This window comes from Saccopteryx leptura, chromosome 9 (genome assembly GCF_036850995.1).
Source record: "Saccopteryx leptura isolate mSacLep1 chromosome 9, mSacLep1_pri_phased_curated, whole genome shotgun sequence".
Taxonomy (NCBI): Eukaryota; Metazoa; Chordata; class Mammalia; order Chiroptera; family Emballonuridae; genus Saccopteryx; species Saccopteryx leptura.
Window position 1 is genome coordinate 45,488,066 of NC_089511.1, and position 278,574 is coordinate 45,766,639.

General features: G+C 48.3%; 14 protein-coding genes, 1 long non-coding RNA gene and 1 pseudogene across 30 annotated transcripts in view; 10 read left to right on the plus strand and 6 right to left on the minus strand.

Annotated features, from left to right (window-relative positions):
• Window positions 1-17,456: 17,456 nt before the first annotated feature.
• LOC136380462 (interferon lambda-1-like) lies at window positions 17,457-27,070 on the plus strand. Its single transcript, XM_066348242.1, has 5 exons — window positions 17,457-17,627; window positions 25,689-25,760; window positions 26,540-26,683; window positions 26,791-26,874; window positions 26,972-27,070. The coding sequence occupies exons 1-5, from the start codon at window positions 17,457-17,459 to the stop codon at window positions 27,068-27,070; spliced, it is 570 nt and encodes a 189-aa protein (XP_066204339.1).
• A 27,006-nt stretch (window positions 27,071-54,076) lies between these two features.
• Window positions 54,077-66,756, minus strand: LRFN1 (leucine rich repeat and fibronectin type III domain containing 1). 5 transcript variants are annotated; one of them, XM_066349259.1, is made up of 5 exons: window positions 66,632-66,756; window positions 64,048-64,080; window positions 61,956-62,010; window positions 60,103-61,542; window positions 54,077-55,914 (listed from the first exon to the last, which is right to left on the minus strand). In XM_066349259.1, the coding sequence occupies exons 4-5, from the start codon at window positions 61,503-61,505 to the stop codon at window positions 55,005-55,007; spliced, it is 2,313 nt and encodes a 770-aa protein (XP_066205356.1). In that variant the 5' UTR covers window positions 61,506-61,542; window positions 61,956-62,010; window positions 64,048-64,080; window positions 66,632-66,756; the 3' UTR covers window positions 54,077-55,004. The 5 variants fall into 5 exon arrangements, with proteins under 5 accessions (XP_066205356.1, XP_066205357.1, XP_066205358.1 ...); XM_066349260.1 differs by lacking the exon at window positions 66,632-66,756 and adding an exon at window positions 66,456-66,575; XM_066349261.1 differs by lacking the exon at window positions 66,632-66,756 and adding an exon at window positions 66,328-66,382.
• A 5,537-nt stretch (window positions 66,757-72,293) lies between these two features.
• Window positions 72,294-85,201, minus strand: GMFG (glia maturation factor gamma). 3 transcript variants are annotated; one of them, XM_066348244.1, is made up of 9 exons: window positions 84,907-85,201; window positions 78,102-78,325; window positions 76,672-76,739; window positions 76,205-76,301; window positions 76,035-76,084; window positions 75,227-75,276; window positions 73,232-73,314; window positions 72,700-72,773; window positions 72,294-72,481 (listed from the first exon to the last, which is right to left on the minus strand). In XM_066348244.1, the coding sequence occupies exons 3-9, from the start codon at window positions 76,672-76,674 to the stop codon at window positions 72,410-72,412; spliced, it is 429 nt and encodes a 142-aa protein (XP_066204341.1). In that variant the 5' UTR covers window positions 76,675-76,739; window positions 78,102-78,325; window positions 84,907-85,201; the 3' UTR covers window positions 72,294-72,409. The 3 variants fall into 3 exon arrangements, with proteins under 3 accessions (XP_066204341.1, XP_066204340.1, XP_066204342.1); XM_066348243.1 differs by lacking the exon at window positions 84,907-85,201 and adding an exon at window positions 84,726-84,856; XM_066348245.1 differs by lacking the exons at window positions 76,672-76,739; window positions 84,907-85,201 and adding an exon at window positions 84,726-84,856.
• A 385-nt stretch (window positions 85,202-85,586) lies between these two features.
• On the plus strand, window positions 85,587-131,256 carry SAMD4B (sterile alpha motif domain containing 4B). 2 transcript variants are annotated; one of them, XM_066348231.1, is made up of 13 exons: window positions 85,587-85,743; window positions 103,181-103,584; window positions 115,400-115,870; window positions 121,049-121,288; window positions 123,004-123,113; window positions 123,784-123,897; window positions 124,649-124,991; window positions 126,830-126,915; window positions 127,292-127,410; window positions 127,966-128,164; window positions 128,353-128,476; window positions 130,829-130,912; window positions 131,121-131,256. In XM_066348231.1, the coding sequence occupies exons 2-13, from the start codon at window positions 103,389-103,391 to the stop codon at window positions 131,147-131,149; spliced, it is 2,115 nt and encodes a 704-aa protein (XP_066204328.1). In that variant the 5' UTR covers window positions 85,587-85,743; window positions 103,181-103,388; the 3' UTR covers window positions 131,150-131,256. The 2 variants fall into 2 exon arrangements, with proteins under 2 accessions (XP_066204328.1, XP_066204329.1); XM_066348232.1 differs by having other exon boundaries at window positions 123,811-123,897.
• A 2,207-nt stretch (window positions 131,257-133,463) lies between these two features.
• Window positions 133,464-152,874, minus strand: PAF1 (PAF1 homolog, Paf1/RNA polymerase II complex component). 2 transcript variants are annotated; one of them, XM_066348236.1, is made up of 14 exons: window positions 152,613-152,873; window positions 151,661-151,690; window positions 137,226-137,318; window positions 136,854-136,975; window positions 136,694-136,760; window positions 136,506-136,607; window positions 136,317-136,422; window positions 136,168-136,236; window positions 135,980-136,083; window positions 135,778-135,894; window positions 135,554-135,682; window positions 134,304-134,409; window positions 134,104-134,191; window positions 133,464-134,015 (listed from the first exon to the last, which is right to left on the minus strand). In XM_066348236.1, exons 1-14 carry the CDS (start codon window positions 152,657-152,659, stop codon window positions 133,606-133,608), a joined length of 1,590 nt encoding a protein of 529 aa, XP_066204333.1. In that variant the 5' UTR covers window positions 152,660-152,873; the 3' UTR covers window positions 133,464-133,605. The 2 variants fall into 2 exon arrangements, with proteins under 2 accessions (XP_066204333.1, XP_066204334.1); XM_066348237.1 differs by lacking the exon at window positions 151,661-151,690 and having other exon boundaries at window positions 152,613-152,874.
• A 190-nt stretch (window positions 152,875-153,064) lies between these two features.
• MED29 (mediator complex subunit 29) lies at window positions 153,065-157,993 on the plus strand. 2 transcript variants are annotated; one of them, XM_066348241.1, is made up of 4 exons: window positions 153,065-153,419; window positions 154,292-154,350; window positions 154,614-154,698; window positions 157,700-157,993. In XM_066348241.1, the coding sequence occupies exons 1-4, from the start codon at window positions 153,204-153,206 to the stop codon at window positions 157,979-157,981; spliced, it is 642 nt and encodes a 213-aa protein (XP_066204338.1). In that variant the 5' UTR covers window positions 153,065-153,203; the 3' UTR covers window positions 157,982-157,993. The 2 variants fall into 2 exon arrangements, with proteins under 2 accessions (XP_066204338.1, XP_066204337.1); XM_066348240.1 differs by having other exon boundaries at window positions 157,630-157,944.
• Window positions 157,994-165,616: 7,623 nt separating this feature from the next.
• Window positions 165,617-168,115, plus strand: ZFP36 (ZFP36 ring finger protein). The gene is made up of 2 exons (XM_066349385.1): window positions 165,617-165,697; window positions 166,503-168,115. The coding sequence occupies exons 1-2, from the start codon at window positions 165,674-165,676 to the stop codon at window positions 167,445-167,447; spliced, it is 969 nt and encodes a 322-aa protein (XP_066205482.1). The 5' UTR covers window positions 165,617-165,673; the 3' UTR covers window positions 167,448-168,115.
• Window positions 168,116-172,710: 4,595 nt separating this feature from the next.
• On the plus strand, window positions 172,711-186,559 carry PLEKHG2 (pleckstrin homology and RhoGEF domain containing G2). 2 transcript variants are annotated; one of them, XM_066349038.1, is made up of 21 exons: window positions 172,711-173,536; window positions 174,222-174,351; window positions 175,479-175,750; window positions 175,829-175,929; window positions 177,401-177,467; window positions 177,581-177,627; window positions 177,830-177,980; window positions 178,313-178,450; window positions 178,631-178,831; window positions 179,265-179,357; window positions 179,446-179,532; window positions 180,348-180,381; window positions 180,470-180,571; window positions 180,711-180,758; window positions 180,838-180,876; window positions 181,035-181,051; window positions 181,234-181,410; window positions 181,519-182,410; window positions 182,493-183,747; window positions 184,106-185,885; window positions 185,924-186,559. In XM_066349038.1, exons 2-20 carry the CDS (start codon window positions 174,243-174,245, stop codon window positions 184,182-184,184), a joined length of 3,909 nt encoding a protein of 1,302 aa, XP_066205135.1. In that variant the 5' UTR covers window positions 172,711-173,536; window positions 174,222-174,242; the 3' UTR covers window positions 184,185-185,885; window positions 185,924-186,559. The 2 variants fall into 2 exon arrangements, with proteins under 2 accessions (XP_066205135.1, XP_066205134.1); XM_066349037.1 differs by having other exon boundaries at window positions 182,493-186,559.
• A 3,617-nt stretch (window positions 186,560-190,176) lies between these two features.
• On the minus strand, window positions 190,177-193,881 carry RPS16 (ribosomal protein S16). Its single transcript, XM_066349376.1, has 5 exons — window positions 193,648-193,881; window positions 193,420-193,521; window positions 190,657-190,753; window positions 190,500-190,547; window positions 190,177-190,364 (listed from the first exon to the last, which is right to left on the minus strand). Exons 1-5 carry the CDS (start codon window positions 193,693-193,695, stop codon window positions 190,219-190,221), a joined length of 441 nt encoding a protein of 146 aa, XP_066205473.1. The 5' UTR covers window positions 193,696-193,881; the 3' UTR covers window positions 190,177-190,218.
• Window positions 193,882-194,455: 574 nt separating this feature from the next.
• On the plus strand, window positions 194,456-199,172 carry LOC136381036 (uncharacterized). 2 transcript variants are annotated; one of them, XM_066349373.1, is made up of 4 exons: window positions 194,456-194,786; window positions 195,235-195,395; window positions 195,533-195,577; window positions 197,253-199,172. In XM_066349373.1, the coding sequence occupies exons 1-4, from the start codon at window positions 194,483-194,485 to the stop codon at window positions 197,505-197,507; spliced, it is 765 nt and encodes a 254-aa protein (XP_066205470.1). In that variant the 5' UTR covers window positions 194,456-194,482; the 3' UTR covers window positions 197,508-199,172. The 2 variants fall into 2 exon arrangements, with proteins under 2 accessions (XP_066205470.1, XP_066205472.1); XM_066349375.1 differs by having other exon boundaries at window positions 194,496-194,542.
• A 517-nt stretch (window positions 199,173-199,689) lies between these two features.
• SUPT5H (SPT5 homolog, DSIF elongation factor subunit) lies at window positions 199,690-244,824 on the plus strand. Of its 3 annotated transcripts, none has more exons than XM_066349804.1 (30): window positions 199,690-199,746; window positions 200,037-200,111; window positions 205,772-205,937; window positions 215,492-215,557; window positions 216,098-216,109; window positions 216,619-216,688; window positions 216,791-216,859; window positions 216,975-217,040; window positions 217,334-217,364; window positions 217,706-217,774; window positions 221,826-222,077; window positions 223,168-223,257; window positions 223,365-223,444; window positions 224,989-225,094; window positions 225,322-225,415; window positions 225,502-225,638; window positions 231,805-231,960; window positions 232,066-232,212; window positions 233,418-233,564; window positions 233,651-233,776; window positions 239,278-239,362; window positions 239,684-239,797; window positions 239,882-239,984; window positions 240,078-240,205; window positions 240,636-240,741; window positions 241,181-241,339; window positions 241,440-241,608; window positions 241,724-241,927; window positions 244,240-244,335; window positions 244,409-244,824. In XM_066349804.1, the coding sequence occupies exons 2-30, from the start codon at window positions 200,040-200,042 to the stop codon at window positions 244,550-244,552; spliced, it is 3,264 nt and encodes a 1,087-aa protein (XP_066205901.1). In that variant the 5' UTR covers window positions 199,690-199,746; window positions 200,037-200,039; the 3' UTR covers window positions 244,553-244,824. The 3 variants fall into 3 exon arrangements, with proteins under 3 accessions (XP_066205901.1, XP_066205900.1, XP_066205902.1); XM_066349803.1 differs by having other exon boundaries at window positions 199,706-199,838; XM_066349805.1 differs by lacking the exon at window positions 216,098-216,109 and having other exon boundaries at window positions 199,706-199,838.
• Window positions 230,180-230,278, minus strand: LOC136381649 (small nucleolar RNA SNORA28; annotated as a pseudogene).
• On the minus strand, window positions 241,940-246,496 carry LOC136381281 (uncharacterized). 3 transcript variants are annotated; one of them, XR_010747040.1, is made up of 4 exons: window positions 246,293-246,496; window positions 246,051-246,164; window positions 245,278-245,346; window positions 242,257-242,995 (listed from the first exon to the last, which is right to left on the minus strand). It is a non-coding gene; the product is annotated as an uncharacterized lncRNA (long non-coding RNA). The 3 variants fall into 3 exon arrangements; XR_010747042.1 differs by lacking the exons at window positions 242,257-242,995; window positions 245,278-245,346 and adding an exon at window positions 241,940-242,241 and having other exon boundaries at window positions 246,293-246,484; XR_010747041.1 differs by lacking the exon at window positions 245,278-245,346 and having other exon boundaries at window positions 246,293-246,483.
• A 32-nt stretch (window positions 246,497-246,528) lies between these two features.
• On the plus strand, window positions 246,529-254,123 carry TIMM50 (translocase of inner mitochondrial membrane 50). Its single transcript, XM_066349806.1, has 11 exons — window positions 246,529-246,685; window positions 247,679-247,835; window positions 248,375-248,406; window positions 248,620-248,641; window positions 250,423-250,481; window positions 250,573-250,692; window positions 251,078-251,182; window positions 251,286-251,384; window positions 252,296-252,452; window positions 252,940-253,046; window positions 253,913-254,123. The coding sequence occupies exons 1-11, from the start codon at window positions 246,578-246,580 to the stop codon at window positions 254,012-254,014; spliced, it is 1,068 nt and encodes a 355-aa protein (XP_066205903.1). The 5' UTR covers window positions 246,529-246,577; the 3' UTR covers window positions 254,015-254,123.
• Window positions 254,124-261,497: 7,374 nt separating this feature from the next.
• DLL3 (delta like canonical Notch ligand 3) lies at window positions 261,498-270,267 on the plus strand. Its single transcript, XM_066349770.1, has 9 exons — window positions 261,498-261,566; window positions 261,682-261,957; window positions 262,774-262,831; window positions 264,456-264,698; window positions 265,738-265,955; window positions 266,884-267,106; window positions 268,785-269,382; window positions 269,629-269,713; window positions 270,073-270,267. The coding sequence occupies exons 1-9, from the start codon at window positions 261,498-261,500 to the stop codon at window positions 270,076-270,078; spliced, it is 1,776 nt and encodes a 591-aa protein (XP_066205867.1). The 3' UTR covers window positions 270,079-270,267.
• Window positions 270,268-276,871: 6,604 nt separating this feature from the next.
• The window catches only part of SELENOV (selenoprotein V), a 4,514-nt gene continuing 2,811 nt past the window's right edge, over window positions 276,872-278,574 (plus strand). The window contains exons 1-2 of the mRNA XM_066350222.1: window positions 276,872-276,899; window positions 278,075-278,574. The exon at window positions 278,075-278,574 is cut by the window's right edge and continues 212 nt beyond it. Of these exons, the coding sequence (XP_066206319.1) occupies window positions 276,872-276,899; window positions 278,075-278,574 (528 nt within the window). The remainder of the gene's footprint in view (window positions 276,900-278,074) is intronic.

Sequence of the window (278,574 nt, forward strand, 5' to 3'; positions counted from 1 at the left end):
GGAGCCTGGAAATCTTCCCTCCTCTTGAATTTTTTTAAATAGCTTGAGAAGAATAGGTTTTAGTTCTTCTTTGAATATTTGGTAAAATTTGCCTGTGAAGCCATTGGGTCCAGAACTTTTGTTTGTTGGGAGTTTTTTTATAACTGTTTCAATTTCATTTGTTGTAATTGGTCTGTTTAGGTTTTCTGATTCTTCCAAATTGAGTCTTGGAAGATTGTATGTTCCTAGGAATTTATTCATTTCACCTAGGTTGTCCAATTTTTTGGCATATAGATCTGCATAGTATTTTCTTACTATTCTTTGTATTTCTGTGGTATCAGTTGTTACTTTTCCATTTTCATTTCTAATTTTATTTATTTGAGATCTCTCTTTTTTTCTTGATGAGTCTGGTTAAAGGTTCATCAATCTTGTTTACCTTTTCAAAAAAACAGCTCTTGGTTTTATTGATCTTCTATATTGTATTTTTAGCCTCTATGTCATTTATTTCCACTCTGATCTTTATTATTTCCTTCCTTCTACTTCCTCTGGAATTTATTTGTTGTTCTTTTTCTAGTTCTTTTAAATGCAGGGTTGTTTATCGGAGCTTTTTCTTGCTTCTTAAGGTATGCCTGTAGTGCTATGAACTTCCCTCTCAGGACTGCTTTTGCTGTGTTCCAAAATTTTTTAGTTGTTGTATGTTCATTTTCATTTGTTTCAAGAAACTTTTTATTTCTTCCTTTATTTCATTGTTCAACCATTTATTATTTAATAACATGCTATTTAGCCTCCAAGTATTTGACTGTTTTTCAGTTTTTCTCTTGTAGTTGATTTCTAGTTTCATGCCATTGTGATCAGAGAAGATGCTTGATATGATTTCAACTTCTTAATTTATTGAGACTCGTTTTGTGTCCTAACATGTGGTTTATCCTAGAGAATGTTTTATAAGCACTTGAAAAGAATGTATATTCTGCTGCTTTGGGATGAAAGGTTCTGAAGATATCTATTAAATCCAGTTAATCTAGTGTGTCATTTAAGGCTGCTGTTTCTTTGTTAATTTTCTGTCTGGAGGATCTATTCATTGATGTTAGTGGGGTATTAAAATCCTCTACTATTATAGTATTATAGTATTGCTGTTGATCTTGCCCTTTATGTCCATCAAAATCTGCTTTATATATTTAAGTGCTCCTTTATTAGGTGCATAAATATTTACAATGGTTATATCCTCTTGTTGGATTGCTCCCTTTATCATTATGTAGTGACCTTTTTTCTCCCTTACTATATAGCCTTTATTTTAAAGTCTATTTTGTCAGATATAAGTATTGCTATCCCAGCTTTTTTTTATTTCCATTTGCATATATCTTTTGTTCTGAAGTGGGTTGTGGGAAACTAGCTGAGAATTCATTACAACCAAACCAGTACTGCAAGAACATTAAGGGGCCTGCTGTAAAAAGAACAAAGGGGAAAAAAAATTTAGAGAAAGAGGATTGTAGATTTAAAAAATAAAATGGCAATAAACACCTATCAATAATAACCTTAAATATAAATGGGTTAAATGTAATGACCTTTTTATTTCCTTACTATAGCCTTTATTTTAAAGTCTATTTTGTTTGATATAAGTGTTGCTACCCCATGTTTTTTTTATTTCCATTTGCATGAAATATCTTTTTCAATCCCTTTACTTTCAGTCTATGTGTATCTTTTGTTCTGAGGTGGGTCTCTTGTAGGCAGTATATGTACAGGTTCTGTTTTCTTATTCACACAGCTACCCTGTCTCTTTTGATTGAAGCATTTAATCTATGTGGAGAAAAGGGAACCCTCCTGCACTGCTGGTGGGAATGCAGACTTGTGCAGCCACTGTGGAAAACAGTATGGAGTTTCCTCAAAAAATTAAAACTGGAACTGCCTTTTGACCCAGCTATCCTACTTTTAGGAATATATCCTAAGAATACCAAATCACTTTTTCAAAAGAAGATATGCATTTTCATGTTTATTGCAGCATTGTTTACAATAACCAAGATCTGGAAATAGCCCAAGTGTCCATCAGTGGACGAGTAGATTAAAAAGCAGTGGTACATATACACAACGGAATACTATGCAGCTGTGAAAAAGGAAGAAATCTTACCTTTTTTGATGGCATGATGGACCTAGAGATTATTATGCTAAGTGAAATAAACCATGCAGAGAAAGAAAAATATCATATGATCTTACTTATATCTGGAATCTAATGAACAAAGTGAACTGAGGAACAGAATAGAAGCAGAAGTGCGGTTACAGGGAGCAGAGGGACAGCTGTCAGAGGGACGGGGGATAAGAGGATGAAATCAGAGAAAGTGAAGGGATTAGTAAAATTATATATATATATAACATATAGATACAGATAACAGGACAGAAAATTCCAAAGGGAAGGGGGGAGGGAGTAAGTGGCAAGGGGCAAAGGGGAGTAATGTGGGACAAGGGGGGCTGAGGGAGTTATATTGAGTGGGACAGTTGAATCCATGTTAACACAATAAATTAAAATTAATAAAAATTAAAAAACAGCACCAAGTATTAATGGCAGAGTTAGACCTCAGTTTAGCAACCTCAGTACTTGAGTTCATCAGAGAAAAGAATTCTAAGCCAAGAACTCAAATTATAAGAGAAAGTTTATTTAGAAAGTCACAGAGGTTAAAAAAAAAGTGTGCAGGCTGGCCTGTGTGGGCTCAGGAAACAAGTTACAGGGGCAAAAGAAGGGCCCTTGGAGTTTAGGAGAGAGAGAGCAAAGGTATGTGCTTTGAGGCAAGAAGAGAAGAAAAGGCTTGGGCATGCTCCAGAAGGAGAGAGAGAACTTGTTTGAAAGCACAGGTGTGCTCAAGAGAGAGAGTTATCTGGAGCTGTGTCCTCTATCCTATGGGATTTTAAGAGTGGGTATTTTAAGGGAGGTCCCAGGGGAAGATTGCAATAGAATATTCATCAGCTTTTCCAGGTGTGATTTCAGGGTCCTGCTCTACTGATTGGTCATTCAGTAGAGTGCCAGGATGGCAGGTCATTCGCCATTGCAGCTGGTCTTGATGTCAGCCATTGTTTTTCACTCCACTTTTCTGAGCCTGGAGCCAAAACACAACTGAGGCCTAGATGTTATCTCTAGTGTGACCAAAACTCCTGTATCTGTGGTTAACACGCCAGAAACTTTGCTCTTAAGATAATTTGATATGGGCCAGAACCTCAGTGTCCTGAGGGCTCAATGCTTAAGAGAGTGGTTGTGCAAGGGCTTACATTGGAATCATATGAGACTATTCTATGACCCTTTTGTTCCTCCTCTAAGGGAGTCTACCACGTGACTAGCAACATGCGAAGGGAAGAAAGGACAGGGGAGGGTCTAAACAACATGACTAGCTATACTAAAGTCAGGGGGTCTAAACCACATGACCAGCGAAATGCTGGAGGGAGAAAGGTCATCCTGGGGGTGAGGTCTTAGCCCAGTTTTGCCCATTTCTAGATACCGGGGTTTTTCCACCCTGGTGGCATTTCATACCTGGCCTATCATTCCTACTCTGCTCTTGTCTAATCTCCTGCTATATATAAAAAGGATATTAAATATGTGTCCATAGGTAATTCTTTTGTTTCTTGAGTTTCAGAGGCATTAGAGCAGTAGAATAAAAATGGCTTTGTAGGGTCCTTGGTGGGGTAGAAATTAAAGGTAATAGAAAACCAACCATAGTTTGGGGAATCTGAGAGCTGGGCTGTGTCTGAAACGGCTGAGTGAGGGTGGGAGCATGGTGATCTCAGGAAATCAAAGGAACCAGCCTTCCCCAAAGTGAGAGTTTCAAGAGAACCAAGTAGAATCTGCCTCAATCTTTTCTGACTTACTTTCAGAGGTCGTGTAACACCTATAGTTACGCTTGAGCCACTAAAGTCAGCCAAGATGCAAGGGAAGGGAACAGACCCACTCTCAGTGGAGAAAGGGTCAAAGACTTTGAAGACTTATTTTAAAATTACTACAGTGTACCTGTAACCATAGACAGCCAGGGAGGGCCAGGAGTCTCCCCCATTGGCCTAGATGACACAGAGGGAGGTTCTTACACCAAGTGGGCCAAAAGCTAGAAAGATGAATGGACAAGACCCTAGCGCACCAGAAGCTAGAAAGATAACTGAATAAAAATAAGGGTCTCCCTAAAAACGGTGGGCTTGAGCAGGAAGGATAGATAGTCTTTCAGACAGGAATCCACCATTCTCCCAGGTCACAGAATCTGAATAAACGCTGTCCCTTTTCACCAGCACCTATCTCACAAGTCTGGCTTTCATTGTGGCAGGCAGCTGAATCTGCATTTGCACTTCAGTTACAGTTTTTGCTGACCTAGATAGGACAGCATGGATCTTCATAATGTCCCAGAGGGCCTGGCCTGGCGTCCCAGCTGCTGCCTGTGGCAGGCTAACCCAGGAGCGAGACTGTGGAGACTTCCCAGCAGCTGCTGAGAGCTGTTTTCAGGGAACTTACCTGCACTCCTTCTCAAGACAGCAGCAGCCTGCAACACTTGGCTGGTGAAAGGAAATAGATTTCTAGGTAGCAGACAAACTCCAAGACTGGTTAAGTCAAATCAGCTTGTACACTGGGAGATCCTCTATCCCTGCCACTTGGGCTTTGTTTCTCTTGAGTCTGGTTAGGACCATTTGTATTACCAGTTGGTAGGGTATTTATTCTAAGCTATGCTATCCCTGCTGCTTGGGCTTCGTGCCACCTGGGTTTCATGCTACCTGGGTTTGGTTAGGACCACTTATGGTACCAGTTGGCAGGCTATCCCTGCTGCTTGGACTTCATGCCGCTTGGGTTCCCTGCCATTTGGGTCTGGTCAGAACAGCTTGAAGTATCAGTTGGCAGGAGAGAAAATGCTAGGACTTGCTTGTGAACACTCACTTGGACTAATGGAATATGGATCCAAGTTTTGTCCATACGTTCTCACTTTGTCTGTGGCCTCTATGGTTTTGGATATGCACTTTTGTGCCATCAGGTGTTAGTTCTGTTTTGATTCCTAAAGGGAGCCCCCGGGCCAAATTTTAGCAGATTAGTCCATGTACAGCTATCATCCAATAACTAAGAAGGAATTGGTTTTATATTGTAACACTGCTTGGCCTGTGTTTAGACTGTGGAAGGAAATGGCCCCTAAATGGCTCTCTAATTACTACACCATTGTACAATTGGAATTGTTTTGCCAATGGTCAGGGAAATTAGATGAGATTCCTATGTCCAGGCCTTTATCTCTCTACACAATAAAAATTTGGTAAAGAAAGATAACAAACTAGTGATGCAGAGAAGGGGATTGGCTTCAAAACCCCTCCATGACAGTAGGACACAGGAAGAAAAGGGAAATAAGATGTTCCTCTTTAATGCCCTCAACCTGGGGGCCCAGGATTAGCAGCAGGAACACTTCCCCTACCAGCACCACCACTGCTAGATACCCATGAAATAAGGCCCAGAGGGGTGGCAGCCCACCCTGGTATGATAAAGGAATGATGTCCCCCCCCCCTCCCAAGAACCAACAGGGCACCCAATTTTGACAGGGAGCATCCCTATCAGGAGTAGGACAATTCCCTTTGAGGAAATACCCTATATGGCAAAATAAACGAGAAGGCAACTACAGTCCATACTCCATTTTCCACTGCCGATCTACTGATTTGGAAGAATTCCAACTTCTCAAATAGGGGGGATCCTCAGAATATGGCAAATCTTATCACCTTCATTTTTGCCACTCACCAACCAAACTTGGCAGATGTATAGGCTCTCCTTAACATTCTACTAACAGCAGATAAAAGGCAGATAGTTACAGAAAAGGCTAATGAAGAGGCTCATTGCCTCCATCAAGAGGATCTCAATGGGACCCCCCAACACAGCCAGGGTGATTCCCTTGACAGAGCCCGACTGGGACCTGAATGGCAGGGACCAAGTCTCCTTAGAGCATTTGTGGGGGAAAACAGCTGTGCTAGTCTTGCTCACCGGTTTCCCAGCTGCAAGCACTTTGCACAATTAGTGTGTGAGCATGTGGCAGAAAGCCATGTGTGTGTCTATGAAAAGCTATGGGTGCTTTCCATCGGAGGCGATTCTCCTAGGTTGCTTTTCCACTACTACAAGATGCAGTTCCTGGATTCCCTCCGCTCCCACCATGAGAGGCCGTTTTGCTGTTCATTTTTCTGCTGCCATGAAAAAATGGTTTTTCCCCTACCTGTTTGCTCAACCGCTGTTGCAAGAATCTATTAAATGAGAATGGCCCAATGCTTTCTGGCTCTGCAGTTCCTCTACCACCTGGCTGAATCTGATATGAACCTGCCTGGCCTTGACCACTGGCATTACAGCATTATAAAGGATTTATATTGGAAGAGCCCTAGCCAGAGGGCTCAGTGGTAGAGTGCCGAGACCAGCTCAGCAATGGGTGTGCACAAAAGGAAGGCGCTGCTGGACTTAAGAAAAAACACACACAAGACACAACATAGAGAAAAGATGAGTGTTTATTGCATGTTGTATGTGCCTGGACTGGGCAAGCCCAGGATTTCAAACCAGGAACCTCAGTGTTTCAGATCGATGCTCTATCCACTGCGCCACCACAGACCAGGCAGCAGGCCACTGTTTTCTTAGAAACAGTGTAGGGAAACCTGAAAGAGAGGCAGAACCCAAGAGAAAGGGGAAAGACCCACTAAGTGCCAATCAATGTGCCTATTGCAAAGAGGAAAGCCATTGGAGAAAGGACAGCCCAAAACTCAAAAAGAAAAAAAAAGGGTAGGACCCCTTACCAAGAAATATTAGAAAGGATTGATGACTCTGATGACAAATGAAGAGGTCCAGGGGCTCCTCTAGACACCTCCTAACATATTGCCATTTCCCCACGGGAGCCCTGGGTACAACTGGCAGTGGGGGACAAGCTAATTGACTTCCTCATCAATATGGGAGCTACATACTCAGTGCTAAATACAAAATTAGCTGCTGTGTTGGTTACTGAAGTGACTGGACAATTACAAAAACAGGTGTTCCTTCAACCTCTGAAAGGCCAGCTTGGGGATTGAAAACTTATGCATAGTTTTCTCTACTCAGTGTTTTTCATTTTTTCTTTTTTTGAGAAAGAGACAGGAACATCGAGCTCCTGTATGTGCCCTGACTGGGGAATTGAACCAGCAACATCCATACCAGTACGACACCCAACTGAGCTATCTGGCCAGGGTTTTATTGATTGATTGATATTTTTTTAAGAGAGCTAGAGAGAGAAGAGGAAAGAGAGGGGAGGGGGAAGTGACACATTCATTTGCTGTTCCTTTCAGTCGTGCATTCATTGGCTGCTTCCCATGTGTGCCCGACCGGGAATCAAACTTACAACCTGTTGTTGCAGGACAACACTCTTAACCAACTGAGCTAACCGGCCAGGGCTACTCAGTGTTTTTCAACCAGCAGTTTCATTTGCTGGTTAAAAAACACTGCTCAGCCTGACCTGTGGTGGCGCAGTGGATAAAGCATCGACCTGGAAATGCTGAGGTCGCCTGTTCGAAACCCTGGGCTTGCCTGGTCAAGGCACATATGGGAGTTGATGCTTCCAGCTCCTCCCCCTTCTCTCTCTCTGTCTCTCTCTCTCCCCTTCTCTCTCTTCTCTCTAAAAATGAATAAATAAAAAATAAAAATAAATTTAAAAAAACACTGCTCAATGCCAAACTACCCCATTCCATTGTCCAGTGGAGATTTACTTTGTAAATTGCATACACAAATAACTTTTTTCCCTGAAAGGTAACAGTTGTGTTTGGGAGTCCTGCTGGAATATGCTCTCCAGCTCCAAGTGCTCCTGATTTGCCTGGAAGAACCCAGGAGTGAACTCTTTCCACCTGAGATCTACAAGCAGGTTAACTGAGCCATTTTGGGCCATGGAACCCCAGGTAATATGGATAACATCCTTAAAAATTAATCTGAAAAAGGGGCATGATTTCATAGAAGAAACAATCTCCCCTTAAAAAGGAAGCATTAGAGGGAATTCAACCAGTATTGCAGAAATTCTTAAAATCAGGATTAATTTGGCCATGCCATTCTCCCTATAACATCCTCTTTTGCCAGTTAAAAAAAGCCTCACTCTGATGAATATCAATTTGTACAGGACTTCAGGGCCATAAATGATGTAGTCCAGAATGTTCATCCTACAGTACCCAGCCCTTATACTTTGTTGACTATGGTGCCCGAGATAGCAAATGGGTTTCATTTGCTATTCATCCTCTAGACTTGAAGGATATTTTTAACTGCATCTGGATAGGTGAACAGGCTCAACTATTCTTTGCCTTTGAATGGAAGAACCCAGAAATGAAAGCCGCACTCCAATACTGTTGAACGGTGTTGCCACAAGGATTTAAGAATTTCCTGACCATATCTGGGGAAGTATTAGCAAAATATTTATGGGATATTCAACTGAAATTGGGGATTCTTCAACAATATGTAGGTGTAATGCTGGTGTTTAAGGCCAGGCAGGTTCTTATTGAATTTGGGCAGATGGTAAAGACACTGCAGAGCCGGAAAGCATCGGGCCATACCTGTTTATTGGAGGCTTACAAAGACAGGCGAATAAATCAACAGCAAAAGGAAAAAAGCTAATAAACAAAGGAAAATCTTCTTTTTGCAGTGATGGACAAGGGAGCAGGAAAAACTGCACCTCACCGTGGCGGGAGAGCAATCAGGGAGACTCACCACCGAAGGAAAGCACTCACAGCCTCACATAGACCGTACACACAAGGCGCTGCCATGCACCCACACACCAATCAGGCAAAGTGCTTGCAGCCAGTAAACCAGAGAGCAAGCCTAACACAGCTGTTCTCCCCACAGTAGACAACTTACTATTAGCTAGCAATGTTTATAAAGACTGTTTGCTCAACACCATCACAGTCCTGAATTATATGGCAAAAAGAGGTTATAAAGTATCACCTCACAAAGCCCAGATTTTCAAACAGGAAGTGACATACCTGGGATTCCAACAAAAACAGAACTCTAGGAGCTTGATGGCTGATCAAAAACAAGCCATCACTACAACAAAAATCCCAGAGAACCAGAGGTAGCTTTGTGGATTCTTTTTTCCCCCCATTGATTTAAAAGACAGAGAGAGGAAGGGGAAGGAGGGAAAGAGAGAGAGATAAGTATCAACTCATTGTTCCACTTAGTTGTTACATTTAGTTATGCATTCATTCATTGCTTCTCATACGTGCCCTGACCAGGGATCAAACCCATGACCTGGGTGTGCCGGGTGATGCTCTATCCACTTAGCACCTAGCAAGAACCAGCTTTATGAGTTCTTAGGGATTACAGGGTTTTACTAATTTTTAATTTGACAGCGGGCCATTGTTCAATGAACCTACATTCATCTTGGAAACCCCAATCTAGAGGGAAGACTGAGAAAATGAACCACACAATAACGACCCTGGTGAAAATATGCCAGGAAACACATTTGAAATGGCACCAGGTACTCCCTATTGCCTTGCTCCAAATTAGAGTAGTGCCCCAAAGTGAGCTTAAATTAAGCCCTTTTGAAATATTTAATGGGATCCTGACCAAGTAATGGTGCAGTGGATAGGGTGTCCACTTGGGAAGCTGAGAACCCAGGTTCAAAACCCCAAGGTCACTAGCTTGAGCACGGGATCAAAGACATGACCACATTGTCGCTGGCTTGAAGCCCAAGGTTGCCGGCTCAGCTGGAGCCTCCCCTACCTGCCCCACTGCCCCTATCAAGGCACAAAAGAGAAAGCAATCAGTGAACAACTAAAGTGCTGCAACTACAAGATGATGCTTCTCATCTCTCCCTTCCTGTCTGTCTGTCCTTGTCTGTCTGTCTGTCTGTCTCTCTTCACGTGCATGCTAAAAATATAAAAAGTTTATGGGAAAACCTGAAGGGAAGGGTGGTATGGGAAGGGGGGCAAGGGAGATGTTGAGGGGAATACAGGGGAGGAGGATGCATTTGGGGCAACACTAGAATCTATGTAAACACAATAAATTAAAATCAATCAATAAATAAAAAAGTTTATGGGAGAACCTTCCAAATTTCTATTTTAGGAACACCTTCTCTAGATTTAGAACACAAATAAAAAATCAAATAATATGTACAACATTTAGAGTAAACACTAACAACTGTATACAAGTTTGCTCATTGCAGGACTATCTATCCATCTGATGAGGCTTTTCCATTTCAGCCAGGAGACCAAGTCTTACTGAAGACCTGGAAGACTTAAGGGCTTGAACAGCAGTCAGCCAAGCAATGGGCCAGTCTCTATGATGTCCTGCTGACAACACACTCTTCCCTAAAATCACAGGAATCAAGCCTTGGATCTACCATATTCTGGGAGTCCTTGAGTTATGATAGTATCAACATACGACGTTTTGAGTTTACAACTCTCACTCCTATAAAAACTTTAAAAAATGAGACGTAAGTGTTTCAGCTTACACCCGTTAGTGTCATGCTTATGGACTATATTGTATTTACAGACTAGCCTGGAACAATTCTTTAAGAAGGTAGAGAGTTGGCCCTGGCCGGTTGGCTCAGCGGTAGAGCGTCGGCCTGACGTGCAGGGGACCCGGGTTCGATTCCCGGCCAGGGCACATAGGAGAAGCGCCCATTTGCTTCTCCACCCCCCCCCCTCCTTCCTCTCTGTCTCTCTCTTCCCCTCCCACAGCCAAGGCTCCATTGGAGCAAAAGACGGCCCGGGTGCTGGGGATAGCTCCTTGGCCTCTGCCCCAAGCGCTAGAGTGGCTCTGGTCACTAGAGTGGCTCTGGTCGTGGCAGAGCGACTCCACGGAAGGGCAGAGCATCACCCCCTGGTGGGCAGAGCGTCGCCCCTGGTGGGCGTGCCGGGTGGATCCCGGTCGGGCGCATGCGGGAGCCTGTCTGACTGTCTCTCCCGGTTTCCAGCTTCAGAAAAAAAAAATACAAAAAAAAAAAAAAAAAAAAAAGAATGTAGAGAGTCTTGCAACAGATCCTATACCCTCTACATCAGCTGCTTCTCGAGATGAAACAGCTGTAGTACAGGTAGAGTCATCTCTAGCATCTCCTGCCTGGTCCTTAGGCAATCCTGATTCACCTGCCCCAGTGTCTCCAGTACCTTCTGCAGGTTCTCCTGCCTCTCCAGCTTCCTCCTCCCAATAGGTCACTCTCTCCCACCTTGCAATCCCCTTCCAGTGTGCAAGCCAACCACAGGAGTAAAGGTAAGGAATTTTATTTGCCCTCATTTTTTTGTCATTTTTTTCTGTTACTACAGTACAGGATATTTATGTCCTCTTCCTTTTTCTGTGGCTTAGTTGTGTTTTTATGTTCTAGATTATGATTTTACAACTGTGTTAGTATAGGTAAGTGACTTAGGCTAGGGTGTGTTTCAACTTACACCAAAATTCAGGTTACGTCACTGTCGTAGGAACGAAACTGTGTTGTGACCCGAGGACCCTCTGTATAGTTAAAGCAGGTGCTGCCTAAATAGGACTCAGTTCTTGCTACTGCTGTTGATAGTTCAAGGAAAACTGGACCTACACTTCTGAAAGATATTTAAAATAGCTCTTTCAGAAAAAGACAGCACTTCCCAAAGCTAAGTAACAATGTTACTTTTTATTTTATTAGTTTTTTGACAATTTCTGTACTGTATGCTCATGCTTGGACTGATAACACATTTGTCCCCATTTCCTAAACAGTGGCTTTTTGACAAGTTGGGTGTGCCACCCAAAGCCCTGCTCAGGATTAGATCATGGGGATCCTTTGGCTGCTCAAGTTTCTGATTCACAACAATTCCCCTTGCACTTCTAGGCATGCCCCTCACCAAATACTTGATTGCTTGTCTACAGCAAGTCTCTCTCTGGAAGCCCATCTGCAACACCGCTTCTTGAAATATGAAGCGGTCTACCAGCTTCACTTGTTCAGCAGTGCCATCTGTAGACACTGCTGTGCTGCCTTTCAAAGACAGCAATCCTTCTCCCTCATATAAAAACTTCCCCCCATTCTTGACCTCCTTCCTTTAGTAGATACTAAGAATCTCTGGACCCAGGGATGGGTAAGACAATGCCCCTTGACAGCAGGAAAAAACTACAGAAGATGAGACTTCCATCCACTTACCCTTGTGAATTACAAGGGTCCAGACTTTTGAAGTGGGAAATTGTTACCATAGACAGTCAGGGAGCACTGGAGAGCCTTCCCCACTGGCCAAGATGGGGCAGGGGGAGATTCATACACCAAGGGCACCAAAAGGTAGAAAGATGAATGTGCAGTGCCCTAGACACAAGAAACCTAGAAGATGAATGGTCAGTGCCCAAGCATACCAAAAGCTAGCAAGATAATTGGAATTTTAAAAAGGTCCTCCCCTCCCTATCCCTATAAGAATGGTGGGCTTGAGCAGGAAATGGAGATGGTCTTTGAGACTGGAGTCCACCATTCTCCCACCTGAATAAACCTCTTTCCTTTTGCACCAGCACTTGTCTCATGGGTTTGGCTTTTCTGGCAGGAGGCAGCCGAACCTGCATTTGCGTTTTTGGTTTCATACTCTCTAGTAACAAGAATTTACATTTCTTTCACATGTAAAATTCACTCATTTTTTCCCATGATCTCAAAAGTCTAATCTATTTTTCATCAAGCTCACTGTCAAGGTCCAGGACCACATCATCTAAATCCGATCCACATGTTGAGGAGCCCACACTACTGGGGGGATACAGGAACTCTCCAGCAAGTCTTATGGGAGGGAAGCAGGTGCAACTATGTGGGAGAACAATAGATGACTACTTAGAACTGCACTGCCCATTACAGTAGCCACCAGCCATAGATGTCAATTCTAATGAAAGAAAAATGGGGGGGAAAAAGCCTGAAAATTTAGTTCCTCCTTTGCCCTAGCCAAATTGTGAGCACTCAACAACCACATGTCATTAGTGGCTACTACTGTATATTGGACTTTGCAGATATAGGACACTTCCATCATTGCAGAAAGTTCTGTTGAACAACACTGACTAGACATTATAAGTACAGGTATGCCTTGTAGCCCAGAAATCCTACTCCTACTCCTGAATATGTTTTAGTTTGGTATCTCCCAAAAGCATGTCCTGAGCTAAGGGTACAGGTGGGTTTTGGGGGAGGTGTCCCCAGCAAGCACAAGTAAGTGGAGAAGTTGAGATAGGAAGAGAAAAATGACAATAAATGTTTAAGAGTCTGGATAAGAGGGAGGCAGGTGGGTACCTAGGGCCCTTGCCTGAACCTGAGAGTGAGAGCCTCCCTAAAATTTTGCACCCCAGGATTTCCGCTCCCTCACCCTAGTCCTTGCCCCCAAAGGTACTGCTGTGAGCAACTATAGTATATAGATTGAGCTCATTCACACATGTACTCTCTGAGGGCTTAAGAAATCATGTAGAACACACCTCAGAATTGACCCACCAAGGAAAAGGGAAGCAGAGTATTTGTTCACTGGCTTCTGATGCTCACTGGTTGTGACTTGCCCTTAAGGAATTGATCCTGACAATTCCAGTCTGTTCTGCATGCAGACAGGGGAAAGAGCTGGATAGAGAAGCAGAACAATACCAGTATCTGAAGTGGGAAGCTGTTAACATATGTGGGCACTACCTACGGTATCTCCATGCAAGTGTAAAAAATAAGTTGAGGAGATAAAGTGGGGGGCACCAGCTGGGGTGCTCTGATATATCCTAGAAAACCCCCCACAGAGAAGATATGTGTGATGGGGAGCTGAAGGCAACCGAAGTGTCCATCACTAGAGGACTAGATAAGAACAGGTAAGTAAAAGTGCTGTGGGCACACCATGGAATACAACGCAGCAGTTAGAAGCAGAGAACTTGATGTGCACCACTATACATCAGCTCAGAAATGTACTTCTAAGTTTATTTTAAAAGAAAGAAACAGAACAAGATTTATAATACACTCTCATTTATGAAGATTGAAAACACATACACACACAAAATTGCAAATTATAAAAATACATCTTGCCTGCCTGACCAGGTGGTGGTGCAGTGGATAGAGCATCAAACGGGGACATGGAGGACCCAGGTTTGAAACCCCGAGGTCACTGGCTTGAGCATAGGCTCATCTCCTTTGATCAAGGCTCACCAGCTTGAGCCCAAAGTTGCTGGCTTGAACAAGGGATCACTCCGTCTGCTGTAGCCCGTGGTCAAGGCACATATGAGAAAGCAATCAATGAAGAACTAAGGTACTGTGATGAAGAATTGATGCTTCTCATTTCTCTCCCTTCCTCTCTGTCTATCCCTATCTGTCCCTCTCTCTGTCTCTTTCTGTCTCTCTCACACACACAAAAAAAATACATCTTGCCTGACCAACAGCAGCACAATGGATAGAGTGTCAGACTGGGATACTGAGGACCCAGATTCAAAACTCTGAGGTCACCAGCTTGAGCACAAGCTCATCCAGCTTGAGCAAGGGGTCACCAGCTTGAAGGCAAGGTCACTGTATTGAGCATAAGATCATGGAAATGACCCCATGGTCACTAGCTTGAGCCCAAAGGTCACTGGCTTGAAGCCCAACATTGCTGGCTTGTACCCAAGTTTGCTGCCTTGAGCAAGGGGTCACTTGCTCTGCTGTAGCCCCCTGGTCAAGGCACATATGAGAAAGCAATCAATGAACAACGAAGGTGCTGCAACAAAGAAGTGATGCTTCTCATCTCTCTCCTGTACTGTTGGTCTATCCCTCTTTGTCCTCTCTCTCTCTCTCTCTCTCTCTCTCTCTCTCTCTCTCTCTCTCTGCCACTAAATAGATAGATAGGATAGATAGATAGATAGATAGATAGATAGATAGATAGATAGATAGATAGATAAACAATACATCTTTGCAGCTATATGATAAGTGCATTAAAGTGGGTTCCGTGAGAGAGGAGAGGTGGAAGTGGGGATTGATATGTGATTGGAGGGGGGGGGGGTAAAAACTTAGAGGGTTCGTCATGGGCTAATTGTGATTCTGTTATCTGAAAAACATGATTAGTAATTTTCTGCACCAAAGAGCCAAGAAAAAAAATAATAAAAATAAGAAGTGCTTGCACATCAGAGCAAATATTATTACCATGGGTGTTGAGGGTGCGAGCAAAGCATCCAGACTCCACTTGCAGTCTGCAAGCCCTTCTCACTGCCTTCGCCCAGGCAACCCCTCTCATCCCCAGCAAGCACTCTTGCTCTCAGTGAATGAGGAGCTCCCTACATGGTCATGCTACCCAGTGGGAGAGAAGAGAAAGCTGGGTGTCTGCAATTCCCAGAGGTTCCCAGCTTCTACTTTGACCATATATAGAAAAGGAGGCATGCACATGTGCACATGGGACTTGGTTCAAAGCTCAGCTCTGCCAGGAACCAACTGTGGAATTCTAAGCAAGTCACTTTGCCTTCCTAAACCTCAGTTTTCTCACAGGTACAATGAGGGATGATTGTAAAAATAACTATCAATACAAGTGGCCCTCTGATAACTTTGTTCCATTCAATCTCATTTCATTATAACATCTGTTGATGAGGGGGGAAAATTGATCCCCTGCTGGGGGCACTGTGTGTGTGTACACTTCGCACAGTCTCCCCATGTCTGCATGGGTTTTCTCCAGGGACTCCAGTTTTCTTCCACATCTCAAAGATATGCTTATTAAGTGAGTTATCATTTCCAAGTTATCCCAGTCTGAGTGAGTGTGGGTGGATGGGTGGGTGTGAGTAGCCCTGTGATGAAGGGCTCCTGTCCAGGGTGGCACTGCCTTCCATCTTGAGCTGCTATGAAAGGCTCTAGCCAACCACCACCCTGAATTGAAAAAGCAGGCTAAAAATTATCTGACCTTTTCTTTCTCTCTCTTTTTTCTTTTATTTTCTTTCTTTCTTTCTTTCTTTCTTTCTTTCTTTCTTTCTTTCTTTTTCTTTCTTTTTTGAGAGAGACAGACAGACAGGAAGGGAAGGAGAACCAACAACTCAGAGTTGCTTCACTTTACTTGTTTATTGATTTTTTATCATATGTACCTTGCCCAGAGGGCTCAAGCCAAGCCAGTGACCCTCTTGCTCAAGCCGGTGACCATGGGACCATGTTGATGATCCCACACTCAAGCTGATGAGCCCTCACTCAAGCCAGCGACCTCAGCATCCCAGTCAATGTTTTATCCACTATGCCACCACCAGTAAGGCTTAATCTTTCTCACATGTATGTATAGCCACATTTATTTAGTATTTAATATTAGAAATGTTTTGGGTCTTTCTTTAGAAGTTTAGTGATGTGTCTGTGACCAGAAATATGCCATAAAAATTTAACTCATCTTGCCTGACCAGGCAGTAGCACAGTGGATAGAGCATTGGCCTGGGATGCTGAGGACCCAGGTTCAAAACCCCAAGATCTCTGGCTTGAGAGCAGGCTCACCAGCTTGAGCGCAGGGTCGCTGGCTTGAGCGTGGAATCATAGAGATGACCCAATGGTCAATGGCTTGAGCCCAAAGGTTGCTAGCTTGAAGCCCAAGGTCACATACTTGAGTTCAGTCACTGCCTTAAGTTCAAGGTTGCTGGTTTGAGCAAAGGGTCACTCAGTCTACTGGAGCCCCCAGGTCAAGGCACATATGAGAATGTAATCGATGAACAACAAAGGTGCCACAACGAAGAATCGATGCTTCTCATCTCTCTTCCTTCCCGTCTGTCTCTGTCTCTCTTACTTTAAAAAAAAAAATTAATGCTTCTTCTTTTTTTTGTTTTGGACAGAGACAAAGAGTCAGAGAGAGGGATAGATAGGGACAGACAGACAGGAAGGGAGAGAGATGAGAAATATCAGTTTTTCATTGCGGCACTTTAGTTGTTCATTGATTGCTTTCTCATATGTGCCTTGACCGCAGGGTTACAGCAGACCAAGTGACCCCTTGCTCAAGCCAGCAACCTTGGGTCCAAGCTGGTGAGCCTTGTTCAAACCAGATGAACCTGCGCTCAAACTGGTAACCTCAGGGTCTCAAACCTGGGTCCTCTGCATTCCAGTCTGATGCTCTATCCACTGCGCCACCGCCTGGTCAGGCTGTAATTAACACTTCTTTATATCAATCAGCCTATGGTCAAATTGGTTTCTTTATACAGGTTACAAGAACCTATCAAGGACATTCAGTGAGGACTTAATGTGTCACGGCATAAAAAGAGTGAGTTTGTGGAACAGCTTAAACCAGTAAAGGACGCTCCCTCTCTGCCACTCAGACATCCTTGTACCCATACATCCTGCCCAGGCCCTGCCCTCGAAATTCGGGGCTTCCCAAAGTCCCAGGAACTCCCAATCTAGGCTCAGGGATTTTCAAGCTCTCTCTTGGGACTGATTTCAGTTTCTCTTTCTTTCTCTCAGAGCTATGGGCTCACCTGGCCGCACCCACACCTGTGAGCTCATCTGGCTCAGTAGCGGGCCCCACCCACCATTCATTTTGAAATCGCAATCTCCATTTGCTTTTTACATTACACACATCAGCCATGATTGCTCGTTTAGCTTGGATAAACAGAGGAGCCATGCAGCAGGGGAAGCAGTTGCAATTTGGCCATGGCTGCAGCATGGTTCCTGGTGCTGATGGCCTGGGGTCTGGGCTTGGCAGGTGGAGGTCCTGTCCCCACCTTCAATCCTCCCTCAATGGAGAAGGGCTGTGACATTGGCAAATTTAAACATCTGCCACCAACCGAGTGGAAGGCCTTCAAGACAGCCAAGGATGCCTTGGTGAGTACTTTTCAGGTTTTTGGTTTTTTTCAATTGAGGTATAATTGACATACAACATTATATTGACTTGAGGAGTACAATATGATTTGATACTTAAATATATTGCTAAATAATCACCACAATGTCTAGTACATGGTTACAGAATTTTTTGTTCTTGTAATAAGAACTTGTTTTTGGCCTAGAAGCTAACTTTCTTGTTAAATTTCCTTATTAATTCTAATAGTTTGCCATGTATTCTCTTAGTTTTCCCCAAGGGCATGTTAAATGTAAATGACAGTATTATTCTTCCTTTCCACTTTTTTTTTTTTTTTGACAGAGATAGAGCATCAGAGAGAGGGACAGACAGACAAGAAGGGAGAGAGAATGAGAAGCATCAATTCTTCATTGTGGCACCTTAGATGTTCACTGATTGCTTTCTCATATGTGCGTTGACCCAGGGGGACTACAGCAAAGCAAGTGACCCCTTGCTCAAGCCAGCAACCTTTGGGCTCAAACCAGCCACTGTGGGGTCATGTCTATGATCCCACACTCAAGCCAGCGACCCCACACTCGAGCTGGTGAGCCTATGCTCAAGCCAGTGACCTCGAGGTTTCAAACCTGGATCCTCCCCATCCCAGTCCAAATCTCTATCCACTATGCCACCCCCTGGTCAGGTTTCCTTTCCACTTTTTATACCTTTTATTTATCTTGCCTTATTAAACTGACTAGAACCTCACGGTGTTTTGAATAGAACTGATAATAGTGAACATCATTGTCTTGTTCCCAAACTCAGGAAGAAAAGTGTTATTTCACTATCCATTCATCTATCAATGGATATCTAGGTGGCTTCCATATCTTGGCTATTATAAGTAATGCTGAAATGAACATAGGGGTACATATATGTTTTCAAATTAGTGGGGGGGGGGGGTTCTTCAGATACATCCCCAGAAGTGGAATTGCTGGATAGTGTGGCAGCTTTATTTTCCATAGTGCCTGCATTAATTTACAATACCACAAATAGTGTGTGAGGGTTTTCTCCACATCCTCACCAGCATTTGCTGTTTGTTGATTTATTGACAATAGCCATCTGACATGTGTGTGGTGATATCTCATTGTGATTTTAATTTGCATTTCCTTGATGATTAGTGATATTGAGCATCTTTTTATATGTTTGTTGGCCATTTGTATGTCTTCTTTAAAGAAATGTCTATTCAGGTCCTCTTCCCATTAAAAAAAAATGTTTTATTGATTGATTTTAGAGAGAGAGAAGGAAAAAGAAAAAGAAACATCTATTTGTCCTTTCACTTATTTATACATTCATTGATTCCTGTATGTGCCCTGACTGGGGATCGAACTCACAACCTTGGCATATTAGGAAGATGCTCTAACCAACTGAGCTACCCAGCCAGGACACCTCTGCCCATTTTTTAATTGGATTGTTTTGGTGGGGTGGATATTATTAAGTTGTATGAGTTCCTTATATATTTTGGATATTGACCCATATTAGATGTATCATTGACAAATATCTTCTCACATTCAGTAGGTTGTCTTTTCGTTTTGTTGTGGTTTTCTTTGCTGTGCAAAAACTTTTTAGTTTGATATAGTCTCATTTGTTTATTTCTTTCTTTTGTTACCCTTACCTAAAGAGACAGATTGAAAAAGATATTACTAACATCAATGTCAAAGAGTTTATTGCTTGTGTTTTGTTTTTGTTTTGTTTTACAGCTTATGTTTTCTTCTAGGAGTTCTATGGTTTCAGGGCTTACATTTAAGACTTTAATCCGTTTTGAGTTTATTTTTGTACATGGTATAATAAAGTAATCTAATTTCTTTTTTTTATATGTATCTGTCCAGTTTTCCCAACACCACTTATTAAAGAGATGTCTTTTCCCCATTGTATATCCTTTGCTTACGTTGTCATAGATTAATTGCCCATATAAACAAAGATTTATTTCTGAGCTCTCTATTCTATACCATTGATCTATATATCTGTTTTATGCCATATTCTCTTGATTATTGTAGTTTTGCAGTAAAATTTGAAATCAGGGAGCATGAAACCTCTCACTTTGTTCTTTCTCAAGATTTATTTGACTATTTGAGGTCTTTTGTGGTTCCATATAAATTTTAGGATTGGTGGCCCTGAACGGTTGGCTCAGCAATAGAGCATCAGCCTGGCATGTGGAAGTCCCAGGTTCGATTCCTAGTCAGGGAACACAGGAGAAGCAACCATCTGGTTCTCCACCCCTTCTTCTCCCCCCTCCCTTTCTCCTCCTCTCCCACAACCATGGCTCAAATGGTTTGAGCAATTTGGCCCTGGGCACTGAAGATGGCTCCATGGCCTCGCCTCAAGGCCCTGAAATAGCTTGGCTGCTAAGCAATGGAGCAGCCATCCCAGATGGTCAGAGCATCGCTCTGTAGGGGGCTTGCCAGGTGGATCCCGGTCAGAGCCCATGCAGGAGTCTGTCTCTGCCTCCTTGCCTCCTGCCTTTCACTTAATTTAAAAAATAGGATTGGTTGCTCTCTAATTATGAGAAGAAAGTCTTTGGTATTTTAATAGGAATTGCATTGAATCTGTATATTGCTTTAGGTAATAAAGACATTTAACAATATTAATCTTTCTAATCTATGAGCATAGTATATCCTTCCACTTACTTATATTCTCATTAATTTATTTCTTTAACACTTTATAGCTTTCAGAGTACAGGTTTTTTACTTATTTGGTTAAATTTGTTTTGAGGTATTTTATGCTGTTTGATGCAATTGTAAATGGGATTGTTTTCTAAATTATTCCTGATCATATGTTATTGATGCATAGAAACAGAAAAAATTTCTGTATATTGATTTGTATCCTGCAACTTTACTATATAAATTAGTTTATTAGTTTTTATAGTTGTTTGGTGCATTTTTTTAGGGTTTTCTATTTTTAGTATTATGTTATCTGCAAAAAAAAAATGAGAGTTTTACTTTCTTTCAGATTTGGATGCCTTTTATTTCTTTTTCTTGTCTGATTGCTGTGGCCAGGACTTTCAATACTATGTTGAATGAAAGTGGTGATAATGGCATCTTTGTCTTTTTTCTAATCTTAGAAGAAAGCTTTCAGCTTTTCACCATTAAGCATGATATATTAGCTGTGGGTTTATCATAGATAAGTTTTATTTTGTTTAGATATTTCTTCTATATACACTTCATTGAGAGATCTTATTAAACAAGAATGTTGAATTTCATCATATGCTCTTTATGCATCTATTGAGATGATCATGTGATTTTTATCTTTCCTTTTGTAATGTGATGTATCACTTTGATTGATTTATAGATGTTGAACCATCCTATATCCCTGGGATAAATCCCACTTGGTCATGGTATATGATCCTTGTAATGTATTGCTGAATCCAGTTTGATAATATTTTGTTGAAGCTTTTTGTATGTTCAACAATATTGGTCTGTGGACATTTGTTTTTGTAATGTCTGTCTTGTTTTGGTATCAAGGTAATTCTGGCCTCATAGATTAAATTTCAAATTTTTCCTTTCCATTCAATTTTTTAAAATAGTTTAAGAAGGATAAGTATTAATTCTATTTTATATGTTTGGTAGAATTCACCTTAAGCAGTATAGTCCTGGACTTTTCATTTGTCAGATTTTTTTATTACTGCTTTAATTTCATTGCTACTAATCAGTTTTTTAGATTTTTGTATTTCTTCCTGATTCTGTCTTGGAAGGTTATATACTTTTAAAAATTTATCCATTTCTTTTATATTGTCAAATTTGTTGGCATATAATTGTTAATAGTATTCTTTAATGGCTCTTTGTATTTCTGGTCTTGGTCATAACTTCTCTTTTATTTATCATTTTATTTGTTTGGGTTTTTTTTCATGATGAGTTTGGCTAGGGGCTTATCAATTTTGCTCATCTTTTCAACAAACCAGCTCTTAATTTTATTGATCTTTGCAACTGTATTTTAATTTTTACTTTATTTATTTTTATTCTGATCTTAATTATTTCCTTCCTTCAGTTTACTTTGGGTTTCGTTTGTTCTTTTTCTAGTTCATTTAAGTGTAAAGTTAGATTGTTTATTTGATATTTTTCCCACTTCTTGAAATGGGCCTATATATCTACAAACTTCCCTCTCAGAACTGCTTTTGCTGTATCTCATAAATTTTGAAAAGTTGTTTTTTCACTTTCATTTGTCTCAAGGTAGTTTATTATTTCCTCTTTGTTATTGGTTGGTTAGTAGCATGTTGTTTAATCTCTATCTGTGTTTTTTCCAACTTCTTTTCTGTAGTTGATTTTTAGTTTCATGACGTTTTAGTCTGAAAAGATACTTGATATGATTTTTAAAAAATTTTTATTAAATTTATTGTGGTGACACTGACTCATAAAATTATATAGGTTTTAGGTATACAAATCTATAAAACCAACCTAAGTGAAATCTGCTTATACCCTTTTCTACTTCTCCTGACTCCCCTTGCTTGCTATGAAATCAATCTTCTTGATTTTATTGAGGTTTGTTCTGTGGCCTATTATGTGATATATCCTAGAGAATATTCCATGTGCACTTGAAAGAAAATGTATGTTCTGCAGCTTTTGGATGAAATGTTCTATAAATGTCTGTTAAATCACTCTGATCTAATGTGACACTTAAGGCCAACTTTTCCTTATTAATTTTCTGTCTGGATGATGATCTATCCATTGTTGTTAGTGGAGTAATAAAATCCACTACTGTTGCCTAAACTGTGGTGGTGCAGTGGATAAAGCATTGACCTGGAATGCTGAGGTCACTGGTTTGAGGCCCCATACCTGCCTGGTCAAGGCACATATGGGAGATTTGATGCTTCCTGCGCCTCCCCCACCCCTTTCTCTCTCTCTCCTCTCTTAAAAAAAAAATCTACTACTATTATTGTATTACTGAATTTCTCCCTTTATGATTATTAATATTTGCTTTATATATTTAAGTGCTCCTGGGTTGGGTGCATAGATATTTATGATTGTTATATCCACTTCTTGGTTTTACCCCTTTATATTTAGGTAATATCCTTCTTTGCCCTTTTTTATGTTTTTTTATTTTAAAGTCTGTTTTGTCCGATATTGCTACCCCAGATTTTTTTCATTTTTATTTGCATGGAATATCTTTTTCCATTTTTTCACTTTCAGTCCAAAATGTCTTTTGATTTGAAGTGAGTCTTTTGTAAGACTCACTTGAAATTAAGTCTTGTAAGCATATACATGGATCATGTTTTTTAATCTATTCAATCACCCTATGTCTTTTTATTTGATCATCAATCTATTTACATTGATAAGTATGTACTTAGTGACATTTTATTAATTGTTTTTTAGTTGTTTTTATAGTTCTTCTCTGTTTCTTTCTTCTCTTGATCTCTTCCCTTGCAGTTTGTTGGCTTTCTTTAGTGGGCTTTTTGTTGTTGTTTCATTCTTTTTATTTTTTTGTGTATTTTTACAGGTTTTGATTTGTGGTTATCATGAGGTTTATCAATATCATTCAATATCTATAGTAGTCTATTTTAAGCTGATAGGCATTTAATATTGAATATATTCTAAAAGGACTAAATTTTTATTCACTCCCCATGCCTTATGTGTTTAATGTCATATTTTAGATTTCTTTCAGTGTCTCCTAACTAATTATTGTAGTTTGAGTTAATTTTGGTACTTTTGTCTTTTGACCATTATAATCATTTTTTAAATGTTTGATTCACTGTATTCATTAAATATCTGGCTTTACCTGTGAGATATTTTGCTTTCTCATATTTGTGGTTCTGGCCTCTTTTTTTTTTAACCCTTTAAGTAGTACAAATGTTCATGTACGTCTTCATGCCTCCTGACCATCTAGAGCACGATCAATTTATTTTTAAAATGTGTAAGACAACATTTAAAAAAGGCAAATGTATGTTCTTCTTGTTTCCATAAATTGGTTATCAAACAAACATGATCTTAAGTTAATAAAACTTTAACTGAAACAAATTCATTTTTTGAAAAAAAAACTCACTCCCAGGGGTCAGCGAGCATGAAAAAAACTCACTGCTCCAGGGGTTAAATAAAGGAAACCAACCCTTTAACATTTCATGTAAAGTTAGTTTAATGGTGATTAACCATTAGTTTTTGCTTATCCAAGAAATTCTTTCTCTCTCCTTCAATTACGAGGGATAACCTTGCAAGGTAAATTATTCTAGGTTGTAGATTTCTTTGTTTCAGCCCTTAAAATGTCTTGCCACTCCCTTCTGGCCTATAAAGTTGTTGCTGAGGAATCAGCTGATAGCCTTATAATGGTTCTCTTGCACGTAACTAGTTATTTTACTCTTGCTGCTTTCAAAATTGTCTATTTCTCTTTAACTTTGCCTTTTTAATTACAATATGTCTTGGTGTTCATCTTGTTTGGAAATCACTGCTTCCTAAACCTGGATGTCTACTTCCTTTCTCAGGGTTAGGGTTAGGAAAGTTTCAGTCATTATTTTTTCAAGTAAATTTTCTGTTCCTTTCTCTCTTTCTTCTCCTTTTGGGATCCCTACAATGTCAGTGTTTGTGAGTTTGATGTTTTCCCAGAGATCTCTTATACTAGTCTCTTTTTTTCTTTTTACTGTTCTGATTGGTTAATTTCCACTAGTCTGACCTTCCAGATCTCCGGTCCATTTTTCAGCATTAGCTAATCTGCTGATTTCTTCTAGTATATTTTTCATTTTGGTCGCTGTATCCTTCAGATCTTCTTAGTTATTTATTATACTTTCCAGCTTTTTGTTGAAGTTCTTCCTAAATTCCTTTATTCCACTCTCAAAGTTAGTGATTATCTTTATGACCATTTCTTTTGAATCTTTATCAGGCAAATTACTTACCCCCATTTTATTAGGAGTTCTTTTTGGAAGAGGGGTTCTTCTTGTTCCTTCATTTGAAAAATATTTTTCTGTCTTTTCATTTTATTTTTGTTTCTATGGTTAAATGAATTAGACACTATAATTATCTTTCCCAGTCTTGAAAAAAAAATAGCCTTGTATAGGCTATCTGTGCTGGGTGGTTTAGGCAGGCCAGTAGGACCCAAACAGGTGCCTATGGCATCCACAGCAGTAGCCTACTGAGATGGAGCTGCTGCAGGTGAGTAGTAATGCCCTATTGATTCTGCTTGCTCCCATTTTTGGAGCAGAGATGAGCTCCAGGCAGTGTGGCTGGGAACATGCTGTGATGACCTTGCAGGTTGGTCAGAGTACCCAAATGGAGCACCCACCTGACCTATCAAGATAGAGAGGAAGGTAAACAATGATCCTCACTGGTACTTCCAATCCCAGAGAGTTTTCACAGCTCCCAGGGAGCTCCTACAGTTTCCTAGCCTTCTCTATTTGCTCCCTTTCTCTAGTTTGTTGTTCAGAAGCTATTCATTTAGCCATAAATTATGTCTCAAGAGTAATTGCTCTATATATAGGTGTGTATTTCAATGTGCTCCTAGGAGAGGGAGAGTTCGGCATCCTTTCATGCTGCCACTATATTGGACTGTGCACCCCTGTTGTTGTAGATCAGGGGTAGTCAACCTTTTTATACGTACCGCCCACTTTTGTATCTCTGTTAGTAGTAAAATTTTCTAACCGTCCACCGGTTCCACAGTAGTGGTGATTTATAAAGTAGGGAAGTAACTTTGCTTTATAAAATTTATAAAGCAGAGTTACAGCAAGTTAAAGCATATAATAATAATTACTTACCAAGTACTTTATGTCAGATTTTTGCTAAGTTTGGCAGAATAAATCTTTATAAAACAACATCCTATAGTTAAATCTATCTTTTTATTTATACTTTGGTTGCTCTGCTACCGCCCACCATGAAAGCTGGAATGCCCACTAGTGGGCGGTAGGGACCAGGTTGACTACCACTGTTGTAGATGAGCCCCTACCCCTCCCACTTTGGCCAACCTGCTGTCCTGCTACTGTGGGCTAACCTCTATCCTCCTGCTATGGTGTAGCCTCTAGCTTTTCAGCTATGACTATTTTCTATCCTTTCTGCTGTGGATTAAATGCAAGCTCTCCTGACCTTCATCCTTGCTGTTATGGGTTTATGTCCTGCTGTGGCCTAACCTCTCCTCTTGCTCTTTAGGAAAATTCACTGAAAAACCAGAGCTGCAGCTCCTGCCTCTTCCCCAGGCACTGGAAACTGACACAGCTACAAGTGAGTTGGAACTGAGGCCACACCTACCTTCTTCTGGTACCTCTGCCTGTCTGCCTAAGTAGCCCCTCACCTCCTTCATTTTATCTATTCTTCCATCTCTCTTGTCTCTCTTCACTTGTCCTGTGCTCCTGTCCTTCCCCAAATGTTCCCTTGACTATCCCCCTTCTGGGTCTCTTTCATCATCTTTCTGCCATTCCTCTCACCTCCACTCTTGCCTAGTTCCTTCTCATTTCTCTCCCAGGTCTGTTCCCAACCTGTGCCGCCTGCACTTCCCAGTTTGTCACTATCTGCTCTTAATAGTGATTCCCACTTTCCTTCTCACCTCTTCTCTTCATCACTGACTCTCACCTATGTCCTTTATCATCTTTCTTCCACTAATCTGTTTCCAGCATACACTCCTCCTTCGCCTACCCTTTTTACCTATACATCTAATTATCTCCCTTTCACCTGTCCCACCCAACCCCATCCTCATCACCCATCCCTCAAACCTCTGTGACACTCATGAATCACTTTCCAGTTTTACCCATTCACATTTTTACCTGTCCCCTAATGTGTCTCCTCCCTTATCTTTGTGCTCCACCTGTATTCTTTTTATCTACATCCTTCCTATGTGTTCCCTCTCACCTGACCTCGCCTGTCCCCATCACATGTGCCTCTATCACCTATCCTCCTTCCCTGTACTCCCTACTCGTCCACACTTAATTGGGCCTTCTTGCTTATCCTTTCTCACCTTTCCACCTCACCTTCCTCCTCACCTACACTTTCTCATTTCTCTTCAGGTGTGGGAGTGCCCTGTGGCCATGGAGGCTGAGCTGGCCCTGACACTGAAGGTCCTGGAGACCATGGCTGCCTCATCCCTTGGGGACATCCTGGACCAGCCCCTTCACACTCTGCGCCACATCCACGCCAAGCTTCAGGCCTGTGTGAGTGTTCTGGGCTCCCAGGTCACACCTGTGGGCTCTGACCACTCATATTGTTCCCCCTCCCTGTCCCAGGTTTTGCTTTACACAACACCCTCCTCTGCCCACAGGTCCCAGCTCAGTCCACAGCAGGCCCCAGGGCTCCTGGTCAACTCCAGCGCTGGCTGCACCAGCTCCAGGAGACCCCAAACAAGGTGAGTTATTGGAGGGGAGGATGGATGCCTGGGATCTGGGTAAGGGAAGAGGTTGATACCCAGGCAGTGGGAAACCATGTTCTCATCTCTCTCACAGGTTTCTCAAGACTGCCTTGAAGCCACTGTCACATTCAACCTCTTCCGCCTCCTCACGCGGGACCTGAATTGTGTTGCCAGGGGAGATCTGTGTGTCTGAGAACCTGGACCTCCCCCCACCCCAGGTCATCTGAGAGCCAACACCTTATTTATTATGTATTAAGCCCTAACCCTGCCCTAAGTTATTTACTCTCATCCCTTATTTATGAGCTGCAGATCTGGCTCAAGTTCAAAAGAAATGTTTACTTTTTTACTCTTATACAATATGTTCAAATAAACAGTAAGGAATTGGAACTTCTGTGATTAGTAAATCCTTGAGTGCATGTATGACTATGTGTTTCTGAGTGTGGATGTCTGTGTATGCAGGCAAAATTCATAACTTGCTGTGTGTGTTAGCATCAAAAACCAAACTCAAATAAGTGGAACAAAAATAAGTTTATTATTACACATAAAATGTAATTGGACCTCCTCCTAGACTTGATGAAATTTTTTCACCCGTACTGGGGCCATCTGTGGGGCAGGAGGAAGCCAGGCCAGGCTGGGCCAGGCAGAGGGAGGGCGGGAGTGTGAGGTCCCCTGGGAGGGGGCTGGGCCTCAGCCCCCCAGTGAGTTCTGAGGAAGAAAGTGGATGGCAGGGATGTAGAGGCCAGAGGACAGGGAGAGGCCGTTGGGTGGTGGAGGCCAGCGAAGGATGGAGAGATGCTCCTGGCCTTAGGGCCCTGGCCGGCTGGGGAGACCTTCCCCTCAAATGCGGTAGCTGCACAACCCTGAGTCTGCCCAAGGGGAGGGTGATGGGCCCTGGGGAAGACTCCGAGGTCCCCAGGGAGGAAGCAGCCAGGGTCCTGGATAGCTGGGATCTTGGAAGGGGGAACAGAACGTGGGGAGGGAAGACTGGGAACCCAAGATCCTGAATTTTTGGAGGAGGAAGCTGGGGGCCTGGATTTCGGGGTCCAGGGAAGGAGAGAGTGAGGAATACCTCTTGGGTTCCACTTGGAGGGAGATGGGCCAGGGAAGCCAGGTTTCAAGCTGAAAGAGACGAGATGCCGGTTGGAATCCATGGGAGTCCGAAAAGACCAGAGTAACAGGCTTTATTGAAAGGAAGAAAGGAACCCTGCCGGGCACTTCTCCCAGAGAGAAGAGCACCGGTTACAGACTAGGGGTGAATTATATAGTGTATGGGAGAGCCTGAGGGGATACTGAGTCAAAAGTTCTGGTATGTTCCCTTTTATGGTTTTAGGATTTCAGCTTTCTGGAATGCTCCTTCTTGGGGCAGGTTAACCAGCTTCTTGGAATTCCTCTACCTCAGGGGCGATAGTCCAGTAAGGGTGAGGTCTGACAGATAAGCAGAACATCAAGAGGGCAGTTTGGAATTCACGTATCTATCAATGCCTACATGGGCGCTCAGGGTAGGGGGCGCTTTGGAGGTGCCTCTGGTCCAGGAAAGGTTAACCTCTAACTGGGAGGGAGGGAGAGGGCTGGACAGAGACAGCGGGACTTTGAAGGTCAAAGGTGAGCCTGCAAATAGGAAAGGGCAGGTTGGCTGGGTTGCCAGACAGGCCAGGGTCAGCCATGGGGGCAGACGATGTCTGGCAGAGGAAAGGCCCTCCAACCAGCTGAGACAGACTAGTAAACTGGGACAACTGGAATAGGGAAACTGAGACAGTTAATTGGCCAAGCAGTTCACAGCAACCTAGTAAATCGCAAAATTCCATCTTCCCTAACCAAGGACACTTAGGAGTGGATGGTTTACACTTCTCCCCAACCAAAGAGTAAATAGCTTAAATCATTCAATCAGGGAGATAGATAACAGAAATCCAATTAGTGCCATTTGCCAACCACACCCAAGAACAGAGGAAGAGAATAAATCTCATTCGGGCACATCAGCACAAAGCTGATGAATATTCTATTGAGATATCACTCCCTAGACCTCCCTAAACCTCCAGCCTTTGAAAACCCTCAAAACAAAGGACCCGGCATGCACTCCCCCTCCAGAGAGTATTCCTGCACCTTTCCCTCCCCCCTCTTTTTCCCTCCTCAGGCATCTCTCCCCTAAACTCTAAGGGACCCCCCGGCAGTGAGCAGCGGCAGTTTATCCTGGGCTAAACCCCCAGAACCTTTTTAAGGCCCCCTTTTCTCTGATTTCTAGAGAACCAAAGCAGCCCCATCTAGTCTCTCTCCTGTTCTTCTGTCCTAATGTTGGGCAGATAAAATATATTATGCTCACTTTGTTAAAGATGGCGCTGCCCATATGGAAGCCCGTTGCCCAGGTGATAATATTAGTATGTTAATGTGTGTTGGGGGCAGGCTGGGGGCAGGCAGGATCCTTATAGCCTAAGGCTTAGTTTTAAAACTAAGCTTTTGCCCACACCCTTGACTGTTACATGATGTGGGGTGGTGCACTCTCATGAGGAATCCCATCATGCCTCAAATAAATGACTTTGTATTAGAGACTTCTTTGTTTGTATATTGGTTTAAAGGTTTTAATTTCTACACTATAAAGTGTGGCAGACCAGGAGGTTGGTCTCTCAGTTCCTGAGATTAGCATTAGAGGAGAGAGCAGAGAAAAGAGAGCAGAAAAAGGCCAAGTGGAAGAGAGGAGGGGCAGCCAAGATGGTGGAATGCTAAAGGAGAAGCCAGTTTCTGCAGAGTTTGTGCAGAGAGAAGGAAGGAGATGGGGAACAGAGGTGAATAAGGTTAGTGAGCCAGAAACCTTTGATTCTAGGAAACTCGGATAAGTCAGTAGCTTTGTGAGCACTGAATGAGTGGGTTTTGGAGCCCAGTGTGTGTTTTTATTTGCCCACCGGGTGCAAGCTAGGATTAAAGGTAATGGCCCACCAGTTATTTGCTCTGTTGTTTCATTACCGTCTGTCCAAATCTAATGCAAACCTGCATGGGCCAGGCAGCTGTGATGGTGGCCATGCCTACTGGCCTCACACCTAAGTCCTTCCTTGTTTCATTGTCCCCAGTTTTAATAAACATTTTCTCAAAATCACTTGGACTTTTGTATAAACTGCATGAAGTCAAGAACCTTAACACTACCAGCTGGCCTGAGGCAGCTCACTCTGAGCCCAATTCCCTGTCACACAGGGTCTCTTATGGACCTGGAATTACAGGCCTCAGCCTCCTCCTCTCTTAACCCTGAGAGTCCACAACCTAACCCCCTTTATGGCCAGGGGCTGCCATCATGGCCATTCACATGCAGATTCTCATTGAATTTGGACAGACAGTAAAGAAGTGGCGGAGTTGGATGGTGGTGAGCCATTCTGTTTATTGGTGTCTGTAAGGCCAGGAGCTGCCATCGTGGCCATTCACATGCAGGTTCCCATTGGATTCGGGCAGACGATAAAGAAATGGCGGAGTCAGAGGACGGGGGGCCATCCTATTTATTGGTGTCTCACCAAGACAGGCAAACCACAAAAGAAGACAAGGGAAAAGCAGAAAACCAGCTCTTCCCATGAAGGGCAAGGGATCAGGGAAGCCCCTGCAATTGTGATAGCAGGAACTGTGTGTCCAAGCTCCTGGTCTGTCCCACTTTATAGTGTAGAAAACCAAAATCCCTTAATCCAATATACAAACAAGGAAGTCTTCGATACAAAGTCACCCATCCAAGGCATAATTGGATTCCTCATGAGAGTGCACCACCCAGATAATACAATCATTCAAGGGTGTGGGGAAAAGCTTAGTCCCAAAACCAAACCCCAGGCTACAACGACCTGGCCTGCTTATAGCCTGTCCCCCACACCCAATATAAGTCACAAGCGAGCAAACATATATATCACATTTACAAACTTATTTGACCAACAGTGTCTCACCAAGACAGGCAAGCCACAAGAAAAGCCAAGGGAAAAGCAATCTGCTTTTGCCATGGAGGGCAAGGGATTAGGGAGGCCTCTACAATGCTGATGGCAGGAACCAAGAGAGAGCCCCCAGTCTGCTTTATTTTATAATGTAGAAAGTTAAAGCCTTTAAGCCAATGTACAAATAAGGAAGTCTCTGATACAAAGCCACTTATCTGAGGCATAAATGGGATTCCTCATAAGAGTGTACCACCCCCCATCATGCAACAGTCAAGAATGTGGGGGAAAGCTTAGTTGTTTTTTTGTTTTGGGGCTTTTTTTATATTTTTTCCAAAGTTAGAACCAGGGAGGCAGTTAGACTTCCACATGTGCCCTACCGGGGGGCGATGCTCTGCCCATCTGGGGCATTGCTCCATTGCAGCCGGAGACATTCTAGCACCTGAGGCAGAGGCCATGGAGCTGTCCTCAGCACTTGGTCCAACTTTGCTCCAATGGAGCCTTGACTGCGGGAGGGGAAGAGAGAGACAGAGATGAAGGGAGGGGGATAGGTAAGAAGCAGATGGGCACTTCTCCTGTATGCCCTAACCGGGAATCGAACCCAGGACTTCCACACACTGGGACGATGCTCTACCACTGAGCCAACTGGTCAAGGCCAGGAAAAGCTTAGTTTTGAGAAGATCTTAGTAGTAGAAGAATGTTGAAAAGATCTTAGTATTAAAAGGGTGGGAAAGGCTTAGCCTTAAAATTAAGCCTTAGGCTATAAGGACATTGCCAGCTTACAGTGTGTCTCCCACACCCAATGCAAACTATAAGTGAGCAAACATATACATCATATTTGTGAGCTTACTTGACCAACATTCCACCCCTTTTGCTCGCTTTACAATCTAAACCACAGGTATCTTCCATGATGGTCACTGTGCGAGGAGTGGGATACATTGCATAAACAGAAACAGTACAAACTACAGCAACAAAATTAATAAATCATAAGCTATGGATGAAACGAGAGAGCTGTCAGTGGCACCAAGAGAGGCAAATTTTTTCCCTCTGGCAGAATACAGGCCAGAGTTTTGTCTGCAGACAGCACAATAGCTGGTACCAGAGGCTGCCCTGAGCAGGCATGCCAAATTTTATTGGCCAATACACCAGGATCTGCTGGTTCTATGTGTAGTGAAATAGGAGAACTCATTATTGACCACAAAGAAATTACAAAGGTGCCCTTTATAATTCTGTCTCCCTGAGCACTCAAGGGATAATACACTTCTACCTTAGGTGGCCAGGTGCTAGTTGGCCAGAGAGTTAACTGGAGGTCCACTTCTAACCCCTTACCCCACAGTGCCAACAAGGCCATCCATCTCAGATGAGGAGCCTGTGTAGATAGAGCACAGAGCATTTACCTGGCAGCTGTGGCTGATGCTATGCTGTGAGAACACTCCAGCAAGGATGAACCCTCCCTGGCACACCCTGGAGGGAGCTCACCCGCTGTACGGAAATGACTCAGTGCCAACCAGGCAGCTTCCTAACCTTTTTTGGCCATTTGCCCTGCTGTAACATTCTATGGTCTGAACCCATGTATATAAGCTAGCTACTTCCTTAATGAAGTAGATCTGCGTCACTGAACCTGGTTTCCGGAGTCAGGTCTCTGCGTCTCTGTCATCCTCACCCCGGGTGGGCCTTGTCCATATTTTGGTGCCCGAACAGGGACCCAGCTGACATCCAAGGGACAGGTGAGTGACCCTTTGCAATGGGAAATCTTCCCCCTCACTCCCGAGCCCTGCAGGCTCAAGCCCTGCATGCCCTATTGCAGAGTAGGCAAATTAAAGTTAGTGAAAAGGATCTCTGTACTTACTGGGAGATCCTCTCTGGTTTCAATCCCTGGCTTAGGGACACGCCCCTTTGGGACCCAGACACTTGGCCCGAGCTCTTTGATGCATTTGTTCTGCCAAAGTACATGAAGGACAAACCTTCCCTCTGGGCCTCACTCCTGCCCTATTAGCAATACATGCTTGCCTGACCAGTGCTCCTGCTGAGGACCCTCCGCCAGTTCCTAAGATCTTACAGGCTACGCCTTTTTCAGAGGAGCCCCTACCCCCCTATTCGCCTCCCTCTGTGGAGGAGGAGGAGGTGGTTGGGCCTCTGAGTTTGATAAACTTGCAGCCGAGCGCACAGAAACAAAACCAACTGAATTAGTAACTGCGCCATCAGCACCGCAGCCCGAAGAAGCAGAAGTCGCCACTTCTGCAGTCCCTGCCCAAGCTCAGTGCCCCACCCTAGTTCCTCAGACTCCATTTTCTACCCCAGCTTTAACTTCAACACGTGTTCCTGCTGCAGACCCATGGGCCAGCCTATACGCACCCGTGTGTCAGCAAAGAGATATTTTTCGTGCAGTGTTGGGATTAGACTTCCCTCACCTTTTTCTGGTCAACATTAACCCTACTGCTGCACAACCACAAGCTTGGTACCCTCATGACCAAAAAACAGTCGTTACTCTTAGGAAAGCCATCCAAGAAGATGGCCTCCACTCCCCCTATGTTCAGCAATTACTTGAGAATATCAGTATTGATTTAAATTGCCCTCATGATTGGAAGACGTTAGCCAGAGCAGTCCTCACCATGGGAGACTTAATTCAATGGAAAGCTTTGTACAATGAACAATGTGAAATAATAGGTGAAAGGAATCAAAGGGCTGGTATTGATCTTCCCCCCTAAAGCCCTCAAAGGAGAAGGGCAATTTGCCTCCCCTGCCGTACAGGCTACCGGACCCCCTCAGTATTTAGATCAAGTGCGCCTATGTGCTACTAGAGCCTTTACCCAAACTAATGCTCATGAAACGTCCTTGAAGCTTTCCAAATTGCTTCAGAGTCCCAATGAGCCTTTTCCAGACTTCTTAGGAAGGGTCCAAGAAGCCGTAAAGTGCAAAGTAACACACGCTGATGCAGCAGATGCTCAAGAATTGGTGTGGGAAGGTGCTAATGGAGAATGTAGACAGGCAATAGGACCTATCAGAGCTGTGCGCCTAGACGATTGGGCCCTTGCCTGCCGAGATGCGGGCAGCAACTCAGTGGGGCCGTCGCTACAGCTCTTGCAGCCCAGTTAAGCGTCTCCCATCAGGGAAGCCAACTGACACAAGGAGCCTGCTTTGAATGTAAAGGCACAGGACATTTTGCGTGGCAGTGCTCTATCTAATAGGAAAGGGGAAAATGATTAAAAAAAAAAACAATAAAACACCTTCTGTGTGCCCCGTTGTAAAAAGGGATTACACTGGAAACAAGACTGCTGCTCAACTACTACTGCAGATGGAAAGCCCCTGGAGCCTTTAAACAGGAAGCAGGGCAGCTCTCAGCCCCGCCCGTAAGAGAGCAACTCCCCACAGAAGTCTATTGGACATTACCCTTAACTCAGAATAAGGCCTTTCTGACCCTGCGATTAGAAGGCCACCCCATTCTTGGGCTCATAGACTCAGGTGCTGATGTTTCTGTAATCAGGGAAGAGGATAAAAAGGGAGGCTGGGCCACGCAGCCCGGGCCTCTCGTGCGGGGAGTTAGCTGAGTGCGACCAGCCCAACAAGCCCTACAGCCACTCCACTGGACAGATCCTGACGGGGCGACTGGAGTTTTCAGTCCCTTATTTATGACTGAATTACCACATACACTTTGGGGACGAGATGTGCTGTCTTTACTCCGTGTCTCTATTACCAGCCAGCCCCCCTCCCCAATTCTAAAGGCCACTGCTCAACTAAAACCCCCGGAACCCATTAAAATTACATGGGATACTGACCAACCAATTTGGGTCGAGCAGTGGCCATTAACAAAACCAAAATTAAAAGAGTTACACAAGCTAGTCCAGCAACAGTTAGAAGCTAAACATATTGAAAACCCTCCACCAGTCCTGTTTTTGTGATACAGAAGAAGGCATCTGGAAAATGGAGATTCCTCCATGATTTAATGACAATTAATAAGCATATGGCAAAAATGGGCACTTTACAGCCAGGCTTACCACATCCTTCTGCGGTACTGTGGGAGGCCCATATCAAAATTATAGACATCAAAGACTGTTTTTTCTCTATCCCCTTCCATCTGAAACACAAACCTTATTTTGCTTTTACTGTGCCCTCCACTAATCATGCCCTTCCGGCTCAAAGGTATCAGTGGACAGTCCTAACGCAAGCTATGAAAAATAGCCCCACCATTTGCCAGTATGATGTAAGCACAGCAATGCAACCATTACAGGAACAGTGCCTCATCTACCATTATATGGATGACATATTAATATCTCATGTCGATCGTACGATCTTAGAAGAATGTTACCAGCAGCTCTTAACTAATCTGAATGCCATTGGGCTTTCTGCAGCACCAGAGAAAGTACAGACCTTGCCGCCCTTTATTTTCTTAGGGTACCGCAGAGGGGAAGAAATAACAACTATTTCCCCTATGCTCACAATCCCTCAACAATGCTCTTTACATGAATTACAAGAGCTATGCGGCCAAATAAACTGGATACGTGGATACCTATCTATTTCTACTGCCGAATTAGACCCCCTATTCTCCCTCCTTGAGGGTGACATAGAGCCTGCTCGCATTCGCTAACTACGGCAGCAAAACAGGTTATAGCGAATATCAACACTGCTATTGGCTCTGTGTCCACAGCTAGATTAGAACCTGTTCAGCCAATCTCAGCTATTGTCCTGGCCACAAAAGGCACTCCTACCAGTGTCCTGTTTCAAAACAAACCCCTTTATTGGGTACATTTAGCATATAGTCAGCTATCTAAAATCACCCCCAGCAAGACTGCAATCTGCATTCTTGGCCGGAAGCTGCGGAGAGCTTGTGTCACCTTGTATGGCCGAGAGCCTGATGTACTTATTCTGCCAATTCCTCTCGACCATATACAATTTCTCTTAGCCAATGATTTAGAAATGCAGACACTCTTAGCTAACTATACTAGACAAATAGACAATCACCTCTCCAACGATCGACTCTTACAGACCCTACAAAGAGTCCCCCTACAAACCACCCCTCATTCGTATCCAGCATCTACCCCTCTTCCGCACAGCATGCTTGCGTTTACAGATACCAACTGGTCCTATTGTGGAATAGTGTTCAAAGCACAAATGAAAGATACTAAATTCCACAAATTTAGCTGAGGGATCCATACAAGTAGGTGAACTACTAGCCATTTACTATGCGCTACACCTTTGGCAACATGGCCCCCTTAACATTTTTTCAGATAGTGCTTATGCAGTACAGTCAAAGGTCTTGCCCATTCCACCTTCCGGCCCAAGCAGACATTACTAGATAGGGCTCTCAGCCAGCTTAAAGAATTGTTAGAAGAGCGTCAACACCCTTGGTATATTCAGCATCTTTGCTCCCATTCTGGCTTGCCTGGCCCCCTAGCAGCAGGCAACACACAAGTTGATCGTCTAGTTTTAACAGTCTCCCCTATTTATTTATTTATTTATTTATTTTTATTTTTTTACAGAGGCAGAGATAGACAAGGACAGACAGGAACAGAGAGAGATGAGAAGCATCAATCATCAGTTTCTCGTTGCGCGTTGCGACTTCTTAGTTGTTCATTAATTGCTCTCTCACATGTGCCTTGACCGCGGGCCTTCAGCAGGCCGAGTAACCCCCTGCTGGAGCCAGCGACCTTGGGTCTAAGCTGGTGAGCTCTTTGCTCAAGCCAGATGAGCCTGCGCTCAAGCTGGCAACCTCGGGGTCTCGAACCTGGGTCCTTCCGCATCCCAGTCCAATGCTCTATCCACTGCGCCACCACCTGGTCAGGCAACAGTCTCCCCTATTGAACAAGCCAGACAACCGCATACCCGATTTCATATGACTGCCCATTCTCTCAAATCTCTCTTTCGCCATCTCACTCACACAGCTTGCAAACACCTTGTTCATACCTGTAAACAATGCGGGCCCTTACTACCATTAGGCCCCCTATAGCCACAAGGTGTCAACCCTCAGGACCTACAGCCTAATTCTGTATGGCAAATAGATGTCATTCATGTTCCCCAATTTGGCAAACTTCGCTACGTACACATAACAGTAGACACCTTCTCCGGAGCTATCTTGGCCACAGCCCTAGCTGGAGAGAAAACTAAACATACAATTCATGCCCTTCTGCAGGCCATACTTTGCCTTGGCGTTCCATGGGAGATTAAGACTGACAATGGGCCCTGTTATACCAGCGGCCAGTTTAAAGCCTTCTGTTCTCAAGGGCAAATCACACACTGCCTTGGCATTTCTTACAGCCCCCAAGGACAAGCCATTGATGAACCACGACATAGAGACATCAAGCTCCAAATACAAAAAGAAAGGGGGAACATGCCCCGAATCTCACCTGGAGAAGTGGTCCTCAGTGCTGTATTCACTCTCAATTATTTAACTTTTGATTCTGATGGCGTAACTCCCGCATACAAATATTGGGGAGGTCTTTGTAGCCAGCCTACCCTGTTGCCATTGGTATGCTGGAAGGACCCAGCCACAGCTCAGTGGCGGGGACCACACCCTCTTCTAATGCAAGGGAGAGGTTATGCTTGTGCCTTTCCAGAAAACAGCCCACAGCCCATTTGGATCCCGGGACAGAATATCCAGCCAATTCCAGTGTCCCAAGATGACTCCTCCAATGAGCCCCCCAACCGAGGAGATGGCAAACCTCACCCTTGATGAATGGCCGCCTTGAGGAGGTCCTCAGCGCTCCAGGAGAAGACCTCACAACCAACATACACACAACATCACCTGGGGAGATATGAAGGCTTTAGCAGAACAAGCCCAGAGATTGGCCCCTGACAGGCCCCTGTTCCTACTTATGTGTGCCATTATCACAGCCAACTCTCAGGCGCGAGGAGAGCCGCACGTCTGGGCGGCTATTCCCCACCCTGGGATAATCATGCCTATTGCAGTTAATAGTCTCGTTTCCTGCAATCTATCCTATAACTGTTCCCTTGGTCTCCCATGTGACAACAGTGGTCAGGAATCCCGAAAGTGGAACAGCACTCTATGGGGTAACCTCAGTGACCCAATGCTACTCAAATTTACTCTAAGTAATGACACCACTCACTCGGAGAGGTGGGTCCTCCTTCAGAAACATACCACGGGGCACTTTGCTGAAAACGGTACCACCAACCGAGGCTCAGTGCTTGGCCTCCAAGCCTTCCTCCCCCTAGCTACCAGCTATTGGACCCACCCTGCTAACATTGCCTTTCCAGGGTCACCCCTCTGTCCGTTCCTGTATGACGAACATCTGAGGGCACTCCCAAAGGAAGGAATTCCCTGGAGAGACTGCCGGCTTGCATCTGGCCCGGACGTGCAAACCCCTAACCTCGGTGTTTGGCATTGGAGACTGAGAGACGGGATGCAACCTTATACAGTACACAGCCCGTGACAGGCCAACCATTCCGTGTTGGATGCTGGGATCTTTGTGGGAGGGGGCATGCATGGACCTACGTTCGTTTTTCATGATCAAAAATGGGACTGTGTTTAATGGTACTTGGAGGGTCCCTATGGGACAGTGGGGAGGAAATGTTTCTGTACACATCAATGTGTCCCGTCCCCTGGGAGGATTCCCCTGTTTTATCTCCTAACCAGTAACTTAAGCTCCTTTGGCTGCACTAACTTGACATGCAATCTCACCAATTGCTGGGATAGGACCCATATGCTTTGATTGTGCGCACTCCCTCTTTAGTGTGGGTCCCTGTCCGTGCCTCTGATTGGGAGGGCCCAGCTGATTTAGAGGTCCATTGAAGGCTGCAAGAGAGAGCTATAGGCCTTGTTTTCCTTGTCACCTCCTTAATAATCACTGCAGTAGCTGGAGCGGCCACTAGAGTAGCCTCCCTAGTGTCCACTCAGCAAACTGGAGCCACCCTCAATCAGTTAGCAGAAAGAACCGCTGACACCTTTGCTACACAGCTACTAATCAATGGACAGTTTTATGGAGCCATAATGAATCTCCAACAACAAATTGACCTCCTAGGTGAAGAGATTAACAATCTATGGCAATTGAGCCACACCCAATGTGATATTCACTACCCCTCTGTTTGTGTAACCCCCATACTTGTCCACAACGCCACTATAGAGTGACAGCGCCTTGCAGCCATAATCAAAGGACCCTTTAATGAAAATTTCCTAAATTATAGTAGAACCTTACAACAACAGGTCCTTGTCATCAATGACACCTGGGTGACTCCAATATCGTTTGGACTACTAGAACAAACATTGCAGAAACTTGCCTCCCTGTTCAACCCAGCCAATCTGCTAGCATATGGTGTTATAGGTGTTATCGGTATCTTAGTTCTACTAGGATTCCGTTGTTTAATACATATCATTCAGCGAGTACAACAGCAGTCATCCAGCAGGTCCAACTGGCCTTAATAAAAAGAGAAGGGGGGCCCTGGCCGGTTGGCTCAGCGGTAGAGCGTCAGCCTGGCGTGTGGGGGACCCGGGTTCGATTCCCAGCCAGGGTACATAGGAGAAGCGCCCATTTGCTTCTCCACCCCCCCTCCTTCCTCTCTGTCTCTCTCTTCCCCTCCCGCAGCCAAGGCTCCATTGGAGCAAAGATGGCCCGGGCGCTGGGGATGGCTCCTTGGCTTCTGCCCCAGGCGCTAGAGTGGCTCTGGTCGCAACAGAGCGACGCCCCGGAGGGGCAGAGCATCGCCCCCTGGTGGGCAGAGCGTAGCCCCTGGGGGGCGTGCCGGGTGGATCCCGGTCGGGCGCATGCGAGAGTCTGTCTGACTGTCTCTCCCCATTTCCAGCTTCAGAAAAAATACAAAAAAAAAAAAAAAAAGAGAGAGAAGGGGGAAATGTAGGTAGGGTACAGAGCATTTACCTGGCAGCTGTAGCTGATACTATGCTGTGAGAACATTCCAGCAAGGATAAACCCTCCCTGGCACACCCTGGAGGGAGTTCGCCACTATACAGAAATGACTCAGCACCAACCAGGCAGCCTCCTAACCTTTTTTGGCCATTTGTCCTGCTGTAACATTCTATGGGCTGAACCCATGTATATAAGCTAGCTACTTCCTTAATGAAGTAGATCTGCGTCACTGAACCTGGTCTCCAGAGTCAGGTCTCTGCATCTCCATCGTCCTCACCTCCGTTGGGCCTTGTCCACAGGCCTGTATGGTCCAGAGCCAAGTCCATTGAAGCCATTGGCCTTTAAGGAGGGGTGTTGGGGCAGGCAAGAGCACGTTGCCCTGCTGTCCAAAACCTGCCTTGAGTAAAATGTCCTTGGTGCGTATCTGCAACTGAATGGGGGCAGCTGCCCAATACAGGAGGGCTTCCACTGGAGCTCCCCCCCCCCATCGAGGTCTCTCATTCAAAATCCCAAGTACTGTCCATAAGCGGCATGTCCATCCAGTAAGAGAGCCGGTGCTCCCCTCCTGTTGAAGTCCCTGCTTTAAGAGTCCCTTATACCGCTCAGTGATACCAGCAGCCTGGGGGTGGTAGGGAACATGGTACTTCCAGTCCTCCCCCAACTCTTGAGCCCATTGCCTCACCATTGAACCAGTGAAATAGGTGGATACCAGTGTCACTTTCAAGGACCAGTGGTTGCCCATATGCAGCACTCAGGTGGTCCAGAGCCTGTATGACTGCCCTTTGGTCAGGGTTATGGGCGGGGTAAGCAGCAAGCAGACTAGTGGCAGTATCTACACAGGTGACTGCATACTGGTACCCATCTGACTTTGGTAAGGGTCCAATGATGTCTATCTGCCATCGTGTCAGTGGAACATGACCGCTCTGGATCTATCCAGATGACACCAGTGGTCTCTGAGGGTGCTCCTTGGAACATACTGCACATCGCTCACAGGCTGCAAGTACCTCTGCATAGGACACAAGCAAGTTTCACACCTTAACTGTAGCCCACATAGTTTTCTGTCCCACATGGAGCAGATGCTGGTGGAGTCACTGTGCCACATCACCTGCAGGTGCAGTCTCCAATCATCACACTATTGCCAATGTATCTGCCTCATCATTCCCAGGATGGGCTAGAGGGGCATGCCTCATGACATGATATACTGTCACCTGCTTTTGGTGTCCTATTTCCCATAAGTCCTGCCACATGGCCTGACCCCATAGTGGACAGTGCATTACCATCCACTGGTTAGTGTGCCAAGTAGCAATCCAAAGGATCAGTCCATGATAGACAGCCCAGCTGTCAGTGCAGATCACCAGAGGTAAAGGTTCATTATGGGCAACTAGCCGAACAGCTCTTAATTCTGCCCATTGGCTGCTTTGGTCTGTACCCGTGTCCATCCAAATAGTCTCAGTGGCTGGATGGAAGGCTATAGCCATCCATTTGGCAGGTTGGCCCCTGCTGAAACCATCAATATACCAGGCATCCTCAGGGATGGGCACCCACCCCTCCTGGTAGGAATTGACTTCAGGTTCTGGCTCCTGAGACCCAGCTGCACCTGACTCTAAGGTCGCATAGGTGACTGGACCCAAGACTTCCTGCAGTTCTGCCCTCAACAGGCCGGTGCTAAGAGCACAGTGTTGTTGCAGGTAGGCAACCCACTTGGCCAGGGTGGAAGTTTGGGCCATATCACTACGCGGTTTGGTCGCCCAATCTCTCTCCCATCCTGCAATAGGGTATGTTGTCTTGACTAACTGGTGTTGTGGTCGTAATACTCTTCAGTGGCCAGGTGGGCAGCATACACAGCTGCCAGCTGCTTCTCCACTAATGAGTAATGGACTTCAGCACCTTTCAACAATTGGGACCAAAATCCAATAGGTTGCCATAAGCGCTCTGTCCACTGCCACAAGCCCCATCCAAACCCCTCCAGGTTACATGAACATCCAGTTCACAGGGCCTGGCAGGATCAAACACATTCAAGGCCTGTGCCACCTTGACAGCTCTCTTAGCTCCTGGAAATGAACCGTATGCCTGCTCAGTCCAATCCCAACGAACCCCCTTCCAAATAAAGTTCTACAAGGGGCATAGTAACTGAGCCAAATGGGGTATAAATGCTCACCAATACCCCAACAAACCTAAGAATTCCTGTAACTGTTTTACCTAGTGAGCACGGGGTATGCTTGGATCTTATCTATAACTGCGTCAGGGATAACTTTTGTCTTACCCGACCAGACAACTCCCAAGAATTTAACAGATAACCCAGGTCCTTGGGGTTGACTTTCCAGCCAGAGACTTTCAAATGGGATAGCAGGGTAGGGACTTCTTGCTCTAATTCTGGAAGAGAATCATTAGTTAACCTAATATCATCAATATGATACATGTGAACTGCCTCTGACTGTTTCCATTTAGCCAGGTCAGCAGCCACTAGCCCATGACACAAGGTGGAGCTATGCAAATAGACCTGGGGTAACACTGTAAAGGTCCATTATCTCCCTTTCCAACTGAAGGCAAATTGGTCTTGACTCTCTGCAGTTATATCAATAGAGAAAAAGCACTGGCCAAGTCTGCCACAAAGTGGTATGTCCCCAACTCATGGCTTAGTAGATCCATCATGTTAGCTATCAAGGGTACAGCTGCATGCAAAGGGGGAACAACTTTATTACGTTCTCTGTAATCTACTGTCATTCTCCAGGTCCTGTCTGGTTTGCGCACAGGCCATACTAGGGAGTTGTAAGGACTGTGCGCTGGCCGGATGATTCTCACCTTTTCTAGTTCAAGGATTGATCCCTGTGATTCCTTCATAACCACCTGGCAGGCAGTACTGCTTGGTGTTAGTCACATGCCAAGGAATGGGTAATTGCAAAGGGGAATGTGATTCGTGTCCCCACAACACTGCCTTCACAACCCTGATCCGCAGCCGGAACTCCCCAGCTGTAGTTTCCAACCACAGTCCTTGCAAGACATCTACCCCCAAAATATATTCAGGAATAGGAGATACATACACCTTATATAGCTTAGGAGGCAGTCTTCCTATCCCCAATGGAATAGTTATTGGCTTCACCTGAACAGTTCAGCCCCCATAACCGTCAATGGCCACTGGGGTCCCAGCAAACCATTCTGGGTTCTCATAGATTGTGGTAAGGTACCAAAGAATAGAAAATTAATATTAATATTTTAGGGAAAATAGTTAGGTTTCTTGTCCTCTCCTTTCTGTAGGGAGTGAAAGTAAAGGAATGTGAAAGTTTTCTAGCTTGCAGAGACATACTGTGTAGGAAACCCTTTTTTACCAGGAAGCTTAAAGGGCATTTTATAATTTAGGCTAGGCATACAGAGAGATTTTGTAAATATGATTTTTATACTTGTGTGTAATTTGCACCAACTCAGGATAGACAACTGTATTGTATTGTAAAGAAATTTTGTGCTAGGGAGACTTAAATTCCTTCTTCCCTCACTTCTGTGAGAAACAGGGTAAAAACCTAGCCAGGTGCAGGGGATGAGATTTGCTTAATCTTTCCCTCTCCTCTTCTTCCTTCTTTAATGGGCCATTTGCAAAAGTTTATTCCCTGGCGCCATGTAGGCTCCCCGCCCCATTCTGAAAGCATATAGTTAATGCATATACCTCTAGAGCAGTGGTTCTCAACCTTTCTAATGCCGTGACCCCGCAATACAGTTCCTCATGTTGCGGTGACCCCAAACCAAAAAATAATTTTGGTGGCTACTTCATAACTGTAATTTTGCTACAGTTATGATTTGGAATGTAAATACCTGATATGCATTATGTATTTTCCGATGGCTTTAGGCAACCCCGCCAGGGTCGCGACCCACAGGTTGAGAACCGCTGCTCTAGACAAAGAAATAGCAAATAAACACTGAAAAATTTAGAAATATCTTTTAATATGAAAAGCAACATTTTCGCTATTGTGTTACCTTGTAAGTTTTAATATATAGGAATATTTTTATAAATCTTATAGACAAGTATTATAAGCTTGCTAATGAATTGTATCATCACTCCTCCTCCCCCTTTTCCCACCAACCTGTGTGTGATCAAAGGTATATAACCTGCCTCAGGGCTGTGTGCAGGGAGCATGATTTGGGTCAGCTTTGCCCCGTGTTAGCCATATGCAGCCAGCATATTAAATTTTCTCCTTTTAATAAAACTCCTTAAAAATTCATTTGGACTTGGTGTCTCTACATAAATCCAGCGAAATGGTACTTTATAACAAGAGGAGGGAACATTCTGCACCTGTATCCACCAAGGCCAACACCCATTACACATTGGAAGGGGACCAGTGGATAGCCAGTTCCACATGCGGCCTCTGGTCCCCGCCCGTCCCTGTTAGAGGGGTCCCTCGACCCTTTTCCTATTCAAACTGGTACAATGGATCTTGCGCGTTCTCCTCTCCCTCGGCCGTCTCTATCATATAATCTTGTAACTGAGCTGCCTACACACCAAACGTTTTATTGGTAGCTGCTGGGGCCTTTTGTCTCAGTGGCTGAAACTTCTGTTCTGGTTTAAGCTGCCGCCAAAGCTCCAAAAAAATTTTATTAGACTGGCCATCTAATTTCTTATCTGCTCCAGCTGCAACCAAATCTACCTACATCTGTGTTCGGGTAACTTTACAGGCCTGTTTCCCTTGTTAGTTGGGGGAGGGAGGAAACATAGGCAGCGGCCCTCACTGCTTTATGATCCCGAGCGGCCTCCAGCTCTCCCAAATCTGCTACCATCTGTGTAACCGCATTGATGGGCTGCCCCACAAAGGGGCCCAAGATAGCCACAAGTGATTCAAAAAGGGCTCATGGGGTGCTAGCAAGGATAAAGTTCCTCATTTTTGCCATAAACACTTCCTCATCTGGCCCATGGGACCTCAGGTTGAAAGCAGCATTCTTCATACCTAGTTACCAAAGGACCTTTACTAACTCACTGCCACTGACTCACTGCCCCTGGCAATTCTCCAGCATTCTGCCAGACCATACAAATGGCGGCCATCACCCACTCTAATAGGGTATGGTTTCCTGGGTTGTCATGGCAGTTCTGAAGACGCTGCCTCAAGGAGGAGTGTGTGGTAATGGCGGCCAATTTCTTCATCTCTGTTCCAGAGGGCATGATGTCATTCACCACTATGTCCCATAATCGTAGTAACCTGACTATCAGGAATTCAGTAGGTTTCTTCCTAAATTGTGCCCCCAACTCCATCAGCTGTGCCTGGGTATAGGGCAGGACCACAGAGTGTTCCATTACTTGGACAGGAGACTGTGGCTGTCCCTGAGGGACTCTTTCAGAATTACAGAATCTGAGCCCTAGTCCCTTTACCCCAGGACCCAAGAGTCTGCTTCCCAGCCTCTACTCTCAGACTTGGGAGTCCACAATCCAGCCCCCGCCCTCCACCAAACCCCATGATCTGTGCCCCCAGCCCATTTCTCTCCATCCAAGTACTAACTAGGCCCCACCCTGCTTAGCTTCCGAGATCAGATGAGCTCAGGCACGTTCAGGGTGGTATGGCCGTAGACACCATTTCTCTCCAGAACCCAGAAATCCCACCTCTTCTTTAGCTTCAGCTGGAGTCCATCCCTGGGGGGGAGGGGGAATAAAGGGGATAGGGCCATCTGGTTGCCATGGTGCCAGACTGTTTGAACCTGCTCTCTGGCCCTTGGGGGCTCCCCAGGGTCTGTAGAGAAGAGGGGGGGACCCAGACCTAAGGAAAGGCCAGCCTCAGCTCCTTCCCCAAATCAGGTCTATGGGCCCAGGGTGTTTGAGTCACCACCAATACCTTGTCCAGTGACCTTGAACAAGTCCTGATCCTTCTCTTTGGGTCTGTCTCAGTTTCCCCAAGGTGAAATTTCTTGGGAAGTGGGGAGATGATCAGGTCCTGCAAATCGCTAAGATTCTCTGCTTTCTCAACCCTCTCACCTCCCTCCTCAGGCCCCAGGCAGCCCCAGGGCATTCTGGGAACCCAAGGCTGGGCTCTGGGCCAGGTAGCTGAGGGTGGGAAGGCAGGGGCAGCCTCCTTCCTTTCCTTTCCTCCCAACCTTGGCCTGACTATTGCCCCTGTCTGAGGGTCTAAGGTTGTAAAGGAAGGAAGGGATGAGATCCGGGACCATAGACCCTTTCCTTCCTTCACCCCCTTCCTGCCTCTCCTTCCCCTATTCAGCAGGGCACTACCCCAGCTCTGACCCCTTCTCCAGCCACCCCCATCCTACTCCTAGCTCCAGACCTGGCTTAGCACTGTGGGGGCAGAGGCAGGGGACAGAAAGAAGGAGAAAGATTGGGGGGGGGCAGAAGGGAAGGGGAATAAGAAAAAGAAATAGAAAAGAAAAATAAAATGTCAGTTGGGAGGGAAGTTCTAAGGCTCATTCATTCATTCATTCATTTAATAATGTCATTAGGAAACCAGGTTTTTTCCATTTCTGCTGACTGATTCTTATTCTGGTTACCTCATGGTCTTGAGATGGCAGCCACGGCTCCAGCGGCCACACCACAAACAATATCATCCAAGTCATAACAGACACCGCAAACTCAATGAAGTAAAACAATAGCCATCTTATTATGCTCACAGATTCTGTGGATCACAAATTTGGACAAGGCCCGGTGTGGATAGCTTATCTTTGTTTCACAGTGTTTAGGACCTTGATTCTTCTACAGTTCTTAGAGGCAAAGAAAACCTTTCAAAGAAACTCCCTGTTGGAGGTACGTGCTTGTCTCTTTGGCTAGAATTTAGTCATATGCTCAAGCCTAACCCAATCACTGGCAAGGAAGCTATAATTACAAAAATAGTGTTAGACTAATCAAGGTCTACCTCTCAGGCTAGGGAAAATGTGCCCCAGGGAGAGTGAATAACTAAACAAATCTAGAGCTTACCAGCAGGGAAAAGGTGGGAGATGGACTTTGGGAGCAGCCTGAAATGGCACATGGAGCTTCCAAGGTTGTGAATCTTTTGCAGAACTGATATTTTGTGTATCCCCAATAGTAGCACTGTTTCTGGTGTTAAAATACTGATACTTTCATACCAGTTGACAAATAATTATTTCCCCAAGATCGCCCTAAGCAAACCAGCCTCACCATGCTGTCCCAGCCCTCCCCCTGAAACCTCTAGACCTTCCCATGATTCAGAAATGAAAGAATAAATACCTGATACAGGGGTGAGGAAAGTGTTCCATGATCTTCTTCAATGAAGCCAGTGTGCACTCTGATTCTAAAAACAATGTAGTTGTTAAACAGTTTGCTAGCAATCCCAGTTCATGCATGGTATGTGTTATGATTTTTGAAAAGTGGCAAATATCAAAGGAATGGAGGCTGTGGGAGATTAGAGCATGTTTCAAGCAAAAGAAACAGCTTATTGCAAAGGCTGTCATGAGGGAAGATGAGGACCAATTCTTTGACATGCTTCCCTTCAAGAGGTAGAGTTAATGCTCTCCTCTCATTGAACCTAAACTTGTGACTTCTTCATCCGGAAACAAGTAGAATAAAATGTTCCCAAAAATTGCTCCACCAAGTTAAGCCCTACCAGCACAAATTGCTCCATTGAGTCAAGCCCCGCCAGAACTATGGCAGTTTTCAATAAGTAACTACAAAACAATGGTCCAGGCCCTGGCTGGCTAGCTCAGCAGTAGAGCATTGGCCCGACATGTGGAAGTCTCGGGTTTGATTTCCGGTCAGGACACACAGGAGAAGCGCCCATTTGCTTCTCCACCCTTCCCCTCTACTTTCTCTCTGTCTCTCTCTTCCCCTTCCGCAGCCAAGGCTTCACTGGAGCAAAGCTGGCCTGGGCGCTGAGGATGGCTCCATGGCCTCCGCCTCAGGTGCTAGAATGGCTCCAGTTGCAATGGGGCAACGCCCCACATGGGCAAAGCATCGCCCCCTGGTGGGCTTGCTGGGTGGATCCTGTCGGGCACATGCAAGAATCTGTCTTTCTGCCTCCCCGCTTCTCACTTCAGAAAAATACAAAAAACAACAACAACAACAAAACAATGGTCCAATAACAAACCTGACTTCTTTTAAGTTTGTTTTCCAGATCTAAAGCCAAGACACAAATCACAGAGACAAACTTAATACCTGGGTGGGAAAGTCTTTTCCTGCATCCCATAATAAGTGCTGCACAATCCCCAAATACTTCACTTCTCTGATCTATACCCAGAAATCAGTGTTCATATACCCAGACATCTATGTTCCAAAAAAAGAGATGTTTTCTAACCTACTCCCTGATTGGTTAACCTCATGCAACTTCCGTATCCTCAAGTCATAAAAACCTCTAAGCCGCCCTGGCCAGTTGGCTCAGTGGTAGAGCGTCAGCCTGGTGTACAGGAGTCCCAGGTTCGATTCCCGGCCAGGGCACACAGGAGAACGCCCATCTGCTTCTCCACCCCTCCCCCTCTCCTTCCTCTCTGTCTCTCTCTTCCCCTCTCGCAGCTAAGGCTCCATTGGAGCAAAGTTGGCCCAGGCGCTGAGGATGGCTCCATGACCTCTGCCTCAGGCACTAGAATGGCTCTGGTCCCAACAGAGTGACGCCCCAGATGGGCAGAGCATCGCCCCCTGGTGGGCATGCCGGGTGGATCCCGGTCAGGCACATGCAGGAGTCTGTCTGACTGCCTTCCCGTTTCCAACTTCAAAAAAATACAAAAATACAAAAAAACAAAAACAAAAACAAAAAAACACAACACTAAGCCCCACATTCAACATGCAGAATCTGGGACACTATCTTAGTGTTCTTGCTCTCTGCAGACCCTCAATAAATCTGCCTTTGCTTTTATTGATGTTTCTGGTCTAAATTCTTTTATATCAGGACACAAGAACCCAAACTTGTCAGTAACAATCCAATATAGTGTAGTGGAAGTCAAGTCGTGTGACTTCCAACACCAAATCCACCTAGCTTTCTGGGAACACGCATTCTCAGACTGTCCATCTTAGAACTCAACTGCCATGCTGCAAAAAACCCACAACACATGGAGAAGCCACATGAACATACTCTGGTTAACAACCACAGCTGAACTCAGTTTTGCAATCATCCCAACTTAGTAATCAAACACGTGAGGGAAGAACCGTCCAGATGACTACATGATCAAGTTCCTGAGCCACAGAATCTGGGAGTATAATAAAGTAATTTTTGTTTTATGCCAATAAGTTTGGTTTTTTATGAGGCAATAGATAATTAGAGAAGTGTGAGAGCCACCAGCCCATCACAATTCCTTGTGGTGTCACAAGAAATTTAATACTACTGAAGTTTCTGAATGGTTGAGTTTTTGTCCCATTACAGGGTTTCAGAATCATCCCCATAATTCTGTAACTCACTCCTTTGCATTCTCATGTTTTCTAAATTAGGAGACAAAGGATGGAGTACAGCCATACACTAGAGATTACATACAATCCTACAGCTCTCCCACTGCATTGTATGGTTTGTGAGTGACAGAACCCCAGTTTGGATGGGGGCAGCAAGAGCCCAGCCTAAAGCATGAATTTCTTCTCCCCTTCCTCAGCACTTGCTTCCCCAGACTCCCTTGCACTTTGGAGGAGTCATAAAACTAAAGGGCTTCTTATATTATGTAATTTAGGGAAAAAATCTTAATTTATGTAAAGAATTTAAAACAATTATTAAAACTGGTTTAGCCAAATAGATGTGTTTATTGCTGTTACTCTTATTATATTAGAATTTTTTTCTTCTTTGACACAAAGAAAACTTCCATTTGTTCCCTTCCTTCCTACTTTGTTCATTGGTATGAGGATGTGTGTGAGACCTGGAGCTCTGGTGACCATTTTGTGACCATGAGACCACAAGCCTAGAATAAAAATCTATCTTTCTTGGGATGGTAAAACAGAGGATAGGAAATAGGTCCTTGATGATATCAATAAGCCAGTGCATCCAATCTCCAAACCCACTAACTCCAGAATTCTTACAAAATAAGATAACCAAGTGTCTTCTGTCATGTTAATTGGGTTTTCTGTTTGCAACCAGGTGAATCTTCACAAATCCATCTTTGCAAGCCCAGCACAGAACCCAAAGAAAGTGTTCTATTAATATTATATAATAAAAATTTGAATCATATAGAACATATCTGAGTTCAGGCATATGATCTTCTTTAATATGAGTGTTGTAATGAAATATGGTTGGAAATCTCCACTTGGAGAAGAAAAAAAAACTCTGAACTAGATTTTGGTTTTACCTGCCCAGCACCCATTTCTCTGCTAAAGCTCCCTTTTCCAACCCTTCATTTGGTTGAACACAAGACTCAGATTTTCCCAATCAGAGCACTCCATCTCCAGATCACAGTGACAAGACTTCCCTGGTCCTCCCTCATGACAGCCCTGTAACTCGCTTCCTCTGCTTGAAATATGCCCTTCTACTCTCCTACCACCACCATGTCCTTATCTGGCTAATCTCCACTCATTCCCTATGTTTCGGCTAATGTGACCTCCTCTTCCAAACACCCTTTGGAGTGGTTCACTGGGGTTTCTATTACTTTTGGGGAGGTTTTTTGTTGTTTTTTAGCAAGAGAAAAAGAAAGAGGGACAGACAGACAGGAAGAGAGAGAGATGAGAAGCATCAATTCTTCATTGCAGCACCTTAGTTATTCATTGATTGCTTTCTCATATGTACATTGACCAGGGGGCTCCAGCCTAGCCAGTGACCCCTTGCTCAAACCAGCAACCTTGGGCTTCAAGCCAGCAACTTTTGGTCTCAAAAAAGAGACCGTGGGGTCATGTCTATGTCCCACACTCAAGCCAGCCACCCCGCACTCAAGCTGGTGAGCCTGAGCTCAACCTGGCAACCTTGGGGTTCAAACCTGGGTCCTCAGCATCTCAGGCCAACACTCTATCCACTGAGCCACCACCTAGTCAGGTAATCTATTGCTTTTATAAGCCAAATAAGCTTTCCCGTCTGACTTTTCTGGTGAGTATTTAGGATCAACCACATGAAATTGCCAATATCCTACCATTTCTGACCCACAAAGCTGGCAATTTCATATGGTTCAACCTAATTTTTTTTTTTTAGCCACCCCTGTCCCCAGGCTATCCAAACCTGGATACATGAATACTAAGGGCTAAACCAATCCCTACCTGGTCCTCAAAGCATTCCATTCCCTTGGATGCCACAACAACTGCAAGAGTGGCATGTAATCCCAGTTAGTCTAACCGAGCCCTTCCCTGGGATTTTTTTTTTTTCACTTAGACTGGAAATTTTGCCATTTTCCTGCTGGACTATAGTGCTGATAGGATTGAGTCTGTGTCTGCAAATAAATGACTATTTTCCCAGCATATGCAATTGAAGAGGATGAATATGAGCTGAGACAGAGAAATGAGTAGGAGAGTGTCTTGGTGGAGTTGAATCTGGGGTACAGTCTCTAAGGCCAAGTTCCTTGTAGCTTTACCCTAAATTATCTCCTTTCCAGCTGTATGAGCCAACAAATGCCTACTTTTCAGGCCTATTCTGTTATGTTCCTGTTACTTGCTACCAAAGACTCTAATACATGTCCCTGAACCTGCAGGTGGGGTCAGGCAGTTCCTCTGGGATCCTACAGTCTCCTTTTCTTCTTCCATCGGAGCCCTAATGTCATCTGTCGGTCCAGGAGGGCAGGGACTGGGGTCTATCTTGGTCACAGTGCCCAACACCGGGCCAGGCACAGAGCAGATGTTCAAATTCCCCTTGGAAGATACCATGCCCTCTCTCACTAATGTACCCATTCCTTGGGTTTAAAGCTCTCAATTTAAAAAAAACAACAACATATCATTGGCACTGATTCTCTATGAAATAAAGGGCCTGGGGTTACAGGAGAAGGCAGGTGGTGGGTGTCCTCCAAAGGGCTAAACCAGAGACCATGTGGACCCCAAATATGTTGATGGATAGATGGCAGTTCCTGAATTTGTTTTGAAGGTAGGCACACCCCACCCCAAAGCTGGGGTCTCTACCAAAATCAGACCATATACCACCCCTGCTAACAACCCTCCATCGGCTTCCCACAGCTCTGAGAATAAAATCTTGACTCTTCTTGATCACAGTCCACCAGATTCTGCAAAATCTGCTCCCTGCCTGCCTCTTCCATGTGTTCTCTTCCCACTTCCTCCTCACTCCGGGCCAGACACACTACCTCCAACACACCAAGCAAGATTCTGTCCCAGGGTCTCTACACATGCTCTTCCCACAATGAATTTCTTCAGTTCCAACATAACCTTCCCTGACCCCCCCCCCCAATATAAAGTCGGCTTCTCATTTTCTGTCCCATCACCCTGTTTTCATTCATTTCATGGCACTTATTTACCACCAGACACTCATGACATATTTACTTGCTTATTTACTATCTCCTCCATGGGACAGGGGTTTCTTGTTTTATTTGTCTATTTTGTTCACTGCTGTATCCCCTGTGTAGCACCTAATACATAGTACATGCTCAATAAAGCTTTATCAGGTGACTCGGAGGTAATATAGTCAGTTAGTTGGGAGAGTAGGATTTGGAGGCAGTAAACTTTCTAATCACAGCTCTGCCATTTACTGACTGTATAATCCTGGGCAAGCTCCTTAATCTCTGAACTCTTTCCTCATCTAGAAAGGTAGGTGCATATACTACACATCAGCTGCAGACTATAAATGCCATCATGTTTACTGAGTATTTTTTTAAGTGAGAGGAGGTGAAAGATAGACTCCTGCATACACCGCAAACAGGATCCACTTGGCAACACCTGTCTGGGGCTGATGCTCATATCAACCAAGCTTTCTTCAGCACCCGGGACCGAGGCTTGGACCAATCAAGCCATTGGCTGTGGGAGAGAAAGAGGGAAAGAAGGGTGAAAGGAAATGGGAGAAGCAAATGGTGCTCCTCTGTGTGCCCTGACTGTGAATTGAACCTGGGACATCCAATGCCAGGCGACGCTCTATCCACTGAGCCACAGGCCCTGGGTAACTTTATTTTGTGAGCATTCTGTGCTTGGTGCTGGGTTGCATGTTCTCTTTTCATACATCAGGGAGGGTTTGTGAGCACAGTGCCTGGCGTGTGGGAGCCCTCAGTACCCAGGAGTCATGATGACTGAGATAGATGAGTGTGGCTGGGAGCCTCCTGGTCTCTGATTCTCTAGTACCTCTGTCCTTGCTGCCTCCCACCCTGCCTGCCCAGATCATCCTTTTCCCTCCTGTTTCTATTTCTGTCTTTCTCTTCTCCTCCTCAGGTCTCAAGGGGCCCCTGGCTGGCATGAAGCCTCTTCCTTCTTCAGGATCAGAAAGCAGTTTTCACTGCAGGGCCTCCCAACAAGGGTTGGGATGCCCCCAACCAACTTTCTTTCCCCAGCCACAACCCTCAGCCTTACCTGAAAATTTCCTCCCCGCATCATCCTCTGTGCCCCCAGCAGACATTCTACTTAAGGTCCCTCTAGCCTGACCAGGTGGTGGCGCAGTGGATAGAGCGTTGGACTGGGATGCTGAGGACCCAGGTTCGAGACCCCGAGGTTGCCAGCTTGAGTGCGGACTCATCTGGTTTGAGCAAAAGCTCACCAGCTTAGACCCAGGGTCGCTGGCTCAAACAAGGGGTTACTTGGTCTGCTGAAGGCCCGCTGTCAAGGCACATATGAGAAAGCAATCAATGAACAACTAAGGTATCACAATGCGGAACGAGAAACTAATGATTGATACTTCTCATCTCTCCATTCCTGTCTGTCTGTCCCTCTCTCTGACTCTCTCTGTCTCTGTCAAAAAAAAAAGATCCCTCTACCAATGAATTAAACTGATGCAACTACCAGTTGATGCTTCTCATTTCTCTCCCTTCCTGTTTCTCTGTCTCTTTCTCTCTCTCTCTCTCTCTCTCTCTCTCTCTCACACACACACACACACACACACACACACACACACACACAAATCCTCGTATTCTATCTAGAGTAACAATGAGCTTTCCCTTCATCCCCACTCTCACAAGGCTGGCTTTGAATACTCATGCTCAGCCAAGATCATTGGGGCCATTTCACAACCTCCAGATTCAACATAGAATGTAATGATAAGAAACAGATAAGACACTGAAAGCAAACTGCCAGCTCCACTATTTCTTCATTGGAGATCTTTGGGCAAGTGACTTCACTTCTCTTTGGTTCAGATTCCTGTCTATAAAATGGAATCAAAGATATCTACCTTGGACAGTTGCCCAACCTCAGAGAGATGAGCCGTGCTTAGCACAATGCCTGTGTGTGGAATGAGCATTCACTAACTGCTCAGCAATAGAGTTCTGTGGTTAAGAGGACAGACTCAGAAGTCAGGCTGCCACCTTCTGGTTATGTGACCTTGGGCACCTTACTTAATTATTCTGGGCATCAATTTCCTTATCTGTAAAACGGGATAATCATATGTTCTAGGGTTGTTGTAAGGATTAAATGACTTAAGTGCTTGGCATATAGTGAGCACTCACTAAATGTTAGCTGTTATCATTCTATTATTTCCTACCCTTAAGTCTCAGAGGATAGGAAATTGTCTACAAGTACATCTTCCTGGTCCAAGTTAGCCATGCTTCCTTTAGTCTCACTAAGTCCTTATGCTGTCATCTAGGTCATCACCCGCACCCATTCACCTCCGAAGACACAAGGACACACAACAGAGGTCAGCAGAGCGGCCTCAGACACAGAAAAAAGTTTAATTCTGTTGCGGCGGAGGGTCCTGGCTCCAGTAGGGAGGAGGACTTAGTTTTGGATTTCGTTCATGTGGGAATTTATTTGGGGAAAGAAGAAGAATAGGGTAGAGTCTGGTCCTTCCAGTGGGACCTGCCCGGGAGAATGTATAGTGGGGGAGAGGTAATCAGGAGAGACAGGGAGACTGGCAAAATATGGGAGGGCAGAAGAGACGACAGGACAGAGAAAAGAGAGATGTATAGGGAAGGACAGAGACATAAGAGAAGACAGAGAGTGGGACAGAGACAAAACAGGGGAACAGAGAAAAGGGGACCCCAAGCCAGATCTGATGGGGCCAGGGAGGTGAATGGGTGGGGGCTTTGGAGGCCGCCGCGGGACAGAATAGGATCTAGTCCAGCCAGATAAAAGAAATGGGCCCCTCGCCCCTACCCCGGGTCCCGGGCGGGGGGAGGGGGCTCGTGTCTCAGTGCTGCAATGTCGGGGGCCCTGCCCCTCCCCGCGCTTCGCTGTGTAAGGCACCGGCTCCAGCGAGGTCCGCGAGCGCGCGGGGGGAGGGGCAGGAGAGGCGACGTGTCCTCGTGGGAGGAGAGCCACGCCGCCTGCTTCCTAACTCCCCAGGACATGGGGGGACGTGGCCTCAAGCCTTAGCCTGAGGCAGGGACGCCCCCTTCCCAGAGGAGAAGGGCTTGTCGCCCCTCCAGTCAGAGGTCTTGGTGCTGTGCTTTCTCCCCCAAATCCTGCCCAGGCGTCCGGGCGCCTGTTTGTCCGCGGCACCCAGGCATCCTGGCACCTGCCCACCGCTCACACGGTACTCTCCAACATCCACTCGGTGCTGGTAAAGGCCAGGCGTGCCCTGGCGGAGCCCAGCCCCAGGTCTCCATCCTCCCCGGCCGCGCCCCCTCCGGCCACGTCCAGGTGCGGTGTGGACCGGTGGCGCTTTGTCCGCCGGGCGCGGCGCGGGTAACTGTGGCTCTGGAAGAGCGCCCCATAGTCCCCGTCGAATGAATAGCGCTGCTGAGGCCTTGGCCGGGCGGGGGCCCCACCAGGAACCAGAGCTAGAGTCGGGGGCGCCGAAGCTGGCGGCCCCAGGGCCCCGGAACGGCTCCTGCGAGGACCCACCGCAGACCGAGACTCCTCCCCGGAGGTTTCCTCCGATGGCAGCAGACACAGCGAGGTGGCTGAGCCGCCCAGGGAGCGTCCAAGGACCGCCTCCGAGTCTTCATAAGTCGTCTCTATTGCCATGGCCTTAGCTTCGACGGCCACCGCCGCAGCAGCAGCTGGGGACGCCACTTCGCTTAGTGCCTCATAGCGATCTTGGGGCTGCGGGGGCGGGGCCTGCGGCGCACCGGCGCCATTAGTCTGAGAGCACACGTGGCTGACCCGTGGGAGCGACCTAGAGGTGCCCTTGACACGGCGGCCATCTCCGTCCCCGTAGACCTTGTAGCGGATCATGAGCAGAACAATGAAGACGAGGACCGAGGCGACGATGACTCCCCCGATGGCAATGATCATGGTTCCACCCAAGAAGTGGGCCCGCAGTGGGCGGCAGGGCGCGGGATCCGCAGCCGTGGTAAACTGCACACAGCCCACCACTCGCATGGCTGGCAGCGCTGTCGCCCCATCATCGTAGACTGCCAGCACGCACAGGTCATAGGCGCGGCCCGCTGCCAGATCGTTCACCAGGAAGGTCTGGCTGGTGGAAGGGATCATCCTGTGGGAGGGGGCAGGATCAGCATGGGATTAGCTCCACTCTAAACCAAGCCGTTTCACTTGCATTCTCCACCCGTGGGACCAGTGAAAACCAAACCATGAGTCTGTACCAGGATCCCACCTTCTATGGGACTATAGCAGCCATTCAAGCAACAAATTTCCAACCTCTCAGGACCACTGCTACTGGCATTGCCCTTCATCTGAATGCCCTGCCCTCAGACCCAACCCCTAGCTGATCGTCTAGTAGGACAATATCTGTCATTCATGTTCCTTTATCCACAGATCCTAATCCCTGCATGAGAGGAGTGCTATAGCTTTCATGCCCTACCCTGAAGGGTCACACTCCCTAGCAGTGTCTCACCATATTAGGGCAACAACTGTCATTCAACTACCTATAACTGTCTCTTATCTACCTATTTCCATCCTTTAAAGGGCAGTATTACTACAGGCCACTGCCCCTACCATCATGCCCCTCCCTTACTCAGGTTTACACTGAGGTCAGTTCACACCCCATGTCTTACTCCTAGTGAGGCAATGAAGCTCTTCTAGTTCCTCTTTTCTACATATCCTCTTTCAGGGAAGCCATGGTACAGGCCTCTCCCTTTATCTGCATGTCCCATCTTTGGGTAAATACATCTCTTAGCTGCATCTATGTTCTGAGACAATTTCCAAGCCCCTCAACTATATATTCCTGTGCCACACCCCACAGTGGCCCAGGGGGGATGGTTCCCCTGCTTTGTCTAGGGCCCTGTCCACTCTTTGCATGTGCTGAAACGGCTCTGTGTGCACCTTGCCCTATACTGACTGCCACAGATACCAAATCATACCCCCAGATAAGTCTCATCTATAATTGGGTCCAATGTAGCCAAGCAAGCATGCCCCCTTCTTGCTCTAGACCCCTGCCTTCAAATGAGAGTCAGGGCAGAAAAGTTGTTAAGCAGACAAGTCTGAGAGCCACACTTGCCTGGGTCTGAGTCTCTCTTCTGCCACTTGCTAGCTGTGACCTTAGACAAGTTTCTTAACCTCTCTGTGCCTCATTTCCCCCATATAGGGATATAAAGAATTAGCACATCATAGAAATGATGTGGAATATGAGTGAGTTAACATACCTAAAGCCTGACTCTCAATAATTCCATCATAATTCGCTTACATCCCACCATATATCGGCCCGTAACCCTTGCTATGGCTCACACCCTACTGCCAGTTGCACCCTTCTGCAGCTATGAGACTCTGCCACTAGGCCTTGTCCCTTCCACTGAGCACACCTTTTCCACGCTGTGGACCATGTCCAGCCCTGGCTAACTTGGGACTGCAAAATCCACATGGATTTGTGTGTCCAGCACTCAACCTCAAAAGCTCTCCTCTCCTTACTGGGTTACCAGAAACAAGAACCACCTCTTCATCTGCATGGGACCATGAAGCAGGAGCTCCACCTCCTCTGAGAGACCATGCCCCCACCTCCGTAAGCCTCTTAACTCAGAAGCTTCACCTTCCCTCCCGCCAGGCCACCTTCTGACCCTGAAGCCCACCTCCGTTGTCCCACTTCCTGCAGGTTCACCACCACCAAGAGCCACCCTCCAACCAAAAGACTCCAAGTGAGGGCCCTATACCCTCAAAAAGACCCATCCACTTCTCCAACTCTCCCCTTCCCTGCCATTTAACACAGTGGTCCCCAACCTTTTTTGGGCCATGGACCGGTTTAATGTCAGAAAATATTTTCATAGACCGGCCTTTAGGGCGAGACGGATAAATGTATCACGTGATACATCAAGAGTGAGTCTTATACGGATGTAACAGAGGGAATCTGGTCATTTTTTAAAAATAAAACATTGTTCAGACTTAAATGTAAATAAAACGGAAATAATGTAAGTTATTTATTCTTTCTCTGCAGACCGGTACCAAATGGCCCACGGACCGGTACTGGTCTGTGGCCTGGGGGTTGAGGACCACTGATTTAACATACCACTCCCCTTGTGCCTCCTAACTTTGGGTGCCAGGCTGTAAGTCTTCCTTTTCTTCCCATCATCCCTCTCAGAAAGACTTGGACTCCTCTTGCTCCTTTCCCTAAAAAGACAGTTGCTAGGGCTCCCCCTTTTTCAAGGACAGAGGCTGGCTCCTTAAGAAAGCTTGAGCTCGTGTGTCTCTAATAGGCTGTAAGACCCAACCAAGCAAGCAGCAGAGCAGGCTTCTGGCTGGATGTCACCTCCGCCCATGGCAGCAGTGAGAATATTAACCCCCGAAGCTCCATAGCATAGGTGTCTACAATAGGGGACAGAGGACTGGAACTGTGGCCCTCAGGTGCAGGGAAGAGCCCCCAGGTCTGTTGCCCAGCTATGGACAGAAAATATCAACATCAGAATACATACAGGGCCTGGGGGTCTGCAAACCTCCCTGTACCCCACCATGTACTGCCTTAGGTTAAAGAGAAAGGGAAGAAACAGAAAAGTGGGAAGTCACAAACCAAGAGTTATTTAAAGAAATATGTATATTATCCATCTCCACTAATTCCTGCTTGACAAACAGTAGGTGTTCGATAAATACGTATTCAACATAAAACTGTTGGAAAGATCAAATGAGGTAGCATCCTTGAAACTGCCTGACAATGGTTTTTGTTTTGTTCATGTGTTTGCCCTAACGCTTGTAAAACTGGGCCAGTGTCTGATCTATCTCAGTGGGCCCAGGGCCCAGCATGGAATCTGGCATGCAGTAGGCATCTACTCAGTGTTTGGTAACCAGATTTTAAAAGAGAAGGAAATGAGGATGACAGAGACAAAGAAAAAGAGAGGCATTTATTCATTCAGCCAACAATGGGAAAGCACCTACTGTGTACCAGGAGTATGGCCAAGAGAACCCTGGGAAAGGTGAAGATGGAGGCCAAGAGGCAGCCTTTTTGGTATAGTCTGAGCAAAAATGGCTTTACACCCTCTGGCATTCCCAAGTGAAGTTAAACACAGGATTAAGCTTTCAGCAGGTGCTCTACAGTGTACATGAGGAAGACAGAGCCAGAAAGAAGGAGAGCTGTTTACAAAGCCAACAACCACTTATCAAGTGCCCACCGTGTGCCAGGCCTATGGCTGAGAGCCATATTTAAAAAGCTACCAAGATGAAGGACACTGCAAGGCCAAGACAGTAATTCAGCATGTACTAGCTGCCTCCTTACTCTGGGCCAGGAGCTTACTGAGAACAGGGACTGGTCTTTTGGTCTCTCTGTGTACGGAGTTCCTTGATCAGGGGCTAGCACAGAGCAGGGGCTCAGTGTCTAACGAGGGCAGGAGGGAAAGAAGGGACAGAGACAGATGTGAAAGAGAATGAAATGATGGGAGAAAGTAACTCTTAACATCTGTCCACCCCCAGGGCAATGGCTTCTAACCCAGTGGATAACGAAAATAACTTATATTTATATACTTTGGTTTTCTGTTCTATAATGTACCCAATGTATTGATATAGTAGCACTGGTATATAAGTTATGAATATCAACATAATTGTTAAATATATGTGTATGTGTATTTCATGCTCCAAATGTTTAACTCAAGGTACACAATCAAACACCTTTGGCTAGTATGTAAACTATGGGATGTAGCCTGACTGGGCAGTGGTGCAGTGGATAGAGCGTCGGACTGGGATGTGGAGGACTCAGGTCCGAGACTCCGAGGTCACCAGCTTGAGTGCAGGCTCATCTGGTTTGAGCAAAGCTTACCAGCTTGGACTCAAGGTCGCTGGCTTGAGCAAGGGGTTACTCGGTCTGCTGAAGGCCCATGGTCAAGGCACATATGAGAAAGCAATCAATGAATAACTAAAGTGTCGCAACGAAAAACTGATGATTGATGCTTCTCATCTCTTTCCGTTCCTGCCTGTCCCTATCTATCCATCTCTCTGACTCTTTCTCTGTCTCTGTAAAAAAAAAAAAAAACACCATAAACTATGGGATGTAAACTATGAGCCTCACAGAAGTGAGGATCATGCTGGGCACATTCACAGTTATAACTCCAGTGCCCAGTCTGGCTCATATGGGTACTCAACAAAGATTTCCAAAGCGCATGAAAAACAGTGAGACAAACAGAGATATAAGGAGACAGGACAACTCTGCATGGTCACCTGGAACCCTAGCTGAACAAAAAGGCCAAGGAAGTGGACAGAAGGGAGGGAAGGCCCCTGGGGTGGGAGGAGGTCCTGGGACTGAAGCACCCACCTGTAGACGAGGGAGTCATCAGCAGAGCTGTTGTACTGGACTTGGTACATGCGGATGCCCGGCACCGGCCTCTGTGCTGGCCAGCGGATGAGCACCGAGTTGGAGGTGAGCTCCGCTGCCACCAGCCGGCGCTCAGCAGCAGATTCATTGGCACCAGGTCGGCTGGGTGTGGCGATGTCAGAGGAGCCAGGCTCAGTGAGAGGCGGGGGGGCAGCCGGTGGGGGTGCCATCAGAGGCAGAGGCACCACACACACCTCCACAGGTGCCGTGGCTTCCCCAGCAGCATTGGAGGCGATGCAAGTGAAGATGCCACTGTCCCGCAAGGTAGTGATGGTTACATCCAGTGTCCCATCTCCCCGAACCTGGGTTCGGCTAGAGTTCCCCAGCAACCGTCCATCAGGTGCCACCCAATGAACCACGGGCTCGGGATCACCCACTGCGCGGCACCGCAGGCTGACCGCCTGGCCCTCCACCACCAGGGCCCGGCCCCCAGCCTGCCGTGTGATCAGTGGAGGTTCGCACAGGAACTCCTCTTCAGGGATGGACCAGAAGTAGCGGTCAGTGAGGTGCTCAGGGGTGGCACACGTCTCCAGGTCATCCTCTCTGGTCAGCCGCCGCAGCCAGAGCAGCTCGCAGTTGCAATGCAAAGGGTTACCGCCAAAGCTGACCGTGAGTGGCGTGGGCGGCTTTGGCCCGGGGCCTTGTGACCTCAGGAAGAGCCCATCAGGGGGTAGTTTGTGGAGGCGATTGGAGGTCATGTCCAGGCGAACCAGTTTGTGAAGCTGCACGAAGGTACCTTCGGCAATGTGGTCGATGAGATTGTGGTCCAGTGTAAGGGTGTTCAGATTCACCATCTGGCCTACAGCCTCCCAGGGCAGAGCCTCGAGGTTGTTGTAGGACAGATCCAGGTCCTCCACTGTGGACAAGAAGGCGTCGAAGGCTGCTGATTCCACCCGGCGGATCTGGTTGTTGCCGAGGATCAGGTGGCGGAGGTTGCCCAAGCCGCGGAGCTGGTCACCACGCACTTCGGCCAGGCGGTTGCTGTCGAGGTGCAGGGCCCGCAGGGCGCGGAGGTCTGCAAAGGCACCGGCTGCTACTTGGCCGATGGTGTTACGGGAGAGGGTGAGGTGCACCAGGCTGGTCATGTTGGCGAAGTCTCGGCGGCGGATGGCGGCGATGAAGTTGTCTGTGAGCCGCAGCTCCACCACACGCCGGTCGATGGCTGGTGGCACAAAAAGTAAGCCGGTCTTGGCGCATAGCATGGTCAGTGTCGGCGCCACGTTCTGGCAGATGCAGCGGCCAGGGCAGGGCTGGCTGTGAGATGCCCCCGCCCAGAGTAGCAGCAGAAAGGACAGGGCAGCAGGCGGTGGCGAGAGCAGCACCGAGAAGGGGCCGGGAGCCATGGTGCAGTGGCAAGGCGGGAGGAGTGGGCAGTAAGACCTGAAGGAGAAGAAGATGCGTTACCCAGGCATAGAGTTTGCTTGTCAGCCTGGCCACCCTAGGATGTTCTGCTAAAGGTCAGACCCAGATCCCTCCCTTCCTAACAACCAGGTTCTATAGGCCCTCCCTTCCTAACAACCAGGTTCTATAGGGCAGTGACAGCGCTGATCATCAGCTGGCATGCACTTGTTAATAGACAATAATATCTCAATGGTGGTTGGTAAATTACCACTGAGTGTCCTATCCCCACCTCTGCCCCTCCTTTAGGGGCTCCCAGACCTCTCAAAATCTCCCAACCAGAGGGGTGACATGTGGCTCTGTCTGGACTTTCTATTACCCACTGAACATTTTGAAAAATCACTGCTAACTAGGGTTTAAGTTCACATACTTCAAATTCCAGCTCTGACACTTACTATCTGTGTGACCTCGGGCAAGTGTCTGAACCTCTCTGAATCTCGGTTTCTTCATCTGTAAAGTGGAGATAAAAAAAACAGGCCTTATCTCTGTGAGGGTTAAATGGATTAATGAGCATGATGAACTACTTAGAACAGTTCTTGGCATGTTCAACACATGTTGGTAATATTATTATTATGATCATCGAGTGCCCATTCTGTGCCAAACAGTATATACTTTTATTCAAAGCAAATGCTTTGAAATCAGACAGACTCAGGTTCAAGTCATGGTTCCCCCACTTGCTAGCTCTGTAATGCCAAACCAACGATTTCCCTTAACTAGGCCATACTTTCCATGTTTTGTAAATGGGATGAAGTGGCTAAGAAAACCACATCAGTCTCCCTGTACAGCCTTGGGAAGTCCTTCTCAGAACCTGTTTTCATCCTGGGCTCCTCTGAGCTCCCAAGCAGGGGGCAGACTTCTGTGCTCAAATCAGTGGGCACACACAAGGCCCCATACATGCCTACACACTCACACACATACATACACTTACTCACACACTCATGCTATGCCTCTGCTCCAGGCAAAACCTTCCGGCAGGGATTCCCCCTGTGGAGGCTGCAGCCCACGACATGCCAGCTCCCATCACAACACGGGCTGGGGAGGGTGAAGAGGAAAGGATGGGAAGGGGGTGCCCCTGAAACTGCTTTCCCCCCACCCTGCACCCAGTCCCTGTCGGTCCACCTCCCAGCAATCTGTAGTTCAGGGCTGTGACCTGATGTGGCCCTGATCCTTCAGCCCATGGGAAGAGATACTGTAGACACGGAAAGGAGGGATCAAGAGAGTCAGAGAGAGAGGTGAAGAGACAGCAAGAGACAAGGGGGAGGGAGAGATGGACTGGCAGAAACAGACAGATTGAAAGAGAGAGAAAGAGAGGGAGAGAAGAGAAAGAATTTGAAAGAAAAAGTGAAAAGACAGGGAGCAAAAGACAGAAAAACTGAGTGGAGAAGACACAGAAAATAGAGACTAAGACATAAAGATAGAGAAATGAGAGAGGGAGAGACAGGAAGAAAGAATAAGAGTATTACAGAGAGAGACAAAGACAGATGAAGAAAGAGACAGAGACTGAGGGAGACAGTGCCTGGGCTGAAGAGAAGAGGCAGAGTCAGGGTGTCCCACCAACTCTGAGGCCCCCTGTACTTTGTCCTGTACTCCCTCTGGGAACTGTACTGGACAGAAAGCCCTGGCCTGGAAGTCAGAACTCCTGAGTTAGGAGGTCCCACTCAACACATGCCTGGCTATGGGGTCTCTGGGGCTCAGAACCCCAATCTATGATACAGAAGTACAAAGCTTTGCTTCCCACGGTTGGGGTGGGACTCAAGTTGAAGGAATAATAATAGCAATGAAAACAGCGAACATTTATTGAGAGTGCAGCATTGCAGAACTGGATCTGAACTCGACTGCCTGGTTCACACCCCCATTCCCTGTTGCATGACTCTAATCAAGTGGCTTCCCTTTTTTGTGCCTTAGTGTGCTCTTCTGTAAAATGGGGACAATAAGAGTAACTACCTCATCTGGTTGTAAGGATTAAATGAGATAATGCACTGCAACATAATTAGGATAGTTCCTGACAGAATAAACACTACATAAATATCAGCTGCTATTATTATTTTCCCCCCTCTGGCTCTCTCTCAGCCACCAGCAGGCTGGACTACCAGATCTTCCATATATACACACACACAAAATGGTAAACCACATTCATGCCCCTTTTCAAATGCAGGAGTCAATTCATGTCATGAAACTCTTGCAACCTTTATTGATATCTTGACAAAACCCCTCTTTCCTGACCACCTTATTCATCCCAAGAAAGGATGCCTCCAGGCCTGAGAACCCTACCTGCCATCCATGCCCTGGCTCTACCATGAGCCCTTACCCAAACATGATGCTCCTGACCTTATCACCACACTGCCCCCAGCTTAAGGGACACCTGGGCCTCAGGACACTACCATAGACTGCACTGAAATTCTCAGAGGCAGGCCTCCAGGCCTCCAGTAGGCTCAGAACAAGACCAACCACTCTGCATCTCTGTCCTTAGCTTGGGACCCTACTCACCTCTCTTCAGGGAATCAGGGCCTGGGCCAGTACCTGCAAAGGAACAAAACGACCCTATTAGCATCCTCTGGCTCCTCTCTGGAGACCTGCCTTGGAGACCATTTCAGCCAAGGAAGTCCTTTGTGTGATCACACTCTCGGCTCTCCTGCTGCAGGATCTGCATAATCTCAGATACACCCAGAAAGTCATCTCTGAAAACCAAGGAGTCTTGGCCTCAGGGATGCTCACTTCCAAAATCCAAGAGTCCAGATTTTAACCCTTTGTCCTCTGGGGTCTCATGAGGCCAGTGACACCACCTCCCTCCTCCCTTAAGACCCTAGAATCTGGGACCCCACTCTTTTTCTCCCTTAGACTCTAGCCTGAGTCTCAGTTCCTTCCAATCTCAAGATCCAAGAACTGGGCCCCATCCCCCTTCTCCTTCAGATCTAGGATTCTAGGCTCCCAGTCTCCTTCTTTCAGAGTTCATAACCCAGTCCCCCAACTTCAAAGACCTAAACAGTACCAGGAGCTGGGGAAGGATCAGAGATTCCCATGCTGACCATCACTTCATTGTCACACCAACATGTGTGGACATACCAAAATACATGGGCCTACAACCCAAGTCCCTACACCTGGATTTCCATGGACACACCAGCATGGTCTCTGTGCCCCCTGCCCTCCACTGGCTCTTGACCTGGAATTCAGGTACATTTGTGTCTGTGAACCCCAGGCTAGATCCCAACATACCACAGGGCATGTCAGATGGGCCCCAATTTTACTAAACCCAGAAGCTAGATCAGCTTTGTGTCAGGGACACAGGCATATGTGTGCATACAATCCTGTACATATATGTTTGAACACACACAACCTGTCTCCTGAGAGACCAACACTAATGCATAAATTGACTCCCAATACAGACACATACACTCAAGGCTGACACACCTGCACATAAACATACATGTACAATATTGACTTTTCCTTGCACATTCACAAATGCAGATGCACACACACAACAAAAATCCCAAGTACCTACCCTTGCAGACAACCAGGTACATGCACCTATAATAGCTATACCTTGCACACTCACCAACACACAGGGACACACACTTACACAATTAAAGGTACATAGGTACATGCTATTAAATATCCAAACACACTCTAACTTCACATATCCCCATAATGCACAGTAACAAAGGTAATATATTCCTATACCAACAAATGCATATCACACACTAGCTGATACATACCACACACACATGCACAGAACCACAAGCATACACAGACAGACACTTACAAGGCTGATACACACTCAAACAAGCACACAGGCACAAAAAGATGCACTGTTGCACACACTTAAGAATGTCAACTCATAACAGACACATGCTCACATAACAGCCCTAAAGAGATTTACACACTTACAAATGCACATAAAATATTGAAACACAGTGACACAGTCAACAAATAGGCACAGATTCACATTCATGGACACACATACATGGACATATCTCTCCCAGCTCTGAAGCACCCTTGCCCCACCTACTTTGCAGGCCAAAGAAATTCTAACATCCCTCCTTCTCACCATGCCTCCTCCAGCAAAGCACAAGCCAGAGGTCAGAGTTCAGCAGGTTGAATCTCAGAGGATTGGGGGAGCTGAGTCCTAGAGCACCAGTCCAAAGCGACCCTCCCATCAGTAACCCAAAGGTCCCCAAGCATGGCCATCTGGACGCAGGCAACTCTAGCCCCATCTATGGGGAGATCTGGCCAGCGTGGGGACCAGGGTGGGGTGGGTGGGAAGAGCCGGGTCTACGTGCCTCCCATCGGGCCCATCTGTCCATCCCTGGGCCTCTCATCCCTCCATCTGTCCACCTACCGACCGCCCATCCCCCCCCCCCAGCTACCGGGAAAGGGAAGACATGGCCGTCTCCCCCAAGGACTGCTGAAGACCCCCCCACACCCAGTTGATATGACTGAGGGAGCGACAAACCCCTCCCCCAAACCCACACAGAGGCCTGAACCCAGAAGGCGCTGAGCTCCAGCCCCCGGCCCCGGAACCTGACGTGGACGCACAGACACACACCCTCGGAGACATGCAAACACCCCCCCAACACACACACACACACGCACACACGCGCGCACACACACACACGGACACGGGCACCAGAGCGGGCACACCCGGCTACACAGACCCTCCGATGGACATCCAGCCCGTACACAAACACCTAACGCAGCTAGCCCAGCGCACACACTGGCTGGGGGAAGGGAGAACCCACACCTGGGCATACAACCCACGCACACACACACCTGCATACAGCCCCTCCGATGGGCGCGCGACAGCCCCCCAGACACACAGCCGCAGGGGCAACCAGTCCGGGACACACACACACGGGCACGGCCTGTCCCAACACCTCGGCTCGACACCCAGCACACACCCGGATGGCCACACAAGCAGGCGCCGCACACGCCGGCGCCGGGCACACACAGGGCCGCGCGAGCGCACGCCAGGCCCGCCGCAGCGCCGCGGACACACTCGCTTGCGTGCTCACACCCGCCTTCACACCGGCGCCCCCGCCCGTCCGCCTCCCGAGCCGCTGCGGGCCGCACTCACCCAGCCCGGGGGGGGCCCGGGGCCCGGCCCCGCCGCCGCCGCCGCCGCCTCGCTCCGCGCCATGGTGGGGGGAGGGCCAGGGGAGGGGGCGCGGTGCCGCGGGGCCGCCTCTCTCCCGCCCTCCCTCCCGAGCCGTCGGCGAGCTCCGCCCTCCACACCACCGGTCGCCGGAGCCCCGCCACCACCAACGCCACAAGGGGGGAAAGGGCGCCGACCAGAGGGGGCGGGCGGGGCGGCCGTCCGCCCCAGGCCCCCGCCCCGGTTCGGGGCCGCCGCAGACCCCTCTCTACTGCGGAGCCGCCGGCCCGCCCCTTATCTATCCCCAGCCCCACCTCCAACCCCGCCGGCCTCCCGGGAGACCCCCAGACCACGCCCCGACTGTCTTGGGACCCCGGATCTCACAACGGAGACCTCGGATCATGTCCCAATACTCAAGGGGACCTCAGATCGTGCCTTACCTCCTTTGAGGACGCTGAACATGTTCTACAGCCACCCTGGACCACAAACCATGTCCTACTCTCCTTGGTGACCTCAGACTCTGCCCCACACCCCATTAAGGACCCCAGACCATATGTCTAGATATCCAAGGAGATCCAAACTACCCCCATGGAGGGACACTAAATCATACCCCAACATTCAGGTGTACCCCGAACCACACCCTATCCATCAGGAACCCCAGATCATATGTCAAAATTCAGGGAGATCCCAGGTCATCCATTCCTCTCTCTTGGGACTCAGCCCGTGTTCTACAGCCACCCCAAATCACTAACCATATCCCACTCCCCAGGGACCCCCAGCCAACCTCTGGGACCTCAAATCATTTCCTGAACCCCAAAAGGGATTCCAGACTGTATAATTTCTAGGGGGCTCAAATATGTTTCTTGTTCCCATAGAAAACCCTAAACTTTCCCCATTATCGACCATCCTCCCCTCCAAGGTACCCTTTGATTTCCAGAACTCTTGACTCGCCCCAGATTCTTTCCCATTCTTCCCACAGTCCTATCCTCATGAGGACCCTGCACCCTTCCTGCTCCTGTTTTCTCTCTTGGACCCTATAGAACCAACCTTACCTTTCCCTGTGACTTCAGTGGAGTCCAGGATTCCTTGCTCCTTCCTTGTTCAGACTCCTTAGCCTGACTCCTACCCAATGACCCCATCATCCCTTTTCCAAATCCCACTGAGTATCCCAGTCCACTCTTCACCTCTTTCTGAGAGGTGCCACCAAACCCAGTAAAGCCTCACCTCAAAATCTGTCTTATTGCAATTCACCAGATCCCTGGAGGCTCAAGCCCTTTCCATTTTGGATCCCACTGTATCAAGGTCCTCCCCCAAACCCCTTTCCTGAATTTTTCTTTTCCCTTCAGATCAAAGGCACCTCTGCAGAGCCTTCCTCTAGTGAACCTTGATGCCACTCACAACCATTAGATGCACCACCCCCCACCCAGAGACACTCACAATCCCCCACACACACCGGTTTCCAGATTCCATCTCCTTCCCTGGTTCCAGGTGCTACCTGCCAGGGCATGGAGGCCCAGGGCAGGGAAAACCGAAGTAGGAGAATTGTAACAACAGCAAAAGTGAACACACATCCAGCACTACTCATTCCAGGAATGGTTCTAAGGCTCCATTCACTCTTCATACCAACCAGATGAGGTGGTGTCATTACTTTTTCCATTTTACAGAAAAGAAAAATTAGCCTCAGAAAGGCCTAGTCACTTGCCTAAGGCCACACGCAGAGTATGTGGCAGAACAGGATAGAGATTAAGGCGAAAGAGGGTGAGAGCAGGTCTGAGGTGGAAAAGGAGAGGGTGAGAAGAAAGATAATAAGAAAGACAGAGATACACAGAAATGAGAAACGAAGAGCCTGCACCCAGGCAGAGGCAGCCACACTCACAGAGCACATCTGGCCCTGTGAGCTCTTGTCCTCATCCCTGATCATTCTTGCCTTCAGCCTCCATAATGACTTGTCTTTCCCTCAACACACCAGCTCGCAGTTTTTCCCCTTTCATGGCTCAATCCTTCTTTGGACACATCAATTCAGATGTAATCTCTTCAGAGAGACTTTCCTTTCCCACCTTCAGTTTACACCACCCCCATCAATGGTCCTGATGTCTGCAAATTACTTTGAAATACATACAAAATAGGATGGGTTGATGGATGGATATGTGATAAAGCAAATGCAGTAAAACATTAATAGTGGAATCTAGGTAGTAGATAATTGGGTATTCACTGTAAAAATTATTTTGACTTTGCTGCATGTTAGAAATGTTTTAAAATAATGTTGGCGGGGGAGGGGGGAGCAGGAGGACTCTTCTAGAGACTAAAGAGGAAACAGAAAATAGCCCCACCAGGTCCCTCCATGTCTATCACATCACTTCCACTGATTTACCTCATAGCACTTTCACTTGGTAATAATCTCGTTTGCTTACTTATCTTTTTATTGTTTACTTGTTTATTGCTTACTGTCTAGTCATTGAAATATAAGCCTTCTGAGGAAAGTGGCATGGGCACCAATTTTCTCCAGTGTTTAGAAGACCATTTGACCCAAGTAGATGTTCAGTAAACATGTGTTCTTGAATGCCCCTTGGAGAGTACCTAGGATCTAGGTCCACTACAGACTCACTGTAGAGACCACCCTCAGGAATAACACATATGCTACTAGCCCGAGGTCACTAGAAGGAAAAGGGTATAAGCCAACAGCTCGTGTATGCCCCATAAGGTCAGGGAGTGTGAGTTGGCCTGAAAAAAGAGGCCAACAGGTGGAAGTAGATAGTGTGATTATTTTCCTAGGGCCTTAATTTCTGCCCTAGACCTATCTCATTCTTCTAAAATTTAGTGCCTCCCACTCCCACCCCACGTTTCTAAGTCTCCACCCTAAAGCAAAAACTCCAGCCTTATCTGACCTAAGCAAAGCCCCTCAATTCTAGATCCCATCCCCAAAGTGTAAGCCTCACACCTAGATACCACCCTCAAGTATATAATATGTATTCTGACTTCTTTTTAATTTTTCCATTGATTTGAGAGAAGGGAAGGGAGAGAGAGGCAAGATGGGGGGAAGGGAGGAAGAGAGTAAGAGAGAGGAAAGAGAAGCATCAACTCACTGTTCCACTTAGTTGTTCCATTTAGTTGTACACTTTTTGGTTGTGTTTCATATGGGCCCTGACCAGGGACCCAACCCACAACCTTGGTGTGGCTGGGACGATGCTGTATCCACTGAACCACCTGGCCAGGGCCTGTATTCTGTCAGCTGTGCCCCTACTGCAAGTCTAAGCCCCACTCCTCTATCTTAGGAGTATAAGCAGCTAGCTAGTTCTCAGCCTAGACACTGGCCCCTCATGCCTAGTCTGGGTTCTTATTCTCAGCTCTCCCTAAAACCCAGTCTCCACCTCTCCAGTCTAAGCCCTGCTTACATTCTAGGTTAGCTGGGAGAGGTACCCAGGAAAACCTAGGACCAGGATTGAAAAATTAGGGAGCCTAGATCTGTGAAAGCCGAGAGGGGAAGTTTGTAGAAAGAGAGGAGGCAGTTCCTAGTTTGTACCACCCCTGGAAGGAGTGGCCCCAAACCAAAGCCACACCCCATTGTGCTGACTGTTCATTGGATAGTGTATTCTGTTCTAGCTTCTCTCATTGGTCTCTCCATAATTCCCTCTAGCCAAACCTACTCTTCCTGAGTTGCCCCTCAGAGTCACTTACTGATTTGTCCTGCCTTTCCAAACTCCCTGTTCCTGATTGGGCAACTCCTTGTACTTGCCTCATTCTGATTGAATTGTTTGCAATCATAAACCTGCAGACAGAAGTTCAACAATTGGGGAGGAGGAGGGAGAGGTGGGAGGGAGAGGAGGAAGAGGAAAGGAGGAGGAGGAGACAGTTTCTCTAAATCCCCAGCCTAGGAGAGAGAGTGGCCATTGGCTAGAGAATAGCATTGGGTTAAAGTTCTAACTCTACAGAATTCTAGCTGTGGGACTTCAGGCAACCATTTTTAGTTTCTGTACCTGTTTCTGCATCCTCAAATTCTTTTTTTTTTTTTAATTTTATTTATTTATTTTTTTTATTCATTTTAGAAAGGAGGGAGGGAGGGAGGGAGAGAGAGAGAGAGAGAAAGGGGGGGAGGAGCAGGAAGCATCAACTCCCATATATGCCTTGACCAGACAAGTGCAGGGTTTTGAACCGGCAACCTCAGTGTTCCCAGGTCGACGCTTTATCCACTGCACCACCAGAAGTCAGTGCATCCTCAAATTCAGGATAATGTACCGTCTTCATGGGATAACGTAATGATCAAGTGAGTTAATACTTATAAAACGCTTATAGAAGTACTTGGCACATAGGAAGCCCTCAATCAGAGGGTTAGCTATTATCAATTTGATCATGTAAGTGCACAACCCTGAACAATTCCTTTTGCCTTTCTGACTTCTGCAGGCCAGGAGTTGCTTGACCTCTTAATTGAATGACCTCTCCTATCCCCAGCCCTCCTCCTCTTCCATCTCTAGCCATCAGGAACTCAGGCTGTGATCAGAGGGAGGGATAGAGATGTGTTTGGCAGAGAGATGAGGTAGGGCACCAGGACAGGAGTCGGAGGAGAAGAGCTCAGCCCACCCCCACTTAGCCATCCCCCGCAGAAACTTGAGAGCAGGGGGAATTTCTCTGGCCCAATGTAGAGTGATTCTATTCTGAACCCCTCATGCAAGGGCTTTTCCTGGTTGAGAATAAGGGGATAATGGATGGACAGAGTGAGGTGTTGAGGGGATGATGTGTTCTGAATGGAAGGGCAGGGGAAGGTTGAAGCTGGGGAGGGGCAGCCCAGGATCAAGGTAGAGTGCTGTTGTTACCATGGAAACAGCCACCTCTCCACAGGGGTACCTGGAAAGGGGGGTGGGGACTCCCAGGTCCCTGAATCTGGGGACTGAGAGAAGAGCTGGGACATGGAGAAAAAGCAAACAGACAGAAAAAGTGATTTATATCTATAAAGACTGACCCATCTTAGAATTTTCAGAACCTGGTACATTGTTGGTGTTCAATAAATGTCCTTAAGAGACAGAAACAAAGAGCCTGAGGGAGTCTGATGCCCAGAGATGCCAGAAGAGAGAAGAATCTCCAGACAGGGATGTGTAGGATGTCCCCTCAACCTCATGCCCCTCAGGGGTCCACTAAAGATCCTGCATCCTCTTTGCCTTTCCCAGTCCTAGGGCCTCAGGTCTGCCCAACCACACAAACCACCCACCCTAACAACTTCTGAGCCCCTGAAGCAATTATGTTTGATCTTTCAACAACTTTTTTGCCTTTGAATTCTTTCTGCCTAGAACCTCACTGAAAAAAGTAGCATTCAGTGCAAGCTAATGCCTGCTAGCCCTGAGATCTGGTATGGGATGGGAGGGGGGAAAACAGCCTCCTTTACTCTGTGGGACCCGGGTAACCTTATTCCCCTTTGGAGTGGCTTCTCCATGGATTCAAATATTCCCCAATTCCTCCAAGAGACCAGGCCTCCCCCATACCCACTAAGAAACACCACAGGCTTCTTTCAAAGCACAGGCATCCTCCTTTCCTCCCAGAATTCAGCAGGCATCCACTTGGTCTGCCTGCCCTCTGCTGGCCCAAGGCTGGTAGTGCAGGCACTGTCAGCTAGCGCCCACAATGAGAAACAGAAACTGGACCACAAGAGAGGATGTCTGAGTTTGTGCATTTTAATTTCTTCAGGGTCTCGAATGTACAGGTCCTAGGAGTCCCAGTCCCCACTTCTTTTGGGGACTCAGACATCAGGAATTTAGATCCCCAACCCAGACGTCAACGAAAGAAAGACAACTTCTCTTGGAGCCAGGCCTCAGTAAGGTCATCAGTAGTGCGGATTTCAAACACCTGGCCAGGGAGAGTTTTCAATATTATTTTCCACTCAGGAACTGAGAAAGCAAGGACTCCGACTCCTTCCTTCCTCATACCAGAAGTCCAGATTCCTAGACTCCTTCTCCCTCAGACCCAAGAACCCAGCCCTCCAACCTCCACCTCCCTCAGACTCAGGAGCCCAGAATACCAGACCCCTCCTCCCTAACACGGGGAGTCTCAGCACAGGCCCAGACCTTTGTGAGTTCTGCCGTCTGTACCAGTCTGTTTTTACTCCCTGCATACATCATTTGTTGTTCGGGCTTGCAGCCTGCATGGAAAAGGGGAGAAGGGTGCATAACTAGGGGATCCTAGGGTGTTCTCTAAGGCTCCAATAATGCCCTGCAGGCCCTGGAGTTTTCTAAGGGTCCTAGGAGCTGTTCTAAAAAGTCCCAGTTTCCAGTTTTGTCTTGGGGCATGAAGTTATTCTGAAGGTCCCTGGAGATGGTTTATGGGCCAGACAGGAGTTTCTAGGTAAAAGAAAAAAGTGGGTTTACTTACACTTTTTCTCAGGACTGAGGAGGATGGGCAGACTCTTGAGGAATCTAAGCCTCCAACTTCCACCCCACTGCCCTCTCAGAACTCACAGCCACACATGCCACCCATGCACGTACTTGCCAAGTCACACAAACACTCCTCACATCTACACCCACAAACACACACTTACACATCCCACACACACAGAATCTAAGACCCTGTACTAAGGATGGGTAGGGCTGTCTCTCTCACCCACAGGGCTGGAGAAGATGAAACACAAGGGGTAGGACACTCGGCCGTCTGCATGCATGTACTTGTAGCTGTACACCACGAACCTACACAAGTGAAAGGTAATTCAAACTCAGGACTTCATCCTGGAGCCCAAGCCCAATGCCCAATATCTGAGTCTATAACCTTGATATCTTGCCTGAATCTGAGAACCTAGGGTTAACAATTGAGACTGAAGGTACTGGTCTCAGACACAATAAATGATTTAAAATAACAATAATAGCCCTGGTCGGACAGCTGAGTTGGTTAGGGCATTGTCTCCATATGCCAAGGTTACAGGTTTGATCCCATCTGGGCACATACAAGAATCAACCAATGAATGCATGAATGATTAAAACAACAAATCAATGTTTCTGCCTCTCTCTCCCTTCCTCTCTCTCTCTAAAGTCAATAAATGAAATAATAAATTATTTGAGCCTGACCAGGCGGTGGCACAGAGGATAGAGCGTCAGACTGGGATCTGGAGGACCCAGGTTTGAGACCCCGAGATCGCCAGCTTGAGCGTGGGCTCATCTGGTTTGAGCAAGGCTCACAAGCTTGAGCCAAACGTTGCTGGCTTGAGCAAGGGGTCACTCGGTCTGCTGTAGCCCCCTGGTCAAGGCACATAATGAGAAATCAATCAATGAACAACTAAGGAGCTTCAACGAAAAACTGATGCTTCTCATCTCTCTCCCTTCTTGTCTCCCTTCTGTCTGTCCCTATGTGTCCCTCTCTGTCTCTGCCATAAATAAATAAATAAATACATAAATGATTTGACTTTGGGTGATAGGAACACAATGCAATCAACAGTTCAAATGTTATAGCCCATCCAGGGCTCCAGCAGTCCCACCTCCAAGAGAGGCTCCAAGCTCAAGCATACACTCTATTGTCCCAGAAGACTTCATATAAAACACAAATTAAAAGATAAAACTAAAAATAAAAAAAAAAAGATAAAACTATTTTCAGACATTAGGCAGCCATAGACCATTACACCCCACATTCGAGGCTCCCTTCTGGGTATGAGGCCCTGTGAGACTATACTTGTCAGACACCCAGGAAGCTGGTTCTGGTTGGGATGGAGGCTTAAAATCCTCAGGCACCCAAAATTTACTAGGCAAGATGGAAAATCCAAACAGACCGGCTATCATAGAAGTGTCAAAGAGCTTTTCCACACACAAAAAGTACATGGCTCATGTGGCTTCACACAGGATTCTCCCCAATCGTTAAATGTCAATGTCTTTGTTACCTGAAATATTCCTCAACATTAAAAAAAAAGAAGAAAAATAATTTAATGAAGCAAGTGCAATGTTAAGACCAAAACCTGATACAGTTTGTATTTTAAAAGAGCAAATTCTAATGTTACATATGATTATCAGTATAAAATTCTGCAATAAAATATTAGTATACTGTACAAAAAGTCTGAGGATAAGAACTCTTGGTCTCACCCTGGCAGGTTGGCTCAGCGGTAGAGCGTTGGCCTGGCGTGCGGGGGACCCGGGTTCGATTTCCGGCCAGGGCACATAGGAGAAGCGCCCATTTGCTTCTCCACCACCCCTCCTTCCTCTCTGTCTCTCTCTTCCCCTCCCGCAGCCAAGGCTCCATTGGAGCAAAGATGGCCCGGGCGCTGGGGATGGCTCCTTGGCCTCTGCCCCAGGCGCCAGAGTGGCTCTGGTGGTGGCAGAGTGACACCCCGGAGGGGCAGAGCATCGCCCCCTGGTGGGCAGAGCGTCGCCTTTGGTGGGCATGCCGGGTGGATCCCGGTCGGGCGCATGCGGGAGTCTGTCTGACTGTCTCTCCCCGTTTCCAGCTTCAGAAAAATACAAAAAAAAAAAAAAAAGAAAAAAAAAAGAACTCTTGGTCTCAAACACAGAGAGCCCAAGCCCATGAACAGGACTAGAACACAAGCACTCCCTCAATCTCCACCTCCATCAACACCCCACTCCCGACAGCCGGAGCCTCCCATTCCTTCCCCCAGGATACCTTGGCTGTCTCTCTGGCAACTCCATTTTTAATTCCTCTGGAGAAATGTTCTGGTGAAGGTGGGGAGGACCAGGAAAGAAGAAGATAATGCCATTAAGCAAGCATTTACTATAGGCCAAGGCACTGATCTAAGTAACACACGAGCTCTCCTATAGCCCTGTGGAGTAGGTCCTATTATTATTCCTACTTTACAAGTGAACAAGCTGAGGCCCAGAGGTGTTAAGACACTTGCTCAAAATTGCACAGCAACTCTGGGCAGAAGAGTTCAGATTTGACTCTGGGTTTAAATCATAACCACTTCACTATACTTCCTTTCAGAAGATCTGAGGGAGCCTAGATCCTAACCTGTCAAACAACCCTGTCAAACAGCTCCAGCCTGTCTCCATAGCTGTCCTCCTAAATCCTTACCACAATATTATGAAGTAAACCTTGTTGTCATCCCCATGTTACTGATTAAGATAGTGAGGCCAAGAGAGGGTGAGGCCTACCTTTTTATAAAGGATTTCTGCTAGCTTTTTGTTAGTTTATCTGGAAATTTTTTCATTTAAGTATCAATAAAGTATTATTATCATCATTATCATTATCATTTTATTGAGCATACACTATATGTCAGGCCTTCTTCTAAACTCATGACAAATATTAAATCATTGAATCTACAAATCGGTACTGTTATCTCCATTTCACAGATGTGACTCGACCTCTAGGTCTTTCTTTCCCAATGCCAGGCTCTTAGTATCCGTTCCAGACCCTTGGGTCTCCCAGTCCCACCTGGTACTTCTTGGAGGTCCCATTCACTCTAGCTTCTCACCTGAAATTCTTCCTCCAGCACCACCATCTGCCGGTCTTTGTCCACCTTCACTAGGGAGGGAGGGCACACAGAGGTTAGGAAGCCCCTTCTAACTCAGTGACTCTAGCCCGGACCTCCCGGCTTGTCCCCACTCCCCTCCCATCCTTCCACAGGGAAAAAATGACACTCACTTATTATGGCTGCATTGTCTGTCTCTTTTCGAAAGCGGAATTTCCTCAGCTTTTCCTTCAGCTCTGGGTCCACCTCACACACCACTAGAGAGTCGGACTGCAGTGGAGCCCAGAAAGAACTGAACCGGCCTGGCTTCAGCCCCTGCCCCCTTCGTCCTGCCCCCTGCCCAAGCCTCAGTTTCTCCATCTACTAATGTAGATGCTGCCCCTCCCCAGAGCGCACACTTGGGTTGAGGAACAGGGGCTGGGCTCCAGCCCTCCAGTAGGTGTCCTTGGGCAGCACTCAAGGAGACCCAGGGATCTGCTAGCCTGGGGCTAAACCCGGAACCACCATCTCTTCCCCCAGCCTGGTCCTTTGCCCCAGTGAGATTCCCCTTCCCGGTCCCTGACCCAACCCCCCAGCCTGACCTTCACCCAGGCACCCTCCCAGCCCCAGACCCACACCAAACGACCCCTGGCCCCCTGACCATGACTTTTCTGTCCACAGGCCTCTTCTTTTCTCAGTTCCGCTGTCTTCTACGGGTGGGGACCAGGACTGGGGGAAAGGGGGGTGGGGTGTAGGGTAGGAGAAAGGTTTCGTCCAACACCACATCCTGTTTATGCCCATTCTGGGACAACTGTTGCTGAGGACTCCTCCCCCTCCTTCCTTCCCCTCATCTGCCAGGACCTCCCAGCCTTTGCAATCACCTAGACTGGGGTTCAAATGCTGCCTTGTTGTGTGACCATGGCTAAGTAACTTCACCCCTCTGCTTCAGGATGATTTTAAGGACAAAATAGCTTCATATGTCTCCCAGCATGGTGAGCATGCTCAAGACACAGAAGATAATAATGAGCTCTTTAGCCCTTTCCCTCCTTCAGGAAGCCTTCCTGGATTTTCCCCATGTAGATTATTTTAATTCCAGAGTTGTCAAACTGTCACCTATTATGTTGATGCGGAAATAGAGAGAAAGAAGACACCCCAGCAGCTGGGTAATGGTGAATTATTTCCTGAAGTTATTCAGCCTCATGGGCTTTCTAATGGGCCCTACAGCAATGGTGTTCATTTGTGTCAGACTAGTACCTCCCTTTTCATTAAGAACATTTTGGGCCTGACCAGGCAGTGGCGCAGTGGGTAGAGCATCAGACTGGGATGCAGAAGGACCCAGGTTCGAGACCCCAAGGTCGCCAGCTTGAGCGTGGGCTTGTCTGGTTTGAGCAAAGCTCACCAGCTTGGACCCAAGGTCACTGGCTCAAGCAAGGGGCTACTCGGTCTGCTGAAGGCCCACGGTCAAGGCACATATGAGAAAGCAATCAATGAACAACTAAGGTGTCGCAACGAAAAAACTAATGATTGATGCTTCTCATCTCTTCGTTCCTGTCTGTCCCTATCTATCCCTCTCTCTGACCCTCTCTCTCTCTCTCTCTGTAAAATAAATAAATAAATAAATAAACAACAACAAAATTAGAGGGAAAAAAAGAACATTTTGGGCCCTAGCTGGTTGACTCAGTGGTAGAGCATTGGCCTGGGGTATGGAAGCCCCAGGCTCAATTCCCAGTCAGGGCACACAGGAGAAGTGACCATCTTCTTCTCCAACCCTCCCCCTCTTGCTTCTTTCTTTCTCTCTCTCTTTCTCTCCTTCCCCTCCTGCAGTCATGGCTCGATTAGAGTGAGTTGGCTCTGGGTGCTGAGGATGGCTCCATGGCTTCCACCTCAAGCACTAAGAAGATCTCAGATGCTGAGCAACAGAGCAATGCCCCAGATGGGCAAAGAATTGGCCCCTAGTGGGCTTTCCAAGTGGATCCCAGTCAGGGAGCATGCGTGAGTCTGTCTGCCTCCCCTCCTCCCACTGAATAAAAAAAAAAAAAAAAAAGAACTGCCTGACCTGACCTGTGGTGGAATAGTGGATAGAGCACTAACCTGGAATGCTGAGGTCCCAGGTTCAAAATCTCAAGGTCTCTGGTTTGAGTGCAGGCTCATTTGGCCTGAGTGCAGGCTCACCAGCTTGAGCGTGGGGTTGCTAATTTGAGTGTGGGATCATTGACATGATCCTATGGTTGTTGCCTTGAACCGAAAGGTCGCTTGCTGGCTTGAAGCCCAAGGTCACTGTCTTCAGCAAGGGTTCACTGGTGTGGCTGGAGCTCCTATAAAGGCATATATGAGAAGCAATCAATAAACAATTAAAGTGCCATAACTACGAATTCATGCTTCTCATCTGTAACCCTTCCTATCTCTCTAGCTCACTCTTTCTCTCTCTCTCAAAAAAAAAGGCAACAATAAGTTTATGCTTCCTGCTCCTCCCCCACAACCTTTCTCTCTCTCTCCCCTTTCGAAAAAAGTCAATAAAGCCTGACCAGGCGGTGGGGCAGTGGATAGAGTATCAAACTGGGACACAGAGGACCCAGGTTCAAAACCCCAAGATTGCCAGTTTGAGTGCGGGCTCACCAGCTTGAGCGTGGGGTCACTGGCTTGAGCATGGGATCATAGACATGACCCAAGGTCACTGGCTTGAGCCCAAGGTTGCTGGTTTGAGCAAGGGGTCACTCACTCTGCTCTAGCCTCCCCAACCCCCAACCCCCATCAAGGCACATATGAGAAAGCAATCAATGAACAACTAAGGTGCTGCAATGAAGAACTGATGCTTCTTATCTATCTCCCTTCCTGTCTGTCTGTCCCTATCTGTCCCTCTCTCTGACTCTGTTTCTGTCACAATAAATAAGTCAATAAATAACATCTTTTAAAAAATTTTTTAAAAATGTTTTGTATTGCTTCCTGTCCCATCTAGAAATGAAATTCCTAGATAATGCATCCTACTTATACACATACATTTTTAAGTCAATATAATATTCTAATTGTCATATAAAAGAGAAGTGAAAAAGAAGCAATTTAGCCTGACCAGGTGGTGGCAGAGTGGATAGAGCACTGGCCTGGGATGCTGAGGACCCAGGTTCGAAATCCCGAGGTCACCAGCTTGAGTGAGGGCTCATATGGCTCGAGCACAGGCTCACCAGCTTGAGCGCGGGGTTGCCAGCTTGAGCATGGGATCATAGACATGACCCCATGGTCGCCGGCTTGAAACCCAAAGTCACTGGCTTGAGCAAGGGATCATTCGCTCTGCTGGAGACCCCCAATCAAGGCACATATGAGAAAGCAATCAATGAACAACTAAAATGCCGCAATGAACAATTAATTGATGCTTCTCAGCTCTCTCCCTTCCAGCTTGTCTGTTCCTGTCTGTCCCTTCTTCTCTCTCTCTCTTTCCCCTTTCTCTAAAATAAAAAAGCAATTTATAGGAAAACTCTATGTATTTCAGTGAGAAAATACAAGCAAAAAAAAAAAAAAAAGAATTTTTACAGATCCCTGCCCCGTAACAGTTGGCTTTCCTCCACAGTGTGGAAAAGCCTTTCTTGTCCCCCACTACTCCGCACTAGATCCCACCTCATCACCTGCTTAAGGGCATAGCTGCAGCTATTCCCCGTCTTCCTGCGTCATTCATGTTCCCATCTCTGCCGAATCTTTCCCTCATATAGACAGTGTTATTTCTTACATCTTAAAAACCAAAAAGCCTAACTTCTGCCCAGCCACTGCCCATTCATTATCTTCCCTTTTCAGCAAAACTTCTTGAAAGCATCATTTACACTTGCTACCTCCAATTTTTCCTCCAGATTTTTTCTTCTACTCTCACCCAGCAGACTCTCATTCCTGCCCTTCTCCACTGACAGGGCCTCCAATGACCTGTATGGTGCCAGACCTTATAATCAATTCTCATTCTTCACCTTACACCATCCGTCGCTCCCTGAGCTCTGATACACTTTTCTCACTTGGCTTTCAGGACACCATCCTCACCAGGTTTTCCTCCCACTCCTCTGACTTCTTCTCCTTTTGACAATGGGGTGTCCTAGGGATTAATCCTTGGCCCCCTTCTCTTTTCCATCTGCCTTCTTCTGTCCCTGATTGATCACATTCTGTCATCAATCTCTTGCCTTTCAAAGGGCTTATCTTCATTATTTCTCCAGGTGGGTGATTCCCTAAACTCTAGACCAATGGTTCTCAAAGTGTGCGCCAGGGTGTACTGGTGCGCCCTAGAAGATTTCCAGGTGCGCCTATGCTATTCCAGAGAAATATGTGCCTGTTGGGGACCAAAAAACCAACAGGGTTTTTGGAGTTTAGATTTTTGGGGGACAGAGGTGTGGGGAATTGGCTGTAAGCTGACAGTCTGCCCAACCCCCCCACCTCACTTGCCTGATTAGGTTGCAAAAGGCTGTTAAGCTGTGGTGCTGGATTGTTTACACTACCCCCATGTTCCCCGGAAAGACTGGAGGCAAGTTTCTTCTACCCTTTGCTTGGTGTAAAGTTAAGATGATATGTATGGTGGGGGTTTTCTGCACTCAACACAATTAAGAGTAAAAAGAGAGGAATTCTTCAATGTATTAACGAGGAAATGAGAGTTTGCCTTTCAAATATATGCCCAAACATTGAAGAAATCGCTAGGACACATCAGGCTCATGTTTCTCATAAACACAAGAATCAAAAAACTTAACACATTCGTGCTGGGACCTGCCGAATTTACTAAATCTTACTAAGAATGTATCTATATATATAAAAAGATAACTTTTTTGTTGTTTTTAAATTTTTTAACCCCTTTTTACGAATTCTAAAACGCATAACTCAAAAAATGTAACAAAATGTTTTTTAATGTCAGAATAAATTTAATTTTGTCATATTTATTTTGTTTAATTACCCTAAAAGCACGCTTGGACTTTATATTTTTCTTTAATATTTGACTTAATTATTATAACATATTTCTCAGAAATTTGTATATAGTGCGCCTACAATTATTTGTAGAATTTTAAATGTACCCCAACTTCAAAAAGTTTGAGAACCGCTGCTCTAGACTGTTACATCCAGTGGCCAATCTGACACCTCCATCTGGATTTCTTGGAGTTATCCTTGACCTTTCTCTCTCCTCTGACAAAATGTGTTAGAACTTGTCAGCTCAGACCTTCTTTCTAAATATAACCAGAACCTGCACACTTTCTCCTCTCTCCACTCTCTCTGTTCTGTTTCCCTGAACATCTCCCCACACACTCCATTCTTTTTTTTTTTTTTCTGTATTTTTCTGAAGCTGGAAACGGGGAGAGACAGACAGACTCCCGCATGCACCTGACCGGGATCCACCCGGCACGCCCACCAGGGGGCGACGCTCTGCCCACCAGGGGGCGATGCTCTGCCCACCAGGGGGCGATGCTCTGCCCCTCCATCGCTCTGTTGCGACCAGAGCCACTCTAGCACCTGGGGCAGAGGCCGAGGAGCCATCCCCAGCGCCCAGGCCATCTTTGCTCCAGTGGAGCCTCGGCTGCGGGAGGAGAAGAGAGAGACAGAGAGGAAGGAGAGGGGGAGGGGTGGAGAAGCAAATGGGCGCCTCTCCTGTGTGCCCTGGCCGGGAATCGAACCCGGGACTTCTGCATGCCAGGCCGACGCTCTACCACTGAGCCAACCGGCCAGGGCCTACACTCTATTCTTCATAGGACTATTAGAGATCCTAATAAAACCCAAGTTAGATGACATACATCCTCTTTCAAAACCCTCCCATGATTCTCATATTATTGAGACAAAAGCAAAAGTTCTTACAGTGGCCTTTAGAATTAAATTATCTACCATGACCCCTTCTCCATTACCTTTTGGACCTTGTCTTCCACTAATCTCCTCTTTGCTCACTCCAGCTGTGTTAGCCTCTTTGTGGTTCTGTGAAGGATCCTGTCCCTGGGCCTTTGTGCTTCCCATTCCCTCTTTCAGGAATCCTCTTCCCATAGTTCATCCCTTAATTCCTCCACATATTTGTTCAACCCTCACTTGATGAGAAAGGCCTTTTGCCATCTAAGAGTACTGGCCCCATTTCTTCATCCCTTCAGCTTGCTTTATTTTTCTCCATATTGCTTATCACCAAGTTACATTGTTTTTATTTCTTATTTTTGCCCGCCCACCCCCCAATCAGAATGTAGGCGTCCTGAAAACAAGATATGGTTGTCTCCCTTGTTCACTGTTGAAAGTCTAACACTTAGAGCATGCATGGCACAGATTAGGTACATAAGAAATATTATTTATTTATTTATTTATTTATTTATTTGAGAAAGAGAGGCAGAGAAAGAGAAAGAGAGACAGACAGGAAGGGAGAGGAAGAGGGAGAAGAGAAATAAAAAGCATCAACTCATAGTTGTCATTTTAGTTGTTTATTGATTGCTTCTCATATGTGCCTTGATGGGGGGGGCCTCAAGCCAAGCCAGTGACCCCTTGCTCAAGCCAGTGACCTTGGGCTCAAGCCAACCAGTAACCTTGGGCTTGAAGGCAGCAACCTTGAAATCATGTCAATGATCCTGCACTCAAAGCAGCGACCCTGAGCTCAAGTTGGCAACCTCAGGGTTTCAAACCAGCGACCTGACCAGTGGTCAGACCATAAGAATTTTTTTAAGTGAAAGGAGGGGAGATAGAGAGACAGATATGCACATGTGCCCCAACTAGGATCCACCTGGCCACCCAGTCTGGGGCCAATGCTTGAATCAACTGAGCTATTTTTAGTGCCTGAGGCTGGTGCTAGGACCAACCTAGCTCTCCTCAGCATCTGGGGCCAATGCTTGAACCAATTGAGCCACTGGTTGTGAGAGGGGAAGAGAGAGAAAAGGGGGAAAAGGAGGGGAAGAGAAGCAGATGGTCTTTTTTCATGTGTGCCCTGATTGGGGATCAAAATGGGGATATCTACACACCAGGCCAATGCTCTATCCATTGAGCCAACAGGCCAGGGCCAAGAAATATTATTGAATGAGTAAATAAAGTGGAGCCTGACCAGTGGTGGCACAGTGGATAGAGCATTGACCTGGAACACTGAGGTCACCAGTTTGAAACCCCGTGCTTGCCAATTCAAGGCACATAAGAGAAGCAATCAATGAACAAAACTAAGTGAAGCAACTATGATTTCTCTCCCTCTCTTACTAAAATCAATAAACAAAATCTTTTAAAATAAAATAAACGAAGCAGCATCTATGGAGCACACTCACTCTATTTCAGGGGTCCCCAAACTTTTTACACAGGGGGCCAGTTCACTGTCCCTCAGACCGTTGGAGGGCCGGACTATAAAAAAAAAAACTATGAACAAATCCCTATGCACACTGTACATATCTTATTTTAAAGTAAAAACCAAAACGGGAACAAATACAATATTTAAAATAAAGAACAAGTAAATTCAAATCAACAAACTGACCAGTATTTCAATGGGAACTATGCTCCTCTCACTGACCACCAATGAAAGAGGTGCCCCTTGGCCCTGGCCGGTTGGCTCAGTGGTAGAGCATCAGCCTAGTTTGTGGAAGTCCCCGGTTCGATTCCCGGCCAGGGCACACAGGAGAAGCGCCCATCTGCTTCTCCACCCCTCCCCCTCTCCTTCCTCTCTGTCTCTCTCTTCCCCTCCCGCAGCCAAGGCTCCATTGGAGCAAAAGATGGCCCGGGCGCTGAGGATGGTTCCGTGGCCTCCACCTCAGGCGCTAGAATGGCTCTGGTCGCGACAGAGCAACGCCCCAGATGGGCAGAGCATCGCCCCCTAGTGGGCATGCCGGGTGGATCCAAGTCGAGCACATGTGGGAGTCTGTCTGACTGCCTCCCCGTTTCCAGCTTCAGAAAAATGCGGGAAAGGAAAAAAAAAAAAAAAAGAGGTGCCCCTTCCGGAAGTACAGCGAGGGCCGGATAAATGGCCTCAGGGGGTCACATGCGGCCCACGGGCCGTAGTCTGGGGACCCCTGCTCTATGTGGTATGAAAGTTCTTGCTTCAAAGTATAGAGGAGTGCATGATGGGGTTTGTGCCTTCCGACCCTGGCTTGGAACAGCCTTTCCTCATAGCATCTGGGATGCCACATTCTTTCTTGATTTTCCTTTTTCTGCTGCTCCTTCTCAATCTTTGATTTTTTTACTCAAACCTTCAGTGTCCCCTTATCTCCATTCATACCTCATACCCTCCCCAGGCTAGGTCATTAATTACCACAGCTTCAATGACTACCTTTGATAATCCTCAAATCTTGGTTTCCAGCCCCAATTTCTCTCTTAAACTCTGGACACGGGTTGTGCAGCCTCCTGAACCCTGCTGCTGGGTGGACCACACTGAGCTCAGCATCTTCAGAACCTGCATCTTTTCTGAGTCTCCTTCTCAGGGAGACCCCCAACTCCACTCCCAATCTCCCAGCCAAAGGGCCTTATCTTAGATTTTTCCCTCTATGTTCCTCTGCATCCAGCCAGTCCCAGAGCAAGCCAGTTCACTCAGCATCCTGGGCTTCTCTCCCACCCATACCTCCTCCCTTTCCCACAGTCCCACTCTGGCGCAATCGCGCTTCTAACAGCCCTACTGCTTCCCTAGACTCACAGCCCCCAATTCTATTCCCTCCGATATATACTGCTCACAGAAATTAGGGGATATTTTATCGCTTCATATTCATTTTGAAATATCCCCTAATTTTTGTGAGCAGTAGAAGCCAGAGACATCTTTCCAAAGCCCCAACTCACCTTGACTCTTCCCAGTTCGAAGCCTTTCCACTTCTCCCTAGTGCCCAAGGGACAAGTCCAAACTCCCTCAAGTTGCCGAACATCTGGCTGCAGTTCCTGTCCCACCACTCCCTGCCTTGAACTCTACACTCCACCCCGATCGCATTTCCTGAGTTCTTCTAACAAGCCACGTCTCAGTCACCTGAGAGCCTTCAGAGCGAAGATCTCCCTTTGCTTAGTTCACCCCGAGCCAGGGAAGTTTGTAGAATGAACGAACAGATTACAATAGCGGAGAAACAATTCCCATTTATTGATGGTTTCCTTTGTGCCCAGAGCTTTACATGCTTCGTCTCTTTGAATTCTATTCCATCTGAGAAAGGAAGCAACAGGCTCAAAGAGTGTAGCTGAGAAAGCGGAGACTCCAGAAGCCTGAAAGCCAACAGACACCTTCCTCGCCAAGGCCTCAGGCCGTGCGCGGAGGGATCGGGAGCGGGCTGAACGCCAGAATCAAGAATTGTGACTTAGCGCGAGGCCGCTGAGGTAGACCCGCACGAGACTGCCTCCTGCAGGACGGGAGGCCCTATGCCGGGCTCCGCCCGGCCCGTTGCCTTTGGCAACGCTGCGCGCGCCCCGCCCCTTCGCCGTCCTCCGAGACGTCTGCCCGTCAACCTCCCAACCGACCAATCCCACCGAGCAAGAGGCGGGCCTCCTGGCCTTGTCCAGCCCGCGTCGGTCCCCTTGCCGCTAGGACCCTGCCTTCCTCCGTGTTCACTGCCCGCCCTTTGCGCTGTCCTCTCCGCCCGTTGGCGGGTGCGCGGTTCGTCACTGCTGCTTCTACTAATGCCGGCGCGCGGCAGCTCCGTCAGGGCGGGGCCAGGGGTGGTGACGCACGGCGCGGTGACGCAGCGCGACGGCGGCGGTGGCGGCGGCGGTGGTCAGTGCGGGAGGAGGGAAGGGAGCTCGCGGGCTGTAGAGGGGCCGACGACGGTGGCAGTGGCCTGAGGAGGCCGGAGGGGCGGCGGCGGCAGCGGCAGAGGCGGTGAGTCGCAAGCAGGATCGGGCGGCCCGGGACAGCGGTGGGTCGGGGCGCGCGGGGCTCACCTTAGGGCGCCCCAGGCCGCGCGGTCTGCCCCGCCCCCTCAGGGACCCCCGAGCCGCGGGCAGTGGTAGGCGCGGAGCGCGGGCCTGGAGGGTCCCGACCCTTGAGGGTCTCCACACTGGTTCTCTGAATAGCTCTCACATGAAGCTTCGGAAGCTTCCCTCCTAGTTCCCCCTCACACCCTCGGGATCGACCCCACACGTCTACCTAAGACATCTCCTTGGAGAGCGGTCTCCGGCAACCTCAGAGACCCCCCTGTCACCCCCATCCCACCCCACCCCCGGACGGTCCCAGGTCTTCCTGGGAGCCCACCCCTCCCATTCCCGCAGGCTTCTCCAAAGATTGTCCCAGGTCTTGGAAGTCGAGCTTAGAGAATACCGCTCTGGTCGCAAATCCCCATTCTCCTTTTTCCAGAAATATTCCCCGAGGCCACTCCTCGGATATTTTAGCAATATGTGCCAGATGTCTTCTCTCTCCGAAACCTTCAACACCTCCCTCGGAGCCTCTCTCACATCCCCTCCAGACCTGGACATTCCCCAAATCTCCCCCAGAGACCCACTTTGCACAGCTCCACAGCCTCCCCGACTTCCCTCTCTCCTACCCCCATCCAGAAATTGTTTGGGACATTTTCCACTCAGAGCCCCAAATATCAGAACCCCCTGTCCCCCGCTATCCTTCAGAATGTTCCTGATGTGCTCTGAAAATCTTTCTCAGCGATTCCCTTGAAATCCATGAAAAATCCTTCCATGTCCCAAAATCCTCTCCAAAACCCTATTTGTATATCCCAGTTTTTCCCAGTAATCCACACCCAGTGTTCCAAAAATTGCTTCTGAATTGTAAAATTTTACTTTATCGCCTCTCTCTATAACCCCCTCTCCCCCAGACCTACTTTTAGGTGAACTTTCTAACATCCTCCTCACAACCACTGTAAACCCTAAGACCTTCACGAACTTTCTCAGATGCAGTTTTTCAAGATCTCACATGTTCTCAGAGACCCCAGCAATCCCCTTGAGTTCTCCTGAGATGTGTTCTTGAAGTTCCTCCCAGAGACCTTTCAAACATCCCCCGAGAACCCCTTGAGAGACCTGCTGTCCTACTAAGAGACTTTTCTTAGACATTTTTCTCCCTGAACTCTCCCTCGCAGTGTCCCTCAAATCCTCTAGAACCCTCTGCAAAGACCCCCACTGCCAGTCTTTCCTCAAAATAACTCTCTGAACTCCTGCTCTTAGAAAAATCCCTGGATTCTTTATGAAAAGCCCTCTACTCGGACATTTCCACATTCCCCTCAGAAGACCCACCTTCTCCATATTCCGTTTTGAGGACTTCAGGGTTTCTCCTATCTGAGTTCTCAGAGGAATTGTTCCTAAAAAGACCTCTGTCATCCTGCCCTAGTGCATCTAAGATCGCTCTCAGAAGACCACACCTCCCCAGAAACCCTTTAGAGAAGTTTCTTCAAAATTACCCTTCATCAACTCAGCCCCCAGCATTTCATAAGACTTCCTCAGAACTCTCCCTCAGATCCCCCTCTGACATCCCCAAGAAACCTTGTTCAGGACCTTATCAAAATTACCTCTTTTAGAAACCCTGTTTAGCCTGACCAGGCGGTGGCACAGTGGATAGAGCATCGGACTGGGATGCGGAGGACCCAGGTTCGAGACCCCGAGGTTGCCAGCTTGAGCACAGGTTCATCTGGTTTGAGCAAAGCTCACTAGCTTGGACCCAAGGTTGCTGGGTTGAGCAAGGAGTTACTCAGTCTGCTGTAGCCCCCGGGTCAAGGCGCATATGAGAAAGCAATCAATGAACAACTAAGGAGCCGCAACGAAGAATTGACGTTTCTCATCTCTTTCCCTTCCTGTCTGTCCCTATCTGTCCCTCTCTCTCTGACTCTCTCTGTCTCTGCCACAAAAAAAAGAAACCCTGTTTACATGCTCTCATCTCCTCCATTCTCTTTCCTCCTCTGAAATCAACTTCCTTTGCAGATCTGCGCCTCTTGCGCCTCTTTCCCCTAGTATCCGTTCATAGCCCCCTAACATCCTCCAGACAACCCTCCCAAGAGGCTTCATGGCACCTTTCAATAAAAAGTTTCTTGAGAGACACTTACACCTCTTGAAATCCCAATCTTTAGAGACATTTCTCTCAGACCAGTTTTCTTAGGTTCCATCGTCATAAATCTCTCTTCAGAGATTGAGAGACCCTAACACCCTCCTTAGAGACTACTTGGTTACTCCCCTCTTTTTTCTTTCAGAAGCCTTCACCTTTCTTTTCCCCTTTAAGAGTCTCCATACTAAAAAATTTCTCCCCCTGTGCTAGTGGACGTCAAAGTGTGGTCCCTCAAAGTGTGGACTAGCTGCATCTGCATCTTGTTAGAAATGCAAATTATTGGGTCCCACCCCAGACCTACTGAATCAGAAAACCTGGGAGTCAAGCCCAGCAGTCTGTTTTTAGAAACCTCCTGGTGATTCTCATGCATGCTCAAGTTTGAGAACCATTGCCTTCTAGGAAGATTTCCCTTTTCCCACAGAAAGCCTCGAAAAGATGCCTCTGTGCCCTACTGCCCACCCCCATTTTCCTTTGTGATGTACCCATCCTCCAGAAAACCCCTTACTCTCTTCAAAATGCTTCTAGCTTTTTCACAAGATTATCCCACCATCTGAGCAATTACTTCAAATTCTACTTTTGAATGGTTTCCTTTCAAATCTTCCTTAGCACTTTTTCCTTCTGGCTTCCCCTCCACTCGTCCACACCATCCCTGGTCTTTGGTGCTTCTGCTTCAAATTACTGCCTCCTCAAATAAAAATGTCCATTTCTTGTCATTATTCATCTGTCCTCCACATAGGCACCTGCAAGTCTCCATTCTCTGTGTATTACTGCTGAGGCCCTTCATTTTACTTCTTAGAGCACACTCACCTTCTTCCTTGTAGTTTTTAACGTAGTTATCCACTCACTCTCTCTGGACGGGGAGTTTGGAAAATTACTGGGATGTGTGTTGGTCCTCTCTGAATCCAGCAAGGTGGGATCTGCCCTCTGTAAGTTATCATTGGAACATGGCAATTCTTCTTGTGTTTGGCTAGAAATCTCTGAGTTTCTCACATCTCACTCCCCATTCAAGTTCAACACACTTTCCTACTTCTTCCTTCCCTCTCCTCTTCTTTCTTCCCAACACCTTTTGCCTTTCCTCCGAGGAGAGGCTGTCTACCCCAGCTGCTTCTACCTGTGGCACTTCTCTTTTGTACTTCCTCCTAATTCCAAGCTACACCAAGTCCTTTTCCTGGTGATCTGCCTCATCCCATTCTGCTTGGCCTCTCAGCCTTCCACAGGGCTCTCAGCTTTCTCCAAGGGATTCTCTTTCTCTCTACAGTCAAGAAGAGGAAACAGAGCACAGGGTAAATACTGGTGCCTGCCTTCAGGGAGCTCCCAGTACTGTATAGCGAAGAGATTGAACAGGTACACAGGGAAGAACATGAGGTACAAATAATATATTGTGGAAAGTCACCAGTTAGAGGAGAGTACTTTATCTGGAAATACTTTATAGAAAAGGTGGTATTTGGGCTGGGTGGTGTTCTACAAGAGTTAGAACAATGATGAGTAACCTTTCAGGCAGAGGAAACAGCAATGGGCCAAAGACAAGAAAGTGTCCTCATCTGTCACCCATGCATCTCTTCTCCTAAAGGGTGAGATGAAAGAAGATCTGTTTCATCTGTATTATATTTGCCAGCTGCACTTTAGTGACCTAAAGAATAATAACAGTAATGACTACTGTTTATTGAGTTATTATTTGCCAGTCACTGTTTGAGTGTTTTGCATGTATTATCTCATCTCATATTCACAGGACCTATGAGATAGGTAAACTATAATTATTCTCATTTTATAAAGGATGACATTGAGAGCAGGTGGCACAAATAGAAGTTCTCTGGCCCCTGTCTGTCCCAAGATGATAATGTCTGGAGTCAGGGAGTTGGATTTTCTGTTCTGATAGGCTTGTAAGCAATGGGGCATTGTAGTGTAAGTGGTTACATATGCAGACTTTGAAGCCAGACATGATTTGCATCCTTCATCATCATTTACAAGTTTTGTGACCTAGGAAAAGTTACTTCTGTGGTCCTGAGTTTTTACAGTTAAATAATGAAGATAATAATGATATCCTACTTCATAGAATTAGTATAAGGAGAAAGTAAGTTAATACATATAAAGTACTTAGAACAATGAATGCCCTGCACATAACTTCTCAGTGCTGGGGGAGGAAGCTCATATGACCAAACCTTAGCTCAAACTAGTTTAATCAAAAAGGATAATTAATTGATTCATGTTACCAAAAAGTCAAGAGCTAGGATGGCTTCAGAACTAGTTGCTTTCAGGAGTTTAAACAATCCAGTAATGTCTCACCATCTCTCCACCAGCTTCATTCTTAACAGGTTTCTGCTTTGTGGTGGAAAAAGATGGCACTCAGCAACCCCAGGCTTAAATCCTACCTCCTTAGTATCCTCAGTGGAAAGAGAACTCTTTTCTGAGAGCCCCACTATGAAGTTTCTTCCCTGAATAAATATGAATTGATGACAGAAGATCCATAGAGACATGTTTTGGGTTCTTTATCCTGGAACTCTCTCACTTGCTGAGCCAGATAAGTCTGTGATTCCATCCCATGACCTTTCTAAGTATTAATGATAATCTCGCTCCTCACTGTTCCACTAGCCCCAATCTTTGATCACTGGATCCAGAGAGAGTTTATGGCTAGTCTGATCCAACCAGACTTTCCTTTGGGATCTTACTGGGAAAGACAGGAATGAAATGGCTGGCTTAGTTTGGTGGTGGCCTCTATGCAGAGGAATCCAGGAGTACTACTCGGGTTCAGTTCCCTACTTGAGCTTTGGGTTTCCAGGGCCCAGAACTTTGAAAGAGTTAAGTAGTGAGTAGAGTTTTGTTTTGTTTTGTTTTGGTGTAAACTTGTTGAATAGAGTTGGGTTGAGGGCAAGTCACAGAACAGCAGTGTGTAGAGGTGCAAGTCTCAAATGTCTCTAGTGATTAAACAATTTATGGAAATACTTTTCTTGGTACTCGAAATAGAGCAATGAATTAAAAAACCAAAGTGTTCGATCTCATGGGTCTTATATTCTGAAGGGGGGAGAGAATATATAAACAAATGAAATCTGCCTAACCTGAGGTGGCACAGTGAGGTCACCAGTTCAAAACGCAGAGGTTGCTAGCTTGAGCATAGAATCATTGACACAATCCCAAGGTCCCTGGCTTGATCCCGAGGTCCAATCAATCCCTAGGCAAGGCATGTAGGAGAAACAATCAATGCACAGCTAAAGTGAAGCAACTATGAGTTGGTGCTTTTTACTCACTCTCCCTGCGCCTTTCTCTCTCTTCCTTGTCTCTGTTTCTCAGAAAGGAAAGAAAAATCAGATAGTGATATGTGTTATGAAGGAATTAAAACAGTAATGTGGAAGAGAGGATGAGGGTGGCCATTGTACACAGGTGGTCAGAATTGATCTCTTTGAGAAAGTGACAGTTGAGCCTGAGAACCTGAAAGATGAGAAGGCACTATTTGTGGGATGGTCTGATAGTGGGGCATCCTAATCAAAGCATTGTTACATGTGGAGAAAGAACTGCTGCGTTTGGGGAAATTTTTCACGAGTCTTTATTGAATCCCTCCCACTGTTACGTTCCAGGTGCTATGCTAGGAATTGAAAATGGAACAGTGAAATACAGCCACAGTATTGCCTTCCCTCATAGGTCTTATATTCTAGGCAGTCCTGGAAGAGATAGCCTTTGAAGAAATACCTTTTGGTGATGATAGCACACCAAAGTCTCCTTCCTTCTGGGGAGATGAAGTTTGGGACACACATAAACCCAGATCTGATTGATAGGAAGGGACCAGCCATTTGATGATCTGGGTAAAAGCATTTCAGGTAGAGGTGGATCAGCAAGTTCAGAAGCCTTGAGATGTGTTCAAGGAATAGCAAGGAAACTAGAATGATTGGAGCTTAAGTGAGGCAAATGGAACAGGGGGTTTGGAGAGGTTGTCAGAGGCCAAATAAGAGAATTGAGAAACTGTTGAAAGATTTTAAAGCAAGACAGTGATGTGATCTTATTTTTTTTTCTTTTTAGAAAGTTCAATGATTTCTGCAAGGAAAGCGGGCAAAAATGGAAGCAAGAGGCAAGTTAGGAGGCAATACATTTGTCCAGATGAGAAAGGATGGTGACTTGAATATAGTGAGGATATTAAAAATTAAGGGAAGCAGATATATTTGGGGTATAGAGAAATCAGGTCTTGATGGCACTAGTGAAAGAAGAATCCAGGATGATATTAACAATTCTATGAGAGTATTTTTATGCCTCACAACTCTGTGAAAATAGGTACTATTATTAAATACATTTTACATAGGAGAAAACAGGTACAACAGGGTAAAATCACTTGCCCAAATTAAGGAAGATAGTAAATGGTGGGGTTATATTTCCAACCCAGGCAGTCTGGTCCCAGAGCCATTTGAGTTTTGGGAAAGAAAAAGAAAGGAAGGCATGTTTAGCTACATTTAGAAAAAAGAATTATCAAGACGGGATCACTAGATCTCATGGAAGAAGAAGGAATCAAAGATGATTCAAGAACTACTGAGCCCTGACTGGTTGGCTCAGCAGTAGAGCGTCGGCCTGGCGTGCGGGGGGACCCGGGTTCGATTCCTGGCCAGGGCACATAGGAGAAGCGCCCGTTTGCTTCTCCACCCCCCCCCCTCCTTCCTCTCTGTCTCTCTCTTCCCCTCCCGCAGCCAAGGCTCCATTGGAGCAAAGATGGCCCGGGCGCTGGGGATGGCTCCTTGGCCTCTGCCCCAGGCGCTAGAGTGGCTCTGGTCGCAGCAGAGCGACGCCCCCTGGTGGGCAGAGCGTCGCCCCTAGTGGGCAGAGTGTTGCCCCTGGTGGGCGTGCCGGGCGGATCCCGGTCGGGCGCATGCGGGAGTCTGTCTGACTGTCTCTCCCCGTTTCCAGCTTCAGAAAAATACAAAAAAAAAAAAAAAGAACTACTGAGTTGTCCACATAGAGGTAATAGTTTGAATCTGTAGAAGTTGATTACATTACCAAGTGAGAGGATACACATATGGAGAAGGGAGAGTCAGAAATAGAGTTTTAGAGGGAAGAGGTTGTGTATTTAGAGGTGGGAGGAGTAAAAGAGGCAGGGATGGGAACAGACACCAGCTTCTCTGCTCAGCTCTGCCAGAGCTCTCCAGGCCTGTTATCTTCCAGGAGGCCTTGCCTGGCTTCTCACCTCTCTGTCCCTCCTTTCCCCCAGGACCATTCATACAAAAGCCTCATTCTTGGCTAAGGCAATAGTATACATGGTTTGTGTACATATTTCAAGAGTTTCTGAAAATACTGGTTGGATTTACAAGAAAGAATTTGAGCTCCCTTGGCTTCTGACATTGTCTTGTTCTTCTCAGGTCAGGACAGAGAGTTAACCTTAGGTAACTAGCCTATTACCTTGTTCATGAAATGTGAGTAACTCAGAGACCTATGTGGGTGCTGTAGAAGGACTAGAAATGGCTAAGAAGACTAATAGGAGCCCCATATTTATCCAGAGATATTGGCATTAAAGGGTGTACCGTTCAGCCCAACTTTCTAGGAACTAGAAGGGAGCTTAGAGGAGGCCGTAGGTAGCCTTATTCTCGGGAACAACCAAGAGTTCCAAGGCCAGACTGCCTGGCCTTGAAAATCTCAGTTTAGCTGTGTGTACAGTCTTGGATAAGTGACTTAACCTTCTATATGCCCGTTTTTTCATTTGTAAAATGTGGATATTATATACATAACATACTGCTCACAAAAATTAGGGGATAACAAAAATTAGAGGATATTTTATCACTTCATATTCTTTTAGAAATATCTCTAATTTTTGTGAGCAGTATATATGAGATAGATATGAAATATATAGTTTTAGATCCAATGCACTCATCCATGGAAAGCTGTTAGTGTCTGTGACCTGACTGTGTAATGTATGAAGTTAATACTAAGCATCTTGCTAGGTATTTTTATAAACATTGTTTCATTTCATTCTTATAACAAGCTTCACTGAGGAAGAAACTAACTTACTTGCCAATGGTCTACACAGCAAGTAAGGATCAACATGAGAGCACATATATTAGCCAGATCTGACAGACTCCAGTGTAGCTCTGAGTGTGGAGAGTTGACTTCCAAAGGTGCGTCCTGTGTGTGGGCTGCTTCTCACATTTTGGGGCAGAGAAGGAGTTTAGTGGGCACTTTTTCCTGGAACCTCTTAGCCAATTTTTGGCTCCACTTTCCATCCTCCAGCATTAGTAGATGCTTCCCAAGAAGGTTACTTGGTCCCTTAGAGACCATATGTGGCAGCAATATTGTTGGGCTTTTTGAGAGACAGCTTATAGGGATTCTACCTGCTTGTCTTTCCTCAAAGACAGGCGGTCCTTTTTGGTGACATGAAGACAAAGAGACTAGAGCAATGGCAAAATCTGTTTTATACGGTAGGAGTCAAGGCATTTCAACTTTTTTTTTTTTTTTTTTGTGGCAGAGACAGGGAGAGTCAGAGAGAGGGACAGACAGACAGGAAGGGAGACAGATGAAAAACATCAATTCTTTGTTGCGGTTCCTTAGTTCATTAATTGCTTTCTCATATGTGCCTTGACTGGGGGACTACAGCAGACCAAGTGACCCCTTGCTCGAGCCAGCAACCTTGGGCTCAAGCTGGTGAGCCTTGCTCAAACCAGATGAGCCTGCACTCAAGCTGGCGACCTCGGGGTCTCGAACTTGGGTCCTCCACATTCCAGTCCAACGCTCTATCCACTACGCCACCACCTGGTCAGGCAAGGCATTTTCAACTTTAAGTGATAGAAACACAACTCAGACTGGCCTCAGCCAAAAAGAAATACATTGGTTCATGTAACTGAAAAATGTGGGGTATGGTAGGGGTGCTTCAGACTTGCTGTATCCAGATTTTCAAATGTGAAAAGTTCTTTCTTTTTCTCCCTTAATTTCTGATGTCTACCTTCATCTCTCTGTTGGCTTCATTCTAAGGCAGGTTCTCACTATGAGGTAGCAAAAGTGGCAGCCAGTAATACAGGAGATGTGTAATCTGAGCAACCCTAACCAAGGACTTAGGTTCCCCAGTAGTTCCAGCAAAAGTTCAGGGAGGACTTTTCTTGTCCAGGCTTTACTCCTGGATCCCAGAACAATAGTTAATTCTTCAAAGAGAACTTATGGGGCTGGTACTAGAAGATGGGAATGGATATTTGGCAGCAGATCCACTAGAATCCGTCACAGTAAGATGCTGCCACAGTCAGATGCCTTGGAATAGAGTCAGTGCTGATGCCTCTTACCTGGCCAGCCAGTCTCACCAAACCAGGGCTTCCTTTCTCACTGCTGCCAGGCACCAGGGTATGAGGTGGAGGAAGGCCAGCCAGTCCTTCCAGTCATCACCCAGACCAAACATCCAGCATCTTTCTTTATTATTCATTTTTTATTTTTATTGATTTGTTTCAGAGAGAGAGAGGAAGGGAGAGAGGGAAGCATTCATTTGTTCCACTTAGTTGTGAATTCATTGGTCGCTACCTGTATGTGCCCTAACCAGGAATCAAACCTGACCTTGGTGTTTCGGGACAATGCTCTAACCGACTGAGCTAACTGGCCAGGTCCCCCAGCATCTTTCTGTCCAGAACATAGGAACCTTCCTTTAGGGCTGACATTTATTCATTCATTCATTCATTTTTAATTTTTTGTGTATGAGACAAGAGAGAGATGAGAAGTATCAACTCATAGTTGTGGCACTTTAGTTCACTGATTGCTTCTCATACCTTCCTTGACCGGTAGCTCCAACTAAGCCAGTGACCCCCTTCTTCAAGCCAGCGACCTTGTGCTTCAAGCCAGGACCATGTGCTTTAAGCCGGTGACCATGGGATCATGTTGATGATTCCACAATCAAGGGGATGAGCCTGCATTCATGTCAGATGAGCCTGCGCTCAAGCTGGCGACCTTGTGGTTTCAAACCTGGGACCTCAGCATCCTAGGTCAACTCTATCTACTGCACCACCCTGGTGAGGCTTTTTTTTTTTTTTTTTTTTTTTGCGAGAAAGAGAGAGAGAGAGAGAGAGAGATGGGAAGGGAGAGAGATGAGAAGCATCAATTCTTTGTTGTGGCATCTTAGTTATTCATTGATTGCTTTTTCCTATGTGCCTTGACAGGGCGCTTCAGCAGAGCGAGTAGCCCTTTGCTCAAGCCATTGACCTTGAGCTTTAAGCCAGTGACCTTTGAGCTCAAGCCAGTGACCATAGGATCATGTCTACAATCTCATGCTCAAGCCAGCAACCCTGCACTCAAGCTGGTGAGCCCATGCTCAAGCCAGTGACCTCAGGGTTTCGAACCTGGATCCTCAGCATCCCAGGCCAACTCTCTATCCACTGTGCCATGGCCTGGTCAGGGAAGCTATTTATTTTTTAACTCTACATTTTCAAAACTGACTTACCTGCCTGACCAGGCCATGGCGCAGTGGATAGAGCGTCGGCCTGGGATGCGGAGGACCCAGGTTCGAGACCCCGAGGTCGCCAGCTTGAGCGTGGGCTCATCTGATTTGAGCAAAAAGCTCACCAGCTTGGACCCAAGGTCACTGGCTCGAGCAAGGGGTTACTTGGTCTGCTGAAGGCCCTCAGTCAAGGCACATATGAGAAAGCAATCAATGAACAACTAAGGTGTTGCAACGAAAAACTGATGATTGATGCTTCTCATCTCTCTCCATTCCTGTCTGTCTGTTCCTATCTATCCCTCTCTCTGACTCTCTCTCTGTCCGTGTAAAAAAGAAACAAAAAGAAAAACTGACTTACCTAAAACCCCAGTGTTTACTGAGAATTGTCTGACCCATCTTGGGCAATAGATCTTCTCAGTCATGTTCCCTGAGCTGTGGGGGTGCCTTAAAGGTAAGAACCAGAGAGGCAGAGGTAGAGGATAGTTACCAGACTTCTGGTCTTTTACCAGTGTGTATCCATCTGGTCAAAGGACCACAGGCCATAGACTTTGTTCTGAATAGTTGATATTTTAATGTAAGAATTAATTTCCAATATTTAAAAGTAAGGGAATTTTATTTAAAATTCCAAATTTCTGGCTCCTCTTTTTGTGAATATGTATGTGTATGTGTCTGTGTCTGTGTATTTTTTTGCCTTTCTTTCGGTCTGGCTCCTCTTTTAAAAAAAAACCTAAGTCCTAACAGTACTGTACCCACATGGCAGCAGTTGATTAGAGCTAAATTGTGACTTCTCCCTTTGGGAAGAATATGTGCTTCCCAGGTCACTGTAGTCTTCACCAGCCTTTTTAAAGCCTGGCCTTGTAAAGCATCATATTTGAGACCATGCTCTGTCCCAAGGCTTTGCTTCTAGCATTTGGCTTGGGAAAAACTGGATTAATGGTTTAGTCAAGCAGTTTATTTGGGGAGGACACGGGACTTTTGCTTAGGAAAAGTAATAACCCAATAAAAGAGTTTACAGAAAAGAATGTCATAACTTTGGCTTGTTTGTGGGTTTGGTTATCTTTTGCATAAATGCTGTTGGCATATCAAACCTCCCATCACACAATGTTTGCTCTGAAATAGTAACATGTCCTTCTTTTCTTTTTTTTACAGGGACAGAGAGGGATAGACAGGAACGGAGAGAGATGAGAAGTATCAATCATCAGTTTTTCATTGCGACACCTTAGTTGTTTATTGATTGCCTTCTCATATGTGCCTTGACCACGGGCCTTCAGTAGACTGAGTAACCCCTTGCTCAAACCAGCGACCTTGGGTCCAAGCTGGTGAGCTTTTTGCTCAAGCCAGATGAGCCTGCTCTCAAGCTGGCGACCTCGGGGTCTCGAACCAGGGTCCTTCCGCATCCCAGTCTGATGCTCTATCCACTGTGCCACCGCCTATTCAGGCACATGTCCTTTTTCTTAAGAGTTGCCACTTAGGCGAGGAATCCCTCCCACTCCTGAGGGATGTTCATTCAGCCTCTGGTTGACCACTTCCAGCAGCCAGAGAGCTTATTACCTCCTCACGTGGTAGCCAGTTCCATTCTTGGACAGATAAATTATTTAAAATGTTTTCCTTATGTTGAGGCCGCTGCTTTCTCCTTGGGACTAAAAGCTACAAAATGCTGTAGCTGTGAAGGGAAACTGATTTTTTTCAGGTGTATGAACTGCCATTCATCCATCCTGCCTCTGGGGCAAACACTGATAATCACAGTACTTACTCTTTCACTGAGCCAGAAAGTACAGTGTATCCTTAATTCTTTTTAATTAAATTCCTCTAAAATTTACAGAAGTAATGTATTCATTTGTAACTAGTGAAATAGTAAAAAGTTATATAGTGCTACCTGATCAGGTGGTGGTGCAGTGGATAGAGCGTCAGACTGGGATGCGGAGGGCCCGGGTTTGAGACCCTGAGGTCACCGGCTTGAGCGCGGGTTCATCTGGTTTGAGCAAGGCTCACCAGCTTGGACCCAAGGTCGCTGGCTCAAGCAAGGGGTTACTCGGTCTGCTGAAGTCCCGTGGTCAAGGCACAGATGAGAAGGCAGTCAATGAACAACTAAGGTGTCACAATGAAAAACGGATGATTGATGCTTCCCTGTCTATCCCTCTCTCTGACTCTCTCTCTGTCTCTGTAAAAAAAAAAAAAAAAAAAAAAAAAAAAAAGATTATATAGTGCTAATAATTTCTCCTCCTTTCCAAAGTAACCATATGAACAGCTTAGGATATATCCTTTATACATTTTTCTATACAGTACACATAAATACATACATGTACATATATTCAGATATAAAATATATAAAGGTTTTTGTATATGGCTTTCTTTTTCTTTTTACAAAAATGACATCACATTGTATGTAGTACTCTGCAGCTTACAGACATCCCTCTAGGTCAGTAAAGATTAAACACTATATATATTAAAAAAAAATTTTTAAGTGAGAAGAGGGGAGATAGCCTCATGTGCCCCAACCAGGAACCACCCAGCAACCCCTGTTTGGGGCCGATGCTTGAATCAACCGAGCTATCTTCCGCGCCTGATGCTGATGCTTGGACCAACTGAGCTATCCTCAGCACCCAGGGCTGACACTTAGACAGATCAAGCCACTGGCTACAGGAGGAGAAGAGAAACAGGTGGTTACTTCTCCTATGTGCCCTGACCTGGGATCAAACCTGGAATGTTCATATGCCAGGCTGATGCTCTGTCCACTGAGCCAACCAACCAGAGCCTAAACACTATTACATATCCTTTTTTTTTTGTATTTTGCTGTCAGAATCAAGCATGGTTTTACTAGCTACATAATATCCCATTCTTTGAGGTGTGCCCCAATTGATTAATCATTCCCCATTGCTTCATTTCTTCAGGATCCTCATCACAGTGTTCCAGGCAGCCATTACCAATCTATTGTAGTTAGCCTGTGAGGTAAAACCCCATTTGTCCTGTGTGATCCAGTCTAGTTTCTTATCTCACACATTTTTTTAAAGTTTTTTTTTTTTAAGATTTACTCATTTTAGTCTTTTTTTAAATTTTTTTTATTCATTTTAGAAAGGAGAGGGAGAGACAGAGAGAGAGAGAGAGAGGAGAGACAGAGAGAGAGAGAAAGGGGGGAGGAGCAGGAAGCATTAACTCCCATATGTGCCTTGACCAGGCAAGCCCAGGGTTTCGAACCGGTGACCTCAGCACTTCCAGGTCGACGCTTTATCCCACTGTGCCACCACAGGTCAGACAAGATTTATTCATTTTAAAAGAGAGCGATAGAAGTGGGGAAGAGCAGGAAGCATCAACTCCCGTATGTGCCTTGACCAGGCAAGTCCAGGGTTTCAAACTGGCAACCTCATTGTTCAGGTCAGTGCTTTATCCACTGCACCACCACAGGTCAGGCTTATCTCACACATTTTTAAGAAGAGCAGAAGAGCTCAAAGATCAAAGTGAATCCATGATGGCAAGACTAGAACTGAATTTTCTTGATTTCCAATATTTCCTATATCCCATGTTGCCTCTCACTAGAGCCCTGTACCCTGGTTCTCCTCTGGAGTAAATAAATAAATCTCTTCTGTGTGCTACCCCTTCAGATATTCAAAATCAGTTATGCAATTTCTTCTGAGTCTTCTCTTCCCCAGGATAATTTTCCTCAATGCCTTTATTTTTTTTTCTTTATATTTTCAAATCCCTTTACCATCCTATAGGCCAGGGGTCCCCAAACTACGGCCCGCGGGCTGCATGCAGCCCCCTGAGGCCATTTATCCGGCCCCCGCCACACTTCCGGAAGGGGCACCTCTTTCATTGATGGTCAGTGAGAGGAGCATAGTTCCCATTGAAATACTGGTCAGTTTGTTGATTTAAATTTACTTGTTCTTTATTTTAAATATTGTATTTGTTCCCGTTTTGTTTTTTTACTTTAAAATAAGATATGTGCAGTGTGCATAGGGATTTGTTCATAGTTGTTTTTTTTATAGTCCGGCCCTCCAATGGTCTGAGGGACAGTGAACTGGCCCCCTGTGTAAAAAGTTTGGGGACCCCTGCTATAGGCCATTCCTTCTGTCTTATCCCCTAGGGCTGTAGAAATCTCAAGTATGACTTCCATGCTCACCTTTTTTTTATTCATTCATTCATTCATGAACATATATAGTAGCACCTTCTATGTGCCATTGTTCTGCCAGTCAAGTTGTACTATGTCACTGAATGACCATAGTATAACTTGTATTTTGGTAGAAAGAGAAAAACAACAAACATTAAGATGGTATTTGAGGATGCTGAATTATATAGAAATGAAATACTAGTAAAATAATAGGCCTGACCTGTGATGGCACAGTGGATCAAGTGTTGACCTGGAATGCTGAGGTCACCAGTTTGAAACCCTGGGTTAGTAAGGTCAAGGCCCATATGGGAGTTGATTCCTTCAGCTCCTCCCTCTCCTCTCTCCTTCTCCTTCTCCTTCTCCTCCTTCTCCTTCTCCTCCTTCTCCTTCTCCTTCTTCTCCTTCTCCTTCTCCTCCTTCTCCTTCTCCTTCTCCTTCTCCTTCTCCTTCTCCTTCTCCTTCTCCTTCTCCTTCTCCTTCTCCTTCTCCTTCTTCTCCTTCTCCTTCTCCTCCTTCTTCTCCTTCTCCTTCTCCTTCTCCTTCTCCTTCTCCTTCTCCTTCTCCTTCTCCTTCTCCTTCTCCTTCTCCTTCTCCTTCTCCTTCTCCTCCTTCTTCTCCTTCTCCTTCTCCTTCTCCTTCTCCTTCTCCTTCTCCTTCTCCTTCTCCTTCTCCTTCTCCTTCTCTCCCCTCCCCTCCCCTCCCCTCCCCTCCCCTCCCCTCCCCTTCTCTCTGTCTCTCCACTCTATAAAAAGAATAAAGTTTTTTTAATGTAAAAATAAAAATAATAGAGTGAGCCTCATCAGGCAGTGGCCCTGTGGGCATTGAGAGTCCAGGTTTGAAACCTGGAGGTCTCTGGCTTGAGCGCGGGCTCATCTGGCTTGATTGCAGGATCGCCATCTTGAGCAAGGGGTCACTGGCTCAGCTGCAGCCCCCCGGTCAAGGCACATATGAGAAAGCAATCAATGAACAATTAAGGTGCCGCAACTATGAGTTAATACTTCTCATTTCTCTCTCTTCCTGTCTCTCCCTGTCTGTTCCTTCATCTCTTTCTGTCTATTTAAAAAAAAAAAAATAATAGAGTGACTGAGAGCGAGACTCCTTAGATTGGTGAGGGAAGATCTCTTTAAGGAAGTGACATCAGCTGAGATTTAAGTGACAAGAAGGAGCCAATCATAGATAGGTGCAGGGGAAGAGGATTTCAGTTAACAAGAAAGAACTTGGTACAAAATGAGGTTGGAGAAGCCACCAGAGTCTTGCAGGGTCCTGTAGGACAACAAAAGAGGTTCAGGTTTAGTGTAGATCTTATTTAAGTTCATGGAAAGTCATTGGAGGATTTTAATCCAGAGAGGCAACATTTGATTTCCCTTTTAAAAAGATTTCTGGGAGGTCTGTTTACTTGGAGCAAGATTTTCTTTCCCCACACACACATTTCCCTCCACCCTTGCTTTATATATCCAAAGGGATTGACAGCCAGGCCAGTTTGCTCTATTTAGGTGTCCCACAGAAGACCAATAAGGTTAGTCACAGCCTTTGTCAGGTGTACCTCAGAACCCTTCTCTGCAGGAGCATGGAAGTTCAAGGAGATAGCAGGTAGCTCACTGTGCACAGCAGGTTCAGTGGGTCTCTGTGGAATTCTCAGTCCTCTTGGCAGCCAGAGGGGAATGGAGCCAAATGTGGTTTGGGAATGGAGCCAAGAGCACTGGTTGCAAGAAAGACAGGCAGGAAATGTGAGTGGAGACCTGGAGCTGGAGACACTTAGGAAATGGTTTTAGAGTAGTGTCCAGAAAGTGATCAACTGAAGAATAGGCCTGTTGTCTGCCCAGTTGACAGAGCTCTGTAGTTCCTGTCTAAGAGAGGAATTTAGACATTTTTTTGCTTGGGAGTTTTTGACTTTTGATATGTCCCCCTTGTCCTCAGGTTGACATTGTCTTGGCTCTTAGGTGTCTAGATGACAACCTCGTGTCTCTGGGAGACAAAGGGACTTCCCAACTCAGATGACTTATGTCAGGATTAGTCTCCAGAGGAATGAAGAAGGGGCTGGGAGAAATTCACCTCAAAGTAGATAGATGCGACCTTAGACATCAGAGCTGCACCTTTTATAGAATGGTAAAGCTAGATTAGAGGAGATGAGATTCCTCCAGCCTGTTGGAGATCTCTGTTAAAAGGCCTCTGTCAACGCCCTTACCCTTAGGCACCAGGAACAGTTACTGATCAGGTAGCTAACCACATTCTTGAGATCGCTGGGGTTACCACCTCACCACCCACATCCTGTCCTGGCTTTGTGGGACTTAGCTTGAAATAATATATAGAGTCCATAGAATCCTTTTATCAGGTGAGCAGTCACTTTGTCCAACTCTTGGAGTAAGTGGCCAGGACCACCAAATACCATGTTCTTGGAGTCATGCCTGCTTAGTCAAGTCACCTGTGGCCAGTACTTCATTAATTCAGATCTTTCCTATAATGTACAGCCTCTCCTATTTCCCATTTTTGGAAAACCTTAACAACTTACTTTCTGCTTTAAATCTATGTCTTTTGGCCCTGTAACAGCTAGGCCTGTGGGACAGCATCTTTTCATTAGTCTAGAATAGGTATCTTGAGTCCCAACCAAGACTTTTCTCTGGATCTGGAGATTAGATGGAGAGTTAGTTTAGTTTAGTATCTGGTGTTGGCTTCACCTTTCTCCCAGGAGTTCAGTAGAGTGGATGCCCTGAAAGAGGAAGGCATGAGACCGTGCCCCCAAGCACCAGGTCAGTTTCTAACCCCTTCATTTTATCTGACTCCCTTGCTTCCTTTTCCAGGAACCTGGAGAGGCGTGGCTGGACCAAGACCTCCCCCGATGTGAGCAGTTTTCCTCCTCCCCCCCACCACCTATTGCCACCACGCCAGGGAACGTCCTCAAGCCCTGGCCTTCAGGGAAGAGGTAACAGGAGCCCAGAGCCGAGACCATGTGACGGCGCTGGCCCTCGCCACCGCCGTCCCCCTCACCCTGGCCCCAGGCCCGGCACCATGATGTTCCGAGACCAAGTGGGCATCCTCGCTGGCTGGTTCAAGGGCTGGAATGAGTGTGAACAGACAGTGGCCCTGCTCTCACTTCTGAAGCGGGTCACCCGCACCCAGGCCCGCTTCCTGCAGCTCTGCCTGGAGCACTCCCTGGCAGACTGCAGTGACATCCACCTGCTGGAGTCAGAGGCCAACAGTGCTGGTAAGTCTCCATCCACAGAGATGGAAACAAGAGGGAGACTTGGAACAGGAATAGATATCAGATGGCTGAGGTAGCCTACCCAACAGTGGTGCTAAGAAATGTAGGTTCTAGACTTGTAGGTGGGTGGGGACTCCCTGACCTCTCAAGTTATCATCATGGGTCTCCTGCCATGGTGTCCTCAGGAGTGGAATGGAGGACTCCTGCGGGAGGGCAGTACAGATTGTAGCAAAGGAAGGATCACATAGAGTGGCTTGTCTGGATGGCTGAAAGGAACAGACTAAAGTCATTACCTATGAGAGGAGGATTGACAGTAACGAAAAATGATTTGACTTTGGATGATGGGTATACAACATAATCAACAGTACATAAGGTATAGTTTACCTGAAACCTATGTACTCTTTTTTTTTTTTTTTTTTTAACATGGGGGGGGCAGACAGACAAGAAGGGAGTCTACGGCCATACCACCCTGGACGCGCCCGATCTCGTCAGACAAGAAGGGAGAGAGATGGAGAGAGATGAGAAGCATCAACTCATAGTTGCAGCACCTTAGTTGTTCATTGATTACTTTTTCATACCTGCCTTGACTGGGGGTGCTCCAGCTGAGCCAGTGACCTTAGGCTTCAAGCCAGAGACCTTGGGCTTAAGCCAGTGACCATGGGGTCATACCTATGATCCCATGCTCAAGCCAGCAACCCCATACTCAAGCCAGATGAGCGCATGCTCAAGCTGGTGACCTCAGGGTTTCGGACCTGGGTTCTCTGCATCCCAGGCCAACATGCTGTTCACTGCACCACTGCCTGGTCAGGCTATACCTGTGTACTCTTGTTGATCAGTGTCACCCTGTTAAAATTAATTTTCTAAATAAAATGAAAAAGAAAAAGGGGGATTGAAGGTAAGAATTTATTTTGCAAGCTCCACGTATCAAAGCTGGGAGGGTATTTTAGAACTCTTCCAAACTGCCTGACCAGGTGGTGGCTCATTGGATAGAGCGTTGGACTGGGATGCAGAAGACCCAGGTTTGAGACCCTGAGGTCGCCAGCTTGAGCGCGGGCTCATCTGGTTTGAGCAAAAGTTCACTAGCTTGGACCCAAGGTCACTGGCTTGAGCAAGGGGTCACTTGGTCTGCTGAAGGCCCACGGTCAAGGCACATATGAGAAAGCAATCAATGAACAACTAAGGTGTTGCAGTGCGCAACGAAAAACTAATGATTGGTACTTCTCATCTCTCTGTTCCTGTCTGTCTGTCCCTGTCTATCCGTCTCTCTGACTCCCTCTCTCTCTCTCTCTCTCTCTCTCTCTCTGTCTCAAAAAAAAAAAAAAAAAGAACTCTTCCAGACTTACAAAGTCAAAGTCATCTTATAATATCCTTAACCTCCTAATGGTAAGTTGGACTTAAAACATAAACAGCTTCCATAGAGTTTTGAATTTAGATGTAGTCCATATCAGATCTCTTACCACTCAGCAGAGGTGCTCTGTGTCCTATGAGGTTGGCATTGGGATGGATAAGCCGGGTTTCTCTAGAACCTCTCCCGAGGGCCCTGGGCATAAACAGGAGTTAAGCCAGAGAACCATCTGAAGAGGCTCTACTGAAGCCATTCTGGCCTTTTGGGACCCCACAGGCCTGGATGGAGATCTGATGTCCTTGGACACAGGTAGAAGAGATGGAGGCCAGAGAAGAGGTCAAGTCATATACACCTGAATGTGGGCCTGGGTTTGGGTGACCCACTAGCTAGCATTCCCATATAAAGTGTGTCTAGACCCTTTCCACCTTCTTCCCCATAATAATTCACACTTAGCCAAGTACTGGCTTTACTTGTATCTTCAGAAGCGGTGTTCTTTGGTGACTCTAAAGTCAGACTGTCTAGGTTTAAGTCCCAGTTCTGTCACTTGCCATATAACCAAGTAACAACCTTTCGAAGCCTTGGTTTCCTTGTCTTGCAGGATGATATTTGTGCTTACCTTCTAGGGTGGTTATGAGCCCTGAGACTAGGTGCCTGGCAGGTAGTCAACACTCCATAAATGTCAGTTGTTGTTTTTACTGTCAGTAACTTTAGTCCTCAAAACAACCCCATGAGATAGATACTGTCATTATCCCCATTATATAGGTGAGGGAATAAGTGTGGGCTGCTAGGACTGGGATCAAGGGAGGCACAGAGCTATCTGGCTTCCCTTATCTCCCCAGGCCCGCATGTCTTTATGTTACCCAATTTTTATGTACAATTCACTGAAGCACAATGATTGTAGGAGAGGATGGTTCCTCGGGCCAGGAATTACACCAACTTAAGTCCCACTCTGGTGACAGTAAGCAGTAATAATCCAGCTTGACTGTAGCAGGCTTAGAGCTCAGCCATTTGACACCCATCCCTTCTTCCCCACCAGGGAGGACTCCCCTCTGCTCTAGTGTCAGGGATGGGAGTTTCATGGTTGTAATATGGCTCTGCCCCAAAAGCCGGGTTCCTCTGAGGCAGGCCAGTGTCTTACACAGCTTGTGAGGAACACTGGGTGCCAATATTGGCTATTTATCAGATTTACCATAGCTTATTACTGTTTACTTATTAGAGCAGTTTTATTTTTTGCCTTTGTTTTCAAAACTTGTAAAAGCAAACCATATGAAAGGTGAAAAATGAGGTCCCCCTTCCAGACTTCCACGTTCCCAGTTTCTGTATATTTTGTGAAATATGTGCATATATAAGCACATCCATATTCTCCCTCCAGCTTTTTCGTTGTTTTGTTTTAACACATAGAACACTGCATATTAACCATCTTGCTTTTTTTACTTAAGAACTTGAAAAACATTTCACATTTAGCAAATATATGTATACCTCATCATTATTAATGGCTGCTTAGTAGTAAGACTACAGAACACTTAATACCTGTGTATCAAGTAGTGCATTGCCTTTATTACTCATTAAACCCTCACAACAGCTTTGTGAGGTAGATCTTCCTATTTCCTCATTTTTCAGATGAAGAGACTGAGGTCTGGAGAGGTTTAGTGACTTGCCCGGAGTCATACAACTGGGTGGAGGTGGAGCTGGAATTTGACTTTAGAACTCTTCATCTTAACCAGTGGGCTCTACCTCATGCTATGTTCGGCCTTACTCTTTTTCTTCTTTTTTCTTTTTCTTTTTTTTAAAGAGAGAGAGACAGGAGGGGAGAGAGATGAGAAGCATTAACTCGTAGTTGCATCACTTTGGTTGTTCATTGATTTCTTCTCATACATGCCTTGACCAGGGGACTCAAGCCAAGCCAGCAGCCACGTGCCCAAGCTGATGAGCCTGCACTCAAGCCGGCAACCTCGGGGTTTCAAGCCTGAAACCTCAGCATCCCAGGTTGATGCTCTGTCCACTGTACCACCACTAGTCATGCATTACTTTTTTTTTTAATTGATTTTAGAGAGAGAGAAAGAGAAACATCGATTTGTTGTTCTATTTATGCATTCATTGCTTGATCCTTGTATGTGCTCTGAGTGGGAATCAACCCCACAACCTTGGCATAATAGGACAGTGCTCTAACCAACTGAACTACACAGCCAGAGCTCTGGCCTTACTCTTATAAGCAGTGCTTCAGTGCACTACTTTAAGCATCTCTAGGATAAATTCCTAGAATTCTGTGGGACTTCTAGTTTGAAGTTATGAGCATTTACAGTATTTGTTGTCACATTGTCCTTAAAAGACATAATACACTTATACAAAGAACCTGAGGCCCATCCAGAATGTTTTGCATTGGTATGTTGGAGGTAATACCTAGCTAGGATTGAGATTGCTATGGAACAATTGACTAATGAATGAATATATGACTCAAGGTTTTTATCCTAAGTCCCATGTCAGATGGTGAGACTATAACAAGCTGATACTTATATAAATGGAGAAGTAGGGAAAACTTAGAATGAAAAAGAGAGGGAGGACCATGGTATGTGCCAGAGAGTAAGCAGGAAGCCTGCCAGGATTAGAGCAAAGCATGAGTAGAGAGAAATTGAGTAGGGTCTTGAATGCCTCTTTCCTAATAAACTGGGGGCTCTAAGACGAAGGAGGTCTGTGTCTCCTGACACGTTCCTACCCTCAAGTAGAACAGCCTCCCTGCCTCATGAAAGAAGCTGTGTGCATCCTCTGTTTTTCCTCCTGTGTTCATGTGACCTTCCCATTCCCTGTGTTTCCCATACTTATACCATTGGCAGAATCACCTGCTGGGGGAGCAGGTGACTATTAAAATCCAGATCCCTGGACCCACTAAGTTAGAATCCTGAGTGTATGGGACTGGGAACAAGTACCCAGGTTCTTCTACTGACCAGGCAGTTTGAAAGATGATGCCCTGCTGGATGATTTATTTGTCATGGGACAAATGAGAATAGGGATCAGAACACCTCGGACTTCCAGATTCAGTTCTGCGACCACCTCCTGAGACCTGAGCCATCCCCACCCCTCTTGGGCCTGAGAGTCCATCTAGGCAGTGAAAGGGTTATTATACTCTCCCAGTATCTTTTGAGCTCTGAAAGAATGTGCCAAAGAGTGAGAGTTACAACCATGCATATTACTTTGTTTGGGGGCCCAGCACAAATTTTTTTTCTTGTGACAGAAACAGAGAGACAGGAAAGGAGAGAGATAGAAGCATCAATTCTTTGTTGCGGCACCTTAGTTGTTCATTGATTGCTTTCTCTATGTACCTTGACAGGGAGCTACAGCAGACCAAGTGACCCCTTGCTCAAGCTAGCGACCTCACAGTTTTGAACCTGGGTCCTCTGTGTCGCAGTCCCATGCTCTATCCACTGCACTATTGCCTGGTCTGGTGCAGTACAGTTTTGTTTTGTTTTTAAGATTTTATTTATTTTTTAGAGAGTGGAGAGAGAGCAAGAGGGAAAGAAGCAGGAAGCAACTCATAGTTGCTTCTTGTATGTACCTCGACCAGGAAAGCCCAGGGCCTTGAACCAGCGACCTCAGCATTCCAGGTCAATGCTTTATCCACTGCAACACCACAGATCAGGCCAGCACATTCTTCTAAAGCAGTAATTCTTCCTTTTGTCCCCACCAAGATGTGCACCTACCTCACAAATCAGATCTTGAGTTTATAGTATCCACCAATTCTCTGATAAAAGCTTCCTATTACAGGGTCTGAAGGGCTGAATCCCCTTCAGGCCAGCAGGGCTGAATGGTGAGGCAGGTCCTCTTCTTTCTGGGTTTATATTTCTTGTCTAACACACCCAACTCTGCATCCTCCTCCTGTTTTCCCAGGGAGACCCTGGGTTCAAGTTTGGGTTTAGATCAGAGCTGCCCAGCTGCCCTTTAGAAAGGGCAGGGAATGCATAGGACTTGATCTAGGTAAGTGGGTCCTAACTCTGGCTTCATGTCAGAATCACTCAGGCTCTATTAAATGAACCTGAGGCCCGGGTTCTATCCCCAGAGATTCTGGTGTATTTTAAGCTCCCTAGCTGGCTCTTGTGTGCACCCAGTGGAGAACCACTTGTCTTGATGCTATCGCTCATTCTAGATGGGCCCAGAGAGGTGATAAGGCAGGGGTCCCCAAATTTTTTACTCGGGGCCAGTTCACTGTCCCTCAGACCGTTGGAGGGCCGCCACATACAGTGCTCCTCTCACTGACCACCAATGAAAGAGGTGCCCCTTCTGGGAGTGCGGTGGGGGCCAGATAAATGGCCTCAGGGGGCCATAGTTTGGGGACACCTGTTAGGGGTACTGTCATGGGGGCTGTGGAAGGAGGCTCTGGTCTGGGCTGTCTCTTCCTCTCATGCAACTGGGAAGTTCCACAGCCCAGGCAGCCAGTGTTGGTTTCATGAAAGCAGAATCTGAGACAACACCCTGGAGCAAGCAAGGAGAGGCTCCAAGTTTTCCCTTGTCATCTCTGTTTCTTCTCCCAGTGCTCTCTTCCCTGCCTTGACTTATAACAGTTATTCTGTCTCTCATTTCCCCTGATGCTGACTTGGACCAGAAGGATGGGGCCAAGGAAGCTGAAATCCCCTTCCCTCCCTGGTCCTATACCTTCCTGGGCCACATTTCCTGCATTTCTTTCCTCCTCCTGTCCTCTTGAGTCAGACTCACTGTATCTAACAGGTTTAAGCCCCTCCCTTTCTGGCTCACTGGATCTGGGTGGAGAAACTGAGGTCAGGAGGGGGCCATGGCTGAGTGAGTCACTAGAGCTCAACTCTGAGATGCCTCCACCCTCCCCTTTCAAGTTCTACTGACACAGTTTATCAAAAATGTGGGTCCCTGGCCTCCCCCATGTTTGTGTGAGCTGGAGTGAGGCAGAGAAGGGCATGTTTGGAGCCGAACCCCAGTCCCTTTAACTGGTACCTGAGGCTGCATGATTGTTGCAACAGCCCCACACATAAAAATGAGTTTGCTGTTATGGCACTGTCCAAGATATATTTGGCTTCTGTGATTTGCCAGGACCCAGGGTCATGACCTACTTAGCTCTTGTCACCTGGCCAAGAAGGGCACTCATATGTAGTCTATCTTGTCTTCTCCATGCCTGTGAAGTTCAGGTTTACAGCTTAGCAAGAAGCAGCAGTTGGCATCACGGCATTCCTTAGTCCCCATCCCCATCTGCCCACCTCCAGAATTTTATCATTGCTTGTTTTGCTTCTAGCTCAGTAGAACCAGAGACGCGTGTGTTTTGGTAAATGACCACATGAAATTCCCCATCCCTGTTGGGAATCTTAAGAGGGAGACTCAGATGTGCCCTCCTATGTGAATTGCTCCCTTTAACCCTGAAACAGCATGGGCTGCAGATCTTCAACCAGGAACAGTAACAGTTCAAATGCGTGGAGCATTTAACATGTGTTCAAGATGCTGTACACAATTGTCTGGCTAAATTTTTACCACAATTCTGTGATAAAGGGGATTTTACTACCCCCATTAAACAGAAAAGGAGACCAAGGTCCAGAGAGGTTACAGACTTGCCTATAATTAAGTTGACCTAGTACATGGGGCCAGAGCTGGATTTTTCCTTTTTTTTCTGTTTTTCTTGGGGGGGAGCTGGATTTTTTTAATCCAAGCAAGTTTGCTTGTTTGCTCTTACTCAGTATACTCTGCTAGATCACAAGACAGGGTAACCTGAGGTCAGAGAATCCTAGAGAGAGCACATTATATATACATAGACACCACTACCTTCCAGGGGGCCATCTGGGTCCAATTGTGCAGGTATTCATTGGGCCCCTGCTCTGCCTTAACACTGAGCCAGACTTTTCTGATCTGGGCAGGAAATGAGAAGTTCCATCACTACCCATCATCTGCAGCCCCAGCTGAGCTCACCCCAAGGGGCCTGAGGCTGCGCAAATTCCTTGGACCAGTTCCAGTGTTCACTGATGCTTCCCAGTCATGGGAGGCCCCTCCTCCCCAACACACCACCACAGAGACACATGAACACATTTCCCTGGGGTCAGCTTCCATTTGTCCAAAACCACTTTTCCCTTTCTCCACAGTAGAACAAGGTCTTTCATTGAGCCCAACCCTTGAGGCTGTTCTGTCACGTCCCCTGGCAGTACCAGAGGAGAATCTGTGTCCCTTACCCTTGGGGTCCTGGCAGTACCCTGGGTTGGGGGAGGGACTAGACAAGGCTTCTGTCTGTCCCAGATACTTCTGGCTACCCTGAAGGCCTAAACAACAGCATTTGAGAACATCAGGGTAGGGCTGAAAGGGTAGGCTGACTGCTGGAGAAGGAAAAAACAATCTTTGAGTCACTTACTGAGTGCTTACTGTAGGAAGATTTTGTTAGGTGCTTTCCATTGTCTCCCTAAATCCTCTCGACAGCCCTATAATCCCTCTTTTACAGAGAAGGAAGCATATTGCCCATACAGCTGCATGACACAGCTAGGATGCAAGTCCTTGACTTTGTTCCTATTTTTGACCACTCTTTCTTCCTCTCATCAAGAACGAAAAGCTAAAGGACTAAGGGAAATGAGGTATCAGGGGGTTCCTTCCCATGTAATCCAGTACCAGATAGAGGTGGGAGGGTAGGAAAAGTGAAGGTTCCCTTAAGTCAGGAATGCCTGTCTCACCTTGGGAAGATCTTGAGATATGGAGATGACTTAAGAGACAGCTTTGTGGTCATGGGAGCAGGTTTAAGAGAAGAAACAAATGGAGAGGATGAGGTTTCACAGCCTGGAGTGGCAGGTCCTGAAGGAGATATGGAAAGCCAGGGACAGGGAAGAAGAGACCTGTCATTGGAGAGATAGTAGAGGATTGTGGGTCAAGTTCTTCCCAATTCTGGAGGCAAACAGCCCTGGGTTTAGATCTTGGCTCTGTCATTTTAGGGAAGTGACTTCACCTCTCCAAATCTATTTTCTCATCTATAAGATGAGGATGCTAAAACAGGGTTGGGATGAAAATGAAAAACAACCATGTTTTTAACACAATGTCTGGCACATAGTAAATGCTCAGTTACTACTGTTATACAGTACAGTAGTACCCCCATATGTGTGGTTTTGCTTATCATGGTTTTAATTACCCATAGTCAAATGTCCAAAAATATTAAATGGAAAATTCCAGAAATAATTCATAAATTTTAAATTGTGTGCCATTCTGAGTAGCATGATGAAATCTCACACCATCCCACTCCATCCCACCTGGGATGTTAATCATCCGTTTGTCCAGCGTATCCACATTGTATATGCTACCCTCCCACAAGTCAGTTAGTAACCATCCTAGAGTTATCAGATTGGTTATCAGATATTTTAGGAGAGAGAGACCATATTCACATAACTTTTATTACAATATAGTTTTAAAATTGTGTTCTGTTATTAGTTATTGTATGTATGTATGAAGGAGAAATAGTATATGTAGTACCATCTGTGGTTTCAGGCATCAGCTGGGGATCTCGGAACATATTCCCAGTGGATAAGGTGGGAGGCTACTGTATTACTATTCTGTTTTGGTCAGTACTATGGGCATAACATGAATTGATGACTCTGAATAAATGGACAAATCCCTGGGCACTTCAACAAAGGTTCTCTAGGAAGTTTGGTGCAGAGAGGCCCAGGCCAAGAAAAGGTGCAGTTATATATGGCCAAAAGTTGGGAGTTGTGTGTGAGTCTTTTCATAGAGCTACAGATTTAAGCAGAATTAGGAGTTCATGCGAATTCCTAGGCCATAATTTCTAAATAGGTCATTAAAAAAGAGGTTCAAAAGGGTTTTTGTGCAAGGCTCCCAGTGGCCAGGTGTCAGCCTATAGTGCGGGCAGAGGAGACCAGAGATCCTTGGAATTTAAGCCCTAAGGATGTTATGTTGAGACACTGTCAGATGCAGAGGGATCTAGATCAGAGCCCACTTAAAATCCAGGTGCCTAGGCCCTGGCCGGTTGGCTCAGTGGTAGAGCGTCGGCCTGGCGTGCAGAAGTCCCGGGTTCGATTCCCGGCCAGGGCACACAGGAGAGGTGCCCATCTGCTTCTCCACCCCTCCCCCTCTCCTTCCTCTCTGTCTCTCTCTTCCCCTCCCGCAGCTGAGGCTCCATTGGAGCAAAGATGGCCCGGGCGCTGGGGATGGCTCCTTGGCCTCTGCCCCAGGCGCTAGAGTAGCGCTGGTCGCAACAGAGCGACGCCCCAGAGGGGCAGAGCATCGCCCCCTGGTGGGCAGAGCGTCGCCCCCTGGTGGGCGTGCCGGGTGGATCCCGGTCGGGTGCATGCGGGAGTCTGTCTGACTGTCTCTCCCCGTTTCCAGCTTCAGAAAAATACAAAAAAAAAAAAAAATTACAGGTGCCTAGAATTTGAGGCTCTCCTTTATTATATACATGCCCATCCCCAGCCTCTCTGTTTCCTGTGCCTGGAATTGGCTTGTGCCAACTGGGTATTTGAAAGGAAGGAACCATGGTAAGATAAAATAACTGATACTAGATACTGCTAATGTTTACTGAGGACTTACTACTCCGTGCTATGGCCTCAATTCATAGCAGCCATGCCACATAGGAATGATTCTGAGCCCAAATTTTATAAAGTACAACTCAGTGAAGTGATCACCTTTGTCCAGAGTCCTATATTCATTAAGTGGGAGAGAAGGGACCTAAGCCATGTCTTTCCCTTTTTCATTGCCTATCCCTTGGAGTCCTAGCTTTGTCTGTTAGAGACAGCTCCTTTGTCCGTTTCCAGGACCTTGCCAGTAGCCCAATGGCTCATTTCTCAGACCCACCTTGTTAGATGTTTGCAAATTGTTACCTTGGCTGCAGGTATTAGCTCAGTTGCCCTTGAGTGAGAGCAAACTTGGTCCCAGTCCTTGATCATTATGTATTTTCTCAAGTATTGGTATTCTTTGTCCCTTTTCTTTGCCCTGTCAGCATTACTCCCATCCTCTACTTTATTAAGCTAGTCGTGGAAGGAGTAACAGAGTTTTCAAGGACAGTCAAATCTATAGCAGTTCATCCCAAAACATCCTTTATATAGTCAGCCTGGGTCCTTATTCTTAGGGAGCTACCTTCTGGGTCAAGAGGGGAAACCTGGCTCATCTCCACAGGACAGACTCAGGCCCTCGGACCATGGGATTTGGAGGAGACATCACCAGATCACTATGGCATGAAGTAGCCAAAAAAGGCTTCCCAGAGGAAGGCAAGTTTTGGCAGTCATGAAAGACATAGAATTTGGCCCTGGCTGGTAGCTCAGTGGATAGAGTGTTGGCCCAGCGTGGTTTGGTCCCCAGGCAGGGCACACAGGAGAAGCGACCATCTGCTTCTCTTCTCCTCCCTCTCCCCCTTCTCTCTCTCCCTCCCCCTCTCACAGCCAGTGGCTAGATTGGTTCGAACATTGGCCCCTAGCTCTGAACACAGCTCTGGTGGTCCAATCAATGGCCTTGGGCACTAAGGATAGCTTGATTGATTCATGTGTCGGCCCCAGATGGGAGTTGCTGGGTGGGTTCTGCTCGGTGCCTGCACAAGTCTGTCTCTATCTCCCCTCCTCACACTTCAAAAAAAAAAAAAAATAGAGAGACATAGAATTTGGATAGGAGGAAGGAGATTGTTATAGGCTAAGGCCTTGAATCGTAGCCTGAGCAGAAGCTTAGGTGAATGTGGCATGCAGAGAGACCCAGGGAAGATGGGGATATCCTGAGCTGAGTCTTTATCTGGAGGAATAGGAGGTAGGGAGTGCCCTGGAAATAATGGTGATGTTGGTAGGAGTTCTTGAACTTAAGTCTGTTGGTGCTGGTTACCTCTGTAACTTCCTGGTCAGGTACCTGAGATTCTAGTTGCTTTAGGAAGGTAAATTTGCCTGGGTTTATGGAACAGGTTGGAGGGGGGAAATATGGTGGCAGAGGGACCAATTATACAAGAGCAAGCATTTATTAAATGTGTTCTATATGCCAGGTCACTTTCCATTTTTTATTAGCTCATTGAATCTCAAAGCAACACTAAAGTGAGCATTATATTTCCAAAATTTTTCAGGTGAGGAAATCAGAGTGAGGTTCAAGGTGACATTCCCAAAGTCACTAGGTAGTAAGTTGGGGGGTGTCCTCACTGTGATTTTAGACCCCAGGCTTTTACTCATTGTCCTTTGTAATAAGGAAGGAGGCGGTTTGGGTAGGGAGAGTGGGTAGGGGCCCTGAAGATAGAGCAAGAAGAGTAGGCCCTGGAGATAGCAGAAGTAGCTCAGATCAGATTCCAGAGTAGCAAATGTGGCTGATTGAGAGCTACAGCAGGCTTTTGAAAGTATGAGTGATGAAACCAGGAAAAATTATTTGGAAGTAGGGCGAGCACCTGTATAAGTGGGGGTCACAAAAGAAGGGAAAAGAGATCGGAGGTGAGAAAGCAGGTTATAGGCACTTCCGGGTTTAAGGAACTCACTGCCTTGGCTCCCCTGACATTCTCTCTTGTCTTTGTCTCCTCTGCAGCAGTCGTCAGCCAGTGGCAGCAGGAGTCCAAAGAGAAGGTGGTGTCTCTCCTGCTGTCCCACCTGCCCCTGCTTCAGCCACGCAACACGGAGGCCAAGTCGGAATACATGAGGCTGCTGCAGAAAGTGCTGGCCTACTCAATTGAGAGCAATGCCTTCATTGAGGAGAGCCGCCAGCTGCTCTCTTATGCCCTCATCCACCCAGCCACCACATTGGAGGACCGCAACTCACTGGCCCTCTGGCTGAGCCATCTGGAAGAGCGGCTGGCTAGCGGCTTTCGCACCCGGCCTGAGCCCACTTACCACTCACAACAGGGCTCAGATGAGTGGGGTGGGCCTGCAGAGCTGGGCCCTGGGGAGGCAGGGCCAGGTTGGCAAGACAAGCCACCCCGGGAAAATGGACACATGCCCTTCCATCCACCCAGCTCAGTGCCACCAGTCATCAACAGTATTGGGAGCAGCGCAAATGCAGGTGATGGGGTAGTGGATCCCAGGAGGCCATGCCTAATTGAAAAGGGACAGACTGGGCTCTCTCTTTACTTACTCTGTGGCCCTGGGCAAGTCACATAACCTCTCTGGGCCTCACCTTACAAGGCAGTGTAGAGGTTGTAAACTGGCATTCCCAGAGCTATCTCTGACCTACAGACTCAACAAAACTTTGGTTTTGTTTTGTTTTTAAATAAATTTGATAATATAAGGAATCAGGAATTTGTTTCCTAAAAATCCACCTTTTAACTTCTCTGACAGTTCAAGGCCTATATTCCTGGTGGCAACAGTAAGATGGAATTTAATATTGGTCACCCCTTTTACACCCTTCACAAGTGTCCAAGTCAGCCTCTGCCTCTATCAGCCTACTCCACACCCCCTCCCCCTTTGGGCATATCTGATACCTGCCTGGTCTCTGAAGGCATTAAGTTAATGACTTTAATTTGAGCCCCTTCTAGCTCAAACAGTCGCTATTTTTGTATATGGCTTGGCTAAAAGTGCTGTTTTTGAAAAATCTGTTTCCAAGCCTGTTCACATAAGCTGTAATGCAGGCTGCTGTGCATTCGTAATAGCAACATTGCTGAGCATTGACTGTGCTTCATACCATTTTTTTTTTTTTTTTTTTTTTTAGAAAATTACATTTAACAGGCTAACATGATCAATAAGAGTTACATAGGTTTCAGGTAAACATTTCTGTAGCATTTGAACTGTTGATTATGTTGTGTATGCATCACCCAAAGTCAAATCATTTTCTGTCACCTTATATTTGTTCCTCTTTATACTCTTCCCCCCCCCCCACCCCTTCCTCATACAAGCACTTTTTACCATGATCTCATTTAATCATCACAAACTTATAATTAGCCCCATTCCACAGGTGAGGACACTGAGACTTAAGAGGTGAAGTCATGTTTTCAAGGTCACACACAGAATAAGTGGTGGAACTGGCCAAGGTTCAGACCCAGGAAGTCTGCCACTAGAGCCTGCCTCTGACCACTACACTGCCCTCAAACTAAGTGGCTGTGAAGGGGCTCTCTTACTAAGCACCCTGGAGGCTGGGGTGAGCAGGTATTCCAGTGAGTTTTTTAAATGAACAGGATAATAGAATGATGTCTCTAAAGCTTGGTAAAATGACATGCGTGACTCAAGGCAAGAGGTTTCTAAGATTTATCCATGTGGTGGCCTCCTTTGATGGGCACTGGTTAAATAAAGCAGGCCTGGAAGGAGTGGCAGTGAAATGTCATCTATGCCAGTGTGTGGGGTGAACCCTGGCTCTCTGGTGCCCAGCTGTATGGCACCTAATAGACATCAGTTACCACCCTGAGCCTTTTTCTTCTCCAGTTAAATATGTATCTCCTGTTTGCCTGCCTCCCTCCTATGTGCTGGCGAGAATCAGGGAAGAGAGGGGACATTGCTGGGAACTCAGGCAACCCTAGGTATTCTCTAGTCTCAGAGCATGACAATTTCTGGGTCCAGGTTGGGAGGATATATTAATAGTGATAATTCTCATTAAAATATATTGAGTGTTGCCTGACCAGGAGGTTGCGCAGTGGATAGAGCGTAGGACTGGGATGCAGAGGACCCAGGTTCAAGACCCCGAGGTCGCCAGCTTAAGCACGGGCTCATCTGGTTTGAGCAAAGCTCACCAGCTTGGACCCAAGGTCGCTGGCTTGAGCAAGGGGTTACTCGATCTGCTGAAGGCCCACGGTCAAGGCACATATGAGAAAGCAATCAATGAACAACTAAGGTGTCACAACGAAAAACTGATAATTGATGCTTCTCATCTCTCTTCGTTCCTGTCTATCCCTCTCTCTGACTCTCGCTCTGTCTCTGTAAAAAAAAAAAATACTCGCTCTGTCTCTGTAAAAAATATGTATATATATTTTTTAAATATATATATTTTAAATATATATATATATTAAGTGTTTAGTCTTTGCTTAGAGCTGTTCTAAGAACTTTATACCAATACATTCATTGGCTGTCACAGAAAAGTCACTTGTCCATGGTGTGTAGCCAGAATTTAAATCCAAGCAGTCTGGCTCCACTGCTCATACTCTTAACTACTGTGCTATATTGCCTCCATCTAAAAGTGACCCTCCCAAAGATGCTCAGACCTCATCAAGAAGAGGGTCCCCATATATTTCTTCTTCTCCACAACAAAGACTGCAACTATTGCAGGACTAAGCTGGAACAGTGTTGGTTGGGAGTTTGAAGAAGAGAAAAAGGAATTGGGCATTCCAGAGAGAGAGCACAGCATAAATTGAAGGCAGTAGGGTGGCAAATTGGAGAAGACAATATGCAGACATGTCTGGCAGGGCTGAAGAGGTTCAAGGATTTAAATGAGTAATAGTAATAGCAAATATGTGTGTTTACCATGTATCTGCCCTTGTGCCAAGGACTTCACATTGAAATGGAGGCCGGAGGGCAAATGAAATGATTTGTCCAGGATCATGTAGTTAGTAGGTGGCAGAGCCAAGATTAAAACTCAGATCTGCCTTTGCTCCCAAATCTCAGCATATTAGGGCCACATTGTGGGGAGCCTTGAAGGATAGAATGACTTTTCAATTTCAAGCAGTTGTAGGAAACAGGAAACCATTAAATTTTTTTTGAGTAGGGAGCAAGGATTGGCTTGTAAGAGCAGGCACTGTAGGTTTGAGGTACTGCCAAAGACAGACCAGGGTTTCTTGGAGAGAGTGAGGTCCTGGATCTCTGGCCAGCATTCCTGTTTTTATAGTTCTCATGCTGTGGTCAGCCTCCACCCCAGTGTGGGACTAAGCAGGGCTCCTCAGAAACTGCACAATCATTCCCATCAGTATAATTTCCTGCCCTGTCAGCCTTGCCTGCCTCCTTGGCTGAGAAGGGAGGGAGGAGGAGGCCAGAGGCACCAAGACAGGCGTATAAAGACCTATATTGAGGGTTCAAAGTGTGCCATCTTCTGGAAGCACAGAGGCTTGAAAAGAGCCCTAAACAGAGGACCTCATAGGTCATGGGCAGGGAAAAAGGCTGGCCTTAAGGAGTGGGCCAGTGTACTGCCCTTTTCTTTCTCTCAGGTGACTTCCTGGCTAGGAGCATAGATACTGTCACAGGTAAGGGAAGGTGCTTTGGGGCTGTAAGAAGCTGGTGTTAATGGAGCACTGGCAGGAATCCCATCCTTTCCATCAGAAATAAGGCTGGGGTTCTTCTGCTTCTGCCTCTGTCTCTGCCTCCCATTTCTCTATGGGAACTGGGACAGAGGGCTTCAGTTCCCTGGGCCTCAATGTTCTCACCTACCTAGAATGAGGCCTTTGACTTTGTTTCTTTTCTTTTTCTTGTATATGGGGTACTCCGATTCCCTGTGTTGAGTTCAGAGGCCTTGTTAGCACCCTTGGGATCATGAGTGCCCTCCTTTTGACCTTTAGGAAACTTTGAGGGCTTCTGCATATTGGTCCCTTGGCTCCTGGTCCTGGGAATGCAGAAATGATTGGTCAAGGTTACCATCCTATATAATCCCAGAGTCCAGTGCTAGAGAGATAGGTTAGTGAAGAAGGCAGTAAGTGCTTGGCCTGAGGCAGTAGCAGCTCAGAGACCCAGCGAATACAAAGGAATAAGTCCCAGAAGAGGGAATGCTAAGGAAGGAGAGAAAGTTGAAGTGGCTGGCAAATGAGAATGGAGGAGTGGTGAGCTAGGCAGAGGAGTATCATATGTAAAGAAAGGTCTGCCCTGACTGGCGGTGACGCAGTGGATAGAGCTTCGGACTGGGATGCGGAGGACCCAGGTTCGAGACCCCGAGGTCGCCAGCTTGAGCGAGGCCTCATCTGGTTTGAGCAGCTTCTTTGAGCCCAAGGTCGCTGGCTCAAGCAATGGGTTACTCGGTCTGCTGAAGGCCCACGGTCAGGGCACGTATGAGAAAGCAATCAATGAACAACTAAGGTGTTGCAGTGCGCAACGAAAAGCTGATGATTGATGCTTCTCATCTCTCCGTTCCTGTCTGTCCCTGTCTGTCCCTCTCTCTGACTCTCTCTCTCTGTTTCTGAAAAAAAAAAAAGAAAGGTCTGGAAACTGTTGGAGCCTGTCCTGTCCTGAGAATGGTAAAAAGTCAAGTTGGATTCCTCTTCCTACCTCAGGAATGGGATGGATGGAGGGAGAGTATGCAATGTCCTGTGTAAGAGGGCCTGGATTCTCCCTGATTTGGGCGTAGTCCAGGAAAAATTTGTGAGAGGTGGCAAAGTGCAAGGACAGGGATGTTGAGAGAGCAGTTTATTTCGTGCATTTACTTTATAAGTACTAAAGAAACCCCTTGGGCTCCACTGTAATTACAGAGGATACAAAGATAGCGAGGACAGGACAGGTCCTTACTGTCACAGATCTATTGAATCAGGGGCATATAGTTAATAAGTAAAACAAATAACTAGAGATTATTTCAGGTTGTGTTACGTATTTTAAGAAAGATAAGACAGTGTATTAAGATTGAGTAACAGGATTGGCGGGGACAACTACTTCATATTGAGGGTTCAGGGAAGGCCTTGGGAGAGGTGACACTTGCCGAGATGAGACCTGAGGGAGCCAACTGCTAAGATCAGGAAGACAAGAAAGAGCAAGTGCAAAAGTCCTGAGGCTGGAACAAGCCAGTGTTTCAGGAACAAATGTGGGTAGGGGGCAAAGGCTAGAAAGGTTTGATTCAAAGAATGAATGGGGAATTATAGGTCAGAGATGAGTAGGGCCCAGGTCCTACAGCCTTGCAGTGGTGTGTGTGAAAGAGTTTGAATTTTATTCTCAGCATGAAGGGAAGCCACAGGTGAGATTTAAGCAGGGACTGACTTGGTCAGATTTGCATTTTTAGAAAGATCAGTATGGCTGCTATGAGATGAATGGAGTATAGGAGGCAAGAAACCAGTGGGAAGGCTGTGGCAGTAATTCCAGTTAGGAATGCCATTGACTTAGACCAGGGTGCTAGCAGAGCAAGTATGTAGAAAGGTTCAGAGAGGTAGCTCATAGCTTGCTGATGAGTTGGGTATGAAGGGTGAGAGAACAAGCAGTATCTGGTAGGCAGTACCCCTGGGATGCCAGGATTCCTTCTTCTTATGGGATCCTGGGGCTGAGCTGCCATACATGGCACTGCCTGGGGCATGTGGTCTCCTGTGTTCAGATCTTCAAGCCTGACTTTTTGCTTCTCTTCCCCTCTGGCCAGGTCTCCCCTGCCAAATCCACCCCAGCCCGCTGAAGCGCTCCATGTCGCTCATTCCCACGAGCCCCCAGGTTCCTGGTGAGTGGCCGAATCAAGAAGAGCTTGGGGCCCGGGCTGCTTTCACCACACCCGACCACGCACCCCTCTCGCCCCAGAGCAGCGTGGCCTCCTCTGGAAGTGAGCAGACGGAGGAGCAGGGCTCCAGCCGGAACACTTTCCAGGAGGATGGCAGTGGCATGAAAGGTACAACACGGGAGGGCAGCACTAGGATCCTCCTCCAGAGGCTCCTGTGAAGCGAAGAGGACACTCTGCCTATCTCATCCACCCAACCTTCAGTTTCCCTTCCCTTGCAGAAAAAGGGCTAAGTCTGAGGGGAGTAGACGTCTGTGCCCTTAGGGTTCAGACTGATACTGGTCTGATGGGGAAGAAGCCTTACCCCCAGACACCCATCTGATAAAGCCAGGCCCTGGCTGGATAACTCAATTGGTTAGTGCATTGTCCTGATACACCAAGGTTGTGGGTTTGATCCTCAGTGAGAGCACATATGAGAGTTGACCAGTGAATGCATAAATAAGTGGAAAAACAAATCAGTGTTTCTCTCCTTCTCCACCCTCCCCTTCCCCCTCCCCCTCCTCCTCCCTCTCCCCCTCCCCCTCCCTCTCCCCCTCCCTCTCCTCCTCCCTCTCCCCTCTCCCCTCCCCTCACCCTCCCTCTCTACTTCCCCCCTCCCCCTCCCCTCCCTCTCCTTCTTTCTCTCTTTCTTCTCTCCCTCCCCCTCTCCCTCCCCTCCCCCTCCCTCCCCCTCTCCCCCTCCCTCTCCTTCTCCCTCTTCCCTTCCCCTCACCCTCCACCTCCCCCTCCCTCTCTACCTCCCCCTCCCCCTCCCCTCCCTCTCCCCCTCCCTCTCCCCCTCCCTCCTCCCCTCACCCTTCACCTCCCCCTCCCCCTCCCCTCCCTCTCCTTCTCTCTTTCTTCCTCCCTCTCCCTTTCCCTCCCCCTCCCTTTCTCTCTCAAATCAATAAATTAAAAAATAAAAAGAAAGCCAGCTCTAGGAGGAAGTGCAGAGCTAGGCAAAGGAGGTGGAGGGATAGAGGGGGGGAAAAGGACAAAATAAAAACTTTCAGCCTGACCTGTGGTGGCGCAGTGGATAAAACGTCGACCTGGAAATGCTGAGGTCGCCGGTTCAAAACCCTGGGCTTGCCTGGTCAAGGCACATATGGGAGTTGATGCTTCCAGCTCCTCCCCCCTGTCTCTCTCTCCTCTCTGTCTCTCTCTGTCTCTCTGTCTCTCCTCTCTAAAATGAATAAATAAAAATTAAAAAAAAAATGGTGAATGGATAAATAAAATGTTGTATATCTATACAGTAGAATACTGTTCAGTGGTGAAAAGACACAAAATACTGACACATGCTCATTATGCTAAGTAAAGGTAAAGCAAAAAAAAAAACAAAAACTTTCAGACATGGATAACAGTGTGATGATTGTCAGGAAGGAAGGATAAATAATGATGGACAAAGACTTAATTTGGGGGAGGGTTGAACACAGTGCAGTGTACAGAAATGTGTTGTAGAGCTGGGAACCTAAAATCTGTATGATTATGCTAAGTAGTGTCACCATAATGCAATTTTTTTAAAAACTTAAATTTTTACTTGAAAAAGTAGGCCTGACCTGTGGTGGCGCAGTGGATCAAGCGTTGATCTGGAACACTGAGGTCGCCAGTTCAAAACCCTGGGCTTGCCTGGTCAAGGCACATATGGGAGTTGATGATTCCTGCTCCTCCCCCCCTACTCTTTCTCTCTCTTCTCTAAAATGAATAAATAAATAAAAATAATTAAATAAAAAAGATTAGAGCAGAAATAAATGACATAGTCTAAAAATTTTAAAGAAAAAGTAAAGAAATCTATGACACAGATAATTGATGGAACAGACTCATCTTATATCCTTCCTCCTTTTCCACAGATGTGCCCTCATGGCTCAAGAGTCTCCGCTTGCACAAGTATGCGGCCCTCTTCTCACAGATGAGCTATGAGGAGATGATGACACTGACTGAGCAGCACCTTGAATCTCAGGTAAAGCTCAGGGGATCATCAGGGTAGATTTGGAAGCAGTACCATTTATTTTTTTCCAAGTGAGAGGAGGGGCCTGACCTGTGGTGATACAGTGGATAAAGCTTTGACCTGCAATGCTGAAGTCACTGGTTCAAAACCTCTGACTTGCCTGATCTAGGCACATATGGGAGTTGATGCTTCCTGCTCCTCCCCCCCCCCCCGTCTCTGTCTGTCTCTCCCCCCTTTCTAAAATGAATAAATTTAAAAAAAAATTTAAAGAAAATAAAGTAAGAGGAGGGGAGATAGTGATGCAGACTTCCACATGCACCCCAACCAGAATCCACCTGGCAACCTCATGTGGGCTAATGCTCAAGTACCAAACTATTTTTAGCACTTAAGGCTAAAATACTTGCACCCACAGAGCCATCCTCAGTGCCCGGGGTCATGCCCAAACCAGTTGAGCCACTGGCTGTGGGAGGGACAGAGGGAAAAGAGGGAGGGGAAGAGAAGCAGATGGTCTCTTCTCCTGTGTGCCCTGACTGGGAATCAAACCCAGGACGTCGTACACTGGGCGATCCTCTATCCTCTGAGCCACTTGCCAGGGATGGTAGTACCATTTTGACACTGCCCTTGTGGCCTGAGCCTCCTCTATCTTTTGGGCACCCTAAGTACCTCAACCTCCCATTTCTAGCTTCCTTCCCCTTCTGCCCTACCACAGAATGTCACCAAAGGTGCCCGCCACAAGATAGCCCTGAGCATCCAGAAGCTGCGTGAGAGGCAGAGTGTCCTCAAGTCTCTGGAAAAGGTGAGGACCTGGTATCCCCATCTCCAAGGTCAGCTGGCTTCCCATTGATACTTGTAGACTGAAGGCTCTGGGTCATCCTTGCTATCCACGTGGCCTCCCCTCAGGCCCTCCCCAACCCTCAGGTCTGACCTTCAGGAGCCCCAGCCTTAGGGAGCCAGACTCTGGGGATCAAGTGCAAGTTGGATCACAGGGTTGACTTGTCTGTGGCTAAGAGACTCCCCTCCCTGTCTGTCCTGATGTGTGTCCCTAGACTCTGTCTGTTGACTCAACCTCTCCCCTTTCATTTTTTTCATTTCTGACTAGTCTTTCTGGTAGAGTAGAGTGTCTCCCTGGGTTCTCTCCATTTGGTTCGTTTCTCATCTACTCACTCATTTTCCATATCTGCCTCGATTTGCATTCCTTTTCCCCTTTTCCTACCAGTTGCCTTCTGGTTTTTTCTCCCCTTAGTATCATGGTTCAGATTTCTGCATCCGAATCTGGTTCCATATTTGGTGTGACCTTAAGGCACAACGGGATTAGATCACCTTCTCCTGAGCTCTGTGGGACTCCACCTTGAAGGGGGAAGAGGGAATACGTGTGTACAAATGTGTACATATATATGTGGGCTTGTGGTACTTTTACCTACCTTCTCTATATGCTGGAACCCAGGGTTCCACCAGGCACTCTCCAGGCCCTGTCTGACCCCATTTGTGTAGTCATTCTACATAGATGTGGGGTCAGCATGTGACCCCAGCCATGTCTCTCCACCCAGGATGTGCTGGAAGGAGGAAACCTGAGAAGCGCTCTGCAGGAGCTACAGCAGATCATCATCACACCCATCAAAGCCTACAGTGTCCTCCAGGCCACTGTAGCCGCTGCCACCCCCACCACCCCTACTGCCAAGGATGGAGGCAGGGGGGAACCACTGCTGCCAAGTGCTGAGTCTCCTCTGGCTCATCCCAGCACAGACAAGGGTACTGAGGCCAAGGACCCTCCATCTGCAGAGAGCTACCCCCCTCCACCAGCTCCAGTTCCCACTGATGGCAGTGAGCCAGCCCCAGCTCCCGTCGCCGACGGAGACATCCCCAGCCAGTTTACACGGGTGATGGGCAAAGGTAAGACCACCCAAGGCCCAGCAGGAAGTTTTGGGACAGAGAGCTAAGTGAACCTAGGCATTAGGAGTCAAATTCAAGTTAAAAGGTAGAATCATAGCTTTTTAAAGCACCCTAGGGTCTAGAGTACCACAAAAAGTGACTTGAGACTGAGGTGGCAAGGCTCCTGTCCTTAGGTGTGTCCAGGCTGGGGGTGAGAGACAGCCCTTACCCTCAAAATGTCTCCATCCTGTGAAAGGCAGAACAGTATGTCAGTGGAAACTGTGTACAGTAAAGAGTGAACAGATAAGGAGAATTCATTGGTTCTCTCAAAGGTGACTGAAGTCCGTGGGATGGGTATGGTGAAGCTCTTAAAGAGCTTTTCTAAAGCAGCATGACATAGACTTTGCACTTGGGTCTACATCTTTTTAGCTATGTTACCTGGGACAAGTAACTCAACCTCTCTGAGCCGCAGATTCCTCAAGCGAAAAATGCCCATTGATGAAATTCCTTAAGAGTTAAAAGGAGCCTGACTAGGTGGTGGTGCAGTAGATAGAGCGTCAGACTGGGATGCTGAGGACCCAAGTTCAAAACGCCGAGGTTGCCGGCTTGAGTGCGGGTTCACCGGCTTGAGTGCGGGGTCACTGGCTTGAGCATGGAATCATAGACATGGCGCAATGGTTGATGGCTTGAAACCCAAGGTCGCTGGCCTGAGCAAGGGGTCACTCATTCTGCTGTAGCCTCTCGATCAAGGCACATATGAAAAAGCAATCTATGAACAACTAAGGTGCCGCAATGAAGAATTTGTGCTTTTCATCTCTCTCCCTTCCTATCTGTCCCTCTCTGTCTGTCTCGCGCACGCGCGCGCACACACGCACATACACACACACACACACACAGAGTTTAAAAAAAGGCCTGTCCAGGCCCTGGCCGGTTGGCTCAGCGGTAGAGCGTCGGCCTAGCGTGCGGAGGACCCGGGTTCGATTCCCGGCCAGGGCACACAGGAGAAGCGCCCATTTGCTTCTCCACCCCTCCGCCGCGCTTTCCTCTCTGTCTCTCTCTTCCCCTCCTGCAGCCAAGGCTCCATTGGAGCAAAGATGGCCCGGGCGCTGGGGATGGCTCTGTGGCCTCTGCCTCAGGCGCTAGAGTGGCTCTGGTCCCAACATGGCGATGCCCAGGATGGGCAGAGCATCGCCCCCTGGTGGGCAGAGCGTCGCCCCTGGTGGGCGTGCCGGGTGGATCCCGGTCGGGCGCATGCGGGAGTCTGTCTGACTGTCTCTCCCTGTTTCCAGCTTCAGAAAAATGGGGGGGGGGGGGGAGGCCTGTCCAGGCAGTGATGCTGTGGATAGAGTCAGACTGGGACACAGAGGACCCAGGTTTGAAACCCCAAGGTCCCGGCTTGAGCATAGGATCATAGACATGACCCCTTGGTCGCTAGCTTGAGCCCAAAGATCGCTGGCTTGAAGCCCAAGGTTGCTAGCTTGAGCCCAAGGTCTCTGGCTTGGAGCAAGGGGTCACTGGCTTGGCTGGAGCCCCCGGTCAAGGCACATGTGAAAAGCAATCAATGAACAACTAAGGTGCCACAACTATGAGTTGATGCTTATTTCTTTTTCTGTCTCCACACACATCTATCTCCCTCACTCACTCCCCCCCCCCTTGCTAAAAAAAGAAAGACAAAAGAAAAGATGTCATTGACTTCATATCTGCCTTACGCCAGGCACTGTGCTGGGCACTTTATTTACATGGTAAGTCAGATAAGTCTTAGCACATAGCTAGTTCTAATCCAGTCTGTTTTCTGTCCCTCCTTATGTGGCAGAGGGCATGCTGGGGGCTAACCTCCCATCCTTTCCTATGTCCCCCAGTGTGCACCCAGCTGCTGGTGTCCCGACCAGACGAGGAGAACATCACCAGTTACCTCCAGCTCATCGAAAAGTGCCTGACTCATGAGGTGAGAACTTCCCAAGAGCTCCCAAGGAGTGATAGGCAACCCCATCACCCTCAGAACCAACCATTTCTCATACCCACCTCTCCAGCACTCATCTCACCAGCTACTGGCCCTCAGCATCCCAGTAAAGGCCACCTTTACTGGCCCCTCATATTAAGCCTGATTTCTTGTACCATCTTCTCCTCCCTCACAGCTCTCATCACAGTTAATGACCACATGTATATCTTCTCTTCAGCTAAACTGTTAGCTCCGTGTGCAGTCATTTCTGCGTCCCAGCATTGCCTGGCACAGAGCAGGCAGTTGATAAATATTTGAGCAAATGAACAGAAGGTAGATCTGAAAGAAGCACCCCCTCCCTGCTTTACTTCCCTAATTCTAGGCTTTCACGGAGACACAGAAGAAACGGCTGCTGTCCTGGAAACAACAAGTCCTGAAGCTCCTCCGGACCTTTCCGCGCAAAGCTGCACTAGAGATGCAGAACTACCGGCAGCAGAAAGGGTAGGCAGGCAGCCTAGGCATGCAGGCCCTTCCCCCATAGGCCCTTGCTGGTTGTTAGTTAGTGCTTAGAGGGGCGATTGCATTATGGGTAGGAATCCAGTAGGACGCATTCAATCACTGGGTGACTTATACACATCGCCCAGTGAAGACTTTTCCAGAAGAAAATCAGGATGTTCTTACCATGAGAATAGGCTGCTGAGCTGGCAAAAAACAGCCCGTATCTTAATAGTAGGCACCTTGCCTGTCCCTTGTTCTCTTCACCTGTGTTGTTCTCTTCAGCTGTGTACAGAGGGCTCTGAAGTCCCTTCTCACCCCAAACAAATAACAGAAATGTCACACTTTAGTATTGAAGTTAGAACTGCTTTGTCCCTATTCTGAGGGTACCCTTGGGAAAGAGGAGACAGAATGTGTGAAGCAGGTACTTGAAAAGGGAATCTTTGCTCAGAGAAGTTCTGTGTTCTGTCCTTCTTGTTGGAGTTGTATGGGGAGGTGAGGAAGAATAGACAAATGGGTCTTTTCACCCAAACTGACACCCTGCCTTCTGCTCTCTCACAGCTGGGCGTTTGGCTCCAACTCACTTCCCATAGCTGGCTCTGTGGGGATGGGGGTAGCCCGGCGGACCCAGCGGCAGTTCCCAATGCCTCCCCGGGCCCTCCCACCCAGCAGAATGGGCCTTCTGAGCCCCTCAGGCATTGGGGGCATCTCCCCCAGACATGCCCTCACCAGCCCCAGCCTTGGGGGCCAGAGCCGACAGGTGAGCTGGTGAAAATAGAGGGTCTGGTACTTCTGGGGTTGGGCTGGTGGTGCCTGGGATGTGTGTGTCTATATCTTTGTATCTGGGCCTGACTTAGAGGGGAAGGGGCTCCTTTACCAGCTCCACCTCTCCTAGGCTTGGGCCTCTTCCCCACTCACCCACTTTCTCTTTCCCCATGCCCTTTGTAGAACCTGTGGTTTGCCAACCCTGGAGGTAGCAACAGCATGCCCAGCCAGAGCCGTAGCTCTGTGCAGCGCACCCACTCACTCCCAGTCCATTCGTCGCCCCAGGCCATTCTCATGTTCCCTCCAGGTAAAGTGCCCCAGCCCTTGGAGAACCTGCCTCCACAAAACCCTTAGCTGACCTTTATCTTCCCTCTGTGTCTCATAAGCTCGAACATCTCTCCCCATCCTTGCCATCACTCTGCACCCATCTCTCTTCATCATGGGTTTTCCTGTGCTTTTCCTCACCCCCATTTCAATTTTCTCAGGTTCTGCCTTCCTTTCTCTAGCTTCTCTCACCCCTTTCTTCCACTCCTGCATGTCCACATCTCTCCTTCCTTATGTCATAATTTTGATATACATGTTGGTCTTCGTCACATCTTTATAGAAGATCACTAAATACTCAATTTGGAAGAGGTTAAGGGGATGAGAGTCAAACCAGGTGTCCCCAAACTATGGCCCGCGGGCTGCATGCGGCCCCCTGAGGCCATTTATCCGGCCCCCCACCGCACTTCCAGAAGGGCCACTTCTTTCACTGGTGGTCAGTGAGAGGAGCACTGTATGTGGCAGCCCTCCAACGGTCTGAGGGACAGTGAACTGGCCCTCTGTTTAAAAAGTTTGGGGACCCCTGGGTGAGGCTTCTATGGCGGGGAGTCCTGCCTATATATCCACAGGCATTCTTTCAGATGATTAGGCTGGAAACATTAGTTTTTGGATCATATTTTATATTAAAGGGTGTTTGAGGTGGAAGGACTGTTTTCCCTGTACTCACAGACCAGCCCAGAACTAAGAGATCAAAGTGAAGGCAAAGGGTAGAAAAGCATTAGCCCTACCTTGCTCAGTAAGGATGACTTCTCCACCCTGTGCCAGGCCCATTGCTGGCCACCAAGGCTGCAGAGGCAGATAAGGCTAATTGGGAATGGCTGCCTCTGGAGAGATATGCAGGTGACCCTGAACTCTTCCTGTCATAAACTGCCAAATCAGGAGGGATTCTTAATTTATGAGATAATGTGGACTGCCATTTGTTGAAGGCAGAAGACCCGTTTGTCATGTTCATCCTAGCAGAGGGCTTGGCATCTATAAATGATATTAAAAGACTGGATGGAGGAACTACAGGAGCAAAAAATAAAAATTCTTTTTACCAGTATGCCGAGTGCTGGGCTGTTTGTCAAACAGTTTACTGCACTGTCAAGTCCTATCTGATGATCAAGTCACAAATCTGAGATTCAAAGAGGTAACTTGCCCAAGGTCAGATTTTTTTTTTTTTTTTTTTTTTTTTTTTTTGTATTTTTCTGAAGCTGGAAACGGGGAGAGACAGCCAGACAGACTCCCGCATGCGCCCGACCGGGATCCACCCGGCACGCCCACCAGGGGGCGATGCTCTGCCCCTCTGGGGCGTCGCTCTGCCGCGACCAGAGCCACTCTAGCACCTGGGGCAGAGGCCAAGGAGCCATCCCCAGCGCCCGGGCCATCTTTGCTCCAATGGAGCCTTGGCTGCGGGAGGGGAAGAGAGAGACAGAGAGGAAGGAGGGGAGGGGGTGGAGAAGCAAATGGGCGCTTCTCCTATGTGCCCTGGCCGGGAATCGAACCTGGGACTTCTGCACGCCAGGCCGATGCTCTACCACTGAGCCAACCGGCCAGGGCAGAAATTTTTTTTGTTAAGGTGGTCTGACATGGCCTGAGCTCAGATTCAGAGGAGACATAATGAAAGGTGAAGCTGGATGGAGGTGGAAGCAGGCAGGGTCTTCTAAATCCAGGTAAAGAGCTCGATTTCCTCCCAGCAGCAGTGACAAGCCCAGGAAGGGTTTTAAGCAGTGTGGGTTAGATATAAGTCAGCCCAGAGAAAGGGGCTTCTCCCAGACTCCAGAACAGAAAGCCCTCTTGAGAGGTGGTTTGAGGACAAGCCCTGTGGCTACTGTCCTGATTTGCCCTGTGTGGCCTGCCCAGACAAATCTAGTCCAGAAGAACAAGTCCAAGAGGGGAGGGGAAGAGTTCTAATTAAGCTTCTGCACTAAGTACAGAGCAGGTCATCGGGGAGCATAGGGCCTCCCAGCACCAACAGCAGATGCCCAAGCTGTGCCCAAGGCAGCATGCTGAGTGTGTCCAAAATAGTCACAGCTTTTATGGCCTCCAGGTAGCTTCCTCAGCTTCACATCACCTCCTCTGTCTGTAGTTCAGTCTTTCTCTGCATTGGCCAAGCCTCTGCGCTTGACACATCTGCCAGACACACTGACGCCTATCTCCTTCATCTCTGCCCAGTCACACCTTCCATCCTATGTGTGTCTGTCTCATGTGTTCTGTTTCTCTGTCTCCCTCTCCCTGCCTTTCCCATTTCTCTCCCAGCTGATCCCCAATGCCAGCTTGTCCTGTCCTTTGTCTTCCTAGTTCTACTCTCCACCTCAGTCCAGCCCTTACTACCTCCACTCTCCTCTGTCCCATACAGACTGTCCGGTCCCTGGGCCTGACCTGGAGATCAATCCCACTTTGGAGTCTCTGTGTCTGAGCATGACAGAACACGCCTTGGGTGGTGAGCATTTCCTCTTTCCCTGACCCAGCTCCCACCTACCCAGCAGCGTCTCCACCTCTGAACTGAACAACTCAGAGTCATCCTGAGGGTCCCTTGGGGAGGTCAACTTCAGGGAGGGCCTGACTGGGATGGCAGGCTACCTGAGCATCTTCTCTCAAACCTCCCATCAGCTCCTGATCTTCCTCCCTTCCTCCCTTTCTTACCACAGATGGGACAGACAAAACTTCTACCATCTGACGGGACCCACAGCCCAGCGCACCCATAGGCTCCCTGGGCGGCGGGCGGGGACCAACTTCCAACGGGCTTCCCTGCGACAGCGAGAGGGTGGGCTGGCTCAGCTATACATTCTAATATTTTTCTACTCTCTCATCCTTTTACCTTTTAACATTGGCACATGCCTTGCTCACTCCCAGGCCCATCAGGGGATCTCTGCTGAGAGACCCAGGGAGGTAGGGGGTAGCCAGAATAAAGGGGCAGGAACTGGCCAGCCTGCCTGCCCTCTCCTTTCTTCCCTCATCTCCCACCTGCCCCCATCCCACCCCTGCCTCCTCAGACCACTAACTACCTGCCCCCCCCAAGGGAGCAGCTTCCCCCAGAGACTCACTGATCCACTATCTTGGGGGCCTGCTCAGAATTATCTGACATTTGGGGAGACAAGTGGGGTAGGTAACCTGCTCTCCTAAATGTTATCTTGAGAGGCGCTAAGGAGAAGGCAGGTGCGGAGAGGGATCTCTCTCCTTGCCACCTTCTTCTCCTTCCCCATTCCCATCATTCCCCAGATACAGGAGCCACACTCTTCTCACTCACCTCCTTTTGCCCGTTTATCAAAGGTTCTCTACAATTAATTTCTTAGGCCTATTTAAGTACATATTTATATAGTTCTTAACGGTTTTTCTCTGATCATTCCCTCTCATTTTTAGAATCCCCAGGTCTCTCTCTGAGCCAAGAAAGTGGCAGGGGGAACCTGAATTTTACAAGAGGAGAGGGGCAGAGCCCCCTCCTCTAGACCCCCTAGCCCTTCCCCACTTCCCCGCAGCCCTGGCTCCCCAGATGCAGAGGTTGAAGGTGAGGAGCCAGGATAGCCAGTGGTCAGGAAGTCTGTTGCCTTAACATCCCCCTCCCTTACCAACGTATACTCTTTTCCACTCCCAAGTCTGGTTGCTGAAAGACTTTGGGGGTAAGGAATAAGGGAAAGGGGATTGTTTGGTTTTTGGTTTCTTTCCCCATCCCCTTTTCTTTCAGCCTTCCCCCACTCCCCATTATGTCATGACCTCATTAAGTGGAACACTATATCATAACCCAGAGATTTGTCCCAGCCCCAGAAGTCATACAGACCCTATGGTCCCTGATCCTGCTCTGGGGTTGTGCTGGGGCCCAGGTGGAGGCAGGGGATTTGGGGGTTCAGGATTTGGGGAAGCCAGGGCCCCCTATTCCAACCCCACTTCCCCCTCAGTCCCCTCCTCCCCCACACACACACTGGGACATTCTCAAGCTTTTCACACCGAAAAGGGAAAAAATGTTATTTTTAGATACATTTTATGAATAACTTTTGTTATGAATATGGCTGGTAACCATTGTGTATGTATTAAAGATAAAATGTTGGGAAAAAAAAATTTTAAAACCACCACCCCTCCCCACATTCTGACCATATTCCCCTGATCTTCTTACCCCAGCCCTCCTGGTCTGGACCTCTCTCAGCTCTGAGCCCAGGGAGGGGAGAAAGCCAGCAGGTGGTATAGCCCTGGGGATCTGCCCCAGGTCCCCTCCTCCTCTCCCAGTGCCGGGCTGGGTGGGGTGTCAGGTTTATTTATGTACCTCTTGCACACTCATCAACCTATGCAAGTCCCCCACCCCGGCCCCTCCATGTTTCTGTGCCTTTGCTCATTCCCCTCAAACTCCCAGGGCTTCTCCAGTTCCCCTCCCATTAGCCCGGGGAAGTGGGATGGACAAGGGGCCACCTCGTTTGGAATAAGCAGGGTGTCCCTCTTATAGGACCCTCACTGCCTCTCAGCCAGTCCCATCTTGTTCACCACCCATCGGGGTGAGCTGGCTCTGCCTGGCACTGGGAGGTGGTGAGGGACACCCACACACATCCACACACACACACAATGGGAGGCAAGAGCTCTCACCCCCCCCCCCACCTGACCAGAGTGTGCAGGACGCAGGCGGCCCCACTCTGGTGGGCAGGACCCTGACTCTCTCCAGCTCCAGTCCCTCCACCATGATTTCACCCTCCCTTCTATCCCAGCCCCACTGGCAGAATCAGCTTTGAGTAACTATTACAGTTTTTTTCTCGCTGTTGAAGATTTATTTGTTGGGAGTTTCACTTGTTTAATGGTCTGGGCTTATTTTGGAAAAAAAGAAAACAAAAACAAAAAAAGGATTCTGACCTTTGTTATGCTACATTTCATTGAAAATCTAATGGTCCTGACTCTGTGGCCTTTGCTTCTATGCCTGAAGCTGAAGCCACTGAGCACCTGGGGTAGGGGTGGGAGGAAAGGATGCGGTGAAAGGGGGTAGGTATAGGCAGAATGAGACTATAAGGCCTGAGAAGGGAAATAAGAGAAGCTGGCTTTATTAACAGTAAAGATTTGGAAGGAGGGGAGGAAAACAAAGTGAAAGGTTTACAAATACACCATAGAAAAGTGCCTTCCTGCTCATAATAATCATGTCTGTGCCAGCCCTGAAAGGACTCAGTCACTGTCACTGTCAGCTTCGCTAGAATCAGAAGCTGCAGCCTCACTGCCATCCTCCCGGGCTGAGTGCTCACTGCCACTAGGAAAGGGACTGGCGCTGCGGCTGGGGCTAGGGCTGCTTCGCTGTCCACCCCCATCGCTGCCACTCTCTGAATCATTGTCACTGCCATGGGCCCTTCCTCTGTCCTCATCATCAGAGTCAGCGTCCTCTGAATCCGCATCACTGCCGAAGATCTCCTCTTTGTCCCGGGCAGCTCGAGCCTCGTCCTCACTGCTCTCATCCTCGCCGCTACCACTCTTGTCACTTGCCTCATCCCTGTCACCCTCTTCTCGTTCACTCTCACTGCCCGAGCGCTCGTCCTCACTGCCTTCTTTCTCACTGCTGCTGCCCTTCTCTCGCTCCTCATCTGTGAGGGAATAGAAACAGAAAGGAGTGAGACTCAGTTTCCCACCCCCCACCCCAGGGCTCCCAGGGTTTGGCCTATGAAGCTTTACCTGAGCCCCCAGCTTCCTTTTCTGTATCCATTTCCTCCTCTTCTTCCTCCTCGGGTTCGTGGTTCTCCAGCTGAGCCTTCCGTGCCTCCTGGGAAGCAGCAGGGTTAAGGGGAAGAGAAGGTATTCTGTCAGGCTTCTGTTTCGTTCCCCACCCACCACCACACTACCCATGGGTGTCCTGAGCCAGTGATGCTTGTTACCTGGGCTTCTAATTCCTTCTCATTCATGTCCCGGTGTTTGACCACAAGCAGGGCATTGGTACCCGACTGAACCCCAGCCTTGGCCCTGCGCTTACTCAGGCGGACCCTGCAGTGGACGAGTTGGGGGGAGGAGTGTGGAAGATGCAGTTAAAAACCCCCAGTGGTTAGCCCAGAACAGACCAGGATATATACAGATTGAATAAGGGAAGCTAAACTCTGGTTTGGAGCAGGGGAGGGGAAGGATAATAGCTCCCAAGATACCAGTTTGGTTGCCCTGCACTTTATAATAGTTTTTTTAATATGAATCAGTTACCAACACTTAACAAACACAGAACCTAGATTTCTGGTTTTGGAAAAAGAATAAATGGCCTCATTGTGCCTTTTTGCCTCCTACAGTCTATCAACAATGGGTTAGAGTCCTTTGCTGGGCTGGGTTATGTTGTCCCCTGGAAGTTGCCAAGAGATCTAGGTCACCCAGACCCTACTAGTGCACTATGCCTTCTTTCACATTTCCTGTCTGACTTATGGGATCAGAATTTGTAATCTTGGCCCTGGCTGTGGCTCAGTGGATAAGAGCGTTGGCCCGGCATACAGACATCCCAGGTTCAATTCCCAGTCAGGGAAAAATGGAAAGGAAAAAAAAAAAATCCCAGTCAGGACACATAGGAGAGGCAACCATCTGCTTCTCTCCCATGTCCCTGTCCCCCTTCTCCCATAGTCAGTGGCTCAATAGGTTTGATCATGGCCCCAGGTGCTAAGGAGAGCTCAGTTGGTCTGAGTGCACCAGACTCAGGCACTAAAAATAGCTTGGTACTCAAGCATCAGCCCCAAATGGGGTTGACAAGTGGATCCCTGTCAGGGTGCATGTGGGAGTCTGCCTATCTCCCCTCCTCTCACCTAAAAAAATAAAAAATAAAAAAAAATAAAAAAAAATTGTAATCTCTGCTTTAAATAGAATTCAAGGCAGATTGATGTATAATCCCATACTTTGGCTATGTTTACTTCCACATGCAGTCTGTTAATTATGGGAAACTGAAACTTGGCTGTCTACACTCCAGTATTACATAAAGATTTTTTCTGTGGCTGCTTGTGTTAGAAACAAGTCTATTCCACATGCATGAGCAGGTTTCTGCTGCTCTTGCTTACAAATGCATGTGACAAACCCTTAGGTACAAATGTGGCACATCCCAGGGTCTTGACCCTGAAGCACAGACCCAGCCTAACCTGAGATAGGAATGTGTGCTGAGTACCTGGTCTCCAACTCATTGTAGTAAACTCCATCACCCTCTCGGAAGATGAAAAAGTAGTTTTCCTCATAACCTTTGCTAGCCTTGTTCTTCACGTTCCAATTGTATTCCCGAGCAATCTTGTAGTCATACCTAAGGGTGAGGGCCACAAAGTTAGCCCCATTTCTTCCCTCAGAGAATAGGAGACACACTTCTCAATCCCCAAAACCTAACTCCAACCCACGCACACATCATCTGGTGCATAGTCCATCTCCTCCTCCTGATCCCGCTTTCGTTTCTTCAGTGTCTCCTCTACGGGCAGGAAGTAGGCCACAAACTGATTCCCTTCCTCATCCATCATGCCCCTGGGTGGGGAAGGAGGAGAAGCAGTGATAAGTGAGGACAAAGGGCAATGAGAAATAGCCTAAGGTTGGCAGCAGGGCCACTTACCTGATCATGGCCTGAGACATCATCTCCAATGCAGCTGCACCACTTGTGTCCTTGGGGGCTGGGTCTGAGTCAAAGATTACCTGAGCGCATGGATTAATCCACATCTAGGGGGTGGAGGGCACTGGAGTTAGAAGTGAAATGGCAAAGATGGCAGTCTATTCCCCTCTGCCTCCTGTCCCAGAACTGACCTTAAAGTCTGGGAAGACAGGCATGACTTCCACTGGTGTCACTCGGGGCTTGCTATAATGCTGGGAAATCTGGCAGGGACAAAAATGAGGATGAAGAGCTCTGGAGCCACCCCTTTTTCTGCCTTTCCCTATCTCAGTCCCCCAATTACCGATTTCTGGGCATCCTCAAAAGTCTTCTCAATGGCTGTAATCTGGCTATCCCTGTCTTTGTATATTTCTTCCTCCGTGAACTGCTGTTTCACAGAAACCCCAATCCTACCAGTGAAGAGAAAGGCCTTTAGGGACCACTGGACACACCCAAAATTTCTACCTTCCCACTCCTACCCACCACAACTTACTTGACCTCAGGCTTCTCATTGGAGATGCCATAACGGTTGAACTCAGTGGAGATGTACTCTGTCTTCCGCATCCATGGCACTACCTTTGCATGCTGCTGAGATCTAGAGTGGAGGATCAGGCACTTCAGGACCCTACCACCATCCTTCCATTGGAGCCAGTCCCTAGTCCCCACTAAGCAAACACTTACCTTTTGGAGCTAGTGGGGGCCTGAATCTCCTCTTCCAGAAGCTTCTCATCAGCTGGATCTAAAAGTACTAAAGGAGAGCAAAGGAGCAAGAAGACCATGATGGAGGCCCCAGCCTGGCCTCTGCTAGCCTAAAGCAGGCCCTCTCTGCCTCCCTACATACCACTGGGGTCAATGCGGTAGGTGTCAGGGTTGATGAGGTCGATGGTGACCCCCAGATCTGGCTCAGTCAGAAGGTCATGTTTGTGCTGTTTCTCCAAGGAAGTTGCCTTATACTGGACAAACCTGGGTAGGGAAACATGCCCATTATGGTTTCTTGATTCCAGCTTTACCCCTCACTTCCCTACTTCACAGAGGCTAAACTCCAGGGAGGAACTCAGAGCAGAGTGGAATCTGATGGCCCATTCTCCACTGGGAAGAGACCTGGACACTGCTTGCTCATTAATTTTAGTCACCTACTTCTATAGAATGAGCTAGGTACTATTCTCTGGAGCTCATGCTCTGAGTTGTTTCCCATTCCCAATCTTAGTCTCACCTGTTCTGGTCGAAGGGGTAGGTAATGAACTTGGGGTCGAAGGGGATGTCAGGGAGGCTGTTGCAATACTTGACTCGGCAGACCACTCCAGATCTGGGAACACAATGGCTCATTTTAAAAACTACAACACAGCAAGACCTAAAACAACATCAATAACCTAAAATGTGGCGGGGGGAGTAAAATGGTAGTCCTTGTAAGTGAGTTAAAATGACTACCAGCTTAAAATAGACAGCTAATGATACCCATAAACTTCATGGTAATTACAAAACAAAAACCTACAAAAGATATATAAATAAAAAGAAAGCCCATCGCAGGCCAGGTGATTCAGTGGATCAAGTGTCAACCTGAGGTGCCAGAGGTCACAGATTCAACCCGCAGGGCACATACGGGAAGCAATCTGTGTACACAACTAAATGGAACAACTAAGTAAAATGAGTTGATGTTTCTCTCCTTTCTCTCAAATCAATGGCAAAAATTTTGTAAAGAGAGAAAGGGACCCCAAAAAAATGCTACAGAAAACCAGCAAACCACAAGAGAAGAAAGAAACAGAGAAGAACTATAAAAACAACTAAAACAGCCCTGGCTGGATAGTCTGGTTAGTGAGAGTGTCTTCTGGCTCCGCAAAAGTTGCTGGTTTTATCTCCAGTCAGAGCATGTACAGGGAAAGATTGATGTTTTGGTGTCTTTCCCCCTCTTCTCTTTCTAAAATCAATCCTATAACAATTTTTTTATATCGTTTTAAAAAGCAATCAAAAACAATGAACAAAATGGCATAATTACATACTAGTAACTTCAGTGTAAATGGATTAAATGTTCCAATAAAGACATAGGACCTGACCAGGTGGTGGCACAGTAGATTGAGCAGAGGACCAATGTTCAAAACCCTAAGGCAGGGGTCCCCAAACTTTTTACACAGGGGGCCAGTTCACTGTCCCTCAGACCGTTGGAGGGCCAGACTATAAAAAAAACTATGAACAAATCCCTATGCACCCTGCACATATCTTATTTTAAAGTAAAAAAACAAAATGAGAACAAATACAATATTTAAAATAAAGAACAAGTAAATTTAAATCCACAAACTGACCAGTATTTCAATAGGAACTATGCTCCTCTCACCGACCACCAATAAAAGAGGTTCCCCTATCGGAAGTGCGGTGGGAGCCGGATAAATGGCCTCAGGGGGCCGCATGCAGCCCGCGGGCCATAGTTTGGGGACCCCTGCCCTAAGGTCGCCTGACCAGGCGGTGGCGCAGTGGATAGAGCATCGGACTGGGATTCAGAGGACCCAGGTTCGAGACCCCGAGGTCACCAGCTTGAGCACGGGCTCATCTGGTTTGAGCAAAGCTCACCAGCTTGAACCCAAGGTCGCTGGCTCCAGCAAGGTGTTACTCGGTCTGCTGAAGGCCCACGGTCAAGGCACATATGAGAAAGCAATCAATGAACAACTAAGGTGTTGCAACATGCAATGAAAAAGTAATAATTGATGCTTCTCATCTCTCTCTGCTCCTGTCTGTCTGTTCCTGTCTATCCCTCTCTCTGATTCACTGTCTCTGTAAAAAATAAATAAAAATAAATAAAATTAAAAAAAAAAAAACCTAAGGTCAAGCCCTGGCCAGTTGGCTCAGTGGTAGAGCGTCGGCCTGGCGTGCAGGAGTCCCGGGTTTGATTCCCGGCCAGGGCACACAGGAGAAGCGCCATCTACTTCTCCACCCCTCCCCCTCCCCTTCCTCTCTGTCTCTCTCTTCCCCTCCCACAGCCAAGGCTCCATTGGAGCAAAGTTGGCCCAGGCGCTGAGGATGGTTCTGGGGCCTCTGCCTCAGGCGCTAGAATGGCTCTGGTCGCAGGAGAGCATCGCCCCCTGGTGGGCATGCCTGGTGGATCCCAGTCAGGTGCATGTGGGAGTCTGTCTGACTGCCTCCCCGTTTCCAACTTCAGAAAAATACAAAAAAAAAATAATTAAAAAAAAAAAAAACCCTAAGGTCGTCCGTCATCTTGAGTGCAGTTCATCCAGCTTGAGCCCAAGGTTGCTGGCTTGAGCAAGGGATCACTTGCTATGCTGTAGCCCCCCCTCCCCGTCAAGGCACTTATGAGAAGGCAATCAATGAACGACTAAGGAGCCACAATGAAGAATTGATGCTTCTCATCTCTCTCCCGGTCTGTCCTTATATGTCCCTCTCTCTGTCACACACACACACACACACACACACACACACACACACACACAAGATGCTGGGTCATCCAGTGGATAGAGAATTCTGGCACACTGAGGTTGCTGGCTCCATCCCTGGGCAGTGCACATACAAGAGGCAACCAATGAATGCACAACTAAATGGAACAAGTTAATGTTTCTGCTCCCCTCACCCCCCCCTTCTCCCCCCACTACTTTCTCTTCTCCAATCAGTGGGGAAAAGTAGGGGGAAAAACACAAAAATATGACCCATCTAGGGTGGTGGCAGCAGTGGAAGGAAAACAAAGTGCACTTCCCCTGCAGGGAGCATGCCCATGCCTTTCCCTTCCTCCTTTTCTTCCCCCACAAGTGTGTATCTTGTAAATTAAGAGACCCCACAAGACTTGCAACCAGGGGAGCCTTGTCCTGGGCTAACCCCCTGAGCCTGTCCCTAAATACCCCTTTTCTCTGATTCTAGTGAACTGACAGCAACCCTGCCTTGGCTCACTTCTTTCCCGTAATATTTCTAATGAGTCAGTGCAGCCCCATTTCAAATCAAAAGACATACACAGACTGAAAATGAAAGGACGGAGGCCCTGTTCAAGTAGCCTAGTTGGTCAGTGTCATCCGATACACCAAAGTTGCAGGTTTGATTCCTGGTCACAGCACATACAGAAGTCAACCAATGAATGCATAAATAAGTGGAGCAACAAATCTATGTTTATCTCTCCTCTCTCTCTAAAATAAATTATTTTAGATTTTATTTATTGATTTTTAGAGAGCAGGGAGAGAGAAAGAAGGGGAAGAAGCGGGAAGCTTCAACTCAGTTGCTTCCTGTATGTGCCTTAGAGGGGCAAGCCCAGGGATTTGAACCGGTGACCTCAGCATTCCAAGTTGATGCTTTATCCATTCCGCCACCACACCTCTAAAATAGTTTTTTTTTTTTAAATGTTTAGGCCTGACCTGTGGTGGCGCACCCACAGTTAATATACTCAATGATGAAAAGCTGAAATGTTACCTCTAAGATCTAGAACAAGACAAGGATGCCATTATCACCACTTCTATTCAACATAGTATTGGAAGTCCTAGCCACAGCAATCAGACAAGAAAAGAAAAGGGCCTGACCAGGCAGTGGTACAGTGGATAGAGTGTAAGCCTGGGACACAGAGAACCCAGGTTCAAAACCCCGAGGTCACAGGCTTTAGCGCAGGCTCACCAGCTTGAGCACAGAGTTGTTGGCTTGAGTGTGGGATCATAGACATGACTCCATGGTCACTGGCTTGAGCCCAAAGGTTGCTGGCTTGAAGCTCAAGGTCACTGGTTTGAGCCCAAGGTCGCTGGCTTCAGGAACAGGTCACTGGCTCGGCTGGAGCCCCCAGTCAAGGCACAAATGAGAAAGCAATCAGGGCCTGACCTGTGGTAGTGCAACAGATAAAGCATCAAGCTGGAAACGCTGAGGTCGCCGGTTTGAAACTCTGGGCTTGCCTGGTCAAGGCACATATGAAAGTTGATGCTTCCTGTTCCTCCCTCCTTCTCTAAAATGAACAATCTTTAAAAAAGTTTAAAAGATAATGAAAGCAATCAATGAACAATTAAGGTGCTGCAACAAAGAATTGATGCTTCTCATCTCTCTCCCTGTTTGCCATCTCTTAAAAAAAAAAAAAAAGAATAGGCATCCAAATCAGAAAGGAAAAAGAAAAACTCTCATTACTTGCAGATGATATGATACTATATTTAGAAAGTCCTAAAGAATCAACCAAAAAAAACCCTATCAGAACTAAAAGAGGTCCTTCAGTTACGACACAGATCCATTCCTACGATAATGACTTAACCCAAATTTTCATGTAAGTTAAAACACACCCTAGCTAGCCTAAATCACTTCCCTATCCTAACACAGCTGTAAAATCATCATCTACAACATAAAAATACAACTAAGCCACAGAAAAAAAGACATAAATATACTGTACTGTACACTGTACTGTGTATTATTCTTTTATTTATTTATTTTTTTTTTTTTGTATTTTTCCGAAGCTGGAAACCGGGAGGCAGTCAGACAGATTCTCGCATGCGCCCGACCGGGATCCACCCGGCATGCCCACCAGGGGGCGATGCTCTGCAGCAATCAGAGCTATTCTAGTGCCTGAGGCAGAGGCCACAGAGCCATCCTCAGCGCCTGGGCAAACTTTGCTCCAGCGCAGCCTTGGCTGCGGGAGGGGAAGAGAGAGAGAGGAAGGAGAGGGGGAGGGGTGGAGAAGCAGATGGGCGCTTCTCCTGTGTGCCCTGGCCTAGAATCGAACCCAGGACTCCTGCATGCCAGGCCGACGCTCTACCACTGAGCCAACTGGCCAGGACTGTACTGTGTATTATTCTGCCTTGCACAACCAAACTAGTTCACCCACATAGTCCATAAGTACGAAGCCAGTGGCTTAAGCCGAATCACAGCTCAAATTTTTTGTTTTTATGGGAGTGAGCATACTAAACTCGAAATGTTGTATGTTGAGACTGTCCTAACCTGAGGACACCTGTAAAAAATTAATTCACTAAAGTTGCAGGATACAGAATCAACATACAGAAATCTGTTGCATTTCTCTACACCAATAATGAATAATCAGAAGGAAGAATTAAGAAAATTTCATTTACAGCCTGACCAGGCGGTGGCGCAGTGGATAGAACGTCAGACTGGGATGCGGACGACCCAGGTTCGAGACCCTGAGGTCACCAGCTTGAGCGCGGGGTCATCTGGTTTGAGCAAAGCTCACCAGCTTGGACCCAAGGTCGATGGCTCGAGCAAGGGGTTACTCAGTCTGCTGAAGGCCCGCGGTCAAGGCGCATATGAGAAAGCAATCAATGTACAAGTAAGGTGTCGCAACGAAGGGCTAATGATTGATGCTTCTCATCTCTCTCCGTTCCTGTCTGTCTATCCCTATCTATCCCTCTCTCTGACTCTGTCTCTGTAAAAAAAAAAAAAAAAAAAGAAAGAAAGAAAAGAAAATTCCATTTACAACTGCATCAAAAAGCATAAAATATCTAGGAATAAATTTAACCAAAGAGTCCAAAGGATCTGTAGATCTGTAATCAGAACACTATAAGACAGACCCTACCTGACCTCTGGTGGCGCAGTGGATAAAACGTCAACCTGGAATGGTGAGGTCGGTCCAAAACCCTAGGCTTGCCCAGTCAAGGCACATATGGGAGTTGATATTTCCTACTCCTCCCCCTTTCTCTCACTCTCTCCTCTCTAAAAAATGAATAAAGACGTAAAAAAATACTTAAAAAAAAAAAAAGACAGACCCTGAAGAAATATTCTGAAGGTGTGGAAAATGGCACTATACCTCGCTTTTATGGATTAGAAGGATTAATACTGTTAAATGTCCTTTCTACCTAAAGCAATTTACAGTCAATGCAATCCCCTTTTTAAAAAATTTTTTTTTTTTTTTTTTTTTTACAGGGACAGAGAGAGAGATAGGGACAGACAGGAATGGAAAGAGATGAGAAGCATCAATCATCAGTTTCTCGTTACAACACCTTAGTTGTTCATTGATTGCTTTCTCATATGTGCCTTGACTGTGGGCCTTCAGCAGACCGAGTAGCCCCTTGCTCAGTGACCTAAGGTCCGAGCTGGTGAGCTTTTTTTGCTCAACCCAGATGAGCTCGTGCTCAAGCTGGCGACCTCGGGGTCTCGAACCTCGGTCTTCCGCATCCCAGTCCGACACTCTATCCACTGCGCCACCGCCTGGTCAGGCTGCAATCCCTCTTAAAACACCAATGGGGGCCTGACCTGTGGTGGCACAGTGGATAAAGCGTCAACCTGGAAACGCTGAGGTTGCCGGTTCAAAACCCTGGGCTTGCCTGGTCGAGGCACATATGGGAGTTGATGCTTCCTGCTCCTCCCCCCTTCTCTCTCTCTCTCTCTCTCTCTCTCTCTCTCTCCTCTCTAAAATGAATAAATAAAATCTAAAAAAAAAAAAAAAGTTACAAATCTAAAAAAAAAAAAAATTAAAAAAAAAAAAAAAAAACACCAATGGGGCCCTGGCCGGTTGGCTCAGTGGTACAGCGTCAGCCTGGCGTGCAGGAGTCCCGGGTTCGATTCCTGGCCAGGGCATACAGGAGAAGCGCCATCAGCTTCTCCGCCCCTCCCCCTCTCCTTCCTCTCTGTCTCTCTCTTCCCCTCCCACAGCCAAGGCTCCATTGGAGCAGGGTTTGCCCGGGCGCTGGGGATGGCTCTGTGGCCTCTGCCTCAGGCGCTGGAATGGCTCTGGCTCTGGTTGCCACAGAGCGACGCCCAAGATGGGCGGAGCATCACCCCCTGGTGGGCATGCTGGGTGGATCCCGGTCCAGCGCGAGCGGGAGTCTGTCTGACTGCCTCCCCGTTTCCAACTTCGGAAAAATACAAAAAACAAAACAAAAAAAAAACACCAATGGTACCCTGGTCAGATAGCTCAGTTGGTTAGAGCATCATCACAATATGCAAAGGTTGCTAGTTTGATCCCTGGTCAGGCACACATAGAAACAGATTAATGTTCTTGTTTCCTCCTCTCTCGCTCACTATCTCTAAAATCAATAATTTAAAAAGCAAGGCCATGGCCGGTTGGCTCAGTGGTAGAGCATCGGCCTGGCGTGCGTAAGTCCTGGGTTCGATTCCCGGCCAGGGCACACAGGAGAGGCACCCATCTGCTTCTCCACCCCTCCCCCTCTCCTTCCTCTCTGTCTCTCACTTCCCCTCCTGCAGCCGAGGCTCCATTGGAGCAAAAGGTGGCCCAGGCGCTGGGGATGGCACCGTGGCCTCTGCCCCAGGCGCTAGAGTGGCTCTGGTCACGACAGAGCGACACCCCGGAGGGGCAGAGCATCGCCCCCTAGTGGGCGTGCCAGGTGGATCCCAGTTGGGCGCATGCGGGAGTCTGTCTGACTGCCTCCCCGTTTCCAGCTTCAGAAAAATACAAAAAAAAATTTTTTTTAAACAAAAACAAAAAAAAAATGGCATTCCTCTCAGAACTACAACTGCCTGACCAGGCAGTGGTGCAGTGGATAGAGCGTCGGACTGGGATGCAGAAGGACCCAGATTCAAGACCCCAAGGTCGCCAACTTGAGCGCGGGCTCAACTGGTTTGAGCAAAGCTCATCAGCTTGGACCCAAGGCCGCTGGCTCGAGAAAGGGGTTACTCTGTCTGCTGAAGGCTCGCGGTCAAGGCACATATGAGAAAGCAGTCAATGAACAACTCAGGTGTCACAACGAAAAACTGATGAGTGATGCTTCTCATCTCTCTCCGTTCCTGTCTGTCCCTATCTATCCCTCTCTCTGACTCTCTGTCTCTGTAAAAAAAAAAAAAAAACTAATGCTAAAATTTATATGGACCACAAAAGACCCTGAATAGCCCAAGAAATTTCGAGAAAGAATAAAGTAGGTTCCACACTCCCTGATAAATTATGTTATAAAGCTCAATAATCAAAACAAAATGGTGTCCTGGCCAAATAGCTCGGTTGGTAGAGCATTGCCCCAAAGCACAGAAGTGGCCAGCTCAATCTCCACTCAGGGCACATAAAAGAATAGATTGATATTCCTGTCTTTCTCCCTCCCCTTCTCTCTTAATTAAATCAATAAATAAAATTTAAAAAAATAATAAAACAATATGAGCCCCGGTCAAGTGTCACCCTAGAGCCCCAAGGTTGCTGGTTTGATCCCAGGGTTGCCAGCTCTAGCCCAGGTCAGGGCTTGACCCCGAGGTCACTAGTTCAAGGCCCAGTCAGAGCACATATGAGACACAATGGGGTATACAACAAAATGGAACGAGTTGATGCTTCTCTCCCTTCCCCTCTATCTAAAAATAAATTATAAATATATGGTTAGCCTGACCTGTGGTGGCTCAGAGGATAAAGCATTGACCTGGAAAACTGAGGTTGCTAGTTTGAAACCCTGCACTTGCCTGGTCAAGGTACATATGGGAGGTTGATGCTTCCTGCTCCTCCCCTCTTTCTTTCTCTCTTTCTGTCACTCTCTATCCTCTCTAAAAAATAAATAAATAGCCCTAGCCGGTTGGCTCAGCGGTAGAGCGTTGGCCTGGCAGGCAGGAGTCCCGGGTTCGATTCCCGGCCAGGGCACACAGGAGAAGCGCCCATTTGCTTCTCCACCCCCCCCTCCTTCCTCTCTGTCTCTCTCTTCCCCTCCCGCAGCAAGGCTCCATTGGAGCAAAGATGGCCAGGGCGCTGGGGATGGCTCTGTGGCCTCTGCCTCAGGCGCTAGAATGGCTCTGGACGCAACAGAGCGACGCCCCAGAGGGGCAAAGCATGGCCCCCTGGCGGGCATGCCGGGTGGATCCCAGTCGGGCACATGCGGGAGTCTGTCTGACTGCCTCCCTGTTTCCAGCTTTGGAAAAATGAAAAAAAAAATGAATAAAAAATTTTAAAAAAATAAAATATGGTTATAGATGATGTATTATGGAATGGGTACACCTGAAGCCTGTGTAATTTTATTAACTAATGTCACCCCAGTTAGTAAATTCAGTAAAAAGGAAAAAAAAACTTAGACTATCCAAGAAAAAAAAAAACATGAAAGAAACCATATGTTACTGGCATAAAAACACATATAGATAATTGGTACAAGACGACTTCCCTGGCCTCCATCTTTCCTCGGGGCCAGGGAACCTCGCCAGGCAGGATGCGCGCTCTGTACTCAATAAAGCCTTTTGTTATTCCACACTTTGTGGTTCCGACCCCCTTCCTTCCTTCTCGGCGGGAAAAATACCTTACATTTTGGTGCCGAAAATCCGGGAGGAGTTTGAAGTCCGCAAGGACCGCTCCTCTCCCTGTCCCCTCCGAGAAAGAACCAGGATCTCCAACCTTCTACCCACTTCGGCGCACGGTGTGGTAAGTCCCTTGCCTCCAGCCTTCCCCTCAGTTCTTTCTGCCGAGACTCCCTGACCAAAACTGTAGCTACGTCAGGGAAGTCTTTCTGTTCCCAGTGCGTGTGCTTGCGGAGACATCCGGAGCACATCCACTTAACCTTTTCTGTCCGTGGCCAGACCTTGAGTTTTAGGACGCTAATACTAAAATCTGACCACTCTGAGGACTGAGGGCGGCCGTGGGGGCACAGGAATCTCCCTCTCTAAAGAAGAAGAAACTGTTCTTCTCCGCTATGGCTAGGCCACAGAACCCACTGAATTAGCCTCCTGAAGGGACTTTCGGTGTTAACACCCTCACCAATTTAACTATTGTCAAAAAAGCTGGGAACTGATTGGAGATCTCTTACATACATGGCTTCTAATTATTCGCGCACCCGTCCTTAATCTCTGTGCCGCCTGTTTCACAGCACAGGCCTTTTTCTGGCCAGAGATACTTCACCTAAAACCTCCACTCCTAATCTTTCCTTTTCCGTGGACTCCCAATTCTCTCTCCCTCCTGTCTGACCCCTGGGGGCGACCCTCTCTTGGGACTTCTCTGGTCCCTCTGTGGACCTCTTTTGTGCTTGGGTCTCTTCCCTCTGAGAGCCCCCTCCCCTCCCTTTGCAAAATCCTGTTTCTTATTCACCACTACCATCTCTCTTTTTCCTCCCCTGCTGGCCAGGGGCCCTTCCCGTCTCCACTGTGTTCTTAAACCCCTCCTCCGTCAGGCCATTCTCCACCTACTATTGGCTCTTAACACCGGTTTAAAATTAAAAGAAAAAAAAAAAGATAATTGGTACAAAATAAAGAGCCCAGAAATAAATCCTTACCTATATGGTCAATTAATCTAGGACAGAGGAGGAAACTATATACAATAAGGTAAAGGCAGTACTATATCTTCAATAGTTGTGTTGGGAAAACTGGACAGATAAATGCAAAAAAATTCAATTGGACCACTTTCTTACACCATATACAAACATTAACTCAATATGGATTAAAAAAATCCTGAAGCCATAAAATTCCTAGAAAAAAAAACAGTAACATCTTCAACATCATTTTTAGCAATATCTTTCTGGATATGTCTCCTCAGGCAACGGCAACAAAAGAAAAAAAATGCGATTACATCAAATTAAAATGTTTTTGTACAGTCAAGGAAACCATCAAGAAAACAAAAAGACAAACTACTGAGTGGGAGAAGGTATTCACAAATGATATATCCAATAAGAGGTTAATATCCAAAGTATATCAAGAACTCATACAACTTAACACCAACAAAAAATACAATAAAAAAATAGGCAGAGGACTTGAATAGACATTTCTCCAAAGAGGACAAACAGATGGCCAACAGACATATAAAAAGACAATGCCTGACCTGTGGTGGCACAGCAGATAAAGCATCAACCTGGAGACTTGGAAATGCTAAGATTGTGGTTTGAAATCCCAAGCTTGCCCAGTCAAAGCACAGATGAGATGCAACTACCATATTTCCCCATGTATAAGACGCACCCTTTGGCCCTGGCCGGTTGGCTCAGCGGTAGAGCATTGGCCTGGCGTGCAGAAGTCCCAGGTTCGATTCCCGGCCAGGGCACATAGGAGAAGCGCCCATTTGCTTCTCCACCCCCACCCCCTCCTTCCTCTCTGTCTCTCTCTTCGCCTCCCGCACCAAGGCTCCATTGGAGCAAAGATGGCCCGGGCGCTGGGGATGGCTCCTTGGCCTCTGCCCCAGGCACTAGAGTGGCTCTGGTTGCGGCAGAACGAGGCCCCCGGAGGGACAGAGCATCGCCCCTGGTGGGCGTGCCGGGTGGATCCCGGTCGGGCGCATGCGGGAGTCTGTCTGACTGTCTCTCCCCATTTCCAGCTTCAGAAAAATACAAAAAAAAAAAAGACGCACCCTTTTCCAAAAAATTTAAGTTTTAAACACTGGGTGTGTCTAATACAGTGGTTGTAGATTTTTTTTACTTGCATTTCCTGCTTTTTCGAGCTTGTTTTTGCGCTGTTGAAGACAGTGATTCGTCATCACAGAAGAGCACAAGCTAATGAGTTTTGACAGTGATGAGTTGTATGAATTTTATGATGAATAAAACTTGAGTTCAGCCTGACCTGTGGTAGCGCAGTGGATAAAGCGTCGACCTGGAATGCTGAGGTCGCCAGTTCAAAACCCTGGGCTTGCCTGGTCAAGGTACATATGGGAGTTGATACTTCCTGCTCTTCCCTCCCCTTTCTCTCTCTCTCTCTCTCTCTCTCCTCTCTAAAAATTAATAAAAATAAAATTTAAAAAAAACAAACAAAAAAAAATGGGTTCAATAACTTTATGTAATGCTTTTTTTTTTTTCAAATTTGGGCCCCCAAATTAAGGTGCATCTTATACATGGGAGTATCTTAGACATGGGGAAGTATGGTAGGTACTACTAGGACTTGATGCTTCTCACTCCTCCTGGCCCCTCCCTCTTTCCTCTCTCTTAAATAATACAATCTCTCTCAATAATACAAATAATAATACTCTCTCAATAAATACAATCTTAAAAAAAAAGAAGACTCAACAGCATTAGGGAAATGCAAATTGAAACCACAATGAGGGGCCTACACTGACCTGTGGTTGCACAGTGGATAGAGCATCGGACTGGGATGCGGAGGACCCAGGTTTAAAACCCTGAGATTGGCCTGACCAGGCAGTGGCGCAGTGGATAGAGCATCGGACTGGAATGCGGAGGACGCAGGTTCGAGACCCCGAGGTCGCCAGCTTGAGCATGGGCTCATCTGGTTTCAGCAAATCTCACCAGCTTGGACCCAAGGTCACTGGCTCATGCAAGGGGTCACTCGGTCTGCTGTAGCCCCATGGTCAAGGCACATATGAGAAAGCAATCAATGAATAACTAAGGTGTCACAACGAAAAACTGATGATTGATGCTTCTCATCTCTCTCCGTTCCTGTCTGTCTGTCCCTCTCTATCCCTCTCTCTGACTCTCTGTCTCTGTAAAAATAAATAAATAAATAAATAAATAAATAAAAACCTGAGATTGGCCTGACTAGGCGGTGGCGCAGTGGATAGAGCGTCGGACTAGGATGCGGAGGACCCAGGTTCGAAACCCCGAGGTCACCAGCTTGAGCAAAAAGCTCACTAGCTTGGACCCAAGGTTGCTGGCTCGAGCAAGGAGTTACTTGATCTGCTGAAGTCCTGCAGTCAAGGTACATATGAGAAAGCAATCAGGCCCTGGCCGGTTGGCTCAGTGGTAGTGCATCAGCCTGGCATGCAGGAGTCCCGGGTTCGATTCCCAGCCAGGGCACACAGGAGAAGCGCCCATCTGCTTCTCCACCCCTCCCCCTCTCCTTCCTCTCTGTCTCTCTTCCCCTCCCGCAGCCAAGGCTCCATTGGAGCAAAGTTGGCCCGGGTGCTGAGGATGGCTCTATGGCCTCTGCCTCAGGTGCTAGAATGGCTCTGTTTGCAACAGAGCGATGCCCCAGATGGGTGGAGCATCGCCCCCTGGTGGGCATGCCGGGTGGATCCTGGTCGGGCGCATGCGGGAGTCTGACTGCCTCCCCGTTTCCAACTTCAGAAAATACAAAAAAAAACAAACAAACAAAAAAAGCAATCAATGAACAACTAAAGTCCCAAAACGAAAAACTGATGATTGATGTTTCTCATCTCTCTCTCCGTTCCTGTCTGTCTGTCCCTGTCTCTGACTTTCTCTCTGTCCCTGTAAAAAATAAATAAATAAAATTTTTAAAAAAAGCAAATAACCCTGAGATCACTGCTTGAGCCCAAGGTTGCCAGCTTGAGCATGGGATCATAGACATGACCCCATGGTCGCTGTCTTGAGCAAGGGGTCACTGGCTTAGCTGAGGGTCCTCCTCCCCCTCAAGGCACGTATGAGAAAGCAATCAATGAACAACTAAAGCTCTGCAACTATGATTTGATGCTTCTCATCTCTTTCCCTTCCTGTCTGTCCCTCCCTCTCTCTTTCTCTCAAGGAAGGAAGGAAGGGAGAAAGAGAGAAGGAAGGAATGGAGAGAGGGAGGTAGGGAGGGCAGGAAGGCAGGAAAGAAAAAAAGAAAAAGAAAAAAAAGAAAATAGTATATATATGGAATATTATTCAGCACTATAAAAAATGAAATTTTTGCCCTGGCCGGTTGGCTCAGCGGTAGAGCGTCGGCCTAGCGTGCGGAGGACCCGGGTTCTATTCCCGGCCAGGGCACACAGGAGAAGCGCCCATTTGCTTCTCCACCCCTCTGCCGCGCCTTCCTCTCTGTCTCTCTCTTCCCCTCCCGCAGCCAAGGCTCCATTGGAGCAAAAATGGCCCGGGCGCTGGGGATGGCTCTGTGGCCTCTGCCTCAGGCGCTAGAGTGGCTCTGGTAGCAACATGGCGACGCCCAGGATGGGCAGAGCATCGCCCCCTGGTGGGCAGAGCGTCGCCCCCTGGTGGGCGTGCCGGGTGGATCCCGGTCGGGCGCATGCGGGAGTCTGTCTGACTGTCTCTCCCTGTTTCCAGCTTCAGAAAAATGCAAAAAAAAAAAAAAAAAAAATGAAATTTTGGCTTGACCTGTGGTGGCGCAGTGGATCAAGCGTCAACCTGGAACACTTAGGTTGCCAGTTCAAAAAACCCTGGGCTTGGCCTGACCAGGCGGTGGCGCAGTGGATAGAGCGTCAGACTGGGATGCAGAGGACCCGGGTTCGAGACTCCAAGGTCGCCAGCTCATCTGGTTTGAGGAAAAGCCCACCAGCTTGAACCCAAGGTCACTGGCTCCAGCAAGGGGTAACTCGGTCTGCTGAAGGCCTGCGGTCAAGGCACGTATGAGAGAGCAATCAATGAACAACTAAGGTGTTGCAATGCGCAATGAAAAACTAATGATTGATGCTTCTCATCTCTCTCCGTTCCTGTCTGTCTGTCCCTGTCTATCACTCTCTCTCTCTGTCTCTGTAAAATAAATAAATATTAAAAAAAAACAAAAAACAAACCCTGGGCTTGCCCGGTCAAGGCACATATGGTAGTTGATGCTTCCTGCTCCCCGCCCCCCGTCTCTCTTCTCTAAAATGAATAAATAAATAAAAATAATTTTTTAAAAAATGAAAGTTTGCCATTTGGGACAACATGGGGTGGATCTAGAGGGTATTGTTCTAAATAAAATACATCAGACAGAGAAACAAATACTGCATGATTCCACTTATATATATATATATATATAATCTAAAAAAACAAAACAAATAAAACAAAATAGAAACAGACCCACAGATACAGAGAACAAGCTAATGGTTGCCAAAGGGAAGAGTGGAGGTTTGGGAATAAAAAAATAAATTAAAATTGCTGATATATTGAGGGTGGGGACCAACCCCTGCTGCCCACACCTGCCTCCAGCCTCCATTGGCCCACCCTCTTAGGAAGACATAATGGGGCTCACCTCTCAGGCAGAGTCCGGTGGGAATTAGGCCTGGTGGGTAAGAGAGAGAGAGAGAGACATTGGTATAAAGACAGGACATGATTGCCTGACCAGGGGTTGGCACAGTGCGTAGAGGGTCGGACTGTAACGTGGAAGACTCACGTTCCAAACCTCGAGGTCCCGGGCTTGAGCCGGGCTCATCTGGTATGAGCACAGCTCACCATCTTGAACCCAAGGTTGCTGGCTTGAGCAAGGGGTCACTTGGTCTGCTCTAGCCCCACCTCCCTAAACCCCCCCAACCCAGGTCAAAGCACATATGAGAAAGCAATCAATGAACAACTAAGGTGCCACAACGAAGAACTGATGCTTTCATCTCTCTCATTCCTGTCTGTCCCTCTCTCTGCCTCTGTCACCAAAAAAATAAAAATAAAAAGGAAGAGATTGGCAGGATAGAGAAGGGGGCTTCTCCATGTTTTTAAAAGAGGTAAGGAGGGGATAATAAACACTAATCCTTTTTGTATGGTTGCTCCAAGTGCTTTCATGGAGGGAACCAAGTATTCAATTCCTTTTAGAGAAAGTGTTCCTAAATACTTAAATGGATGAAGCCCAGTGCTCAGTCTCTTTTCACAGGAGTGTCTTCAAGCGTGTAATAAAGAGAACCACGCACTGAACTGTTTTTGGAAAAAAAGATCTCCAGACGCTTGACCTTAGGAATAAGAGTTCAATCCCTTCTTAATAAAGTCTCCTAAAGGTTAACTCCCGAACTCCATAGCAGGGAAAAGGGGTAACATCCCATCGCTGAAGAAACCCCAGTATTCGTCAAAGGTGAGCGCTCCGTGATGTCACGGGCAAACCTGAGGGGCGGGGATAGTGACGTTCAGACACGCGAGCCCGTCCCCCTCGCCCGCCGCCCCTCCCCCTCAGCCTCCCTGAAACCTAGATGGACTATATATCTAAGCGGTGAAGCATCTACCTGTGGCCATCTTCCCGCTGGGCCTGGGTCTGGATGGTGGGCGCCATGGCGACGAAGCGACGGCTCTCGGGACTGGGCCCTTGCTGAGCCCCGGGGAGACAAGATAGGGCGTGCTGACTTCCAGGGACACCAAATCCAAGGCAGCCTCTGGGCTGGCGCCCCTGTCCGTTGGGATAAGCGTCGAGATGAGGTTGGCCAATGAAAAGAGATCCAGTGGAGACTCAGGAAAAAAACGAAACCGCCTACGCTCAGCGACACATACAACTGCCGCCAGGACACGGAGACATGGATAAGTCACCTCAAGAAACGAGGCCTTCTGGGAAATAGAGTCCGGATTAAACTCACACCCGGATTGGTCAGCGTTTGGGTAAGGGGCGGAGCGAGAGGAAAACCTTTAATGATTGGTGAATAGGTACATCAGTCTGGACGTCGGGTTTGAGAATCAAGAGCTGAGTCGGGGCCTTCTTTCCTTCCATTGGATGAATTGTTTGAGTGGCTCCAACTTGCCGAACGGGGCCTAGAGACTAAGACGTTCAGAAGAAACCTGGGCGACGCACTTGTGACGCACTTCCGGCGCGCTAAATAAGGAAGATGGCTACCTCTCAGCAGCAGGTTTCAGCGGCTTCCTCCACTGCTGGTGTATCGGGTCCAGGTTCGGTGGGTGGCTCGGGTACCCAGCAGCAGCCACAACCACCGACACAACTGGTGGGGTCTGCCCAGAGCGGGCTTTTGCAGCAACAGCAACAGGACTTCGATCCTGTGCAGCGCTATAAAATGCTCATCCCGCAGCTGAAGGAGAGTCTGCAGGTGATTTGTCGGGAGCTTCTAGAAGCAAACGGGGTTGATTCTCTGACTCTAAGGGACAGGACGAAGCGGGCTGCTTAGGCAAGGAGGAAGCATATGGAACATTAGACAAGGGAAGGGAGTGAGAAGTTGGTCTTCGTGTGAGCTACGCGGATGTTGAGCCTGGGATTGGCCGGAGCTGGAGTGAGAGGGAGTTTAAAGGAGAAACCAGCTTCTGGCCTTTGAAACCTGAGGGAGTCTGACCAGGAGGTGGCGCAGTGGATAGAACGTTCGACTGGGATGCGCAGGACCCAGGTTCTAGACCCCGAGTCGCCAGCTTGAGCGCGGGCTCATCTGGTTTGAGGAAAAAGCTCACCAGCCTTGGACCCAAGGTCGCTGGCTTCAGCAAGGGGTCACTCAGTCTGCTGTAGCCCCCCCCCTCCCCCGTCAAGGCACATATGAGAAAGCAATCAATGAACAATTTAAGTGCCACAACAAAAAAACTGATAATTGATGCTTCTCATCTCTCTCCGTTCCAGTCTGTCCCTTTCTCTGACACTCTCTCTGTCTCTGTAAAAACAAACAAACAAACAAAAAACTCTTGAGGGAAGGACGGCTGGTACAGAGAGATTCTGCTTGTGATTGGTGGGTGGGGGAGGACTCTTAAGGTATGTGGGGAGGTGATTGACAACGCAGGTGAGAGCGGGCCTCTGGGAAAATAGGGATGTTTATTGTTATAGATAGAGGAATGGAGGCAGGAGTTACTCTGGAGCTACAAGAGGAGAGATGTCAAGTGAAGAGGAAGCCTGAGATTGATTGGATCTTCAGGAAGAGTGTGGGTTACCAAAAATGTCCCCTTCTGTTTCTCCATCTCACGCATTTTTTTTTTTAACTAGACTTTGATGAAGGTTGCCGCCCAGAACTTGATTCAGAACACTAACATTGACAACGGACAGTGAGTGTGGCCTCATTTCCCAGGCTGCCCTGTCTCCACCCCAGTCTTAGAAACTCATCCCCCACCCTTCCTCCTACTTTCAAGTCCAATTCCCTAGTCCGGCCTTGTGCTTTCCGCCTCTTCTACTATTACCAATCCCCTAGTCCCTGCCTCAGGGCTCCTAGGCCTTTACCTGGTTTCCTGATGATACCCAGTTGGGTAGAAACTGGTGTCCCAGAGGATGGAAATCCATTCCTCAGTTTCCTTCTTCTCTTGGGCTGTAGAAAGAGCAGTGATGGACCCATACAGCGCTTTGACAAGTGTCTGGAGGAGTTCTACGCACTCTGTGACCAGCTGGAGCTCTGCCTGGTAAGAAGCCTCCTAGACATTGGGTGATGGACCACAACCCTGGCCCAGTCTGTGAGTCTTAAGGAATCCTCATTCAGTCAGTCAACAAGCACATAACTGAGCACCTCCTGCAGGCCAGGCCTGTGCTTCATCTGATGCTGAGGACACAGTGTTGCCCTGATCTTTGTCCTCACAGAGCTTCCAGTTCAGTGGGGTGACATATATCCCCAAACAGTGGTGGCTCAGAACACTAACAGCAGTGATGGGAACAATCCCAGGCTTCAGAAGTCAGGGCTCAGATGAAAGTGGGGTCACAGTTAGAGAGATCAGGATTTCAATAAGGGAAACTCAGTGGGTTGTGGACCCAGAGAAGGCATCTATCTGTCCCTGCCTGGGAGAGAGTGGCTCGGGGAAGGCCATTGGTGAAGACCACATGGGAGCTGAGGCAATAACAAAAATGGAAGAAGGAGTGGTAGAGTGTCGGCCTGGCGTGCAGGAGTCCCGGGTTCGATTCCTGGCCAGGGCACACAGGAGAAGCGCCCATCTGCTTCTCCACTCCTCCCCCTCTCCTTCCTCTCTGTCTCTCTCTTCCCCTCCTGCAGCCAAGGCTCCATTGGAGCAAAGTTGGCCTGGGCGCTGGGGATGGCTCTGTGGCCTCTGCCTCAGGCACTAGAATGGCCCTGGTTGCAACAGAGCAATGCCCCAGATGGGCAGAGCATCGCCCCCTGGTAGGCATGCCGGGTGGATCCCGGTTGGGCACATGCAGGAGTCTGTCTGACTGCCTCCCCGTTTCCAACTTCAGAAAAATACCCCCCCCCCCAAATGGAAGAAGGCCAGGCCTGACCTGCAGTGGCACAGTGGGTAAAGCATTGATCTGGAATGCTGAGGTCTCCAGTTCGAATCCGGTCAAGGCACATATGGGAGTTGATGTTTTCTGCTCCTCCCTCCTTCTCTCTGTCTCCTCTCTCTAAAATGAATAAATAAAATCTAAAAATAAAAAAAAAAAGTAAATGGAAGAAGGCCAGAAATTTAGAGGAGGTCAAGTCTTTAAGAGCACAGCTTCTGAAATCAGGTGAACCACCAACCTCTATCTCTGAGCCTTGGGTTTCTTCTCTGGAAAATGAATTTTCAGGAAAGACTCAGCAAGTTCATGCATGTGAAGTACTTAATATGGTACTAGGTACATGGAAAATGCTTCCTGAAATATTATTTTCATTGCTTGTTTTCTTTTTTCATTTTTCCGAAGCTGGAAACGGGGAGGCAGTCAGACAGACTCCCGCATGCACCCAACCGGGATCCACCCGGCATGCCCACCAGGGGGCGATGCTTTGCCCCTCTGGGGCTTCGCTCTGTTGCGTCCAGAGCCATTCTAGCACCTGAGGCAGAGGCCACAGAGCCATCCCCAGCGCCCGGGCCATCTTTGCTCCAATGGAGCCTCACTGCGGGAGGGGAAGAGAGAGACAGAGAGGAAAGAGAGGGGGAGGGGTGGAGAAGCAGATGGGCACCTCTCCTGTGTGCCCTGGCTGGGAATCGAACCCGGGACTCCTGCACGCCAGGCTGACGCTCTACCGCTGAGCCAACCGACCAAGGCCTCATTTTCATTGTTTTTGTAGTATCATTGTCCTCATTATTTTGAACTGGATTTTGAAGAAAAAGTCAGAATTTAGGAAAGCTGGTAGTGGTAGAAAGGCATTCCAACCAAAAGGAACAGCCTCTGCTTTAAGTTCCCTTTAGGAATGTCATGAAATACAGTTAAGTGCTAGTGGTAAGATTTTTTTTTAGAATGAAAACAAAGGAAAAGCTTAGGATAGAAGATAGGAATGTGCCTAGACTGGGCTGCCTAGACTAAGGAAAGAAAGTTATCGAGGCAAACGGAAAGGCTTTAAAGCCCACTGCTCCCCAGGTAGCAGGGTTTGTGGGGACCCTTAGAGTTTAGGAGAAGAAAGCAAAGTATGGCCTTAGAGAAGGAAGAGAGGGGTTGCTCCAAGGTTGTTGAATTTTGAATATAGCCCTCAGGGTGCTGGGAAGCCATCCAGAGTTTCAAGCAAAGAAGAACATTGGACCTTTTTTTCTTCTTCTTCTTTTTCCAAGTGAGAGGAGGGAAGATAGACTCCTGCATATACCCTGACCAGGATCCACCTGGCAACCCCCATGTGGGGCCAATGCTCTGCCCATCTAGGGCCATGCTTGCGACTGGGCTATTCTTAGTGCTTGAGTTAGAGGCTCCCCAGAGTCATCCTCAGCGCCTGCATCGATGCACTCAAACCAATCCAGCCATGGCTGTGGGAGGAGAAGAGAGAGAGAGAAGAGGGAGGTGGGTGGAGAAGCAGATGGTCACTTCTCCTGTGTGCCCTGACTGATACTAGTAATTGAACCTGGGACATCCACACGTGGGGCTGATGCTCTATCACTGAGCCAACTGGCCATGGCCTGGCCCCATTGCTTTTTTGAAGAATATGCCTCTGGCTTCCAAATGAGAGATGGGTTAAAGGGCCATGTCAGGATTCAATGGGCAAGACTCCACCAGGGCAGGGCCATGAGGGAGTGGGGAAAGGCAGGTGGGAGAGGTTTTGTATACAGACCATGGAACTGATGGGTTGTGGGAGGAAGAGCCTCCAGGATGAGGCCCGGGACTCTAGTCAGAATAATAGGGTCACCCCTTAGGGACCCAGGAAGAAGAGCAATTTGGGAGAGGAGTATGTGAAAACTCTGGAATTTCAGGGGAGGAGGGGACACACATACTGTCGTCATTGCAGAGGTAGGCACTGAGCAGTGGAGGTAAGACAACCCCAAGAGGGCATGAGAATGAGAGGAGATGGGCCACGGGAATTGCTGCATTTGAGGTTTGGGTAGAGTAAGTACATAGGAGTCCAGAGGCCAGGCTGGCCCTTAGGGTAGGGTTGGGCATACCTCGAGGGAGGCTGATGCTGCACCTTGCCTGCCTGTCCACAGCGCCTGGCACATGAGTGCCTGTCACAGAGTTGCGACAGTGCCAAGCACTCTCCCGCGCTGGTGCCCACAGCCACCAAGCCAGACGCAGTACAGCCTGACAGCCTACCCTACCCTCAGTACCTGGCGGTCATCAAAGCCCAGATCTCCTGTGCCAAGGACATTCACACCGCTCTACTGGACTGTGCCAACAAGGTCACGGGGAAGACTCCTGCACCACCTACAGGCCCTGGGGGTGCCTTGTAAGCTAGTGGGGCTGGGAGTGGGGCAGGCTGTGGGAGAGGGATGGGAGAGAATGAAGAGTGGCCTTAAAGCATCTTTGTGTCTTGACTTTTCTTCCTGCCTGAGCTCTTAGGTGGCAGCCAGCAGAGGGCAGCAGAGGCTAGTAAGGGAAGGGAGGGGAGCGGCTTTGCAGGTTGCTGGCTTAGGGAGAGTGGACTTCCTGCCTGTGGCAGACCTCTTCCTGGAGCATTTCCAATACCTGCCCTGGGTTTGAAACCCTAAGTGGACCTATTTCACTCCGTCCTTACTGATTCTGTCCCACTATGGTCTCAGTATCTGCTCCTTTGCTAGCCGGTCCCTTCTGTGTTTGCTACATTTGTCTGTTGCCTGATTTAGTCTCTTTCTGTTCATGTGTCTCTCTCTGCCTCTGTGGTGCTGTGTCTCCCCGTCTGTGACCATCTCTCTCTCTCTCTCTCTCAGTTCCCCTTTCCTGTCTTGTGCCCCAGCTCCTCACTGGGACTCTGTGTCTGTGAAGGAGACCAGATTCTGGGTGCCAGAACCCCTGGGAGACCTGGGGCTAGGGGAGGGAGCTTCATTTCCAGGGGCTGCAGCCAAGCCCAGGGATCCCAGGCACACCTCGTGTCAGCCCAGCCTCCGTGTCCTTGACCCAGGAAAGGAGAAGTAAAGGGTCTAAGTCCTGACCTCAGCATGCCTGGTTAGGGAACAACTCGGGCCTCCACCCATACCCAGGGCCTGCGTCAGCAGCACTTAAACTGAGGGCATTGTGCAATTCATGGTGAAGCCTAGCCCAGCTGGGTGCCTGGGTCCCTATATTTTTAGCCCCAAAAGAGAAGTGAAAAGGCCCCAGAAGGGGTGAATCATCAGTCCTAGGGAAGAACCCAGGCGTCTGGCCCCAGCTGCTCCAGGAAGCAGGCCTTGGGGAGGGGGCTTTGAGGAGGTAGTGCCCCAGCAGGCTCCCCTCTTCTCTAAGAGCAAGTTCTTAGGGAGCTCAGTGATCATGGCCTTCAGGACTGGGCAGGTGCAGGGTGGAGCTACCAGCCTAGGCCCAGCTGGTGGGGTGTGAAAGGCTCGAGTCAACCTCATTGGGGGACTGGCCCTCCCAACACCTTCTGTGCCCTGATTCCCATATCACCACCCAGAGGCTTCCTCTCCTGGACCCCACGTCTGCGAGGAAACCCTGGGACCATGGAGACCTGTGATGCACACAAAGCCCAAGTTCCACTGGAGTCCTGGGAAATGGCCACCTGTGGGTGTGTGGGTGTGAGTGTGTGTGTCAGGCAAATAGGACAGGCCCTCAGGAAGGGCAGCAGACCTCTGGGTCACTAGCTGAAGCTGCTGTCCACAGGTGGTAGAATTTTTCCTTAGGGAAACCACATTTCTACCCATTTATTTGACTGAATCAGCCCCCCATCTGACTCCCCAGGTCATCTAGGAACATCTTTTTTATTTAAAGTCAACTGAATATGGAGTTTAATCACATCTACAAAATACCTTCACAGCATCATCTAGATCAGCGTTTGAATAACTGGGGACTGTAGCCTAGCCAAGTTGACACATAAAACTGACCATTGTAGCCCTGGCCGGTTGGCTCAGTGGTAGAGCGCCAACCTGGTGTGCGGAAGTCCCGGGTTCGATTCCCGGCCAGGACACACAGGAAAAGTGCCCATCTGCTTCTCCACCCCTCCCCCTCTCCTTCCTCTCTGTCTCTTCCCCTCCCTCCCGCAGCCAAGGTTCCATTGGAGCAAAGATGGCCCGGGCGCTGGGGATGGCTCCGTGGCCTCTGCCTCAGGCACTGTAATGGCTCTGGTTGTGACAGAGCGACGCCCCGGATGGGCAGAGAGCATCACCCCCTGGTGGGTGTGCCGGGTGGATCCCAGTTGGGCGCATGCGGGAGTCTATCTGACTGCCTCCCCGTTTCCAGCTTCAGAAAAATACAAAAACAAAACAAAAAAAACCTGACCATTGTAATCTAGTCCTTGTCAATTTGGTGCCCATACATATCTCAGTAACTGTAATCTCTAAGTACAAGAACAAAATCATATTTCCACCTAACATGATGCAATTATCTGTGCACAACTAAAAATGCATGGGGTTCTATAACGTGCTGGTGGAGATTTATCGACGTTAGGTACATACACTCAGAAGACTGAGGTATAGTTGGACATGTGAATACTAAGAAAATCATAAGGAAGGAAAAATACAATATTTATTGAAAAATCCACTTATAGCCCTGGCCGGTTGGCTCAGTGGTAGAGCGTCAGCCTGGCGTGCAGGAGTCCCAGGTTCAATTCCCAGCCAGGGCACACAGGAGAAGTGCCCATCTGCTTCTCCACCCCTCCCCCTCTCCTTCCTCTCTGTCTCTCTCTTCCCCTCCCGCAGCCGAGGCTCCATTGGAGCAAAGTTGGCCCAGACGCCGAGGATGGCTCTGTGGCCTCTGCCTCAGGTGCTAGAATGGCTCCCGTTTCCAACTTCAGGAAAATGCAAAAAGAAGAAAAAAAAAGCCTGACTAGGCCGTGGCGCAGTGGATAGAGCGTCGGACTGGGATGCAGAGGACCCAGGTTCAAGACCCAGAGGTCGCCAGATTGAGCGCGGGCTCATCTGGTTTGAGCAAAAAAACCCACCAGCTTGAACTCAAGGTCGCTGGCTCCAGCAAGGGGTTACTTGGTCTGCTGAAGGCCCGCGATCAAGGCACATATGAGAAAGCAATCAATGAACAACTAAGGTGTTGCAACGTGCAATGAAAAACTAATGATTGCCTGACCTGTGGTGGCGCAGTGGGTAAAGCATTGACCTGGAATGCTGAGGTCGCTGGTTCGAAACCCCTGGCTTGCCTGGTCAAGGCACATGTGGGAGTTGATGCTTTCTGCTCCTCCCCCCTTCTCTCTCTCTGCCTCTCTCTCTCTCTCCCTGTGTACCTTCTCTCTAAAATGAATAAATAAAATCTAAAAAAAAAAAAAATTAAAAAAAAAAACTAATGATTGATGAAAATTGGGATTAAAAGTGGGGAAAGATTTCTCTGACTGGATAACTCGGTTGGTTAGAGCATCAATGCTGAAGCACAGAGGTGGTCAGTTTGATCCCTGGTCAGGGCACATACAAGAACAGATCAGATCAATGTTCCTGTCTCTCTCACTCCTCTCTAAAATCAATAAAATAAACTTTTTAAAAAAATTTTTTTAATTGGGGAAAGATTTTTAATAGAAAAAAAAAAAGACGCCCTGGCCCGTTGGCTCGGTGGTAGAGCGTAGGCCTGGCGTGCAGAAGTCCTGGGTTCGATTCCTGGCCAGGACACACAGGAGAGGCGCCCATCTGCTTCTCTACCCCTCCCCCTCTCCTTCCTCTCTGTCTCTCTCTTCCCCTCCTGCAGCGAGGCTCCATTGGAGCAAAGATGGCCCGGGCGCTGGGGATGGCTCCTTGGCCTCTGCCCCAGGCGCTGGAGTGGCTCTGGTCGAGGAGGGGCAGAGCGTTGTCCCCTGGTGGGCGTGCCGGGTGGATCCCGGTCAGGCGCATGCGGGAGTCTGTCTGACTGTCTCTCCCCGTTTCCAGCTTCAGAAAAATACAAAAGAAAAAAAAAAGACTGCTTGACTGGTGGTGGCTCAGTGGATAGAGCATTGACCTGGGACACTTGAGGACCCGGATTAGAAACCCTGAGGTCACTAGCTAGAGTGTAGGGTCCCCAGCTTGAGCGTGAGATCATAAACATGATCCCATAGTGTCTGGCTTGAGACTAAAGGTCACTAGCTTGAGCCAAGGGTTACTGGCACAGTTGGAGGCCTTCCACCCCCTTCAAGGCACCTGTTACTTTATTGAGAAAGTTTAAGAAGTTGGGTAGTCCATGGATACTTATTTGTAAATAGATGTTATTTGTTAAATAGCAAGATTTCAAAAGTTTTTTAAATCCTAGACAGGTTTTGAAGGGCTTGCTAAGAAAGCTGACTTGAAAGAAGTTGTGTGGACATTGGGGAAAAGAACTTTCCAGGGAGAGGGAATGGCAAGTGCAAACGCCCTGAGGCAGGAATGTGATGGTGTGTTTAAAGAACAGTGGAGCTGGACTACAATAAAGGGGCTGGGATAGAAGTCTAGGCAGGTTATGAAGTACCTTGGTTTAGATCTTTACTAGATTATTCAACCCAGACGGAGATTGTACAGCCTGGTACACAACCATACACGTCAGGGAAGGGTGTGCATGAGATAACACAGCCACACAGCACAACTTCAGGGGACACAGGCACATTCATACCTTACCCACCCAGCTAAGACTAGCATAACCCACCATCCTACAATCATAGTGTCCCCAGGGCCTCAGCACAACCCCACTAACAGACTAAAGGAACAGTTCAACAATGTAAATATAAAAACAACCCTCTAACCACCACTTAACCTGTTATCTCGCACCCCATCACAGACTTTGCCCATCGCAGGCTGACTCAGCCCTGCTCTCAGCTCAACATTATCAAAAGCAGCCTTGGCTGGGGAGAGATCAAGTTTCCCAGGTGCCAGTGAGTGTGCCTGAGTGTCTAGTCTGCCCACAGAGGCCAGCAGAAACTGATATGGAGCGGGGCACGCACCACCCGCCCTTCCCACCCTTCCCATCGTGTGCACTCTAGACGTCACAAACCAAAGTTCACCAGTTTCACTGCCTTGTGACTAGGCCACAGAAACCGCATCGAGCATGTTCTCAGTGACACCCCCCTGAAATAAGGACACAGACATTTTACACTATTCAGTACACTGAGCTGCAGGGACCTTGCACACAGCCACAGCTGCCTATAATCTCACAGATACTTACACACTCAACTTTGAAGTGTGTGCACAGATCTTCATCGCACAAGAGGGCAGTCATACCCTTACTCCAGATCCCACATTGTCACAGATTCCCATGAATGCCACCTCAGAGAGGGTTGAGTACATACTACCACACCCCAAGGTTGTTGAAGTAAATACAGTATAGTCACTTATACTAGCTCCAGCGGTTTCACACATTTATTGTCATGTCAAGTGGGACGGGAAGACACAGACCTCACACAGGAAAGTGGGCCGCAGGCATCCCAGGTCTCACCCAGTCACGCCAAGGGACACACCTTCTCACCTGCAGCGCTCACACTTCACAGTGTCAGACACACACGTACTCCGGTGGCCCCGCGCAGTTAACACCGTCACGCCAGGCGCACACCGGACCGGGCACACGTGCCTTTGGGTACACAGGCCCACTCGCCCACGCACTCGCTCTGGCTCTCACACCTCCGCGTTTCCCGTCCCCGCTTGTTTTTCTGGAAACTCTGCTCTCCGTTCCCCTCCCCCTAGGCCGGAAGTGCTCGCTGTATTTTTAGCCTTTCTGGTTTCCTCCCCTTTCCTCCTCCTCCCGCCCGCCCAGGACCTGCCCCCTGTGCCCGGCGGGGGACCCCGGCCATCCCCTTCCCCACCGTCATTCCAGAGGGGATTCCCGGCCGCTGCTAGTGCCACGGATTTTCCCGCTGGCTACGTGGGGAGTGGGGAGGAGTCCTGCCTTGAACTTCCTCCTACGCTGGGACTCCTGAGGCCAAGATATAGTTGAAGGGGGATGGGAGCCGAGCTATTAAGTCGGTGAGAAGGGCTGGGGGCTCAGACTCTAGGATCTGATGAAGGATGGGGCCAGGCTCTAAACCGAGATGTCTGAGCGTGGAGGTGGCTTGGAGGACCGGACCCCTAGATCTGAACAAGGAGGGGCCGAGGCCCGGGCTTCTGGGCTTAACTCGTCTGTGTTTTGGTGGGTGGTCAGTCCTTCCCTGTATGAAGCCCCCCAACCAACCTCTTAGAGAGTCTCACTATCCCAAGTGTCCAGGTTCTTGGGGTGGATGACTCAGCACATGGGAGAGTGGAGGGGGTCAGCCTGACTCAGGGATGGGAAATGTTCCCAGTCTCCAGGGAATCGAAACTGGAATCCCTTCTTTAGGACTGCGTCCGGAGCCAAGCCGCGCCCCGAGGACCCCAGGGTGCCCCAACCTCCCACTTTCCCGGCGACTTCACCCTACGAGCAGCACAGGGATTTGGAGCCCGGCCGGGAGGCGGGTGCCAGGCAACTCCCCTTTCACCCTTTTCCCGTTGTCCTCAAGCTTCTGTTTACAGGCGACAGGAGCCCTGGTTACAGAAGAGGAACCCAGTCGTCCGGGCTGAGCGTCCTCGTCACGGCTTCCAGGAAGCCCCCTTCCCCCGCCCCTTACGAGTGAGTCACGGGCGAGCGGGAGGCTGCAACCGTGCCAAAGCTACCCGCAGTCGCCCAGCTCACGGGACCAGCCGGGAAGGCCCCTCGGCACCAGAAAGCGCTGCACCAGGGATTCCCCTGAACTCTGTCCGAGGAGGCAGGTCCGTGTGCCTGGCCGTATCTCCCCACCTCAATATAAGCCCATAGTCACAGCCTGCAAGAGTGAACTTTGCACCATCATAACTCGACTCCGTGGCTATTATTTCTGCCCCAAATTTTTCACCCAGGGCAGTCAGCACACCAAGACACCCTTAAGAAACGAGTTTTCTTCCCAGATATTAAAGTTCTCACACAGGAAACCCCATGACAGTAAACAACTTGCGAATGTGGGGAGTGATCCCTGCAAGTTTAGAGTTTCCTCAAGGAACACCTCTATGAGACCCATCAGACCATCAGTTGGGGATGACCCATTTCTTCCATCTCAAAACAGCTTTTCATCAAGGCAACCCTCCACTATTATAAAAGATTTCACCCTTTCCAATCTTGAGTTTTCTCAGAGGACAAACAACACGATTTCATTTACTAAATACAACTAGGAGAGTAACTTGGCTTCTATTCTTGGGTGTCTCATGTGTAAAATGAGTCCAACAACTCGTCCTTGAGTTAACATAAAAGCAAAGCACTTTCATAGGACATACATACAATGGTGCCTGGCCATCAGAAGAGTCACTCTCTGTGGGAGGGTGAGAGGCTACAGTGGCTCTGCATTGGGAAAGGATGCCCCTTTCCAGTCTTGCCAAGTATCAGGGACCCTTCTCCTCGCGATTTGGGGTGGGTAGGGACAAGGACTCCGGGTCTGGGCTGTTTGAGAGTGAGACCAAAGCAGGTTTCACTAGAGAATTTTCTGCCAGGCCTGTTGGTCTCCTCTCTCTATTTTGTTCCTGCAGATTTCTGTCTTGAGGGTGTGTGTTTGTCCCTCTTTTTGTTTATGTGACTTTCCCTCCAACTTCTCGCTCTGAATTTGTCCCTGGGACTGTTTCTTCATGTCTTTTCTGTCTCCCTACTTCTTTTACCCTGTCTTTCCTTTTATTCGTATGCTTCCCTGAATGTGTTTCTCCCTCCTTCTGTTGTGTCTCTGTGAGTGTTTCTCTTTACGTTTCTACATTTCTTGGTTTCTTGCTCTCTCCGTGCCTCTCCCAGCCGGGGTTGGTCTCTCAAGCGCACGCCCACCCACTGCCCCGGCCTCCGTCCTTGTCAAGTCCTCCCTGGATCCCTGCTCGCACCTCCGTCCCAGTTCCCTTTCTGACACCTCAGTCTCCAGCCTTGAAAACTGGGTCGACACTCCCACCCCACGCACTCCTCGTCGGGCCTCGGCTGCCCGTGGGCCCTGCACTGGCACGTCCCAACGGGGTCTGGGCGGAAGGGGACCATCCCAAACTGGGCGGGCAGCAAGGGGGGGATGCGCGTCCGGGAAGCGCCCTCCTCGCCCCGCCCCCGGACCCGCCCCTAGTGGCCACGCCCCCTTTCTCTCTATAAAAGGCCCGCTCCGGCAGCCGGCCGCAGCTTTACTCCAGCTCGCCCACTTTCGACTGCTCTCTCTGCGGATCGGCGTTCTGTGCCGCCATGGATCTCACCGCCATCTACGAGGTGAGTCCCCGCCGACTGGCACCTTTGGGTCCCCATCACTGACTGACACCCTCTAAATATCAGGGCTCTCTGGCGCCGCAACTTCCCACGCGGGACCCCTGGCTCCCTGCTGAAAACTTGAGCTCCTAATCGCCGTCCGCTCCTGCCCAGGGTCCTGCCTCCTTTCTCTGAGCAGTGTGACTCCCTGGTGGTGATAAATGGAGCCTGCGACTTTCGAGTCCCAGCCCAAACATGGGTCGAGTGGCCCTTTGAGATAGAAAGCTGAAGGAGTTTTCTCAGACTAGGGCTGTCTGGAGGCGGAAATGGCCCTACACCTGGCTTCCCCTCAGTAGTTTCTGAGGGCGCGGTTTTGCGCGGAGGCGTTTCTGGGGCTAGAGTCTTGGGGTGAGGGGAAGGTGACTTCTGTCTCCACTCCCCGACACAGATGAGGACTCTGGGACTCTAAAACGGAGGAAGAGATCTGACTCCTAGGTTACCTTTGCCGGCTCCTCCAGTTGTGAAACTGGAGAACTCGATAGGTGGAGTCAGATCCCGAGAGGCCCGGAGGATCAAAATTGGTGGAAAGTGGTGTGCCCTGGGTCGGGGGACCCGGTTTGCTGTGTCTCTAGAGATAGGCTTCAGTTCTGAAAAAACTCAGAATTTCCAATTCATGAGCCCTTTGATCCCAAAGCCCTGGGTTTCTGTGGGCGGGTGGGGCTCAGGCCAGGAGCCCACAAACCGGACTGGCAAGCTGTTACGTGCCCTGCAGCCGGGGAGGGCCGTCACCCTGCATTTTCGGTGTCTTAACTGATCCCTGTTTCTACAGAGCCTCCTGTCTCTGGGCCCTGACCTGCCATCTGACCATGGAGATACTGAGTCCAGCCCTGGGTGGGCCTCCTCAGGACTCTGGAGACTCGGCTCATCTGATTCCAGCCCTGCTGGGGTTACTCCCCGCCTGCCTGGCCGATCTACCAGCCTGGTAGAGGGTCGAAGCTGTGGCTGGGTGCCTCCACCCCCAGGCTTCGCACCCCTGGCTCCTCGCCCAGGCGGTGAGCTGTCACCCTCACCTACTGCGAACCCCACCACCTCATCCCGATACAAGACTGAGCTATGTCGGACCTTCTCAGAGAGTGGGCGCTGCCGCTATGGGGCTAAGTGCCAATTTGCCCATGGCCCTGGTGAGCTGCGCCAGGCCAGTCGCCACCCCAAGTACAAGACGGAACTCTGCCACAAGTTCTACCTCCAGGGCCGCTGCCCCTACGGCTCACGCTGCCACTTCATCCACAACCCCAGTGAGGACCTGGCCGCCCCTGGCCACCCCCATATGCTGCGCCAGAGCATCAGCTTCTCAGGTCTGCCTTCTGGCCGCCGATCCTCACCACCACCAGCAGGCCTGGCAGGCCCTTCCCTGTCATCGTGCTCCTTCTCCCCCTCCAGCTCCCCACCGCCACCACCTGGGGACCTTCCACTTTCACCCTCTGCCTTCTCTGCTGCCCCTGGGACCCCTGTGGCCCGAAGGGACCCTACACCAGCCTGTTGCCCCTCTTGCCGAAGGGCCACCCCCAGCAGCGTCTGGGGACCTGTGGGTGGCCTGGCTCGAAGCCCCTCTGCACACTCCTTGGGATCTGATCCCGATGAATATGCCAGCAGTGGCAGCAGCCTGGGAGGGTCCGACTCCCCTGTCTTCGAAGCTGGGGTTTTTGGACCACCCCAGCCACCTACAGCCCCTCGGCGACTTCCCATCTTCAATCGCATCTCAGTGTCTGAATGACAAGTGCCTGCCCAGTATACAGATCAGCTGGATCTCAAGGGGGGCCATTTCTCTTGTGCTGTGGGGCTCCACAGGAGCCCTGGGGCTGTGGGGAACTGGGGGGCTCTTAACCAGTGGCCCCACTGCCTTAACTGCATTAACCCACTCCTTTGACCCCATGCTGGGGCAGGTCCCCAGTGTGCAAGCTCAAGCTCAGTGTTCATGGTGTTGGAGGAAGGAGTATATTCTGGAGTCTTTTTAAAGATGTAGCAAATTCGAGGGTGGTGGTGAGCCCTTTCCACCGCACCTTTCCCCTTCCCGACGCTGTGAATAGGCCCCTACTGCCCTCTCCTGATTTTTCCTAGACCCCAGAGGATCCAGTGTGACTGATGGTGACTGGTTCCTCCCATTTAGGGTCAATCCTGGTGCTCAGATTTCCCTCCGAAAGCATTGCCAACCCACTCCATTGGGCCCTTTATTTATGACGACTTTATTTATTCTCATAGATTTTATAGTATTTATATATATTGGGTCGTCTGCTTCCCTTGTATTTTTCTTTCTCCTTTTTGTAATATTGGAAACGAAGGAATAATTATTATAAGTATACTAATATATTAAGTAATATATATTGTTAAAAGTTTATTTTTGTGTTTTTTGGAATTTTTAAATAAAAGGCATCTGTGTTTAAACGTGAATTCTGGTCTTTTTGCGGTCCAGAGGCAGTGAAAGGAGTGGGGAGGATGGTGTGGCCCTTTTATGAAGCAGGATCCATAGCTCCAAATATTTCTCTAGCAGAGCTGCACTTACCTGGCAGGAAGTGACGTCACAGACCGGTCTTTCACCTGAGGGGGCGGGGCCAAGTGAGGTCATCTGGTAGGAACCCGGAGAGCGAGTTCCCGGGGCGTAGGGGCTGCAGGCGCTTCTGTCTTGTCAGGCTCTTTGACCCAGCTCTCCGCAGGGCGCGGGCGGGGACGGGATGTTTCCGTCCCTGCGGGCCGAGGTGGGAGGGTGGGGTGGCGCAGGGAGGACGGAATGTGCCGGCGCTGGCCCAGGGCGGGTAGGGCGGGTCAGCCAAGAAGCCCGGTCGTCCTGGGCACCTACCTCCCAGCCTTCCAGAACCTGAGGGGCTGGGGTGCTCAGACACTCGCGATCCTGAGAGGCAGCTTTAAAGGCTCAGGATTACGACCTGTGGTGGTGCAGTGAATGAAGCATCCACCTGGAACGTTGAGGTACCTGGTTTGAAACCCTGGGCTTTCATGGTCAAAGCATATATGGGAGTTGATGCTTCCGAGTGCACCACCTTTTCTTTCTCTTTCTCTCTCTCTCTCTCTCTCTCTCTCTGTCTCTCCCCATCTCTAAAATGATTAAATAAATTTTTTTTAAAGGCTCAGGATTATGAATTCACAACAGTTGTGTATGAAAAAGGGCCACATAGTAAACCAGACAAGCTCAGGAAGCCATGCATGGCAAGCCTTATAAACTGAGACCTAAACTAACTACATAGGATGGTCTGAAATGAAAACTTTCTGCCTAAAAGAGTCATGATCGGAAGTTATGTTCTAGGCAGTTATCTTTCTTGACAAAGGTCAATCTTTGCCTTAACTGAGCCTTTAAATCGTATTTTGTATCTGTGATAACATACCTTTGGAATGTTAGAGTAATCCCTTTTCAAGACCCCTTAGGGCACAATCTGCCACCGGAACACCAGACCACAGAACCCCTCGTTATCTTGCCCCAGGGTAACATCGCTGTGTTGAAAGTGGTAATTAATTTAACTGTCTTGTACCACCGATGTAAAAGAAGTATTTGTCTTCATTTTACTTTTTATCCAATCTCAGATTTTCCTGCTTTGCTTTCTCCTGCCTCCCTAATCTATCTCCAATGGATTTCATGTAACCTCCTCCTTTGGTTGGTTGTAATGCGTGAAATAAGGTGCAGAAGTGCCATTCTCTGAAACAACTTCTCAATCCGGTGAGATTTTGCTTTCACAGCAATTGTCAGTTTGGCTCAGATAACTCATAAAAATTCTTACAAGTTTGGACATTTCTTACATCACACATTTTGGAATATCAGAACTAGTTTCCCCACTACTTAAGAATTAATTCCAGGCCCTGGTGTCTCATAACCTATACGAACAACAAAGTTGGAGCTTTTGGCTTTGGAAGTACCCCATCTCGACTTGCCAAAAGTTGAGAAGTTCGGACTTGCGGGATCTCGGCCTTTCCGCGCCTGCGAAGCTCTAGGCTGGGGTGTGTGGGTCACGGGCGCGTGGGGGCGGGGCCGGGGACAACGGCGTCCTCGGACCATACAAGGCAACAGGCGGCGGGACCCACCCTGGGGCGAGGAGCCCGGAAGCCGCTCCGCGTCAGTGCCCGCGCCCCGCCTCCCTTCCGCTGGAGCCTCCTCCCCCTCGACCCCTCTTCCTTCTTTCCCCACCCTTTTCTCTCCCCTCCCCAACCTGCACCCCTCCTTCCTCCCTCTCAGTTCCTCCTCTCTTTACCCGCCTGCGGCGCCCTTTTCCTCTTCTCTTGCCTTTCCTCACCCTTGTGTGTGTGTGTGTGTGTGTGTGTGTGTGCGCGTGCGTGCGTGCGTGTGTGTGACAACGACAGAGGGACAGATAGGTACAGACTGACAAAAAGGGAGAGAGATGAGAAGCATCATTTCTTCCTTGTGCACCTTAGTTGTTCATTGATTGCTTTCTCATATATGTCTTGACTGGGGGGCTACAGCAGTGCGAGTGACCTTGGGCTCAAGCCAGCAACCTTTGGGCTCAAGCTAGTGACCATGGGGTCATGTCTGTGATATCATGGTCAAGTCAGCGACCCCGCGCTCAAGCTGATGAGCCCGTGCTCATTCCCCTGCTCTTCCTCCCTCTCTATCCTTCCCCAAGATCCTTGCCCTCACTCATCATTTTCCCCTAAGATCTACCTCCCTTCCCCACCACTGTGTTCCCTCTGCCCCCCCCCCCCCCCAGTTAGCCTTCTGCCACTCATCCTTCCCTCCAGCTCCTTTCTCTCCTGTCCTCACCCTCCCCCACTTCACTCATATCTCCGTGCTCTCACACCTCCTTGGCCACCTCACCCCTTACCTACAGTAGGCCCTGACCTTTGATCTCCTCTTCCTGGAAATTGCCCCTGTTGTGGCATACATAGGAAGAGAGGGTTGGGAGAGATAGAAAAGCAGAGATCTAAAGTCATTGGGGAGGCTGAGCGGAAAAGCAAGCCTTACAGAGACATTTACAGACACTGAAAGAACAAGAAATAGACATCTCTGGTCTTTCCCTTAACAAATCCATGCCCCAGTCCAAAAGCAATTTTATTTGATTCACCTAAATCTACAATGCACCCTCCTGCCTCCTCTGGCCCTCTCTCTGGTTTTGTCCAGCATAATCTCCCACTTGAACCGGTTTCCCTGCTCAGGCTCTGCCCACAGTGTCTCCCTATTGTCCTGTTATATTATACAACCAAAGGGAATCTGTCATGACTCTTGAGATCACATAAAAGCCAAAGTCCTAAATTCTTATGAGCTTACATGGCCTGGCTCTCTGGTCAATCTTGCTCTAGCAGCACTGGGTTTCTACCTGCTCCAATAAATATATCTGAACGCTTCAACCCTAGGCCCTTTGTGCTGGCTGTGCCCTTTGCCTGGAATACTCCCCTTGGTGTCCCCATTGCTCACTCTCCTCCATCAGATCTCTGCGGAAATGTCTCCTCAGTGAGATTGTCTCTGACTACCTTTATTGTAACCCACCCTCACTTCCTATTCCACCATCCTCCTGACCTTGCTCTACTTTTGCCATGACATCACCACCTAACATATGAAATGTACTTAGTTCCTATAGGAATCCGCCTCTCACACTAGGATGTCCAGTCCTCAGGGATAGGGACTTTGTCTTGTTCACTGTAGTTGTACTACTCAAGCCTAACTAAACCCTAAATAAAACTTATATAGTAGATGTTTGGTATTTGTTGAAAAAAAAATCGATTCAAAAATGGCAAGGGAAAGATTGTTAAAAATCAAGACAAACGAAAAAAAAAAAAGTAACTTAGGTGACTAAACTTACCGTCATAATCATTTCACATCTCATACATAAATCATGTTGTACACCTTGGACTAATACAGTACGTTATATGTCAATTATGTCTCAGTGAAACTGGAAATAAATCCAAGACAGAGAAAGACGCAGTACCACATACACGATTTGCGTAGGACCCACATTCTGACACATCCGCACAAGTCTTAAACAGATTTGCAGATCCAATGAAATGTGCAGGCATCGAAGAGGCGATACCGCCCTCTGGCGGCCAGGATAAAAAACGGCACCTCCCTAAGATACAGAAAACTCCTTAACCGAAGGTCGCCAGTCCGTGCAGGCAGTATTTCCAAGCCCGAAATTTCGGAAGATCGGAATGTTCACTTCTCTAAGTAGAGCAGATTTTCTGGTTGATTTATAAAATATTTAAATTTATAAAAGCCAATGAGGGAAAAAGTAACGCTGCTCCAGGTGAGAATCGAACTCACAAACCTCGGCATCGCTCCACATTGCACTATCGTATAAATACCGCGCGCTAACCCGACTACACCACTGGAACTTTTTTTTTTTTTTTTTTGTACTTTTCTGAAACTGGAAACGGGGAGAGACAGTCAGACTCCCGCATGCAACCGACCGGGATCCACCCGGCACGCCCACCAGGGGGCGACGCTCTGCCCACCAGGGGGCGATGCTCTGCCGCGACCAGAGCCATCCCGGGCCATCCTTGCTCCAATGGAGCCCTGGCTGCGGGAGGGGAAGAGAGAGACAGAGAGGAAGGAGGGGTGGTGGTGGAGAAGCAAATGGGCGCTTCTCCCATGTGCCCTGGCCGGGAATCGAACCCGGGTGCCCCGCACGCCAGGCCAACGCTCTACCGCTGAGCCAACCACTGGAACTTTAACCTCGCTCATTCACCCTAGGGTCCTACAGTTGCTCTTAGCCACGTGACCTCTCCAGATAGCTCCGTTTTGTGTTGTATATGCAAATAGAAAGCTTTTGGTTGTCCAATGGGAGAAAGTGCGTGACAAGCTCGGATTCTCACGCCTCGAAGGCCCTTGCTGTAAAAGGGAAAAGAAGTTTGCGAGGCATTTGGAATGTGGGAGTGTAGCCTGCCTGAGACTCGCCTTCTTATGAATATTCAGATCCTAAAGAGGCGGTGTTTTAACCCATCACTGGCGGGCTGGCCGGAAGGCAGCCCCTCCCCCCCACGGGCGGGAACAGGATGTGAGCCTAGGCGGCTGGTGGGGAGGGGGGGAGGGGAAGACCCAGGCGACCGCCCCCCAGTCCCACATCTGGGACCAAGCTCTCTGGCCGAAGTGGCGTTGACACTGCTGCCGTCTTAGCCCCGTTACACCTATCCTGGAGCCTGAGGGGTCCAGAGTCGAGGACTCCGGCGTCCCAAGTCTGCACCGCGTCCTGAGAGACTCCCAAGCATAGGCCCCCGCGTGCAGGCTAAGAGGACCCCATATCAGGTGCCCAGTGCTTCCTCTTGGAGGAGCCAGGCGTTCGGGACATCGGCACCGCGCGACCCTAGAGGGCAAGCTTCTTGCAAACCGGTTTAAGGAATTTAGGATCCCAGATCGGAGATTCCGTTCAAGGGTTCCCAGAAATCCGAGTCCAAGACTCCCAGGGTTGGAAGAACTTGGGTTTTGGGTTGCTAGCGCTCCAATAAATCTGTTTTCGGCAGAAGCGCTCACTACTTCAAGGGGAGCCAGAAATTTGGGACTCCCCTGCACACCCGCCTGGAAATGGTTTAATTCCTGCTCCTAGAGTTAGGGAAACTCAGAAATCTGGACCGCCCACGGCCCTATCTAGCTGTCTTAGGAATTTGGGTCCCCAGACCCCCATCTGAGACACAAGAGTCAGTCTCCCAGCATCCTCCACTTAGAAGACCGCTGCACCCCATTCTCCAAGAGACCTCGGATTCTGGTTCCTGGAGCTTGAGAGCCCGAAGTTTACGCCCCTGACTTGCATAGAGACCCAGAGACCCAGGAGTCGGCTCTGCATCTCTGCGGGGACCATGCTAGGGGTCGAATAGGAGCTGCGCTGCCTCGGTTCGGGGCTGGAGACTTCCTAGGAGGTGAGGGGAAAGGCGAGAGGCCCAGACCCGCTGGGGGAGGGGGCGGTGCCGCAGCCACTAAACAATGAGGGGGCGTGCCAGCGGGGGGCGAGCGGAGGCGCCTGCGGGAGTTGGGGTCTGGCCGGGTGTGGGAAGGCGCTGGGACCGAAAGCCGATTGCAGAGGCACTGGCTGGGGGTGGGGGTAGGGGTAGGGCTGGGAGTGGGGGTGGGGGTAGTGGGTTGAGGGCTTAGGGCCAGCGCCGCAGCTTGCAGCTCTCGGTGGGGGAGGGAGCCGTCTGCAAGACCCTGGCATCCGGTCCCCCAGCCTCCTCCCTACTCCCCTGGGATCCCGCGGCCTCCCGCCCGCGGCTTTTCCCAGCCCTGCCCCTGGCCCTCGCCCTCGGCTTTAGCCAGGGCCCAGCCGTTCCCAGGATCACTGAGCCTCCGGCCCCAGGCAGATCAGTCTCCTAGCAGTGACTTTTTTGCTCTCTTCACTCTTCTTTGTCTCAACCTTTCCATCTTTTTCTCTGTTATCTCTTCTTGTTCCTCTCTTTTTATCACTTTGCCTCTGTCTGCCCCATGAGTTACTACTCTCAGGGGACCTTGGATTTAGACCACACTTTTAATTCTCAGCCCCCAATCTGTGAGTATGGGAGGCAGGGAGGCTTATGGGTCCTGATAGCCCAGAAGGGGGTCTTTCTGCAGAAGCCGCTGAGCCACTCAGCCATGCCAGAGGAAGCCGGTGGATTGAACCTGTCTAAACCCAGCCCTCGCTTTGGCCCCGGCCGCAGAGGCGAAGTGTGTGACTGTGCGGCTGTGTGTAGCACGCAGACAGGTGAGCATGCAAGGAGTGGCGGAGCCTTCTGGGCGTTCATTCCTTTATTGAAGATACTGTGTTGGCCCAGTGCTGGGCAATGCTGGCAACACAAGGTGACCAACATAGCCCCAGCCCTGCCAGCACAGAGCTCCAAGTCTGGTGGGGGAGATGGACCTATCCCTAGACAGTGACAGTCTAGAGTGGGTATCCCAGGCAGAGTTGTCAGAGCTGGGATGGGGTAAGCTGGGGGCGGGGGGGCAGGGGGACTGTGGGAGCCTTATCTCTGAGGTCAGAGAAGCTTTTCTGGAGAAGAGAACATCTAAACTGTGAATAAAGATTAGAAGGAATGATGCCTGACCAGGCAATGGTGCAGTGGGTGGAGCGTAGGCCCGGGACATGGAGGACCCAGGTTAGAAACCCTGAGGTCACTAGCTTGAGTTCAGGCTCATCGGTTTGAGGAAGGCTCACCAGCTTGAGCCCAAGATTGCTGGCTTGAGCAAGGGGTCACTCAGTCTGCTGTAGCCCTCCGGTCAAGGCACATATGAGAGAGCAATCAATGAACAACTAAGGAGCCGCAACAAAGAACTGATGCTTCTCATCTCTCTCCCTTCCTGTCTGTCCCTATCTGTCCCTCTTTCTGTCTCTCTCTCTGTTTGTCACACACAAAAAAAATGATTAGGAGGAATGAGTTGGGAAAGGCAAGAAAGAGTATGTGCAAAGTCTCAGAGATAAGAGGAGGCTGTTTATTTAACTGAAAGAAACTGAGTGTGACTCAAGTCTGGAGTGTAAAGTGGCATGGCTGTGGGAAGAGAGCAGACTAGAAAGATCTCTGATGGCCACCTGGTACAGGGTCCTTTGGGCCTGAGAAGTTTGGACTTTATCATGAGGACATGAAGGGGTTAATATTGGAGTGACAGGGTCAGGCAAACAAATTAATAAAGATATCACCGTCTGATACATAGAGGTGGACTAGAAAAGTGGAGGCCAGAAGCCTAGAGAGAAACCTGATGGGAGAGAACAGGGCTGGACTGAGGCAGCACAACAGGGAGAGAAGGGAGCCTTAGGGGAGACATTGACTAAGTGTTGGGGCTCAGGGGGCTCCTTTAGTTGGGCAGATCCCCTGACCTCCTGTTTCACATCCCCAGCAGCCTCTACAACCCCTGCCATGGCCTCCCCCCGAGGTTCTGGGAGCTCCACATCGCTGAGCACAGTGGGCTCTGAGGGGGACCTGGCTCCAGGGCCTACTCCTGCCTGCTCAGCCTCCAGGCCAGAGCCACTTCCAGGGCCCCCCATCCGCCTGCATCTGTCTCCTGTGGGGACTTCTGGTTCGGTGAAACCCTCGAGGCTGGAGCGTGTGGCCCGTGAGATCGTGGAGACCGAGCGGGCCTATGTCCGGGACCTCCGCAGCATTGTGGAGGTGAGGCAAGAGGGCACCTGAGTGCAGGAGGTACCCAGACCAGCCTCTCTGCCTCAGTAACCTCAGTCATCCCCACAGGATTACCTGGGCCCCCTGCTGGACGGCGGTGTGCTGGGGCTGAGCACGGAGCAGGTGGGCATGCTGTTCGCCAACATCGAGGACATCTACGAGTTCAGCAGGTCAGGGGTGGGTGGGATAGGCAGGGGCCCTGGCTAGTGAGCCGGGGGATGGTGCTTAGGTCCTAACCCAAAGCTTGGAGCCCCACAGATCTCTGTCTAGGCTGGTCCATGGGGTGTAGAGATATTGGGCAGGTATCATGATGAGAAGAGAGGACCCAGAGGGGTGGAAGAGTGAGGGTATGGAGCCTGAGGACCTGGATAAGGTCTAAGTCCAAGTAAGGAGACGTCCAGGTATCGGGATAGGTCTCAGCACTGTATCAGACTTGGGAGCATGATAAATCCAAGGCTCAGGTGGGGCCTGGAGATCATAACAGTGTGAGCATTTGTGTCCTTGGAACCCCACAGCCCCAAACAAACTAGGGTGGTTGGCTCCCAGTGAGAAGCATGCTGGACTCCTGAGAATCAGGACACCTGAGTGTCTTGATAAGATCATAAGATTACAGCAGGAGGTCTGAGAGTCATGACAAGATCTCAGGATCACAGTAGGATCTTAAGATCATCACAGCTCTGAGGATTAAGACACTGCTATCCCTGGCAGTGACACAGGACACCCAGGCTCAGGCCACCTGTCAAGATTTCAGGCTGAGGAATGTGATGCAATCCAAGGAAGTCTGAGCAGGGATGTTCCATGTAGAGCAGTAGTCCCCAACCCCTGGGCCGTGGACCGGTACTGGTCCGTGGGCCATTTGGTACTGGTCCACAGAGAAAGAATAAATAACTTACATTATTTCCATTTTACTTATATTTAAGTCTGAACGATGTTGTTTTTTTTTTTTTTCTGAAGCTGGAAACGGGGAGAGACAGTCAGACAGACTCCCGCATGCGCCCGACCGGGATCCACCCGGCACGCCCACCAGGGGGTGACGCTCTGCCCACCAGGGGGCGATGCTCTGCCCCTCCGGGGCGTCGCTCTGTTGCGACCAGAGCCACTCTAGCGCCTGGGGCAGAGGCCAAGGAGCCATCCCCAGCGCCCGGGCCATCTCTGCTCCAATGGAGCCTCGGCTGCGGGAGGGGAAGAGAGAGTCAGAGAGAAAGGAGAGGGGGAGGGGTGGAGAAGCAGATGGGCGCTTCTCCTGTGTGCCCTGGCCGGGAATCGAACCCGGGACTTCTGCACACCAGGTTGACACTCTACCACTGAGCCAACCGGCCAGGGCCTGAACGATGTTTTATTTTTAAAAAATGACCAGATTCCCTCTGTTACATCTGTCTAAGACTCACTCTTGACGCTTGTCTTGGTCACGTGATACGTTTATCCGTCCCACCCTAAAGGCCGGTTCATGAAAATATTTTCTGACATTAAACCGGTCCATGGCCCAAAAAAGGTTGGGGACCACTGATGGAGAGATCAGAAAACTCTCCCTCTGGACCTGACATCCCCTGGAGAGATCCTGGCAGCCACCAGCCTCCTGGAGTCCTCCCCTGGGAGACACTGTGAGGCAGGGTCGTCCCTAACCCTTCCCTCCCCCCACAGTGAGCTCCTGGAGGACCTGGAGGGCAGCAGTACTGCCCAGGGCATTGCAGAGTGCTTTGTGCAGAGGGTGAGTAGGGGCCCAGGTTCAGTCTGGGCTGGTGCCTGGGTAAGCAGGGAGCAGGCCTGTGCTGAGGTGTCACGGGAAGTCTGAGGTCTCCCTAACTCCCTTGTCCCCTGCAGAGTGAGGATTTTGACATCTATACTTTGTACTGCATGAACTACCCAAGGTAAGGGTTCCCAGGTCATGCCCACAAGCTGATGTGCCTGCCAACCTCTACCCTTCCCATCCAGCTTCAATCCCTGCCAGACTGTGACAGTAACTGAACTCTCCCTAACCTGCCCCTGACCCCTGCCAGCCCCCAAAGCCTGCCAGCCTTGCCCGTCAGAGCTGTACCCCTCCCCCTCCCGTGACCTGTGCTGTGCTCTCAGCTCCCTGGCCCTGCTCCGAGAGCTGTCGCTGTCTCCACCAGCAGCCCTGTGGCTGCAACAGCGCCAGGCCCGGCTCCACCACTCGCTGCCTCTGCAGAGCTTCCTGCTGAAACCTGTTCAGCGCATCCTCAAGTACCATCTGTTGCTGCAGGTTCACTGTGTCCCTTGGGGGGCTGCTTGGGGAGGGGCCAGGTGCTGTCCATGAACCACCTGGTGGTGTATCTGGAGGACAAACTCCAGATGAGCTGGGCAGGGCCTGGGGAGGCATTTGGGCCGGACTGATGGGGCCAGTGCTTGGGTGGGGTGTTGCTGGCAATGGGGACTACCATCAGCTGATTTTATTTTGTCTCCTATTTGTCTCTCTCCATCTCTGGATCTCCATCTCTGCTCCTTCCTTTATATTTCTCTGTCTCCTGTCATTATCATTCTTTCTCTTTCTCTGTTTCTTTTCCCCTCCCTGGGTGACTGGTGGCTGCCCGGCAGGAGCTAGGCAAGCACTGGACAGAGGGCCCAGGGACTGAGGGCCGCGAGATGGTGGAGGAGGCCATTGTGTCCATGACAGCAGTTGCCTGGTACATCAATGACATGAAACGCAAGCAGGAGCATGCTGCACGCCTGCAGGTGACTCCAGAGTGGGAGGAGGAGCCATGAGGGCCTTTCAGGGGTGGTTAGTGCCTCAGAGGTGACCTCGGAGTGTGGGCTTGGACAGCACGGCCTGGTTGTTAACCCCCCTGTGTTGGCATTTGTGTGCCGCCCACCGATGTGTTTCTGTTTCCTGTACGTTTGGTGGGTTCCTGGCAGGAAGTACAGCGGCGGCTGGGTGGCTGGACTGGCCCAGAGCTCAGCGCGTTTGGGGAGCTGGTGCTGGAAGGCTCATTCCGAGGCGGTGGAGGGGGAGGCCCCCGACTTCGAGGGGGTGAGCGGCTGCTCTTCTTGTTCTCACGGATGCTGCTTGTGGCCAAGCGCCGGGGGCCGGAATATACCTACAAGGGTCACATCTTTGTGAGTTTGGGAATGGGGGTGGGGCTGAAATGTTACCTTAAAGCTGTATTCTGTATACCCCATGCCTGTGTACCTAAAGGGTGGCCAGTTGAGGGTCTTCAAAGAAGGACAGCTTGACTTAAGAGAGCCACGTTTTCTTGAGTCTAAGGATTGGTCCAAAGTGTAAAAAGGAGGCCAGCAGAATGCAGAGGGGTGGACCTGGATTTGCCCACCGGGAAAGCATCTTCATGGGGGAAGCATATTTTGATCAGATGAGGGTAGGAAGGACTGGTGAGGGAGATCAGAGCCCAGCCTGGTGGAGAGGGGTCAATGGGGAAAAGGGGACCCCCATACAGTTATACAGGGTACATCTTTCTAGGGGTTAGAGACCCAGATACAATGTTGCAGAGTCTAAGGGCTCTGAACCTGTCACCCTCTCTGCTCCCCCATCCAGTGCTGCAACCTGAGTGTGAGTGAGAGCCCTCGTGACCCTCTAGGCTTCAAGGTGGCCGATCTAACCATTCCCAAGCACAGGCACCTGCTCCAGGTGAGCAGAGTGGGGCTAGGTGGGCCGGGTTCCCTCCAGCTCCTAGACTTCACACCTGACTCCCAACTCCACCCCCACCTACGACCAGGCCAAGAACCAAGAAGAGAAGAGGCTGTGGATTCACTGTCTCCAGCGCCTTTTTTTTGAGAACCACCCTGCCTCCATCCCGGCCAAGGTACAGCTCCTACCACAGATGAGGGCTGTCAGAGTGCTGGGAACCCCTGCCCCCCAATAGTTCTGGAAGTCCCTGAGTTGCAGGGACTCTCTTAGAACTCGGTAAATTACAGATTAGGCCTGACCTGTGGTAGCCCTGTGGATGAAGCACTGATCTGGAATGCTGAGGTTGCTGGTTCTAAACCCCAGGCTAGCCCAGTCAAGGCACATACGAGAAGCAACTATAAGTTGATGCTTCCTGCTTCTCATCCCACCCTCCTGCCTTTCTCTCTCTCTCTCTCTAAAAATCAATAAATAAAATCTTTTTTAAAAAATTCCAAAGTAGGCCTGACCAGGTGGTGGCACAGTGGATAGAGTGTCGGACTGGGGTGTGGAAGGACCCAGGTTCGAGATCCCAAGGTCGCTGGATCGAGCAAGGGGTTACTTGGTCTGCTAAGGCCCGCGGTCAAGGCACATATGAGAAAGCAATCAATGAACAACTAAGGTGTCATAACGAAAAATTGATGATTGATGCTTCTTATCTCTCTCTGTTCCTGTCTGTCCCTGTCTATCTCTCTCTGTCTCTGTAAAAAAAAAAAAATTGCAAAGTAGGCTGCCAGGGTTTGAATCCCAGCTCCACCATGTCCCTACTTTGTGACTTTAGACAACCTCTCTGACATCAGTTTCCTCACCAGGAGGAAATATAGCTTTGAAGGGTGCTGAGGATTAATTGTCATCAGTCATGTAGTGCACCTGTCATGTAGCAGCATCTATTAATGGGACTACGAGTAGGGTGCTCAGAGACTGGCCCCTCAACCCTCCTCTTGTATCTTTCAGGCAAAACAAGTTCTCCTTGAAAACAGCCTGCACTGTGAGTTGGGGTCTTGGGTTGGGATGTGTGGAAGCAGAGGAATTACTTCCAAGAAAACAGATTATTAGCCCCACATTTCTCCCTATAGGTGCTCCTAAAAGTAAGCCAATTCCAGAGCCCGTGACACCCCCTCTTGGGTCTCCCCGACCTCGAGAGGCTAGGAATTTCACCCCTGGACGAAGGAACACAGGTAAGGATATGGAACCCTGAGTCACACCTCTTCCTTCACCCTCAGGGCTCGGGATACAATTCCTGAGTGTATCCCGAGCCCCGTCCTCTCCCTGAAGCCTGGGGCTGGGTTTATAACCACGTTCTGATCTCTCCCACAGCTCCGTCTCCAGGCCCCTCCACTATCCACCGAGGCCGTAGACAGTCTGGTGAGTTCCCTCCACCAAAAGGTCAACTAGGGATCGGAGTGGGATCTGGGCCCCTGACACCAGTATGTCCTACCCCCAGAGCCAGTGAAGGACCCTTATGTCGTGTTTCCACAGAATGGTAAGTGACTGCCCAGTCCAGCCTGGTATAGCCTTGTCTGTCTCTTCCCATGGGATGCCCTGTGTTCATGGAGGAGGGATATTAGGGGCAGCTCATCAAGTATAAGGAGTAACACTTATTTCTACATCTCACTCTTTTTCTTATTTTCATATTCCTAGCTAAACCGAGGCTCAAGGTAAGAAATCTCTTGGGACGAGGTCTGGGGACTGAGACTCCAGGATCTGGCGGAGGAGTGAGCCTGAGTTCTAAACGCCTGGGTCTGAATGAGAGGGGGGCAGGGGGTTGAAATCCTCCATCTGAGGGAAGAAGGGGCTGGGGGCCCTGGGTGCTTAACCTTCATCCTTCCCTTCCTCAAAGAATGCTGGCAGTGAGGGGGAGCTCTACCCCCACATACAGCCTCAGCCACCAGGTCCAGCTTCTGAACCCCCTGAGGACTTGGAGGATACTGGACCCCCCACGCTGGACTCCTCTGGGACCTCAATCACTGAAGAAATCCTGGAATTGCTGAACCAAAGAGGCCTTCAGGATGTGGGGGTGAGCTGGGCATCCCACCCCCATATCCTTGGGGCTCTCTGCTTGGGGAGGCACAGATGAGGGACCAAGGCAGCCAACCCACTCTGATACCTTTGTTCTCTTCTCCAGTGCCCACTACAGCCATCCCCCCACGACATTCCCAAGTTCCCAGGAGACTCCCAGGTGCCAGGTGACTGTGAAAGACTCACGTTCCCAGCCCTACCCAGCCGAGACTCTTCAGAAGAAGAGGAGGAACTGGAGATGGATGAACGGGGCCCTTCCCCACTCCATGTCCTAGAGGGACTTGAGATTTCCAGTGCAACTGAAGTTCCCGACATTCCTGGCCTTATCAAAAGTCCTGCTGTGCTCAACCTCCCTGAAATTTCCAGCCTTTCTGAAATTCCCCCAATTCCCCGCCTTCCCAGTCTCTCTGACGTTTCCAGTGTTTTTGAAATGCCCTGCCTTCCAGCCATACCTAGTGTCCCTGACACTCCTGGTCTTAAGCCGGATGAGACTCTAGCTGCCAGGGAAAAAGTACTCTCTGGAGGCAGTTCTGGAAAACTGGGAGAGCCCTCCTCAGGAGGAAGGGCAGGGCAGGAGGAGGAGGAGGAGGAGGAGGAGGAGGGGGAAGACAGAGTATCATTTCCAGATTTCCAGCCCCAGGATGGCACCCAAGATCAGGGAGTACAGGATGAGCTGGAATTCCGTTCTTGCTCAGAAATCCGGAGCAGCTGGCAGGCTTTGGATCAGGGGCAGTTAGCCCAGCCGGGTTTCCCAGAGCCACTGCTGATTCTGGAAGATTCAGATCTGAGTGGAGGCGGTGGGAATGGGAAACCTGGAGCCCCCAGTGTGGAGCGGGCTGCGTCCCGAGTGCGAGAGTTAGCCCGGCTTTACAGCGAGCGGATCCAGCAGATGCAGCGGGCTGAGACCCGGGCGTCAGCCAATGCCCCACGCCGCCGACCGCGGGCTCTGGCCCAACCCCAGCTGTCCCCCTGCCTGTCTCATGAGCAGGCTAAACCAGGTAAGGTCCAGGTATGTGGTCAGTGGAGGTGGCCCATGCTGGGGTGCCGGTCGTGACTCAGTCCTCCTTTCTTCACATACAGGGTCCCTGCCTGCATTTGGACATGTGCTAGTTTGTGAGCTGGCCTTCCCACTGACCTTGGCCCAGGAATCTGTCCCTCTGGGACCTGCTGCCCATGTTCAAGCTGCTGCACCCCTATATAAGCAGGGAGGCTGCCTGGGTGGCCAGGGTCTAGATGTTTCCAGTTTGCCTGAGCAAGACCATCCGGGCATCCAGATTCCAGGTGCTCCCACTTTGCCTGAGCAAGGCTTCTGGAACTTCCAGCTTCCAGCCACCACACCTTTGCCCAAGCAGGAAGGCCCCCTACATGTACAGGTTGCAGCTGTTACAACTCTGCCTGATCATGAGGGCCACCTGGAAATGCAAGTTCCAGTTACCACTCCTTTGCCTGAGCAGAGAGGCCATGGGGATACACAGCTTCCAGCCACCACCTTTTGTCCTCTGCAAGGATGCCAGATTGACACCCAGGTCCCAACCAGCCCAGCTTTACCGAAGCAGGGAAGTTGTTCTAATGTCACGGTTTTAGCTACCAGCCCTTTGCCTAAGCAAGAAGGCCGCCTAGACTGCCAGAGCCCAGCCAATACCCCATTAACTAATGAAGTTGGTTCCAGGGATGTCCTGTCCCCAGCCACTATCTGCGGCCAAGCCATCAACCCTTCGCTTCTGCATGGAAGCAGCCTAGACCATCAGATCCCAGCCAACACTCCATCACCCTTGGAACACAACCTCCCAGACATTCGGGTTCTGGGTACCTCACCTTTGCCTGCATGTGGAGACCACCTAGACCATCAGATCCCAGCCAACACTCCATCGCCCTTGGAACACAACCTCCCAGACATTCAGGTTCTGGGTACCTCACCTTTGCCTGCATGTGGAGACCACCTAGACCATCAGATCCCAGCCAACACTCCATTGTCTTTGCCCCAGGACCTCTCAGACACTCAGGCTCCAGCTGCCACAGCTTTGCCCCCACCCCAAGGCATCATGGACATGCAGATCCCAGCACTCCCACCTTCGCAGAAGCAGGAAGGCCTGCCAGACATCCAGGATCCGATTGATGTGCCTTTGCTTCGGGAGCAAAGTCTCACAGCCCTCCACGTCCCAAAACCTGCGCCTTTGTTGGAGCAGAAGAGCCTCATAGACATCCATGTTCCAGCTGCCACACCTCTGCCTGAGCAAGAAGGCTCTTGGGACATTCAAGGCTTGTCATGCACCCCAGTTCAGACCACAGTGGTTTTGTCCAAATCAGGAGGCCACTCAGTATCTCCTGTTGCCAGGTCAGAGTCTTCAGATTTGACTCCGCCCCAAAGTCCCCCACTCCCAACCCGTCAGCTCCTGGGTCCTAATGCAGCTGCTCTCTCAAGATACCTGGCTGCCTCATACATCAGCCAGAGCCTAGCTCGGAGGCAAGGGCCTGGGGGAGACACCCTCCCAGCCTCACGAGGTGCCTGGTCTTCTTCTGCCCCCACATCCCGGGCACCTTCACCACCACCCCAGCCCCAACCCCCACCACCTCCAGCCAGAAGGCTCAGCTATGCCACCACAGTCAACATCCATGTTGGGGGTGGTGGGCGGCTGCAGCCAGCCAAGGCCCAGGTCAGGTTGAACCACCCTTCTCTATTGGCCTCCACCCAGGAACCTGTGGGCTTTCGCAGGGTCCAGGGGGCTCCTGATGCCCCTTTTCATATGTGAGCCAGGATATCGGGCTTCTTGAAAAGCAAGAACTTCAACCAAATGCCACAGACTCAGAACTTCACCCAGAAGTCCAGACACTGAACAAAAGTCTAAAATTGCTGCAGCTTTCCAATTCCTGGGTCTGCTTTGGCGAGTAGTCCTTATTACTTACCTTGACTAACTCAATAGGGTTGGGGAAGGGGATGTCATTAATATTTTGTCAATATTAAGAAATTATGTCTCTTTTCCCATTCTGGAGTTGGGCGATAAGAGAAGACAATGAATGGGAAAGTGTGTCATAGCAAAACTCAATGGTCTGAGAATTTAGGGAATCACAAACTCAAGAATTATGGGAAACAGGTCCCATTACAGTTTGGAGTGTGATGTCAGAGGGTTTATGAGCTGCTTGATGCCCATCCAGGAAAGCCAAGTTAAGCTTTATTCCAAGAAGAAATTTATGTCCTTAGCAGTTAATCCAGTTCATGTGTCTCATCATCAGCCATCTATCTATATAGCTGTCTTTCTATCTCATCTATCTAGCAATCCTTCATCCCACCCATATGCCTTGCTTTATTCGACCATCTCTATTCATCCATCCATCATCCTACCCCATCTGGCATTCATTCCTCCATTAATCCATTGGTCCATCTGTTGTCCCACCTGTCCATCTTCTCCATTCGTCTCCATTAATCTCTGTGACCCTCCTATGTTCACTGGCACATATTTCCATCTCTATTCAATCATACATTTTATTCACACAACCATCTCAACCACTATCCATGCTTATTTGGATTCTGTTGGGTCTTGATACTACAGAACTTTAGAGACTGTTCCATGCTAACGGGAATGGATGAGGTTTGAGATGATGAGAAAAGTTTTCTCCCATCTGTCTCATTTGTTTTGGCAAACACTTCCCCACCCTCATGAATATTGTTCTTGTGCTCACCTATACATAATCAGATCTCTTTACCCCCTCCTCTAGCTTGAGATCTCTAGTGCCTCATTGTACCCCCCCCCAAAAAAAAAAAATCAGGTCATAGAGACAAAGGCTTTTGTATTAGGATCTCTCTGTCTCCTCCCATCTGCAGCATGCCCAGTGAGAAACATCATTTAATCAGTTTCTTGGTAACATTAGCCTCTCATTGAAGCTTAACCTTTTGTGCTTTGACACATTACCTTGTTTAATTTCCCTGGGATTCTCTGAGGCATCACAGTGTGATGGCTGAGTTCAGGCCTCAACTTTTCTAGTTACTTGGTGTGTGACCTCCCTCAGCCTGGGTTTTCTCATGTACAATGAGGACAACAGTATTGGCCTTGTAGGATCATTGCAAATGTTCAGTGAGGGTATCTTCAGTTCCCAAGTATATTTGAGCCTCTGACTTGCTGGCACACTGTTCAGATAACAGATGCCGTAAGATTTAGTCCCAGCCTATGGAATCAACCTCCAGGACGGGAGCATAGGAATCTTGTTTCAAGCAGTCAACGAATAGCAGCTAAAATGGCTGAGATTTATTGAGTACAAATGGCATACCATGGGCATTAGTCACTTCATATGAACTCATTCACTTGAGTCCTCACAACAGCCCTAAAAGGCAAGTGAGGATTTTAAGTCCCACTTTAGAGATGAGGAAACTGAGGCTCAGAAGGGACTTGCCCAGTCACATGGGAAGGGGTGAATTTGGACTCAATTCTCTGCAGCCCAGCCTGAGTGTACTCCTGTTGAGTGCCTATCCTGTACCAGGTACTGTCCTTGCTACTGGGGGGCCTATCCTGTACCAGGTACTGTTCTTGCTACTGGGGGCACAAAGAAGACTTAACCTGCCCACTTGAGGCACAGCCTGGTGATCCAAGGCCCTAGTGGTCAGGGGTCGGGAACCTTTTTGGCTGAGAGAGCCATGAACGCCACATATTTTAAAATGTAATTCCGTGAGAGCCATACAACCACTCATGTACGTTATGCATTATCCAATAAAAATTTGGTGGTGTCCCGGAGGACAGCTGTGACTGGCTCCAGCCACCCGCAACCATGAACATGAGCGGTAGGAAATGGAGTGTAATACATGAGAATGTTTTATGTCTTTAACTTTTTTTATTAAAGATTTGTCTGTGAGCCAGATCCAGCCATCAAAAGAGCCACATCTGCCTCGCGAGTCATAGGTTCCCGACCCCTGCCCTAGGTGAAAAGGTAGCCAGGACAATGCCTGGCTCAATATTAGCTGCTGGCTTCTATTTCGGTTACTTGAGTGGTTGCTATGCACTACACCATAACCTGGCTCTGTTCCACTGTAGCCTCCCAAGGTCAGGACAGAGACTGGCCCTTGCCTCCGCCCAGCTGCACATTCCCAGCCACCCCCAGCTCTGCATTCCCAGCTGAAGGAAAGTTCCCAGCCTGACTTGGGCTCCCAGCAGCGCCGGAATTCCTGGTATTTGAGGAGGCGTCAGGGAGGAAGAAAGGGGCTGTCTGCTCCAAGGCCTGGAGCAGGGAAGGAGCAGAGGCAAGTGCCCTCAGCTCCTCCAGATGCATCCCAGCTGTGCCTCTGGGAGGAAGCCAGGAGCCTCAGTAAGCGGAGGGGGGGGGGTGTCTGGATCCTGTGGGAAAACCATGGGCACCAGCTTGCCCTAGCCCCTCCTGGTCCCTGCCCCTGAATCTCATTCCTCTTTACTACCCAACTCCTACCTCCGCCTCATGGCCCAGCCGACGCCTCCTCAGGAATACCTTTCTTGTTGGTATACAGTCTGCTTATTGTAAACCCAAGTCCTTTAGAGCTGCAGCAAAATCAGACCCAAAAAGGGAAGAGTTGGCTGCTGCCTTTCTTGGGATGCTCCTTGGGAGGGTCAGGTTGACAGTCAAACGAAGTTAACCCGTTAACTCCAGCTGTTATGCAAAACCTGGTGAGCTGCCTTTTTTTTTTTTTTTTTTTTTTGCACTACTAGACTTTTTTCATCTAACACGATGCCTGTAACCAACCTCGCAGGGATATTGTGAGGATACACCCAACAATGCTTAGCCTGGCACCTAATTGGTGCTCAACCAATCCCACTCGCCATCTCTAAGAACTTGATTGTTACATAGACTGCACATACATAAGTTGGTGGTCCCATAAAATAATGGAACTAAAAAAATTCCTATTGCTTAGGATTTAGTCCTTGTAATAGTGTAACACATTCCTCAAATACCATTGTGTTACAATTGCCTACAGTATTCAGCACAGTAATGAGCTGTGCAGGTTTGTAGCCTATGAGCTGTTGGGGATCAGTATTTGTCAGCTCAAAATATGCTTATTGGCATAAAGATTATTTTAGGCTGGTTAATTTTAAGCAACAGCAGACATGGGAGAATCTCTGAAAACTAAGTAGAAGTTACCCTTTAACAAAGGCATTTACATTTTTAAGGAAATCTCCATTTACAAAGGTGTTTCCCTCACTGTACCAGGAAGAGGGGGATGATCTTACCTGTAGAAACTCATGAATGCAGAAAACAGGGACTTAAAGCTAGCTTATTATTACCCTTGTTGACTGCTTTTCCCAGTAATTTCCCACAGCTGACTCTCTCCTCCTGAAGTTACTTAAGGTAGGGGCTTCAGCCACTTAGGTGAATTACTGTTTTTCTGTCTCTTCCTTATACACAGGAGACACACATATCTTTTTGCTATTATTTTATTACAGGGATGTCAGCCAAAAACCCAGAAGGGAAAATTCTTTTTCCTCCCCTACAGAGCAATAGCTAGCCTTGTGTAGTGGGCTGTACTATCTAGGTTTGTGTCAAGTGCACTCTGATGCCCACACGCAATCGCCTATCAAAGCATTTCTTAGAATACATCCGTTATGTGGTGCACACTATATTTGTATGTATGTATTCCCTATGCATCAGTGCTATGCCATGAAACTTTCAGGGAAAATTTTCTACCTGCGCAGCCGCACGTGGTTGTGTGTAGGGCAGATACAAAGAGGGCAACTGGACAGTACACCTTGTTTGTGTAGCCTGACCAGGAGATGGCACAGCAGATAAGAGGATCGACCTGGGATGCTGAGGACCCCGGTTCAAAACTCTTAAGTCCCCACCTTGAGCGTGGGCTCACCAGCTTGAGTGTGGGATATAGACATGACCTCATGATCTCTGGCTTGAGTAAGGAGTCACTGGTTCAGCTGGAGCCCCCCTCCCTGTCAAGGCACGTATGCAAAAGCAATAAATAACTAAAGTGCAGCAACTACAAGTATATGCCTCCTCTCATCTCTCTCCCTTCCTGTCTGTCCCTGTCTCTTGCTAAAGTTTGTGTAGCATTCCCCCTCAAATCAACATTCTAGTGTGGTAAGATGTCACCACTACTCCCAGCAGGGAGAAGACAGTGAGAACCCACCTGGCACACTGGTATAGAAGCAGAGACACCCTTCCCAGAGCAATGGAGCTCATCAGTTTACTATAAAAATGGAGGGAAAAAACTAAAGGCAACTAATTCCACAAGTAATATTTTGCTTCTCTAAAAAGTTGGCCCTCTATCTGAAGGTTCTGAAGTCCCCAATGCAGAATTCCACATTGCATATGGAGGGCTAACAAACTAGAATAACTCTGGATTTTGATACCTATGGTGGTACTAGAACCAATACTGACTGTATATATACATGCGCCATCCTATAGAATTTCCAACTACACAAATGTTCTATTACGTATTGTAGCCCAATGGTAGCACCTGAAAGCCCACTATACGTTGTTGGCTTTTATACACAGGAGGCACATGTCAGTCTTCAGAGCCATGTTTTGATCCCCATAAGGACGGTTACTACATGGAGCATATTACTAGGACTTGCTTAAGGAGGCTGTGACACACTGGGAGGAAGGGAGGGCACCCTGGAAGGCTGTTCCCGGGAGGTAGTGTTGATATCCTGGATGAAGCCAGTCAAGGAGAATCCATCCCATATCACCCCCTGTGGGATTTATAGCCCTTGTCCCCAGATCTCAATCCTATCTACACTACAGGTTGGCATTAAGAAAAATTCCTGCCCTGGCCGGTTGACTCAGTGGTAGAGCATTGGCCTGGCGTGCAGGAGTCCCAGGTTCGATTCCCAGCCAGGGCACACAGGAGAAGCGCCCATCTGCTTCTCTACCCCTCCCCCTCTCCTTCCTCTCTCTCTCTCTTCCCCTCCCGCAGCCGAGGTTGGCCCGGGCCCTGAGGATGGCTCTATGGCCTCTGCCTCAGGCGCTAGAATGGCTCTGGTTGCAGCAGAGCGTCGCCCCCTGGTGGGCATGCTAGGTGGATCCTGGTCAGGTGCATGCGGGAGTCTGTCTGCCTCCCCATTTCCAGCTTTGGAAAAATACACAAAAGAAAAGCTGGACCAGGCGGTGGCGCAGTGGATCGAGCGTCGGACTGGGATGTGGAAGGACCCAGGTTCAAGACCCCAAGGTTGCCAGCTTGAGCACAGGTTCATCTGGCTTGAGCAAAAAGTTCACCAGCTTGGACCCAAGGTCGCTGGCTCCAGCAAGGACTTACTCGGTCTGCTGAAGGACCCTGGTCAAGGCACATATGAGAAAGCAATCAATGAACAACTAAGGTGTTGCAACGAAAAACTGATGATTGATGCTTCTCATCTCTCTCCATTCCTGCCTGTCTGTCCCTATCTATCCCTCTCTCTGACTCTCTCTGTCCCTTAAAAAAAAAAAAAAGAAAAATTCCTTTCCCAACTCAGCCAAGGCCCTTAGTTACTGACTTCAGTCTCCACCCAGTTCTTCCTTTCTTTGTATTATTAATAGTACATATTTTCCCTGCTTTCTTGAAGAGCTATTTAAACAGCAGCAAAGGAATTAAAAAAAGATAAAAGACAAATTCACAAGGACACCCTACAAAACCAATGGCCCAGAACCACTCCCATTATGGCTGTGCCTGCACACTAGACTCCACTAGAGCCCCCACCTGCCTTTCCACCTACCCACCCAACCAAACTCTACAGTAATAGCTTTTGGAAGGGATCGGGGCGTTTCCTATATTCCTTCTAGCCAAAGACCCACCACAAAAGAACACAATCTTTGAAACTTTAAATCCAGTAACTATTGTTTATTATAAAGGTGGAACCTGATGGGCTTATCGGTAGGATTTCTGGTAGCGAGCACGGGCACCAGGACCGCCAAACTTTTTGGATTCACAGCGACGGGGATCAGCTACCAGTAGGGTCCGGTCATACTGAATAAGGATGTCCTTGATCTCCTTCTTGGAAGCCTCATCCACATCTGGGGATGAGAGATAGGGTAAAGATTTAGATAACCGCAGAAGAATACACTTACTCTCTGGGGCTAAATGCCAGAACCGGTCCTTGAGTTACCCCCACCCCCACCTGATGAGAAGGACCTACTACTCTCACTCACATTTCTGGTAATACGCCACCAGGGCTTTGGAGATGGACTGACGGATTGCTGTGAGGAAATCACACAAAAAGGGTACATCAGTTTTGTGAAGGTCTGAGAGAAGGCCCTTGCTTTCAGAGCCACCTCCTACCCATGTGGCCAGTTCCCCGGGACTCACCATAAATCTGAGCCACATGACCACCACCCTTCACGCGGACTCGAATGTCCACGCCAGCAAATCGTTCCTTCCCCAGAAGCAGAACAGGTTCCAGTAGCTAAAGAAATAAGGGGTATGACAGGATTTTAGATCACAACCTGGGCAGCTGAGCCCTCAAAGTACTATTTAGCCTGACCAGGCAGTGGTGCAGTGAATAGAGCAGGGGTCCCCAAACTTTTTACACAGGGGGCCAGTTCACTGTCCCTCAGACCATTAGAGGGTCGGACTATAAAAAAACTATGAACACATCTCTATGCACAGTACACACATCTGATTTTAAAGTAAAACAAAACAGAAATACAATATTTAAAATAAAGAACAAGTAATTTTAAATCAACAAACTAACCAGTATTTCAATGGGAACTATGCTCCTCTCACTGACCACCAATGAAAGAGGTACCCCTTCCGAAAGTGTGGCAGGGGCCGGATAAATGGCCTCAGGGGGCCACATGCGGCCCACGGGCCGTAGTTTGGGGACCCCTGGGAAAGAGCATTGGACTGGGAAGCGGAGGACCCAGGTTCGAGACCCTGAGGTTGCTGGCTCGAGCATGGGGTCACTCAGTCTGCTGAAGCCCCCCCAGTCAAGGCACATATAAGAAAGCAATCAATGAACAACTAAGATGCTGCAATGAAGAATTGATGTTTCTCATCTCTCCCCTCTCCTGTCCCTGTCTCTCGCACTTTAAAGAAAAAAAAAGTCACACTCCAATCTCTTTCCATTTTCAGCCAAAGAAACAGGTCCAAACAGTAAGGAAAGGAGCCCCTTCACAACCTAGCACAACAAACCCAAATTCTGTTCCTGGTTTTTGTTTTTCGTTTTTCTTTGTTTTACAGAGACAGAGGGACAGACAGACAGAAACGGAGAGATGAGAAGCACTCCTTGTGCACTGTGACACCTTAGTTGTTCATTGATTGCTTTCTCATATGTGCCTTGACCGTGGGCCTTCAGCAGACCGAGTAAGCCCTTGCTGGAGCCAGTGACCTTGGGTCCAAGCTGGTGAGCTTTTGCTCTAACCAGATGAGCCCGTGGTCAAGCTGGCAACCTCAGGGTCTTGAACCTGGGTCCTCCACATCCCAGTCCAACACTCTATCCAGCCTGCCACCGCCTGGTCAGGCTGTTCCTGTTCTTTTTTTTTTTTTAAGACTTTATTTATTCATTATAGAGAGGGGAGAGAGAAAGAGGGAAGGGGGGAGGAGCAGGAAGCATCAACTCCCATATGTGCCTTGACCAGGCAAGCCCAGGGTTTTGAACCGGCAACCTCAGGGTTTCCAGGTTGATGCTTTATCCACTGCGCCACCACAGGTCAGGCTGTTCCTGTTCTTTTATTTTATTTTTAATTTATTGATTTTTAGAGCGGGGGGGGGGGGGAGAAAGGGGAGGAGCAGGAAGCATCAACTCCCACATGTGCCTTGACCGGGCAAGCCCAAGGTTTCGAACCGGCAACCTCAGCGTTCCAGGTCAACGCTTTTTCCCACTGCGCCACCACAGGTCAGGCTGTTCCTGTTCTTTTAAAATTTAATGAATACCTACAATGTCCAGATGATTGGAAACTGACAGTAAGTTGTGAACAGGACATAAATTCTCCATTAACTGCAGGAAATCAGGCTGCAAAAACTCTGGCAATGCCTTTTTTTTTCTTTTTGGCAATGCCTTTTTTTGTGTGTGTGTGTGTGGCAGAGACAGATTTCGAGAGAGGGATAGACAGGGACAGACAGACAGAAAGGGAGAGAGATGAGAAACATCAATTCTTCATTGCGGCTCCTTAGTTGTTCATTGATTGCTTTCTCATATGTGCCTTGACTGTAGGGCTACAGACTGAGTAACCCCTTGCTCAAACCAGATGAGCCCAAGCTCAAGCTGGCGACCTCGGGGTCTCGAACCTGGGTCCTCTACATCCCAGTCCGATGCTCTACTCTGGCAATGCTTTTGCCATCTAATCACAATTTGAATGGGCTTCCAAATAATTCAGTTTTCAAAACACTCTCTTAATATTGAACATGTTTTTTAAAAATTGAATTTAGCCTGACCAGGCGGTGGCACAGTGGATAGAGCGTCGAACTGGGATGCAGTGGACCCAGGTTCAAGACTCCAAGGTTGCCAGCTTGAGCATGGGCTCATCTGGTTTGAGCAAAAGCTCACCAGCTTGGACCTAAGGTCGCTGGCTCGAGCAAGGGGTTACTCGGTCAGCTAAAGGCTCGCAGTCAAGGCACGTATGAGAAAGCAATCAATGAACAACTAAGGTGTCATTACGAAAAACTGATGACTGATGCTTCTCATCTCTCTGTTCCTGTCTATCCCTATCTCTGACTCTCTCCTTGTAAAAAAAAATAAAAATTGAATTTATTGAAGTGACATCAATTAAATCATATAGGTTCCAGATGTTTATTTCTGTAATCTATCATCCGTATATTGTATTGTGTTCACCACCCCAAGTCTCCTTCCATCACGTTCATACCCCCATACCCGCCGCTTCTATTTTCCCCCTTTCCCCTTTGAACATTCGCTTTCACCTTAAGCTTTTATCACATCTTTAGTACCTCCAAAACCCACCACCATCGCCACATACCCCATTTTCTGACCCAAACTCAGCTTCTAAACATCCTATTGTTGACAGCAGATCCCTCGGCTTCCAAGATAAACGAAATCCAGGAACCAGCTTATTTCCACATCTGTCCCAAAGTCCCCCTCCACTCAACCCAAACACCCGTCTCTATTCCCAGCACCTTGTATTGCAGCGTGCGCGGCTCAATCATTTCCAGAGGCCGCCCGTTCACCTTGATGAGGCCATTGCCCCGTTTGCAATGCGCCACGGCCGTGGCTGTCTTCTGCGAAAAGCGAGGGAGAAGAAACCAGGGCCACATGAGCTTCCCATGTCGACCCCAAACCCCAGCCCATCTGACTCTCTCGGACCCCAGCCTCCCCCGACCCGTTCCATCCCGCGCCCAGCTCACCTTGCGTCCGAAGACCTGCACGGACTGCAGAGGACCCTTGGATGGCATTTCTGCGAGAGCACACAGGAGATCCTCACCGCGCGGCGCCCACACCGGAAAAAGGAAAGACCAGGCCGCCTCAGCCGCTTTTCAGCGTCTGCGCAGGCGCCTTGAGCACTGAGTCGCAATGAGAAGGGAGCTTTACGGCTCATGATGTAGCCAGGGGGCGGGACTTCGGATTGACAGCAGGAAGATGGATCCAACAAGCAGTGGGTGGGACCTTGGAATGGAAGGGCGGGGCCTTAAATAGAAGGGGCGGGGCCTGGAAGGTGTAGGGTGCTGAGAAAGAAGGGTGAGGAGTATACGCTGACTTTCACATCTTCAGCATTCGTAGGATACAGCCGGTTGTCTTGTGCATTTCGGCTCTTAAATAATCTTCCTGCGTCCCAACCTTACAGCCCGCTATAATCGATTTTTACCCTGCTCTAAGGAGACCCTTCTTAATCTCTCACCACCTACAGCCCCTTTTCTTTTAGAGTCTCCTCTTCCCAGAATACTTCTCTCAGAAGTCCAGTCCCAAATCTGCCTCTTGGGATCCCTCACCCCAGACCCTTTTCCCTGAATCTTCCTCCACTCAAGGGCCTTCTCTCCATCCCATCTGAGCAACCTCAGAATTGGGTTACTACCCTTGTTCCCCCCAACTCAGGATGCTCCTTTCCAGCCAAGAGGTTCCTCTTTCAGAACTGCAGGGAGCCCAGTCACCTTAGTTTCTCTGGCAGGACTGGACCTAGGGTCCAAGGTTCAAAGGGGTGTGTGATGACTCACCTTGTGCCTGGACCCGGAGTTGAGGGTGGAGATGGTGGGCGGATCGGGGCCAGAGGGAGGATTCTTCAGCCTAGAGTCCAGCTCCAAAAGGGTGAGAGAGGGAGAAAAGGAGGGGGAGGGGAAGAAGGGAGCACTAAAGCCTGACCTGGAGGGATACACAGATAACACAGCACAAGAGAGAGACTGGCACACATGGAGGAGAAAGACAAAAGGGCCACTGGAGAAGAGGAGGAGTAAAGAGAGAGCCACCCACCTGGTCAGTCAGAGATGGACCCAGAAAACACAAGCGTCAGCGATTCAAAGGCAAAGAGGCCAACCTTCAAAGAGAACAACAGGTACAGGCAGGCATGGAGATTCCAAGATACTAGAGACAAGCAGAAGTAGAAAGGAGAGCAAAGACCCCCCAATTATACACCTGCTGACATTGATAAAGGCCTAGCACAGTGTTTTTTATTGAGAAGACAGGCCACAAGATGCACACACTCTCACACCACACTCTGTATTACCTTACCAGCCTGTTTTGGGGGCAGGGGAGACTTCCAATGTCTCCAGGCTGATCCTCACACCCTTGCCAAGTCCCCTATCTTACTTGGGGATGGGGGGTCATGTGACTTAGACCCTTCCTACTCTAAGGTCACCATCTTTCCCTGCCTCTTGAAGAACATTCTCTGAGTATCTGTGGGTTGAGTGGTGCTGGACAGGGCAGGAATGGGGCAGTTCCCTTTACCCCTTCAAGTCTTCTCTTTCTACCTTGCTCTTTTTCTCTGTACCTCTCGCTTCCAGGACTCCTGGCCACTGGGACCAGAGAAAGCCTAAGGGTGGGCAGAGTTCCCATGTGGCCTCTCTGGATCATTCTCCTGCTGTTAAGGCCTTCAGGGGGCCCAGGACCACCCCTCTGTCCTCGGGAGCCTTTCTACTTCCTGGTGGCCATCATGAAGATGCTGGTGAGGACGGGGGGGGGGGGGGGGGGGGGAGAGCCAGCAGACAGGGGCAGGGAGGGGGTGAAATGGGAGCCATATTTGAGGAAGGTCAGGCTCTCCCCCTCCGAGATCTGATTCTCCTTCCTACCCCAAAATTGTAGGGAAACAAAAATGATGGCACTCTCTACGCCCCAGATGATCTCTCGGTGAGTATTTCATTAACTCCTCAGTGAAGTTGGAAGTTTAGGGAGAATCTACTAGATTTTGGAAGACATAAATGTTAGGGGCAGGAGGCATGACTCAGCCCCAAGCCTTGACAAATATATTTTGTTCACTGCTGTCTCTGAAACCTAGAACAGTGACTGGCATATAATAATAACAAGTGATGATGATGATTATAGCTACACTTAAATAGTGCCTACTCTGGCCTGACCAGGAGGTGGTGCAGCGGATAGAGCATCGGACTGGGACATGGAGAACCCAGGTTTGAAGCCCTGAGTGTCCGGCTTGAGCACAGGCTCACCAGCTTGAGTGAAGGGTCACTGGCTTGAGCATGGGATCATAGACATGACCCCATGGTCACTGGCTTGAGCCCAAATGTTGCTGGGTTGAAGTCCAAGGTCGCTGGCTTGAGCCCATGGTTGCTGGCTTGGGCAAGGGGTCACTCACTCTGCTGTAGCGCCTTCCCCCTGCCCCAGTCAAGGCATATATGAGAAAGCAATCAACGAACAACTAAGGAGCTGCAACAAAGAACTAATGCTTCTCAATTCTCTCCCTTCCTGTCTGTCTGTCCCTCTCTCTGTCAAAAAAAAAATTGTGCCTACTCTGTGCCAGATACTGGTCTAAATGTTTAAAGTATATTATTAGGCCTGACCTGTGATGACGCAGTGGATAAAGCGTCGACCTGGAAATGCTGAGGTTGCCGGTTCGAAACCCTGGGCTTGCCTGGTCAAGGCACATATGGGAGTTGATGCTTCCTGCTCCTCCCCCTCTTCTCTTTCTATCTCTGTCCTCTCTCTCCCTCTCTCTCTCCTTTCTAAAGTGAATAAATAAAATAAAATTAAAAAAAAATAAAGTATATTATTAGCCTATTTACTCTTCACACTGATCCCACACACACAAGGTAGACGGGGCCATTGTATAATGAGTGTGAAGGTTGTACACTGCACAAGGATCCCGCACACACGAGGACAGTATTCACATCCTGGACATGCTCATCAATTTCCAGCAGATGGCAGTAAAGTATCTTTTTCTAACAAAATAGTACTTAGAAATGTTTTAAGGAATGAGTGTCTTTTTCTTTTTTCTTTTTTTTTTATTATTCATTTTAGAGAAGAGAGGGAGAGACAGAGAGAGAGAGAGAGAGAGAGGAGAGACAGAGAGAGAAGGGGGGAGGAGCTGGAAGCATCAACTCCCATATGTGCCTTGACCAGGCAAGCCCAGGGTTTCGAACCGGCGACCTCAGCATTTCCAGTTTTTTTATTTTTATTTTTTAATTTTTATTTTATTTATTCATTTTAGAGAGGAGAGAAACAGAGAGAGAGGAGAGAGAGACAGGGGGGAGGATCTGGAAGCATCAACTCCCATATGTGCCTTGACCAGGCAAGCCCAGGGTTTCGAACCGGCGACCTCAGCATTTCCAAGTCAACGCTTTATCCACTGCGCCACCACAGGTCAGGCGAGTGTCTTTTTCTAATTAACATAGGTACAGTATCGGCTAGTGTCAGCCCTCAAGATAGGGATTTTTCTGACCTCCCTATAAGGAAACTGGCCCCTAAAGAGGTGAAGGAACTTGTCCCAGGCCACAAGTCAGAAAACTTGGGGGTGGTGACTTGGGATCAGGCCCTTGCCCAGAGATGAAAAGTCACTCTATCCCCACAGGTGTGTCCTGCTGAGACTCTAGGCTGCTTCCGACTGGAGCTGTCTGTGATTGCGTTTGAGGAGGGCCCATCTGTGGGGACTGTTGTGTTCCGGCTACAGCGCCTGCTGGATGCCCTGGGGTCCCAGCTGTGGGGGACAGCCCAGAGCCCTTGTCCACCTTGTGAAGAGCATCCCCAGAGACCTGTCCCTCTCTTCCTGGCCAAACTTTTAGAGTTGTTACAGGAGGCTTGTGCTCAGCACCTGCCCTCATCATGAGGAGGACACAGACTCCTTGGCACTACTGAAGTGGCTAGGTGGAGAAAGGGAGAAGAGACTTGGTTTCCAGCCCCAGCTCCCAAGCCCAAAGCTTTCTCCTTCCAGGCCAGAGATGCCCCTGGAGCCCTAGGAGCCAAGGGAAGAGGAGAGAAGGAGGAAACTATGGTGAGATCTGAAGCCTGCAGTTTCTAACTTACTGGGACAAGGGGTTGGATAATTGGCCCCAGCTGCCCAACTGCCCCTGTTCTCTTTCAGATACTTCCTCCTCTCTCCTCTTTCAGGAAGGGACAGAGCATTGCACAGGTGCCTTTTAACCTCATCTCCACCCCTTGAGGACAGGGAGAGTATTATGGTTCACATCTCTGGTTGCAAATAATTACTACCTGGAGAATTTTCAAGTAATATGGATGTCCAGGCCCCAGCCCAGAGAATTTGATAGTTGGTCTCTGGTGGATCCTGAACATCTATATTTTTATTTATTTATTTTTGAACATATATATATATTTTTTTTCTTTTTTTTTCTTTTCATTTTTCCGAAGCTGGAAACGGGGAGGCAGTCAGACAGACTCCCGCATGCGCCCGACCGGGATCCACCCGGCATGCCCACCAGGGGGCGATGCTCTGCCCCTCTGGGGCGTCGCTCTGTTGCGTCCAGAGCCATTCTAGCGCCTGAGGCAGAGGACACAGAGCCATCCCCAGCACCCGGGCCATCTTTGCTCCAATGGAGCCTTGCTGCGGGAGGGGAAGAGAGAGACAGAGAGAAAGGAGAGGGGGAGGGGTGGAGAAGCAAATGGGCACCTCTCCTGTGTGCCCTGGCCGGGAATCGAACCCGGGACTCCTGCACGCCAGGCTGACGCTCTACCGCTGAGCCAATCGGCCAGGGCCTCTATATATTTTTTTAAAAACTGACTTTATTGAGGTATAATTTCTATATAGTAAAAGGCACCTGTTTTAAGTATACATTTCACTGCATCCTGACAAATGTTTACAACATGTAGTCACATTTCCATCACCCCAAAGCATTCCTCATTCCCCTTTGCAGTCAATCTCCATCTCCAGTCCTATACACTGACTAATATGCTGTCTGTATAGATTAGTTTTGCTTCTGTTAGAGTTCCATGTGACTGAAATCATACTGTACCTATCCCAGTGCTGGTTTCTTTCACTCAGCATAATGCTTTTGAAATTCATTCAAGTAGCTTAGTATATACTACTGCATTGCATGAATGTGCTGCAACCTGTTATCTAGTCTCATGATGGACATTGGTTGCTTCCAGTTTGGGGGTATCATGTATCTCTCTCTAATCTTAAGTATTCAGATGTGCTGCCAGGGTTGAGAGTTTAGAACCACTGATACACCAGGGAAGAACTTTCCACTGGGAGAAAACGACTGTAACCTCTCTTTCCTGTAGTCTTTCTGCAGAAGTGTTAATAGGCACTTTATATGTGGAATCCTAATTTAAAGAGCTTGTGTGTAAAGGAAGCAAGCTTATAGATTGGGCAATATTTCTATAGAGCCCCCAGATCCTCCCCAATCTTTCGTGAGTTCAATTTGGGGGACTGTTGGGTTGAGGAGTTTGCGTTTATGCAGAGATATACATGTGTACTGTGAGCTGCCTTGTGAGCCTGCTACCAGCCCAACAGCATTACATTCCCATGTAACTAACTAGCTGTATATTAAATTTCTGTAAATTGAATCCAGGTGTCTCAATGCTTACGTTAGAATTAGCAACATGTTCTAAAAGCTTAAAAATTTTTTTGCCGCCAGGTTAATTTTTCATAATCTCCCCCATGCCTGGGTCTCTTTGTCATCTTCCTGAAAATTATTGTAGGTACATGAAAGGGGGGTGCCTACCTCTTAGGCAGGTTTTAGAGGGCCTATCAGATAAAGTATGCTATACTTGCTAATTTGCTATTATTTGCTAATTTCCTGTCGCCTCACGGCATGGAACGCTGCGTTAGTGGTCTGGACAAAATTCAAGCACTCATTCTAGGCTGGAAAAGGCCAAGTCCCAAGAGTTATACTGTCCCATGCTCCACGTTTGACTCTTCCAACATGTCGGCTCCAGGTTCCACACTAAGAGAGTTGTGCCACTCTCAAAATGGCATCCTGGAAGTGCGTTTTAGGTCCGAGCCCGGAAATCTCGTGTTAGGTGAGGCCAACGGGTAGATTCTCGCGAGAGGATACGTCAGTCCCAGCCAGGCGTCGTGTGAGCAGCTGCTGGTTCCGAACGCGGAGGTGGGACTGGAGCGGTGGGGCTGTGGGTTGAACGCCAACGAAACAGCCCTGGGGGTCGCTGGGAGCCAGGGAAGTGTAAAGACCAGAAATAGGTACTCTGGAGTTATAGTAGGTGGTGTTAGGGGGTCCCCTTTTGGGTTCACCCGTTGCCAGAACGAGACTGCCGGAAGTGTGCTAAGAGGCTTTTCTCCTCTCCCGGAACCCGCGGGGAAACTGAGGCTCGGGGTGGGGTTCGGGATGAGGTGGTGGGGGGGTGCGCTGAGGTGGCCGTTTTTTTCCTGCGAGAGCAGAAGATGTCGGACAGCGAGGACAGCAACTTCTCTGAGGAGGACAGCGAGCGCAGCAGTGACGGCGAGGAAGCCGAGGTCTGTGGCTGGGACGGTGGGGAAGGCATTGCGTCTGGGGACAGGACCAGGACAGAAAAGCCCCTGTGGAAGTTCAGAGGGGATCGGAATGAGCTCTGGCCTATGGGAGCTTCCAGGTTGTCAGGAGAGAGAGAAGTAGGTATGCCCAACTCTAGCAGAGGGACAGGTGCTTTAGGCCAGGGATGCCTCAGGTATATTGTGGTAACAGGTGATATGGTGAAAGGATCTGGCATATAATAAACACTTCTTATTAGCTTTTTTTTTTCTTTCCTTGGGGGGGAGGGGGGGTCAGATAGGAACAGACAGAGAGGAAGGGAGAGAGAGATGAGAAGCATCAGTTCTTTCATGTGGCACCTTAGTTCATTGATTGCATTCTCATATGTGCCTTGACGAGGGGGCTCCAGCTGAGCCAGTGACCCCTTGCTCAAGCTAGGGACCTTGGACTCAAGCTAGCGACCTTGCGGTTTTGAACGTGGAGCCTCAGCATCCCAGGGTGACTCTTTACACACTCTACCACCACCAGTCAGGCAGGAAAGATTTCTCATACCTATGTTCTGGAAAGCATAAGGTAGACATAGTGTCATGGGTTCCCCTTGAGTTGCCCTCCCTTATGCTGTCTTCTTGTTCTCTGTAGGCATTTGATTGTCAGTCTTTGTGCCCTTCGGGAAGCCCTCAGCTTCCAGGAAGAGTTGGAAGAGTTGGGAGTGGTGGCAGGCAAGTGGGAAGATGTCAGGAAGGGCCTTTGCTCCAAGCTGTCGTGCAGGGTCCTTGACTCATGGCGTCAGGACACTTTGCTTGTGGTTAAATCCTGGTGGTGATGAGACCAGGGTCCTCAGTTTTCTTTTCCTGGCTAGGTAGTCTGGTTTATACTGTGCAAGTCTCACTTCCCTCACACCACATTAGGCTGGCTCATCTGCTGTCATTGTGAAGCCTGCCCTCGCTTCCAGGCATTGGACTGGATATGGCTTTTCAGACTGTCACATGTTGTATGGTCCTTAAAGACTGGTCCTGTGGATAGACACATAGGGATGGTAAATAATGGACCACTTATTGGGGAGATCAGTTGGTTCACAATTCTCAGTCTTAGTAACTTACTCATCTTTCATTCAGCAAGTGTTCTGTGAATTCCTATCATGTTGGGACCATAGTCTTCCTCATGGAGCCCTTTGTTTTGGGGTGGAGAGTTTGATAAACAAGGATATATCATTGCTGAGGGGGATGTTGAAGACAGATGGTATAAGAGCATGTTCAAGTCTGACCAGGCGGTGGCGCAGTGGATAGAGCATCGGACCGGGACATGGAGGACTCAGGTTCGAGACCCCGAGGTCGCCAGCTTGAGCACCGGCTCATCTGGTTTGAGCAAAGCTCACTAGCTTGGACCTAAGGTCGCTGGCTCGAGCAAGGGGTCACTTGGTCTGCTGTAGCCCCATGGTCAAGGCACACATGAGAAAGCAATCAGTGAACAACTAAGGTGTCGCAATGAAAAACTGATGATTGATGCTTCTCATCTCTCTCCGTTCCTGTCTGTCCCTCTCTGTCCCTCTCTCTTTCTCTCTGTTTCTGTACAAAAAAAAAAAAAAAAAAGAAAGAAAGAAAGAGCATGTTCGAGTCCTGAAGTAATACCAAGATAATGGTGGGTGCTCGCTCCTCAGTGAGTGGAGAGCCAGGTTTGGAAAAAAAGCTTTGCTGGGACCGAGCCAAGGGGATGATGACAAAGTTTCTGGAAGTCAGGCTGTGATCCTGTAGTTTGAGTTAAAATGTGGGGCTTTGTGAGCTAGTTAGAATTAGGTAATAGGTAAATATTTCTTAAGTTGTATTCTGTTCACAAGCCTGAGCTGGTTGATGTTGAGGACTTAACAGTGCCTGAGATAGTATCCTGGGCCCTTCTCTCAGGGTGTTCACAGTGATTAGGGCCTTGATGAAGGAAGCCCAGAGGTTTCTGAGCCCAGAGGATGTGCCTGACTTTGTGAGGGGGGAAAGGGCAGACATAACTTCCTGGAATGCAGTGGGTATTTTGCTTGAAGTATGAATGACAGGCAGAGAAGAAAACCAACAACAACAAAAAAGAATAAAATCTAAAAAAACCCCAAAACGATTTATTAAGATTTTTAAAGATTTTATTTATTGATTTTTAGAGAGGAGAGATATAGAGAGAAAGGCGGGGGGTGGGGTGGGAGAAGAGGAGCGGGAAGCATCAACTTGTTTCCTCCTGCTTGTGCCTGGACCAGGCAAGCCTGGGGCTTCGAACCATCGACCTCAGCATTCCAGGTCAGGTGAGAATGGTTTTTATTAACAGGACCCATATGGATGATGGACAGTGATAAGAGAGTGTGTGATAAAAGTGGTTCAGTGTGTCTGGGACTTAGCATTTGGAAAAGGGAGCCCAAAGAGGTAGGATGAGAGGGTGAGGCAGTGGGCAGAGTGTGTGCTTCTAGTCCAGGCTACTAGGAAGCTTGTATTTTTCTGAAGTGAGAAGAAGGGAGGCAGAGAGGCAGACTCCCACATGTGCCCGACCAGGATCTACCCAGCATGCCCACCAGGGATGATGCTCTGTCCATCTGGGGCATTGCTCTGTTCCTACAGGTGCCATTATAGCACCTGAGGCAGAGGCCATGGAGCCATCCTCAGCACCCAGGCTAACCCTGCTCCAGTGGAGCCTTGGCTGCAGAAGGGGAAGAGAGAGACAGAGAGAAAGTAGAGGAGGAAGGGTGGAGAAGCAGATGGGTGCTTCTCCTGTGTGCCCTGGCTGGGAATCGAACCTGGGACTACCAAATGCGGGCTGGTGCTCTACCACTGAGCTAGCTGGCCAGGGTCAGATTCATGGTTTTGATCATAGTTTCCTAGGACTATAAAATACAGCCCAGGTTGAAGAGCTAGTTGTGAAGAGAGATGCTTTAGGTGGAATAAGATTAAGACCTTCAGCTTCATGGAATTATTTAGTGAAAAGGTATATCCGTTTCAGTTTATTTCATGTCCTGACTTATGACTAGGTTATGGAAAAAGTTTCACTTTGGTAATACCTTTCTGAAATTTGTTGTCTCTGTTTATCAGGGAGAACAGGCCTTTGATTTAGTCTGCAGGAGAAAAAGTAACATGCTGAGACTTAGTAACATTGTTCTACTTGTATCTTTATGGTTACTTTCTATTTATGATAAGCTAACCTTCAAAAAGTTTTTTATCTCTGAACTGTTTCTTTGTTTTTCTTTTTTAGAGAGAGAGAGAGAGTCAGAGAGATGGATAGAAAGGGGCAGACAGGAAAGGAGAGAGATGAGAAGCATCAATCATCAGTTTTTCGTTGCGATACCTTAGTTGTTCATTGATTGCTTTCTCATATGTGCCTTGACCGTAGGCCTTCAGCAGACCAAGTAGCCCCTTGCTCGAGCCAGCGACCTTGGGTCCAAGCTGGTGAGCTTTGCTCAAGCCAGATGAGCCTGCGCTCAAGCTGAGAGCTTCGGGGTCTCGAACCTGGGTCCTTCCGCATCCCAGTCCGACGCTCTATCCACTGCGCCACCACCTGGTCAGGCTCTCTGAACTATTTCAAAACATAGAAACCTTTTTCTTTTAACTTATATAAAAATCTGAGTGAATTTAACAAATGGGCTCTACTGATGTGGACACAGCAGAAAGTCATAAAGTTAATGTGGAAAAGATTGCAGTTGGGGGTAGGTACACTGTTTTGGATGGATCATTGTCTTCTATGACTGGTATGGAAAGAGGGAGTAGAGGCTAAGAGAACAGAAAGGAAGCTGGGCAAGAATCTGTGTTTTAGAGGGTGCCTGACCTGCGGTGGCGCAGTGAATAAAGTGTTGACCTGGAACTCTGAGGTCGCTGGTTCAAAACCCTGGGCTTGCCTGGTCAAGGCACATATGGGAGTGGATGTTTCCTGCTCTTCCCCCCCCCCCCCCCAAATGAATAAAAATAAAATCTTAAAAAAATTAAAAAATATAAAAATCGCCTGACTTAGGTGGCGCAGTGGATAAAGTGTTGACCTGGAACGCTGAGGTCACCGGCTTGAAACCTGCACTTATCTGGTCAAGGCACATATGGGAGTTGATGCTTCCTGCTCCTCCCCCCTTTTTTTTTCTCTCTCTCTCCCCTCTCTAAAATAAATAAAAAATAAAAAAATAAAAAAATCTTTAAAAAACAAAAAAGAAAAGAGAAAGGTCATGAATTTGGTGCCTGGTGGGAATTAGAGGAGGCCAGGAAGGGTCTAGGGGAAAACATAGAGGTGTGGGAGTTTATTGGGAATGGCAGTGTGAAGGGCTCAGAGCACATCCTGGGAGGCATCCAGGAGGCTGCTAGCACATGGGGATCTTTAGTTCTGGAGAAAAGGGGTACTGGAGACAGATGGAGTGTCATTTGCAGAGAGAGGAACTAAGGTTGTGAAGAGTAAAATGGCCAGGGAGAGAGTACGTGGAAGGAGAAGCGAGGTGGGCCTTTGGCGAGCCTTGGTGAATGAAGTCAGTGTTTCAGGGGCAAAACAGAGTTAGGGGCACCTGTGGAGAACAGTTGAAGAGATAGAAAAGCCAGGAGACCATGATGTGACAGATACCAAAGGAAGAGCATTTTCATAGGGAGTGGTGTGAGATGTCTTGTAGGTAAGAATCAATTAAAGAATATCCACAACAGTGTTAGCAACGAGATGTGGTTAATGACCTTGAACACTATAGACTGGAAACAGGAATATAGGAGTTATTGTCACTTAGATGACTTTCACAGCCAAAGGAGTGGGTGAGATGGCCCAGGGAGTTGTAGAAGTGCAGAGAGACAAGGGCCAAGGACCAAACCTTATGGAGCTGTAAAATTTAAAGTCTAGGATGAGGCTAGCAAGGAGGTCTAGTGGAGAGGGGAGTCTAGATCAGCTCCCAGATACTGGTTAGGTAGATGGTGGTGCTGTCAGAGATGGTGTGGCTACTGAAGATACCTGACCAGATTGGAAGGAAGGGTGTGCACACAGAGCGGAGTGGGCTGAAGTCAGATTTGTGGGTAGGGCCTGACCTGTGGTGGTGCAGTGGATAAAGCGTCGACCTGGAAATGCTGAGGTCGCCGGTTCGAAACCCTGGGCTTGCCTGGTCAAGGCACATATGGGAGTTGATGCTTCTGGCTCCTCCCCCTTCTCTCTCTTCTCTCTCTCTCTCTCTCTCTCCTCTCTAAAATGAATAAATAAAATAAAATATAAAAAAAAAAAAAAAAAAAAAAGATTTGTGGGTAGGGAGATTGGTATCTGGATTTTTTTTTTTTTCATTTTTCCGAAGCTGGAAACGGGGAGGCAGTCAGACAGACTCCCGCATGTGCCTGACCGGGATCCACCCGGCACGCCCACCAGGGGGCGATGCTCTGCCCCTCTGGGGCATCGCTCTGTTGCATCCAGACTCAATCTAGTGCCTGAGGCAGAGGCCACAGAGCCATCCCCAGCGCCCGGGCCATCTTTGCTCCAATGGAGCCTTGGCTGCGGGAGGGGAAGAGAGAGACAGAGAGGAAGGAGAGGGGGAGGGGTGGAGAAACAGATGGGCGCTTCTCCTGTGTGCCCTGGTCGGGAATCGAACCCGGGACTCCTGCATGCCAGGCTGACGCTGTACCACTGAGCCAACCGGCCAGGGCCTGGTACCTGGATTTTGAAATACAGTACCCTAGTGTCCTATTGTTTCTTGACTCTGCAGATAGACGAGGAGCGGCGAAGTACAGCAGGCAGTGAAAAGGAGGAAGAGCCTGAGGAAGAAGAAGAGGAAGAAGAGGAGGAGGAATATGATGAGGAAGAAGAAGAGGAAGATGATGACCGGCCCCCCAAGAAACCCCGTCATGGTGGCTTCATTCTGGATGAGGCTGGTATGTCATAGGGCTGGGGAATGCTGAGCAGAGACTGGTTTTCCACCTTCAGTTCCATTTCTTGAATGTACTTAAAAAGAAAAACATTTGGTAAATGTCAAACACACACAATAGTAAAATAGTATGTGGAGCCCCACGGTCCATCACCTGTGTCAGTGGTTAACAGCTTAGTACCAGCTTGCTTTGCTTATTCCTCCTCACTTCTGTCCCCCACTGGATAATGTTGAAGCAAATCCCAAATACATAATTTTACCCCCAAATATTTCCCTCTCCTTCCCCCATTGCACTCCCCCCATATATATATTTCTAAGGGGTAGGCCCTTTTAATATACACAGTCATACTATAAAAACTTGACCAAAAAAACCAAACAAACCAGAAACGCCTGATAATAGTTTGTGCTTGTCATGGAAATCTTAGATGACCTATAAATAGACAACAGGGCAGAGTAGTGGAAGCCAACAGCTGTAGGTCCCTTCTGGCCTGGCTCTGCCCTTTTCTTCATGTGGACCTGGGCAAGTTGCTATATGTCTCTCTGAGCCTCTTATACCCTCTGTACAATGAAGACAAACAGTTCTTCCTACTTCAGCAGAGAAAATTTGAGGATTTGGGGGACCATGCATGAAAAGCACATCAGGCTGATGGCAACCCAGAGTGTGATGTCCAGCCCAGAGTAAGCCCTTAGACTATAGGGTGGTTATTTATTTATGTTATATAGGCCCACATTCTAGCTAGTGTCCTATAAACTGCTTTTTTTACTCAGTGCTTATGGAGGTGGATATAACAGATAGTTGAGATTAAATGAGTTAATTGGTGTGAAGAAAATTTTCTGAACCACAGTGACACCTAAATGCTCAATATATCATATATTAGCTGCTATCATCATCATCTCATTATTGAAATAGCTCTTTTTCCAGTGGCTGCACAGTGTTCCATAATGTGTTTTTTTAAGCAAGAGACAGACAGGAAGGAAGAGAGATGAGAAGTATTAACTCATAGTTGCAGCACATTTAGTTCATTGATTGCTTTCTCATATGCATCTTAACCAGGGGGGCTCCAGCTGAGCCAGCAACGTTGAGCTTCAAGGCAGCGACCTTTAGGCTCAAGCCAGTTACCATGGGGTCAAGTCTACAACCCCGTGCTCAAGCTGGTGAGCCCACGCTCAAGCTGGAGACCTCAGGGTTTCGAACCTGGGTCCTCAGTGTCCCAGGCTGACGCTCTATCCACTGCATCACAGCCTGGTCAGTCTCCATAAATGTGTTTTGTTTAAGCAATTTCTTGTTGGACATTGAAATTGTTTATATTTTTCAATATTTTTTTTTTTTTTTTTTTTTGCAAGTGAGAGGAGAGGAGGTAGACTCCTGCATGCGTCCCGATGGGGAACCACCTGGCAACCCCGTCTTATTCCAGTGCTCTGCCCATCTGGGGCTATGCTTACAACCAAGCTATTTTTAGCACCTGAGGCAGAGGCTCCATGGAGCCATTCTCAGTTCCGTGGGCCAATGTGCTCCATTCAATGGAGCCATGGCTGTGGGAGGGGAAGGGAGAGAGAGAAGGGGGAGGGGAAGGGGTGGAAAAGCAAATGGTCACTTCTCCTGGGTGCCCTGATTGGGAATTGAATCCATGACTTCCACATGCTGGACTGATGCTCTTATCACTGATCCAACCAGCTAGGGCATATTTTTCGGTTTTGTTTTGTTTTTTTTTTTAACTTTTTTATTTTTCAGTATTTTAAGCAGCACTGCTGTGAACATCTTTACGTGTATTTAGACACACATATTGAAGTTATTATCTTTTTTTTTGTACTTTTCTGAAGCTGGAAACGGGGAGAGACAGTCAGACAGACTCCCGCATGCGCCCGACCGGGATCCACCCGGCACACCCACCAGGGGCGACGCTCTGCCCACCAGGGGGCGATGCTCTGCCCCTCCGGAGCGTCGCTCTGCCGCGACCAGAGCCACTCTAGCGCCTGGGGCAGAGGCCAAGGAGCCATCCCCAGCGCCCGGGCCATCTTCGCTCCAATGGAGCCTTGGCTGCGGGAGGGGAAGAGAGAGACAGAGAGGAAGGAGGGGGTGGGGGTGGAGAAGCAAATGGGCGCTTTTCCTATGTGCCCTGGCTGGGAATCGAACCCGGGTCCCCCGCACGCCAGGCCGACGCTCTACCGCTGAGCCAACCGGCCAGGGCCTGAAGTTATTATCTTGATCAGGGTTTTTTTGTTGTTGTTTTTAATTGTGTTTTTAAAATTTTATTTATTTTAGAAGAGAGAGAGTGAGGAGATGGGCGTGGAGGAAAGAGCAGGAAACATCAACTTGCACTTGCCTCTTATATGTGCATGTGTTGCTTGACTGGGCAAGCCCAGAGTTTCAAACAGGTGGCCTCACCATTCCAGGTCGATGCTTTATGCATTGTGCCACCACAGTAGGCCAGGAGTTCTTAATCTTTTGGGTATTGAGTATTTTTCAGGCTCACTGACCCCTGGGAGTGAGTTTTTTTTCCCCAAAAATGAAATTAGTTCCGCCTGACCTGTGGTGGCACAGTGGATAAAGCATCGACCTGTAAATGCTGAGATCGCTGGTTCAAAAACCTGGGCTTGCCTGGTCAAGGCACATATGGGAGTTGATGCTTTCAGCTCCTCCCCCCTTCTCTCTCTCTGTTTCTCTCTCTCCTCTCTAAAAATGAATTAAAAAAAAAAAATTAAAAAAAAAATGAAATTAGTTCCAGTTCCAGTTTTATTAACTTAAAAATCATGTTTGTTTGATAACCAATTTATGGAAACAAGAAGAACATATATTTGCCTTTTTATAATGTTGCCTTACACATTTTTAAAATAAAAATTTTTTGTTTTGTTTTTAATTTATTCATTTTTAGAGAGGAGAGTGAGAGGTAGGGGGAGGAGCAGGAAGCATCAACTCCTATATGTGCCTTGACCAGGCAAGCCCAGGGTTTCGAACCAGTGACCTCAGTGTTCCAGGTCAATGCTTTATCCACTGCGCCACCATAGGTCAGGCTAAAATAAAAATTTTTGTGCGATCATATTCTGGATGGTCAGGAGGCATGAGGATGTACATGAACATTCGTACTACTCAAAGGATTAATCTTTTTTGTGGTCCCTTTTGCAGTCTGATAAAGTATATAGACTTGAGACTTCTCAGAGTCATGTTCTGAAACATAATACATAGGATTCCCAAGAGAACATTAAATATTAAACATTAAATATTAAAACATAGTATCAAATATTAAAAGGACATTGTGATGTATGTGCTTTTTTTTTTTTAAGATAGAGACAGACAGGAAGGGCGAGAGATGAGAAGCATCAACTTGTAATTGCCACACTTTAGTAGTTCATTGATTGCTTCTCATATGTGCCTTGACTAGGGGGACTCCAGCTAAGTCAGTGACCTCTTGCTCAAGCCAGCGACCTTGGGCACAAGCCAGCGATCATGAGGTCATGTTGATGAGCCTGAGCTCCAGCCTATGACCTCGGGGTTTCGAACCTAGGTCTTAAGCATCCCAGGTCGACACTGTATTTGGTGAACCATGGATTGATCAGGCTGTATGTGCTTCTTTTTTTATTTTTATTTTTTATTTTAAATACTTTATTGATTTTACAGAGACAGGAGAGAAATGGGAGCATGGAATGGGAAGTAACAACTCATAGTTGCTTCATGTTAGTTGTTCATTGCTTGCTTGCTGTATGTGCCTTGACCAGGGAAGCCCAGGGTTTCAAACCGGCAACCTTGGCGTTCCAGGCCAAAGGTTTATCCACTGCGCCACCACAGGCCAGGCTGTATGTGCTTCTTCTTTTTTTTTTTTACAGGGACAGAGAGAGAGTCAGAGAGAGGGATAGATAGGGACAGACAGACAGGAACGGCGAGAGATGAGAAGCATCAATCATCAGTTTTTCGTTGTGAGACCTTAGTTGTTCATTGATTGCTTTCTCATATGTGCCATAACCGTGGGCCTTCAGCAGACTGAGTAACCCCCTGCTCAAGCCAGTGACCTTAGGTCCATGCTAGTGAGCTTTCTGCTCAAGCCAGATGAGCCCGTGCTTAAGCTGGCAACCCTAGGGTCTCGAACCTGGGTCTTTTGCATCCCAGTCTGACGCTCTATCCACTGCGCCACCACCTGGTCAGGCAAGCTTCTTTATTAATACATTTAAAGAAAACCGTTTTTGTGGAGGGAGGGTTTGATAAGAATCTAATTTTGAAGCAGCAATGAGAGAATGATTTTGAGATAGCTGCAGTTGTAACATGCTAAGAAAATACCAGATTTTAGCCTGACCAGGTGGTGGCACAGTGGATAGACTGTCGGACTGCTGATGGCAACCCAGAGTGTGATGTCCAGCCCAGAGTAAGCCCTTAGACTATAGGGTGGTTATTATCGTCGGACTGTGATGTGGAGGACCCAGGTTCGAGACCCCGAAGTTGCCAGCTTGAGCATGGGCTCATCTAATTTGAGCAAAGCTCACCAGCTTGGACCCAAGGTTGCTGACTCAAGCAAGGGGTTACTCGGTCTGCTGAAGGCCCCTGGTCAAGGCACATATGAGAAAGCAATCAATGAACAACTAAGGTGTCGTAACAATAAACTAATGATGGATGCTTCTCATCTCTCTCTGTTCCTGTCTGTCTGTCCCTGTCTATCCCTCTCTCTGACTCTCTCTCTGTCTCTGTAAAAAAAAAAAAAAGAAAAAGAAAATACCAGATTTTACTGCTAACACTATTGTGGTTTATTGTCATTATTCATAATTGATGGTAATGCTAAATTTCAATTAGAGATTACTGAAAAGGAAGATATTTCTTTCATCTAACACGTACCTTGCAGATTTTCTATGTGATAATACCCTGCAAGTCAAATTGCTTTGAAAATATTAGTCATATTTTTATTCACCTTTTATTTATTTATTTATTAAAAAAATTTTTTTAAACATTTTTATTTTTAACAGAGACAGAGCGAGAGTCAGAGAGAGGGATAGATAGGGACAGACAGACAGGAACAGAGCGATATAAGAAGCATCAATCATCAGTTTTTCGTTGTGGCACTTTAGTTGTTCATTGATTGCTTTCTCATATATGCCTTGACCACGGGCCTTTAGCAGACCAAGTAACCCCTTGCTGAGGCCAGCAACCTTGGGTCCAAGCTGGTGAGCTTTGCTCAAATCACATGAGCCCACGCTCAAGCTGGCGACCTTGGGATCTCAAACCTGGGTCCTTTGCATCCCAGTCTGACACTCTATCCACTGCGCCACCGCCTGGTCAGGCTTATTTATTTTTTAAAAAGTATATTAATTGAGCCTGGCCTGTGGTGGTGCAGTGGATAAAGCATTGATCTGGAATGCTAGGTTGCCGGTTCAAACCCTGGGCTTGTCTGGTCTGGGCACATACAAGAAGCAACTACTAGTAGTTGATGCTTCCTGCTCTTCCCCCTTCTTTTTCTCTCTCCCTTGCCTCTCTCTAAAATTTAAATAAAATCTTTTTTTTTTAATTTTTTAAATTTATTTTTATTTATTTATTTATTTTAGAGAGGAGAGGGAGAGAGAGAGAGAGAGAGAGAAGGGGGGGAGGAGCTGGAAGCATCAACTCCCATATGTGCCTTGACCACATTCAGTAGTCTGTCTCACTATCTCCCCTCCTCTCACTAAAAAAAAGTTTTATTAGTTGATTTTTAGAGAGGAAAGGGAAGAGAGAGAAGCATTTATTTGTTGCTTCACTTATTTGTACATGTATCAGTTGCTTCCTGTATGTGCCCTGACCGGGGATCGAACACACAGCCTTGGTGTTTTGGGGTGATACTCTAACCAACTGAGCTAACCAGCCAGAGTTGAGGCATATATAATATATGTATTTTAATGTTGACCGATTTTAGAGAGAAAGGAAGGGGAGAAAGAGAGACAGGAACATCAATATGTTCCTATATGTGCCCTGACCAAGGATCAAACCAGCCTGCCCAGGTGGTGGCGCAGTGGATAGAGCGTCAGCCTGGAACACTGACGACCCAGGTTTGAAACCCTAAGGTTGCAAGCCTGAGTGTGGGCTCACCAGCTTGAGCGCGGTTTGCTGGCTTGAGCATGGGATCATAGACATGACCCCATGGTCGCTGGCTTGAGCCAGGGTTCACTGGCTCAGTTGGAGTCCCCCACCCCCCATCCCCCTGTCAAGGGACATATGAGAAAGCAGTGAATGAACAACTAAGGTGCCGCAATGAAGAATTGATGCTTCTCATCTTTCTTCCTGTCTGTCTGTTCTTGTCCTTCTCTTTCTCTTTCTGTCTCTCTCTCTCACTAAAAAAAAAAAATAAAAAAAAAATAATGGATCGAATTGGCAACCTCTGCACTTCAAGACAATGCTCTACCAACTGAGCCATCTGGTCAGGGCCAAAGGATGATTTTAAAGCTTTTGATATCTGTGGTCGAATATCAGCCCCTGAAGGTCACACTAGTTGACACTAGTCACAGCCATGTAAAGAGGAGTGACTTGGTATCGCGTCCTTTATTTTCTAGGGACTGTCTTACCCTAAGGCAGGGGTCGGGAACCTTTTTGGCTGAGAGAGCCATGAATGCCACATATTTTAAAATGTAATTCTGTGAGAGCCATACAACAACCCATGTACGTTACGCATTATTCAATAAAAATTTGGCGTTGTCCCAGAGGACAGCTGTGATGGCTCCAGCCACCCGCAACCATGAACATGAGTGGTAGGAAATAAATGGATTGTAGTACATGAGAATGTTTTATATTTTTAACATTATTATTACTTTTATTAAAGATTTGTCTGCGAGCCAGATGCAGCCATCAAAAAAAAAAGCCACATCTGGTTCATGAGCCATAGGTTCGACTCCTGCCCTAAGGGAAAACAGAGCAAAGGGGCAGGAGATGCTTTGAGTGTTCCAGGTTCTTGGAGAGCTTCAGCCGTTTCTCAAAGGCTGAGGGACAGGGAGTCCTTGCTTAAAGAAAAAGTCTTAGATAGCAGATGGACCCAGGTGAAGAGAAGAGAATGGATAATATGCCATCTGCCCAAGGTGTGGGCCACTAGGGACATGCATGTGTTGGTGACAGAAGTGTTGTTGGGCACTGCCTATTGAAAGGCTACATAAGTGACAGTATCCACTAACATGCAGGGACCCTTTGATTCAGTAATTCCTTTTTAGGAATTCGTCCTACAATTAAAAACAGATACAGCCTGACCAGGTGGTGGCACAGTGGATAGATTGTTGGACTGGGATGCAGAGGACCCAGGTTTGAGACCCCGAGGTCACCAGTTTGAGTGCGGGCTCATCTGGTTTGAGCAAAAGCCCACCAGCTTGAACCCAAGGTCGCTGGCTCCAGCAAGGGGTTACTCGGTCTGCTGAAGGCCCATGGTCAAGGCACATATGAGAAAGCAATCAATGAACAACTAAGGTGTTGCAACGCGCAATGAAAAACTAATGATTGGTGCTTCTCATTTCTCTCCGTTCCTGTCTGTCTGTCCCTGTCTATCCCTCTCTCTGACTCACTCTCTGTCTCTGTAAAAAATAAAAATTAAAAAAAAAAAACATACATAAGACATGAGAACAAAAATACTTGCTGCAGTCCTGTTTGCAGTTGCAAATATTTGGTGACTTAAATGTTCACTGATGATAAGGGCCTGGTAAAATGACTTATGGGACAGAAATCAGATAGCATATGAGGCATATGCTGTTGTGGAAGAGTTGCAAGCTAGTATTACTGCTTAGAAAAAGAGGAAGGTACAGAACAGGGTGTTAAACATTTGTGCTGCAAGAGTTATGAATAGGGTTTATATCCATTTCTGATACCTGCACAGATTATCTTTGAACAGGAAATGTCACAGAGTTGCCTCTGGGGGAAAAAAAAGGCTGAGATGGTAGAGGTTAGAAATGGGAGGGAGATTTGCTATACATTTACATCATCTGTACTCTTTGGGGTTTTTTTATCATGTGCTGTTATATCATTATTGTTTAGGTTTTCAGTGTAACGTTTGATGCATATGAAAGAGTATTTGTAACTTACTGAAGAGGTTAAGTGCATGGAACCAGGAGCCAGGCTGCCTCTCAGGTACCAGCTGAGAGTCTTTGGGCATGTTAGATAACCTCACTGGGGTGGGCCTCAGATCCCTTACTTATAGAATTGGAATGGCCCTGGCCGGTTTGCTCAGTGAGTAGACCGTCAGCCCAGCATGGGGACATCCTGGGTTCTATCCCTAGTCAGGGCAAACATGAGAAGCAATCATTTGCTTTTCTTCCCCTATCTCTCCCCCTTCTCTCTCTTTCCCTCTCACAGCCAGTGTCTGGGCACTGAGGATAACTCAGTTGATCCAAAGGCTGCTGAGGATAGCTCAGTTGATTCAAGCATTGGCCCCAGACAGCTGTTACCAAATGGATCCTGGTCAGGATGCATGTTGGAGTCTGTATCTCCCCTCCTTTCACTTAAAAAAAAAAAAAGAGGCCCTGACCGGTTGGCTCAGCGGTAGAGCGTCGGCCTAGCGTGCGGAGGACCCGGGTTCGATTCCTGGCCAGGGCACACAGGAGAAGCGCCCATTTGCTTCTCCACCCCTCCTCCGTGCCTTCCTCTCTGTCTCTCTTCCCCTCCCGCAGCCAAGGCTCCATTGGAGCAAAGATGGCCCGGGCGCTGGGGATGGCTCTGTGGCCTCTGCCTCAGGCGCTAGAGTGGCTCTGGTCGCAACATGGCGACCCCCAGGATGGGCAGAGCATCGCCCCCTGGTGGGCAGAGCGTCGCCCCATGGTGGGCGTGCCGGGTGGATCCTGGTCCGGCGCATGCGGGAGTCTGTCTGACTGTCTCTCCCTGTTTCCAGCTTCAGAAAAATGCAAAAAAAAAAAAAAAAAAAAAAGAAATAGGCCTGACCTGTGGTGACGCAGTGGATAAAGCGTCGACCTGGAAATGCTGAGGTCGCCGGTTCGAAACCCTGGGCTTGCCTGGTCAAGGCGCATATGGGAGTTGATGCTTCCAGCTCCTCCCCCTTTATCTCTCTCTGTCTCTCCTCTCTCTCTCTCTCTCTCTGTCTCTCTCTTTCTCTCTCTCTCTCTCTGTCTCTCTCTCCCTCTCCTCTCTAAAATGAATAAATTAAAAAAAATTTTTAAAAAATAAAGAAATTGAAACAACGATGATACCTCTCTTAGTGTTGCCAGGAGGATTCAGTGAGCAATCTGTGACAAGTACTCAGAAGAGGGCAGGGCACATAGTATGATCTCAATAAGTGTTAGCCGTTATAAATATAAGAGAATAATAATAAAACCAACCAACCATGAACCTTGTCTTTAAAAAAAAGAACTATATGCTTGTCTTCCCTTGATAGTTTGAGAGGGAACTTTTCTGGCTGCTTACTTAGATCTGATTTTTTAAGGAGGTTGTGGGAAGGGGTGATTTAGAGTGAGGTGGATCTGCATGGGAGACCTGACCCTGCTGCGTGGAGCAGCTCTATGGCCTCAGGTGAGAACCTCACCTGTCAGAGCTTAGTGTCCTGATCTGTAAGGTGGGGATTTGTTGTTGTCATGAAGTCCCCTTTTCCTCTGCTGCCCCCTGACCACTTGGCCTTTTTGTTTCAGATGTGGATGATGAGTATGAGGATGAGGACCAGTGGGAGGATGGAGCAGAGGACATCTTAGAGAAAGGTATGTGTGGACTGGCCTTTGGAAGACCACTAGGGGGTGTGACCCAGATGGTCTTGAGAGCCCATCCTACACTCCCATTCCCTGTATCACCCTAACCCCCACCCTCCTCACCTCGCTTCTTTCTGTCCTTGCCGGAGAGGTTAGCTCTGTACCCTTTTCCTTTGAGGCCCATGAGTTGGGGGGTGGAGGCCCGTGGGGTGGTAGGTTTTGTGGAGAGAGGACTCTGGGATCCCAGGGCCCCAGTAAATCCCACCTGGGGGTTCTAGGGTGGGTGGGCTCTGACCCAAAATACCCCCCACTTCCTGGGCCAGTGCCCCTCCCCCGTTATTTTCCGTTTTGTGCGCCTCATACATTTCGGCTTCTCCCCCAACCACCTGGTGCCTGGCCTTTACTTTTGATTTTCAACCTTTCTGTGTCCCTCCCTGCCCCCAACCCATTGGTTGATTTGCTGCTATAATTTGGCTCATACTTTGTCTGCCCTCGCCCACCACCACCACCACCACCACCACCACCACCTCCTCTTCCTCTTCCTCCAAGTAGAAGAGATTGAAGGTAAGAATATGAAAAGTGTGATTTCCCAATCCTCTTCCCATAGCCTGACATCTACTCCTTCCTACCCTTGGCATCCTCCCTCATCCCTGATCCCTGTTTGGCCCTGGGGTCTCTAACTCATGTGAAGGTCCAGAGTCGGGGGGTTCTGGGGCCAGGCCTCCAGCAGTGGTTGGCTTGGGGAAGTGTGTGTTTGTGTGTGTGAGAGAGAGAGAGTTGTTGGGGGGTCAGAAATGCAGGGATGGGTGCGGTGGGATGGAGTTTGGTATATGCTTAAACAGTGGCTATGAGATGGGGAACAGGTAGATGTCTCCAACAGCTGGGCCCCATCCCTAAATCTTTTTATAAGAAGCAGAAACCTGAGCAGCACAGAGTTGGAGGGTGAGGGTTGGGTTTTTGTCAATGAGGTATCTCCTCCTCAGAGCCCACCTCTGGCTCTCTTAGCCCTACCACTTTCTCCAGGCCCCTGCTCATCCACCCTTATATACCCCATCTGCACGTTTTTTCTACAGCCTCCAATATTGATAATGTTGTCCTGGACGAAGACCGTTCTGGGGCTCGCCGCTTACAGAACCTCTGGAGGTAAGCAGGGACTGGATCCCACAGGGAGGTTTGGGGACAGGTCAGCCCATCTCCTCTCCTCAACCTTCAATTCTTATTTACTTTTCTCCCATCCCACCCCAGAGACCAGCGAGAAGAAGAACTAGGCGAGTATTACATGAAGAAATATGCCAAGTCATCTGTGGGAGAGACGTAAGGGCATGGGATGCGTGGGTGGGGGACCAGGAGCAGGTGGTCTCTTTGCAGGAAGGGTCAGAGTATCTGACAGAGCTTCACCTCTCCTTCCCAACTTCCCTTCTCTCTCCAGGGTGTATGGAGGATCTGATGAACTCTCTGACGACATCACCCAGCAGCAGCTGCTCCCGGGAGTCAAGTAAGGGGGTGGGAGAGGAGGGCTGAGGTGGGACTCTGAACTGCACTTGGCTGATGTGCCCATACATGTCATTCCCTGAAATTAGGGCACAGAGTCACACAGGTAGAGTGGCGGGTGAGAGTGGGGAAGGAGGGAGGGGCAAGATGGCACTTTTCTCTCCCCTTCCTTCTGCATATGTATGAAAGGATAGAGAAGGGAAAGGGTGTGAAGGAAGAAGAAGAAGGATGGGTGTCATTGTATGTTTCATGGTGAGACAATTTCACTAAAGGGCTTCATTTTCCTCTCCTGTCTAGGGATCCAAATCTCTGGACTGTCAAATGTAAGGTGTGTGCTCTGGCCTCATGGCTTAGGGGATTCAGGTGAATGAGGGAGGTGGCCTTGTCTGGGAGAACTGTCCTTGTGCCTATCCTGGGTCTCCTTGGTCTGTCAGCCTCCTGGTCATCCTTGCTCTGCCTGTCTATCTTTCTGTCTTCTCTCCCACTCACTGTCTCCCACCTTTGTCTTTCTTGCTGTTCATCCCTCTTGCTCTTTCTCCATCTCTCACTCTCATATTCCTCTCTCTTCTACTTTTTTTGCCTGATGACTCTGTCCTACTGCTGTCTCCTGCCCCCTTTCCCATGTCCTGTCTTCCATCTCATCATCTCTCAAGTCTGCTTCTTTTCCAGATTGGTGAGGAGCGGGCCACAGCCATTTCCTTGATGCGCAAGTTCATTGCCTACCAGTTCACAGACACGGTAAGTCAAGTTATACAGCTTGAGGGTGAGAGACTGGTCAAAGCCCAGAGGGAGGAAAAGTGTAGCTTCGAGGATACCACTGCCTATTAAGTGAGCTGCTTTAGCTAGGAAACAACCACTCCCTGGAGTGAAGTGTTTCTGTGCCTGTCAGAGGTATTTCCTCTGCTGTCTCTGCATTTCTGGCTAAGTTCCAAGCCTCTGTAGCCCTCTGGAAGTCAGCCATCTAGCTTCCTGAGCTTTTTCTGAGAGTGAGTTTTGCCTATTCACCAATCCTGTTGAGTAGCTGTCACCCTCTTACTATTTAGGTGGGAGTCCTACCACAGGACAGTTTGGCTAAGAGGGTCAGTGAACATGCCTGTCTGGAGGAGAATGCCTTCCTTTCACACAGTCATCAATTGCTGAGCCCCTTCGGGCTGGTTTCTGCATTGGGAGATGCTGAGAATACAGTGGTGACCATGCCAGGAGCTGGGCCTGCCCCTTCAGGGCTCAGTCAGCACACAAAACATGAAGTAATGCCTCCTGCATCTAAAGCAGCAAATGCTGCAGTAGGGCACAGATTTTTCTTCAGACTGCGAGGATTTGAATCCTATCCCTACCACTTACTCGCTGTGTGGCCTTAATCATACCACTTCCCCTCTCTGGGCCCCTTGCTTGCCTCTCAACATTATTAAGATGCGGGAGTCTTGTCTATCTCCCCTCCTCTCACTTAAAAATTAAAAAAAATATATAAGAAATCTTAAAAAAATAAAAGATTAAATAGCTTGGGACTTGTCCAGCTCTCAGCCAGGATTTGTAACAGCTTGTTTTCAATAAATGTAATTGTTATCAGAGGTGTAATTCTCAGTTTGGAAACCAGGGCAAACCTTATAAAGGGTGTCCTCAAAATTTGTGAATCATGGAGCTACTACTAACTGCATATTGGTGGTAACTTTCTCACTTAATATGATTTGTGTTCAGCTGAATGTGTTGCTTTTACCTCCTGGAGCAGTGGGTACGCATCAGTGGGGCCAAATGGACAATTGCAGGATTTGCAAATTATGAATTTTTTCTTTTTAGCGAGAGAGAAATAGAAGAGAGAGAAAGGAACAGACAGGAAGCAAGAGAGATGAGAAACACTAACTCATAGTTGCAGCGCTTTAGTTGTTCATTAATGGGTTGCTTTCTCATACATGCTTTGACCTGGGGGTCGGTGGGGCTTCAGCTGATTCAGTGACCCCTTTCTCAAGCCAGCAACCTGGTCAGGCTACTATTTTTTTTTTTTTAATGTTTATTTATTTTAGAGAAAGGGGAGGAGAGAGCGAAAGAAACATCAATTTGTTGTCCCACTTACTTATATATTCATTGGTTGTTTTCTGTATGTGCTCTGATCAAAATCGAACCCCCAACTTTGGCCTATCGAGGCAATGCTCTAACCAACTGAGCTACCTAGCCAGGACCTCTACCTTTTTATTTGAGATTTCAGTCCTAACTGGGTGGGTCAGGGGAAAGATTGTAATCCCAGTGCACCAAGGTCACAGGTTTAATCCCCAGGCAGGGCACATACAAGAAGCAACCGATGAGTGCAAAACTAAGTAGAACAACTAAGTGGAACAACAAGTTGATACTTTGCTCTCTCTTCCCCTTCCTCTCTCTCCCATCAATGGAAATTTTTTTTTTTTTTACAGAGACAGAGAGAGAGAGAGAGAGAGAGAGAGAGGCATAGACAGGGACAGACAGACAGGAACGGGGAGATGAGAAGCATCAATCATTAGTTTTTCGTTGAGCGTTGCAACACCTTAGCTGTTAATTGATTGCTTTCTCATATGTCCTTTGACCACGGGCCTTCAGCAGACCGAGTAACCCCTTGCTCGAGCCAGCGACCTTGGGCTCAGGCTGGTGAGCTTTTGCTCAAACCAGATGAGCCCGCGCTCAAGCTGGCGACCTTGGGGTCTCAAACCTGGGTCTTCCACATCCCAGTCCAACGCTCTATCCATTGCGCCACTGCCTGGTCAGGCCAGTAGAAAAATTTTAAAAATAATTTTTACATTTATATTCATAAGAGATAGTGGTCTATAATTTTCTTAAGTTGTCTTTTGTTTTTGTTTGTTTGTTTTGGTTTTTTTGTTTGTTTTGTTTTGTTTTTTTGGTGAGCCATCATTTTTTTTTTTTTTTTGTATTTTTCTGAAGCTGGAAACGGGAGAGACAGTCAGACAGACTCCCACATGCGCCCGACCCGGATCCACCCGGCACGCCCACCAGGGGGCGATGCTCTGTCCCTCAGGGCGTTGCTCTGTTGCGACCAGAGCCACTCTAGCGCCTGGGGCAGAGGCCAAGGAGCCATCCCCAGTGCCCGGGCCATCTTTGCTCCAATGGAGCCTCGGCTGCAGGAGGGGAAGAGAGAGACAGAGAGGAAGGAGACGGGGAGGGGTGGAGAAGCAGATGGGCGCTTCTCCTGTGTGCCCTGGCCGGGAATCGAACCTGGGACTTATGCACGCCAGGCCGATGCTCTACCACTGAGCCAACCAGCCAGGGCTGAGCCATCATCTTTAATCCTAGCTTGCACCCGGTGGGCAAGTACAAACAATAAAAATCGTCTTTTGTTTTGATATTAGGATAATACTGGATTAATAGGATGAATTGGGAAATGTTTCCTTCTCTTCTAAAAAGAATTTATGAAGGATTGGTGTTTTTCTGTTTTTGTTTTTTTTTGGTGACACAGAGAGAGGGACAGATAGGGACAAGGGAAAGAGATGATAGGGACACAGGAAGGGATAGAGATGAGAAGCATCAACTCTTTGTTGCGGCACCTTAGTTGTTCATTGATTGCTTTCTCATATATGCCTTGACCGGGGGTCTACAGCAGACTGAGTGACCCCTTGCTCAAGCCAGTGACCTTAGGTTTAAGCTGGTGAGCTGTGCTCAAACCACATGAGCCCGCGCTTAAGCTGGTGACCTTGGAGTTTCAAACGTGGGTCCTCTGCATTTCAGTCCAGTGCTCTCTCCACTGAGACACTGCCTGGTCAGGCGGTGTTAATTATTTAAATGTTTGGTGGAATTACTAGTGAAGCCATCTAGTTTTAATTTTTTGGTTTTGTGTGAAAGTTTTTTTTTCTTTTAAAGATTTTTTAAAAACCTATTTTTTTAAAGATCTTATTTATTGGTTTTATTTTATTTTTTATTTTTTTTAAAAATTAACAGAGCCCTGGCTGGTTGGCTGGGGCATTGCTCCACTGTGACTGGAGCTATTCTAGTGCCTGAGGCAGAGGCCATGGAGCCATCCTCAGTGCCCGGGCCAGCTTTGCTCCCATGGAGCCTTGGCTGTGGGAGGGAAAGAGAAAGGAGAGGGGGAAAGGTAGAGAAGCAGATGGGCGCTTCTCTTGTGTGCCCTGACTGGGGATCAAACCCAGGACTTCCACACACCAGGCCAACGTTCTACCACTGAGCCAACCGGCCAGGGCGGGTTGATTCTTTTATCATTATAAAATGTTCATATTTATCTCTGGTAATTTCTGTCTCAAACCTGCTCTGTCTGCTATTAGTATTTGGTTCTAGTTTTGTTTTGTTTTTTTAAATAATTTTCCATTGATTTGAAAGAGAAGGATGGTGGAGAGAGAGAGAAGCACCAACCCGTTGTTCCATTTAGTTATGCACTCATTTGTTGCTTCTTATATGTGCCCAGACCAGGCATTCAACCCGTGACTTTGTCGCTCCAGGACAAAGCTCTCCACTGAGTCACCCAACCATGGCCTATAGTTGCTTTTTACAGATAACATATGTTGGATTTCTTTCTGTGTCACTACATAGATTCATTGTACTTTTAATTGCTACTTTGTATTTCGTGATGTGGGTAAACTATTTTTTAACAAATACCTCTTTTGGGGCGTTTTAAAATTTTTAGTCTTGTTTGTTTGTTATAATATATAACTGTACAGTGAACACCCTTGTGGCCATGTCACTGAGCCAACATGTTTCTGTGGGATAAATTCCTGGAGGAGAGACTGCTCAAGTGGCCATCGTTACTGTTATTAGCAGTTGTGTCTCACTGTCTACTCTTATGGGTTCGGCCCTATAGCCCCTGCAGATTAAGTCAGTAGTGGCACCAGAACATGTGAAAGGGTACATCTACGTGGAGGCCTATAAGCAGACCCATGTGAAGCAGGCCATAGAGGGTGTGGGCAACCTGCGGCTTGGCTACTGGAACCAGCAGATGGTGCCCATCAAGGAGATGACAGACGTGCTCAAAGTGGTGAAGGAAGTGGCCAACCTGAAACCTAAATCCTGGGTCCGCCTCAAGAGGGGCATCTATAAAGATGACATCGCACAGGTACCTGGAGGGGCGGGTAGAGTGGCTAGGGCGTGGTCAGGACTCATGTTCACACTTCTCCTCTGTTCTCTCCTCCTGTCCTTTCCTTTTTCCTTCCCAGCCGCTTTCCTAGTGCACAGAGCAGCACCCCTCTCAGATTAGGTGAAGCAGAACCTGGATTTTGTGTGAGCACACAGATAATAGATGACCATCTTCTGTGCATGATGAAAGCATGTTGAGTAAAGATCTGAAGGAGGAGAGGTAGTGACCCATGTGGAGTTATGGGGCAAGCGTATTGTAACAGAAGGAACAGCATGTGAGGTAGGACTGAAGCAGAGTGGCAGGACAGGAGCTCAGGGAGGCCCATCAATGGGGCTTCAGCTTTTACAGGAGTAAGATGGGAGGGTTCAAGGGACACTGTGTAACTTTGATTTCAACAGGATTACTCTGGTGACTGGTTCTCAAGCAGGGGGGACATTGCCCCCAGAGGATATTTAGCAATGTCTGGAAATGTTTTTGGTTATTTCAGTTGGAGAGTAGATTCTAGCATCTGCTACTAACATCCTGCAATTCATGGGTGAGCCCCCCACAACAAAGAATTAACCTGGCTCAGAAACCCTTGAATAGACTGCATGAGACCACAGGAGCAGAGAGACCAGCAAGGAAACTACTGATGCCATGGTGGAGGTGGCCAGTGATGGTGGGACAGGACTAAGGTTTGAGTAGGAGAGGAGAAAAAGGTCAGAGTTTCTGAAGGCAGAGCTGACAGGATTTGCTGATAGATTGAATATGGAGTTAAGAGAAAGAATGGAGTGGGAGGAGACTGCGAAGACGAACAGGTTTAGGGGAAATCAGGAGGTTGGTTGTGATTGTGCTAGGTTTGAAGGACCTTTTATCAATAGCTATCCAAGTGGAGGTGTCAGGCAGGCAATGAATAATCAATTTTAGAGTTGAGGGGAGACAGGCTGGAGAGAATTTGGAAGTTGTCAGCAGTCTGATTTCTTTCCCATCACGCTGTCCCTTACCCCTCCTGACATCATTTTACCTTTCCTGAGTCTGGGGTCAGGGAGGGAGGGTGGGTCTTTCCTGACCACGCACCTGTCCTTCTCAGGTGGATTATGTGGAGCCCAGTCAAAACACCATCTCTCTGAAGATGATCCCACGCATTGACTATGACCGCATCAAGGCCCGCATGAGCTTGGTATGCTGGGGACATGCTGCCTATGAGGGAGAGGGGATGTGTTATTCCAGCTGGTGGCCAAGTGTCCCTTCCTTACCCTTCCCACCCATGCCCCTTTTCCTCCACAGAAAGACTGGTTTGCCAAAAGGAAGAAGTTTAAACGGCCTCCACAGCCTCCACAGAGGCTGTTTGACGCCGAGAAGATCAGGTGAGTGTCCTTGGGGATTGGCTGGGTTGGGTCCCCAAAACTGTGGTACAGAGTGTGCCTTTGCAGTTTCCCTCACAGGGTTGGACCTCTGACAGGTTTAGTTTGTAAGTGGTTAACTGTCAATATAGCCTTAGCAAAGTTACTTACCATCCCCATGCCTCAGTTTCCACTGCTTACAAAGATAATAACAGCCCTGCTTCCTTGGATTTTAGTGAGAATTGAATGAATGAATGAATATCCATATCTGCTCAGAGTATCACTTTGCATGTAGTAAGTGCGATTAATGGTATCTTATATTGAAATGAGACTTATTGACACATCAGGCTTTATAGTCTTTTTCCCTGATCTTCTGATACCTGGGCAACCAGGATGGGGATATAGAGTCCCTTCCACTCATTATGTCTCCCTCACCCTTCCCAGCTAGATGGAACTCAGAGATTCCAGCATTCCAGGTGTAGCAGGATTTCCAACAGGAAGGGTAGGAAAGGAGGAGATGGAGAAACAAGAGCTGCCAGTGGACCTTTCCCTTGGTCTTGTTCTGGAACCTGTTGTGAGCTAGACAGGTTTTCATTTTCTGGATTGTAGAATATGCCTTTTGATTTGGGTCCAGGGACCTGGCAAATGCCTCCCATGACTGAGTTGGACCCATTTACACCACTGGTCTCCACCCACCCAACTCGGCCTCCCCTTACTCTGCAGCAGAGAGCAAACCAAAGTGACCTCTCCCCACCCCTGAGCCAGCTGCAGCAACAGTGCCCTGACATACCCAACAGGACATGCTCCTCCCTCCCAAATTCACCATGTGAAGGAGAAGACATTTGAGTGAGTGATAGGAGCTCCACCTGCTCTTCCACACGTTTCCCCTTTGGGGAATGGGAGAGGCTCCTCCCCACTCGAGAAGCATGGTGCAGGAACTAAGTCCCCCCCACCTTACATGTAAGGCCAGTAGAGTTTAGGCACAGGCTTAGGAACCCCTCCTGCTGCATTTGAATCCTGACTCAGACTTGCAGCTGGCTCATGTGGTATGTCCTCTCTGAGTCCCATTTCCTCATCTCTTTGGAAAATGAGCATGTTACTGATGTCTTTGGGGAGGACTCACTGAGGTGGTGTGTGTTCCAGCCAGGCATGTGCTAGGTGCCTCATGAATGTTAACTGATATTTTGTCCAAGTAGTATTGATTGATTGTCTATAATGTGCTGACACAGGGGAAAATGAGAAAAAGCTAAGTCCTTGCCCCTCCTGAGCTGCCACTCTTGTTTAGGGAGATGAATTAAACAGTAGTTCAGCAGAGGGTGACATGCTATGGTAAAAAATAAAGCAGGGAACAAGTAGTGGAGTGCAGGGAGGTGGGGGCTGTGTGTCTCTCCGTGGAGCTGGACCTTTGGCTTCTGGGAAAGGTCACTCCATCAAGAGGGTGTGTGTTGGGGATGGGATGGATTGGTCATCCTGAGGTCTTCTTTCCCCCTTGCCAGTGGAGGAGACAGGTACAGTAGATTCTCTTCTTAACCTTCCCTTCCAATCTTCTCTTCCTCACAAAATTCCAGGTCCCTGGGGGGCGATGTTGCCTCTGATGGTGACTTCCTCATCTTCGAGGGGAACCGTTACAGCCGGAAGGGCTTTCTGTTTAAGAGCTTCGCGATGTCTGCTGTGGTGAGGGTCCCAGAGGGGGTCGTACTAATGGCGGTGGGAAGCAGGGAGCCCAAGCTTTCCTTCCTGCAGCTCAGGCTCCAGAGCAGTAGGTTATCTGGGTCTGTTGTGGGTAATCCTCAATTCAGGAGTGTCCCTAGGGAAATAATTCTTGTTCTTTTTAGCCCATTCAGTTGGGCTGTGACACTGACCTTGTCCGCTTTCTTTTCCCCTTGTCTCTTGGGGCTCAGATCACAGAGGGTGTGAAGCCCACACTCTCTGAGCTGGAAAAGTTTGAGGACCAGCCAGAAGGCATTGACCTGGAGGTGGTGACTGAGAGCACAGGTATTCTTGTCTGTATCTTAGGTCAAGGAGGAGCAAGTGGCCCATGTTGGGAAGCCCCCAAGTCAGCTCCATGTCTGTCCCTACAGGGAAGGAACGGGAGCATAACTTCCAACCTGGGGACAATGTGGAAGTGTGTGAGGGTGAACTCATCAACCTGCAGGGCAAGATTCTCAGTGTGGACGGCAACAAGATCACTATCATGCCTAAGCATGAGGACCTTAAGGTGAGTACCCTACTGACCGCACATTATAATGGATTGAGGGCATGATGTTGTAACCAAAAGTAATCTGAGCTGGCTGCTGGATTTAGTGTGTTTACGAGTATTTGTGTGTGTGTCTGTGAGTCTGAGGGCTTGTCTAGGCTAGTGTGGTGTGTCTAGGGTGAGTGAGGTTGTTTCCAGGGGGGTCTGAGATGGTGTGTAGTCTGGCATCATGTCTGGGGGACAGGCTGGCTCTGTGTGGGGTAATGGATTATCTAGGCCAGTGTTTTTCAACTGCTGTCTGGGGACCAGTGCTGGTCTGCCAGAAATTTCATACCAGTTCATGAAAGCGTTAACCACCCTGATATTGTATGAAGAGTATAGACCCAATGATCTTAGTTGAATTCACTTATGCTCAGGATAACTGCCACTTATCAGCCTGTATCATTGATGAAAATACTATTGAGGTTGTCGTAGTTATCTTTGAAATATTTAAACTTGTTTGAATAAGCTTTTACATTGTGCAGAGCATTTATAAACCATGCACAATAGATGAAGAACATTCAGACAAACTTATATAGTATTCAATGCGTCGTACATGTGGAGTTCGGAAATCGAGCACTAGCTTATACTATGCTGCACTGTTATGCGTGGTAAGATAAAACTATTTGTTGTGTGTTTCTGTTTCCAGCTAGCTAGGTTATGAGCAGGCTCGTAACCCCCCCCCCCCCCCAGTTCATTTTTTTCTTTCTTGTGCAAATAGCATTTGGACAAAGTTATGTAGTGTTCAATGCATTGTACACATGGCATTTGGAAACTAAGTACCAGCTTGCACCATAATGCACTATCTTGTGCAATGTAATAAAACTTGATCTAGACCTAACCAAATAGATAGCTCAATTGGAGCATCTCCTGGAGCGCAGAATTTGCTGGTTCAATTCCCCAGTCAGGGCACATACAGGAGCAGCTCACTGTTCCTGTGTCTCTCTCCCTGCCTTAATCTGTTGTATGTTTCCATTTCTGGCACCTAACCCCTCTCAGTAGTAAATTTTTTTTCACACTTGCACAAATAGTCATGCATGTACTCACCTGTTCAGAATGCATCCATAATGTTTTGTTTGTAATTTTTTAAAATTGATTTTGAAAGAGAGAGGGAAGGAGGAGAGAGAGAAGCATCAACTCGAAGTTGCTTCACTTACCTTTTTATTTCTTGTGACAGAGACAAAGAGAGGGACAGATAGGGACAGACAGATAGGAAAGGGGAGAGATGAAAAGCATCAATTCTTTGTTGTGGTTGTGGCTCTTTTGTCTCCTTAGTTGTTCATTGATTGCTTTCTCAAATGTGCCTTGACCGGGGGGCTACAGCAGAGCGAGTGACCCCTTGCTCAAGCCAGTGACCTTGGGCTCAGGTCAACAACCACGGGGTCACGTGTGTGAACTTATGCTCAAGCCAGAGACCCTGTGCTCAAGCAGGATGAGCCCGCGCTCAAGCTGGTGACCTCGGGTTTCAAACCTGGGTCCTCTGCGTCCCAGTCTGACACTCTTATCTACTCTGCCACCACCTGGTCAGGCACTTCACTTATTTATTGATTGCCTTTCGTATGTGCCTTGACAGGATCTCAAGCTGAGCCAGTGACCCCATGCTCAAGCCAGCAACCTTGGACTTTAAGCCAGTGACTTTTGGGCTCAAGCCAGAGACCTTGGGATCATGCCAATGATCCTGTGCTCAGGCTGGCAACCTCAGGGTTTTGAACATTTCAGATAGATGCTTTATCCACTGCACCACCACTTGTCAGGCCAGAATGTGTCCATATTGTTTGCAAATAAGTTATTATGTGTTTTAGTGTCATTGTGCTGTAAATTTTAAAACTCACACAATGGAAAGAAAACAACAAGACTTTTTATCCTTCAAAAACAAAAGCAGTAGTCAAAAGAAAAGTAGTGATGACATTGAATGTAAACCAAATACTAGTGCTTCAACTTTAAAAGAAACCGTGAAAAAGCTTGGCTTGTGATGGTACAGTGGGTAGAGCACCAACCAGGAATGCTGAGGTCACTGGTTCAAAACCCTGAGCTTGCTCGGTTAAGGCATATATGACAACAGCAGGTGAATAGCTACCGTAGAGCAATTATTTCTTGTCCCCCCACTCCCCTGTCTCTGTAAAATCAATAAATCTAAATTAAAAAAAGGGGGAAAGAAAGAAACAGTGAAAAGGAAATATTGCGTGACCATGTGGTAGCACAGTGGGTATAGCATTGACCTGGGATGCTGAGGGACCCAGGTTTGAAACCTCGAGGTTGATGGCTTGAGCACGGACTCACCAGCTTGCACACGGGCAGGGTTGCTGGCTTGAACATGGAATCATAGACACGACCCCATGGTTGCTGGCTTGAGCCCAAAGGTCGCTGGTTTGAGCAAAGAATCGCCAGCTCAGCTGGAGCCCCCAGTCAAGGTACGTATGAGAAGAAATCAATGAATAACTTAAGAGTGCCACAACTATGACTTGATGTTTCTCATCTCTCTCCCTTCCTGCCTTGCAAAAATAATAATAATAATAATAAAGACAAGAAATATGTTGATATTTGGAAGGTATGCAACAGAAACCAAAAAAAGAAAAAGAAACTTTGTTAGGCAGTAAGATAAGGAGCATTTAAAACTTGGTTTCACTGTAGCACTTGCTAATGAATCCATTGCCACTGCCCTTGTATAGTAAGTTCTGAAATTCTGTCAAATGATGCAGTGAAATTTCCAAACTTACTTGTGATTTATATTTGAAGCATAGCAATCTTACTGAGAAGCCACTGGATTTATTTGAAAGATTACACAACCAAATGAAAAGTCAGATAATTCAAATGAAGAAAATGATGACTAGTGACAAATCGCTGCTCTGAATGTCTTATTTAGCTGCCTTTCGAATATCGAAAATGAAAAAACCATTCACTGTTTGTGAAGAATGAGTAAAGCCAGAGTCAGAATAAGGTCGGTTGAGGCCCTGGGCACAGAAGAAAATACTGGACCCTTACTTTAGAAAAAAGTGCAAAGATGGGGTTTTGCAGAGCCCTTCAGAAGTCAGTGCCCAGGGCATGTGCCCTGTGCGCCTGCACATTGAATCCTCCTCTGAGTAAAGCCTTGCATCTTAGATATCACTCAGGAAATTTTGGGTCCTCGAGCTGCACAAAATCTTGAAGCTATACTGCTTTCGGACAGTACTGTTCAGAGAATTGTTGATATGACCAATGATCTTGAAGAACAAACTATAGCATAGATAAAGAAATCAAAATGTTTTGCCATTCAACTTGATGTATCAACTGACGTAAGTAACCATGCTTTTCTACTTTGCTTCGTGAGGTATATTGATGATAAAGATTTTAGGGAAGAATTGCTATGTTGTCTTGATCTACTACCTGGTTGGACAACTAGTTCAGAGATATTTAATGCTCTGATTGCTTGATTGATTGGTATTAGCAAGAGAAGAAGAGAGAGAGAGAGAGATGGGAACATCAATCTGTTCCTGTACGTGCCCTGACCAGGGATTGGTTGGCAACCTCTGTGCTTCAGCACAACACTCTAACCCAGCTTAATGAGTACTTTCAAGGAGAGGGCTTAGACTGAGGAAAATACATTGGCATATGTATAGATAGTGCCACAAGCATGATTGGATATCACTCGGGTAGCTCTGAAAATTAAGGAAGGACATTGCACATCCAGAAATGTTGTGCATGCACTATATAATTTCACTGGCAGCATTAGTTGCAAAGAAACTTTCCCCGGAATTGAACACAGCAATGAATGATGCAGTGAAGATGGTTGATGATATTTTTTGTGTGTGTGACAGACAGAGAGAGGTACAGATAGGGACAGACAGACAGGAAGGGAGAGAGATGAGAAGCATCACTTCATTGTTGTGGCTCTTTAGTTGTTCATTGATTGCTTTCTTATATGTGCCTTGACCCGGGGGGGGGGGGGGCTACAGGAGAGCGAGTGACACCTTGCTCAAGCCAGCGACTTTGGGCTCAAGCTAGTGAGCCCGTGCTCAAACCAAATGAGCCTGCATTCAAGCCATGACCTTGGGGTTTTGAACCTGGGTCCTCTGCATTCCAGTTCGATGCTCCATCTACTGCGCTACCGCCTGGTCATGCAAAGCCAAGTTTTTTTGTTTTTTTTGTTTTTCTGAAGTTAGAAGCGAGGGGTGGTGCAGGGGAGGGAACACTGTCAGATAGACTCCTCATGCACCCGACCGGGATCCACCTAGCATGCCCACCCGGGGGCAATGCTCTGCCCATCTGGGGCATTACTCCACTGGACCCGAAGCCATTCTGACGCCTGAGGTGGAGGCCATGGAGCTGTCCTCAGTGCCCAGGCCAACTTTTTGCTCAAATGGAGCCTTGGCAGGAGGGGAAGAGAGAGAGGAAGGAGAGGGGGAATGGTGGAGAAGCAGATGGGCGCTTCTGTGTGTCCTTGCAGGGAATCGAACCCAGGACTTTCACACACCGGGCTGACACTCTACTGCTGAGCCAACTGGCCAGGGCCTAAATTTTTTTTGTTTTGTTTTGTTTTTTTTTACCTTGTGTAAGTCTATATAAGGGCTTGTCTCATGGAGGAGAGAGCACCCGAATAGGTTAGACTTTGCTGCTATAGTAAGCTCAGGGCCTAAGTGTTAAATAGTATTTTCTACTACCTGCTTGTGTGGGAAGACTTTCGGACCTATCACTAATAAAAACCAGAGAAAACGGTGGATCTCAATGTAGCTCTTTGTCTCCTGGAAACAAAACTGCAGTCTCGGTTATAAAAAAAAAATTTATTTTGGTGTCAGCCCGGCGTGTAGAAGTCCCAGGTTTCTTCCCGGCCAGGGCACAGAAGAAGCACCCATCTGCTTCTCTACCCTTCCCCCTCTCCTTTCTCTCTATCTCTTCCCCTCCTGCAGCCAAGGCTCCATTAGAGCAAAGTTGGCCCTGGCACTGAGGACCGCTCCATGGCCTCCACCTCAGGCCCTAGAATAGCTCCTGTTGCAGCATTGCCCCCTGTGTGGGCATGCCAGGTGGATCCTGGTCTGGCACATGCAGGAGTCGGACAGCCTCCTCCACCCACCCTACCCCCACCCCTGCTTTTAACTTTGGGAAAAACAATTTTTTTTTAAAGATTTTATTTATTGTTTTTTTTTTTTTTGTATTTTTCTGAAGCTGGAAACGGGGAGACAGACTCCCGCATGCGCCCGACTGGGATCCACCCGGCATGCCCACCAGGGGGGTGACGCTCTGCCCATCCGGGGCATGGCTCTGCCGTGACCAGAGCCACTCTAGCGCCTGAGGCAGAGGCCACAGAGCCATCCCCAGCGCCCAGGCCATCTTTGCTCCAATGGAGCCTCGGCTGCAGGAGGGGAAGAGAGAGACAGAGAGGAAGGAGAGGAGGAGGGGTGGAGAAGCAGATGGGCGCTTCTCCTGTGTGCCCTGGCCGGGAATCGAACCCGGGACTTCTGCACGCCAGGCCGATGCTCTACCACTGAGCCAACTGGCCAGAGCTTATTTATTGGTTTTACAGAGAGAGGAAAGAGGTGGGGGGAATGAGAAGTATCAACTCATAGTTGCTTCAGTTTACCTGGTCATGGATTGCTTGTTGTATGTGCCTTGACTGGACAAGCCTGGGTTTTGAACCAGCGACCTTAGTGTTCCAGGTCGATGCTGTACCTGCTGTGCTACCACAGGCAGGCTCAACTATTTTTCCAAAGAAGCAACAACAGATTTTTCACTGGCTTTACTTAAATATTGTTATCTAGAAATTTTATTTGTATTCTAGTTTTGTTTGTTTTTTTACTGTTCGTCTGGTTGTTTTGGAGAATTCTCATTTTATAGTATAATTAAAAGAAAATGTATAAAATACTAATAACGGTTATTTCTGCCTTAGCAGTCCCTGAAATAATTCTGTTTTCACTGGTCCTCAAGTATATATAAAATGGTTGAAAACTACTGGTCTAGGCTGATAGATAACTTGTGTCAGGTCAGCTGTCTCTGGGGCAGTCTGAGAGTTGTCCCAGTGGCCTAATGCAGTCTGTAGTTGGGTGGTGTGAGCCTGGAATGAGGTCTAGACCAGGGGTTTTTCCAAGAAATTGAGTGGATTCTGAAGATGGGTGGGGCAGGTGATTTGTAGAAGCTTCCCCTTCACTTGCTCATTGTCCCCACACCCAATCCCCAGGACATGCTGGAGTTCCCAGCCCAGGAACTTAGGAAGTACTTCAAGATGGGTGATCATGTGAAGGTGATTGCTGGCCGCTTTGAGGGTGACACAGGTCTCATTGTGCGCGTGGAGGAGAACTTTGTCATCCTCTTCTCCGACCTCACCATGCATGAGGTAGGTCAGAAGGCTGGGAGCTGGGCAGATATGTTCAAAGGAGAAGATTCAGGCAAGGCAGGCCAGCCACTTGGGCCCTGCTTCAGCCCTCCTCTCTCCCAACAGCTGAAAGTCCTCCCCCGGGACCTGCAGCTCTGCTCAGAGACAGCATCAGGTGTGGATGTTGGGGGCCAGCATGAATGGGGGGAGCTGGTGCAGCTGGATCCCCAGACTGTGGGCGTCATCGTGCGACTGGAGAGGGAGACCTTCCAGGTGTGTGTGCTGTGCTCAGTGGGAGGGCTTACTTTTAGGTGGCTGCTTCTCTCTCCCTCTCTCAAGCTCTTCATCCTGGGAGGTGGCAGAGCATGGCAGCTAAGAGCCTAGACTGCTTTGGGTTGCACACCTATCTCTGTCACCCACGGCAACTGTGTGAGATTAAGCAGGTGGCAAGTCAGTTACCCTCTCTGTGCCTCAGCTTCCCACCCTGTAAAATGGAGGTAATGGCAACATCTATTTAATTAGTTGTGAATGAATCTCTAAGGTCAGATGTGCATCCTGGCACCCAGTGCTTGCTAAAGGATAGGGTGCAAGTGCCCTCTTCCCCTTCCCCGTCCCCCCATCCCCGTGGATTTGGGAGCCACACAGTATAAGTGCTTAGAACCCTGGATTCTGGGTTCACATCTCAGCTCTGTTCCTTTGGTGCTGTGTTACCCTGGGCTGCTGACTTGCCTTCTCTGGGCATGAGACACCCACTGTGTAAGATGGGAATCGCAATCACATCCATCTCAGAGGAAAGTTTTGAAGTTTCAGTGAAATCTCACATAAACAATTTAGTGTGAGGACTGCCTGGTACAGAATGATGGGTAAATATTAGCTATTATGTTATTATCTACTCCTCTGCCCATCTCTTCCCATCCCTGATGTTTATTCAAGGGGATGGAGTCTCCTTCCAAGTGATTTGGAACATTTTGGTTGACCCAGTGCCAACTGACTACACTGACTTGAGCTGCCCCAGAGCCAAGGCACCTATATATCCTAAAGTCTCTCACAAGAAAGGATCATCTTGCCTGACCAGGCAGTGGCACAGTGGATAGAGCGTCAGACTGGGATGTGGAGGACCCAGGTTTGAGACCCCGAGGTCGCCAGCTTGAGCGCGAGCTCATCTGGTTTGAGCAAGGCTCACCAGCTTGAGCCCAAGGTCGCTGGCTCGAGCAAAGGGTCACTTGGTCTGCTGTAGCCCCACGGTCAAGGCACATATGAGAAATCAGTCAGTGAACAACTAAGGAGCTGTAATGAAGAATTGATGTTTCTCATCTCTCTCCCTTCCTGTCTGTCTGTCCCTATTTGTCCCTCTCTCTGACTCTCTCTGTCTCTGCCACAAAAAAAAAAAAAAAAAAAGGATCATCTCATTTTAGTGAAGCACTACTCCCTGTCACCTTTTTCATTCTCACCTCAGTATGCCCCCTCTCCCTCTGTAGGTGCTAAACATGTATGGGAAAGTGGTGACTGTCAGGCACCAGGCTGTGACCCGGAAGAAGGACAACCGCTTTGCCGTGGCCCTGGACTCAGAACAGAACAACATCCATGTGAAAGATATTGTCAAGGTCATTGATGGCCCCCACTCAGTAAGTATGAGCTCCTGCCCATCACCTGCGCCTGAAAGAGTAGAGGTGGGGCATGGCCCATCAGAGTGACCATCTTTTTCCTCCAGGGCCGGGAGGGCGAGATCCGCCATCTTTTCCGTAGCTTTGCCTTCCTTCATTGCAAGAAACTGGTGGAAAACGGGGGCATGTTTGTCTGCAAGACACGTCACCTGGTGCTGGCTGGGGGCTCAAAGGTGAGGTGGGCATGGTGGCAACTTGTGTAAAGGCTCTTTGGCCTTCTTTGACCCCAGGAGTGACAAAGAATGGGTTTGTGGAAGATTAGTGGGGGCAGATGTCAGTGTCAGGTCCTTATCAAAGTGTGAAAAAAGGTTTATTGGGTTTTGATTTGTTTACTAAATCATTCATTCATTCATTTGGTTTTATGCAGTACCTATTAGGTGCCACACATTGGAGATACAGTAGTGACAGGAGGCAACCTGCCCTATCAGAGCTGCTACTTTGGAGTATACTTAGTACTAGCTAAGTACATACATGGTACAAAATGCAGTTAGGGCTGATGGCAAGCGCTATAAAGAAAAACAAAACAGGAGAAGGAAGTAGAGAATGAGGAGGGGGCGCTGTTTTATTTCATTTATTTTTAAAATGTATCTGTTCTTTAAAAACATACCTTACTGGCCTGACCTGTGGTGGCGCAGTCGATAAAGCCTCGACCTGGAAATGCTGAGGTTGCCGGTTCAAAACCCTGAGCCTGTCTGGTCAAGGCACATATGGGAGTTGAAGCTTCCTGCTCCTCCCCCCTTCTCTCTCTCTCTCTCTCTCCTGTAAAATAAATAAATAAAAATAATTAAAAAAAAAACAAAAAACATACCTTACTTTTAAGTCTCCTTAGTAAATGTGGTAATTTTTGTGTTTTGCTTGCTGCTTAATGGAATGTTTTGAAATCTAAGCATTTTGCCTGACCGGGCTGTGGTGCAGTGGATAGAGCAGGGGTCCCCAAACTACGGCCCGCGGGCCACATGCGGCCCCCTGAGGCCATTTATCCAGCCCCCGCCACACTTCCGGAAAGGGCACCTCTTTCATTGGTGGTCAGTGAGAGGAGCATAGTTCCCATTGAAATACCGGTCAGTTTGTTGATTTAAATTTACTTGTTCTTTATTTTAAATATTATATTCGTTCCCATTTTGTTTTTTTACTTTAAAATAAGATATGTGCAGTGTGCATAGTGATTTGTTCATAGTTTTTTTTTTAGTCCGGCCCTCCAATGGTCTGAGGGACAGTGAACTGGCCCCCTGTGTAAAAAGTTTGGGGACCCCTGGGATAGAGCGTCGGACTGGGATGCAGAGAACCCAGGTTTGAGGCCCCGAGGTCGCCAGCTTGAGAGAGGGTTTATCTGGTTTGAGCAAAAGCTCACCAGCTTGAGCCCAAGGTTGCTGGCTCGAGGAAGGGGTTACTCGGTCTGCTGAAGGCCCGTGGTCAAGACACGTATGAGAAGGCAATCAATAAACAATTAATGTGTTGCAATGCGCAATGAAAAACTAATGATTGATGCTTCTCATCTCTCCGTTCCTGTCTGTCTGTCCCTGTCTATCCCTCTCTCTGACTCTCTGTCTCTGTAAAAAAAAAAAAAAAAAAAATCTAAGCATTTTATTTTTATTTTTTAATGTCTTTTATTTATTGATCTTAGAGAGAGGGAGAGAAGAATGGAGAAACATCAATTTGCTGTTCTACCTATCCATGCATTCATTGGTTCTTTTTTTTAAATTTTTTTATTCATTATAGAGAGGGGAGAGAGAGAGAGAGAGAGAGAGAGAGAGAAAAGGGGGGAGGAGCAGGAAGCATCAACTCCCATATGTGCCTTGACCGGGCAAGCCCAGGGTTTTGAACCAGCAACCTCAGCGTTTCCAGGTTGATGCTTTATCCACTGCGCCACCACAGGTCCATTGGTTGATTCTTTAAAAAAAAAAAAAAAAAAAAAAAAAAAATATATATATATATATATATATATATATATATAAATATTAAAGAGGTGGGGGAAGGGAGAGAGATGAGAAGCATCAACTCGTAGTTGTGGTGTTGTGGCACTTTAGTTGTTCATTGATTGTTATTTTTTGTTTTTGTTTTTTTTTACAGAGACAGAGAGAGAGAGAGGGATAGATAGGGACAGGTAGACAGGAAAGGAGAGAGATGAGAAGCATCAGTTCTTTGTTGAGGCTTCTTAGTTATTCATCGATTGTGTTCTCATATGTGCCTGGACTAGGAGGCTACAGAAGAGTGAGTGACCCTTGCTCAAGCTAGCGACCATGGTGTCACGTCTATGATCCCACGCTTAAACCAGCAACCCCACACTCAGGCTGGCGACCTTGGGGTTTCAAACCTGGGTCCTCTGCATCCCAGTCTGATGCTCTATCCACTGCGCCACTGCCTGGTCAGGCCATTGATTGTTTCTTATAGGAGCCTTGATGGGCAGGAGGGCGAGGGGCCTCCAGCTGAACCATGACCCCTTGCTCAAGCCAGCGACCTTGGGCTTTAGGCCAGTGACTTTTGGGCTCAAGCCAGTGACCTCAGGGTTTCAAACCTGGGACTTTAGCATCCCAGCTCAACGCTCTCCACTGTGCTACCACTGGCTTTATTTGTTAATTTTAGCAAGAAAGGGAGAGAGAGAGAGAGAGACAGGAACATTGATCTGTTCCTGTATGTGCCCTGACCAGGGATTGAACCAGCAACCTTGGCATATTGGGATGACACTATAACCAATTGAACTACTCTGCCAGAGCTAAGCATTTTATTTATTATTGTATTTTGAAGAAGGATTGGTTAAGAAAGGGAGAGGATAGATCTGCTGTTTTATACTTTTCATTAATCTGGTCAATGATACTGTTCATTCACCAATTGGAACGCTCTTAGGATTTGGTTGAAGAGGAGGCAAGTAGACATAATTTGACCTTGCAAGCAGTAGTATTTATAAAATACACTAAATTTTGATGTGATCAAACACCAATATTCAAAAATATAAGTGTTTACTTTCATTCCATAGTCATTTGGCTGATGTTTGTGATTGTCTTCTGTTTATGATACAGTATATTGTTCTTACTACTGTATTCTTTACACTGGGTGTGTGGCTGGGGTTACAACATGAGGTTTAATGGTGCTACTAATAATTCCTACTTTATTACTCTTAATTTGCTTTCTTTCCTTAAGTGCTGTTGAGGTTTACTTACATTTTTTTTTTTTTTTTGACAGAGATAGATGGACAGACCTGTCAGGCAACTTACATTTTTTTCTTTTTTTTCTTTTTTTGATTGATTGATTGACTAGAGAGAGAGATAAAGAAAGAATGATTCAGGAACATAGACCTGTTGTTCCTTTATGTGCCCCCCTGGGTGCTTCAGGATGATACTCAACCAACCGAGCTATCTGGCCAGGGCAACTGACAAATTTTCTGCTAGAGCTGTGTACATGGTGTCCCTGTGGGGGGCAGTAAGGTACCACACACGTGGGCTACAAAAGAGGGGGCTCTCCTTGCTGGAGATGTGTTTATTTAAAAGTAATACAGAATTGCCTAACCAGGCAGTGGCACAGTGGATAGAGCGTTGGACTGGGATGTAGGGGACCCAGGTTCGAGACCCTGAGGTCGCCAGCTTGAGCACAGGCTCATCGGGCTTGAGCATGGGATCATAGACATGACCCATGGTCACTGGCTCGAGCCCAAAGGTCTCTGGCTTGAAGCCCAAGGTCGCTGGCTTGAGCAAGGAGTCACTTGCTCTGCTGTAGCCCCCCCCACCGTCAAGGCACATATGAGAAAACAATCACTGAAACAACTAAGGTGCCCCAACAAAGAATTGATGCTTCTCATCTCTCTCCCTTCCTGTCTGTCCCTGTCTGTCTTTCTCTCTGACTCTCTGTCTCTGCAAAAAAAAAAAAAAAAAAAAAGAAAGAAAAGGTAATACAGAATTGGCATGGATTAATCTGACTTTACTTGGAATTTGAAATTGAAACTGATGCTGCTGCTCTAAGCCATTAAAAGATGAAAACGAGTTCCATCTGTTCAATTTTTTAAAAACCTATAAGTTTTATATGAGCAGTAAATAGTCTTGATCTCAAACTTATTGCAGTTTAAAGAAAAACAACTTTTTTTCTTGTTAATTATGTATAATGAATTTATAAGTATGTTAAAAGGCCAAATACTACTGGTATAGTATACATTAATATATTATTAGTATGATATAGTTCACTTTAATCCAATATTACTTTGTGTTTGTGAGAAAATCCAAAAGAAGCTTGTTGGCATTGAAGAGAAAAATGTCTCATCAGCATTTATAATGCAATTTTTCCTAGCTTCCCCCTTAGTTTTTTTTTTTTGTTTTTTTTTTTAATTCATTTTAGAGAGGAGAGGGAGAGACAGAGAGAGAGAGAGAGAGAGAGGAGAGGCAGAGAGAGAGAAGGGGGGAGGAGCTGGAAGCATCAACTCCCATATGTGCCTTGATCAGGGTTTAGAACCGGCGACCTCAGCATTTCCAGGTCGACGCTTTATCCACTGCGCCACCACAGGTCCCCTTAGTTTTTTTTGTTTTGTTTTTTAATTACTGTGATCTGTAAAGGATAAGAATAGAAGGTAGAGAATGATGGGGCCACTGCTTTAGATAGAGGAGGTTAAAAAAAGGCCTCTTTGAGGAGGTGACTTTTGAGCAGAGTCTGAGCCTCAGTCTGAATAAAGGGATGGAGAGCCACATGAATATCTTAGGAATATCAAGTCCAAAGGCCCTGAGGTAGGACTTGTAGGAATGCTGTCTAGAACCAGATATGAGAAAGGAAATCAGGCCTGGGTTCTGGGTAGCTGGGACCAGGAGGTGGTTTCCTTAGAGCTCTGTATGTGGGATGATGAAATCCATGGCATGCAGTTTTTGTGTCACTAGGGGTTTAAATTGCTGACCACCACATTTTAGGCCCAGTCTCCTTGGCCAGGGCCTCTTGATTAACAGGCCCACTATGGCATGGGGGTGGTGGCAGTTTCTCCCAAGGGAAATTAAGGCATTGTCACCAGAAGGATAGAGGGATGGCTGCCAAGAGGTTCAAGTAGGAACTATTTCCAAATTAGGCAAGAAGTTTGGCACAGGGCTGGGAGTCAGTCACCCAGACCCTGCCTGCCAGTTTACTTTTTTTTCTCCCCTTAAGTGAGAAGCGGAGAGGCAGAGAGACTTCTTGCATGCACCCTGACCGGGATCCATCTGGCTAGCCTTGTATGGGGCAGTGCTCTGCCCATCTGGGGCTGTTGCTCTGTGCTTGGCAACTGAGCTATTTTAGCACCTGAGGTGAGGCCATAGAGCCATCCTCAGTACCCGGAGCCAACTTGCTCGAAGTGAGCCATGGTTGTGGTAGAGGAAGAGAGAGAGAAGGGAGATGAGGAAGGGTGGAGAAGCAGATGGTCGCTTCTCCTCAGTGCCCTGACCAGAAATTGAACCTGAGACATCCACATATCAGGCAGATGCTCTACTGCTGAGCCAACCGGCCAGGACCTTTTTTATTTTTCCCATTGATTTGAGAGGGGTGAGGGGAGAGAAAGAAAGAGAAAGAGAAGCATCAATTTGTTGTTCCACTTAGTTGTGTACTCATTGGTTGCTTCTTGTTTGTGCCCTGACTGGATCGGAGATTGAACCTGCAACCTTGGCATGCTAGATGATGCTATCTACTGAGCCACTTAGCCAGGGCATCAATTTACTTCTTGTCCCTCCTCCAGCCCCGAGATATGACCAACTTCACATTGGGTGGCTTTGCCCCTATGAGTCCCCGGATCAGCAGCCCCATGCACCCCAGTGCTGGAGGTGAGGGGGAGTTGGGGTGGGGCTGTGCCTGGGGGTGGGGGAAGGAGGTAGTTCAGCCCACAGTCACTGAACACCTGCTTTGGGCTGGCTCAGCCATTGTGAGACTCACAGCCCACTGGAGACCAGAGTCCACCCCACTGTGACAGCTCAGAGTGGTCCACGGGCTGTAATGGGAAAGCCCAGAGGAAGGTTCCTAACCTAATAGGGGAGAGGAAGAGTCAAGCAGGTGAAGAGGGTTTTGTGGGTACCCTGGCTGTGGGCACAGAATGTCGCGGGAAGTTGACGGGCCTGGAGACTGGTGATGTTCTCTTTCCTCCCCAGGTCAGCGCGGCAGCTTTGGTAGCCCGGGTGGCGGTGGCATGAGCAGGGGCCGGGGACGGAGAGACAATGAGCTCATTGGCCAGACTGTGCGCATCTCCCAGGGGCCCTACAAAGGTGATCTTCAAGGCTATGTGGAAGCCTGGGGAGGTTCATTGTGAAGGAGAGCCCTACTTGGCCTGACCTCCTGTTCCCCACCAGGCTACATTGGTGTGGTGAAGGATGCCACGGAGTCCACGGCCCGAGTGGAGCTGCACTCCACCTGCCAGACTATCTCTGTAGACCGTCAGCGGCTCACCACAGTGTATGATTTGGGCCAGGGCAGGGAGGGGCTGGGAGGGGGTATTTCAGGTAATGAGAAGACCCTGCTCACCCCACTAGTTCTTTGTGTTCACAGGGGTTCACAGTGCCCGGGTGGCATGACCTCAACAGATGGGCGAACACCCATGTATGGTTCCCAGACACCCATGTACGGCTCTGGCTCTCGCACACCCATGTATGGCTCTCAGACACCTCTCCAGGATGGTGAGTGCTCCCCAGGGGACAGGGAGAAGGGGTGATGGGGAGGGGCTGGAGAGGTGTTTTTTTTTTTAAAACAGAGACAGAGAGAGAGAGATAGGGACACAAGACAGGAATGGAGAGATGAGAAGCATCAATCATTAGTTTTTCGTTGCCAATTGCGACACCTTAGTTGTTCATTGATTGCTTTCTCATATGTGCCTTGACCGTGGGGCCACAGCAGACCGAGTAACCCCTTGTTTGAGCCAGCGACCTTGGGTCCAAGCTAGTGAGCTTTTTGCTCAAACCAGATGAGCCCGTGCTCAAGCTGGCGACCTTGGGGTCTCAAACCTGGAGCCTTCCGCATCCCAGTCCGACGCTCTATCCACTGCACCACCGCCTGTTCAGGCTGGAGATAGGATAGAACTGATGGACACATGCATCTCTCCCATTACAGGCAGCCGCACTCCGCATTATGGCTCACAGACACCTCTGCATGATGGCAGCCGCACTCCTGCCCAGAGTGGGGCCTGGGACCCCAACAACCCTAACACACCATCACGGTGAGGACCAGGAACTAGCTGGGCAAGGTTCCCTGAGCTACTGGGGGTCTGTGCCATTTGTGATTGGTTATGCTGGGTAACTGGAGATTACAGGGGTCTGTATGGCTCACCCTGAATTCTCTGTTTCCAACGCCAGGCTGGTCTGTGAAGGAATAGGCATGGCGGGGCGGGGGGGGGGGGGGGCAAAATAATCTCTCCAATCTGACTGTAGTTAAAACCTAGGTTTGGAGACACTGTGACCTTGGTCATGTGACAGGTTGTGTTACTGTGGGCTGGAAGCCTACTCTGAACCCCAGTCTCCTCAGCTATGAACTGGTGGCCTCCTGATGAGGCTGTCGTGAGGATGAAGTTGTCTCAGCTTGTCTGGCTGCAGTGCTGTTCTGGAAGCATTGCTACATTGTTGTGATCACCATTCTCAACAGACTTCTTTCTGCAACAGGGCTGAGGAAGAATATGAGTATGCCTTTGACGATGAGCCCACGCCATCCCCACAGGCCTATGGGGGTACCCCTAACCCTCAAACACCTGGCTACCCAGACCCCTCATCCCCACAGGTTAATCCACAGTACAACCCACAGACACCAGGGACACCAGCCATGTGAGTCTGCTGGGGCTAGCCCCACCCAAACTTTCCCCACTGCCACCAGCCCCTCTTCGCCACCCCCAATAAATGCCCCCTTTGCTCCTTGTCTCTGCAGGTACAACACAGACCAGTTTTCCCCCTATGCTGCCCCCTCTCCACAGGGCTCCTATCAGCCCAGCCCCAGCCCCCAGAGCTACCACCAGGTGGCACCAAGCCCAGCCGGCTACCAGAACACCCACTCTCCAGCCAGCTACCACCCCACGCCCTCGCCCATGGCCTATCAGGTGCTGGTCAGCTGGCATGCCCTTGGGGTGGTGGGCCAGGGCAGGCCTCAGGCCTCTAAGGGTAGCCAGGCTAGATAACCTGTTCCTAACAACACGGCCCCTCTTTCCTCTGCAGGCCAGCCCCAGCCCGAGCCCTGTTGGCTACAGTCCGATGACACCTGGAGCCCCCTCCCCTGGTGGCTACAACCCACACACACCAGGCTCAGGCATTGAGCAGAACTCTAGCGACTGGGTAACCACTGACATCCAGGTGAAGGTGCGGGACACTTACCTGGATACACAAGTGGTGGGACAGACAGGTGTCATCCGCAGTGTCACTGTAAGTGGGGCCCTGGCTGTTGGGTGGGCAGGCATCCTTTCCTTTGGAGTCTCCAGTCTTTGTGGTTGTTTGTTTTTTCCTTTCTTTTTTTTTAAAAAGATTTTATTAATTTTAGAGAGAGTAGAGAGAGAGAGAAAGGAGGTAGGGGTAACTCATAGTTGCTTCCTTATGTGCCTTGGCCGGGCAAGACCAGGGTTTCAAACTGGGACCTCAGCATTCCAGGTCAATGCTTTTATCCACTGCGCCACCACAGGTCAGGCTGTTTTTTTCTTCTTTTTACTTGTCCAACCACATCTTCCATTGTCTGTTTATAGCTGGGGGAAAAAGATATGGAAAGGTTTGTCATGCAAGCTCCACAAGGCTGGGATTTCTGCCTATTGTGCTCATGATTGGGGTCCTAGCTGCCTGGAACAGCGATTGACGCCCATGAGTATGATGACTTTTGACATACTCCACTGAGATCAGCTCAGTAACATGGACTGAGTGCTCCATTGTGCCAGGCTTCAGCGTAGTGTTGAGTACCCACAGCCCTGGGCTCTTCCTGCTCAGCACTACCGACCGGCCTCTCCATTTTTCAGTCCCCAAGTTACCTCTAGTCCTCTGTCTAGAACTCTCTTCCTTCCATTCTTTGCCTAGTACATTTCTGTTCACCCTCAGGGACAACCTAGGCTATTTCACATCTGTTTCTTAGCAGTCCATGTAATTCTTTTTCATGTTACCCACCTCTGCCTAAAAGCTTAAAGTTTGCTCTGGTGATTCCTTGATTACTAATCCTATGTTTTATTCCTAAGTAGTCTCAGTTCCTAGATGAAGATCAGGCACCTTGTTGGCCCTCCAGTAAATTAATTGAATTAAACATCAGAGACCAAGACAGCTCTAGGTTCTGATCTCACATTCCAGTGGGACATGTCCCCAGACTTGCCCCTGACATTGGCAGCACAAGGGCCAGAGCTGGGATGTGGGAAGCCCAGAGGGCAAGGGGAGCAATGCAAATCCAGAGAAGGCATCTTACCATCTTTGGAGGGGGCTGCGGAGGGCTCCTGGAGAAGCAGATCTCTGCACTGAGACCTGAAGAATGAATTGGATAAACCCAGAGAAGTGGCTAGAGAAGGGGGTTAAGTATGTTCCAGACAGAGGGGCTCTCAAAGGCCTAGAGGTGAGGGAAAGCCTGGCACATTTTGGGGAATTGAAATATGTTCATTGTGGCTGGAACATAAAGAGAACTAAACTTAGGTAGAAGGTGATGAGGCCAGATAAGTGGCTGGAGCCAGGTCACCTGTCAGCATGGGGAACATGAACTATGTCCTGAGGACACTGGGAGGTCATGGAAGAATCTAAGCAGGGATCAGATATTTAGTTTGGAATTAATTCACTATGTTGCTCTATCAGGGATGGGTTAGGGATGGTGAGACCCAGGGTCTGGCGAGAATGGAAGCCTGGGGGAAGTTAGGCTGCTCACAGAGCCTGGGGAAGTGGGGGTCGGGAGAGACCCTCAAAGGCTGAATGGACAGGCCTCAGAGCTGGAGGTTGTCAGTGAAAGAGCTGACCAAGACAAGGTCCAGAATTCTGGCTGGGTACTGTAGGGCCATCCCTGAGACAGGGCCCAAGAGGAGGAGCAAGTGTGGAGAAGAAGCTGAAGCTGGTTTGGGATGCGAAGAGTTAAGTGCCTGAGATGCAGTCTCCCTTTTGGCCTAAGTTAGTTTCATTCTGGTGCTTCCCTTGCTAATCTGGTCACCCCACCCCCACATACTATAGACTCCAGGCCTTGGCCTTTCCTGTCCTGTTTCACCTTGGGAAAGTGACTTTTTTTTTTTTTTTTTTTTGTATTTTTCTGAAGTTGGAAACGGGGAGAGACAGTCAGACAGACTCCCGCATGCGCCCAACGGAATCCACCCGGCACACCCACCAGGGGGCGACGCTCTGCCCACCAGGGGGCGATGCTCCGCCCCTCTGGGGCATGGCTCTGTTGCAACGAGAGCCCCTCTAGCGCCTGGGGCAGAGGCCAAGGAGCCATCCCCAGAGCCTGGGCCATCCTTGCTCCAATGGAGCCTCGCTGCAGGAGGGGAAGAGAGAGACAGAGAGGAAGGAGAGGGGGAGGGGTGGAGAAGCAGATGGGCGCTTCTCCTGTGTGTCCTGGCCGGGAATCAAACCCGGGACTTCTGCACGCCAGGCCGACGCTCCATCACTGAGCCAACCGGCCAGGGCCTGGAAAAGTGACTTTTTAAAATGAGCCAAGTCTGTGTCTCCTGGGTTATGAGTGTCAGACTTATGTTGGGAGCAGGCCAGGCTGACCAGGCTTTTCCCACCTTTAGGGAGGCATGTGCTCTGTGTATCTGAAGGACAGTGAGAAGGTTGTCAGCATCTCCAGTGAGCACCTGGAGCCTATCACCCCCACCAAGAACAACAAGGTGAGGAGGGGCACGGGGCTGTGGGGCCACTGGGCTGCTGACATGGACCCTGACTCCATGTCCCCCTCCTCAGGTGAAGGTGATCCTGGGTGAGGATCGGGAAGCCACAGGTGTCCTGTTGAGCATCGATGGCGAGGACGGCATTGTCCGCATGGACCTTGATGAAAAGTTCAAGATTTTCAACCTCCGCTTCCTGGGGAAGCTCCTGGAGGCCTGAGGCAGGCTGGGCAGGCGTACTTGGGTGGATACCTGGCAGATAGTGGGTGTCTTTTCCTTCCTCCCAGGGCCTTTGGTTCTGACACAGGATCCAGGCATGGTACAGACCGTAGTCTGTTGTTAGAATTTCTTTTGCTTTCCTTTCTGGGTTCCTATCTTCCTTTCTGATTTTCATGGGAATCAGAGTAGTCTGGGGGAGGGTACCACCTTCTTGTATCCTCTCCTTCCCCAGTTTGCTTTATGTTATGATCTTTCAATAAAAAGCTGTCAAAAGCCCTGTGTGTCTGTGTGTGTGTGTGGTCTGGTTTGTAAGTGGGTTCATTTGTAGACCCCACTTCCTTGCTCTGTGGTCTTGGGAAAATAACTGGGTTCTACCTAACCCTCAGTTTCCCCATGCAGAAAATGATATTGCCTGCTCCAGAGGGTCCTTGAGAGGAATGTCTGAGAAGACATCCTAAAGAGGTTATTAGAACAGTCTGCCATGTAATTGAAGTTACTTCTTACTTATGCTTGAGGAGTGTAAAAATAAGTCATTGTGCCCCAGAAAACCTAAATTCCTCCTGTGGTGTGGTACAAAGCATTTGATGGTCCTTTCTCTTCTAGAATTTTTTTTTATAATTTTAGAGAGAGGTGAGAGTAAGGTAGGGGTGGGGGGAGGAGTGGGAAAGCATAGCTGCTTCTCCTATGTGCTCTAACTGGGCAAGCCCAGGATTTCAAACCAGCAACCTCAGCATTCCAGGCCCATGCTTGATCCACTGCGTCACCACAGGTCAGGCTCCTTTCTCTGTAGCTTGTCTGATGAGGGGGTGGGGAGAGCAGTGTAGAGAATGGAGCTTAATACTTTGACTTTCCTTCACTTTCTTCATTTGATATTCACATCTCTTTACAAATGTAATAAAATATTATAATTATTTCAGATGTTCAAAAAGATATAAAATACCAGAAACACCCAATGTCCTTACCAACCAGTAATTTAGGAAATGGTATGTACCAGATAGGACCCACTTTAGCAGCACTCCCAGTCATTTCCCCTCCAGAGTTATCCACAACCCTTAATTCTGTTTGTCTTTTGACTAAATTTGTACTTTTACTACTATAGTACTTATCCCTAAATGTGTGTGTGTGTGACAGAGAGAGAAAGGGACAGACAGGAAGGGAAAGAGATGAGAAGCATCAATTCTTCATTGTGGCACTTCAGTTGTTCATTGATTGCTGTCTCATATGTGCCTTGAGGGGGGGGGGGGGGGCTACAGCAAACTGAGTGACCCCTTGCTCAAACTAGCGACCTTGGGCTCAAGCTGGTGAGCTGAGCTCAAACCAGACGAGCCTACACTCAAGCTGGCGAGCTCGGGGTCTTGAACCTGGGTCCTCCGCATCCCAGTCTGATGCTCTATCCACTGCACCACCGCCTGGTCAGGCTGACATGTTTTTAAACCTTACATACACACTATCAGACATTTTTCCCCTCAAAATAGTTTGAAGGACATCATCGTGGCTACCTGTGGCCTCTAATTCATTGTTTCCAGCACTCTCGACCCCGCTTGACGTGGCCGCTGTTCTTTGGGCCACTCCACGTGAAATGCTTGGCTTTCCAGACTCTTGAGAAGACGCTCCTGGGAGGAAGGGCAAGAAAGGGCTCTAAGAACAAGAGGCAAGACAGATGGGCCTCCCGCCTCCACATTAAGAAAGTGAGTTTGTGATCGCTGGCAGCCCTAACACTCCATTATGGCCTCAGCTTTACCTCTGAGCAATGGGTGTTTGCCAGGTCCTGTGGCAAGACCGAAGGAGTGGCCTAGAGCCCGAGCGGTGCGTGACGCAGACTGACTTGCAGAATCCTTGTAGGTGCACCGAGGACAGCCGGAGGGCGAGCCTAAGGCGAGCACTTCCGCGCCTGTCCGCCCGTAGCCCTTTGTCTCTCTCCGGCTGCCATCCACTCGCCCCTCCCCTGCGCCCCATTGGCCGAAGCTCCGACCCGGGAGGAGAAAGAAGGGGGTGAGTGGGAGGGGCCGCGTGGCGTCAGCGCAAGATGGCGGCCTCGGCGGCGCTCGCCTTGCACTTGCGGAGCGGGCTGCGGCTCGGCGCGCGGGGGCTGTGCGCGAGGCTGGTGACGTCGCTTCCCCGGGCATCGGACCAGGTGAGCGGGACGGAGGTGGGCTCCATGTGCTGGGGTCCTTTCCTGGAGTTTGCGGTGGATCACCGCCGCAGTCCAGGGTTCTGGGACACAACACCTCATGGTGCTGAATGGAACGCCGCCTGCATTTCGGGGCCCTCCCCAGCCTCCCGTGGTGGCCAACACTTGCTCCTGATAGTGAAACCTCAAGTACGTTCTCTGAATCCCACCTCTTTTGGACACCACGTGGGTGCCGGGGGAGGGGGTTCACCTGTTCTTCGTCTCAGTGACCACTTAGGTAATAATAACTTGAAGAGAAGGTACTTGGGACGCTGGGGTACCAGCCTGGCCTTGGGAATATTTTCTTTGTGGTGGTGGTGATGAAGTACATGTTTGGGCTTTTGATTCGACCTGCCTCCATGTTGACTGAGAACCAGTCTTTCTGATCTCCAGGTCTATCACTTCCATGTTCTACTTCCCCAGACCCCAGATAAGCAGTTGCCCCTCTGTCCGCGTTCCCAAATCCCTTTTCCTCTATACCCTGAGCCCCAGACATCAGGATGCCTTAATTCCCGTTCTATCCCCCGTGTGTACTCCATTGCCTTGCTCCTGGCATCCCAGTGTTCAGCCAGGTTCCCTTCTTTCCCTGCCCTGCTTTTCTGGGCCCAGGTTCTCCAGTTCTTTGCCTCTAGGTTCCTGGGCACCAGCCTGTCAACTCAAATCATTGGGATCAAGCTGTTCCTATATGTCCCCTAATTGGGAATCGAACCAGCAACCTTTGTACTTCGGGACCATGCTCTAACCAACCAAGCTATCCGGCCAGGGTGTGGACAGTATTTCCTGACCCTTTTGAGAAACCCAATTGATCTGGTGGCTGCCTTTCCAGGGACACAACCTTATAGGTTATGTGGGTGTCTGCTTTTTGGCTCCTGACCTTGAGTCTTATCTGACAGGATACCTGAACCATCCTGATCTTCTCTTTTCTGACCTAGCTAACCTACTCTTTCTCAATTGTAGGTCAAGGAGATTGGGAGCCACCCCAGCACTAAGGCCCAGGCCCAAGGGTCACAGCAGCAGCGGGGCACGGAGGGTCCCAGCTATGCTAAAAAAGTCGCACTCTGGCTTGCTGGGCTGCTTGGGGCCGGTGGGACCGTGAGTGTCATCTATATCTTCGGTGAGGGACATATCCCTATCCTGCAATTTTGTTCTGTTAGCTGTTTATTCTACTGCAGAACCTTCCCCTCTTTACCATAAGGGCTTCACCCATCAGCCCCCTCTGTCTTCCCCTACAGTAGGGCAGCAAACTAGAACCATCTACCTTGGAAAGGGGGATGTCTCCTTTCTTTTTCCTCTCTTCAACCCCCTCTGCTTAAGGTTCCACTGTTTGTAGTTGGTTCCTGTACTAGGCTACAGGGAACCAATTGGAAGAGGGGAAGATGGGGAAGGATAGTCTCCTAAGCTGCCTCTTTTCTCTGTACCCAAAACTTCAGTCCTCCCTTTGTCCCTTTATCTCTTAGACACCCAGGAGACCCAGCCCTATTCCCTCTTTTCTTAGAGACCCCGAATCCTGTCTACCAGCCCCCTCCTCTTAGGAGACTGTGCTTCAAGCCCTCTTCCCTTAGGTCCAGGAATTCAGCCCCCTGCTTTCTTCTTCCCTCAATACCCAGGAGACCGGGTCCTAATTCATCTCATTCATCCCCGTCTTCCTTGCAGGAAACAACTCTGTGGATGAAACTGGTGCCAAGGTGAGGGGGAAAGAAACCCAGAGGCCTTGCCAGGGGTTCCATCCTGTGGGTGCCCTCCCCTTTGGCCTGTTCAGGCTCATGTCTGGTCTGGGGTGAATTTCCCTCCCAGGCGCCATTGTCTACTCCATCTAGGGCCCTGGAGATTTCTTTCTGGGTGTGATGGAGTTTTACCTCTGCCTGTCCAAACCCTCTACTTTTCTCTCTACCTCCTAGATTCCCGATGAATTCGACAGTGGTGAGTAAACTTTTGGGGTACTTTGGCTTTCCCTATTCTGCCATTTGTAGAATGTTGCTCTGCCCATCTGGTGTCCCTGGCTCCTCCTCCTTTTACCAGGGGGTAGGGGAGTCAGCAGCTGGATGGCTTTGGGGGGAGGATCATTACAAAGCCCAGTCCCCTTCCCTGGCCCCTCAGCCCAGGAGCCAGATGGTCAGGGACAGATGGGGGAGGGGAGTCTGGGCTGGGTGTGCTTGGGAGGAGGCACTGTCTACCACCAGACACATGGCTTCCTGTGCCTTAGATCTGAGCATATGCAGCCCTAACCCCCTCCTCTTTATGACAGCCTCTGTTTTTCCCCCCAAGCTTCTATCCCTTCCAGCTCCTCATTTCCAAAACAATGCCTTCTTCCTCCCTCCTCCTTTCAGTTCACCAGTTAACCAGCTTTCCAGTGGGGAGTTTCTGACAAATTGCATAGTAGAGAGTAGTTGTCAGTTTTGTCACACCTGGCCCTTCCCAGGAGAAATATAAATTTGGTGGGTCCTGGAAGCCAACTGTCTCCTGGGAAGGTTTGCAAACTGACATGTTGATACATTGATTGTTTTAAACTGGGCAGGTGGGTAAATATGTCTTAACTGAGCTGAAACAGAATCATACTGGTTTAAATAAATCAGTAACTGATTTAAACTTGTTAGGTAAACAAGCAGGTTTAAAATACATGTTTACTAGTTTCACTGGTTTCAGTTTTTAAAGCTAAAATAGTGCATTAAGTAGACAGTTATTTAAGTCTGCTTTAAACTGGATTCTATAAACTCATTTAAATCAGGATTTTTCACTCTCAGCCCTATTGATACTTTGGACCAGATAATCTTTTGTTGTAGGGGAGTGTCCTGTGCATTGTAGGATGTTTAGCAGTATCCAGGGACTCAACTCACTAGATGCCAGTATCCTGACAATTAAAAATGTCTCCAGAGAAAAAAAGTAAAGTGTTTACAGACATTGCCAAATTTCTGGGAAGAGGGGGAGACAAAAATTTGTCCTGGTTGAGAACCACTGGTTTAAAATACACAGACATGTGCATATATGTACATTATTTTTATTTTTATTTTTTTTTTACATTATTTTTTAACTAGACTCAGCATACTGTCTTAAAAAGTGGGCAGATCTGGAAGTCTAATGGTTCTGAGTGGACTAAATATAGTAGCACCATGTCAGCAGAGTTAAAATGGGTGTTAAGAGGGCAAATGTATAAGTATTCTGTTTTGTACCTGGGATGGTGTGTGGATAGGAGTGTTGAAGTTAAAACTGGGCAGGTGACTGCCTGACCAGGCAGTGGCACAGTAGATAGCACATTAGCCTGGGACACTTGAGGACCCAGGTTCAAAACCTCAAGGTTGCCGGCTTGAGCATGGCCTTGCCAGCTTGAGTGTGGGATCATAGACATGACCCTGTGGTCGCTGGTTCAGCTGGAGTCCCTTGTCAAGGCACATTCAAGAAAGTAATAAGAAAACAACTACAGTGCTGCAACTATGAATTGATGCTTCTCAGCTCTCTCCCTTCCTGTCTGTCTGTCCCTCTCTCTCACTAAAATAAAACGAAACAAAACTGGGCAGGTGATTAAATATATTTGTTCCTGTCTGGTGGTTATGTCATTACCTTCTACCTTTAGACTTAGCAATGAGCTTGTTCAAACCAAGTAGGTATGTAGATTTGTTTGTATCTGTTAGATAAGTAAAGCCCTGGTTTGTCCAGAGGTTGAATAGTGGCTTATCTTGGAATCCCTTTGTACCCTGTTCTCCTAGATCCAATTCTGGTACAGCAGTTACGCCGGACATACAAATATTTCAAAGACTATAGACAGGTGAGCAGGAGCCCTGGGGCCAACCCCTGTCCCTCCATCCCAGCCCTCTGCCTCCTTGTTTGAGTGCCCCCATTCTGTCCCTGTACCACAGATGATCATCGAGCCCACCAGCCCCTGCCTTCTCCCAGACCCTCTGCGGGAGCCGTACTACCAGCCACCCTACACACTGGTCTTGGAGCTCACCGGTGTCCTATTGCATCCTGAGTGGTCGGTGTGTTCTGGGGAAGTCAGCGGGATAGACCTGGGTAGTCAGATCATGGTGATGTGGTGAGGATCATAGACTTGAGTCAGTCTGGGGTTTAGCCCAAACTCCACTGTATGTTATTGGGGAGCAGGTGTCACTCTCATTGCCTCAATTTCCTCCACTGAGATACTCCCCATCTTGTAGGTTGTAAGTGTGCATATAGTAAGTGCTATGGAAGAACCAGCTGCTATTCTGGGACCCAGATCCTCGGTCACGGCCATAAGCTCCTGAACCTCCAAGATGGAGGGAGAGCATTCTGGTTCTGGGACTCCCTTAGGCTAGGTCTTTGTTCTTTTGGGGGTTATGGGGGCCCCTGGATCTTGGTGTTTCACTGTTTTCTCTGCCTCCCCAGCTGGCCACTGGCTGGAGGTTTAAGAAGCGTCCAGGCATCGAGACCTTATTCCAGCAACTTGCCCCTTTGTATGAAATCGTCATCTTTACTTCAGAGACTGGCATGGTGAGGCCCAGGGTAGGGGAGGGCTGATGGACATGGGGGATGTACAAGAGAGCTGCAGGGCCAGAGCTCAGCCTGACCTTGCTTTCCTTTCATTGTACCTCAGACAGCGTTTCCACTTATCGACAGTGTGGACCCCCATGGCTTCATCTCCTACCGCCTCTTCCGGGACGCCACACGCTACATGGATGGACACCATGTTAAGGTGCCATGTGGGGGCCATGGGTGGATCTCTGGGATTGGCAAGATGGAGCTGGCATTTCCTGGGGGAAAGAGGACCCAGATCTGACCCCAGTGTGGACTGGGCTTCAGGGCCCTTTTTTCTTCTCCAGAATCTGGCATTGGGAGTGTGGGGGAGTGGGGGGTCTTCAAAGGGGGGGCCAAGGGGTAGGGACACCAGGTTTGGAAGCTGTTTTTGTTTCTCTGTGTCTAAACTGAGTGTCTTTGGGACTGTGTAATTAAGTGTCTTACCTGAGACCATGTTGGGGTTTGTTTCACCTGGAGTTTGTAGCTGTCACCAGAAATATATCCACAAGTTCAGGAGTTCGTGAGTCTGTGAATGGGTCTCTCTGTGGGTCAGGGTCCAGGTTCCCAGGTGTTTAGGTGTCTGTTGGGTTTTTTACTCTGTGTTCGTGGGTCTGCATAGTTCTTCAAAGTTCAGAGTGATGTGGACTGTGATGGCAGATTTTGAAGGGTCTGTGTCTGGGTACCTATCTTTAAGTGACTCCCTGTGTGGCATAGATCTGTCTGTACCTCTTTATCTGAGTGAGAGGTTCACAGACTTCCAACATGTCACAGTTACTTGGGGCAGTGTTTGAACACAGGTGCCTGACTCCCTCCCCTGGGAACCTCCAGATCAACCTGTGTCTGTACCAGCCCTTGGGCTGGGAATCTTTGTGACTAGCTCCCTGGTGGATTTGATGCCAGCATCCCAACTTGATCTCTGGGAGACTCCATCATGGTGATCCCAGTGTGCAATGCTGAGGGGGTGTGTGTGTGTGTGTCTGTCTGTCTGTCTGTCTTTCTGTCTCTCCCTCTGTCCCTCTCTCCCTCTGTGGGTTCCTGGTGGGAAGGTAAGGGGCATAGGCTTTGACCTGACCTATCACTCACTTCTAGGACATTTCCTGTCTGAATCGGGACCCAGCCCGTGTAGTAGTTGTGGACTGCAAGAAGGAAGCCTTCCGCCTACAGCCCTATAATGGTGTTGTCCTGCGGCCCTGGGACGGCAACTCCGATGACCGGGTCTTGTTGGACCTATCTGCCTTCCTCAAGAGTGAGGCTGACCCCTGACCTGGCCTCTAACCCCAGAGCCTTTGACCCTCAAGAGGAATGATAGCCCCTTGATTCTGGCTTGTTTCTCATGTAAAACTGGGTACTTGAGATATGGGAGGTCCACAAGCATCTTGCAGTCTTTAGAACCTTCTTAGAATGTTTGGGGTGCTCCTCAGGAATATTCAGGGGAGCCCTTTTATTTATTTATTTAACTTTTGAGTTTTTAGATTTTACTTACTCATTTTTAGAGAGAGAGAAGGAAGGGGAGGAGTAGGAAGCATCAACTCCCATATGTGCCTTGTCCAGGCAAGCCTAGGGTTTTGAACAGGTGACTTCAGCATTCCAGGTTGAAGCTTATCCACTGCGCCACCACAGGTCAGGCCAGGGGAGCCCTTTTCAAGTATTGAGAAGCACTTCAGGTAGCACCAACCCCCTTTATCCTGCCTCTGGCCTTCAGCTTGGCTGATTCCCACTTGCTATTCCTGCAGCCATTGCATTGAATGGTGTGGAGGATGTCCGGACCGTGCTAGAGCACTATGCCCTGGAGGATGACCCACTGGAGGCTTTCAAACAGCGGCAAAGCTGGCTAGAGCAGGTAGGTGCTCAGATCCCCAGCCCAGGTCGGGGATATCATAGCAGTTCCCCAGGTTCCTGAAAGCGGAGCCCTGGAACAGTCGGGCTCTGCTTTGGGCTGTGTGACCTCGAGTATATACCTTCTCATCCACACCCCGTGTCCCATAGGGCTCTTGTAATGATGGGCAAATTGATTCTGCACCTGCTTTGAGAAAAGGAGGCAGGAAACACCAAGGATTTGGGATAGGTTTGGGAGAAGGATGGTCCTTGATGGTCTTGACTTGGTCTTGGGGCTCCAGTTTTTTGTGGAGAGTTGGGTCTGGCCTGGGAAGAGGGATCTGTGGACAGTTGGCCCAAGAGTCTGGGGAAGCATTTCTGGTAATGTAATGTGATCCTGGTGATTTGAAAGTGGAACTAAGCGTATGGATTGAGTCTGGGAAAGAGATTCCTTGGGATCTAGGCTAAGGTTGAGTAGAGTCTGGTTTGGGTTCCTGGGAGTAGGGCTGGAGTTCTTAGGTGCCTGAAGGAGAAGTCCCTGGAGATTTAAGCAGGGCTGGGCACTAAGGATAGACCCAGGGAGCAGGACAGTGCAGTCTGGTAAAGTGTTTAGGGTCTCACCAGCATCCAGTAAATAGATTCTCAGGGTTGAGGAGCGGGCACCCCTAGGTGCTCATGAGGGTACTGGGATTTGAATCTAGGCTCCTATGACTGAGCTGGCTCCTGCCAGTATCTGACCAAGTACTTAGAATTTGAGCATCCTTTGTATCTGGGCTGGTGTACTAGGGGTTTGGGGAAAGGGGTCAGGGCTGGGCAGAGCTTTAAGTAAGGTGGCCCTGGGCTGAGGCTGTGTCTAACTCTGCTGACCCTCCATTTGTGCCCCAACCCCAGGAGGAGCAGCAGCGCCTAGCAGAGCTCTCCAAATCCAACAAGCAGAACCTCTTCTTCAGCTCTCTCACCAGCCGCCTGTGGCCTCGCTCCAAACAGCCCTGACTTCTAGGTCTTCTCAAACTCGGTGCCTGGGTCCTGAACCCCAGGTTGCAGTGCTCCCAGACTGGCTTGGGCAGCTACATGTCCAATAAAATCCATCCCAGATGCCATACTCCTGTGTCCGGAGAGTCTCCAGATGGGGGCATCAGGGTGAGGTCTGAGTGGCTGCTCAGCCAGCAAACAGAGAGTGGGTGCTTTGGTGGATCGGGGCTGGTTTTTAACCAGTCCTGGGAATCTGAAAACCTGGGTTTCTGCTCTAGCCGTGTCTTCCTGTGTGCTGTGTGATCTGCAAAAAGTGCATCTCTTTCTGGCAAAGCATGGGCTCAGTGGGCTCTGGTGGACAAAGATTGCCCCATCTCAAGAAGGGAGCTGCCGCTCAGGTCTGCCAACTGTGGTCCCATGGAAAGGTGGGTATAGCGTTTCAGTGGAAGTTAGAACTTGGGATTAAATTTCCTTTTTTGTGTGTGTGTGTGTGACAGAGAGGGGCAGATAGGGACAGACAGACAGGAAGGGAATTTTTCATTGTAGCACTTTAGTTCATTGATTGCTTTCTCATATGTGCTTGACCTGGGGGCTACAGCAGAGCAAGTGACCCCTTGCTCAAGCCAGCAACCTTGGGCTTCAAGCCAGAGACCTTTGGGCTCAAGCCATCAACCATGGGGTCATGTTTATGATCCCACACTCAAGCCAGCGACCCCCATACTTAAGCTGGCAAGCCCACGCTCAAGCCAGCACTTTTGAGGTTTTGAACCTGGAATCTCTGTGTCCTGAGTTAATGCTCTACTCACTGCGCCACCACCCCAGTCAGGCTGAATTCAAGATGTGTGTATGTGTGTGTGTCAGAGAGAGAGACGGGCAGGAAGGGAGAGAGATGAGAAGCATCCGTTGCAGCACCTAGTTCATTGATTGCTTTCTCGTGTGCCTTCACTGTGGGGGCTACAGCAGACCAAGTGACCCCTTGCTCAAGCCAGCAACCTTGGGTTCAAGCTGGTGACCTTGGAATTTTAAACCTGGGTCCTCTGTGTCCCAGTCCAATGCACTATCCACTGTGCTACCACCTGTTCAGGCTGAACTTGAGATTTTTTAAAAGGTTCACAGATGTTTACAAAGAAGATTTGAACCCCACAGTCCCAAGGTGTATTGTCTATAATGGGATGGTTTCTTGATATCCCTATGACTCCCTAGCTTGAGGACTTCTGCAGGATAGGCCTACTTTTGTGAGTGTGTGTGTGCGCGCACGCTTCCGTAGCTTTTTTTTTTTTTCCTAGAGACAGAGTCAGCGAGATAGACAGGGACAGACAGACAGGAACGGAGAGATGAGAAGCATCAATCATTAGTTCTTCGTTGCGCATTGCGACACCTTAGTTGTTCATTGATTGCTTTCTCATATGTGCCTTGACCGCGGGCCTTCAGCAGACCGAGTAACCCCTTGCTTGAGCCAGCAACCTTGGGTCCAAGCTGGTGAGCTTTTTGCTCAAACCAGATGAGCCTTTGCTCAAGCTGGCGACCTCGGGGTCTCGAACCTGGGTCCTTTCGCATCCCAGCTCGATGTTCTATCCACTGCGCCACCGCCTGGTCAGGCCCATAGCTTTAAGAATTGGAGACTGTCTTAACCAAAAGCGAAGGTAGAAACTGAGGCTTATGTGTTTGGGCAATGAGATCCTGGGAATGGTGAGTTATGGACAGAGGGAGAGCCACCGCAGATGTGTGTTTGCCTACCGCATGGGTGACAAACGTGGAACCTGAGAAGCCTTTTTTTTTTTTTAAGAGACAGGAAGGGAGAAAGATGAGAAGCATCAACCCATAGTTGATCACTGTAGTTGTTCATTGATTGCTTCTCATATGTACCTTGATAGAATGGGCTCAAGCCAAGCCAGTGACCCCTGGTCAAGCCAGCGACCTTGGGTTCATGTTGATGACCCTGCATTCAAGCTGGGTAAGCCCCACTCAAGTTGGCGACCTCAGGGTTTTGAACCTGGGACCTCTGTCCCAGGTCAGTGCTCTATCCACTGCTCCCATTGGCCCTTGTTCCCCAGTGGGTTCCCCCAGGCTTCTCTCCCCATCTCTAGTGATAGCTCTGGGGTCAGCCTCTCTGTCAAGCCACACCCGCACAAGGCTAGAGAGCAAGAGAGTTTGATTGTGCAAAGGCGGACTCTGAGACACTTTACATTACATGGCCTAGGATGTTTTCCTAAAATGCTCTAGGGCTGTATCAGGGCATCATCCAAAGGGCAGGATTGGGCCAGTGTTAAGGTATACTCCAACAGGGTCTGAATTCCCATGTCATACACTATTCACAAGCCCTGTGATCTTGGACGAAGTCTCAAGCTTCTTAGTTTCCTCCTAAGAGATTAATAATGTCTCCCTCATTCATTAACTATTTCCTAAGCACCAACTGCCAGGCCTTGTTCTAGGTTAGGGTGCATCTGTTAACAAATAAGATAAAAAACTCACCCTGATGGAGCTGATAATCTCATGGGAGGAGACAGACAGTGGTTAGATATTTCTTGAGGTAATACGCATAAAGAAAAAGTATAGTAAGGAGATAGAGTGGTTTGGAAACATGGGATGCTGTTTTAAATGGGATGGAACAGTCAGGAAAGGACTTGAGATGGTGTACATAAAGTCAGGGTGCCATTTTGACCGGTCACAGGAAAGCAACAAAAGATGATAGAAATGTGAAATCACCAAATAAAAGGAAAACTCTCCCAGTTTCATACCTATTCAGTGCAGTTCGATGTGGGCTCACGCACAGATTTTTTAGCGCTCCTTAGGTAGCTATCCCGTATAGCCTCTACAGACTCATCACTGATTGATGGCCTACCAGAACGGGGTTTCTCCACCAAACTGCCAGTTTCCTTCAACTGCTTAACCCACCAAGTAATGTTATTCCTATGTGGTGGCGCTTCGTTATAAACGCACTGATATTCACATTGCACTTTGGTCACGGATTCGAATTTCGCGAGCCATAGAACACACTGAACTTTCCTCTGTACCGTCCACATCTTGACTGGCCTGGCCGTGGGCTGCTCCACTGTATACACGGTGTTATGTCATCATCTGCATATGCACACATGCTGCCACATCATCCTACAGAAACTGGGAGAGTTTTCCTTTTATTTGGTGCAGATTTCACATTTCTATCGTCTTTTGTTGCTTTCCTGTGACCAGTCAAAATTGCACCATGACTTTACAGACACACTGTATTTGAGCTAGGATCAAAATGAAGAAAACCATGGGGATATCCTGAGTGTATCAGGCATGGCCACCTCAGGGCCTTTGCACTTGCTATTCACTCTGACATGAATGTCATACCCCCAGGGATCCATTTGGCTTACTGCCTCCATTCCTTTAGGTCTGCTCATATGTGATCTCAGAATGGCCTGTGGGCACGTAAGGAAAAGTCCTGAATACCCACAAAGATGCTTAGAAATCCCTTAAAGTACTTAATATACAGACATGAGAGAATTCACATGAAACATTAATATCCCTGGCACAGACCTTCAATAAAGGCTGGCTATTTTTATGATCTTTATAAAGTTTTTGAGATTTTGGACCTGAAATCTGTTACTTTCCCTAGTTATTGCAGGACAGGAATTTGCCTCCTCTCACAATTGATTCTAATGGCTTTCCAAATTCCATTTGAGTTTCTCATGATGGGAAGCTTCCTTCACCTACCTCAGTACAGGGCATAATTTGCCTCCCAGTAACTGGTTTATGAGGTCTGATACTGCACTATGGGACCACAGAACCTGTTTGAGTAGGGGTGATGTGGAAGGAGGGTCTCAAATGTCAACCTTAGAATATTGAAGTGTATTTTAAAGGGAGCCATAGGAGATTCTATGCAGGAGAGTGACATGGTCAGATGTGTGCCTAGATCCCATAAGTCAGAGTGGTCAGGGTTGGGATAGAGGAATCGGAACTGTGGAAACTCAGGAGATGCCTGACCTTGAAATGTTAGGGAAGACATCCTACAAGAGGTGAAATATGAATGGTAAGGATTAAACAGAAGGGAGTGAAAAGAATATAGTAAGTACCCTGGCCAGGTAGCTCAGTTGGTTAGTGTCATCCCATTACGCCATAATTGCAGGTTTGATTACTGGTCAGGGTACATACATATAAGAATCAACCAAGGCCCTGGCTGGTGGTGCAATGGGTAGAGCTTCAGCCCAGCATATAGATGTCCCGGGGTTAATTTCTGGTCAGGGCACGCAGGCAGAAGCAACCATCTGCTTCTTCCCCACTTACTCTCCCCCTTCTCTTTTCCCCTCCTACTTCCAGTAGCTTGATTGGTTTGAGTGTGGCCCAGGCCTCAGTTGTTTCAAGCGCATTGGTCTCAGGCACTAAAAATAGCTCAGTACTTAAGCATTGGCCCAAGATGGGGTTGCCAGGTGGATCCCAGTCAGGGTGCATGTAGGAGTCTGCCTCACTATCTTTCCCTCCTCTCACCTAAAAACAAACAAAAAAAGAATTAACAAGTGAGCCTGGCCTGTTGTGGTACAGTGGATAAAGTATAGACCTGAAATGCTGAGGTTACTGGTTTGAAACTTTGGGCTTGTGAAGTCAAGGCACATATGATAAGCAGCCAATTAACAACTATAGTGAAGCAACTATGAGTTGGTATTTCTTGCTCCCCACCACTCCGTAAAATCAATAAATAAAATCTTTTTTTAAAAAAAGAATCAACTAGCCTGACCAGGCGGTGGTGCAGTGGATAGAGCGTCAGACTGGGATGCCGAGGATCCAGGTTCAAGACCCCGAGGTCGCCAGTTTGAGCGACCTGGGGCTCATCTAGTTTGAGCAAAAGCTCACCTGCTTGGATCCGGGGTCTCTGGCTCGAGCAAGGGGTTACTCGGTCTGCTGTAGCCCCAGGGTCAAGGCACGTAGGAGAGAGCAATCAATGAACAACTAAGGTGTCACAACAAAAAACTGATGATTGATGCTTCTCATCTCTCTCCATTCCTGTCTGTTCCTATCTATCCCTCTTCTGACTCTCTGTCTCTGTGTAAAAAAAAAAAAAAAAAAAGAAAAAGTAAAAAAAGAATCAACTAGCCTGACTGGATGGTGGTGCAGTGGATAGAGCGTTGGACTGGGACACGGAAGACACAGGTTCGAAACCCCAGGGTCACCACCGGCTTGAGCCCAAAGGTCACTGGCTTAAGCAAGGGGTCATTTGCTCTGCTAGACCCCCCTCCTCTCCCTCATCAAGGCACATATGAGAAAGTAATTAATGAACAACTAAGGAGCTGCAACAAAGAATGGATACTTCTCATCTCTCTCCTTGTCTGTCCCTATCTTCACCCCCCCCCCAGTCTCTGTCACCAACCCCCCCCCCCCCCCCAGAAAAACAAATGAATGCTTAAAGTGGAACAACAAATCAGTGTTTATCTTGCCTGACCTGTTGCGGCCGAGTACATCAAGCATCAACCTGGAATGCTGAGGTTTCTAGTTCAAAACCCTGGGCTTGCCCGGGCAAGGCATATGAGAAGCAACTACTATGAGTTGATGCTTCCTACTCCTCCCCTCCTTTCTCTCTGCTCTCTAAAAAAATACATCAATAAATCTTTTTTAAAAGATTTTATTTATTGATTTTACAAAGAGCAGAAAGCGGGGAGGGACGAGAAGTATCACCTCATAGTTGGTTCATTTTACTTGTTCCTTGATTGCTTGTCATATGTCATATGACCTGGCAAGCCCTTGGTTTCGAACTGGTGACCTTAGCATTCCAGGTTCACTATCTACTGTGCCACCACAGGTCAGGCCAATAAAAACCTTTAAAATATATATATAGCCTGACCTGTGGTGGCACAGTGGATAAAGCGTTGAACTGGAATGCTGAGGTCACCAGTTCAAAACCCTGGGCTTGCCTGGTCAAAGCATATATGGGAGTTGATGCTTCCTGCTGCTCCTCCCTTTCTCTCTCTCTCTCTCTCTCTCTCTCTCTCTCTCTCTCTCTCTCCCTCTCCTCTCTAAAATGAATAAATAAAATTTAAAAATTAAAATATATATAAACAAATTATATATAGAATATAACAAATAGGACAACCTGTTTAAGGGAAACTGGGATGTTCTGCACACTTTGATTATGGCCCTCTGCTCAAAGCTCATGACACAAATAATTAAAACAAATAAGCACCCCCCCCAAAAAAAAAAAACAAAACCAAACAAACAGGACATCAGTCCTCAGAATTAAGCAAAAACTCTGGATTGAATTCTTTTATTAAAAATTACTAAGCACTTAACTATATGCCTGGCTCTGCTGGATAGTGCATTATTGTTCACTCTATTTCACTAAAAATATATATATATAAATTGAGCCTGTATTTCCCCTTATAGTTTTTAGCCTCTAAGTATTAAAATTTTTATTCTGAGTGAAAATAGTTTACTCATGTGAAGGGTTTTTTCAGCACCTGGCACAGAATGAGTGTGCTAGAACATCTGCTCCTAACTGGCTTTCCTGTTGTAGTCCTAGGTTATTAAGGGATTTCTGGAGGTCCTCCGGGGGTCCCCCCCCCCAATTCATCCAGGAGTGAGGGAGCGGCCCCTTGATATGTGAAGACAGAATTTCCTGCCCATTTGTTCCTCACACCTTCCGGAGGCCAAACGGGCAGCCCAGCTGCAGCCCAAAGTGGGAGGGGCCCTGCCGCCCGGCAGATGGCAGCATTTACATACAGCTGGGAGCCCCCTCGGAGACGGGGCTCCTAGCCCCGGCGTCTGGTGCATCTGTGATGCGGGCTTTGATGGCTTTGTCTTGAGGAGGGGGGAACACACGCACGCACACACGTCTACAAAGAATCCCGGATCTTCATACCCACACGCGGCTACACACCCATGAACCTCCCACGCTCGCTCTCAGCCATTCACAACTTTGCACAGATCTTTCCCCACAACTTCCACATGGCCAACTAGAGGCATCTGCACAGACCACGAAGTCGCAGGTTCATAACGACTATACACAGTTGTCTAGGATCTCAAATACACTCTTGAACATGTACAGAAGCCGCACAATTTTAGCCAGACTACCATGAAGTTACCTACACCTGTATTCTCATGTTTGTGTGGGCGCACGTGCGTGTACACACACACATCAAATCTTAAAATTATTTACAGTCTCACAAACAGGCTTAACCATACACAATATGCGACACACGTGGAGCCACAATCTGACTTGACACACAATCACAAAGTTATGAACACTCCAGTAGCTCTTGTTTGCACCACACACACACACATACACACCGAATCTTATCATATACTGTACATCCTTAATCACATACAGTCGTGCCCACAACCACACACAAGACCATAGTCGTTACATTGACTGTACCCACGACACAAACTCACAGTTGTTCCAGCACGCTCTCCTTCCCCTCGACCTCCTCCTAGAGTCCCCTCAAGCCCCGCGGCTGTTTGAGGGGCGGAGCCGTCCCAACAGATATAAGGCTCCGGAGCCAGCAGCTGTGGCTCCTCAGACCTCTGAAAGGCCATGGTCGGCCCGTGGATTCCCCAAGTCCTGTCCCAGACGATGATCCTGGCGCTCTTTTTCCTTCCCCAGGTCAGAGCGGGGTGGATGGGAAGGGGTACGAACTTGCGATCTTGGGGAGGGGGCGCGGAGCGGCGGGACGTCTGGGTCCCCGTGGTCCCATTACCCTGTGCTCCTTCTGCTCCAGGCAGGGCCGGCAGGCGTTTTCGAGCTTCAGATCCACTCTTTCGGGCCGGGACCTGGCCCGGTGGTCCCCAGGTCCCCTTGCAGTGCCGGTGGCCCCTGCCGCCTCTTCTTCAGGGTCTGTCTAAAGCCAGGAGTCTCCGAGGAGGTCGTGGAGTCGCTGTGCACCCTGGGCGCGGCGCTGAGTGCGCGTGGACCCATCTACACAGAGCAGGCTCCAGTGCCTGATCTGCCGCTCTCCACCGGCCTCATGCGCGTGCCCTTCCGGGACGACTGGCGGGTGAGACCCGGCTCTGGGGCACCCCTGTGCTCGAGTCCTTATCCAAACTTTGATCCCTTTCTGCCCTCCAACTCCCAAGACGCCAACCCTGCCCCCCATTCCAAATTCCCATACCAGTAACTCTATCACCTGGAAACCCCCTGTCTCAGACCCATCAATTATAGCCCCTGGAGACCCCAAATTTTCTGACTCCAGCTTGCCCCCTATGTATCCAAAATGTTATGACCCCAGTCCTGCATGCTTGGGACCCCAAATTCCTGAAAAGCTTCTACTCACCCTCTAGAAATCACAAATTCACAGAACTCTATCTACCTCTGTTCCTTGGGGATCCCTTATTACTGGATCCTTATCTGTATCTCCAAGTCTCCTCGCACACCCTGTCTTGAGGACCCCCAATCTCTTCCCACCTTATCCCTTCTCAGATCTTCCAATTGGGGCCTCTTTCACCTTCAAAATCCTATTTCCTATCCCACAACCACAATAATACAGTGGTGAACAGATGTGTATTTGAATTCTAGACTCTTATCCTTTTGGGCAAGTGACTTTTCCTCATCAGTAAAATGGGGTCATCATGGTACTACACACGGGTCCCTTTTGAAGGATTCAACCAGGTTATCTTGAGTATAGTCCTTAACACTTACTAAGCTCTCAATAAAGTCAAAACTGTTATTCCTTCCATGGGCCAGCCCCTCTGGCAACTAACTGTCCTTTGCCTGTCTGGTGCCTAGAAGGGTACCCTAAACTCTGGCCTTTATTGAGTACTGACCCTGAACACTGTTTTTCATTCTTTCCTCTGCCCTTCCTTCACTCAACCAGGGCACCTTCACTCTCATCATCGAAATCTGGCGAGAGGAGTTAGGAGACCAGATTGGAGGTGAGTGTCTTCAGTCTTGGGACTACTGTGCAGAGTGTGGGAGTGAGGTCCAGGAGAGTGACATAGGGCTGTCTGTAGGGAGGGGCGTTCACAGGATTACTGGACCCACTATGTCATCACAGCTCCTGGAGAGTGGTGCTGGGTGTTGATAGCTTCAGGGCTCCTGGTATGTCGATATAGAAATGTCCTGGTACTTGATGTAGCAGTCTGTAGTCCCCAGTACCAGGTAAAGGGGAGGATATTCTTACTATCTTGGAATCAAAGCCAGCAGAGCAGAACAGAGCATCTCACAGTGACAGTCCTGATTTGTCACAGTCTGATTTTGAGAACTCAGTGTGCACGATGAGTTACTTCTGGTTTTTGTATGTGAAGATCTGTTAACTGTATTCATATAGAGGTCCTAGGGAGCATGGGATGTTGCAGTTTTATCAGAGACACTATTGAGCAAAGGTTTCAGGGAAGGTTATGGAGTGATCTTATATTTAACTCAAGGGGACTTTGGTGTCATGCAAGGCCAACAGGAAAGGTTCTGTCATTGTTTTGATATAGACATCTGGGGCACAATATTGGGGGGTGATAGCCTTGCTGGCAGGAGACTATCTCTCCCTGTATTCCAAGGCCTGAAACAATAAGGGAAATTATGATTTAGTAACTGGGGATCTCTGTCATTATTTTGATATAGGAAAATCCTGAGGCACAATTTGAAGGTATTATGACAGTACGTTTGCCTGACCTGTGGTGGCGCAGTTAAAGCGTCAACCTGGAAACGCTGAAGTTGCAGGTTCAAAACCCTGGGCTTGCCTGGTCAAGGCACATATGGGAGTTGATGCTTCTTGCTCCTCCCCCTTCTCTCCCTCTCTCTCCCCCCTCTCTATAATGAATAAATAAAATCTTTTAAAAAAAAATTAAAAAAAAAAAAAAAAAGACCCATTGCCTGACCGGGCGGTGGCGCAGTGGATAGAGCGTCGGACTGGGATGCGGAGGACCCAGGTTCAAGACCCTGAGGTCACCAGCTTGAGCATGAGCTCATCTGGTTTGAGCAAGGCTCACCAGCTTGGACCCAAGGTGGCTGGCTCCAGCAAGGGGTCACTCGGTCTGCTGCAGCCCCATGGTCAAGGCACATATGAGAAAGCAATCAATGAACAACTAAGGTGTCACAACAAAAAACTAATGATTGATGCTTCTCATCTCTCTCCATTCCTGTCTATCCCTATCTTTCCCTCTCTCTGACTCTCTCTCTGTCACTGTAAACAAACAAACAAACAAACAAACAAACAAAAAACCCATTATTGTCCCTGGGCCATATAGAAAAATCAAATGTCACAGGGTTTTAGAGGTCTCATCACAGTATACAAAGATTGTGGGGCAAAACATTGGGGTATTTCGGCCTTTATGGAAGAACTGTGGTCATTGTGGTTACTGAGTTCTAGATGGGATAGCGACAGCAAAGGGCCCAGGGCACATTAGGGGAGCTGACCGTCGTGCTAAGGGGTAACTGCCCTTCTCGGGCCGAAAGAGGTATTTTGACCTCACTAAGGGGGGGGGGGGGTGTCAGGAGATTGCGAGACTGAGTGAGGCCGCGATCCGCCCGCCCCATCACAGCGATGCTTCCTTCTCTCCGTAGGGCCCTCCTGGAGCCTGCTGGCGCGAGTGGCAGGCCGGCGCAGCTTGGCGGCTGGGGACCCGTGGGCTGGGGACTTGCAGCATTCAGGCACTTGGGAGCTGCGCTTCTCCTATCGAGCGCGCTGCGAGCCGCCGGCCGTCGGGACCGCGTGCGCGCGCCTCTGCCGCTCGCGCAGCGCCCCCTCGCGGTGCGTCCCGGGACTGCGCCCTTGCTCGCCGGTTGAAGAAGAGTGCGAATCACAGCGTGAGTCCAGCGTTCAGTCCCACCCAATCTTTGGCCTTTTTTCCCCCTCCACTCACCGCCCTTGGGTCCCTTTTGCAACCAGATCACCCTCTTCAGGGCACTGGGGACTCGAGAGACCTCTCCAGGTACGCCAGACACCCCACTCCAGGAAACTAGGAAATGCCGCTGACTCGTGCCCAAGTACCCCAGGCCTCGCTGTTGTTTCACTCACAGGCTTTAGCTGCCTCCCACGGTCCAGCCACCCTCGTCAGGAAAACTAAGGATCTTAGACTTCTCTTCAGCCCTTCCTGGGCTTTCCATCCTCCTTCCCTTTCCTAGCATTCTTGGCCCAAATAGAAACCCCACAGGCATTTTCTATGCTGGTGCACCCCTTTCCTCCACACGCCTTTCCAGATGCTAGGACCCCCAAAACTCTTCTAATTCTGGGGCCCTCCCTAGCCCCAGCCAGGAGCTTTGGAAACCCCTAGAAGCCTCCTTTCCCCGCCCCCCACCTCCCGGACAAAGGATCCTTCACCCTCCCTCCCTGCAAACGTTGCTTTCCAAAGCTTGGGATCCCTGACCTTAATCCTGGGTACCCTCAGACCACTCCCCAAATTTATGAGCCCTGCCAAGCTCCTAGGACTCCCAGGTTTATCCAGATCCTCCCAGACCTGCCCTAATCCAAAGTCCTCCCATCTCTCCTGAAAGGCCAGGGGTTCCTCCCAATCCCCAGATGTCCTTCCCCTCATTCTTCCCTCTCCAAGCTCAGCCCTGTGAGCCCCCGCTCTTTTCTTCTTCCATGAACACAGACTCTGGAGCCCAGTGACGTGGCTTCAAATCCTCACTCTACTTTCTAGCTGGGCAAGTCATCCCACCTCTCTGAGCCTTAGTTTTCCTGTCTGTAAACTGGGTGTTGCAATACCGTCTAGACCAGAGGGCTGTCTGTCACAAGGACAAAACAAGGTGGTGCACAGAAAGCGCTCAGAAATATCTGATGCCTATCCTCCTGACTTTTCCCTCATCAATATTCCTCTTCCCTCTGCCTCTCTGTCCCCTGTAGCAGCATGTCGAGCCGGCTGCAGCCCAGAGCATGGCTTCTGTGAGCAGCCTGATGAATGTCGATGCCTGGAGGGCTGGACTGGGCCCCTCTGCACAGTCCCCGTCTCAACCAGCACCTGTCTTAGCTCCAGGGGCCCATCCTCTGCTGTTACTGGATGCCTTGTACCCAGTCCTGGGCCCTGTGATGGGAATCCATGTGCCAATGGGGGAAGCTGTAGTGTTAGTATCACACCTCATCCTGATAATTTACTCTGGGAGTTCCCACCACTCCCTGATTGCGGTTCCATGAGACAATATCCTTGGGAGGGCCAAGGGAAGCTGTCAGAGGAGGGCTTCCTAGAGGTGTCCAGCCTGCATTTAGGATGAAGTGCTAGGAATAGGACTGGGGAGAGTAGACCCAATGGGTGGCATCTGTGGGTGTGGTTTGAGAATGATGAGTCCTGTGGGGCCACAAACTCTCTCCTGTGGGACAGAGGCCAACTCTGGACTCAAGGTATGGAGTGGTGGGCCAAATGGCATGGCGATTTGGGATGGGGTGCATTAGACAGGGCTTCCTGGATATGGGCCCAGGGATGGGGCTTCAGAAGTCCAATTTGGCTGAGGGGAGGTGACTGGAGAGGGTCAACCCCAGGTGAGTGGTCTGGCTTAAGCAAAGGTGTGGCTGTGGGAGTGAGCCTGCTATGGGATAATGTAGAGCCTGGAGTGGTCCTCCTGGACGCTGCCAGCATGGAACTGGGAGACATACTCAGGGTTCAAGGTAAGGGGTGGGCCTGTGAAGAGGAGATGCAGAAGAGGCTCCATGGAGTAGGGAGGCTCAGAGCTAGGAGCTCAAAGTAGGATTGACTATGCTGACAGAATTGGGGAGGGCAGACGAGGTAGGCAGCATTTGATAGGCAAAGGAGTAGAGGTGGGAATGGGCTGACTCTGGGCCTCCAGAGCTTCTTCCCTATGGGGTTGGATGGGCAGACCCAGAAACATGGAGTGGAGGAAGAGGGTTGTCTTGGGAGAATTTCCCAGATGAGGCCCCTGCATGCTGGGAGGTGGGACCTGACAAGAAGCAGCCCCCCATGGTCAAGACTGAAGGGTGTGTGGTGGGAGATTTGGCTCCAAGGAGACCTCAACCTGAAGTCCTTTTGCTCCTGCCCAGGAGACCCCCGGGTCCTTCCAATGCACCTGTCCCCGTGGGTTTTACGGGTTACGGTGTGAGGTGAGCGGGGTGACTTGCGCGGATGGACCTTGTTTCAATGGTGGCTTGTGTGTGGGAGGTGCAGACCCGGACTCGGCCTACATCTGCCACTGCCCCCCCGGTTTCCAAGGCTCCAACTGTGAGAAGAGGCTGGACCGGTGCAGCCTGCAGCCATGCCGGAATGGTGAGGTGGGGAGACCAAAGTGGTCGTGGATGGGGGGGGGTCCCTGCATGCTCTATGGGTAAGAGTAGGGCTTGGTTCAGGCAGTCTGCGGTGGGAATCCTGGCTTCGCCTCCTTGAGCTCTGTGGCCTAAAGTGTCCCTCTTTCCAGCATCAGTTCTTTTGTCAAATGGGAGAGATGATATTCCTATCTCAAATATTTATTGAGCATCTATGCCAGATCTTGTTCTAGGCAGTGGGGATAGAGCAGGGAATGAAACCAAAATCCCTGCCCTCATCGAGCTGATGGGGCAGATAGACAATACACAAGGTGAATAAGTAAATTATGTGAGAGGTTAGATGGTGATAAAAACTAAGAAGAAAAATAAAGCCAGAAAGAGAATGAGGAGTGTGTGTGTGTGGGGGGAGGGGGCAGGTTGACATTTTAGCTAGAATGGTTAAGGAAGACCTCGCTGAGGTTAGTGAGGGAGGGAGCAATATGGGGGTCTGGAGGAAGATTATATTCCAGTTAGAACAGCAAGTTGCAGAGACCTTGAGGTAGGAATATGCCTGGTGTATTGAGGATCACAAGGAAGCCTGTGTGGTTGGAGTAGAGCAGGGGTCCCCAAACTATGGCCTGTGGGCCACATGCGGCCGCATTTATCCGGCCCCCGCTGCACTTCTGGAAGGGGCACCTCTTTCATTGGTGGTCAGTGAGAGGAGCATACTTCCCATTGAAATACTGGTCAGTTTGTTGACTTAAATTTACTTGTCCTTTATTTTAAATATTGTATTTGTTCCCGTTTTGTTTTTTTACTTTAAAATAAGATATGTGCAGTGTACGTAGGGATTTGTTCGTAGTTTTTTTTATAGTCCGGCCCTCCAACGGTCTGAGGGACAGTGAACTGGCCCCCTGTGTAAAAAGTTTGGGGACCCCTGGAGTAGTGAGTGAGGGGAGAGTGGTGAGAGATGAGGTTAGGGAGGTGACCAGGACAGATCCTGTGGGACTTTATGGACCATGGGGAAGATTCTAGTTTTACCCCAAGAAAGTAGAGCCACATGAGGCTTCTGAGCAGTGGAGAGACCTGATTTGAACTAGGAGTTAAAAGTTTAATATGAATGTGAAGTGCTTGGTGCATTCTTGTTATAACTAATTCTCACCAAAACACTCAGAGTATTCATTCTGGGCTGAATGGTAGGAAGAATACAAAGTGACCAGGCCAGCTCTGGGTCCTGCCTTCATGGGAGAGCTAAACCAGAGGGCAAGACAAAATCATCCTCAGCTAGAGCTCAGAGTGGTCAGTGTTGTGATGGGAGAGTGCAGGGCTGGGACAGGAGTCCCCAAGAACTTCCTGGAGGAAGGGACAACTAAGCAGGGACATGAAAAGAATGGGAGAAAAAGAAGGGGAAAAGGAGAAGGCAGGGGCAAAGGCCAAGTGGTTCAGATCCGTAGTTTCTGAACTGTTAAGTATGGTTGAAGTCGAGAGAAAAAGAGACACACAGAGCCAACAAGGTGAGGCTGACAATCCAAGTCTTCACCATCGGTCAGGCACACTGTCAAGGGCTGGCCTTTGAGTTAGGTGAAAACACAAAGGGGAACCAGAGAAAAGGTGAGGGCGGGGTTTACCGAACTGACAAACTAGCGTGGGCAGATCCGTGGTACCCTCTCTCGGACCGCGCCCCTGACACCCCTGCCCCACAGGCGGGCTCTGCCTGGACCTAGGCCACGCCCTGCGCTGCAGCTGCCGCGCTGGCTTCGCGGGGCCGCGCTGCGAGCATGACCTGGACGACTGCGCTGTCCGCGCCTGCGCCAACGGCGGCACGTGCCTGGAGGGCGGTGGCGCGCGCCGCTGCTCGTGTGCGCTGGGCTTCAGCGGCCGCGACTGCCGGGAGCGCGCCGACCCGTGTGCTGCGCGGCCCTGCGCCCACGGTGGCCGCTGCTATGCCCACTTCTCCGGCCTTGTCTGTGCCTGCGCGCCCGGCTATATGGGAGCGCGCTGCGAGTTTTCGATTCACTCCGACAGCGCAGACGACGATGGCAGTTCAGACCCATTGCCCGCGGCTCCGCCGGGGCTGAAACAGGCTGACCCGCAGCGCTTCCTTTTGACGCCAGCTTTGGGGCTGCTGTTGGCCGCGGGTTTGGCCTGCGCTGCGCTTTTGCTGGTCCACGTGCGACGCTGTGGCCCTGGCCGAGACACTGGGTCTCGCTTGCTGGCGGGGACTCCGGAGCCGTCAGTCTATGCGCTCCCTGATGCACTCAACAACCTGAGGACGCAGGAGGAGTCAGGGGATGGCCCGAGGTGAGGGGCTGGGCCACAGAAGTATGCCTTATTCCTCTGGGATGCTTGAATCCATCTCCGTTGTGCAACTGACCGATTCCTTGATGGGCCATAATGTTTGTCCCTCCCTGTTATCCCTCCTCCATCCCTTTTCTGATTGGGTCGTTCTACAGGTCCCCTGGTTGACTTTGGGTTCCTCTTCCAGGTGGTGAGGAAAACAGGATCTGCGAATTTAAAGCCTGGCTCTTAACTTTCTTTTTCTAGCAGCCCTGCGGTAGATTGGAATCACCCTGAAGATGGAGACTCTAGTGAGATTTACGTCATATCTGCTTCTTCTGTCTGTGCTCGGGAGGTAGCTACCACAGCCCTCTACTCCCTCTACAAACATTGCTTACGCTGGGCTGGGCTGGGCTGGGCGGAGGCAGCCCCTGCTTTGCCTGCATCCCTTGTTTACCGAATCTCTAAAATAAGGAGAATGGAGTTTTTGGAAGTCCTCCAACCCAGTTTTCAGTTCTGACTCAATTTAATTCTTTCTGTAGCCCTCATGCTGCCCTTTTGAACGGCTTGCTACCTTTGGAAAACTTGTGGGCTTCAAGAGGTCACAGTGGGGAGACTCAGGAAGACCTTCTCCACGGATTTTCCCTCAGTGGGGAGAGGGAAAGGAGGAGGAGGGGCAGCCCTTTCTAATGCCTCATACTCATTTGTTTCTAGGTCTGACCTGCTTCTTTTCCACCAGCACCTGGAGATAGACCCTGGATGTTTTTGTATTTACTTGATGGTGCCCAACTAATCTATGCCTCAGACACTTTGGAATTCAAGCTGGAAGGGTTGGCTGGGAGAATTTTACCATTGGAAATACATAATGGTTATTTATATAGTTTCTTTTTCTTCTCGTCTTTCCAGAGACATCTATAAAGACTCTTATTTTGATCAGCTTTGACTCATCAGGCTGTGTGCTTTGTATCTGGTGTTGGAACTGCTCCACATTATTTTCACTCTGGAGCTGAGGCTAAGAGCACCCTGTATTTGGCACATTTCCAGGCATTATGGGAAAAGGAATAGTGAATCATACACTGATGTGCTTAACACTTCTCACATTTCACATTTTATTGGCTGAAGCAAGTCACATGGCTAAACCTGGTATCTGTGGGTTAGTAAGTAAATTCCTTGCAAGGGAGGGACAGTGAATGAATATATATATATTTTTTTTCTTATTCAGTGAAAGGAGAGGGGGCAGAGACAGACTCCGCATGTGCCAGACCGGGATCCCCTGGGCAAGTCCCCTAAGGGTGATGCTCTGTCCATCTGGGGTGTTGCTCCATTGCTCAGCAATGAAGCTCTTTTTAGTGCCTGAGGCGGAGGCCATGGAGCTTTCTCAGCACCCAGGACCAACTCGCTTCAATGGAGCCATGGAGCCATGGCTGCAGGAGAGGAGGAGGAGAGAGAGAGAATGAGGGGGCAGGGTGGAGAAGCAGATAGGCACTTCTCCTATGTGCCCTGACCGGGAATCGAACCCAGGACATGCACATGCCGGGCTGATGCTTTACCACTAAGCCAACCAGCCAGGGCTGGGACAGTGAATATTTTTAATGAAATAGTCTGTCACAGATATATACCCAGGAGAAAGATTGCCTGATTATAGGGCACCACTACCAATTTCACCAGGTACTGACAGATTTCTTCCTAAATCCATACTCCCACCATGAGGTATAACAATTCTTGGGAGACTCCCTTTTCTGTGAGTACACGTTTGTTTTATTTTAAAAGTTTTCCCATGGCCCTGGCCACGTGGTTCATCGGATAAAGCATTGTCCAGTGCAGTGAGGTCATGAGTATGATCCCTGGGCACATATGAGAAGCAGTCAATGAATGTACAACTAAGTGGAACAATGAGTTGATGCTTCTCTCCCCCCATGTCAAATCAATGGACAGTTTTTTTAAATATTGTTTTCCCCTGTATACATATTATTTTGATAAACTTCAGGAAGGTCCCCTATGACATCACCAGTAGCAACTTTTTCTTTCTCACGGGTAGCAGGTAGAATAGCAGACTGATTCCTTCCGTTGTCCCTAAGGGAGGTGTACTAAGATCTGCTCAGATTTAAATCTTGGACATTGGCAACTGATATAGTTCAACTGAATACCAATTTACAGGAACTTTAGAGGGTACAAGGATATGTTATGAAAGAGTGGGGATGAGCAAATTTCAGACAGTGGGGATTCTATCAGATAATATGGTTGGCTTTTGCAAGAAATAATTAGTATTACACTTCCTACTCACTAGAATAACTAAAATCACAATAACAGACAAAAACAAATGTTGGTAAGGATGTGGGAAAATAGGGACTGTAACACTGCCAGTGGAATGTAAATGTTGAAACCCCTTTGGAAACAGTTTGGGAGTTTATAACTTTTAATTTATTTTTTATTTATTATTTTTTTTATAAATACATTTTTATTTTAATGGGGTAACATCAATAAATCAGGGTACATATATTCAAAGAAAACATTTCCAGGTTATCTTGTCATTTAGTTCTGTTGCATACCCATCACCCAAAGAGAGATCGTCCTCTGTCACCCTCTATCCAGTTTTCTTTGTACCCCTCCTCCTCCCCTCCTCCTCTCCCTCCTTCCCTCCCCCCATAATCACCACACTCCTGTCCATGTCTCTTAGTCTCGCTTTTATGTCCTGCCAATGTATGGAATCCTGCAGTTCTTGTTTTTTTTTTATTTGCTTAATTTCACTCTGCATAATGTTATCAAGATTCCACCATTCTGCTGTAAGTGATCTGATGTCATCATTTCTTCTAGCTGAATAGTATACCATGGTGTAATTTATTTTTTGAAGGCGAGAAGGAGGGAGAGAGAAAGAGAAAGGAAGGGGGAGAGAAAGAAGCATCAACTTGTTCCAGTTAATTGTGCAGCTCTTGATTGCTTCTCATACATGTCCTGCGCAGGGCTTGAAATGGTGACCTCGGGGTTGAGCTGGCAACCCCAGGGTTAAACTGGAGACCTCGGTGCTCTGGGACAATGCTCTATCCACTGCACCACTGGCCAGGGCAGTTTGGCAGTTTTTTTTTAAAGTTAAAAAAATATGTACATACAAAAACTTGTATGTAAGTATTCATTGCAGCATTATTCAGAATAGCCAAAATGTGGAAACCACCCAAGTATCCATCAACTAGTGAATAGATAAACAATATAGTGTATCCCTATACTGGAATATTATTTAGTCATGAAAAGGAATGAAGTACTATACATGTTACCACTTGGATGACCCATGAAAACACTAAATGAAAGGTGCCAGTTACATATTCCACTTAAGATTTTTTAAAAAAGATTTTATTGATTTTACAGAGAGAGGAGGGAGGGCAAGAAGTATAGTTACTTCACTTTAGTTGTTCATTGATTGCTTGTTGTATGTGCCTTGACTGAGCAAGCCCAGGGTTTTGAACCAGTGGACCTCAGTATTCTAGGTCAATGTGCTATGCACTGCATGACCACAGGTCAGGCTGATTCCCTTTAAGATTTTATTTATTGCCTGAGCAGGCGGTGGTTCAGTGGATAGAGTGTCGGACTGGGATGCGGAAGGCCCCAGGTTCGAGATCCCGAGGTCACCAGCTTGAGCGCGGGCTCATCTTGTTTGAGCAAAAGCTCACCAGCTTGGACCCAAGGTCGCTGGCTCAAGCAAGGGGGATACTCGGTCTGCTGAAGGCCCGTGGTCAAGGCACATATGAGAAAGCAATCAATGAACAACTAAGGTGTCGCAACGAAAAACTGATGATTGATGCTTCTCATCTCTCTCTGTTCCTGTCTGTCTGTCTCTATCTATCCCTCTCTCTGACTCTTGTCTCCATTAAAAAAAAAAAAAGATTTTGGCCCTGGCCGGTTGGCTCAGTGGTAGAGCGTCGGCTTGGCGTGCAGAAGTCCCGGGTTCGATTCCCGGCCAGGGCACACAGGAGAAGCACCCATCTGCTTCTCCACCCCTCCCCCTCTCCTTCCTCTTTGTCTCTCTCTTCCCCTCCCGCAGCAAGACTCCATTGGAGCAAAGATGGCCCCGGCGCTGGGGATAGCTCCTTGGCCTCTGCCCCAGGTGCTGGAGTGGCTCTGGTAGCAACAGAGTGACGCCCCGGAGGGGCAGAGCATCGCCCCTGGTGGGCCTGCCGGGTGGATCCCAGTCGGGCGCATGCGGGAGTCTGTCTGACTGTCTCTCCCGGTTTCCAGCTTCAGAAAAATACAAAAAAAAAAATATATATATATATTTTATTTATTCATTTTAGAGAGAGGAGAGAGAGAGAAGGATGAGGGAGGAACAGGAATCGTCAACTCCCATATGTGCCTTGACCAGGCAAGCCCAAGGTTTTAAACCGGCAACCTCAGCATTCCAGGTCTATGCTTTATCCACTGCACCACCACAGGTCAGGCACATATGATTCCATTTATATGAAATATGTAGAAGAGGCAAATCTATAGGGACAGAAAGTAGGTTAGTGTTTGCCTGGATCTGGAGATTGACTGTAAATGGGCAGGAGGGATCATACTTGGGTGATGGAAGTATTCTAAAAAATTATGGTGATGGTGCACAACTTGGTCAATTTACTAAAAATCTTTTTTTTTCTTTTTTCTTTTTTTTTTTTTACAGAGACAGAGAGTGATAGACAGGGACAGACAAACAGGAACAAAGAGAGATGAGAAGCATCAATCATTAGTTTTTCATTGTGCGTTGCAACACCTTAGTTGTTCATTGATTGCTTTCTCATATGTGCCTTGACCACGGGCCTTCAGCAGACCGAGGAACCCCTTGCTTGAGCCAGCAACCTTGGGTTCAAGCTGGTGGGCTTTTGCTCAAACCAGATGAGCCCGCGCTCAAGCTGGCAACCTCGGGGTCTCGAACCTGGGTCCTCTGCATTCCAGTCCGACGCTCTATCCATTGTGTCACCGCCTAGTCAGGCTACTAAAAATCTTTGAGCTATACACTTAAAACAGATGAATTTTATGGTCTGTAAAGTATACATCAATAAAGCTCTTTTATAAAAAAGCAAATAGGCCCTGGCTGGTTGGCTTAGTGGATAGAGCATTGGACAGGGATGTGGACCTCTTGGGTTCGATTCCTAGTCGGGGCACACAAGAGAAGTGACCATCTGCTTCTCTCCCCTGCCTTCTCTCCCTCTCCTTCCCACAGCCAGTGAATTGATTGGTTCTAGCATCACCCAGGTGCTGAGGATAGCTCAGCTGGTCCCAGTGCCTCAGTCTCAGGCACTAAAAATAGCTCAGTTGATTTGAGCATTGGCTTCAGAAAGATGTTGGTGGGTGGATCCCTATAGAGGCGTATGTGGGAGTCTGTCTCACAATCTCCCCTCCTCTCACTTAAAAAAAAAAAAAACCAAATAATTATCAAGAAAGGAAAATGAATGAAGCATAAACCTATAAATGAAAAGAGACTCAAAAAACAGAAAAATGATAAAAACTTGCCTGACCTGTGGTGGCACAGTGGATAAAGCATCAACCTGAACCTGGAATGCTGAGGTCACCAGTTTGAAACCTAAGGCTTGTCCGTTTAAAGCACATACAAGAAGTAACTACGAGCTGATGTTTCCTGCTTCTGCTCCACTTTTCTCCTCTCTCTAAAATCAATAAATTACATATTATATATATCACATTTATTTATTTAAAGTAATGACGTGATTAGCATAAAAGTCAGCATAATGTTTATGTGGTAGGGAGACACTACGAATTGTATTTGGGAAGGGGCATGCAGAGGTATTATGGGAAGCTTCTGTCTTCTGATGTGGTGGTTGCAGAGATATTTGCCTTTGCCTTATGATGTCACCTTATGTAAATTGTTTAATGCCGTTTTCTGCATTTGTGTCATATTTAACAAAATGTTTAAAACAAAAATGTGGCCAGTTATATCAGTTATCTATTGCCATGATAATTGTGCATGAGCTCAGTGGCATCAAATGCTAAATGTTTATTTTTGGTGCCCGTCTATAGGTTGTCTGGGGTTCTGTTGCGCTGGGCTGTGCAATGCTGATCTAGGAGGGGCTCACGAATGTGTGTGTAGTAAGCTCATGGGTGGAACAGGGACTAGCTATGCTGCTCTTCTCTGCTCCACCCTGCCTCTCATCCTCTAGCAGGCTGGCCCTGGCTTATTCTGAGGCAGGGGTCCTAGAGAGGGGGGACCCTATTGAATATCTCACTTCTCCCTTATCCTATTGGCTAAAGCAAGTCACAAGGCCAGCCCAGGTTCCGGGATTGGGGAAACAGACGCCACCTCTTGATGGGGAAAGGTAGTCACATTCCAAGGGTATGGGTGGGAGAAGGGTGTGGAATTGAGGCCATTTTTTTTTTTTAGATTTTATTTATTGCCTGACCTGTGGTGGCACAGTGGATAAAGCGTTGACCTGGAACACTGAGGTGGCCAGTTTGAATCCTAAGGCTTGCCTGGTCAAGGCACATAAAGGAAGCTACTACAAGTTAAAGCTTCCTGCTTCTCCCTTTCTCTCTTTCCCTCACTCTAAAAATCAAATAAAATCTAAAAATTAAAAAAAAGGTTTTATTTATTGATTTTACAGAGAGGGGTGGGGAGCAAGAAGTATCAACTCATAGTTGCTTCACTTTAGCTGTTCATTGCTTGCTTGTTCTATGTGCCTAACCAGGAAAGCCCAGGGGTTTGAACCGGTGACCTCAGCATCCCAGGTTGACGCTCTATCCATTGCGCCACCACAGGCCAGGGTAGGCCACTTTTGCAATCAGTCTACACTACTGGAGGGCCTTCTCCCTTTGGAAGGTAAACCATCCAGGCTGTTGGATACAGAAACACACTTTTCTTTCTTTTTTTTTTTTTTTTGTATTTTTCTGAAGCTGGAAATGCGCTGGACCGGGATCCACCCAGCACGCCCACCAGGGGGCGTCGCTCTGTCGCAACCAGAGCCACTTTAGCGCCTGGGGCAGAGGCCAAGGAGCCATCCCCAGCGCCCCGGGCCATCCCTGCTCCTATGGAGCCTTAGCTGCCGGAGGGGAAGAGACAGACAGAGAGGAAGGAGAGGGGGAGGGGTGGAGAAGCAGATGGGTGTCTCTCCTGTGTGCCCTGGCAGGGAATCGAACCTGGGACTTCCACATGCCAGGCCGACGCTCTACCACTGATCCAACCGGCCAGGGCCGACACTTTTCTTTATGTTAAATGGTTGACAGGGAAATGAGGTCTTTCCATGGAGTTGCAAGAAAAGCATTTCCAAGGACCCGCGCATGGGAGGTTGTATTGTGGTAAGATTTATTGGGATAGAAGTGGAAGGCTGCCTCCAGGTTCCTGATGTCTCATCTCCATCTGTCCTGCTGTGGAAAAAGTCCGGTCTTGTCTTCATCAAGCCCAGAGGAAAGGCCAGTGTCCAGAGATTCTGTTATGCCAAAGCTTAGTGCTGCATTGCTGTATCTAGGCTTGAGTTTAGAGGGGTGCTTGGAGTCCGGTGGCTGCTGGGCTGCACGTGGCTGCTAGGGCCACGTGGCTGTTATGGAAGGAGAATATGTGAATGAACAGGGTGAGCACGTCTTACAGAAAGAGGGAGAGAATGAGAGAGAAGCATCAACATGTTGCAGGTTCCATTTGGTTGTACACTCATTGATTGCTTCTCATATGTGCGCTGACCAGGAACAACTCCGGAGCTCTGCGCACTCTACTGAACCTGGCCAGGACCTGACACATGAATGTTGACTATGAGGGGAACACTGGGGCAATCTGCGTGTTCTTTACCGAGGTGGTGAGGGTTAAGAGGAGGGGATCTAGAGATCCCGCCTCATCCTTGGCCCAGAGCCATAGAACCTGCCGGGCATGTGGAACTCGGTGTAACAGTGCCCCTTTGTAGTCGCGTCCTATTTTAGAACCTTGGCGCGGGTTGAAGCTGACTTTGCCCAAGGGAGGAGGGCGGGCGGGATCCCAGCCCGGGTTTCCCCGGGCTCCCCGGCGCTCTCATGAACGACCAGGCGCGGGCCTCAGCCCCATTCCCTGCCCGGACCTCTGCTTTGGGCCGGGCTTCGACTCCAGTCAGGCCCTCCATCCGGGCCCGGCCCCTGACTCCAGTCAGGCCCTCCGTCCCGGCCCGGCCCCTGACTCCAGTCAGGCCCTCCGTCCCGGCCCCGCCCCTGACTCCAGTCAGGCCCTCCGTCCCGGCCCCGCCCCTGACTCCAGTCAGGCCCTCCGTCCCGGCCCCGCCCCTGACTCCAGTCAGGCCCTCCGTCCCGGCCCCGCCCCTGACTCCAGTCAGGCCCTCCGTCCCGGCCCCGCCCCTGACTCCAGTCAGGCCCTCCGTCCCGGCCCCGCCCCTGACTCCAGTCAGGCCCTCCGTCCCGGCCCGGCCCCTGACTCCAGTCAGGCCCTCCGTCCCGGCCCCGCCCCTGACTCCAGTCAGGCCCTCCGTCCCGGCCCCGCCCCTGACTCCAGTCAGGCCCTCCGTCCCGGCCCCGCCCCTGACTCCAGTCAGGCCCTCCGTCCCGGCCCCGCCCCTGACTCCAGTCAGGCCCTCCGTCCCGGCCCCGCCCCTGACTCCAGTCAGGCCCTCCGTCCCGGCCCCGCCCCTGACTCCAGTCAGGTCCTCCGTCCCGGCCCCGCCCCTGACTCCAGTCAGGCCCTCCGTCCCGGCCCCGCCCCTGACTCCAGTCAGGCCCTCCGTCCCGGCCCCGCCCCTGACTCCAGTCAGGCCCTCCGTCCCGGTCCTAGCCGCGACTCCTGTTCGGACCTCGACACCGATCCGGGCCGCAACCCCGGTCCAGACCTCAACTCCGGTCCCGGCCGCGACTCCGGTCCGGACCTCGACACCGATCCGGGCCGCAACCCCGGTCCGGACCTCCACTGCGGTCCCGGCCGCGACTCCGGTCCGGACCTCGACTGCGGCCCCGGCCTCTGCTCCAATACGGTTCCTGACTCCGGTCTCTGCCTCGACTGCGGTCCAAACCCCGACTCTGGTCCAGGCCCCGATTCCGCTCCAGTCCGAGATCTCGGCCCATATCCTGACTCCAGTCTCGACTTCAACCCCAACCCAATCCCCGGTCTCTGACTTGGAATCCTTCCCAAGCTCTGCCCTACCTTTAGATCTGCCTCCAGGACCTGCTCCCGAGCCCACTCTGTCGCCTAATAAGGATCCTACGCCAACACCGTCTGTGATGCATGTTCCATCAGTCGCCAATGGGTTGGGGTCCACACAAGTGCCCCTTCCTACG

Excerpts from the sequence above, each read along its gene's own strand:
- LRFN1 (XM_066349263.1), bottom strand. The coding sequence starts at position 61,505 with ATGGCTCCCGGCCCCTTCTCGGTGCTGCTCTCGCCACCGCCTGCTGCC. Across the intron at positions 55,915-60,102 it reads GATGACTCCCTCGTCTACAG|GATGATCCCTTCCACCAGCC; the intron begins GTGGGTGCTTCA and ends CCCCTCCCACAG.
- PAF1 (XM_066348236.1), bottom strand. The coding sequence starts at position 152,659 with ATGGCGCCCACCATCCAGACCCAGGCCCAGCGGGAAGATGGCCACAG. Across the intron at positions 151,691-152,612 it reads CAGCGGGAAGATGGCCACAG|GCCTAATTCCCACCGGACTC; the intron begins GTAGATGCTTCA and ends CTTACCCACCAG. Across the intron at positions 136,423-136,505 it reads AATGAGAAGCCTGAGGTCAA|GATTGGGGTTTCTGTGAAAC; the intron begins GTAAGTTGTGGT and ends CTTCACTGGTAG.
- RPS16 (XM_066349376.1), bottom strand. The coding sequence starts at position 193,695 with ATGCCATCCAAGGGTCCTCTGCAGTCCGTGCAGGTCTTCGGACGCAAG. Across the intron at positions 190,754-193,419 it reads CGCGCACGCTGCAATACAAG|CTACTGGAACCTGTTCTGCT; the intron begins GTGCTGGGAATA and ends TTATTTCTTTAG. Across the intron at positions 190,365-190,499 it reads GGTGGCGTATTACCAGAAAT|ATGTGGATGAGGCTTCCAAG; the intron begins GTGAGTGAGAGT and ends TCTCATCCCCAG.
- SUPT5H (XM_066349804.1), top strand. The coding sequence starts at position 200,040 with ATGTCGGACAGCGAGGACAGCAACTTCTCTGAGGAGGACAGCGAGCGC. Across the intron at positions 216,689-216,790 it reads CGCTTACAGAACCTCTGGAG|AGACCAGCGAGAAGAAGAAC; the intron begins GTAAGCAGGGAC and ends ATCCCACCCCAG. Across the intron at positions 241,340-241,439 it reads ACACCAGGGACACCAGCCAT|GTACAACACAGACCAGTTTT; the intron begins GTGAGTCTGCTG and ends TTGTCTCTGCAG.
- SAMD4B (XM_066348231.1), top strand. The coding sequence starts at position 103,389 with ATGATGTTCCGAGACCAAGTGGGCATCCTCGCTGGCTGGTTCAAGGGC. Across the intron at positions 126,916-127,291 it reads AAAAGTGCCTGACTCATGAG|GCTTTCACGGAGACACAGAA; the intron begins GTGAGAACTTCC and ends CCCTAATTCTAG. Across the intron at positions 127,411-127,965 it reads AACTACCGGCAGCAGAAAGG|CTGGGCGTTTGGCTCCAACT; the intron begins GTAGGCAGGCAG and ends GCTCTCTCACAG.
- DLL3 (XM_066349770.1), top strand. The coding sequence starts at position 261,498 with ATGGTCGGCCCGTGGATTCCCCAAGTCCTGTCCCAGACGATGATCCTG. Across the intron at positions 265,956-266,883 it reads CCAATGGGGGAAGCTGTAGT|GAGACCCCCGGGTCCTTCCA; the intron begins GTTAGTATCACA and ends GCTCCTGCCCAG. Across the intron at positions 267,107-268,784 it reads CCTGCAGCCATGCCGGAATG|GCGGGCTCTGCCTGGACCTA; the intron begins GTGAGGTGGGGA and ends CCTGCCCCACAG.
- ZFP36 (XM_066349385.1), top strand. The coding sequence starts at position 165,674 with ATGGATCTCACCGCCATCTACGAG. Across the intron at positions 165,698-166,502 it reads ATCTCACCGCCATCTACGAG|AGCCTCCTGTCTCTGGGCCC; the intron begins GTGAGTCCCCGC and ends CTGTTTCTACAG.
- MED29 (XM_066348241.1), top strand. The coding sequence starts at position 153,204 with ATGGCTACCTCTCAGCAGCAGGTTTCAGCGGCTTCCTCCACTGCTGGT. Across the intron at positions 153,420-154,291 it reads AGCTGAAGGAGAGTCTGCAG|ACTTTGATGAAGGTTGCCGC; the intron begins GTGATTTGTCGG and ends TTTTTTAACTAG. Across the intron at positions 154,351-154,613 it reads ACTAACATTGACAACGGACA|AAAGAGCAGTGATGGACCCA; the intron begins GTGAGTGTGGCC and ends CTTGGGCTGTAG.
- GMFG (XM_066348244.1), bottom strand. Across the intron at positions 76,085-76,204 it reads AGACAATGCAGCCATAATAA|TGAAGGTGGACAAAGACCGG; the intron begins GTGAGTGTCATT and ends CTCCCTCCCTAG. Across the intron at positions 72,482-72,699 it reads AGACGGCAGAACTCACAAAG|GTGTTTGAAATCCGCACTAC; the intron begins GTCTGGGCCTGT and ends CTCCCTGGCCAG.
- LOC136380462 (XM_066348242.1), top strand. The coding sequence starts at position 17,457 with ATGGCTGCAGCATGGTTCCTGGTGCTGATGGCCTGGGGTCTGGGCTTG. Across the intron at positions 17,628-25,688 it reads AGACAGCCAAGGATGCCTTG|GAAAATTCACTGAAAAACCA; the intron begins GTGAGTACTTTT and ends CTTGCTCTTTAG. Across the intron at positions 26,875-26,971 it reads TCCAGGAGACCCCAAACAAG|GTTTCTCAAGACTGCCTTGA; the intron begins GTGAGTTATTGG and ends TCTCTCTCACAG.
- PLEKHG2 (XM_066349037.1), top strand. The coding sequence starts at position 174,243 with ATGCCAGAGGAAGCCGGTGGATTGAACCTGTCTAAACCCAGCCCTCGC. Across the intron at positions 177,981-178,312 it reads AGTACCATCTGTTGCTGCAG|GAGCTAGGCAAGCACTGGAC; the intron begins GTTCACTGTGTC and ends GCTGCCCGGCAG. Across the intron at positions 178,832-179,264 it reads CCTACAAGGGTCACATCTTT|TGCTGCAACCTGAGTGTGAG; the intron begins GTGAGTTTGGGA and ends TCCCCCATCCAG.
- LOC136381036 (XM_066349373.1), top strand. The coding sequence starts at position 194,483 with ATGGTGGGCGGATCGGGGCCAGAGGGAGGATTCTTCAGCCTAGAGTCC. Across the intron at positions 194,787-195,234 it reads ACCTTCAAAGAGAACAACAG|GACTCCTGGCCACTGGGACC; the intron begins GTACAGGCAGGC and ends TCTCGCTTCCAG. Across the intron at positions 195,396-195,532 it reads TGGCCATCATGAAGATGCTG|GGAAACAAAAATGATGGCAC; the intron begins GTGAGGACGGGG and ends CCAAAATTGTAG.
- TIMM50 (XM_066349806.1), top strand. The coding sequence starts at position 246,578 with ATGGCGGCCTCGGCGGCGCTCGCCTTGCACTTGCGGAGCGGGCTGCGG. Across the intron at positions 247,836-248,374 it reads GAGTGTCATCTATATCTTCG|GAAACAACTCTGTGGATGAA; the intron begins GTGAGGGACATA and ends TCTTCCTTGCAG. Across the intron at positions 253,047-253,912 it reads GGCAAAGCTGGCTAGAGCAG|GAGGAGCAGCAGCGCCTAGC; the intron begins GTAGGTGCTCAG and ends CCCCAACCCCAG.